The sequence below is a fragment of the Caloenas nicobarica genome, chromosome Z (assembly GCF_036013445.1).
Source record: "Caloenas nicobarica isolate bCalNic1 chromosome Z, bCalNic1.hap1, whole genome shotgun sequence".
NCBI classification, from domain to species: domain Eukaryota; kingdom Metazoa; phylum Chordata; class Aves; order Columbiformes; family Columbidae; genus Caloenas; species Caloenas nicobarica.
Genome location: NC_088284.1, coordinates 93,777,125 through 94,015,087, shown reverse-complemented (window position 1 = coordinate 94,015,087; position 237,963 = coordinate 93,777,125). Strand labels below are relative to the sequence as shown.

At 40.2% G+C, this 237,963-nt stretch overlaps 3 protein-coding genes across 3 annotated transcripts; 2 read left to right on the top strand and 1 right to left on the bottom strand.

Moving 5' to 3' along the window:
• Positions 1-7,911: 7,911 nt before the first annotated feature.
• Positions 7,912-35,080, bottom strand: SELENOF (selenoprotein F). The gene is made up of 5 exons (XM_065657035.1): positions 34,972-35,080; positions 31,972-32,139; positions 20,519-20,582; positions 11,339-11,388; positions 7,912-8,917 (listed from the first exon to the last, which is right to left on the bottom strand). Exons 1-5 carry the CDS (start codon positions 35,038-35,040, stop codon positions 8,786-8,788), a joined length of 483 nt encoding a protein of 160 aa, XP_065513107.1. The 5' UTR covers positions 35,041-35,080; the 3' UTR covers positions 7,912-8,785.
• An 880-nt stretch (positions 35,081-35,960) lies between these two features.
• HS2ST1 (heparan sulfate 2-O-sulfotransferase 1) lies at positions 35,961-115,541 on the top strand. The gene is made up of 7 exons (XM_065657614.1): positions 35,961-36,084; positions 96,572-96,810; positions 101,303-101,388; positions 105,021-105,159; positions 108,690-108,787; positions 109,751-109,908; positions 110,950-115,541. Exons 1-7 carry the CDS (start codon positions 35,961-35,963, stop codon positions 111,174-111,176), a joined length of 1,071 nt encoding a protein of 356 aa, XP_065513686.1. The 3' UTR covers positions 111,177-115,541.
• A 98,517-nt stretch (positions 115,542-214,058) lies between these two features.
• On the top strand, positions 214,059-229,510 carry LMO4 (LIM domain only 4). The gene is made up of 5 exons (XM_065656522.1): positions 214,059-214,672; positions 216,959-217,197; positions 224,016-224,112; positions 224,466-224,621; positions 228,778-229,510. The coding sequence occupies exons 2-5, from the start codon at positions 216,962-216,964 to the stop codon at positions 228,784-228,786; spliced, it is 498 nt and encodes a 165-aa protein (XP_065512594.1). The 5' UTR covers positions 214,059-214,672; positions 216,959-216,961; the 3' UTR covers positions 228,787-229,510.
• The last annotated feature ends 8,453 nt before the right edge of the window (positions 229,511-237,963 follow it).

Genomic DNA, 237,963 nt, shown 5'->3' with positions numbered 1-237,963 from the left:
ATGTTATGGAAATTGCAAGAAAGGATAGAGCTAAGCCCCTATATTCTAGTTGTCAGGATATCCCATACCTTTAAGGAACACTCTAAGGAGAGTGTCTTTCTTGTTACAATGCAGATACTCTAGCAGTAGACTAAAGAAATAATATAAAGTTTTGAAAAATATGAATTTTAATAACTGTAGATGCTCTGCTGAAACAAAACTTGAGAGGATTACTTACAAGCTACTTAGGCAATGGCCATCAATTCTGTATCCAACAGCAGCTTCCAAAAGGTGGTTGTGATGTACTGGGGGAAGAGAAGTGAAGTGGGAAATGCCCCATGTGAAACCTAAAGATATCTTGACAAACCATGCAAGTACTTGGAGTTTACATAAATGCTTAGCATATGGCTTACACTAAGTAACCACTGAAAAAGTACAGGTGTATTCTGGAACAAAACATTGGCAGAATACATTATAAGAGTGATTCAAATCAAATACTTGCATGTGGTAGTTGTAGCTTGAATTTTTTGGATGTGGGCAGCTGTACAATTGGACCCTCAGTTTGGCCACGGGATACAGCTTCATAATTGCAATTTTCTGTATTGCTCTCAGTAGAAGAAACACATATGACAGTTCCATTTTGAAATCAGACCTAGGGAAGAGGTAGCATTAAAACCGTTTTGGTTCTGCTATCAATAATACATTTAGAGTTTAATCTGGAATTAATTACAAGGCATCAGTAGGTTAAATGAGATTAAATAGAATTCAATTATTTCCTGAATGTTCGATTATCGGAACTGAATAATGGCCTTCTAGATGTCAACTCTGTTCTTTTTGGAAGATTATGCAAGAGTGGCCTGAGGTGTATTCTAGGAGCCTAGATGTCATAATATATGGAAAATTAGTTAATTTGCCACTATAGTGCTTCAAGATAATTTGCAATACAAAAAACTTGATGGATTATATGCAACTTCAATGCATATGTGTAGAATGTTTATCTTCATATATTATTATAGAGCTGGCTTTTCCAGTCTTCTCTTACAAGAATGCTTTCTACCAAGGAGCTTGATTGAAGTTCATTCTGTGAGTTTGACGAATGTTTTCTGTCCATCAGAAGTACAACGTACGTAGCTACTTTTGCCAGGAGTTTACAGTTGTCCTTGCTAAACTTGGCCTGCAGTTCAATCCTGATCCATTTCCTTTTTCTTTAAGTAGAATTCCTAACCAGGTATGTTCTAACATAATGGGCTGTAAGCAATTAATCACACAGTTATTAATGGAAGTAGAAGGCAGTACATTGCAAGCGTGTTCCTTTCACTTAGCCATGTGAATTTGTGTCTGGTGAAAATGCAAAGACATCAGTCAAGCTGACAGATACAACCTCTGTCTTCTGTGCTACTGTCCTTACCATTGTTCAGTGACATGGAGCATTCAGTGTGGCAGCTGGCAGTGAGAAACCCCTCCAAACAAATTTAGTAGTGTGGTGAGTTCCGTACCTTAGCTGAGGGAATGGCAATAAAAAGTACCGTGAATGCAAACACTAAATTACTGTATGAATGTTCTGCCTTTTATAAATAGTTTCCTGCCAGAAGTGAACGATAGGAAACACATTAGCATGGGGAGCTTGCATGCAGTTAATAATCTGAATGCTAAGAAACTTTCTTCCTCCTGACAGCCCAGAATTGTTTTATAAATTTTTAAAAAATGTGAAATAGGTGTTTGACATGAGCGATTAAGGGAAGCTATTTAGAATTGCAAAATGAATTAGAGCTTTAAGATGTCTTTACACAGTTATAGGCAGAAGTATTGGAATTAGAATAATGAGCTAGGAAATTGCTTCTTCGAAATGAGAAACATTTGAAACCAGAAATAATCTTCCAATTTTACTTCTCTGAGTTAAATTGCTTTTAATTCTAGATATTCAACAGTGATGTTGATATACATCAGGAGTCTCACAAATAGGGGTGGTTTTGTATGTTAGAAATTTTTGAAATGTTGAAATCTCTTTATGTTTTATGCATCTCTGCAAAAGGGAAAGGTCAATGTCACTGGGGCTTAATTTCCCATTTCCTACATCAACCTTTACATGCCATCCAGTGGAAGTAGCACCGGCGTTTCTCCATTGAGAATATGAAGCACCTAGGAGAGTTTCCATGTTTCTAATCCTGTGTCCCCTGCAGAGAAACTTCATTATTTTCAGTGTAATGCCTCCATATTGCTGAGCATAAACTTTCTTTACAAAGGTGAGTGTCATTGTCTCTGTTTACCTGGGAGAAACTGCAGCACAGAAATGGGGGATGATTCATCCATGTTGTCTTAGTGATGTGCCGATTGAGGCTACTGTTTCCTGGTAGCTTGTGCCTTAGTCATATCCTTCTGTAAAGGCTGGCTTTGAGATCACCTCTCAAGGGCTGTGCTCACATTTTGTGTTAATAGCGAGAGGGAAAAATACTGCAGATTGAATTCCTTCTCACTTGTCCTGAAAGGAGACCTTGGCATTATTTGTATCTGTAGATTTTAATATTAAGATACTTCTAGAGACAAGAGTATTTCTCTCAAAACCAGCACACAGTGACTCTAGTGCCTGAGGTGAAGATCTACAAGTTACCGTGGCTACCCTAAGGCTTTTCCAAGTCACACTTGCCTGAGCTCACACAGCTGGTAGCACTTGAGTTTGTGGCTGTGAGCGACAGGAACCAAAGGGCGGGCTGGGTTCTGCCTCCACCAGAGCTGCTCTGCTGCTGGACCACCAGATTCTGAAGTTTCTCCACACCATGTGTGCCGCAGGAAATGGCTTCTTGGAAGTGCAGCTTCCCTCTAGCTTCTCAGACAGGCTCACACCCTGCTGCTGTTGGTGAGCAAGAAGGTAAGAAGTTGTAGGGCTGCAGATGGTGAGAAATGAATGATTAGAAAACCAAAATCCAAACCCCAGTTGTCAGTGTCCAGTGGAAACCCTGTGGTTCCAGTTGCAATCCTGGTCGGGGTGTGTGCTGTACTGCAGTGCTGGATGCTGGCTGAGAAAGTCAAGGTAAGGAACTGATCTAGTGAATAATTTTGGATATGTTAAGACTTCTACACTGTAAATCCTTTATCTGGTTATTGCTATATATCAAATACCAACACAGCCACCTCTGAGGATTTCCATTGCACAGAAACTAGGAAATATATTCTTAGATTAATTTATGGTTTTACAGTAAGACTGATTTACTCCTTCCCATTCAATCCAGCATGACTTCTACTGTGGTGAAATCCCACTATATTCTTGGGAAGAATACTGAGAACTAAAAAGCTCTCATACTGTGCTGGTAAGATGTTGACTCACTGAGTGATTGCTTTCCTGCTGCTGATGAGTAAATCGGGCACTTAAAACTAAGAAAAGCAGAACTATCCCAGTCTCCGAAATTAAATTCTGCTAGTTTGATTCTTAACTCTTTTTTTTTTTTTTTTTTTGTGATCTATTTTGTATGGCACATGAACATACAACTACTTTTCTTTAGAAGAATTATTTGTTGAAAGCCTATGTAATTAATATAGCAATAAATTAAGCATGGCTTTTAAACCAAGAAATTAAGGTGCTCTATTTTGTGTACAAATCTTTGCTGTTTTATTAGAGATAGAAACCCTGAAGTATTTATGAGAAAATATTATGTTGTTTCATAGCTTTGTACTATCCATTGATTTTTACTATAGTTAATTCTTAGTCAAATTACAGCTCAGTTGTTACTGTCCCATTGCCTTCAGTTCATGCCCTTGTTCCTACTAAATATGAAACAGTTAAGTGTTCCTATGAAAATACAAAATTGTTTTCCTCTCCGCTTCATTTCCAGTATGTTTGGTTTTATTTGCTGTTAACTTTTGGGCAATGTTCAGAGTCTCTTTGTATTCCAGAAATGGACAAGGACATACCTTTGTCTAGTGAAGCGACCTGATTTAGTGTCAGTCTGAGAGAACAGGTAGCCCTCAGGGACACAAAGCAGCAGCACCAAAGGCACAACCACAGCATGCTGTAGCAAAGATGTGGCTTCAACTTGCATTATGTGTGCTTGGCAACTCTGGTATATCCTCTAAGATCTCCTCACAGTATTTATCGCTTGTAATGATACTCACACCAGTGTGTCTTATTTTTTTGAAGCTAGTCAGACTATAACTTCGCAAGGCAGAACATGTGCTCTTACCCATCTTTGATGTGGTACAGGCCTTACCCAAACTTACAACCACCGCCAAAGTGCTCATCCTGACAGGTATCTGCAACTCTAACTGACCTCCTATGCACTAGCATCAGTTCCCTTTCTACAAAATGTTTAAACTATATTAGGCATCATATATGGCCTCTGAAGGCCATCCAGATAAAATACTAACGTTGCTAGAAACTTCCAGAAGATGCTTTGTACTGGGCGCCTGTAGAACATACGTGTGGTGTGTATTTTCAAGGAAAATATTTATTGGTAGGAATAGCCACCTGAGGGCGTGTATTTCACATCTGTCTACTTGAAGCTTATGCATTAGGCTGTGTAGGTCACCTGGGACCACTGCATTGCTGCAAGTGCTTTGAAACAAATCTGCCTGACAGCACAGCCTGAGAGCAGACAAAACGGACTATGATTCAAAAGAAGTAGTCACTCGATGCAAGGGTAAATCATGGTCAACTCTTTTGATCTTGGTTGCTTTACTAGCGGGAAGTATGTTGAGAGATGTTTTCTATTTCACAGTGTTGAGAAGCTTTGTTTAACTTGCATGTCAGTGGACACAATGCTGCTGTATGTGAGGCTTTCAGTGTGCAAAGGTGCAACTGGAACACGTAGTTGGAGCTTTTGCTTCTCAGACAGCAACAAAGCTGACAGGACTCCTTCAGCATCAGGAATCCATTCAAATACAAGAGATAATCAAGTACTCTTTGAGACAGTCTGCATTCATCTGGTGCCGTGGCTCATATTTAAATCAATAAATGCAAGAAATACTCTGGCTGCTCTGTAGTTTGTCTCCTGTCTCAGCTCAATAGGTAACTTCATAATGTGTTTCCTTTTGTCCATCCTTTATGACAAGTGATAAGGAAGAAAAAACTACTGAAAATAATTCTCCAGCTACCCTCTGCTTAGACTTTCTATGAGAGTGAACTTGAGAAGGAAGCTGGTGTTTTGAACCGCAGGTGTTCAATAACATATCAGCAGGCTGGCTGTTCTTTGTCTCCAGTGATGTCTTGTCCCTTGGGCTCTTCCTCTCAAACATGACAGCAATTTTGTTTCAAAGTAATTGGGTTAGGTCTTAAGTGAACTCAGCCAAAACCACACAACTTCAGAGGATGGTATTTTCTTTAGCTGCTTTTGATATAAATACTCTGTGTTTTAGCATTTGATGGACCTTTCTCAGGCACACTTGGCAAATTTCGAAGTCCATTTATTTTAGGTGGTCAAAGCATCCCTAGCAAAGAAAATTTTGTGCTTTGTCTGACCTTCCTTACACACTGCAAGAACCAGCAAATTATTTGTTCCTTGCAATGCACTCTTGAAACTATCTCAACTTAGATTTGAGCCTGTTTGCCTTTACGGGTAGAAAATCCAGCTTCCATGCTAATGAAGTAGAATGAGAATAAAGGTGGTGTGTGTGTGTTTGTTTTGTGGGGAGAAAGAGGGTCTAATTTCCCTGGCTAAAGAGGAACATCAGAACATTTGCTTGGGAAAGCTCAGGTTCAAAAAAGTTACATTCTCAACAGGAGCCCTGGTTTCTGAACACACATACTTTTTTTGTGTGTACCCTTCATTAAGTTGGCAATCTGTTCTTGTTCTATCTATGTGATGAAACAATAAAACAAAGACTTACTTACTTACTTTCCATGATTGCAATGTCTGCTGGAAGGTTTCCTTCAGCTCTGAAGCAGATTTTTGCCTGTTAGAATCATTATGTTCTGGTTTAGATTGCAGGAATCGATGACTAAGCAGATACCCAGGAAATCCTTCCAAGTATCTTGTATGCTATATTTCAAATTCATCTACATACCATATGTAAGAAATGGAATGTACAATGCTTTTTTTTCCTCTTTATTGTTTTTTTAAAGCACTTGTATTCTCTCCTGCAAGCTGAGTTGAGGAGTAGATGGACGTTTCATGTTTCAACTCAGTCATGCATGCTTGCTGCTTTTATTCTTCCTTTCATTAAGTCTCTCAAGATTTGGCACAACAAGAGCATTATATAAGACTAAATAATTCTTACATAAATCTGAGTGAATGCCTTTCATGAAGTACTGGGTGCTCATTATGGCTATAAGTAAAAATGAATCACTTCCTTTTTAAAGGGAAGCTTTAAACCTTGTATTTTGTGTAGTTAATTGCCACAAGCCAAAATAACCTTTTGAGCTCTATGAATTTTCACAGCTGCAGACTGGAGGAAAAAAAAAAACCCACACTGATAAATAGAAACTTAAGAATTTCCAAAAGAAATTATTCCCCACTCCAACTGCCTCTTTTAGCACAAAGTTCAGCTCATTTTTGCCAGAATGTTAAATGTTCCTATCGTGTGTCTGTAGGACCAAGAACCTGAGTATCATCTAAAGGAGAGGATGAGAAAATAAACCAGGAACAGCATGGATGGCATGGAGAACAGGCAATGGGTCAAGAATTATAAGTAATGAAGCTTTTGCTGGAGGCTGATTGAGCAGGTTCAGGGCTCAGCAGCTCAGTAACAGAATCATGGAAGACTCTCAACCTGTTCCTCTATATAGGGAAATACAGGGATGTACTTGGTGCATGCTTTTAAGCTAACAGAATAAATATCTGTATTAAGAGACAAGATTAGTATGTGGAATAGAAATCAGCAAATAGGGACCCTAGGTGGAAAAGTGAGAGAAAATGTAATTTCCAATCTCCTTGATGAAAGTGAGAACCAGTACTGGGAAAGATCGGAGGCTGCACAAAGAACAGTCATTAAACCCAGCTATGCTGGAGGAGAAACTCTTTGGCCTGTCATCCTCCTCTGCTACGGGATGGTTATCTCCTCGTGCAAGAGTGAGTTTCTTGCTTCAGTGTAAGTCATGTCAAGGAGGAGGATGAAGGAAATACTGAAAGAGAAGCAGAGAGAAATATTTGGTAAATATCAAATGGAGCAAATGACCTCTCCCTTGAGTGGTAAAGAGGACCTAAGGCTGGGGAGAAGGAAAAGGTTAAAATGTTCTGTTAAAAACCAGCATGATAAATCATCACCACACAAACTGAAATCACTTGTTGGCAAACAGAAGAATGAGAAGTATGGGATATAGTGAGTATATTAAAAGACCAGTGGATGGCAGCACATTTTTACTACCGAAATACTGAGTTGTCACACCACATGTTTTGGTTGTAGCTCATCCGCTGACTAATGCATCACATGTCCCAAGAACAAATCCATGTTTGACTCCGATAAGTTAGCACAAGCTGCGAAGATTTGTGCTTCCTGTGTAGAGTTCATATTTCTTTAAGACAGTGGTGGCCACTGTTGTAGCTGTCCCACACTGAGTCATATGGGAGATGAGCAGCATGTTGGACAAGGAGAGGAGTGAAAAGCAGAGAATAAGAGTGAGAGAGACAGCAATGAGGATCATGTCATGTGACCAAGCTGTATGCACCTTCTCAGAGCTTATAAGGATATTTCAGGAACAAAAAGTCAGGAGCCTATGCCTAAAGAATCACCTTAGTGTATTACTTCTGATAATTTAGTGTAGCATGAGTCCCAAGTTTATTGTTCTGCTATGAAGCTGATGATTTTTTTTTTTTCTCAAAAGTTGGGAATAAAATCTGTAAGTTGTAGAGAATTTTCTTGAGATATAAAGCTATATATGAAGAGAAAAACTGAGTACCCATTCAGGCCATAGCATAACACCCATCCAACCGAAAACTGTTGTGCATTAAGTAATTAAAAGGAACACTTATTTGCTAACTAGACTTCAGAAAAAAAAACCCACATTATTCTTGCTTTTACCATATTTATTCACTCTAAGTGGAAAAAAACTGACAAGTCATAATGGCTTTGACTCATTAGCACACATACCGTCTATATTCCCTGTTCACATACATCTCAACCGACAAAGAAAAATACACATTTTAAAAGAACAGTTTATAAATTGATTTGATAAAGTGAGTTCCAATAAATTTGTGAAATTCAGAAGGAAAGGTTTTTCAAGACTTGTATCTCATCTTCTGAAGCAAAACACTTAATGTAAAGCACACCTGACATCTGACTTGCATACACCTTGGAGGTTTTCTATGTAGTCTTCACTAAAGTGTACTTACTAAATGTTTCACTGTACCAGAGCATGAGAGTTCCTCCATCAGCTTCAAAACCTGTGAACTAGATACTCGCTGTAAACAATGCTTCTACAAAAAGGACAGTTCAAATACAAAAAAGAAGAGGGCATTAGTCGTCAGGTTTCTTTGGGAGAGAGTACATTGCATTTGCTTCTGGCTTTCTTATAAACAGCAGCAGACAAAAGCATGGTAATCATTTCACTTATTTGAAGTTCTTCAGTTTTAAGAGCATTTGTAAAAACAGGTCCAATTATAACAAACTGATATTTACATAATAAACTTTGAAATAAAGCATTTTGTTAGTGATAAATGCATTAAGAGCTGAAATATATTAAGATGAGCTATTCTGTTTGTCAAGTTGTCAGATACGCGTGCTGAAGCTTCCCCCTCTAATTACAAGATGTTCAGTACAGCACAACAGATATTTTAAAATTAATATAGAAGCTGGAATGTTTTTTTAAATTGTAGCACACTACAGCTGAGAAGATTACCATGACAAAACACAAAAAGGAAAAAGGACTGAAAGCAATGATTTATAGACGTTCTAACTTTTCACTTAAAAATTCTTCCACGCTATCTGTATTCCACTTGAGGATGCTCAGTTCTTCTGCAATGTTCCCATTGTCATCCAGCAGCTTTAGTACAGGGTCGGAACCACGCACATACTGCAGGAAAAAAAAAAATCAGTTACCTTGGGCTGGGAAATGCATTGTCCTTATTAAGACTTCTCTTCCCAGCTGATTTATATCAGCTAAAAAAATGTCAAAGGAAGAAAAGTAAAAAGTCCAAAGAGTGACACTATGAAGTATGAATACTTAAGAACAGAGCACAAAATAAAATCAGAGTATTTGGGGCAAACCTTGGCAATACAATTTGTGCTGTGTTCTAAGCTTTAAAAATCCAAAGCTTAGAACTCTTAAAAAACCCCCAAACAGACAAGGCTGGTTGTTCCTGACAATGCTTAATGCTATAAATATTTCAGTGCAACGTATTTTGTTCTGATTTTAAGAATTTCATTACTGGAGTGTTTAATAACAATGTATTATACTTTTCTTGAAGAATACAGATCCATAAAAAAACAAATTAAGCTTATGAGACCAGTTTTTCAGCTCGTTCTATGCTGCTACCTCCTCTCCTCCAATATTTTTTCACTTCCTTTCCAGATTCAAATGAGAAGTATATGTTCCAAGCTAGAGTTTGTGTGCATGTGTGTATACAAAAGCAGAACCGGTAGGAGGAGAGACACCATACAGAAGCTTTAAAGACAGAGATGCTGTAGGTTGCATGTTCCACCAGCAGCAGTTGGCCAGTGTTTGCAGCTCTGGAGCAGATGCTGTCTTGCCTAGTCCTAAGGAATGAGAGTGGGACAAAAGAAGGGAGCTTAAGGGACAAAGAGCCCTCATTTCACAGGAAACTAAAACACATTAAGAGCAGCAAATGTTTATCTTGAGATCCAGAACAGAGTTACTTGCCTTAAGTAAAACAGGTAGGAAACAGCTTCAGTTCAGACTCCTGACTTGAATTTATTGTCAAAGAGAGGAAAGTGGAGGAACAAGTCAAATGAGATTTTGTGTCTGTGTGTGAAACATCTACCACTTGTTCTCCTTGGCCTATTACACAAGCTAATGCATATATGCAGGGCAGCGGTGCCATAAGCCTGGCTTTGAACAACGGTATTCTACTTCAACTGCTCTAAGTTACTGAAGTTGGATTTTTGAATTAAGCAGCTGAATGATTTTTCCTCACCATTTTAGAAGCTTCCAGTCACTTTAACAGCTCAAAGTTCTCCTATCAATTTCTAACGTGATCACATTCTTTCCTGCTGTGTTGTATCTATGCCTACTAGGCTTTGCTGGTAACATAATGCTTTAATGTTTCTGAACACTCACTAAGTCACAAAATATGTAATGCAAATAAAAGCTTTTAGCAGTATTAGAAGGCTCTAACCATTTAAGTTTATGGAAACATTTCCCCAGGATTATCTTACTTTACCTTACTGAGCTAACCTAGTTGGTCTTACTTAATGAAGCTAGTGGCATCTCTAATCCATTTGCCAGAAGTCTGGTAAAAGAAATATCATTTGCACTGAATTTTTTTCTGGTGGTGCTCTGTACCAGTTGTAGTCTAGACTGCTTTGGTGTTCAATACAGCTACAAAGTTTAAAATAAAAATGAAACAGTCAGACATGCAGAAGGAGAGAAAGCTTTTGAAAGAAATGGGAGGATACACAGATATGAATGCATGAGACAGGCAGGGGAAATCTGTTTTAGATGGAATCTGCTGCTGAGACGACAAATCACTTATTGCAGCCATGCATAGCTATGAAGTGATTCCAGATGGTACCATTTGGTGAATAGAGATGGGAGCACGAGATGTCAGAATCAAGATGTATATCTATGAAGTATGCTGGAAGTTCACACAGGATTTTAAGAGCAAGGTGAAGTCTTACACCAGATCTTGGAAACCAAAGAATTGTTTGAGTTTAAGGCAGTGCAGCTTATGCAGCTTTGTGTATATGCAAGTCATGAGAAACACCATTCAGTATATGCATTTCTATAAAGCTGGATGTTTGAAGACTATGAAGAAAAACAGAATCATAGAACACAGCAAAGAAATTCTGAAAGGGAGGAGAAAAATCTAACAATCACTGAATGATTGGAAATGGCAGCTCCATCAGAAAATGAGGGGAGAACAGGAAAGGAGAAAAGGAAACTATGGCAGAATAAGCTTGAGTAAATCCAAGATATCCACAGAGTAAAGACAGAATGCAAGCACACCTCACATTCCTTTGTCATCTGCTATGACTTATGGGTTCCAGTATATTTTTTCTTGGATTAAAAAAATAACAACAAAAAACCAACTCCAAACCCCAACAACAACAAAGAATTGGTACCAAACAGTTACTGAGCAATAACCCAATTAATGCTAGCAGCAGTAACTCGTAAAGACTTATACTGGCAATGCAAATATATGTCCTCTGCTAAAGGATTACTTGATCAGCAGATAAGGAACAAGCCACAGAAGATTGCCTCCATCAAGCTTAATTCTTCCTAACATCTCAAATTAAAATTAAAGTTACTACTCACCTTGATTTGCAGTCCCCTGAAGAGTTTTGGCTTATCACTCCTGACAAAAGCTGCGGTTTGGAGAAAAGAAAGAAAGATAATCAAACTCTTCTCCACTTGCATAAAGTAGATTTACATTCGAGCTAGTATTACCTGAATTATTTCTTTTGGAACGATGCTTTACAAGGTATATTAAAGTTAAAATTCTTAATACCCCCCCAAAGTTAATACTACTAAACCTATTGTGCCTAAGGAACACCCTATTTTTGCTAGGATCCCAAATAAGCTTCCTATCTGCCTGGGTTTTTCTCAAACATGAATGCAACTGTCTAAATCAGTTTATCTGCATGTACAACTGCCAGTCTCCAGCAGACTGGCCCATATGCTGCTGCGATACATAAATGTGAGGAAAAGTGTTCGCACGATCAAAATCTGGCTGAAGATAAGGTTTGTGAAGGAGGCTGAATACAGCACACTCCACACAGGCTGCAGCGGTGTTGGGGAAAGGGCACGGGGGAAACTGCAGGTTGAGGTGCTATTTGTGCAAACAAGATGGGTGATCTTGTGTTGCAGAGATATCTGAGGTTACATGTTGAAAACCAGCAAGGAAACAAGAACAGAAAAGAAGCTGCTATCTCGTCTTCTCTTGACACTCCTAAAGGCAATCAGCTTTAAGGTGGACTCCATGGCCTGTCACGTAGCTACATGGAGAGAAGTTCAGGTCTGAGGTGAGCTGCTGCTGAACAGTTCTTCACTTGAAGCACTAGTCAGCAAACATTAACAGCAGCACAGTCCCTGTGTCCCCACAGCACAACTTAGGCCTTGTGTCAGCATTAACTTTAAAAAGAAATGATGATATGAACTACTTCAGGACAAAGTGTGGGCATAATCCCCTGCTTCCAAACACTTCTGCCTAATGAATGTCTGATTTCTAGAAGTATCTAAAATTTATTTAGAAAATAGCATAGTCTTAATTCCTCCTTCTTACATTCAGGTAATGCTAAAGGCTAAATTTAGTGTCTGTACTGCCATTAAGTGGATTCAGGACACTCCTATAGCATGTCAGCAGTTTCCCCAAGGATGAACCCCGTCAGTAAGGACTGACTCTTACAAAGGTACCAGCTGCATGTTAAAGCTGCTTTTTCAAGGTTAGGCAACAATGAATCTCTCATAAATTGCCGTGCATCCAGCTGGTGCATGCAGATGAGTGCAACCTCAGGACTCATGTTTCATACTGCCTCACAAAGCGTAGTGCTTTCCTCAGTAATTGTAAAGATGTCCCATGGCATCTTTATACCTATCTTTATATTACTGGAGACAGTTACCTTAACACTTTTTCTCAGTATGTATATACAGAGTGGCATTTATTTTCTTCCCTCTTCCACTGTGCTCCCGGTACAGACCAAAACAATACACTCTGCCTGCTGCACCAGCCACTCCACGGGATAAACAAGTTGGAAAAATACCAATGCCCCAATGAGCTGCCAGATATACTAGATCAGGGATGTCAAACTCATTTTCACAGGGGACCACATCAGCTTTGCAGTTGCCTTAACTACTTCTACATTGATACAGTCCTAAAATTACATTCGGCCCTTTGAAGGCAACTGCGAGGCTGATGTGGTCCCCCGTGAAAATGAGTTTGACACCCCTGTACTAGATCCTTGAAGAAAATAAGGCTTGTTTTTGTTTGTTCTGTAGAACTATACACTAATGTCATATTGTAACCTGTACTTGTATAACAATTTCAAATAGCACTAAATAACCAGTAATTACTCACACACTGCAGTTCAATTCTGATTTAAACTCACAAAGACATTATTTTCAGCTTCAGTGTCTCCCATGTCCTTGTGACCTATTAATTGTCTTGGCTGCCATCAACAGTAACAGGCAAAAAAGTAGCAAAGACATTTCTTATTATTTGTTAAGTCCAAAGCACATCGAACTATTTCATGGGGAAATTTTCAACATTTTTTTTCAATTGAAATCTAAAGTTGTAATCAGTCTCCAGAGCTTTATATGGAAAGGAGGTTGTGAGAAGCAGTCAGTACAGTGGGTGACTTTAATTGCAAAACCTAAAGAAAAACTGTAAGAGCATAGTAAAATGGATCAAGTTTCAGAAGTAAATCTGAACTGCGGAACTCCACTGTAATAAAGAACAGCCTTTGGGGGTTAACTCAGGTTACAGCTCTTTAGGCTTGTGACAGGTGTGAGGATTTGTTACTTAAGGGACAGATGAAAGTTCATTTGGACATGAGTGGCTGTTCTCTGGCTCCAGTGCTGGGCTGAACAAGCTCACATAAAACGGGAAAAAAATTAGATAGAAGAAGAAAGTATTCTACAGGCAGTATTACATTTTGTCACTTTAAAAGTAGCTATTACACACTTGTATCAATATCAAATGTCTAAATCTTCTGAAAGCTGAAGCACTACAGAGCATTTTTCCTGAAATTTTAGACAGATGCAACAAAATTGGTTTCTGTTAATGGCATACTTGTTTCTAATGCTGATCATAGTGACTTTCTGCATTAGTCACTTGAATTCGCAATGCAACAATGAAAAACACTTACTGTACAGGTAACTTAATTTGTATATTCTCAATTTCAGAAGCTAAAATGAGAAACTATTATACTGGCATGCATTAAGAATGCAGATTATCCCATCAAACACTTTTTTGTTTTCCCCCACAAAATCATGCCCTAAACTGAATAAACAGCCTTTGAATGGAATTGATGGGATTAGGAGTCAGATGCAGCTACAGTGCACATTTTGGGACATGTAGCTGCCGCTTCTCATGCCCTGTGGTGCACACACTCCACCTTCAGCACTGCCCAACACTTTCTCCTCTGTACCCTCACATCAACATTGCTGCTTCCTATGATCCTGTGTCTGAAGGCTACTTGCACATCTTTACGCCACTATCTAGTAGTTTGATGTTGAATACTAAAATCCTAGCTATCTCCCCATTTTCGAAATTACACACTGCAGAGAAACATGCATTTATATAATCCAGCCATGGGTGAGCGAGGAAGGCATTTTGCACTTTGACTTCCACAACATGAACCCTGAGCTTGGTGCCATGACACTACGTTCCGGTGAATTAACCACCAGACTAGAAGTCAGAGCTGTTCTACTGCCAGCTCTGCAACTGTCCTTTCACATAATGTTAAGGCAATCGCTGCTTCACCTTATGCTCTTGTAAAACGTGCCATAGCAAAGCATATGCCCTCTGTTGAAGGTGAGCCTGCACAGCGGCCCTGATTGCCACATAATCCACCTCAGCTAAAAGGTCAGGTGTATATGGGCACTGTAAAGCCTGACAGCCCCAAACGGTTTTGCAAAGAGAGGTAATACTGAACAGTGATTTTAAAGACCTAAGAGCACCCTCTGCCTATCAACACAGCAGAATGGAGAAACTCACTGACATCGTTATAATGTCACTTTGTTTTGATACGCAACACTTCTTTGTTTGGAGAAAGTCTGTGAAAACTAGTCTGTTGGAATTAAAGCCTAGAGTCCTATATGGAGATTACTAAGGAATCTAAGAACCACTCATGCCCAAACAGCAAGTCTGTGTATATGCCTGCACACAGCGGCGCTATTCTCTCTGCGGTACACTAGGACGTACCATTAGAAAACGTCCTGACCCAAAATGGACATGACGCCAGATCTCTCCAGGCAGAGCTGCAGATCTATGTGCTCAGTAAAACTTCTTTCTAAACAGAGCTGACTAACTACTGTTACATATTAAGGGCATGATCCTGACTACCAAGGATATCTACATTCAGGAATATTCACATTATTTAGATTCCTGCTTTGGGAGCAAAGGTCTCCTGCTTGATCTGTAACTGAAAAAATGCAAAATGCTGTTGACAAAAAATTAAAGCTACCTCTTAATACTTGAATGAGAGCCAATATACAATGGCAGTAAAATTGCACACTAGTTTTCAAACAACTATACATACAGACAAACATTTTTAACCTTGTTTCTACAAGCATCAGAAGGGTTATAACGGCCTCAAATGAGAAAGACCTGGAGGTGATTAAAAAACCTTACTGTCTCTGTTATATCAGTTGCAGATTCTAATGGCAGGAAAGCACAAGTCAGAACGAATCAAATCTTCGGCACAAGGTCAGCAATAAATTTTTACTGCACAATTTTTCCTCCTGGTAAGCTACAGCATGTCTGCTAGCAAGAATCTAATGTGATTAAGTATCTGCCAGCAATAGAAAAGTCCACTTGTTCAAACTTCTGATCCTTTTGTTTTTTAAAAAGCTGTGCTTTTAGTTTAAATTTATGCCTTCGCTTACTTGTGAAGACTATGTATGCCCATGGGGACTCATCTAGCTTTTTGAACCGGACAACCCCTTCTCAGTTTGTGTTATTTTTCTAGTCAACAGAAACCTTTAGCTTCTTCTGAACTCTTGATGCCGTGTACTGATACACAGCTTCATATTACAGACACGTCTCATCAAAAATACTGATTGTGCCCCGAAAAGCAGCAGCACACTTTTTTTTAAGGTGCTTATCCCTCCTGTCCCTCGGTATTACACCAAAGAGCCCATTATGTGATCAGGGCAAAGAACTGTTAGTGCTCCGAGAGCAACCTCAGAAAGGAACGTTTCCACCATCATTCATGAGTAACGAGGAATGTTTCGAAATTAGTAGAAAGGATGATCTATTTTTAGAGAAGTATTTAAAGTATTTTTGTGATGCATTTAAACATTTCACATAGAACTAGCAATAGGAAACACGAGCTATTACTATGTTTCAAAAGACTGACATTTTATCAAATGGTAGCATGGTACTTCATGCAACTCAATGAAGCATATACAACTGATTTTTAAAACTCAGAGGTGAGAAACACTAAATGTATACAAAATGTGTTATGGAAAATAACTGAAGAGATCTAATACTAACACAAAAGAGGATGGTTAAAGTACTTCTAAGATATCTATAAATAGTCGTTATAAGTTCAATATACACAAATGTAATATTACTTAGCATGAAGCAATGAAATAAGGGGTAGATTGCTTAACTTGGCCCTGAATTATTAGACAGAAGCAGTTTGAAAGTCAAAAAAAAAAAAAAACCCACAAGTTTGTGCAAAATGTCACAGATCTGTACATAAAAAAGGCAAAAAGGACTTGACCATATCATGGACTTGATCATTTTGTATCTGAAATGAACTCAAATAAAACAATGGTTTTACTGAGACGCTGCTAATTATCAAGTGTTAAACCTATGGAAAAGGAGCCAAAACAAGAGGAAGAGTAGCAGAGTAATACTTTATGAAGACAGGAAAACCCAGCATTTAATTACATCAAAATTATCTAAGCCTTGCTGAGACAACTGGCAATATTTGCTAAAAATGTGAATGCGTAGATCACAGGGAATACAAGCAAACCAACAGCATTAATTTCCTCAGACTCTTTAATAATTTGTTTTGGAGACAAATACATGCCCTGCAGTTCTGAAGATTGCATGAGCCTGCTCCAAAAGACACCATGAGGGCCTCGCAAAAGACACAAGCACAGTAGACACCAAACACTCACATTTTAATGGCTATAACTCTTTACCATTTGGGGACCTCAGTTTGCGATACAAATTTAAATTTAAGAATTCATATGGCACATCAGTAACTACTATTTGTAGTCTATTAATCAAGCTACAATGCAGCTGTTCATGGTTTTATACAAAGCACCACACGCTTTCAAAAGCAAATCCAAGACAGCGCTCTGGTCAAGCCTGAAGATGAAACCTGAGATGGGGTCCTTTGTATAAGCATCTAGATCTGAAGAGAAGTATTCTTTTAGTTTGTATATCATTTACAAAAGATTATGGTAAAACCATGCATGGCTCCCACTACAATATCCTACATTTCTTACCAAGAGTTTTACTAATGTTTCTACCAATGTAAAATTTAAGGTTAATATAACTTTCTAACTTCCTTTCACCAGTATTTAAGAATTACAGATGAAAATAACCATGGAATAAGCAATCCTACCTAAAAATACAATCCCATAACAAATTACATTTTAGTAGCTAAAAGAATCCGCCTCACGCTTGCAGAACTTGGGCAATACAGTAGAGTGCTTACTGACTCTGAAGTCAGAGGATCTCAGTAGTTGCAGACTGAGTGAGTTCAAGGATTAAGGACCTTGTTTCTGTAACAGATTTGCTGGGAACAGGTCTGTTTCTGAACTAAGAGAGTCACACATGGAGAGGTGAGAGCTATTCTGTTGATGAACAAAAAGAACGCAGAGAGATATGAAAGAAATGTTCAATGAAACAACACAGCCTAATTCAGGTTTTGTTAACCAAACGGGAAAGAACGTAGGAGTCCAGACATCATGATCTCCTATCTCATCATGAACAGAACACAGCTGCCACCGAAAAGTCAACTTGAAACAAATAGGCTACATTAATCACTGGCCCAGCTAATTTATCCTATTTCAGAGCCTTAGTTTTATGGATGCCGCATTTTCTGAGGTACCTGATATAATAAGATATTGCTTCATCTATGAATCTTGTCACTTATGTTTTCCGTGTTCTACTTTGATGGAGTGCTTTTAAATGATAAGTATTTAAAAACACTTTTATACAGAATAATTTCAAAATATATACAATATAGGCATTAATTTTACAGTACAGCATTTATAATGGAGCAATTTATTTTTAAGGGAAACTTAGCAGGAAAAGTATTTCAGTACTGAACTTATTAAAGAGACTTAAAGAAATCTGGTCTGTTACCTGACACCACAAGAAGCTGTATTTGAAAAAACATAACAGATACCCTTGGCCATATTCACAAAAGCATTTAGTAGTTTGTTATGATATTACAAAGAATAACATTCAGTTTAAGATTCAGATAATCTTGCTGAGGACTCGATTTTTTTCATCCTGTTGCTAAGGACTAGATTTTTTTCATCACTTGTCACTTCTTTGCTTTCTCGGTATCTATAAATATATTCCATATGTAATGCTTCTCACATTTCAGGCACACAGGTGTATTCAGCAACTATTTGTAGCTAAAAATTATATAACCAGTAATTTTGATAGGAATTTTGATATAGAAGGACCACAGAAGACTGCACTTAGTAGCCGTAAGCAATGCACTGGTTTTTTGAACTGTGTAACTTCCTTACTGTGTAACTTTTACAAACCTTTATTAATTCAACAGATTATAATCCTTATATATATTTTTTAATATATTTATATATTTATCCTAATATATGTATTTTTTAAAGATGTGAATCTCATTATAAAAAAACTCCACTCTTCATCCTTTGGTCAAATAAAATATAATCCAGAAGAAGTCTGTGACAAATCAGGTCTGTGGGAGTAAGCCAAGTGACAAACCAGTTTACACGGGTACTTAAAGACTTCACAGTCAGATACAGAAGTTAACATGTACTGATCCAAGTAATCCTAATACATGGAGTCCTCCAATTAGTGGTGCCACTTTGTGTATATTCTGAAACAAACAAATAAACCAACCCCGAACCAACCCAACGAAATCCTAGCAGAAGCTATGGGAAAGGAATACGAGTTATTTGCAATGAGACATTGTCAATGACAGGCTGCACAGCTCAGTGAAGCCTATAAAGACAATGCTTCAAAAGCGACAGCATGACCTTCAGGCAACCAAACTTCCCCAGCAAATATCCAAGTGAAAAGCTGAAAGAAAAACATTTATTGAATGTTAATGTCTTAAGATGGAGACATTACATACTGTTTCTGGTAGAAGTTAGAAAATCAAGGGAAAAATCTAAGTAAAAGTATTCGGAGATTAATACTAATGTGAGGACAAATACCAGCTGGAAGAATCTGCTCTACTGCTTTTTAAAAATTCTAAAGATGCTCTTAAAATGTATCCCATTTTCCAACCTGTTCTAAAACCCTAGCAGTAAATTCGGTCAAGATAAATATAGATTGGGTAACTGCAGAAATTGGTGATGAAAATGCAAAAGAGATCTTTAAGTGCACCAGTCAGTCCTTTTTTTCTTGTTACTGCACCAAAGAAGAACTGGTAGTCAAAACTGAGAACTTACTGAAGACGACTGTAATTTATTCAGTCATTTTAAAAAACAAGCCATATGACTAATGGAATGTAAATATTTGAGCAGGTTTAGATAACCAAGAATTGAAAGGAAAAAAAAAAGAATTTTCAATTTTCCCCTTTTGTACTGTAAGCTTTTGGAATGTGTTTAAGGGTGTGCACACAGCAGAAACTGAGGGCATAATGCAGGCTGAGAGTCAGGCTGACAGGCTGACCTTTTCCTTCAAACCTACAGGTCAAAGAGCACTTAATGTACAAATTCACAACCATAAAGAAGCTGAGTGAATGTGCAACAACGGCTGGGAATGTTTTTACATTTGCTAAATTGGAATGGTCACGGAGATAATATGGACTCCTGTGCTACCAAAGTTAATCTCCTCACGCCCCTCAAACGAGACAAGTCATTTAAACAATTCTTGTTTTGGCATTTTACACAGTGGGAAAGAGAAAACAGCTTCGCTCTGGTATTGCAGTCAATTGACTGAACTGTGTGCGGGCAGAGGTGGCAGGAGAGGGTGTAAAGCAGCATAACTTCTGTTAATTGTAACATGTTAAAAAAGTATATTTTTTTACTTGTTTGTCAATCAGCCTTCAAACAGGGAGGTATTAATGCTGGCCATGGTAGATGGAGAGGTGCTGTTTAAGCAATTTTATGTCTAAAGCTAGGTTAGCCTTTCTTTTCTATGGCCACCTATGTCCCAAGTACAGTATTAGGCTCTTCATTACAGAAAAACAAACACCAAGTATTGCTATCACCTAAGATCTTTCCCCATTTGTAAGAAAATTCCAGTACGAAATTTCTCACAGATGTTTATCCTGAAGCTTCCTCCCACTACACGCTGATGTAACTGATCTTCCTTTTACACTACTGTATTCCGTTTGCTTTAGTTGACTGTCATCATTCACTGACAAAACAATTATACTGCAGGATCTATGAAAAGAAAGCAGTTCCATAAGTGCACAGTATAATTTCTTTATCAATTACTGGAGACCAGTTCCATGAGTCTCATGTCAATGCAACTTTCCTGATATAATATACAAAATTTATGACTACTTCTAGTAGTACTTAAAAAGCACATTTTGTCATTCAGCTGTGACAGCATTTCGTATTTGAAAGAACAGTGGTGGCTTTACTTACCCTGGACTTGAGGGAACCTTCCCAGTTTTCATCCACATACCTCTAGGACAGCTCCTGCATAAAGCTGTAATAATAAATAGAAGCCGGTAATGATATTGAAAATCTAAATTACTAGTTTACTTATGGCTGAACTATTTTTGTTTGAGGAGACAATACGCTATTGAGTCGATGGTAACTACAGACAAATGAGATCCTAAATAGAATCACAATTCCAGACCTGTCTCTGCTTTATGCAACAACCAACTGTTCGCTCAAGATACATGATAATTTCCATTCATTATATTAAAAATGTAAAAACAGGAAAGATCACCTGAGATACACTGTTGGAAGCAAAGCTTCATTAAAAAAATGCAATCAGACATGTTATAATGGGAATTATGGACTAGTAATAGGAAAGCGTTATTTCTTCCTCCCCAAAGATACTAAGAAGTTCTCATTATGTCAAATTTTAGTTTCGATTTTAAACCTAACTTGGACAGTGAAATACTGTTTATAATAAAGATAAGGCAGTGACCTTAGACTTCTCATTTGGGCTAACTATTAGTAGTTTATTGTAGTTCATTGTGATTGCAGAAAGAGGACAGATAATGTTAACAAGTCTTAGCTGAAGTGGTGTATAGAGGCTGGGCCAACTTTGATGTCAATCACTTCTATCAGCTATGCAAGCTACTCAATGTTCTTAAAGCAAAGTATAAGTTCATTTCAATTTGATGCAGTATCTAAACAAAAAAACCTACTGATCATGTATACTGTCACATGTTTTTAAACTTTTGGGGGTTTTTTTGGCAACATGCAATTCATTCTATAGTTTGCTAAATTTTAAATATAAATTAACAACGGATTTTTCTGGCTACTAAAATAGAACTTCGTACTGTGAAGTTTACAGATAATTGTCAATACTGTGTACCAAATCATGTCCTTCTACTCCTGAAACCCCACTGTTAATAGAGAAGCTGACAGAATAAGCTTCACTTAAAAAATTTTAATTCGATTAATTATTTCTATAAACAATTAAAACCTCTGCTTTCATTTTCTTTTAGACAGTGTTTTCATGTGCAAGTCAGGACATGGAAAAATAGAACCTTACTGAAATGAAGTAAATTCACATTTCACTTAAAATATGAACTGTGGATACATGTAATGAAAAATAAGCTTTTACTATGAAATTTCATGAGTACTAACCACTCTGAAAAAGGGAGTGACAAGTCATAAAAGCAAAGCACACCTGATACAATGGAAATCTCAAAGACAGTGTTATTAACACTTTGACACCTATGCAGGCATTATGGACAGCCAGGAATACATCTTCATTTCAGAATATGAATCTTCTGAATTCAGGTCCAACTAATATTTTCCTAAATACTACGAATCGGAACACAGGAAATAAATCCTCTGCTGGAAAATGACGATTTCTTTCCCAACACGAACTAGTCAGTAATCGTTACTTCCGCAGGAAATAGAACTAAAAATGTCACGTTACATTATCTGTTCGGAACAGCACCTCAGAAATTTGCTTAACCACATTTACATTTTCAACTAGACATTTAAGATAAAAACTAAGATTTGATTGTTAAAACCCAGAACTGCTACGAAACAATACTCAGGAGATCGAAAATACCAGGTTTTTTTAAAGCTCTTTTTCACCACCCAAAAAAGATTTTAATTAAAAAAAGACACTGATAAACAGCTCAGATACTAGCTTCCATAATTAAAGTTCCTCTGGACTTAAAACATGAAATAATTACAAAGATGGAGGAAACATGGAATAGTGAGATTATAAACTTCACTTTTTTCTATTCATTATTCTATAAAAAACATTCAATGACAATTATATCAGCAATCCTAGATTTAGATATCCGTTTGCGCACTCACTCATACACTGAACATTTGTACTGGTTCGCTGATACTGACACTTATCTGCATTTTTCTTCCGAGAAGATAGTATAAAGAAGCAGACAAAGGAATAAATAGCCTTTTTCTATCTAGTTAACCAGTTACTTTAGATATGTGTATCAAGAACTAAGCACATCCAAATTTAGGACAACAGTAAAACCAACATTTTTCAATTCTCATTACTGTAAATAATTCTTACAATTTATTTTTTCCTGTTAAACAAGGATTTCTATGGAACAAGATCACTGCAGGAATCTAAAATATGTAAGACTTCTTGCAATTACAAACCACTCCTAGGAAATACCTGATGGAAGTAAAGTTTAACAAAGAAAACAGCTCAGTTGTTGATGTCTATATTTTGAGCTTATAACTCTGCCGTAATTGAAGCCCAGCTGTGCTGGTACAAAAAAGTTCAGATTCCTGCTGGGACAAACAGCTGTTCTCTAGATGGCTAGACTAGAAAAAATGAAAAATCAATTGGCTTCATTTATAACTCTAAACAAAGGTGTCTTTTGCGAGAAACACAGGTTTATTTGCATCACTGAGCCCACAACAAAAGCAGACTTGTTGCTATCTACTGCTGCCACCAGCCCATCGCAGCCAGAGCAGATTTCCCCAGCCCGGCTGTGAAGGCGCCCACTGTGTCCAAGCGTCACTGGCAGTGACTCGGAGCTCTCGGTGTGCAGGCACACAAACATGACCACTCACGTCCTTACACAGTGCTTAACTCATACGTTAGTTCATTTTAAAATAATGCTTCACTTGTTTTAGTGCCCATGAAAATGAGTTTAGTACTACAAGCACTGAAATAAAGACTCTCTAAACTACTACTAGTGTCCATTTTACCATCCAAAGCTAGTGCTGTTATGATTTCCAGGCTGATTCATGTCTGCGTCTATAAAAATAACTCAGCTTTTTAAAAAGCATTCTAATAGTATGCTTTTTAAGGCTAGCGTGACAAAATCTGAACTTCCCCCTGACCTTTTACAAAGCATCAACTTGAGTTAAATTTCATCCAAAAGCTTTTTGTAAGCACCCTGATGTCTTGTAATAGTTTTCACTGATGTAATGAAGATGGCTCTTCACAACTGAGAGGGGGAAAACCACACTATCCGTCATGTCTGCTTTAATGATGAAGGAAAGTGGTAATTATAACAGAATAAACAACCATTCACATAGGAATAGTGTTAGAAAATATGTATTGTAAAATCATTATTCCAGCAATTAAAAAAAGGAACCTTAACTTAGGTGAAAGAAAGCATTTCACGTGTTATCAGGAGGGGAACTGAAGTAATGTCTGCAAAATTCCAGCAATGCTTCATTTAGAAATAGATACCGTATTGTTATCACAATTACTCATGGTGAAAACTCCAGAAGAAAAATTATATTCCTGCTATGAATCTGCTGTATAACTGTCAGTATTTACAATCAAACAGGAATTCCGACCAAACCAAATGGAAAAAATGGTACTTAACAGAGATGGCTTCTCGATGATAGTAAAATGGTGTTAGATCAAAGCTGACAAAAAAGTTTTGCAAAATACAATAACTTATCCCTAATTTTACTTCTATGGCACCTATACTTTGCACACTGGTTTCTCCTAACTATTGACTAAGCCTGGCCCTGCACAGGTTACAACGTGTCACTCAAACTGGAATTGTACAGCTGTTTGCAATCAGCTGAAAAAAATTAGAGCATAAGAAAACATGCAACAAAACAGGTCGTTAAGATAAAGCCACACCATGGTAAATAGCTATCTTATGGTACCTGGATTCTCTCCAATATCCGCATATTTTCCTCTCCTAATATCAAACAGTTTAAAAAATAATGTAAAGGTCTGAGAACAAGGAGTAAAACACAACTTATGACTACTGCTAAAACTCTGGAATTTTCACTTGCCTCAGGTACAAGACAATCTTCCACTAAATATTTACCAACAACTAATCTCTTTCCAATACAAATAATTTTTGTTTTTCTGAAATTCACTGTATTTTTTATTCCATATTACTATATAAGCAGATCTGCCAAAGAAACCTCTCATGCCTTATCAACTCATACTAGTGTTTTACTTCAAAGAAAAGTCAGATAAAATACATATATTATTCTTACTGGCCAAAGTTGCTCGGTGTGTGCAAACTGGTATTTTTTTATAATAGGGTGCATGATGTCTTTTTTGAAAGGCATGCAAATTATATTTTTGTGTGTCCCACCCACTCAGGAAGCAAAAAACCAAATTAAAAATCGATATTTGTTCTTCTGATAAATGAAGTCACATAAAGAAAAGAGCTTTTGGTGCAAGTTTCTTCTGCAATTTCCTAAACGCTTATAGCTACCAATTCATTTGTTACTTTTCCTAGAAAACTAGATTAGTTAAAATAGAGGAATATACACTGAGATATAAACTATAAAATATTTTCTCTTCTATGGGGGAGAGAACGGTGTGTATTTGTATGGACAGTTTTCAAAACCCCTCTAGTCTTCCCCTTCTCTGGCGACAGAAAATGAGCAAGAATCTGTGGGTTAACAGGGAGCAGGCAGCAGGCCTCCCTGCCAGGCACATTATGAATTACTGGTCTGTAATGCAAAAAGCCAATAAAGTCATTGCTACACACACATCATTCCAAACTGATGTCATCAGTAAATTTAGCAACAAAGAAACTGCTCCCATTCACAAATCATTGTCCTGTGAAGGGAGATGCCCAACTCTAATTCAGAATTTGTGCTATAGTGCTATTCCTGTGATTAGTGCAATGTATTACGGGCAAATTCCTCGGAACAAAGCTGAAGCAGAATCTAAGCTCTCACTTATTTGCAGGGAAGGAAATTCCAAATTAATATAAGGGTGAAAAAAAGAGTCACAATGACAGTGTTTAGGCACTGAAACAATTTACTAAGAAAGGTAATAGAATCTGTATCCGTGGAGATCTTCAAAACTTTTGAGTTCTTCTTTGAGTAGAAGACTCAACTTTTTTATTCTGTAAGTACATTACATAGTTGCGCATTACTATTACAATCTTCAGCATACAGAAAATGTGTCATCCAAGTGTTTTATTTTTGGTGTTAAACAATCTCCTCCAAGCAGTATTACGTAAACTTTTTTGGTCTTTACATCCAACCACCACCAAAAAGCTCCAAAACAACTTCCCCTCTTGGCAGACTATTTTTTGTTAACTTTGCTCTCTGAAATGGTTTGGTGTAAGGTTGGGTGTGCAAGAGATCTGGCACAAGGGCGAGAGAGAAAAATGCAGAAGCGGAGCAACCATCAGCTTTAGACCTCTGGAGCTGTAGCATGGATCAGGTGGTGTGAACAGCCAATTTGTGTGAGTGGGGTGGGGGTGAGGGGAATAGAGGAGAAGGGTGGCAGGAAAAAAGGCTCCTATGTACATAGATCTAGTGGATAGAATTATGTAAGCAAAACAGTAGAGACAGAAAGTTAACAGTTTAAGTTCCAATTTTGGAATACACTGTTGGATTAAGTTTGCCACCGAACCATCTACTTAACTCTAGAAATAGAATCCCTGAACATCTGTTTATTCTCCAGAATGTGCTTCTATTTAAAAAGAAAGCATCTTAGAAGAGTTGCAAAGAAAACATTGAGAACAAAACTCATCAACTATTTATTTCACTTTGCGCATTTAAGTAATTTGGAGACTTCACACTTTTTGAAGTTGTTTCAACAAATGTAGAGTGAAAGTCCTAGTATTTTATCTAGACGTGTATTCAGACGAAGGAAGTCAGACTTAACTAGGTAAACCTATTCCATGCACCAGCACAGGTGCACATCAACAGTTTCAACTCACATTTAGTAAATTCACATTTATAATTTCCCTAATCTTTTATTTTTCATTGATAAGACTAGAAAGAGGTCTTCCATAGGTAAGGCTTGCCCTACTACAGACAGATAATGTATTTTTATCTTAGTTTATCTGACAGAGATGAACCTTTGGTGAATCTGATCCAAACAAAAGACAGTAAATTTCTGTCTTAGGCATTGAGTAGCTATCTGCACCTTCCTTATCCAGGGCTACTGCTTGTCAACATTCATTTTCATTGCTGATAACATCATGTACACAAAGAAGGGAGTGTCTACGGCAAAGATTGTGAGAAGGACATTTTTAGTACAAGAAATAGCTGTGCATAATATTCTGAAGCAACAGTGCTCTGACAAGAGACCTTCTCAATTAGAGAAGGTGTAATCATCCCAATTCGCCAACTTCCCTGTCACTATTCCCCATAAAGTTATTCCTCTGTGAGCTGTATGGGACACTTTTTAGTGAAAAGCAAACTTTGAAGGGAGGTCATTTGACCTATTGGCCTTAATTACAGAGTTCTAATTATTTACTTTAGTGTTAAATTAAATATGCTGTCATTGAATTATGCTATTTTTAAAAGTCACACTTGGTAAAAACAGTGAACATGAACCATCTTTAAGTAGCATGTTAGAAATAAGGAGTACAGCTATGTAAAAGCACAACTTGATTTTTATGAAGCAGACAAAGGATTTTATAGAACACATCAAAAGACAGAAAAAGCTGGGGTTTATGAGAAACAGCTACAAGTAAACTAAAATTCTAATTCATTTATACAAGTATTGATATGGTTTATACCTACATTACACCACTGAGATGTCAACGAATTCTAAGTCGTTCTCTATTTTTACCCATCAGGTTAAAACCCATGACATGAGACTGCTTCATTGGAACTATTCATATTAAGAGCCTCTGGCAGAACAAACCAGCAGCCAACAGTAATTTTTGAGTGCAGCACTTTAATTAGTGAAATGAAAAGAAAAAAAAACCCTGAAAAATGAAACGAAATTGGGTCACACAAAAGTAGCCTTAAGCATTAAAAGCATTTCAAGTTATTCTGGTTTCAGTAATTATTGTGAGTTTTGTAAACGATTTTGAGTTTTAAAAAGTAAGTCTGAACAAGAATGTTAGCTTATTCCTCTTTGTAATTCACAACAGCACATGTAAAAAGGTGGAATTTTAAGAGAGCTTTCATTTTATTTTTTTATTAAAAGTAGCACGCAGTCATAATTACAGTGGGCAAGTTTATTACTAATATTACACTACGTATATATTTTATTTCCAGGAGGGGTCTCATATCAACACCACCCAAAGAATTGGTTTTAAGTTATGACCAAACTACATCATAAGGAGAGTATAAGTATTATCCATTAGGATTAAAACAACCCTTTCTTAGGAACAGTTTCTGCATACATGCTGATCTCCTACCCTATAATGTTTAAAGGTCTCCGTAACAATTTTGTTGTCAGTGACAGATAAGGTAAACTACAGAAAACCGAATTTGTATAGGCGTATTTTTCACCTTTCAGTGAAATTAAAAGTCGTCATCTCTGCAGAACAGACCAAGCTGAACATTCGCAGCTACTTATTACATGGGCTAAATAAGCATAATACACTCTTCTTCTCTATATTGTCCCTCACTTCTATATTTTTCACCCACAAAAACCTATCTGAAATAGTGTGATACCTTGCAGAAACAGGTGGCCAACGTGGAAGAAGGGGTCAGAGCCCAGGCTTCATTTTCAACAGACTTAAAGCTCTATGGTTTTGCAGTGTTGAAACTGGCCAAATAATTCACATCTTAAAATGACTTCCCACAACTTCAAGTATCAAGGACTTGCAAGGAAGCAAATCTCAGCTTCATGCCCTGAAAACATGGTATGATCTCCCTGTAGAAATGTCAGAATACCTGGTTAAGTACAACACCCGTTACAAGGTAACAGCCAGGGAATAGGTCTGCAACGCGTCCAGCTGCCACACCTATTATCAGCCTCACTGCAATGAAGACATGCTCATCCGACTGGCCAGTGGAAATCTGCTAATAAAACTCTAGGAAAGGTTCCTCTGCTGTGCTTTGACTTTTCTCCCCATTTCCCAGAGTATTTTAATATTCATCCTTAGGACTTTCTCCCCAGTTGTTTCTCTGTTTTCAGCATTTTTCAAAATGTTGAGAAAACACGATACTTACTAAAGGTCACTGAATACCGCTGTTTTCTAAATCTCATCCATTCTGTTTGTCTAGAGCTAATGGCGTTATGTCCATAGACTTGCATTAACTTTCAAAGAGCAGTCATAAATACTGAAAATCATTGTAGGTTCAGGTAGGATGTAGAATGGTGATCTGAATGTAAAGCAACCTTAAGACAGGCTTTAAGATTTTTTTGAAAAAGTAATAGCCAAAGTTTAAGCTGCCCACATTTATTTCAGGTTAATATTTCATAATACTTTCATGTCAAAATGTAAGAAAACTTTTGTATTTACTGGTGCAGGAAGAGCGTCAAGGTGAAAACCTTCCCTCTTGCAGCACAATAATCCATTTCAAGTTTCTGAAATATTTTAGTTATATTGTTACATCTAGTACAAGTTTGGTGAAAAATAATCCTAATTCTCTCATTTTCCTAGCAATGCAGGGGCCAGATATTCCAATAAATTATTAAGCCATGCTTTGACAGCTTATCATATTTTGACAACCCTGAATATCTGCGCACAAGAAAGTTGCTAAAAATCTCAGGATTTTAGATGTTTTTGCTTAAATTTGCATAGTGGATTAGTTATTACCCATCTCTATGTAATTTTAAAGCTATGAATATAGACTCCTGTGTCCTTATGTTTGCCTTGCTTTACATTTAGAAATAGTGTACAATATACATATGTGATGTTACTCATGACAACTTGTCATCTAAACCATCCATCTTCATGCCTCAAATTTCCAGGCCAACTTTTGCTTACACTTGATGTCACATTATCCCATTCACCAAACACCTTAACATTACAACATGACAAATACATGACAACAGAAATTTAAAATGCTGAAATTCAACACATCTTAGTCAGCAAAATATATTTCAAAGCTCCATGTAGAAATATTGATGACTTTTAAGGGTTGTAACAATCCTGCACAGTGCAACTGTGAAATATAATGCAAATTTCAATACAGAGTTGATTCTTAAAATCAATTTGGATTTTGATACACATATATTGTTGAGATAAATCTAAGATTATAATACACAATTAATGGAGTATGCTTATAGCTATGTCTGAAATGATCACACAGCATAAGTGAAGCTGCAGATGGAGTGCAGCTATTTTCAGCTACTGCAAAATATAGACAATCTCTCCTGCTACTACAATTTCACGCACAGTTAGCTTCACCTCCATTTCATCCTTCTAGGTTTTATACACCAGCAGTACTCTGCATCTGACAGACTGAGGCTTCAAACTTGCAGCTGTCTAAAGCAACACTGTTGAAGCTAGCTTCTGAATTAGACTGAAAGTGAATACAAAATCTCTAGGAGAAAATAACCAAAATATATTTTTTTTCATTTTACCCACAGTATAATTATGAAGTAACTAAAACATTTCACTGGATAGGTGTCAGCAGAAGTTAAGAGCAAGACAAACACTGAGTAACAAGAGCACCTCACAGCTGTTTTCCGCAATGTCAGTTCACAGAATACTGGACCAATAACAAGACCAGGATTAACAAACATCTTTCAAGGATATGAAACAGTGGAAATCTATGAACATCTCATTTCAGGTTGCACTGATGCTATGCAGCACCAAGTATTTTTAGGACTGGGCATGCTTCACAGATCATTTGTGAAAAGTATCACAATCACTCCTGTAATTCAAGCCGACACTTAACTTTCTTCAAAAATGTCACAGAAGTAAGAAAAGAAAATAATAATCAAGACATATAATGAACTGTGCTATAGCAGCAAATTGTTCATATTTACTACAAAGCACAAGCAGAAAATGAAACTGGGTAAACCAACACAAATACATTAAAAAAAAACCAACCTCTAATATACAGTCTCTCAGTTCCTATGAATATACAACAACTTCTGGTTCACTGTGAGGGGATTTGTTGAACAACCTTGAAAGCCCACCCATTTCACCATTATCCACATGGCAAAATCTAGGTCTGATTCAGGATAAGCAGAAAATGTTTGATGCGACTTTTATTAATGCAGTGTTTACAATATAAACTAAGTTATACCCTTGAGTAAGTTACTGATAAATTGGTAAAGACAGATTTTTTTTTACCCTCAGAAGTCAAACTGACAGAAATGCAACATAACTCTTCTAGTTTATTTTCCCAAAAAAAATGACAACATAAATTATCCTGCTCCACAAGTTCTTGTGCTACATTATACACACTGAGGCAAAACTGTAAGAATACTACCTGATTAAATAAAAGCATCTGCTCCTTACATGAGGCTTCCTGGCTGCTGCCACCACACCTGCTACCAGTTGTGGTGCACAACCACAGCACAGCTGGAGAGCCTTTCCTATTCTTCCATTCCCTTTTAGTACATTTCATCAGATTTTACTCTGAAACTTTTCAGCTTGTGTATGGATATGTATAGATATATACATAAGAACTGGAGCGTTTTCCAGAGACAAACTTTCATAAACTTGGCAAAGAAAAAGTCTTAGAAAGTAAGTCCCATAAGGATTGTACTGAAATATTACTACAACCATGCTTTTGTCAATATAGGACACAGCACAATTTAGAGTCTTACCTCTTACCTTAATAGTCTCTCAATATTAATGAACTACTAATTATTCATTCCCTGCAAGTCTCAAACACTTGCTTCTTGATATTTAATATATTGTACCTAACACTGTCATCGGTGATTTTTTTTCAAAATTATAGGCTGAGGGGTTAATATTACACTGAATTTAATTTGATAGGAGAAACTTGCTAGATTTCCTCATTAATTTCATGTTGTCAGTTATTTAGCTATCTCCTAGCCCTTAAAAATAATTTCAACACTTCTTCTTCTCCTTGAAGTCTCTACTTTCCTGATAACTGATTGGTCTTCAATGTACTCTGGAGTTCTCTTAAATTACAACGCATTTGAAAGCATGTATTCTTTTCAAGAGCTCTGTAAAAATTCTTCCTTGCTGACATACCTTAAGTGAGATATTTATTTATTTATTACAGACAAAGGAAAGGTTTTGCCTTAGCCTAACTGACTGAAGCACAGCATGGGCTCTGAGCAAGATAATTCCCGATATTTCTAGCTGTTAGAACCTAGCTGTTCTCGCTGCTGCAGAACGGAGTTGAGGAGCCCCGTTCCTGTCAGGTTCCTGCCCCTCAGGAGTTTACCCGATGGCTGCAACAGCCGTTTCTTCCCAGGGACTGAGCTGAACTACCCTGGACATTACACTGTGGGCCAGTGGCCAAGCAATAGCTGCGATCAAGAACACCAATCTCCTTACTCTCTTTTTTTGCCCTTTCCAAATCCCATACATCGTTCAACTGAAAGAAGCTGGATGTAGCTCCCATTAATCACTTCACGTTAGAGAAGGGCAGTCACAGAACCAAAGGTTCCTCTGCTCATACAGGGATATTATTTTAGAGCAGTATGGCAAGTCTGCAAATCTACACCCCATGTACATTGGACTATCAAGAAATTTTCCTCTTGAGACTATAATCCAGGTTCTCATGTATTTTTAAAATGAAGTTTCATAAAAGTAACAAGGCGTTAAATTATTCCACAAAGGATTTGGTCCAAAACCCACCTTTCTCGTTTCCAACTGAGCTTCTTCTTGGCAGCACTGTCTGCAGAACGGATCCAACTGATTCAGATTGAACTGTCCAAGAAGGTTGCAAGAACTGCATAGCAGGTTACTGGAGAAGCCCAGCTCTCTGCAAGCTTCTGATGACAACTGTGCTCCATATACACTTATCTGAAAATCAATACAATGTTATACTTTAGTATTAAGTTAGTTGTTTAAAAAAGGAAGATTTAAAATGCTTTAATGATTAGGAAGAACAACTAAGTCTCTGTGACAGTTTTACAGTAACGCCTAACGGTCTGCCCAAAAGTGCAAAACGCCACCTTATTTTGAAGAATAGTCTCAAACTTATAGTGAATTCTAAGCGCTCATAATAAGTACATTTCAAGGTATCAGACCTGCCAAAATTAATTTATATATACTTCTGACAACTCTACTGTTCTCCTATTGCTAGTTCCAAATTAAGAAAAAAACCTAAACACAATGAATCAGCTGAAATGCGTATGGCTACAACTCTCTAAAGCCTGCTCTTTCAAAACAATTTAAGTAAATTTCGTATCACCAAAAACACACTTGGGAAATAAGTATAAGAGCTAAGCTTGGGAAAAGCACAACCAGGGGGTGATGAAATGGACCAAACTGCTCAACAAGGCATACAAGTAAGATTTTAATTTCATGTGTGCATTAATGTTACAGGAAAATCGCATACTAAATGTGGAAGCGTAGATGACAACCTGCAATTCTGATCTAGTAGTAATACATTAAAATAGGCAACTCAATTACATGCCTTCTGTGTAAAACACCAGTTCTTTTTTTAATGAGCAGCAAAACCAATTTTACCAACTATCCTAGCACTTAAATGATATTTGGGTTTTGTTTTCACATTCCCACTTTGCTTACACAGGGATTTCTCACACCCGAGTTTAACACCTTCCCTTCCAGCTGTATGCAGGGGAAGAGGGGGCAGTGGGGTGGAAAGTGCGAGAGGAAATTAAGAAAGGAGAGATAGCAGACAGTTTTCCCAGATGCTTCTCAGTCTGGGTGAAAGACCTTGGAGAAAACCCACATCGTCCAAAACACCAACAAAAGCACCTCTGTGTCCAGAGACTGAGATGATACCAGCAACCTGGACTGGAAGATAACAGACCAAGAGTTATAAGAATTATGCTGGGCCAAACAGAATAATACAGAAGAAAAATCAAGTTTGTCCCTCAACAAATCAGGCTTCACATTCACCCATAATTTAATATACACAGCACAGCCAAGTCAGGTAGAGACAAAACCCATTTCCTCTCCTATACTGGCCAACTTATAGCCAAAGATGTCAGTGATGTGACAGATAGGAAATGTTACAGATCAGGAATCGGTAGAAAATATATTAGGTGCCTCATTATTCCGTTTCTCTGTAGCTGCTAAAAAAAGGTAAAGCATGAACAGAAAAGTATAATGTACAGAAAATTATTTTGAAATTACTATTCCATCAGGCAGAAAGCTATTTGTCATCTTCCTACAGGACGCTGCTAAAATAATTTCTATATATAACAGCAGGCAAGCAAAAATAGGACCCTATTCTACTGGAATAATCTATTATTTATCCTTTCTGAGGGATACTGGCAATAAGAAATATAACACCATCACAGTAACAGAGAAAATCTAAAGAGGATGCCAAACACTGCCAAAGATACATTTCAATTATTGTTCACTTATTAAATTAACGATGATGACAGTAGCCAAAACAGTTTTCTTGCACCTAGCTGCTTGCCATCCACCCCTCCTCCTTTCATGCTTTACCGTCACCTTTTCCTCACTTTAGAATCTGTTCACCTGGGAGCAAAAATGGTATTAATGACATTGTCATTTTGCTTCCACCAGCAACACTCCTCACACCTTTTCCCAGCAGAGCTCTAGAGCATCTACATATGTAAGGCAAATACTCTCCTGGTCTTGGGAGGGACTAACCAAAACACGGTGTATGAAAGCACATAAAATCTCCAATACAAGATAATTCCTCGGTGAAGTTCTGGTTACAAAAGCACAGGGAGGGGGAGGAGTAAAACAAAACAAAACCACACAAAAAAAAGAAGAAGAAACTGGCTCTCCCTAGTATTTTTCCTCAGTTTTTAGCACTGTAATTATTGTACTATCCTGAAATAATAAGTATACTAATTATAATAAATGACAACATAATTCCACCTACTTAGCCCGCGATGTGCCTCATTTCAGCAGCATGCTCTCCTTTAAAGCTTTGACTACAAGTACACATCACATGACTGCTTTGCTTTCACATTAATTTATTAAAGCAAATGCAGCATCGATACAAATTGCTTTAGGAAGTACTTAGTAGTCATTATAGTGAAACATTTGAAGAGGTCTTTTGTACAGCCTCATGTCTCTGCAGCTCGGGTGGGTCAGAACTTTAAGGGCATGAGGTGCCCTAAACCAGAGGAAGCTGAGCTGCCTGGAAAACCGCACGGGACAGCCCTTCAGGTACAAACCAAAAGCCACCCAGCTTCACGTTCCAAACCCATTCTTAATTTCGTTACTATGGATAACCGGTGTCACGAAGGTTGTAACAACAGACGAGTCCCATTAAAAATGGTCGAGAAAGCCTGTACGCTTGTTTAAGGAGTCACAGCAACACCCGGCCGCCCGTCCTCGCAGCCGGCAGGGCCAAGCGAGGCCGGGGCGGACGCTGCGCCGGCTCCAAACCGCTGCTCCCGCAGTCTGGAGGAGCAGAGGCAGCGACAACAGGGAGGACCCGGGCAGAAGCGGAGAACACCCTCCGACAGACAGAGCGAAGAGGCGGCCGGGGAGGCAGGCGCGGGACGAGGCGCCGGCCGGCGCCCCGGGGCTGGGCAGGGCAGGGCACAGCCCGCTGCCCCCGCCTCCCGCTGCGGGACACGTCTCACTCCCGCCCCACCCCCCTCACACCCTCTCTCTTTCTCTCGGGAAATCGCAGCCGCGCTCAGCCCCGAGCGCGAATTCCCCGGATCGGCCGCTCACCGCCTGCAGCCCCACCAGCAGCCAGAACCAGCACCGCCACAGCGCCGTTAGCTGGGCTGCTGCCGCCATCTTGGTGCCAGAACGCTCCCGCCGGCGTCGCCGGGAAGCCGCTGAAGGACCTCACCCTTCGCGGATGCCCGGCACACTGCCTGATGGGGGAGACTGGCTCCCAGCCCTCGGCGCCACAAGCAGAAACAGCTAATTCGGAACCGCTGCGGGAAGTTTAGAGCGACGCTATTTAGGCTTTTCAGAGTAGCGCTTCACAGAGAGGCTAGAGGAGATGCCGTTCCCCAGTCTTAGTCAGGCGTTGCGGAACAACCCTGTGTAAGGTCCTTTCTCGTTCCGGAGAGTTGCTGCCAACCGGCAAACCGCCATGCAAGCCCCCAACCCCAGCGATTGACAGCAGGTCCGAGCAATACGATTGTGTCTTTCCCAAGAGCCGCGGTGCCTATGCCCAATGAGAGTGCTAGGTGGGCGGGACTTCAAGAAGGGCGTCCCAATCACGAAGGGTCGCATGTAGGCGGGACATCTCTTCGGTCCGGTAGCTCAGCGCTGAGGGGGAGGAGGAGGAGTCAACACTATGTGGGCGGGGCGTCGCCTGAGCGGGGCCAATCCAGTTGTGGGAGAGGCGGGATGGCGGCAGCGCCGCCCAATGGCGGAGGGCGCGGGGGCGTGTCCCGCTGCCGGGAATCGGTGGCGGCGGCAGCGGCGGTCGGGCGCGCGGTCGGGCGTTCGGTTGCTGAGCAGCGCACGCAGGCGGGGGCGGGGCGCGCTGGTGGCCGCCGCGCGCCGGTTGGCGACGGGCGCCGCGCGGGGCGATGTGAGAGCGGCGGCGGCGGGCCCTGTCGCGCGCCCCCGGCCGCGCTCCCGTCAGCTCCCCTCGCTCGCGCCGTCCCTGCGGCGGCGGCGGCGGCGGCTCCCGCCGGCCTGCGCGGCCGGGCCCCGCGTTATGTCGTGATCCCGGGCGGGCGGCGCTGCTGCTGCTGCTCATGGGGCTGCTCAGGATTATGCTGCCGCCCAAGTTGCAGCTGCTGGCGGTGCTGGTCTTCGGGGTGGCCGTGCTCTTCCTGGAGAACCAGATCCAGAAGCTGGAGGAGTCCCGCGGCAAGCTGGGTGAGCGGCGGCGGGCGCGGCCGGGGCCGGGCCGGGGCAGGGCGGCCGGCAGCCGGGGGGTGGCAGGCGGCTGAGCGCGCCGCCGTGTGCCGCTGGCCGGGCCGGGGGCGCGCACCGCTGGGACTTTTCCCGTGTGGCTCCTTGTGTTTACGTGCCCGAAACGGTGCAGGAGCCGATCGATCCGGTCCGGGGCTCTGCGGAAGGGGCTGCCGGCGGCAGCGGCTGCAGCCTTGGCCTTTGAGCTCGTTGGTGTGTGTGTTTTGCGGGATCGTGAGACCGAGGAGAGATCGGTGTTGCAAAGATAAATATTTCTGTTGTGCGTCTAAATGGTTTTGCTTAAAAGAGCAGCGGTGTTGAAAGCCGTGGGGAGCAGGGGCTGGCAGGGCTGCGCCTTCTGACAGGCGCTGGGAAGGGAGAGGGGGAGCAGCAGCGGTGCCGAAAGTGAGTCTGGTTCTGCTGCCAGCTGCTGCCACCAATTATCGTCTTCTTCACATTTAATTTCTAGTGCAAACGCTTTACTGAGGTTTGGCATTGCAAAGGAAAGCGCAGTGTAAAAACAACCCCCAAACCTAAGGCATTGTTCCTAATGACAAATGGGTGATCTGTTTTACTCGAGTTGAGTGTAAGATCTTATTTTCTGCAGTTTACTGAGTGGAGTGAGTGATCTCTTAGACTGTCACTGAGCTCTAGTTAAACAGAATTATGATGAACTGGAAAACTCTGATGTAAGATTTCTTTTACTTTTTTAAAAAGACCTTTTTACAGTAATATCTGCCTGGTAGGTAGCAGCTTGCTAATTCGTCTGTTGTATGTAAGGCTGCAGAACTTGTATAGATTTTACATTACTTAATGACGGGTTTTGGGGATGTGAAAAAAATACCATTCTGAATATAGTTTGATGTGCAGGAGTTGTAAAAACAGAGCAGTGAGACTTCTGGTGTATACCACTGCAGGGGCTGGTCGACAAACATTGATTTGGTATCTTATATTATTTGCCTGTACTAAGACATTTAGACTAAGAACGCTTCAAGTTTGTAGAAAGAAAAGTGCACGTTTCATCTTCCTACTGGTGTTAAAACTAGAAGCGGACTTTGAGTGATATGGGAAGTTTAACAGTGAGATTCTGACAGAGCCAGAGTCAGCATGACTTCATGTTGAGCTGCACGAATGCCATTGGGATTTTACTTCCTAGTATTTCTTTTCCACCTTGCACTCTCTGAACTGGATCTTAGAGACTGGGACCCTGGAAATGGCAGTGGTTGACTGCTTGAGTTACAGGATGCTCTTGGTCTGCATATTTTTAAACTGAAAGTTCATACCAGTTAACATCGAGGCATAACTTTTGCAGGGTCTCAATAACTGTGAGCAAAAATTTGAAGAAGAAAATGAATGAAATTGGAAGATAATTCAAGCTGGTGTTAACACGGTGCTCAAGGTTCAGTGGAATTTTATATGTCTGTTTTAAACTGGTTTGTACCCATGGCTTCAGTGCCTCTGCTGCTGACAGCGTACGTTATTTTATGGAAATCTACCTCCTGGCAGGAAAAGATTAACATAATGCATGTGAGAATAAAGCATTTTGCTGGTAAAACTTCCTCTTCCTCCTTAATATATATGCAATGGTCATGATTAAGTTACATATGTAGAGGATTAAAATACACAGCTCATACTGCTTTGGGACAAGAATCTAATTACTATGTTTTACTGATTTTATTTCTTAAAGAGAAAGGAAAACTATTTTAAAGATTATTAAAACTACGATGGGAAGATTTGCTTTGTGAGCAACTTACCAGTGATTCTCTAAAACCTGTGTAAGGAGGTGAAAAAAGGGCTTTCTGCAATGGCTTTGAACTTGGGCCCTGTTTTTTTTAACATGAGAGTATGCTTTGTTAAAAAAAGCTTCTAGCTGTCTGAATGTCTCTCTTTTTACGTGTTTGGTATGGATTTTATGACTAGAAAATGTTAAGGTTTCATTACAGAAGTTTTTTTACCATCACGGTTGGTGATATTTCTACTGAGCTGTAATATGGAGAATGGTTTTCTCCAAACTAATTATTTGGCCTAACGCACTTCAATTCCAATCTTTCTCCCTGTCCCCCAAAAGAAGGGGGGTGAGGGGAATGTGTGTGTGTGAAGAGGCAGTGATACTATGATTTGATGGTAACAACAAAGTAGTTCATTTGTATTTCAGCAGGCATTTTGTTTTGAAGTCACATTGCACGTTGTTTGGGTTTTGAACTATGCGGTGGTTTGTGTTACTATGTCAGATGATAAACTGTCATCTTGGAAAGTAATTGTAAGAATTAGGCACTGACTAGGAAAACCAAATGACTTCAGATTTTATAACAAACCAAGTAATTCTGCAATCTTATCAACAGTTCTAATAATATTCAGTCATACTTTCTGATATAAAGGGTTTTATGTCATTTCTTCACATATGAACAACTGATTCTTTATTGAACAATTGGGGGGTGATTTCATTTCAACATCTTGAAATATCTTGCCTATAACATGAAATTGGAGCATGTTTCTGAGGAAAAAAAAAAAAAGAATGGGAACCTCTTGCTTCAGGTAAGCCTTTATATAGGTAAAACTCAATCACCCTGGCAAACTTTTATTTTTTAAGTTGAGAAACACAGGAGACAAAAGAAAATGACCATCACAGATGCTGGTGTTGCTTTTTTTCTGTGTGATGAGATTATTATGATCCTAATACAATTTTAAAAGGTGTTTGTAAATCTGTTGGTTTCCTCATCATATGAAGGATAAGTCACTAATTAAAAAAATAAAGAAAATCAAGATATTCATTGTAACTTCTCTGCAGCTGGTGTACTACTAAAGCTCTTTACACATAGTTTGTAGTGGTGAGATCACAAGCACAGCTCAGTCAGAACCCAGTTTCAAGTACTTTTTTGGTGAGATTGTACATACAGCTATTAATCTTTCATATTACTGTCAAGTTTACATGTAAGAGCAGCTAAATTGGCATTCTCTCCAGATGAAGCTGTCCCTAGTTGCTAGTGAGAACTTTAGTGTTTTTATTTAAGCCTGGTGTAGACACTTGCCCATTAGCTCTAGGAATGCAGAGCCCTAACAGAGAATATTGCATGTGAAATGCAAATGTTGAGTTTTGCACTATCATTCCTGGAATGGAAATAATATCTGACATCCCCTTTGGTTTTTGGAAGCCTGGTGGGTTCAGCTCTGCCTCTGGTTTGAACTGACCTGGCATTAAACACGTACCATGCGTTGTCTTTAGTGTTGGTGGCAAGTTGGATAAAAAACCTGATCCAGCTGGAAGTAATCCAGCAATCTCTTCTCTTCCCTCCTCAAAATTTTGTAAAGCATTGGTGGGGAGAAGGAAGAGAGGAGGAGTGTTTGTATGTGTTCTAGTTCTTCTGTTAATTTTATTCTACAATGGCAAGTAGTAGAATCACATCAAGGTTGGGCAGAGGGGCGAGGGAAGACAGTGTCTTGTTCAAGGAGGAGTCTGTAGAGCTGATCAGAGAGGGTGAGAGGATAGCAGATGGGGAAGGACTCTTTGGTGGGTGGAAGTAAAGTAATACTGCTACTTTATAGCTGTTTAGTGATACTTACACGTTGGATTTTGAAAATAGTCGATGTCTGAGTAATGTAATCTACTGTAACAGGGAGAGCAAGGATTGAACAATTATTACTCTTTAAGATTATTGCTGCAGATAATGTTGAAACACTAGTTAGCTGTTCTGTGGGGATATTTCTGCTGCTAAGTGATAAACTTCTGGCTCATCTCTGTTAATTTAGTGCCTCGAATTCAGCATATAGAAGTCTCTCCTTTCAAAGAAATTATTAATATTTTACTGTTTGTTTTGTTTGAAAACATGCAAATTATTTGAAAAGCTAAGGCTCTTTTTCTAAGCCCAGGGAGGAAAATTTAATTGATGCTTAGTTGATTGCCAGATTTTTACCTTTTTTTTTTTTTTTTTTAAGGTAGTTTCCTAGCACCTGTGGCCCTTGCTAGTGTGGTATCCTTCTAAGTACTGTGCAAGTACCTAACAAACCACTGTTACTTTGAAGTTAAATGATTTAACTTCCCAATAATTAAAACTTATGCTTTCTAGAAATATGAGTTTGTACTTTTTTGGGATGTTGAAATAATAGGCATCTTGTGTTTCCTTCATTTGGAAAAAAATAAAACCAAAACAATATCCTGTCAGTAGGCCTGCCAGTTGCATGTGTTTGGAAAATCCCTCAGAAAACTTCTTAAATTGTTCCTTATAATAAAGCATGCATGGTTCCTTAGTATATTATTTATACTTGAGCTTCATTTATAAAGAGCAGTTTGTGATTGCTGGCAGTTCTGGCTGCACGCAGCTATGCAAATAATTTACTAGTGTTTCTTTTAAATATAGCTCTGTTGCCCAGTAGTTATTATTTTCTGCTGAGCAGCCTGAGGCATTCTTTCAGAAGATGTTTTCTTGTGTACCAGGTTTCCTGAAACAAGCATTTCAATGCTACTTCCTCGGTGTACCTCCAGCCAGTGAAACATTCTTCCACTTTGCTTTGCTGGTCCTATCATACTTTTTCATTTAGTTCCCACTTACCATTCCCCTTCACCATGCCCTGGGTCATTCCAGACACTTTCAGAATAAATTTCAAGCTACTCCCATACTATGCTTGTACTTCCCATTGAAATGTGTGATACAAAGTAATTATATGGATCTTATGTATTTATGTTACTGTTTGCGATTCTGTATTTATTTATAACTTTCTTGGGAATAAGCGTTGCACCTGCTGCTGTTCTGTTTTTATGAAATTGGTAATGTCTGAATTTTGACTGATACAGAACTGTGCACATTCCCAAGCACATATGAAGACAGTTCAGACTTGTTTATGGGCTCTGAGGCTTGGGCTCATCACTTTTTGCTGGCACCCCACGATCCCTTTCCAAAGTGGAAATAGGAGGCAAAACATTTTAAAATTATTTTCCTCTTCTGGAAGGCTGCACATAAGAAGCTTCGATATTGTGGTACCTAGTTTGCAGGTCTCATGATTTTTGTGAGATAGGTTTGAGATCAGTGATGTGGCGAGAGCTGTGTCTTCACTTCTAATAGCAGGTGTTGCTCCGAAGAGTTACCTGGCAAGGGGATATTTTTGTCAGAGGTAGTTTGAGGGCAGTTCTGAGAGATCTGAGATTTGAGAAATCAGATGAAGCGCACACCTCCTGTCCCTTGAGCCAGAGATTGCCCTGGGTGAGGGAATCTCCAGGTAAGGCACTGCATCTTTCTAGATTCCCCATCAGAAAAGGTCAGGTCTGGGCCAGTACAAGTCTGTGTATGTTACTTTTTAACACACAAATTTAAGTTGAAGAGCACAAAGACTTACAATCCCATCCTGCAGGGAAGTCCTGCAAGAGACCCACGATTACAGTCAGCTGTTTAGGATGGAAATGGCTTGTTAGACTGCCAAAGAAATTCAGGTGCCATGATCATCATCTTCGTGAATTAATGCAATATTACAGATTTGGTAATGGTAGCTGTGAGGCAGGGAATTAGTTCAAGGCTGAGAAACTCAAGACAAAGTCTCCAAAGGAGTTCTAGGTCCTGTTCTTCCATATCATTGTTTTTCTACAAAGGAAGGGAGATTAAGTTCTTCCAATAATGAAGTGCCTAGCAGGTTTCAGTAATGTGCTTGTAAAAGCAAACGTGGTAGCAGTACTGGAAATCAGAAAAAGCTACTTAGAATGCCTTTATTTACTCTGTGATAAAGCAACTGAAACAATGACATTATGGCATAATGCCATGCCAATGCTCCCTTTGCCTTTCCTGTCTGTTTTCAACCTCTGAGAGAAGTAGAAAAGTAGAGAAAGTAAATAAAATTTTAAACTCTGTAATGTGCTTTTGAAATTGAATGCTTGGCTTTTTTTTTTTTAAGTTCTGACTGGAGATAATTATCAAAGGAACTGGTTTAAAACACAGCAAAACCTTAAAAAAAGCAGAGACCCCCAAATACTTCACTAAATTAAAATTGACTAGTCATGCATTTTATATATGTCTCTGTATGTATGTTTATAAACCCATGTAAAATGTATATATATTTAAAAAAAAAGCCCCAAACAGCTGTTGCTACTTAAACTTTGGAGTTAGTATAACAGGTTAGACCATTGCTTTCCAGTTTATCATGTTCATCTGAAGTGAAATAAATCTTAGGAATTTTTTTTCTTCCTTATTTCAGAAAACTGACATATTTGCAGCTTGTTTTTTTTTTTTTCACAGCTTTGTATTGCCCTTGGCTGTTGAAGTTAGGGAGATTTGAACAGTTCATGAGCAAGTAATTTCCATATCTACTGACTGGTAACCATGAGTCACTTACTATTAGATGTATTCTGGCCAGACTTGTCTTCTAATAACGAATGCCTTTCGTCAAACTCTTGTATCTCTTTAGGAAATAGATGACTTGCATATGGAATCCTCTATATATTATCACTTAATTGGGTAAAAAAAATAGCCTTTTTGTGTAATTCTGTGCAATCCATAGTTTTTGTCACTTATTTGAAGTGTATTTAAACCTTGTCAAAGCAATATTAAAATAGTGGTAAGTGCATTGCTTAAAATGTGGTGCTATTTATCTGTTTGTATACCTGAATACTAGCCTAGCAAGCATAATTAAAGTGCCATGTTGTAGAGAAATAGCTGAACTGTAACGTGTGTTTGCATTATTTTTTCAACCAGAAATGAAAGTTAAAAGACTGAGTGAAAGGAGTCCAGTGTTGAGAGAGGCATGTGAAATTTGGCCAGGTAGCTGCAGCTTTTCATAAATATGTACAGACTCTTAACTGCAATCCATCCTACTTGCCATCTAGATGAGGGGCAGACAATATCTTATTCAAACCCTTACCTTCGCTTCAGGCTCAAGCCCATCAATTCTGTTGGATATGCCCACTCCCTTAAAAACTTGTGTCCCCATGAAGAAGTTGTGTTCAAAGCCCAGTGTCTTCAGAAGGGCAGCATTCAGAGAGGTCTTCAGTGGCTTAGGAGAGGAAAGCTGATCTCTTTGCTTCCTGGAACTGGGTCAGTAGGTTCTTTATTCAACCCCAACTCCTCGCCACTTGACCTTTTGAGTTTTGGAGACTGAGGTCCCTCCGTTTGGCGTTCCTATCAGTAACTGCCTGTATTAAAAATACTGCTAGTGCTGGTCATAGTTGGTGTGCACAGGCACTTCACTAAATGTATAAATCCTCTAGACTTGTAGAAGCATTCTTGTGGCACACGTCTAGTTTTGTGTCAGGAATATGCTGACTATCAGGACATCAGTGTTATTGTGGGATGTGCCCTTGAGTGTCAGGGTCTGGCTTCATATTGAGTATCTGTATGTTCCCAAGTAATGAATTAATTCCCTTAGTTTAGCTTTTTATGGCTGTAAATTAAAAGCATACTTTTACCATAGAGGTATTGTTTGCAAATGTGTCTGCAGGAAACCCAGCTACATCTGCATGGCTTTTTATTGTCTTGGCGTATTATTGTTGTCCTTACTTTGCAATATCTTTGTGTCATCATGGTTCCGATAACATTACTGCTATAATAATGATTATTCAAGCTTTCTGGTAGTGATAAAATTCATCATGAGTAGCTAGGAGTCTCAGGCAGCCAGAGAATTAATAAGATAATTAAATTACAAGAAGTATTTGGAAAGAAGCTATCTGTCGCTTTGGCCCAATGCTTGACTGCCTTCCTTTACGTCCGTTCTCTCCCTGTATCTGGATGGAGTTTAAAATGACAGCTGACACCCTTCTTTTTATCCACTTGCTGTTTAATTCTGAATACTAATTTGTGTTGAAACATATGTAAAACTTAAGTGCTGTTTTGATAAAACAGCTTTTGATGATTTTGAAGTGTTTATGCAAACCTCGTGCATAATTGCTGTAAAACTGCAAAGAGTGTGGGGAAGGGATCTTAGGTTCCTTAAATTAAAATGCGTATATTCTCCATTTACTTCTGTAGTGATTTTTCTCTCCGAAGCTCTTACTTTATTATTATATTTTTAAATATATATTAAAAACTACACACACAAGGGAGAGTAAGGAATATATTCATTTATAATGTATATAATTATATATATTCGCATAATATGTATATTTATTATATTCCTCACCTCTATTGTATATATTTTCCAATGTTGTAGTATAGGACTGATCCTTCTTGGACAACACATTGAAAGGCAGTAGCATTTCATTTCACTTTGAAAAAAGGTGCAAAAAGGCTGTTAAGAATATGAAGGAACTTGGAGATACAAGAGCAATTGAACAGAGATTATGCTTGTTCCTCTCACTTTCTGCAAAGTGGAGCAGTAAATCCAGCTAATTTAATTTTTTTTTTCTCCTGAGTCTTTTACCTGTGTATCTTTCAATTTTTAATATTTCTGTTTTCTTCTTTTCTGGATACATTTTTGTTGAACATGTTCAGAAAGATTGTATAAATAGCATATCTGTATTTTCTTTGAAATATTTGCATTTCTTTCCACTGATTCTGGCAGGGGGATGTGCTTTGAAGGAGGTTTTGAAGTAATAGAAGTCTCTTTTTGCAACATGTGGCATTCACAGTGGGTTTTAATATGCAAAACATTAATCAGCGATTGATTGTATTATATTGGAATTGATTTTGACCATTCATTCTGAGCAAAGGATTTCTGTCATTCTGAGAAGGATTTACAAATTTAGAGTAAAAGGGAATGAAGTAAAAAAATAGGATACGAAAATGTTATAATCTTATTCTGACTCACCAAAAAGTGTCTCCAGAACAAAACAAAGCAGGTTAAAATTTTGACTTCTTTAGCATTTGAATGACAGGTGTAAACTGAGGAGAAAAATAAATTTTTGCAAGACCTAATTTCAAACTTTTTGTTATCCATGTTTTTAGAAACAGTCATAATGTCATATTTATTGTATCTTTGTGTTGAACAAAGTGTTTCGTAGGTAGAATCAGTTGCATTCCCACTGGCAACTTTGGAGCCAAGATTTTTAAGCATCTCATTTGTCTGCAAACCTTCAGCAGTGTATGTTCTTCAAAGTGAGAAAAAATATTCTCCTGGCAAAATATCTATAATTGTATTTGTTCTTGATACATTGTCCTATGAACTGTGCTGAGGTGACCATAGCACTAAAATGCTTTCTCTTAATCAAGTTAATGCTTTTGGGAATATTGAATGTCTTATAGTTTGCCCCTCTTATTTTTTACTTTTTTTTTTTTTTTTTTTTTTTAAGCCAAGCAAAGGAAGCTCACAAAGCTTTTGTTCTTATTTGAGAACAATTTAGTCTGTTTTAATAGGTTTTTAGGCAAATTAACTACTTTGTATTAACTTTGGTGATGCTGCCAAGGCAAGTTTTTGAAGCTAAGTACCTAACAAATAATTTGCTGTGTTATGATGAAACTATTAGATCTTGCTGTCCATTTTAATGTCTTCAAAGTGTGTAAAGTGGGATTGGACTGAGTATGTTTTTGAACTCCATTTCACTTACAAAGAGAGCGTTTCAATAGTAGGTCTATATTTGCTTTTTGGATAATGTTCTTGTCTACAAAACGACCTTCAGGCGTGCAGTCATTTAGTAGGAACTTGAATGTTTTATATTTTTACTGTCTTCATACTTTTATTATAACAAATTTTATTTTTTAAATACTTTTGGGCTTCCCTCCCTTTGCTCTCTAAATTATTAATCCTGATGTGCTACTTGTGCAGCTGCTGTTGGTTTGAGTGAAGACAAAACTTGCAGTAGCTCTGCTATATTATCAGGACCTGCTTAAGGTTTAACGTTATCTTCAACAGGAGTGTACTTCATGTTTTTGTTTGGTCAAGCTGTTAAAAAATAAAAAAATAAAAAAAAGCTAGAAGTTTTCTGGCACACTTGTATGTGTGTTTAGATTAGAGTTTATAGTCTGTGTGTTTAAAGTGTATGCAGTAGTCTAGGTGTTTTCCGCTATGGAGTTACCAGAACACCTTACTTTCTAGTAGGCTAGTAGTATTTATTCTAGTCCTTGAACTGCCTTACAAGCTGCTTTCTGAGCTGAAAGCAAAGGCTGAATGACCAGAAATACCTGTCTGAGCTTACATTTAGACATAGCGGTGCTCATAACCTGTCATGTCTGGTACAAACTTGAATTTTTTCTTTTAAAATATTCAATGGCCGAAGCAGTTAGGGTTATGTAAAAACTTTTCCAAGGAATTCAGTTGGAGCAATTTCTATTCCAAAGCTTTGAATTTTGATGAGAGGATTTGGAGTGGTTAATGAAGTAAAATTGCCGTCAGTCACGGAGGTGCAGAAGAGGGCTTGAGGGGCGATGTGCCCCGGCAGCTGAGCTGGCCGGGTTAGCAGTGGGTGCGCAGGCTGTTGAGCCAGCAGCGTGCCCAGCGCTCCTGTGGGACAGTGGGACCCAGTGCCCAGCTGCTCCTCCAGCCGAGATCAGAGCAGGACCAGGAAGTTAAAGCACTCTTGATTTCAGTTTAGTTTAGTGCTTCGGGCTTTGAGCTGCAGAGATGGCATATGTTTGCTTCTGGACAGCAAAGGACAGCCAGCCACCCCTTCATCCAGCCCAGAAAAAACTGGTAGAGGCTATTTGTCAGGCTTCTTAGTCATTCATGAGGGATGTTAAAGCATTTGGCCTAAGGGGAAATTTATCTTGGAAGCGTGTGGTCCAGCTTAGAGGAGAACATTAAAGATGAACTTTTGAAGAGGGTAAATGAGTAGAAAGGATGTGTACGTGAGGATCAGTGCAACTTTTGCATCTGTGAGCTATGCACAGTCTGTCTGATCCCAACAAAAAGGCAGAGAGTATTGGAGAATATGCTTATTTTCAAGGCTGGCTTCCTTCTAGCTTAACAGTCTGAAAACATACTTGCTTCTAATTCCTACTGCTTTGTCATTTATCCTCTACCGTACTATTAAACCATTCTCTCCTTTCTGGTGTGAAAAACCATCATAAAACTGAGGTGGTGGTTTAGCAGGAAGAAACAATAAATCAAATAGCGAAACATTTATATTTATCATTTTCTGGTTTTCCTGTCTGTGCTTTCCAAACCATACTCTGAAAAACATGGTCGTGTTAACATGTTCGTGGGAGCATTTTTCTAAACATTTGTGGTCACCAGAGCAACCCAAAGCATTGTTTCTAGTGATGTTTATGTGCCTACTTACATGTGATTGCCTAGTGCAGATGGCAAAGGAGTCTTAATATGAGAATTAGGAAAGAGAAATAGATGATAAATTGTTCGCATATCAAGTTTAAAGAAAAAAAAACACGTGTGAAGAATGAGGATATTGAAAGAGAGTTTTTCTTTTCTTTCCCCCTTTTTTTTTTTCTTTTCTTCTTCTAAGCTATAGAAAAAAAGCCCTTGGAAGCTGAACGACCATTTTTTATGTTTTCCAGGAGCATTAGTGGTGATTATGTGTAATTTTTAAATATGTGGCCTCTTTGACTGGTGGAGGCTTGTATCAAGGTTGCAGTTAAAAGCACTTATTGTTTTGTGATAACTAGTGGGATGTAACAGGTTTCTTAAACTGCTGCTGTAAAATTTACATACAAAATATTTGTTTTGCTGGAGATGATGATAAAAGGTTTTAAATGTTAACTGAGATTGAAATACTAGTTTTCAAGAATGAGTATTGGAAAACAGGGTAAACTTTTTTAGACTTACTTCCTCTCGTTGTTATGCCATCTTAAAACAATATGGAAATAGAAATAGCACTTACATCATGTACTTATAAAGTGTGAGAAAACTAGTAAATGACTGACAACATGACATTTAAGCAACAAAATCCACTAAGTATTCATATAGTAGCAGGAACATGAAACACTGTGATTGTTCCTACATTTCTTTTACTTTACTTAATATAGGTAAAGGATATGCATGTAAATGTAAACATGAGATGGCACTCTAGAGACAACTAGTATGCAAGAAAAACCCATATGAAAATCCTCTCAGATACCCGGGAATTGATTTAGGTGAGTTTTCTGCCCTTGATGGAATCGCATATCTACAAACTCTCCACAAATTCTGTTAATCCTTTAACCTTTGCTGTATCAGGTTCCACAATTAAATGACTTGAATTGGTGAGAATATTTGGCTTCTCTATAGAAAAATTTTTAGACCTCACAAATACATATCAGGCAGAACTACCAGGTAGTATAAAGCTTTACCAACCAATAAGGGTTAACCAAGGACAGGCATAAAACTGTAAAAAGGGATTGTTCTTTTTCAGTTGTTCAAAACCTTTGTTACAAGGAATTTGAGGAGCTAAAAAAATGTGATACTTAAGGATTGGAAAAGCATTTATTTAAAACCTGACTAAACTTGTTGTCTTGTGTAATTTCAATAGCACCTTTCGTAATTTTCCTGTGGTATTTAATATATGACATTTTGTGGTGACAAGATTTGAAGCAACTGCATGCTGTACAAGATGGAATATGGGAAGGCAGTGAATGCTGATAGTTGTGTATGAGTCCTTGTCTTGTCCCAGGGAGACATACAGGGTTTGAGTGTTTGGTTTGGTTTCAGAGCACAGAGCCCTTGTTTTAGACAGTTTCTTGACAGAATGATCTTAATGATTTGAGGAAAAATTATTTTCTTGAGTTTATCGCTGCTTCCTGTTTGACCTAAATGCAAGGTCCTAAAATGAGACAAAAATATCCCAACATTTCTTGAAACATATGGCACTTAAAAACTTTGCATTTAGTAATAATTCAGGAAGTGTATAATTCAAGAACTGTTAGCGTATGTCAAAGAGCGTATGAATTAGTTGCTGAAAGTATTGTTGGATAATGGTGCCAGTTTTTCTCTGACAATTTCTTTAGAAAACAAGTAACAGTTGGCACTCTTCCAAAATCTGACTGAGCTTACTGCAATAATTACACATGCTAGTGCTATTGTTTTATTGTACTCTGCTGCCTTGACAGTAGTACTGATTTTATAAATGTAAAAATTAGTGATGCTTTGATTCCTTTTTTTTTTTTTTTTAATAAAAGATAGTCTGATCTAAAGCAAACTTCCTAAATTGCACTTTAGTACATGTTAGTCATTCCGTGGCTGTAACCTGCAGTGGGCATCACAGAATGCTTGCTTAATGGAGTAGTTGTGTTGCCAAACTAGAACCAGGCACAATTTTGTGCAGCATAGTAGTTAAAGCATTAACTAAATGCTTAGCATGCTAAATTTGATTTTTTTAAAAAATTTTTTAAAAAATTTCAGGTGAATTTAGAGGTTCCTCTGGATGTGGTGGTAGTTTGTTTGTTTGGTTTTAATACAGGGATTGCTTTGACCAGAAAATTTCAGTGTAATTTGTACTTGAGAATTTTATGTGGTAGATTCACAACAAATCTGGTGTCAGTGACTAATATTTTTTTGTTTTATAATAGTTGGAATACAACTATGCAGAGACCCCAGCTTTCATGATTGGTTGCTGAAGAGCTAAACTTTGTTTTGGCATAGAAGTGACTATTGGGTTTGGCATGGTGTAGTTTTTATTTTATTTTATTTTTGGGGGATGTTTGTTTTGTTTTAAGTGGACATTGAAGAAGAACATTTGCTAATGCCAACTGCTGGAGTGGCATTTTCTAATGAAAATTTAAGATCTCTAGCCTTGAGTAGTCTAGGAACCACTGGATTGACAAAGTGCATGTGGCTTTCCTTGTTTGTGTGTTTTGTGGGAATCCTCCCTTTTATGCTCTGTGAGCCTTGGCTACTATGACAGAATGAAGAACGTTTTTTTTTATTGAGCTTCTTGCCTTTTTACAGGTTAATTTGAGAACCAGTGACTGAACAGAACAACTTTTACAGACTATAAAGTGCAGCCTTGTAACATGGAGTAACAATCAAATAAAGCAGAATATTTGGGAAAGTAATTTTCCCACAGCTTTTAAAGAGTCTGTGCTTGAAGCACGGGAAGGCTGGGGCTGTAGGGTCGTGTGACGATTCACAGCAATACAAGAGGTGAAGGGATGGGAGGAGGTTGGTACGAAAGGTGTGCGCCACTCGTGGCCACGAGGCATGGAAACGTTCAGTGACACTTCTGCCCCTGCTCCCCTGGCCCTGGAGTCCCAAGGATATGGCTGATTGGCTTATATGAGGGGGGAAAAAAAAACATTAAAAGTCTTCATATTTCAGATAGAAAGTCATTTAAAAAATATCCATAGAGACCACCTTAATACAGAAATGACACAGTTTATCTGTTTGATCCATGTCCTTCACAGGTATATTGCAGGTATGTGACATTACAAACTTGTATATGTACAAAAAGCCACTGTTTGTATTTACGCTTGAGTTTACACTTGTTATTTCTTCATATGAATTTGAGAAATATTACTGTGGCTAGAAAACCTTATTGGTGTTTTCGTGTTGCCTGACAGAGAACTGCTTGGTCTCCCTTACCCTGTTTAAAGCTCCATGAGTTGGGTTTGAATGAGCCAGTACATTTACTGAGGCTACTGCAGCCTCTCTTGAAGGTATGAACTTGGCTTCTCTGAGCATGTTTCTGCCCAGGTGTTTGTTCCACAGCATGTTTCTGTAGTGCTGCCTTTATGATGTAGATTAAAGCACCAGCCTGTTCATGACGTCTGTTGCCTTAAAGTTACTACAAAATAGAGGTATATGAGTCTTCTCTTTATGCCATTTGTTCGGTTGCGCATAACACAGAACATAGAGTAATTTCTTCCCTTGGAGTCCTGCACCCATCTTGGTGCTGAGAGACTCTTTATAGAAGGGGTTAAAGGATTTCCTGAAATATTTTTAGTTATTAGTCCATGTGCATAGTTAGTTATTTAAATAACTGTGTTCAGTAGGCATTGAAATAAAATCTTTATAAAGTTAGTTACTTTTTAGATTAATTGGAATTAAGCTCATTAAACTAATGCTTCAGAGGAGAGAGCGTATGTTTACAAGACTAATGACTGTTTCAGGGGCAGTATATAGTTTCTGCACAGTACCTCATAAGAAAATCATGCTATTGAAGACTTTCCTATGTTTAACATGTATATGGACAAATGCATTGTGCTTGTTATTCTATTCCTTGAATAAGCAGTAGTTGTCAACCTTGGGAGCTCACTGGCTATTTCAAGAATTTAACCTGCTTTGACACTTCCGTGGTTTCTTCCTGTGAGCAGCTTGAATACCACTTACTCAGCTGTAAGTTAAATAAAATCAACTAAGGAGAACAGCGTACTGTAAATGATGCTGGTAGCAGAAAAGATGATAACATTTCGTAACATTCTGGAAAACAACCTCTCGTGTATTGATTTTTTTTTTTTCCTTTTTTTTTTCTTTTTTTTTTTTTTTAATCTCCCCTGTCTGCAAAGATGAAATGTAGTCTTTCGGGGAGCCTTATTCCTTCCTTGAAGACTTGCTATATTGATCTGAAACCACAGAGCTGAAATTGGTCATATTTTAAGAGTGTTCCTTCTCTAATGACAATATATGGCCCTACTGCTTAAGTGGAAAACTTGCTGCAGTATCTCTGTTACTGGAATTTGTGGAACAGTCAGTGAGGGACTTCTCTAAAAATCCTTCATGAGATCCTGCAAATGGAAAACTTCACTGGCATGTGTGTGAATGGATAGCAGACCTCTGCAGATGCGATTCCTTAGTCATGCTTTATGGAAGCATACCACCAGTTTGCTCCAGAATAAAGTAATGGGAGGGAAGAGATGTTGAGTAACCCCTGTATGAACACAGATTTTTGTGTTTTCTTTTTGGCCTGGTGCTCCACTGACCACAGGACAACTAATCAACTCAATTCTTATTAGTGCAACCTTAGGTTTCTCAATTGGTGATAAATACAGGAAAACCTAGCATCTCCCTCAGAACAAGAGACAAGATAATTTCTCCTACCTCCTTTGCCAGATGATAAATTTAAAAGCTGCTGCATATTAATTATTCCCCATGATAACTAGGTTAGCTGCTCTTGCAAGGTCTTGCTGTTACTCTAAAAATACGGTAAGTTAAAAAAAGTATAGGACTTACCATTAATGAGAGAGTTTTTCCTTCTCTCTGAAAAGAGGGGGAAAAAAATTCATAAGGAAAATATAGACTAAGGCTTGTGGTGATTTTGTTTGAAGTCTGGTTCTGGAAACAAAGGAGGTACAGTAGGTCAGCGTACTAGTGTAGAATTTTTGGTGCTTTCCAGCCTTATGATATTTTACCTCCACTGTCATAAGCATGTTGCTTCAGAACAGGGCAATGTGTTTGTAATATCTCAGTGGAACTAAAAGTGAGTTACATTAAGTCTGAGAGTAACAAATATCATCTTAAGCTAAGTTAGCCTGGCCATTCAAACTTACGGCACTGTATACCCAATAATAGAATTACTGTATTTTTGTACATAACGATCTGCAGGGTGAGGATAGACAAGTGAAGGATGTCAAGAGTCTGCGCAAACTTGGCTTTGGGGAAGAGCAGGAACCCAGTAGGTCTAAGTAACTTGAACTGAGCCTGTTAAATTTACAGTCTCTGAACAGATATTTCCATTTTGGAAATCACGCAATACAAATTTAACATTAAATCAACAAATAATTGAACTGTAGATGTGTCTGCATGAACCATGTTATTAAATCCCACAGCAGTGAAATTTTTGTCAGGAAAATGGGCCTCAGATGAAACAAACAAACAAAAAACCCCATTATAAAACAAACAGTTTGAAGTTTTGAAAACTTTAAATGTCCAAAATGTTTGTTCTTATCCAATGTACTGAAAAACCAGTTGGCTAATAATGTCACAAATGGTTGGGAACTAAATGAATTCAGGATGATGCACTCTGGTGTAATATAAACTCTTGCAGAAAATGGCGTTATCAAGAGAACATAAAACGCTAAGCAGACGCATTGTTGCACAGAAATTATAGAGGCATGTTAGGCACAGATTTACTGAAATAACATAGTAGTTAGACAGCAAATTTGATATTGCTGCCCTTCCCTATTGCCAATGTGCTGTTCTCGTGTTCATGACATGAGGAATTGTTACTGTGTGGCTCCACAGCACTTTCACTTTGGAAGAACAGTGTTGCCTTGATGCTAACTGAAACTGGATGCTCTCAACATTGTAACATGGCTTTGCATATTAAATAGTAAAAGTTTTTGACGGTAAAGTTTCAACAGTAAAATAAAACAGTTGCCCTGCCTGTCTTTAATAAAGTAACCTGGTAGGGTGAGTTTCAATCTGGGAGTTTTGGTGTCTTGTGAGGAGTGGACAGTTGTTAATAGTAAAATTGATTATTCTGGAATGACCTTCTGCAATTAGATTTCTTAAGTTTCTAATATATTCACACCGGATACAGTAGTACCCAGGGAATATTTTCATGTTTTACTTAAGTGTGTATGTATATGTATCTTTAGCATTAAATTCTGAAGAAGTTTGTTTAAAACCAACCAAACAAAACCTCTATTGCTCAGAAACTGCTTTAATATATTTTGGAATAGTGGAGTTAAAGTCATTGAGTATTGGGGTCCATGTGGGCTTTTAAAAAATAACTACATGGTGTGAGCTCTCCAGGTATCTCCTCCTTTACATCCGATTCCCGCTCCTTCTAATGCTTTAGAGAGGGAGCTGAGTGGTAGCTGAATGACATTTGAAATGTTGTTGGGTTTTTGTGTGTGTGCGTGTGTGTGGTTTTTTTCTTTTTTTGGGGGGGGGGAGGTGTTTGTGGGTTTTTTTGGGAGAGGGGCTGTTTGGTTTTTGTTTGTTTCGTTTGGGTGTTTTTCCTAAGCGTTTCTGTCCAGTTAATTAGCTGAAAAAAAAATCTGGATCTTTTGAGCATTGTGATTAGAACTGTTACTTATATTTTTTACTGAGCATTAATTAACAGTTTGAACTGTTTCTTTTGGAGATTATAATGCATTCTGGGATGACACTTTGATGATAACGAGCTATTCAGGGGAAGAATCAATACCGGGTGACTGGGTAATGGCAGGCGAAACTCAATTTTGTCGTATCTAAATGTATTTGGAGAAAAATAATCCCAAGTTTACATGCGTTAGATTCTGAATTGACTGTCCTCACTGAGGAAGGAGATTTTGGAGTTACAGAAGTTAGCTCTGTGAGAACATCAGATCAGTTCTCAACAGTGGTCAAAAATGCAGGTAGCATGCTGGAAGCCATTAAAAACAAATGAAGAACGACATGTTGGGGTTTTTTTCCATTGGATACAGCAGTTCTGCTGTGTTACCCTTTCTCGCCCTTCATCTCAGAAGAGGTTATAGCAGAGTCGGAAGAGATATATGACTGATGAGGGTAAGCAAAGGAACAAAGCATCTCCCATATAGGGAATGATTAAGTAGACTCATCAGACTTCGGAAAACATGTTAGCGAATGAAAGGCAGGAGCCTATAAATCATGAGTAGTATGGAAAAACTGAGCAAGGAATGTTTATTATACAAGTGTAGGAAGTGATCAAAAATAGGCTATTGGTTGATAGCTTCAAAAATACTGAAACAAAGTGGTGAACTGTAAAACACAATGCCACAGCATGCAATGATTATTGAAATGCTTAGACAAACTAGGGGTGGGAAAATCATCGATATAAAAATGCATTAATCTACTAAGTTGCAAGCAGGTGGACAATGGTAAATACATCAGGAAGATATGACCGTGTGCTTCACCTGCTTTTATGTCTTCTCCAGACATCTATTGCCCTTGTCAGAAACAGGACATTGGAGCTTTGGTTGGAACCAGTAAAGCCCGTTAGGTAAAGTATGCACCAGGCCACTTCCCTTGAATACCATGTGTCCCTTAATGCATCCTATTCATCCTTTTCATGCAAGGACTTGCCTGACAGTTCTTCAGCATTGTGTAGATTCATAGCTTTTGCCTCTTCAGAAAGCAGTTAAAGACTTAGACTGACCATTTTTTTGCCATTAGTCACTTAAATTTCAAGTGGTAACTAGCAGGAGTTTTGCTCCATTTCTTCTAGGAGGGGATCCAGTCTTTCTGGGAAAATACCATCAAGAAATGGAGCATTTCCTTTGCTCATTAATGAATGACCTTGGGAGCATTTCACTATTTCAAAATAAGGCCTCAATTTCTTTAAATCCAGACATGGGTGGTCTTGCGTTATAGCTACTGGATCTTGTTATTCCGTTCTCTGTACTCCCCTCCCCTCCAGCCTGTGCTATTTTTCCCTGTGAAAGTACTTATATCCTGTAGTCATCTCACTTCTCAATCTCTCTGAAAAACTAAACACATTGAATTCCCTAAGTCTCCCATTGTAAGGTACCTTTCTGATCACTGAATCATTTTTATGGCACTTCTGCACCCTCCAGTTTTCCACCAACCACTTTCAAACATGGACAAAACTACCATGCACTGTTTGCGCAGCAGCCTCCTCCCTGCCGTGCCCGCTGTTGTTTGCCCGCTGTTGTTTTCCCTCTGTCCTGCCCTCCTGACCCATCTGGGGATGCTGTCTGGGGGGGCGGTGATTGGCATCATTACTCAGCTGCAGATATGGCTGAAGTGGCTGGTTGTGTTAACCAGATGCCATGCCCTGACATTTCTCAATTTTTACTGAAATCAAATAGTAGATAGAACCCTGATAACAGCAGCATTATATGAAATTGAAAGCGGAGAATTTATCTTCTTATCTCCAAACTAAAAATGCCAACAAATATTCACTTTCAATTTATTTGTTATATACGAGCAAGTTAGTTTGTAAATCAAAATACAGAGCTTTTATAGTATGGAGATGAAAGTATAGCTAAAGCTTCCCAAGACTGTTTGGAAGAATTGATACAGTATTTAGTGATTTATTTTACTGATACAAAAAGGAATCATCTACTATCTATCAAATACTGTGAATATATGTCATGGAGTTTCTAGTTCCAGTCCAAACCCACTACATTTGAGCTTGCATGGGCCATATTTGTGCAACTGTGCTGCTTTTATTTTTGAGCTGGTTTCAGTTTTGTCCACATGATACTCAGGGATTCAGTAGGATTTCTGTATGGAAAGCAAATCAGGAAAAAACCCCACAGATCTTAATTTTAAAGGTCTAAGTAGCGTTTGGAGAGTGTTTAACTATGTGCAAATTCAGTATTTATTTGAAACACTGCATAGATTTTCAGTGTTATAAAAGTATGAAACATGATAGAACATGTTTAAGGATGTGCGTTGGTGGAATAAATAACAGATTTGAAGTAACATGTTTCTTTATTACTCGTAATAGTACAATGAACAAGAAAGCAGTTCACACTTTTATCTCTCAGGTATTTGTTTGTTTGTTTGTTTGTATTTCCTTAAGGAAAACTTTCCCCAGTTTTTCCTTGAGAAAGTAGTTAGGCTTTTTGAATTTCATAATTGCCAAGTTGTACTTCAGCTGTTTGACTACCTAAATACTTGAAATTTAATTTCTTCTGCTTGAGAGGAGAGCAACAGTTACTTTCCTGCGTCAGTGTCTGATTTCTATTTGTGATGTGGTTAAGCTGGAGATAAAGTGGTTTGTAGCTTGTATTTCTGTTCTGTAGCTGATATTGTCACACATTAGAGGTTGGAAACCCTTGTGATAGTAACTCTGCACTGAGAACCTATCATTCATAGTAGCAGCTGCTTTACACTGCATTTATATTTAAATAGGAGAAAGTGATCTATCTTGAATTTTGAGAGTTGTTCCCATAGCAAAGTAACTTGCCCTCTTGTCTTTTTCTTCACCATCGATTGATCCATTTGCTTACTTATCCCCAGGAGTGGGGAAGAAGAAATCTAGAGAAAAAAAGCCTTAATTTAGGAGAATGCTGAATGCTTCCTCGTAGCATTTGACTTCAAAAGACCAGAGTCCTCTGGGTCTGGTTTATTTATATAGTTTTAATTAGAACTGAGCCTCATTAATGAAAATGTGCAAAATAAAACAAGGACATCACTTTAAAGTTCAAAGATATACATTGCAAGAATGGATTTGTGTTTAATCTAGGAAGCCGTGAGTTACCTGCAGTACAGTGTTCAACTGTTGCAAAGGATTTTACCCATACTAACCTTTAGTATTCATCTGGTTCTCAGTTGTCCTAAATTAATTATTGTTTCTTTAGATGTAAGCTTTTAGAATCATTGGTCAGGTATCTATGTTCCTGGCTGCTGAAGTGAAGAGTTTGAATGTAGCTGAGAAAATAGTCGTCAACTTGTTATAAAGCGATCTGTGTTTCATGAAGAAATATTGTTAGCGTGCTCTTTCATTGGATGAGGTTGGGATGCTGTATTGAGCACCCTGAGTGGCAGAGGAGTGGGCACACTTGGTCTCTTGGGTTGCCTATCCAGCTTTTTTGGATGATGAAGGAATAGAACAGCTATAATAGTTCTGTTCATTTTGTTAAAAGCTGAAAATATGGAAACACAGGCAATCATGGTTGTAATGCCAAGTATGTGAGCAGTTGCACTGCTTCATGTACTTGGTTGGTTTTTTAAAGCTAAGCAGTATTTTGCTATCTTTGCTTTTCGTTTTTCTGAAAACAAGACCATAGCTCAGTGTTGAATGTCACTGGATATTGTGGGTATTTTTTAGAAGAGCGTATGTATGTGATGTTTACTATAGCATCAGCATGCTGTCAGGCCAAGGCTGTATTTACTGTGCCATAAAGCACCATGCTGGTCCCAGCCTGGAGAGAGACAGACAAACAATGGGAATATCGGAGAGTTTTTCTCCCAGCAGTGCCCATGTGTGATCGGTATTGGAACCTCTCTCAGCCAGTGTTAATGCAGGAGGAATACGCAGCAAGCAGTTTGGTGTGTTAAGCAGCAAGCTGAAGCCCGTCTCGTAGTTTTATCAGAAAAACAGAGACTTAATTTTTAAAGTGCAGTCTTGTCACAAATTGAACTGTTTGTGACAGAGGGAAAAACACAGATCAAGTATGCTTGTAGTAGCCTAAATTTATGAGTATTCTGGATTGCAAGCGTGTTTCTTCATGTTGAGGAGTACATTGAGTACATTTACTTGAACTTTGGAATCATTCTGTTTCTCTTGCTTCCCTTGGTTTTAAAGAGGAGGAGTGTGTAGAGAACTTAAATGCACGCAACATATGGCTGAAATATCACGTATACCAAAGATCTAAAAATCAAAGTTGCTGTTTCCATGACAACCGTAGCTGAGCCAAAGACTTCTTTTCACAACGACAGCAGCCGTGCACAGCTAAAGTTCAGAGTCTGGGAACCTGATTGCTGGGATGCTTTAGGGTCCACATATAGATCTCCAGGGAGGTGCTATTTATGTTTGCATCCACTCGTAACTTGGAGTGTCACTTGTACCCAGCTACTGCCTACAAAACATACTGATGGGAGTAGAGCGTTGTTATGATATCTAATTGATATGTCTGACATGTTGCAGATGGGAATAGCAAACTAAGAATACCACCTTGGCAAAGGGGTGTCTTAAATGGAAAATCGGAGCATTTCTATCTTTAATATTGGGGACAGGAGCTGACAAGGGCTTTGATCTGCAGTTTTTGCTAATCTGAATTGTTTATATGAATGCCCGTAACCAGATTCTTTCTGTGCAAAGACGGTCTGATCTTGATTACAGGAAAAATGAGACTATTCAACTTTTCTGCTGTAGTGCCACTATATTTCAGTCATGTTAGGTGGAAATTTTATTTTTTTTCCCTCCAATGCTAATTGTTCATGTCTTCACAAAATAGGAAAAATGAGTCTTGGCCACCGTTAGTCAAGATAGTGAAGTGAATGAACCAATACCCTAAGTACTGTCAGTCCTTTGTAACCGTAGGGTTGCATTATTCTATTTATCATGCTTAACTCCAGTTTAATTTGAGTTTTATATTGATACTGGGACAGAAATTTTATGAGATTAGTTACTATTTACCCTTTTTTGAGTATCCAGACATAGAGATAAAGCAAGGGTGGATTAACCAAATCTGTCTGCAAATCATTTCCCTTCATCCAGGCTACCCAGCAGAGAAGGATTTATTTTACTCAACTGAAGCAAGTACTTCAAGTAATTTTTTTTGGCTAGTCTCCAATTACAGCTGAACATCTTTAGTTTACAATTATAAAATGGATAATCTAGACATTATAATTTTGGTGAACAAAAGTCCTATTACTTAAAAAGGGAGGAAGTAATAATAACAACAAGTGTAAATTTTTTCCCAAATAAGAAGTAACGCTTAATTTATGGCAATTCTTAAAAATGTAATTGAACTTTCAATAACCCCATTACTGTAACTGGTTGACATTGCTTTGATTTGAAGGGTTCAAACCTTTTCTACTGGCATAGCCTGTATAACAATAGAATTCTTTTTTTCTGCTCTGGCTATTCTATATTAATGTATCTTGGGGGCAGTAATCGAGTTTGATCATATTATTTCTGGAATACTAATTCAAGAAAACGTAATCCCCTGGTGATGTGACTTAGCCTTTCCAAATGTGCTGTTATAAATCCACGTGAGAGCTGAGCTGGTGGTGGTTGGCAGTCAATGTTAGCACAGTAGATTGAAGCTGAATGTTTAGAAATCCGGTGCCCCTCCTTCATCAAAGAACTCTGATTCATATTCCCAGATGGATTTTGCTATCCTGGTTTAAGTGAGTCTCTGCCTATGGGTCTGACCTTCCCATCTGCCCAAGGTAGAGCTCCTGGGCAGAGACCATAGAAGGGGCTTTGTGCTAGCTCATGGACCAACGGCCCTCAAGGCTGGACATGAACTCCAGGCTAGACCAGAAGCGGAGTCTCTCGGCTGAAGGAACAGTATATAGCACCTGTGCACTGGGCTGAGAGTTGGGTGCTCAGATACATTCAGGCAATTTTATCACTAACTACTTATTGGAGAGGATTGGGAGTGAGGGTAGAGAAAGGCTTCACAGTCAGGGCATGGGCATGTGAAGTGTCTGATTAGATTCACTGGTCAGAAATTTCCAAATACAATAAGAATTCATGAATAAAGCTCTATCAATAACAGGAAAAACATTAAAAATATTAGCAAATGCCTAGTAACAGATTCTCTCCTGCTTTCCACAATTTGGAAGAGGTTTGTGGACAATGCTACTTAGCCCCATTCTCCTGAAGTCAGTGTTTTGTGTTACCAGTGAGGGTACCCTCATGGTTCAATAATATAGATGAAGATTGCAACAGAAGTTTTAAGTTGGCTTTTAAAGTGACATTGATTTTTGGAGACATATTTAGAAATGACGCTGTATTTCCTGACAACTGGTTTTACAGTTAATTTTTTTGTTATTACTTGAAAGTAGCTGAATATGCTTTAACTTCTGTCGTTGAAGTCTTAGCACATGCATCAGGTTTTCAAATGAAATTTATAGATGGCGTTCTTGGAAGAAGTGCCACCTAAATGAAAATTTTTTCTTCTGGTTCTTTAAGTGCTACAGATGTATCACAGACTGAATATGGATGTCACTGAACCAAAATACTTAACAGTATTTTCAGAACCAGTACACTGGAAAATATGACCTTTCACTTCAATTGTTCTTTACCTCCAAGCGCAGGTGATATTCCTCAATTTCTATAAACTACATGAGACCACATCACAGCAAAGTTGCAGGTTTTCTGACCAACGCAGGGTTTTAAATAGTGCAAGCTCTGTAACCTGTCATAATTCTGCAGATACTTACCTAGAAGAACATCATTTTTTCTCTTCATTGTTTTCATTTAATGGCAAAAAAGATCATAACATTTTGCCTGATTTCAAAATTTACTTTTCATGACTGGTTTCCCAGGCTCCATTTTGTTGATCAAAATTATTTTGAGAATAGCTTATCTTTTGCTTCAGCAGAATATATATAATTGATAAACTTCCTTTGAAAGTAATCTTTAAATACAGAATCAGAGTGTCTCTGTTATAATGGTTAAACATTGATTAGCAAGAGACAAATCCTATCTTACCCAGCCTAATTCGCAGATGAGGAGGGTCGATGAGAGAGAAGTAATTGCTATTAACAAGACTGTTAGCATTATATTTGAGTACTGGAAGCATAGATGGGCTTGAGTTACTGCACTAGGTTGAACCTATCCCCAAAGCATTTCTGCTTTTCTGAGGTCAGTCTTAACAAACCACTACTTTGGCATATCACATTTTTTCCCTGAGAAAATTTTTCTTTATGTATCCTGTGCCACTTTGTACCTTTAAGGTATTTTTGTTTTGTTTTTTAATTGTGGAAATACAACTGTCTAACAACTCCAGTGTTCAATTACGGTTGCTTTCAGGCATTTCCTAAAGAGTGATTTTTGCATGGGGAAGAATGTAAATGTGAATGGCTCTTAAACCTTGCACATCCACATTTGGGGTGTTACTAAACACATGAGGAATAATTTTACAATTCAGAATCCATATCTTTCTAATGGGTGAAGTCTGGCCAAAATATTTAAAATCAAGCTATATTTTGGCTTGTATGAGGTTTAAAAGTGCGTGATGTCTGGATTCCAAACATGTCTTCTACATTATATACTGAAAGATAAGTAGAATACAAAAACTTTCTCTTCCATAGTTTTAAATTGCAATAGAAACGTATTTGTTGGTTAGCTTAATAGTTGCAATTTAAAATTTTAATTAGAACTGATGTTTACACAGCAAGTTGCTGGCAGTGATGTAGTTCTGCTGACCAGCACATTGTACAGTGGGATCATGGTGCTTGGTAGTTTGGTACTAGGAACATAATTTTTTTGTTGTTTTCAAGAGTTCTTTCAATAAAGCCCATCAAGATTCAGTCCTGAGCAGAGATCTGGTGATAATTTGATTCATAACTTTTAAAGCAAGTCAAGGTTAAGTGAATCTTTGAAAAATACATTATTAAAACAGTGAATGCTACATGTTGGTGCAAGTTGGTGGAAAAAAATAAATGGATGTAATCTTTGTCCATTTGCTAAATAAAATTCTTTGTACAGACGTAGGTTAGCTGCTTTATTATTGTCTGATAATCAATATAAGCTTGCCAGTTGTATTTTAGAATTTGGAAGTCTGCATGGGACAGATACTTTGAAATACCTTGGAATACTTACATGATCTAAAGCTGGTTTGAAATAGCAATTTGATCTTGGCAAGATTAGCCTGGGGCTTCCTCTAGCTGAGGTTGAATAATGAAATATTTAATGCAGTGACTAGTTGTGAGGTTTCTAATAACAGTCTGGGTCGATCAAGATGAACTTTGTGCTTTGTGAGTTCTTTTTTAATGATGATCACCATCTAAATAATGCACTAACTTGCCTGTACCCATAGCCCATCTGAGCTTATATCCTGGGGAGGATGTTGCATGAAGAAGCTTCCTACTTTCTGGGCAAAGACTCCCAACTACTAGCTAAGCCATTGTAACTATTTGCTCTATGTGTTATATTAGGATCAGGTAAGAACATATTGTACTGTGACTTAGGATCTCCTTTATAAAAAACATAATGCTTCATAGCTTTGATACTATATTTTATCAGTTTAAGTAAGGATTGTTCAAGGAAAGGGATGAAGTGAGGATTTTCACAGTTCAACTGAAAAGTGTTTAAACATTCCCTGACTAGTCTAGAAAGTGGTTTTAATTTGTACAGGAAAGAACAACTTGTGAGCAAAGAACAAGTATTTATTAATGGTATTTGGAAAGCAGGATAGTGCAAAATAGTTATCCTGAAAACTCTCTGCCAGGTTATTTTCCCCTTTCTTTTAAGAGCAGATATTGAAAATGAGAGGTGTGCTTTTCAGATCTTTGAAAATACTATATTTCATACTATTCTATGGTGTCTGACTTTGTGTTACATATCTCTCTTATTTCTGTCTTAGGACTTTACAAATCTGTGCTTTTAGAAGCAAAGAGATGAGGAAAATAAAAAAATAAGCTTTTAAGTCTGCCTGCAGACCAGACAGACTTATTAACAAAAACAAATGTTTATATTTTGTGCTAGTAAAAAAACAAAAAAACACCCCCAAAAAACAAAAAACCTCAAAACCAAGACATCCTCTCACCTTCACTTACGTAGTCTTCTTTTGTTGTTACATTTCTGACTGTGAAGTTTACAGCAGACTTGGGAATTTCAGCTTTTTATGTACCATGCATATAAATTAAAACAAGCACAAATTTACTAAGATGTAATGGTAACGATCTAGAGAGTTTATACCTTCTCACAGTCATGTATATTTGAAATAATCTGTTATAGTAAGGCATTAAATGTGCACTCATGACTCCTGTTTCTTTTGTGATACTTTCACTAAAGATATAAAAAAAGTGTAACTTGCATTACCTGTAGAATATTGCTTAACATTTGCATAAACAGACATTTACCAAATTGTACCAAGAGGGAAAACGCAACATAATCATATCATAATTGCATAATCAATTCACTGTGATTATATTTTCTCCCTCGATGCAATTTAGTAAACGGGAGTTCAGGTGAATATGAAACAGTTTCTTGCTTACTGTGATTTGTTCCATTAGTTTTGGGTGGGTTTTTTACTTTAAAAACAGTGAGAAATATTTTTAACTTAATTCAGTACAGAATGTGTTTTCCTAATGACCTTTTCAGATTGTGCAGGTGTTTTTATGGAGGTTAGATCTGTTACTTAGTATAACATACAGACACTTGTCAGGTAGATTTTGTAAGACTAGTTTAAAGCTTAGTGTAATTTAATTGTGCTTGAAGTGACTCAATGGCAAGCAATGTGGAGTATCACTGACTCTAATGTTGATTCATACACATTGTGCTGTATTTGAGACTTTGTGGTGTGTTCTTATAGGATGGACCATATAGTCTAGCTGCAGTTACTGAAACATGGCTAGATGTCCTTATGTGGGCAACTAGTCAAAAGAGCTAGAACCCTGTCATAAAAGTGGCTTTCCTATTTCAATGAGATTTAATGACATCTAGGTGAAGGAGAGGAAGCAATAGGAGGTATATAGGCATGTGGTCCTCACAAATGGTTTAAACTGTGTTGCTATTTCAAATTTTCGGTGTTTTCACATAGCGTAAGAGTCCAGGGCTTTGTGTATGTCAGTAGGTGTCACTGAGAAGCTCTACCATTAAAAGTACAATACCAAGTCTGCTGGAATATGGAGTAAATCACACGGCAGTCATAGCTTTATAGCTCTGATTTAGAAAAAAAGGAATGTAAACTCTGCACTGAGCTAAATACATATGATGAACAGCAACGCTCAGAAGGAATGGATGAGTACTGAAAAGATGCACTCTGCTTTTGGCGAGGATACACATTGCATCCCTTCATGCACTTTGACAACCTTTCAAACTTTTTTATCAGTACTGAGACTCCCAGCCAGGACTTCTTGCACTGGAAAATGCAACAGTCTTGGGTGCTTATGTAGCTGAGGGAGAAGATGCCAAAGGCCTGGGACAGAGGTCCTTTTGGATCTAGCTATGCTTACAGATGTTGCCGCTGCCCGGCTGGAGGCTGCTGCCCTTGCGGTTTTGCTGAGAAGAAAGGATTATGTACATGCCTCCCCACTGCTTTAGGCTGGTGGTTCAAACAGATGATAAAGGCTGATAGGAGGTAACTCACCTGACCTTGCCTGAGGTGGTTGTAGGAGAGCTCATGTAATCCTTAAACATGATCTTTCCAGAAGAAAGGAAGTGAGTAATGGCTGATAGAGGTCAGCAGTCAAGAACTGTAGGGTAACAGGGGGGGTTTAGGTCACCATCAGTCTATGACCTGAGGAAAACAACCCTAAGAAATTTCTATAGAAATAGATGCTTCCATATTAGGATCGTGCAGATATAACTTGATTTCCTTAATTAGAAAGGAGTTAGGCTATATGATTTCTCAAGTCTAGGATTGTTTTAACTTCAGTAAGTCAGTAGGTGCTGGCCTACACATTTAATAGACAAAGGCACAGCACTTCTGGGGTGTGTGTTTGTGAATTTTGACCTTGTTCTTTACGTAAGCAATATTTATGACAGCAAATTGGAGGGTTTGTTCATTTTAGACAAACACATCAAACATCAGTCTCTGCTTTGGTACTGATGGACAAAATGATACTGATTTTACAAGCAAAGTGTTTAACTGTTATACAGTGTATTCATAGAGAAGTCTTCAAATATTTTTGGTGTTACTATGAACTTCTTTGCACAGTATATGTGAATATATGCATCATACAAGAATTTAAAAAAAAAAAGGGGGGGGGGCGGGCCTAAATGAATGAAAAAGAGCCCTAAGATTTCCAGTAACAAATCATTTTAAATGTGACTAGTCCTGTACAAGTGAGTGGAAATACTCACGTGCTTAGTTATCTTGTTGAACTGCAGACTGAGCTATTAGTATCTCCAACAAGTAGAGGATTAGATGTTTATCTAGCATGCAGAGGTGCAAGAATTAAACTCCTGGGGCATACTGGTGGTGAATGTGCTGTCTAACTGGGCTCTCCTCTCTTTCTGGAACACTGATTAGAGCTTTTTTCAATTAGGATGAGTAAGTGTAGCTTGCAAAATTGCTTTAGTTATATGTTACTGGTTTAGAGTTTCTAATTTTAGGAAGTAATACTACAAACATATTGAAATACACAACTTAAGTTTTCTTACTTTTCGATTAAAATGTCTGTCACTTGTGTCATGAAATAGTTGTTAGTTTTCGATAAGGCTTTTTTTCTGAAAGCCAACTCATATTACACTGAAATGTAGAGGATCATGTTGGAAAATTGTGTGGTTTGGGTTTTATTGTTTGTGGGGTTTTTTGTTTAGGGTGTGTGTGGTTTGGTTTGGTTTTAATTAGCTTTTTAAAGACATCTTAACTGTTATTATATTCTGGTTTTAGGTATCCCATAAGTTACATTTAATATTACACTAAGGGTGAAGAGGCTTTGAGAAGAATGTTGCTTTTCTGAAAGGCAGTCTAGAATCCAGACATATTATTTATTCATTCCTCAGTGTTCTAGATGTCTTAGGGATTCACTTTGACATGCATTATTTCTGGCAGCAATGCTGACTTAGGCATACCCCACTCCTTCCCCTGCTGCTTGCTCCAAATTCTGTATAATCTTTGTGGGATGCAGAGGTAAACCAGACCAGAGACTTGGTTTACCATGTAGCAAAAGTGGTACTGGGAGGCATAAAGACAGAGCAGTGGAGAACATGAATATTGCTTAAATATCTCTATACTGGTGGGGATATTTTCTATTTCTCTCCTTTATTTCTCTGAAAATAGATTCTTCGACATAGAGAGGAGCTAGCTTCTGAGGTATTGCTGCTGGACATCAGAACAAGAAATTACGAAGTTGATCTCACATCAGGAGTAGCAGGAAGAAGTTGAAAAAATATACTCTGAAAATAACTTTTTTTGAGTATATATGCTCTGTAAGATTAGATTCCCCCTTGCCACTGTGTAAAATTCAACTATTAACGAAAGCATGGTCGATGGTGTGTTTGATCCCATTGGATAGGAGCTCTGATGAAGAGTAAAGAATGGTAGGTAAAGGGAACAGAAAACTAACAAGGATTGATGTTTATTTCTAGTTTTCCTTTGTCTTAAGTTGGCATGTTGGAAGTCATGGGAATCAAGACTTCATAAAAGATGGAAGATTGCGGTTCAGGACTCAGGGCTGAGTCTTTATCATTCTGCTACGTTTTCACTTCAGTATTTGATGTTGTCCCTGTTTCATGTAAATCTTCCATGGTAACTGTTCCTTGGCAAGTCAGTAGAGGTGCTCTACTTATACTTTCCTCTACATCTGTTTGTTGTACACTCTTGTCTTCCCAGTATCTAAAAAATATAGGGGGCCAAAAAGCTAGCTGACATGTGCTTTAGTTTTGCTAAAGACAATGGTGGTTTGGGACAGAAAGTGCGGTGGTTTTAGAAATTAGCTGGATTGGTAAATGCAGTTTGATTTGAAGGCATAAGGCCTTCAGTTGTGAAGGTGAACTGCAGTCTGAGTTGTGAGAGATTTACTGCTTGTTCTTTGGATAGGCTGGGCAGCCAGGAAAATATATTTGTCTCCAGCTGGCCAAGTGATTGCAGCTTTTCTTTGAGGATTTGAACAAAACTGCAGGTATCTCTCTTTGTCATCTTTAGACTTGATTACTATAGCACACGTTTTCTTTACGTACTTTATGCCTGACATTTTGTTCTAATCAGCATTTCCAAGTGAAACTGCTTGTAATTGGGCTTGTTAGTCTAACATGCTCTATATTTTGCATTATTTACAAGTTTACTCTTGGAATTGCTTAGTATTTGATTACCTGACATTTCACATACCCAAAAACTGACTCTCTGGGGCATATGTTGATATATATCTGGACACACTAGCAGCCTGCTTAATTAAGACCATTCTGGTTTTCATGAGAGCCTGAATCTTACCATTTCTAAGCCTTGATGCATTGATCTGAGCTGTCTATGTGGATTAGTAAATTTTTAGCCTCCTCGCTCACTGAGATTCCTCCCATCTTATTTCTAGCTTGAACAGATTTTCCATAGTGCTTGTTTTTTGCATCACGCAACTGGTAGTGTCTCTTGCAGTTACTTATGATTAGAATTGTACTATTTTTAAGCCTCTGAAAATATTTGAAGTTCTGCACTTATTAATAAACAAGGCTTTAGTGATGACAGAAGTAAAAATAGAAGAGTATAGGGATTGTATCTGAAATTTGCAGCTGCTGAAAATGGTATTCATGGATTCTTTATGCACACTTGATGTGTCACCCCTCCGTCCTCAAGACCCTCAAAGCAGGGATCAATCTTGTTTCAGGCTTTAAAACTTCATAAGGTCTGCAAATACTGTGACTGCCATTAAAAGAAGAAAACATCTAATTTAAATGTCGATACTTTGAATAGTACTTCCTTACATACATAACCTGAAATACCGTTATGGATAGACCACTTTAAAAGGAAATGCAACAGTGTAAACAGTGCCTGAAAAAATAAATAAATAGCCAAATAGCCTGCTTTATTTATGCCTGACAGCTTACTTGTGCAGCTGGACATATAGACTTAGACAAGCGTATTTGAGAAGGTACTTTAGAATATTTCTCAGCATTAGCTCTATAGAAAACCCATTGACCTGTAAAAGTATGCTGCTGAGTGCTGTATGTTCATCTGGATAGTAAATGTATTTTGTTATTCATTACTGGTGCTAGCGATCCTGAAGATGGTCTAATGTGTACTTTGCTTAACTCAGGTTTTCCTCTGTACTTGCAATCAAATGTTGCTCTGTTTTCATCTGATTTAGTCCAACAATAGCAAAGAATGAGCCTCAAGGTTTGGTTACAGGAATAAAGATACAAACATTCTGGAAACAGCCTGAAGCTAATAGAGTCTGCATTTGTAGAACAACACTTTTGTTTTCATTTTCACCTTTAATATATTAGTAATGATAATATCCCTGACCTTGAGACACTTCACCTCCTTTGGAAGAAGCTTGCTATTTATTTTTTTAATTATTTCTCTGCATTTCCTTTAGATATCACATTACTGACTATTGTTTTTAAGATCATATGAACTGATTCCCTCAGTCTCCAGGGAATGTATTTTCAGAAGTCCTCCATCCCATCTTGTAACATAGGAACATCTCTCATGCATCTATTGGTAAAAAACAATATGACACAAGGGAAACAGAACAACTCGTGGAAGAAATCTTCAAAGTTATCTCTGGGAAAACAACAACAGAAACATAATGGAAAATAAGAGAGAAACAACTCCAATTTATGGCTATAAACACTGTTCTATTGCAATGGTGAACAGGAAATCCCTGGTAGGGAACTGCTTGGTCAATAAGTGCTTGGGTTTAAACGTATTTGTGAAACAGATACTCTGGATATTTGCTGTAAATAGATGCGTAGCCTATTACCCCTGGCTACTGTTGCAACTTTCATTTTTTTCCTGTGACTTATATAAAATCTGGATTTGCTTTCAATTTAAGAGGTAGAATGTCAGCTTTTCCTGCTGGCACATTCACAATTGATTTGCTAAGGAAAAGTTCGAAATATTGAAGTCCTTTTAAAAATGTATTATAGAATATAAATGGAAATATTTACCCTGGTTTCTATTCACGTGAGGCAAGAAGAGATGAATAAGAACACCGAAATCATATTTGGTATGTAGTAATACTTAAATTCTTAATAGAGCTTCAGATTATAAAGTTAAATTAGGTGGCTATCTTTCTCGCACAAAATGAGATGAGAAAAGAGACCTTTTGTCTTACTATAAATTTTAATGAAATGCCAGAACACATTGACAGGATCTTCAGTGCATCAACAGGGCTGCACTAAAATGCTCACTGTTTTCCTTGAGGTATCTTCTGTTACTTTAAAATGTACAGCAAACTAGTCATAACAATATTTTCTCCGGAGAATAGTGGTGAATTGAGGCCTGGTTTTTACATTGACATTACCAGCTCAACTTCTTTTTGCTGCCAGAAAAATTCAGTAGTTTACAGCAATATTTCTAACTATACTAGTTGTGCTGGCTTGTTGGTATAGTGCATTATAAATACCATTACATCCTTAATAAAAAAATAATGTAAATAATGTGTCTATAATATGTGGAAATCAACCGGGGCTGATTTGCATAGACAGAGGTTGTGTACTGATTGATGACATCCATTACAGTAAGGCTGTATTTGTTTTAAACAACAAATGAGTAATTATGTGTAGACTGACAGGTATAGAACGTAATTTGCAGGTAGATGAATTATAGTTCCTGATCCCGTTGACTGGATCTGCTGTGGGACTGTTGTTTCCTACTTGTATATGTTTCTTAGCAGGATTGTAGAAAAAACTGAAAATAGGGAAACCTGTCAAACTTCCACATTCCTCTAAATATTGGGATACTAGGAGAAAAACTCACTTTCGGGGCATGTAGTTTCAAAATAGCAATGTAGATTATCAAGTTCTTAAAGCAGAAATTTTTCTAGGGAGCTGTAAGAGTTACATAGCTCTTCAGGCAGTGAAGTGAACATGGAAGCTGGGAGCAGGTGGAGTAAGTTATGTTCCTGAGTTCTGTCACTAGCCTTTGGAGTATCTTGAATGATAAAATACTGTTTGAGAGATAGTATATATTTTCAGAACCTTGAAGTTCTAAGATTTCATTTTCTAAAACTCTGATTAGTTAATATTGTATAATTCATTGGATAAATTAGATTATGAATTGCTGGCTTCTTATGCTAGCCAGCAAGTTAAACCTACTGATTGATGATAAACTGTGGCCAGTATTAGATATGTTTTAAAATTTGTATTAAAGCTCTTAAGTCAGTTATTAATTCTGTGAAGGGTGAACATACAATGGTATGTAAGTTGGTGTGGTGGTGGTGGTTTTTTTGGTGTGTGTGTGTTTTTTGGTTTGTTTTTTAATGAATCTAATGCCTAATGCTTAGAATATGAGCTTATGCAATGCCTCCAAAAAAAAAAAAAATCACAATGTGTATGCGGTGGAAAGTATAGGTAATAACATCATTCATGGAAACTGCAAGATGCAAAGAATTGTTTTCATCTCCAGAAGCACAAAGAAGTGATTGAAGTATTTTTAAGACTTAATTTTAACATTGAATATCAAGGGAGAAAAACAAAGCAGTAATTTGCCCAGTCTAACAAGTGGGATGCTTACAAAGGCGGGCAAACCTACCTCTGCAAAACCAGCAGCCATCTACAGAGTGAGCTGAGGAATATAGCAGCTTCTTATGTAGCACTGCATCTGGTTTTGAGGCTAATGCTGCTGACATTCTGCTTTGAAATTTTGGCATGACTTTCACTTAACAAGGACTTCTTTTAGGGGAATAAAGCTCCCCTTTTTAGCAAGCTAAATAAATATTGTGTACAAATTTGCTATCACAGAGAAATATGCCCTTTTCCCAAATATTCATCTCTAATAGTCATATACTCCCTAATTAAAAATCTCTTCAAAAAATTGTTACACAATTACTACTTGAATTGGGGGGAAGGGGAACACATATCTCAAATTACTCTGGCAGAACTTCTTTCACATAGCTTTCAAACAGCTGGACCACTCTACTAAATCATTACTGATAGAGAGCAAGAAACAGCACATGGTACCAGACCCTGCTGGAGCAATAACTGTAAAGCCTGCGCATCTCAAAGGACACTTGGAAAAATACATCACAATACTTGAATTTTGCATGTGTACACTCACAATTGTGTATTTTGTTTAGTCTGATACTCTGTCCAAGTGGAAACCATGTTGGTAAAACTAAAATATGAGAACAAATTCTCAATTTGTTGGTAAACACCTAGTTGCAATGTAGTACCGTATCACTGATATCTTGGGCCTTATTCTCAGAGAAAACTACAAGATGTCTAGGTAAGACAAGTCTGATAACTCAAATTTAAAATTTCTTCAGATAAACCTTCTACTTGATAGAGACACTGATTTGTATTGCTTTTTTCCCCCTTCTGCTAACCCTTCACTACCAGGTGTGCAGCAATCTTTCTGTCTCTTTATACAGGTACTGGCAACTTGGTCCCATGCTAACAAACTCTTTGAAAGCCAGCTATCCTCTTTCTCTCAAGGGGCCTAATTGGTATAGTTAAATTTAACTAAGCACAATTCTCTAAAAGTGTAATTAGTTTGGAAAGTGTCATTTCTTGTCAGACCTGACATTCAGGGACTGAACACTTGCCCATCTGTTTGGTTTTGGTTTTTGTTTTCCTTAAGTATATAATTTTGTGTAATTTGAAGTGCACCAAAGAAATGAGTAGGGAAAGGTAAACTTTTGATGACAGATTTTTTTTTTTTCCAGTAGTTTTGTGATGTCTATTGTCACCCTCAAAGAACTCCAGTGACCTAACTGATTTTGATAAGATATTGCACTTCCTGCAATAATGTAATGGAATTATCTGCACTGACTGTCAGCTTCATTGCTATCTCGACTTTCTGCAGTATGCAAGATTCAAACCTAGCACAGTATGTCCTTTTAATCCAGCTACTTCGGTGTCAGGTGCCCAAACAGGTAATTTTATGCATGTTAGAGAATGGCATTAATAACAAAACAGGGCATAAAATGATACTGCAGTAAAATAAATCCTATCTAGCTATTTGACAAAACATTCTGGTAAAGAGGTAGAAAATAAAATGTCCATTCTGGTGTACAGCTGAAGTTTTTTTCTTCTGAGAAACAAACTTGAATAAGAGATCAAGATGCCTTTCTCGAAATATCAGTTGCTCTTTTGGATCAGTCAGGGCTATAGAGAACTAAGACAATTCAAATCGATTCTACAATTAAGGTCTGAGTCCAGGATTTATGCATTCTAGCTTTAAATTCTGGTGTGGGTGTGTGCATGTGTGCAAATGGCTTCTTTGTGCTACGCTTCCTTGTTTATAAAAGGGAAAGATACATCTTGCAATCTCAAAGGAGTTCTGGGAGATTAAATCCATAAATTCTGGAGACATGCAGATTTCATGGAGATGTGGCCATTGTGGTCCTTCCAGAAACTCCTCAGATACAGGAAAGCACCACCCTGCACTAAAAAAATCTAGACATGATGGTCAAGTTAAGGACCACTGTATACTAGTTAAGTTCTTTTTAGAAATATTTCCTTTTTCCCCCTATTTTAAAAAATCTTTTATACAGAAGCTCCTTCATTTTAGGAGTATATCAGCTTGGAATCAAATAGCTATGGATAAAAGTAATGAAATTTTCTTGGCATCAGCTGTGTTGTTATTTCTCACTCCTATGAAACAGCCCCTGTTCAACATTAAAAACACTCTCCTTGCTAGGAATTTAAACTTTGAGGCCAATATTAATTTACTAAATAGTTGCACTCATTTCTAGATTTGGTAATTACACTGTAGTGTGTTGTTTTCCTCTCACCAAAAGTGAAAGAGATGAAACTGGAGCAGATTCCAGGGAGGAAAGAGCAGTTCTGTTGCAACATTCCAGCCATTTGTGGTACTCCAAAGATGGAGGAAAAAGTCATTGTAGATTTGGAGAGATGTGTTTAGGAACAGGGTTGGGCAATCAAGCACTGTGAGCTGTCACAAACTCAGATGGGAATTAGTTTTGCAAGGGGTGAAGTTCTTGCCAGGTACATTCCCGCAGACTGCTCGGCCAGTTGTGGGATGCAGGAGGGCAGAGCAGAGGGGGAATCGGTTCTGTACGTTGCGTCAGTGCAAAGCTTGGCCACACGTGAAAACTTCGTGCCATCCTTGTGGAGCTGCTTTTAAAAGCATATGTGTAGATTCCTTCGACATGGTAAATGGCTTCTTTGGTTGCACCTCTGACGATTTTTACGCAAAAGAACTTCAAAATAGAAACTGTATTAATTTTTCTGTTAGTTTGAAATACCTATTCCATGAGTGGCATCTATTATCTTCTTTTAATGTTCATTTGAAGCTAGGAAAAAGCACATTGTCTGTTTATAAGCTCATTCCCTAATTTTGATTTCTATTTTCCAGTGCAGTGTAAACATCAGACTAAAACTCTTGTCTAACTGTAGCAGTAGTAGTTTTATTGGGTTTTGCATGAAAATTCTAAATATGCAGCAGTTTTTATCAAAATACAATTTACAAACTTTTGACTAATAGCACTCCTGGAGAAGAGTAAGAAAATTCTATCTAATACGCTGTTTCACAAAATGTAAATTGGACCATCAGCAGTCATGAAACTTTATGTAGCAGTATATTAAAGTTGGTCTCAAAAATGTGAGTGTTCCCATCATTTCATCCTGCATTAAGCTTCAGATCTATGTGTATTTATTGTCGTAGAAATTTAATTGTGTTAATGTAGTGCCTGACTCCTAATGAATAATTTGCAAAAGAAGTGGACTGACACTTTCTCAGCATATTGTGTTTGCATCTTAATGAACATTTTCTGCTTGGTCATGATCAAAATAGGAATACATTTACATAATGTTAATCAAGCACTTGTTCTTAGCATTTGGAAAAGGGCAGGACTTAAATTTAATTTTTAGTGTGTGCATTTCTCTAACACAAATTTAACAACTAGTTTAAACTACAAGTTGCTGTCACAGTGAAAATTGATATTAACTCTCTCTTCTACAAGCTCTATATTAAATGTTCTTTGAAGATGTTTTATAGATTGATATTTTATAATTCATTCCTATTGCTTGCTCTCTTGACATAAATCTTATCTGAACTTTCCCTAATCTTTCTCAGCCTTTTTAATTTAGATGATCACTTTCCACTTTTAGCTATTCATGGAGTGATAATTCTTTTCTGCTAGTTTGATGCCACTTAATCTTTGGAGCCAAAGAACAACAAGTGCTTAAAAACCTCTTTAAAGATTTTTGTCTCTAAGCCTAAAGGAAATAGTATTTTTTTTTCTTTTTTTTTTCCTTTCTCCAATTTTGAAGTTGAAATCTAATCAGCCTAAAGTTAAGAGAAACAGAACTATATAGAGTAAGAAATAGTTGGTTTTAGACAGTTGGTTTTTATTGCCTGTTCTCATTTTTTTGCTTCATCTGTTCCTCGTAGTAGTATTTTGTATAAAACACATGATGAAAGGAAGCATAAGAAAATCATTTGTTGAAAAAGAAAATGGCAGTCACAGGCAACCTGTTTGGACTATGGAATGTTGGGTTTTTTTTTTTTGTCCTTCTTTTGGTTTTTGTTTGGGTTTTGTGGTGTTTGGTTTGGTGGGGCTTTTTTGTGTCTGGTGGTTTGTTTGTGGTTTTTTGTTTGGTTGGTTTGGTTTTTTGCGCGCGCGTGTGTGTGTTGGTTTGTTTTTCTTCCCATTCCGAGAGTATCGTGTATTTCTCTGCTTTATTAATTGACAACCTAAAAGTTAGCATTCACCTTTCTGGAATTCGGGGGGGGGAAGAAGCTTCTGCAGGGGGAGATTTTGAGGCTGGAGAAAGGTGTGTTGGCTCCCATTGTGAGAATGCATCTTTTGGCCGAAAGAAGATGATGTGGCAGTGCGCAGGAAAGCAGAATGGAGAGGTGAAAAATGTGAAGGGTGAGGACATAGGACAAAGAAATAAGACTTAAAAAAAAAAACCACAACACTGTGCTGCTTTACTTTCTTTTTAGTACTGTTGTTTGTTTAAAAAAGAGGAAAATATACTGTGCATTTTTTTTCTCTCTCTTTCCCTCCCTCCTATCTTTCAGGAACAGCTAAAATGTGCTTTTCTCATTTTTCAGTGGCAAACAGAGCAAGACTACAGGGATTTGTATACTTTCAGGCATATTGTAAGAATTGGATTAAGAGGGAAATGATCAGCAGTACAAATGCACTGTGGAATCTGTTGGGTTCCTGACTGGTGTTTTGCAAGTCATTTGAAGCACAGACTTGTGGTGTTAGTGCTTCTGTGACAAATCTTTCATCCATTAGCACCGATTGTGCCATAATGGTTCTTTTGGGCCTGCTTTGAAATTTCAGTGTAGTTCCAGTATGACTAGATCTGGGTAACAGTTAATGTAGTACTCCAACTGTCTCCCAATGTTTAATTGTCACAAAAATTGTATGCAGACTGCATGGAGCAATTCTGTCCCTCATCTTGGTTCTCAAGGTAGGAACCACTGGTTTTTATCAGCTTCTCACTGAGATAAATCATCTGTTATCAGTGCTAAAACATGGAGCTTCAGGCTGCACCTTTTAGTCTGTGGTAAACTCTCACAACTTGTTTTCTTTTAGAAAAATAACGTCTGCATGTACAGGTGTAAAACAGCAGGAAAAAAAGAGAAACTAGGTAACAGGTAAAGGTAAAGGTAACGGCAAAACAAAGATGATTTACTTTCTCTTGGTAATATTCATCTATATATGGTGACTTCATTCTTGTGAATTGTTTGATTATATCCCATGGATTTACAGAGAAAATTTCAACTTTTTTCTTGATTGTCTTTATGCAAAACAAACAGTGATCTGGCTTTTGCCATCCCAAACTTTCTTTTTTCCATCCGAATGCCTGTGGTATTTCCTTAGCACCAGGCAGTTTTGACAAAGTGCCTTTCTCTCAGAACCTGCTCTTCACCCCCAGCATTACGTCCCAGAAGAAACAAAAGTCATAACAGGATCAAACTAAGAATCGTTCTTTGGCCCTGGTAGATGAATTTTGCTGTATTTCCATGCAGCTGTTGAAAAAGTGCATCCGTCCTCAGTTTCCTGCATCTCTTTGCTGCATCTTCACTGAAAGTTCTGTCATTTGATTCTGGTTTACCATACTGGCTTAAGGCACCGATGGGGAGGAGCAGACGTGTGGCCCATTCCTCACTGCTGGTATGGAATGGTACTTCACAGCCTCTGCTGTGTCTGTCTGAGCTCTTCTGTACCACAATCCAGAGTTCAAGGGAGCTGACAAATATTGCACTGACAGCTGGAATTTTAGGAAAACCAAACAAAAGCACGTGATGTCAGCCATCACCTTTGCTAGGAATACTTTGATGGAAGCAGACGCTCTGGTAGTAAAGCACAAGTTTAATGACCAGCCTTGTAAAGGCAATTACAGGTTTTGATTTTACAAAGAGTTTGACTGGTTTATGAAATGTACATAGCAGCTGAACTTGTATAATGAGAATGTGATGGTGTATAATGTGAAGGTTTCGTTTCAAGGAGGAACTGCAATGTTTTGATAGTCCAGGCTCCTTCGGAAAGGAAATGAATTAGCAATTCCCTGTTGTGAACCTCTGAAGGGTCTGAGTAATCTTTAAATTCATTCAGTGCGGGGAAGAGCATTGCAAGCTGATGTGCAATAGCTGTTTCCAAAATAGATACTGACAATGGACTCTCCTTGTGAGAGACGGAAGTGTGATTGAGTATTTCACTTGGAAATCAGAAGTCTAGTGTCTTTAACTCATTCTTTCAAATATACATGAGCACTATTTAATTTTTTTAACTGGCAAATTTTTTTCCACTCAAAGGAAGTTCTGATTCTGGTGTCATTAGATATTCCACTGTGTCTCTGCACTTCAAAGATAGAGAAATTGATCCCTTAGCATAAGTTTCATTTGCATAAGTATGCTATACCTGTACTGCATAATTATAGACCACCAGTATAAGCAACAGAATATTACATGTCTGGAACTTGAAAAATTCTTTTAATTTGATGTTTTCGTATTTTTTGTCAGTCAAAGGTTGGTTTCATTTTACAAAGTAGTTGAACAGGGGAAACTATGATTGAAATACCAGTTTCAAGCATCTAGTTTGTATGTCAGTCATCAGCATGCTTGCTATATTAATGTTTTATTCTGTATAAGCATTTTGGATTCTCTCTTTTTTTTTTAGCAAAATATAGGCATAAAAATGCATATGGTTAACTTGGATTGGGAGATAAATCTCTAAAAATATAGCACGGAGCAGAAAACAAAAACAACAGAAAAAAATAGTTCCATTTGTCACAGTGTAGTGATTATCCAGATCTTGACATATATAAGAGAGCTTAAGAATAAACACTTTCAAGTGATTTTTTGGTTGTCTAGTGTTCAGAGCTTCTTCAGAGGGAAGACGAAATCTTTCCAGGAAGCATCCAAGTATCCCCCGCTCATTGCAGGGAGGTTGGACTACATGACCTTTAAAGGTCCTTTCCAACTCAAACCATTCAATGATTCTATGATTCTATTATATTACTAAAGATAAATATGTAATGAAACATTTAAAAATTAAAGGTGAGGTAGCAAATGTTGGGTATGTGACAGAATTTGTGAAATGTGAAGTATAACAAAACTCTTAACTGCAAAAGAGGCATATTTTTTGTTTATTTTCTGTAGATGTGTTTGTCCTGGGGAAGCTATCTTGGAACTGCCACTATCTTAATCTGGGGACTGGTTCCGCATCAATAAAGTGCGGATTTTCTGAGATAAGAAGAATAAAGTTTCTATCCATAAGTGTTGAGCATCTTTATTCCTGTTGCTTTGGTTTTAATTGTAAATGGAAACTATGCAACAGCATGCGGGCTTCTTAAAATTTCGGAGTATTTAAGACAGGAGTAGGAGTTTCAGAGTGCTCAATAAGACACAGGAGAGTTTAGGGAACACTGGGGAGATTTGACACTGGAAGCTGAAGAGCTGGAGGCTTGGTGCTTAACAGGAGGGCAGTGAAGGGTGGCAAGGTGGGTTTGAGGAGACATTGATACAAATAGGGCCATGGTAGCTGAAAACTCACAATTGTGGACTTTATTACAAAGTACTTGGCATAATTGTGTACTGGTAAGCAGTTTTTGCCTTTTTATTTTTATTTTTTTTTAACTCCAAAAGAAGTGCTCTGTCTTCCCACTGGCAGAGCTTTGAGAAGAAAGGAGTTGGATGATATATTCCTCCCCTTCAGTTTATGGGTCTGCAATCAAAAAACTTGTTTACTTTCGTTTGCCAGCACAAAAACCAAGTGTATTGAAAGATCCTCTGGTTCCTCACTTTGATATATTGCTGAAGACTAGTACACTTTCTCTGAAGAGATCAGTGGCTATCTATACTTGGTTCTTTTTTCAGTCTCTAATAAATGGGCAAAGAAATGTCTTGATTATTTTTATAGAAATAGGTACATACTGTAGAGCAGAAGTTTGTGCTTGGAGGGAGTTTAAGGGAAGCTAAAGTGATGTCCCCGGTGTTTTCAGCCTGCTTCACGAGCCTTTTGGATGTCATGTTATATTACCTCTGAGTTGGAAGATACTAAAACAAAATCCATTAAGACAAGACCTAATGTTATCTCAACTGCCTTACATATAAAAAGATAGATGAAGACTATCATTCTTCTGTATAGGGAAAGCCAAATGTCCATTCCTCCTCAAATTCCCGAGGCTTTATAAACAACCATTTGTGTTCATTCCTTGATAAAGCAACCACAGAAAAAAGGCTGAGGCAGTTGATTGCATAAGCCTGATGGCTGGAAGATGGGATCCTCAGGCCTCTCACTGCTTCTGGGCCTCAGACCGTTCGCATTCAAGTCTATTAAAAGCTACCTAAAAAACTTTAAAAGCTTCTGAAACTGCTGGGGGTTTTTGTATGGAACTAGCACTATTTATTTCCCTCTAGTGCACCTGGTTAGACCTAAAGAGTGTCTGGTGTTCTTTTGTTGTACTATACAGGGGTGTATTTTTTTTTTTTTTTTGCTTTCTGAGATGATTTCCCACCTTTTTTAGTGGTTTTCTGGCTGGTTTTTTCTTTAACTTCACTTGGCTAGAACTACGGTTGTGATTTAATGGTGGTTTTCAATAAAGCCTAAGACTCCTCTCCAGTTTGGGTTAGCAAGAGAGTTGTTATTCAGCTGCAAAATGTAAAATAAAAAGGGAACATTGTTAATTATAAATGACTAGCATTATTAACTGTGTCCAGACATATATTGTAGAATTCTGATGCCCTTCCCAAGGGTATGCTTGAGATGGCTGTGAGCTGCCAGGTTTACTTTCTGTATAGACTATCTTCCCAGCTCTCACCAAAATAACCCAGACTTTTGAACTTTTATTCAACTGTATGTGTCTTTAGGCACAAATAAGAAATTCTGGATACAAAGCATGGTATTTACTGGAGTGTGGAATAATACAGCATATTCTAATTGATAGCAAACTTGTGCATTATTTTTTCTTTCCAGTTTCTTTCCTTCTTGCCCACATTTAATGTACTTTGACCTCCTGAATTCATCGATAGGGGAATTAAAAATGTTGTCTCGGATGTGCTTGAAGCCCTAACTATTGTTACCTTGGAGTAATTAATAGTAAAGCCCTCTGTTGTTTAAATATTTTTGGAGGTCATCAGTGATCACAAAGGTTGGTTTGTCTTTAAGACCATTGAAACAGAAGGAAGTCGGTGTGTTCCTTTGCTTGTATTGTGTTTGTGTAGAAAGAGAAGTGAAATGAATGAAGCTGAATGTATTGAAAAACAACATGAAAAGCTTTCATTGGTGAGTCTAGGAAGAAAATAGCAAATTCAGTCCATGTGCAGACTAAAAATTTATGCTGCTATCGACTTACATGCAAAAGGAAACATTTGTGTGATAGTTAATATGTTCTGAAGTCCTGATGAAATAATATTTTGGAGATTTGCTACTTTTCAGTTAGCTTTATTTATCAATTTATTAGTTGTGAAATACAGCTCTGATTTTATTGAACAATAAACTAAACACAACCTATTTAATAAGGTATGCAAAGTATTTCAAGGAATGCCTCACCCTTCACATCTATATCTTACCTCCCTTACCCCCGCATTCCTCCTGGATGGCATGTTCAGCAATTGTTATTCTGACATTGGGTTTTTACTATAACCTTTCTATAGTGGTCTCTGCATTGTTCTTTAATTGCATTAATATTTACTTACTTTTTTTTTTTACAGTCCTGACAATGAAGCAAAAGGTTCTGATAAAGTGTAATCCAAGGCAAGACCTTATTTCAAAATAGTTGTATTGATTGCAACAGCTGATAATACTTTGCTCTTAAACTAAGGGAGCAGTTTATTTTCATACAAAGTTGATGTTATGCACCTTGATCTTTGCAGCTCAAGTAACTTTAATATCTGACTAAAATAAACAATGCATTTGCTATTTTAGCCAGTTTTAGACAGTTCATTACAGCTTGCAGTGGGAAAATTTAATACATTTCTGGGCCGTGATCCTGTAATCAGCTCTTCTGACAAATCTGCGAAGCTCTGTAGAGCTTCACTGACTTCCACTGATGTTCAGCCAAAAGTAAGACTTCAAACCTGAGAAGTCTTAATTTTTGACTGTCACTGAAATGCATTTTAATGTGTGTTCTTTGGGTAGTTAATTTGCTTTGATCCCGTATTGTGTGCTTAAAGGTGAAAACATAGTCTTATTTATGCTCATCTTATATGCAAGGGACTTGAAAAAATATGGATTAAAAATAGGTTGCTGTGTCATAGGCATTATATGGATTCCTCTGATTTTTTTTTTTCCCAGCGATTTGATGTTGGCTAATGGAAAATGTTGAGCATATTTCCCCCCCTTCTTTTTATATAAGTTTCTGACAGGAAATCTGTAGCTAAATATCATTTTATGATTTCCATCTGTTCATGTATAATAGTGTTTTATAATGCAGTCCAGATTGCTGCCCAATAGAAATGTTCTATAGCAGGAGATAGGCTTTCAAGTGATTGTTGTACATACTAATTTTTTTAATGAGTGCTTCATTTAATTTTGAAGAAAAGTAACTAATTTTAAAGACAGTTTCCTTGATGCAAAAATTTCTACTAATTAACTCAGTGCCTTATTTTCCTAGTGCCAGTATTTTTTAAAATAAAAGTTTGAATAGTTGTACTACCACAGTAAAATAAGAAAGTAAAATGCACCCTTAGATTCAGAGGGAAAGAAAAAGTAGGCAGCAGAAACAGAAAACTGTTCCCGAAATGTTGCTTAGTAGCTAAGTTTTATGATCTCTGCGGTGTATTTCCCAGCTAGTGAGGACTAGATTAAAGAGCATTTATGGTAACAGGTATCATTTTAATTTTGACAACTCAGGTGAATTCCTCAAGTATTTAGAGTAATTGATAAAACTGTTAAAACACTAGCTCTTGAAAGATGTATGTTAGCATATGTTTTAAAATCAAAGTTTCCATCCTTCACAGCTGGGAGGAAAGGCTCAGTAATGGGAACCAGGTGCATCTGTATGGTGGGGGCACAAGAAAGCAAATAAAAAAACCTTACCTGTGTTGTTCATGCTCTTCATCACATGTCGCTCTTGATTTTTGTACAACTGACTGTAGATCATTGCAGGGGGGTTGGACTCGATGACCTTTAAAGGCCCCTTCCAGCCCAAACTAGTCCATGATTCTATGATAAATGGTAAATTATTGCTTTGCTTTATAAGCTTTGCAGTCAAGTTGCCTTTAAATATCTTTACTGCCTGGGAGTTTCCATCTTGCACATTTAATGGTAATCTAAATAATAAAATTAACATGAAAATTGTTTTATCAGTTTAGGGCTAACTTAGGAACATCAGTATTGTGTGTTAAAGGAGCCGGATGCTGGCTGGGACTCCCACCTGGGGCTGGCAGTGCCTCTGGGCAGGAGAGCTGTGCTCCCACCAGTGGGGCTCAGCTTTTCAATAGCCTCAATAATGATTATAAAGAGCTCTCACTTCCTAAAAAGAAATGTGGTTTGTATCCATATTGGATTTCCTTTCACCAAGGCAGTTTGTTGCAGACATTTTAATGGCATGACTGTGGATTTTTGTGGAGTTCGCAGCTCAGTTGTTGTCAATTCAAAACTGTTCTCTGCAGAGAAGCTAATTGCCTGTGGTTTGTTTCCTGTGGCTGTGCGCTTTGCACAGGGCGACCCTTTGCAGAGGAGGCAGTAATCCATCTGAAGTTCAGAACTTGGAACTATTCATGTATGTAGTCATGAGGGAGTATGGATCTAGCATTTTCTAATATGAAAGCCATTGGATTCAACTGCGCTTTTTTTGATGATTCTACTGAATGAGTTGGTATCTGGGCTGAAAGCAGGGATTGTTCTCAATGCTTGTATCCACGACAGATGTGCAGAGACAGCTACTCTGACTCCCCTGGCTCTGTTGGGCCAGACAGCGCCATTCAGCTGCTGTCAATTACCCCATTGCCAGTCACATCACAGCGGCTTGTGACATCTTTCCTCTGATGTCAGGAGAGGCGTCTGTTGTGTTCTGATGCAGAGTCATGTTTTCCTCCTCAGAGAGAAGCAGCATGAAGCTCCTTTGCTTCAAAGATGTTGAGAGCCATGATTTAAAAACAAAAACAAAACCCCACAACACTTAAAACAACTTTTTTCCCACTCTGAGCAGTTGGAAGACACAAAACCAGAACAGAGCTGTAGCAGCTCAGTGTTTTCTGTTCAACAGGAATCTGCCATTTGGAAACAGGTTATATTTTGAAATAAACCTTACTATGTACATTTGTAAATATAGTGTTTAGAATTTAATATATTGCAGAAATTCTACCTCAGCTGAAGAACAGGTTAAAAACAGCTTATGAGGCATACAAAAATTACTGAAGTTCCAGATATTTTTTGCGTGGCATGTATAAAGTTGAGTGAAATTTCTGCTACCTGTTGAATTTGCAGGCTTGCTACAGAGTGAGGGCCTTTTCTATATTCTCTGGAAGAAACAGCTACTGGTTTAATCAAATTATCAATGGCAACATAGAGGGAGGCCACTTTGACAGAATAACCTCTCTTAAATTTAACATAATTTTGCTGAAAAAAGTACATATACATATGTACTGAAACACAGCTCTGTATCTTGCTGGAGAGTTCTCTTATCTTCTCAGTTGGCCATAGGCTAGTAGCGTACAGAGATGTGAGGTCCTGATCTATAACAATTTCGATACAGAATTTTCTTTTGATGAAAAGTGACCCATTTTCTCATTGACATGGTGATGTTTGAAACATAGTGAGAATTTTTACCCCAAGTCAATTTTAATCCTGCAAATTGATGGCAGCCCATGATATCCGCTCCTTCCTGAGAAAATAGCATTGTATGAACTATGTGTCAGATGTGAAAATACTTGAGGAGAGGCTGTTCAGAAACTAAGAGAAGTTACTTTTATCTGGGAACATAAAAGTAATAAGACTTAAGAAGTTATTTTAGTATGAGCAAGAGAGGTTTGTGATTACAACTTACACGAAGTCAAAGTCTTTCTTCCTTTTGAAAGATAAATGGTGTATTGCAAAAAAAAAAAAAAAGCCAAGTGACTTTGCACTTAAAAAATGTGCAGTAGCAATGTGACTTTTGTGTATGTCTTTAAAAAGTGTTTGTAGATGTCAGGATTTAGAAGTGCATTAACACCAGCCTTCCAAGGAGGCGGCAGAAATGTGATCGGCCCTGTATGCTAACAGGTCATGATAAGCCTAAATGATTCATGAGGAATCGTGAGCAGAGGCGTGTGATTATTAGCAGGGTGCCAGGAGTGTATGAGGAGACACTGCAGATATCTCAAAGGTTCCCAGGAAGAAGACATGGCAAAAACCAGAAAGATTTAAGAAAACATGAGATAATGCAATTGAAGGAGACTGGTTTGCAGATGCCATTCTGTAACGGGTGTACTGTACTGCTAAATTATTTGTTACCAAGCAGTATAAGTTTGTCTATTATTTATTTCTAAGTACCAATTTATAGAACTCCTTGTGGGGGGAGTTTTCATTCTTTTTCCCCCACACAGCTGCTTGATTCCTTTGTAATTCCTTTTTAGAAGAGACGATGTTGTTGCTTCCTTTAAGAAAAGTCTAGTGAAGAGAAAAGAGCATGGAGAGATGAGCATAACCTTAAAACTTGACCTGAATTGTCGACGGGGCGGACCTGGAGCGGTGCCTGTGGAGATGAAGGGTGGGAGTATGCACATTCTGACTATTATTTACTTACCCTGGAGCTCACCTTGAACCACGTGGTACTAGAAAGGACTATTGCCTCTTGGCTTTTCCCCCTCTTTTCTGCCCAAACTTGTGTCTGAATTGTTCCTACCATGATATGATGTCTTCAGAGCTGTTGGTACCTGGGTAGTTCCATCTCTAAATCACTACAACTGAATTTACTGAGGATCGTGAGTCAAAGTTCTGTCTAATATTATGGTTATGTTATGCTGTGTTATATTATTCTTTTCCTTATGTAACCATGTTGCCAGAGAGTCTGTGTCCCGGTAAAGAAGTCCTTTTCGTGTTTTCCTCTGCTCACTCAGTCTGAAGAATTGAGTGTGTGACACGTTTCTGGAAGGTAATATGTCATCTCCCTGGAAACAGAATTCACCGGTGGTATTTTTTTGCTTTGAAGTATCTCAGATAAATAAGCTATTTCTTACAAAAACCTGTATCAATTGGTGTATCCTCCCACAGAAATGTATAATAGTCCCACCCTCCCCAGAGTAATGGCTTGGATTAAAATGTCTTTCTGACTTAATACTCCAAAGAAGTAACTTCCACTTCATATAGCAAAAAGGAAGACTTGTGTGTTTTTCCATACATGCTTTATTTGGAGTACCAACAGATATTTATATACATACATACATACATACATACATATATATATATATATATATCTTTACATGGTTACAGCTTGTTAACAAAAAAATGAACTTTTCAACCTTATTGTTCATATACACAAAAATAGTAATTGAGATTAATGGAAATTGAGGATGGTGACTTAATGCAACAGCACAGCAAATTTAAATTACATATATGGAAACCATCTGTGGTCACTGGAGACTTAAACCAAAAGCAACTCAGGAAATTGGGGGGTCATGTATGGAGATGTGAAGAACAGAGAGTAAAAGCTTGCTTTAGATGACTGCAGTAGCTTTAATATTGGATCGAAAGGGAGTATTAGAGCCATACAGCTGCTCTGGGGAAAGCTGAGACCAATACCTGCATCTCTGGCCAGAGCGCATAGTTCTCGGTGTCATACACCATCTTTCTTTGGGAACATGGACCATGAAGTTTCAGCAAATTTTAGCTTCAAAACATAGTTTCAGCATTGATGCTCTTATCTGTGTTGAGCATAGAATATATTCTGTAAAATCAAGTTAAAATATCTTAAGTGGCTCAGTATTGACAGTTCAAAATGCTTTCACTGTGAATGACAACAAAAGGATTATTCCCTTACAGAGATCTACAGGTTTCAGCCATATAAGAAATGGGTTAATGCTAGATTTTAGGCTATTGACTATTGTTGGAAGCAGATTACTTTGCTTGTATAAAATAAAGTCTGACAATTTAAAGACTTAATGTCTGCAAAAGATAATCTGACCAAATATGTGGGTGTTCGTGGTGGTTGGTTTGGTTTTGGTTATTGGTTGGTTGGGTTTTTTTGTTTCTGTTTGGAGTGGGTTGGTTGGTTGGTTTGGGGTTTGGGGAGGGGGAGTTGGTTGAGGGGTTTTTTGTTTGGTTGGTTTTTTTGTTCAAGACAAGTCAGCTCTTTACATAGTGTGCAGTTCTACATCAGCTAACAACACAATGATATGTAAAGCTAAATTAACTTCCTCATTGTTCCAGGAGCCTTCACAAAATGAATGTTTTAATGAATTTGAAATACTAAAAAGAGAATCTGGCTTCTTCCTTTCTCTGGTCTTACTGGGGGATACCCGTAGGAATTCTTTTTGACATTTATTTTAGTGGCATTGCATTATCTAGCATAGTTTTTTGCAGTTCTGACTTTAGTATGTTCAGTGATGATGTACCTTCTGATAATGAATAATTATGGTGTATTTTAGTCAGGTAGGGTTGTTAGACATTGATGAGTACAAATCTGTTGTATCCCTTACTGCTGTGGGACCAAAGGTCTGAGTAAGGGGCTGGAGTTGTTTTTAGCTTTTTGCAACACCTACCTAAGATACAATGAGGGAATTGCTTGCTCTTTTGTTCTGGCCAAATTTTCATCAAATAGTCGTCCTTGATCAAAGAAGGACTGATTTGGGGCAAGAACAAAATATTTCTCATGCATGTATGAAAAGATTTCTTTTTAATTAAAAAGCTTAATCCTGTCGAAATCAGGATTAACACCCAGAGGCTTTCAGCGAGCAGCTGGCTCTGCAGTCAGTGGGAAGTTTTTCGTACAAAAGCACTGTACAGCACACCTCACCAGTCCTGCACTGTTTCTGTTTTTACCAAGGCCAGGGAGCTCTGCAGCTCACTGACATGAAACTAGATGAAGCGCTTGTTTGTGCAGTTTGGGTTTTGCTGATCAACGTCTGCTGCAAAGAGTTGTTACAGTAGTGCTGTTGGTATGCAAGTGTGTTGGAAATGAGCGTGACTGCCAGTGTTTCTTAGCATGGAGAGAATGAACGTGGAAGGTCTGCATTAGCTGGCCGGCTGTGCCGCAAGTGCTCCCTAATGCATGATTTCAAATTAATCCCGGGAATTTCATCGAGGCTTCTGTCATAAACGCCCAACTGAGCTCCAGGGTTAGGACCAGGGAGGGTAAACGTTGCAAGGACTTTCAAGCTTTCCTTTGTAATATTCCCCTCTGCTGACTACTTGAGTCTGCTGGGCCACTGCTCCTTTTAATCTTCTGAAAATCAGAGCGAAAGGGCTGCCTTTAAAGCAGGTGACTGTTTTCTTCAGAAAGGAACCAGGTCGATGCTGCATGTCTTTGTTTCTCCTAGTTCTGCCTGAGTGTGGCTTGGGCCCCCAGCTGTGAAGAAGTGCAGGATATAGCCAGAAGAGTTTTCCAGAGGTAGTTTTAAAACTATTTAATTTAGTGTTCACTGTAGTTCTAACATTTAATTTTAAAAAAGAGTTCTTCTTTTATTTTCATTTACTTAAAATGGCTTTGAGGTTCCTGAAATGTAATTTTTGAGTGGTCTGTGTGTTGTTAGAGCTTATCTTTATTCATGCTCATCTTTTTCATCTCTGTCTCAGATGAGGTCTTTAGGCTTCAGGCCTAAGATTGGAATAAAAGATAAGGCAGTATTTTTTTCGTATATGTTGATATTTAAGCTACGTGAGGTAACAAATCTCTCAGTTAACAATTTGCAGGGGTTTTTTTGAAAAATAATACATACTTTTGGTTTGTATATAAAATAACCAGCATATACAATGAAATCTAAGTTCTTAAAATGAAGCTAAGAGCAAGATAAATGGTTTTCACAAAGAAAACAAAAATATAATCAAGACCTTATCTAGTCAGTATTTTAAAAATGTAATAAAAATTAATTCTGTCATGACTTAACAACAGTGGGGTTCATTCAGCATGCAGTCTCATTTCTGTTTTTTCAAAGGACTTTACACAAACTCCTATAACAACATTAAGGTTAGAAATCATGTTTAGCACTGTAAATGCTTAGTCTGTACACAGCTGATGTTAATTAAGCAAATATCATGCTGTATCTGTTGGTCCAACACAGAGTTACTACAAGCTTATTCTTGGTAGTCTAACTTCCTAGGATTCCTAATAAAATACTTAAATCTTCTACCTTCAACTCGTCATTTGCCATTCTGATCAGAAGGCAACGCTCTTTGCTGTTTTCTTTTTGGGCGTGGGTGCTACTATGGCAATAGTTTGTTTTCCAGGTCAGTTAGTTTAGCCAAGAAGTGTGAAGACAAGCTGGGGAATAAGTGTAATATATCGGAAATAACAGTATATTTTACCACTTAGTTTTATTAATTGTTGCAGTGACTTACTGTCATGCGGCATTGTCCATACATACAGGTCTTTCCATGATTTTAACAGTTTAGTGATCCTTTTTGCTTTTATGTTAGCCAGTACCCTTTTAGGAAAAAGTAAATGATTGTATGTCTGGAGAAAGCTTGTATGAAATAACAAAACAGTCTCCAGGCTGCCTTACTAAATGGAGTCAGATGATCTATATTGATCTTGGTTTCTTTCATTATTTGAATTGGATTTTGCTTGAAGGAGTGACATGCACATTTGTATAGTGAACCGCTTGTGACAGCTGTATCCGTGTATAAAACAGTTCCATTAACTTTTCTTGCTAGCACTGAAGACCTGAATTACAATATTAAGGCACTATAAATAAGAGCAAGCCCTGTTATTAACATACTCGGCTGTGGTTTATTATTTAGAGAACAAATCCGTGATTTGCAAATATTTTTTGTTGCCATTATCATAGTCACAGTGCTTCATAACAGTTTACTGACAGTTTGGGGGTTCTGAAAAGCCACAAACGTTTTCCCTGTGTGATTACATCCTTCTCTTTACAGCTATCTGTTATTCAAGTTTCCTTGTCCTAAAGAAATCTGAAATTGCAAGTGACTAGGAGGAGAAAAGATGCGTGGTGTCTATTTTGTTTGCTCTCATGCTAATTCATTAATTTGAATTCAACACTTCTGTCAAGCAAAACAGTTCAGTCTGAAGTTGGAGAGTTTCTGGAGCTGTTTGACATATGCTTATTTTTTTAATCTTACTACTACACCATGTTGCCTAAAATGTTTCTGTAAATTTTTATGTAACTTTGTAATTAGTATTATTTGCACTACTCAGGAGTCATGGTAGTGATGCTACAGTTACAGCTGAGCATGTGTTTTTAGTATGCACCTTTTCAAACATTTACAAGTTTTTCAAAATTTAATGTTTGGAATTAAACCTCCTTTTTTTTCTGTTTTATTGGATGTTATTACACAAGATGTCTGCTATAGGCCATATTTTTCCTGAGAGTAACCATGCTTGTTGGAGTACCAAAGCTTTGATCTATAAATGCGATTCATCTGACCTGTGACTATTCAAGGGGTTCTGTTTAGCTTTGCCCTTCCTGGGGCAACTGGAGATGTCAACCCTTACCTGTCCTATGTAGCATGTAACTAAAACACAGACTGGCTCTGTGTACATACATAGTACGTCTGGTCTTGTATCAAAAAAGGGCTACAACACAGCCTTCCAGTAAAATATTCTGCCCAACAGAATGCAGGAAGAAAAATGTGTAAGGCGATATGTTAATTGTAGTGTGGTGGTGGTGGTGGTGGTGTTTTTTAAACAAGAGGAAATACTTGGTCAGGGCTCAATCTTTAAATAGTCTGTTCCTTCCAAATGTAGTTGACTAAAAAGTTCTGCAGAAAAATGAGGAATTCAGGCTCTGATGTTAAAACCAGCCTGGATGTTTATGTGAGATAATGATTTTACTGTTGGGTAGGCATTTTTATTTCTTTTTTTTAGTTTAATATCAAATCCTTAACAATATCACACACTAATCAATATGCTTCTACTTATGTGTTCAAAATAAAGCCCTAGTAAAAATGCTATCTTGAAATTAAATGACGAGTATCAAATGCTAATGGAGCTGTAGCAGGTTTTTCAGCATCACTACTTCTAATTTTCAGACAGCTGCTGCATTAGATTTAGTTAATGATCTCAGTGCCTAGCTGGAGGTGCCTCCTTGCTGGCCTGGGCTGGGGGTTTTGGGGGGTTATTTTTGCTCTTAACTAGTTCCAGTGTGCATTTGTTGGAGCTTAAAGTTTGGCATTTGAAAACAATTCTGTTCTGTCTGGACTGTTCTTTTTCCTTCTCTTCTGAAAGCGCATTGACCACTATTAAAGAAAATGTTCTGGCAATGCTAGTGACTTTTTAATTGTTCACTGCACTACTGGGTTTTATTACAGAAGATCTTTTATACCTGTTTCTTTTCATGCCTTACTGGGGGGGGGGGTGCAAAAAAAAGCTTGAATGGAATGAAACTTCTAAAAGTCATCTCTTGGCAATAAGGCAACTGAATTTTTAGAAGTGGAAGGAAAAGATGGGGTGTTTTTCAGCTGACTGAAGAAACTTAAAATAACATTTCTGGTATTGTTTTAAGTTTTGTGCTCTGTTTCCATCCCTGTACATGCTTTGCACATGATCATCACTTGCCGTGGGTCAGAACTGGACTCAGAGCACACGTGTGCTGAGGCTGTCCTGGAATTTGACCTTTTGAAGACAAACATTAAATTGCAGTTTTTAGTAGATGTTTCGTAGGCTGACTAAAGATAGCTAGATTTAAAAATGAGACCAACAGTCTCTTTTGTCTAAAATGAAAATAGCTAAGATATCCTAAGGGTTAAAACATTTTTAATTAGATAAGTTGTTATGAGCTGCACAGATAAATATCTAAGAAGAGAAGAAAGCAAAATGTCCAAGTTTTTCTTTTTAACTAGAATAAATTATGGCTATTACATATGGCATTAGCAGTGATTTCCATAAGCGTGGTTCCTCGAATGGTGTCTTTGTTAACCAAAATTTCTGAAGGTGTGTAGTGCTGGCCAGCAGCGTGGGGGAGGCAGGACCGCAGCCCAACCGCCCGGCCTCTGTCCCAGGGCAGGATCTGCTGCTGGACTGCCCGTGTCCCCTGCTGCCGGGGGTCACTGGGGACTGAAAACGCTTAACTGAAATTGCGGGTTTGTTTCTTCCTTTTATTATTTTTTCTTAATAATTCGGTATGAAGGTACGTGTGCCTGTGTTGTATGTTTCACACTGAAGTTTTATTTGCTTTACCAGTGGAAAGTCACTCAGCTCTGATAAATAGAGATGTTGCAATACTAGTGGTTTGTACTTCTGTGAAATAGTCAGCATTTTGCTTTCCGTGTTTCTTAATGTGGATTGTAACATATATATTTACGTATGCTGTTGGGGAAAAGGAATAGTTCATTACGATTTTTAAGGATGGTCACTTGGAGATGGCGTAAGGAGTCACACTTGAGGAGATCTGAAGTCCCCTGGACTGGTTTTAAGAGCACTGTAGGTACTGACACAGGAAGGTGGGGTTTGCTGTGCCTTACTGACACCCCCCCAAAATGGCTCACCCAGAACTGCCTTTGAGAGTAGGAAACATTCATTAATCACCAAAATAGAGACAGCAGGCTTCATGGAATACTTGTAGGAAAAACCAAAGGCTTACCTAACATACATGTTGGTATTTAAGTCATGAAGTTGCTAGAGAGCCAATGTAGTGGTTCTGTTGTTAATAAGACTTAAAACTAAAGCAGGATAGAGTTGGTCTTAAAGGTCTTTGAAAGAGTTGGTATGTTAATACCGATACCTTGAACAAATTTAACTTTAGGCATTTGTTATTAATTCAGTCTATGTTTTTCTTGCAGTTTTAATTGGTTATAGTGACAGAAATCCTCCATGTCCATAAATTGTCATAGCACCATTGATTCTTCCTCTCCTCTCCATCCCTGAAGTATTGAAGTCCACGTAGAGCAGCACTGCTCTGCTTCTAAGTAGTATGCTGCTAAACAGCTCCCCGAGGAGGCTGCATTTCAGTGAAGGATCAGGGCTACGTGTATATGGTGGGTGTATGTAATTTGAAAATGAATCAGGATATTAGCTTTGCAACATAATTATGGTTCATTTTTAAGCAGCAGTTCAGTTTCATTCTTTATTAGAGGAGAATGGAGTCAATAGCAAGTAGGTTTTTGGTCCTGCTCCACCTCAGGATTTAGGCCAATCATGTGTTTAATGCAGCTTTTGGGGAGGGAAACAGCCTGAATGCTGCTCAGTGCCTCAGGCTACCAGCTGCTTGCCTAATTGGCCTGGGAGCACAGTGGCAAGAGGGCTGAGACACCAAGTCAGCTGGTTTCAGTTTTGTTCCCAGCTGGAAGAAACCTGCTTATTGGTTTGAATAGGCATCCATTATTGTAGTATAGATATACAGCAACGGTTTCCTCAGGGATGGTGCTATCAGTGCTAGCTGTCCAGTGCCTTCGTGTCAAGTCAGTGTGAGTGAAGTTTGAATCCACGTATTTTTCTTCTGTTGGGCAACACTTGAAGGCTACTGAGCTAAAATGTATTTGAAGACTGAGCCTTTCCTCATCTGAGTGGGAGGTTTCACAAGGAACCGTGGCAGACACATAAGACATGTGGAAAAGGGAGCCTAAGTAGTATCTGTAGATACATACAGAAGGAAAACAGACATAGAGGACAACGAGCATAGTTTGGGGAAGTAGAACAGTATGCTCTGAATTGTTCTCTCAGATACTTAGTTAGCCTGACTTTGACAGCAAGCAAGGCTCAAAATGTATCCCTTATCAATAGTGGTAAGTACTAAGCTATAGGGGAAAGAAAAAAGTTTGGTTTTGATAGAGTTTCTTGTTAAGAAATCCCAGGAGATTCTTGTGCTTTTGTGATGAATGTGAGGAATTTGAAATGTATGGGGTTTTTAACCTTTAAGCTGTTAAAATCCATGCCCCACTCTATTTTGTCTGGGAAGGTAATGTTTTATATGCAGTTAACACTTGGATTTGAAGTAAACATTAACAAACTTCTTTTACCTAAGACAATCATTTGTCTGAATGTGCAAGGAATGTAGACAAATAACTGCTTATTATCAAAGTGATTTGTTTCTATAATTACTTAAATATTATTCAGTTGAGTTATTTGTTTCTATAATTATGTAAATATTGTTCAGCTGGGTTTTCAAATATTTTTACGGGTGTGTATGGGTCTGTTGCATTTTCACAGGTGATTTTATTAGTTGAGATCCTAACAAAATACGGCTAAGCAATCAATCTTGTCTTTCCAATTCTCTCCAAGTGCTACTTTTCCTGTTAATAGCTTTTAAACTTGTTGACAAACTGATTTGACTTGAAAGGGCAATGATCTTGAAGATAGATAGTTTTGAATTTTTCCATAATCAGTGGTGGCATATAGATTGAGTGTTGCTATTAGTGCTTCTGCTGAAGGAGAAGACATAACTTGCCTGTTATATGTTATTTTCTGGTAGCATCTGCCTGGCAAACCAACTTGTTGCTAGTCACGATGTTTCCTGTTTTCTTGCTATAAGAGGAGAGCTCAAGAAGTTTAAGTCATGGGAGGATGCTGACAGTTACAGAAATGGGATAAAGGAGGATTTCGAAGAACATGGAGAAAAATAGATGAGAAAAATAAGCTTGGTCTCTTGTTTACAAAACAGCCACTTCTGCCAACTGAAGACTTTCTGCAAGTAATTAATCTGCTGATAAACAATCAGTGTAGCAACCTTTATTACGCTGATCCTGTATGGTACTGCCTGTGTGCAAACTGTCCTTGTGATTGGTGAAAGTTTGCGCGCAGGACAACCTCAGATGACAGAAGAGCATTTTTCTTGGCTGTATAGTAATTATTTATTACAGTGAACCTAAACAGGCAGTAACAAAAAAGCGAGGCAGAATATTTTATACCTTAAAATGATACTGTATTGTATTGTATTGTTATGAAAATCTGTCTTTTATTCAAAGTACAACTTGCTTAAATGCTGCTTATCTTTTTAAATTGGTGTAGTTAATTAGCGTCAAACTTAGTGTGGACAGTCTTAAGCCAGTTGAGACATTTGTCTCTTAGTAATTTTGCCTAGATGTTTTTCTTACAAAATCAAGTTTAAATAGAATGTAATGAAAGCAGTGAGACTGTAGGATATAATTTTGTCCACAGGATCTCTGACAGGAAAGAAATTACCTAACCCAATTTTTTTTTTTTTAATTTATTTCAGTGAAAAAAAATCCAACCTTACATAAACAAGTTCTCATAATCAAAGTTAAATTTGCAGGGCTGTCATCATTAAAAAATATATACTTAATAAATACCTAGCATCTCCTTCCTCCCTATCTTCAACATGTAAAAAGTCATTAAAGCATATATTGCATTTTCTACTGTACTCTAAAAACATATAAGCAGTGTTCATTTTTCAACCATTACAGGACTTATGCTTCCAAGATTCTTTACATTTTATAGAAGAACAAATTAAGTAGTTAATCAAATGCCTATCAACTCCTCAAATTCTCTAAGTCTTGATGAAGTTGTTGTCCCAAAGACTATTCTCAGTTGCATGTTACCATTACTGGATGTCCTCCCCAAATAAATAAATAGAATTCATATGGATCAAATCATGTGCCACCGTAAGAATGAAACTGACTTTTCAGAAAGTAAAAAGAAAGCTTCCTGACTTCACAGGAAAAACTGCAAACTGTTCATGACTGGGAAAAAAACTTGGACTTTTACAAAACTTGCAATTTTCCTTGTTGTGTTATTAATAGACTGCAGTGGAACAGGCTGACCAGGTTAGACTCCTTCGGGTGCTTCAGCTGCTTCTCACCAGCTTTGGCTTCCCTTGCACTTCAGCAGTTTCCATCCTGCACTTCATCTCAGCTTTTGGTTTTTAACTATTGCAGTTATTTCAAAAAGGTGATTTTTAGTTCTTCATCATAAAGGTTAGTTTTAATTTTAATTTGAAATTTAAAGCCTCCTTATTCTTTGATACTAGAACTGTCTGTGTGCTTCACGCTTGTGCCTGGCTTCTTGCTTTCCCCTCTCACCACACAGAGCTGAAGGTGATTGTATGCAATAGCCTTTCTGCTAATTACATCTAATCATACATCTTTTATATCCTATGCGCAGCCTTTAAAGTGCACTTATCATGCCAAATCTTGAATCATCATGGCTTCAAATACCTCGTTAGAAGAACACTTCTCATCGCTCTTGCAAATCATGTCTGTGTCTCACAAATGTTTACTTCTTGCACGTAAAAGGGGAAGGTTCCCTCTGCCCAGCCAGCCTCATCAGCCCTGAAGCTCTGGGCGGTTTGGATTCCAGTCTAGCTGAGATCTACTGCTCTGGTGTAGAAAATACAAATGACATTTGTTTCATTTCAGCCCCTCTAGGTGGTATTGAGTCTCCATGCAGCTCTGGGCAGCCATGTGGTTAACGATGTCCCCTACCAAATGCTTCCTCTAATCTGTTGCTGGCAGGACGGGCAGAGCCGCCAGTGCCTTTGTGTTGTAGCCATCTTCAGATGGATGAAACCGGAGTCTGTCGCCTCGGCAGTTTCCAAAATAGGACGTTTGCCAGCAGTGATGGGAGAGGTAGCAAATGAGAAAGGAAGGAGCAAAAACTGTGACTGATGTAGTGGGGAGCAACAGATGTCATGTGGAAAATTGAGATATACTCAATAAGCATTTTCTACAAACATTTTCATACTGATGTAACTTAGTTATGGGGTGTGAGATATGAGCATATGAGAAAGTGAGTGAGTTTAAGCTTTGAAGCATTTCAGACAGATGGAAGTTTGTGGTTGAAGACAATTTATGTGGAATTACAGGCTAGTGGTGTTCACAGCTTAATGATTCTGCTTTAAAAGTGATTTTATGTTATAATTAAAGAGATGTGGTAAAAGAGAATAGAAGGAGGTGGGTTACAGGCAGCAAGGGAAGGAAATGCCAAGAGCTGCTGCTGTTAAAAGTGTGTCATCCAGAAAGAGCTGTACCTTGTGTAAGAACATCATAGAGAGAATTACAGGTGACTCTGGAGGTATCAACTTCAGCTTGCACTGTTGGCCAATGCAGATTTCTTTGAATACATTATTAAAGGCAATATCACAATAAATGAATCAGAAAAGGTGCTTTGACATCTGTATTACAAATCGTATTAAAGTATGTACTTATCTAGAACAGAACAAAGCTGTGTCTGAATCAGCACAAAGTACTTGATATTCATCAGCGGCAAAAATAAAATGCTGTGGGGTTTTATTTTCCAAATAGTCTTTTAGCACTTGAAGCAGAGTTTAATTACTCAGAGTATTGCCCTTTGTATAAAAGGGAAACTGGTTTATTTGTAATGTACTCACCTTGCCAAAATGTCCTGTTCGTTGCTTGCTTTTCCATGTTTCTTTCCTTTTGATGTGTTTGATGTATTTTAATACTCAGAGATCACTCTTTAGCTTAACGTTAACTGTTTCATAAGCACCTCTTTCTTCTATTCTCAAACTTGAAGTTAATAAATCTAATTGAATTTTTGCAAACCTGTTTATTGTAATGCTTTACATTTGGGCTTTGTATCAGTTGAAATAATAAAACAATGGTTTCAACTGAATTCCAGTGCCTCTACACAGTTAATTGACTGAATCTCTAGTGTTACTATTTCTACTGTTTTCAGAAAACTCATTCTCCAAATTGCTTGAGTTATTCCTTCTATTATAAATTTTAAATAGGCATTTTATAGAAATTATTTGGGATATTTGAGGGATGTCACCAATTTCATAGTGCATTATAGACTCTTTTCTCTAGAGACGATGGCTTTCAGTAGTATTAGTGTGAGTTGTGGAATACAGTATGTGTTCCCTAAACATATTGTTTTCTAGTCTTCCTGTTCTGCGTCAGACTAACTCACCTTTCATCATTTGTACATTTTATAGATCAAGTTTTGCTTCAGATGTGTCAGAAATATATATGACAGCAAGTGTTTCCTTTATTGCTGAGGAATTATTGCTTTTCACCAGGTTATTTGCATTCTACAGTTTGAACTTCAAAACTGGTGATATTTACATGGAAATTTTGCATTTGTCATCCTTAACAGAAAGGGCTATTGCAAGACATGAAGTCAGAGAAATAGAACAACGTCATACAGTAGATGGCCCCCGACAAGATGTGACACTGGACGAAGAAGATGATGTGGTGATTATTTACAACAGAGTACCTAAGACTGCCAGCACATCCTTCACAAATATTGCCTATGATCTTTGTGCAAAGAACAAATATCATGTTCTACATATCAATACAACCAAAAATAATCCTGTTATGTCTCTGCAAGATCAGGTAGGCTGCTGCTTTTGGGGTGTCTTTATTATACAAGGGGAAAGGATAGAAAGGTTTTTTGCTATTGCAGACTTATATGGTCTGATGGACTTGGCTTTTATGTCGCATTTTCAATATAAATGAATTCTAATGTGTTTGTATTTTCTTTGTAGAGAATTAATATTATTTAATAAATAATAGGTTTAGGTTTTTGCCGGGCTACTGAAGGTGGCAAGTATCTGTTTCTCAAACAAAAAGCTAAGAAGGGACACAGCTGGGGCAGAAATTACCTTTGTTATCACTGTAAAAGTTTATTATATTGCCAACTGTCTACCTTTCGGCTGTGTAACAGTGTTTGCCTGTCATCTCCATCAGCAATAAACACAGTCTGAGGTGATTTCCCCTGGAGCAGTGCGGCGCCGTGCCGTGCTGTCAGGGCTGTTCTGCTGTCTTTGGGACCAGCTCTGGTCAAGTCTCACAGGTGATTAAAAAAAACCATGCCATGTTGCCCATGTTGTATTTCTGACCTCTGTGGTCTGTAACAAAACCACTTGTTTTCATTAAATCAGAGTAGTTGTTTGGTTGGATTTTGTTGCTTGCATGTTTCAGTACTGATACTTTCTGTCTGCGTAAGTATGCCTGTGTTACGGCTACTTGGGTGGCATACTAGCCCCACGCAATTCAGCTTTTTTTTTTTTTTTAAATGGTGAAATTGTCATCTAAAACAAAACTACTGTTCTGTCTTGCAGCGTGTATTCTTGATATATTATTGGAAAAGAGGGTATGACAGCATGTTCTCTGTACTGTTGTTGTGAACATAGAAAAGCCATGGTACAATTATCCAGTGTTTCAGTCCCTCAGCTTGCTGTTTTCTGTTCCTTGTTTTTTTTTCTCCTGCAGTTTCCCTCTCCATTTTTCTCAAAAGAGCAGCCTGAAAATGTATAATCTTGCTTCCAAATGTATTCTAAACCAGTGGCCTCTCAGAGGATAGCACCCTCATACTGACTGCAGTGCTTATTTGCTCTGGTGAGGGTTTCAATGGCTGTCAGAAGTGGAACAAGTAGAAGGTCGCAGCGACTCTGTTAGAAGTGGAAGTACTGCTGTGTGCTCCTGAATATTTAAGGATTTTTCTCTTGGATTTAAACGGCCCAGTGAGAACTAGTGTCCACTGCTGCAATTGTATTTTTCCTTCTGAGACAGACCTGTTGATGCGAGGCGGGTAGCCTGGCTCTACTGTGGCTGAAATGGTGGACTCTGTCTTTTCACCATCTCACAAAATTGCTGCCCTTGCCTTGAGCTTCCTTGTGGTTTCTCATGGCATACAGCCAAAGGTGTGCTGCTAGCCTGTGTCCAGTGTTCTGACCCTCTGATTCAGAGCTAACAGTAAGTTATTAGCTTGTATGACAATGTGGATAGCTGAGCTGCCAGTGCCTTCCTGCAGAGGGATTCTGATTCAGTCATCCCATCATGCTTGGCCTTTAAATCTGAATCTGAGATTTCCTTTAATAGGACACTATGTTGGTCTTCAGTCTTACTTGAGAGCCCTTTTTTTGTAGTTCAAACGGAAAATCCTGATGTGTACTCACCAAGCTGGGCTTGTGATAGTCATCCCCCCAGTTATTTTTAATTTTAAGTCAGCTATTCAGGAATTGACAAACAGAACTCTAGAATATAATGACGTGAAAATGTGGGCTTTTTTTGATATGCAAAAGTCCATGTGATGCCAGGCCACAGGGTAATGACCATACCATCTCTTGGGGGTGTGTATATGTGTGTTCAGGCTGCAGAGAAGCGGGATTGATGGAAGCAGTAAATGGACAGAGATGACATCTTACAGCATCGTTTCGGTTTGCATGCACGGATTTCCCAGGGCTTTTTGCTCAGACCAAGTATGCTGGTTTGGTTGGTGGTTTTTTTCTTTCAGCTCACTGGGACTTGTTTTAAATTCTTATCGTCCTAGAAACTGAATGTGTTTAACTTACCTTTCAGGACATCTTACGCCCCCAGAGTACATTTGATCTGGCTTTTTAATTCAGTGAAGCTCTGCTGATTTCTCACTTACTAAAGGCTGTGAAGCAACTTTGTACCTTATTATATAAAAGCACCATGAAACAACTTCACAGGGATTCCATATACGTCTATCTGAACTTTTAAAGTAACCTCAAATTTTATTCAGTTGGGTTCAGATGGAGAAGCTTGCTCAGTCTCTTGAAAGCTCCAGTATCTGCTAAGCCCTGAAAAGAAAGTAAAATTGATCATATTTAACAGTATGAAGCAGCAAGCAATATTCATCCCTGCCCTCAAATGTGTGAATCCAGACTCATTAGGCTGTGACCCGGAACAATTCTGATTTTTGGAATGCTGCAAACTGGGGGAAGGTAGAAATAATCTCTTTCCTACGGGCTAGTTATAGGTGTTAAAAACTTAAGTTCTCAGAGGCACAGTGTATTGTTGGTCCATCTTAAGGCAGATGTCAATGCCACAGCTGTCTTTTTAACCCTTCGTAGCCTTCTCTCAGCTTCCCTGGTGTTAAAGTTAATAAGAGGCTAGAACATCTACCCTGTGTTCATAAAAATTATTTCTGTAGCAGACAATGACATTGTAAAACAAAGACAATAAAGGATTTTTTTAACTATTACTGGAACATCTAGGATTTGATGCCAGGTGGTGGCATGGGGATCTGAGACAGAACTGACCCTTGGGATTTGGCACTTAACATTCCCCTGTGTCTAGTCCCAGTCTATTGGCTTGGTCATGGAAACATAACTGAAATGTGAACGTTAGTACACGTGCTGGTCTACACACGATGGGTGGCATAACTGGTTTACCTGTGGAGTTGTATCAACTGTCTGTGACGTTTTGGGGCTTGGGTGTGAGGGAAGGGAGGATAATACATGCTTTGCATTTAGGAAACTTCTTTCCCAGGTAAAGAAATATTCATTGCTGAGGCTTTCCACTGAAAATACCCTGTCGTTAATCTTTGAAAGGTGCAGTCAATGCAAATGTGGTTTGTTTCAGTAGCACTAAAGGTAGTTCAACGGGATTCAAAGGCTCATAGATATACCATCAGTTTGTGCTGTGGACAAAAGCAGACAGAAAGCCAATTAAGTTTATGAAACACCATTGTATAGCATTGTGCAGTGCTTTTCATCTAGATTTGCCACAATTTTTGTGTGCAATATATGGTTGAAATCGTGAAATGCCACGGACTGTAAAACTTGTACACTGAAAAAATGAATGCTGCCTCTCATTAAGAAGTAATATGTATGTATTTTACCTGAGAGTCCAAGAGCCAGTGTTTGAAGAAATAAGTAGTTATCAACCTCTTAAATCCTAGACTGCAAGTTTGGCACATTTGAAGGAACAGCAGCAGGCCAGTCTTGCCTCTTAAATTCCACTGTTAGTTATAATAAATATCATTTTTCAGGACACTCTCAATCCATTAGACTGTACAGTTAATGTGTTGTCTTGAGCTCTCAAATTTTCCTTTTTTTACTCTTGTCTCACCTCAGTATCTTCTTGGTTATCTATATGTCACTTTATAACAGAAAAGATATTGTAGATGTGCAAGGAATGCTGTCTTCTAATTCTCAGCTTCAGAAATGGCATATCATTGTCAGACAGCTCGGGCAGTACAAATTTATCATCTTTTCTTTATTATCCAATTCACTAGTTTTGAAATAACTTTCAGAGTTAAATGCTTTGATGTTAAAATATTCTGTTCATCTAATAAAGCCAAGCTATATCAGGATTTGCATGTCCTACTTAATTTGATCATACTTTCTGGTTTAGGGCATGTATCATATTTTGTTCTTTGAAATGTAAAGCTATTCCTGTTTTTGTGAAATTTGCTGATAACTGCTTCATCAGCCCTTGTTTAAGGGCTACTTCATGCTTTAACATGGAAGTTTCGCTGAATTGTTAGGCTTAAGAGAACTATTCAGAATGGTAAACTATAGATCTAATTTACACTGTATACATTTATAAAATTTGTGGGTTACTCATGCATTGCATTTTGAGATGGGGGAGCAAATCAACCATTAGGTTTGTTTCTTATGTCCCGGTAAAACATGTCTAAGAACATGTTTGCAAATGTAGTACACTTTTATTTGAGGGACTAAATACAGATCAGATGATTCCATTAAAGGTGTACTTGCATTTCTACTTATTGCTGAGGGAATTCCACATTCCTTTCAAAGGACAGATACAATGGCCTGACAAAAATATAAATGTTTGTTTTGCTAATGTTTTTGTGGTAGCTTTCCTTGAATTGCCCTTCTGATTGCTGTATTCTGCTTTTGTTTAGTTTCTGATAATTAAGTTCTATAATCTAAAATGAGTCATCTATATGCTTCCAGAAAAGTCTATTTTAGTTGGCACAAATTCGTTGGTGATATTCAAAATAGACTTTTTCTGATGCATTGTAAGATTTTACTTACCAGAAAACACTGTGTATGGGGAAACTTAATGTGTTCCAGCTGTATAGAAACCCTTTCTGCTGTCACTTTTACAGGTCCGATTTGTGAAGAATGTGACTTCCTGGAAGGAAATGAAACCAGGATTTTACCACGGACATATATCTTATTTGGACTTTGCAAAGTATGTTACCCTTGGATTTATCTGTTGAGTAGCGTGGTCTTTAAAGTTGCTTGGCTCCGACTGGGGTATTACTGCCCTCTTGTGATGACAGTCCAATAGTTGCCGTTTTGAAAAATTCACACACTGAAATTCCTATGATGAGCGATGTTTGGTTTTGATTGTTACAGTTTTCTCTTGTCTTTTTGCATGGTAAAATGTAGGCGAGTCTCATTTCAGAACTACTGATATACTAGGCTTAGTGTTCCTTGTCTGAATTTGACAAGCTTGTGTTAGTGGAAAGCTGGGCTTTCTCTGGAACACTGGCAGTTCTGCCTTAGGGTTGGTTTGCCATTCTGAGGTGCTAAGATACCTGTTCTCAGATATATTTCACATAACAAGTAATACTATATGCCTCTTAAGTTGTGTAGTTCTTCTCTATCAGAGTATCCCTTTACACTTTATAAAAATATTAAAAGTTGTATTTTAAAGCAGTTTTCTGGCCTATAGTGATTTGACTTGCTATAAAAAGCATTGAAGTAATTCTTGTAGAGTTAAATCCTGGTACTTTGAAAATTAATTTTAAAGAAAATGAGATAAAAATCCTCCCAGTGCCTTCAAAGGTTCGGGATCGTATCTGTATTCCTGCTTCCATGTGTTTCTTTTCTTGTCTTATTTTTGCTTCTGGATGTAAAGCGGTGATCCTTGGTAGCTCAGTCTTGTGAAACCTCCCCTTGAACTGGCAAGTCAGTTTTGCTTAAGATGCTTACTAGGCAGTGCTTCATCTTGTGCTTGCAGCATGTGAAAAATGGTTTAAAATTGCAAGTGGAATTTTCAGATCTCAGTGTATGCAACTGCACAAGCAATAGTAACCACTGCTTTTACCTCTTGCCAATGGTCAGTCCTCAGTAATTTTATGTTTCTATGAAATGAGCTTTTGTATGGAATAATTTATTTTGTTTAGTCACTTTTTAATTATTCATTCTGTTATGTACACTGATTTTTAGTTCTAGCTTTTTATTACAAAGAATGAGAAGAGGAAGTGAGAGCTTCATAGATTCCCAGTACAGTATATTAAAAACTAGGAAATGCTAAAAGCTACAGCAGTACTGAAAATTACCAATGTCACCAAGTTAAAGCTTGAAGTTTACAAAAACAGGCAAGAATTCCTAATTGCAAATCAATCAATAAAATAAAGTGTAACAAATTTCATAAACTTCCTTTCTGCCTTTTTAAAATGAGACAACATTAATAAGCCCTTGAACTGAATAACAGCTTTTTGGAACAGCAAAATTTAATGCTATTTTATACATTACTAAATTCTTAAAGCTGAAAACATTTTCAGATACTGGAACTTTTTAAACTAAAATAATTATTTTACATCTAGAAAGCATCTAAGCAGTTTCACAGATTTCGTTCATCTGCATCTTCCCTCCAGGACTGTGTTATCCTTGCATTGTTTGTTATTCTTTCACCTAAGTAACTTATTTTTTCCCACAACAGCTTGCTTTCTCGTACTTTTGGTTTTAGTTATTAAAATAATATCTTGAATACTCTGGTTGTGTTTGGCAAGGGCCACACTTTTAAGGCTGATGTATGTTCTTGTAGTGAACACTCTTGTAGTTGAGAAAGGTCTATGCCTCCTTATACACAGCCATCAGACTTAGGTCCACTGCCAAATATCAGAAGTACCTCTTAAATTATGCTGAAGCTTAAAGTACCAGATTAAATTGGTGACTTACAGCATTGAGGACAGTTTATCATAACCCATCCATGTAGAAATTACAGTAGTAATCTTTCTTTTTTTTTTTTTTTTTTTTTTACTTTCTGATCCACCCTTATTCCCTATTTTGTCTGGTAAATGGTTGGAAAAAAAGTTATCTGACAATACAATCACCAAATCATTATCATTATTAATAAAGTTACAATAGTAAGTAAGCAATATTATCATAACTGAAGCTAGTTTAGCAAAGTCATGTGCAAATCCATATGAATGTACAATCCAGCACAAGCATTTTCAAGGGCTTCGGGACCTTAACTCACAGGTACATATTATTAGTTGAGGCTGCTACTATATCGAAATGGTTTGTTACAGCCTTTTACAGCATTTCCAGTAGAGTCTGTAGCAGGCGACACACATGCCTGTCCGAGGCATTTCAGCAGACCTGAAAGAGGCTGCAGTTCAAAGTCTGGACTTTGCATCAGAACAGTTCAAACAGTTTTGCAGGCTCGGGGAGTTCGAGCTGGTGTGCAGACACATGTCAGCAGTGCCGCCTGTAGCTGCCACAGGCTGGTTCATTGGCACTCTGCTGGCAACATCTGAAGAGTCAATTGCTCTTTCTGTAGCCTTTAACAATTTCTGTGTCTGTAATGCCAGTCTTTTGCCAAAGTAATGTCTTTCAATATGTCTTTTAATTGTGGTTTGTTTGTTTTGGTTTCCGTTGCTTTTTCATTTTTTTTTCTGACTTCCTCTTTTCTTTTGCTTACTCTGTTTCTGTTCTTCAGCTTTTCAACTTAAGATTTTTTGGTATGAGCAGTATATGGTATTATAGTTTGCAGAGTACTACCTAACAATAATGGTACTGCATCTTAAAACTATGAGTGCCCTCTGTTTTAGCCAAGCTAGAAGGCTTGACTGGCCCTCTGTCAATGCAGAACACTTTCCCAGTTTGCATGGGAACAGAAAGGGCATTTGACACGCTTGCAATTTCCATTGTGATATAACCTCTTTAATGTTTGGATACCATATTTATTTGCCACAGTAATATCTCAAGTGAGAAAGAAAATCAAACAGAGAAATGTATCATAAAGGCTGTCCGGAACATAGATCATTGAAAGGTAGCGTTTGCACAAAACAGTTTTGGTGATTTTAAATCTCTCTCGTGTGTCCCATGAGGTTACCACCTCATTTCACCAGGCTTCCTGTTTGCACCACAGTAAATCAAAACTTCCTTAGGGTAAATGTCTAAGGAAAAAATTTATATATTTAGATAGACAAGTTTATATGGTTACACATACTATCTTGGGCTTACATGTAATTAAGCATAGCCATATGGACTCAACCCAGGTAATGGATGTTCTCTGAGCTCTATCTTTCTTCTGTCAGAGTTGACGTCTCTGACAACTGGAGACCTGGCAGGAGAACCACCTACAGCATTTCATGGCACAGTGCGGGAGGGCAGGAACTCCACAGGGAACCTCCTCGGACTGATTATTAGCACATAGTGGCTGCTAGACTAATTAAGACATTTCTAGAGTCAAGATAGTTGTATAAGCATTTTTAATATCTATTGTGTGAGAATATTTCAGTTTTGTTTGTTTCTCTAATTAAAACAAACAAAATCACAATCCTGGGAAAACTGAAATTGGACTGAATTTCGCATCTTAGAGACATGGTTTAGAGGTGGACTTGGCAGTGTTAGGTTGACGGCTGGAATTGATGATCTTAAAGGTCTTTTCCAAGCAAAATGATTCTATGATTCTATCCACTTAACACAGTGGATATGGGGATGAGAGAAAGTGATCATTGAAGTTCCTCTCACCAGCATCTTCTTTGTATATAAATTTCAGTTGTATCAATAGAAACGGACTTTAAAGTATTAGATGCAATGTTTTGATTTGGCCTTTAAAATATATTTTTTCCTCTTTTACTTCAGATTTGGTGTTAAGAAGAAACCAATTTACATAAATGTCATAAGAGATCCTATAGAACGGCTAGTTTCTTATTATTACTTTCTGCGCTTTGGAGATGACTACAGACCAGGGCTACGGAGGCGAAAACAGGGGGATAAAAAGGTAAAGTACGCTTTATAATAGATATCGTTCTTACCAAAGATAATGTGAAAACTATTTTTCAAAAAGTCCTGATAAAAGCTGAATAGTTCTTGTATCAGCCTTGGTTGATGGTGGTGGCTCTGTTAAGTTATATTCTCCCCTTCATGTCTCTACTGGACCAGAGTGTAACATTAAGTATATTCTTTGTAACCTTCTAAATTCAGTTTATGTTGCCGTTTGTTAAAAATTATGACATTTAAAAAAAAAAAAGTTTTCAGGTGTCCAGAGCTGTAAATATGAAGTACGTATGTATGAAATCTGCATCTTTTGTTGTTGAAGACTGAGATACGTTTTTCACCAAAAGCCGTAGAAATGCTGATGCTTTGGCTTTGACATTTATTTTGTTTATAATTAGCAACTCAATTTATTTTTTTAATGCGTATATTGCAAAGGTATTGCATAGAGAGTCTTCTTGAAAACTATGCAGTATCAATCATACATTTCTATATTTCTTCCATCTGTTTTAGGAGGCTATAGGAGTAGTTCAGGTTAGCATATTCCACCTTTGATTACTAATGCAGTTTCAGAACATCATCATCATTTAGACTCCATGATGTATTTATTCCAGAAATAATTTATATATCCACTATAATGGTTTGCAGTAAGACATTGGTTGGAGGATGCCACTTTGAACATTCAGGAAGAAAAGTAGGGTATTAAGTATCTAAATATAGTTTATAAAACTATAGTTAAAGCAGTGTAGAAGCTTTTACAAAACATAAGGAGTTTTGTACTTCACATAGCCAAACACTTTTTAAAATTCCAGTTGCAATGTTTTCTTAAACTCATGAAATTTTTCTCTACTGCAGTCAATTCAGTGTAGCACCATGAAAATACTGAGACACATTGAAAAAAAAAACTAAGCAAAAATCACACGGAATACGATTTAGTTCATAAACACCAAAACAACTAATATACATGACCTATCATTTTGTGCGCCCCCTGCCACCCCGTCCAAATAGCGTTGTTTGAATACCGGGAAGAGAGGGTTCCTCTTGGCTTTCCAGCTGCTCACTCAAAGCTCCCCTGTTACTGAGGCTTTGGCGCCATCTCCTGCTGCTGCATTTCAGTTTATGCAGACATCCCACAGCACAGGGAGAGGAAAGCTGCAAGCAAAACAAATTGAAATTAAGCTTTAAAAATGTATCTTCATCGACTGGCTACAGAGGTGATTTGGTGTTATGGTGTCGTAAAGGCAGTTTTACACAGGGAGATGGGATCTCATCTTTTGTGACCTTCTCTGTTCCTGTTCATGAGGAGCACGTTTTAGCCAGTGGAACTCCCTCCTGGCAGGGAGGGATGAGGTGGAAAGCTCAGCATGCTACATACTCTAAGCTGTTTGTAGGACTTAACATTTATTAAAAAGAATTAAATTTAAAAGTAGTGGTTTATTTTTGAATGATAATCCAAACAGACTGGTTAGGTAAGTCACTGGGAAATGTAAAGCCAAAATCCCAAATGCTACTGCTTGGTAGACTGCACTTTTAAGTTCTGATTTGCTGGAAGAAGTTGAAATGCATTCCTATTCATAATATAAAATTATTAATGCAATGCATTACAGTTATTTTTCTATTTATGATGCTTTTTAAATTTTGCCACTAACATACCACTTCATTTAGATCTGAGACTTAGTTGTTACCATACAGATTTAATTTGTCGTGTAAGCATCTCTAGTTCATTTGGAGTGAAATTTATTTGATATGCAAAGTTTTAGGGTTTCTTTCATTTGAATCAGGTAATATAATTTTTCCATGGTGTTTCCAAGAAAACTGTGCATATAAAGATGGTGTCAGTTTTACACACATTTCATATAAAGTTTAGTAAGCTCAACAATGGATCAACCCAATTGCAGTGTCTATAATGCTGATATCTATTCTAAGCTGTGTTATAGTAGGTTCACTGAGGGCTCTTCAAATGAAAAGCAGGGGAGGTCAAAAAAGCAATCTTTCTAATGAAAGGCAATTGCGTCTTTATTAAGTGAAAGGAATCTCAGTGTACTTTACAACCTCTCCCAGTCCATACCATGGCATTTCTATGGACTTCTTCATTCGTTTCCTTTCTATGTCCAAAGTTATAGATAGCTTTGCTCCAAGAACATAATCTGTAAAGACAAGTGTTTCTTATCATAAAATCTCTGGACGGAGTAGTCAAGGTAAGTATATAAGAGAAAGTGGAGGAGGAGGTCTGTCGTATTGCATTTTAGGAAATTACTTGCTTGCTTTTGCATATTAACTATAAAAACTTGCAGATATAAGCAAAGAAATCCTGCTTTTGACAGATGCTTGTTCATATTTAGTAATTACATTCGTAAGTTAGAAGGTGCATGTAAATAATTTCATTCTTAGGTAAATGTGGATGTTGTGAAGTACTCATGATAGATGAGTGCAGAACTTCTCCAGAGAACTATGCTAGAGAAGGCATACCAATGTCTTGATTTCCTAGTTAAGCTCCATTTTTATCCGTGATATGTGACAAGTATAAGCTGTTCTAAACTCAAAGTGCAATGTGGACCAAGACACCACAGGTTAATCCCTGCTTTGGCCTGGTATCACTAAGTTTTTCAGGTTATCTCAGGAACTTCACCTCAAAATAGAAGCAAAGGATGTTGTCCTTGTTCTAACACTGAACGATTAAACAAATATATTTATTTTTGTTTTGAACAGAAACTTGTAATTATATGAAGAAACATTGTAAAAGTTGTATATGTGGTCACTTATTTGTTATTAAATATTTTTTTAATCTATTCTAGATACATGGCTTATATCTTGATTACAAATATCATAAATACATTTCTTTATGGTGATTGGGTAAAATATTTACAAATTCTTTCCAATGCTAATGAAATTCTTACTGTAACTGTGTTACTGCAGTTGAAAGTGTGTTGTTCCAGCTGTCTCCCCAGGTAGAGTGGTGATGTATGGAATATTCTGTTATGCAGTGAACAACTTGCTTTCACTTCTTCCGATTGCCAAAACCAAATTAGTGTCTGAAATGGCAGTTATTCGTCATAATATTTAAAACGTAATAGAATATTGTTTAATCTATGACACAACATGTGCAGTTCTTTGGTATAAAGATCCAGCTGTTCCAGTATCACACAAATCATGATGGCATTTGGGACTGTATCTTTAGGGACTTCCTTTTTAAGGGAAAAATAATGATACCAACACTTACTGACTGGTTTTGCTTGTTATGACAGATAGTCTTTATCAATGTTATAGCAAAGGTATATCAAATATATCAGGTACAATCAAATTTTTTGTTCGTTCTAATCATAAAGACTGTCCAAATACTATTTTAATCAAGACAAAAATAGGTCCTCCTAATAACACTGTGAACGCAAGGCTTGTAAAAATTAGGGGTTTTTTTTTCCCCTTACACATCGCATTTTGTGTTGTACTGTGCCCACTGCATTTAGCAACTAACCAGGCTGAGATGTTTGATACATATACTTGATTTTAAAGCTTAGCTCAATTTTGTCTTTGTTGCAGACCTTTGATGAATGTGTGGCAGCTGGAGGTTCAGACTGTGCTCCAGAGAAACTTTGGCTTCAAATTCCATTCTTCTGTGGCCACAGCTCGGAATGCTGGTAGGAATATAAATGTAGCTTAAGTTGTTAGTCAAGTGTATCAGCACTGAAATCTAAACTTAACAAATTTGTACATGTAGCACAGTTGGGGAAAGTGTGAGGGACTGGAGAGAGTGAAACAGCAGGTACTTTAGTAATGATTTACTTTTGAAGATGCATTCTACTGAAGCAGTCTGGCAGTTCTTTAAACAAGCAATATGTTAGGATACTGTATCAGCCGTGCTATGAGGGAAAACAAATGTCTTCAATTTTAGAAATAATTTTTTTAGATTTAGTCTTGACATTTTTCTGTTATGTCAGGCTACAATATCCATCTTTCTGATGAGTTCCTAGAGCTTCTGTGGAAAGTAAAATAATTGAGATCAGGATAAACGTATCTTCTTAAACCTTTACCAGACATCTAGTAATCAGTGCTACTTAGTAGAAACTGAAACAAAAGCCAATAGTGTCCATCTGTCAAGGGCATGGACTTGAAAAAACTATTTAGCAAACTAAAAAATCAAGGCCAATTATTTGTAAAAGGTACTGTTCATCCAAACATAAGCAAAATAAATGGCCACTTGGTAGCTCCTCTTTCAGTGCCTGTTGGGCTTGTAGGATGCAAAAGGGAATGCGTGTTCTTACCAGAACCATTTCTGGTATCTATGTGAAAGTAGAGACTGAATTGACATGGAGAAAATATAAACCCTCCAAAAAATGAATTAACAGCGACAGTAACGATATACATGCACTTTTTTGTGTGTGTGTGTGGATGAGTTACTAGTCAAACTAGAGGAATCAAATTTTTGGATAAGAACGAAGACAAGATAAAGTGGAAAGGGAAATGAAGTTACGAATAGTTATAACTTGAAATTAGACTTGCCCTTCCTATACAAATGTGCTGTTGTGAAGTAATCTCTGACTAGGGACCAAGGATGGTTGGCTGACATCAGAACTTGCTGTAATTGTTCTCTGTCATTTTAGGAATGTGGGAAGCAGATGGGCTTTGGAACAAGCCAAATACAATCTGATAAATGAATACTTCCTAGTGGGAGTTACTGAAGAGCTTGAAGACTTCATCATGTTATTGGAGGCAGCTTTGCCCCGGTTCTTCAGGGGTGCCACAGAACTGTACCGCACAGGTATTTACATGGTTGATTTCCATGGATTCCATGGATTTTTCACCCTCTTATGACTTTTTAAAATGTGAATTCTTTAGACCTAAATGAATAGTTCTGAGTCTCTGCCAGGTTTGCCTCTAAGTTAGCCAATGTTTGTACGGAAAACTCTTTAAAAGACTCCCAGTATGAATTTTTGAGGGCAGCCCAAGTATCTTCCTGCCTTACACAAACTGTAAATATTTAAGGTTGGGGTAAAGGCAGTTGGGTAGGTACGCCACACTTAAATTGTGACAGGTGTTTTTCAGAACATGTTTGAAAGGTCTTGCAGAGGCAGATTTCCATTTCCTCAGAAGCCCTGCTGCTCAGATGAACTGTGCTTGATGCAGCCTGGATGGCTGTGCAAAAAGGCCCAAGGGATACAAAGGCCCAAATAAGTGTTTTTCTTCCTGGAGTCGTAACAACATGTTTGTTTTGTAGCTAGTAGCTCAGTTTTTAGGAGCTGACCATGCAACTTATGATGAAGAAAAAGTCCATCTAGCAGGGCTTCTATGTGCAAATAGAGGGAGAAAAGGGTCTGATGTGTAGTATTAACAGGTTTCTTATAAAGCAACGGATAGCACTTGTTAGGGAAAGTGCTATCATCATTTTGGTTATCTTTGTCTCATGAAAGAAGTCTCTTGCTCTGCAGTTTTTAAAGTTCTTAACATTTGATACCACATTAACATCTAAATAATTAATTTTGAAAGACTGATCTTGCTCCAAGTACATTATGTGGAGTCGTCTTGTTCCTTAAATGAATTGTTCATTCCCTGGGTTTGTTAGAGTAACGAGGAAGAACTGAAAGAACTGATGTAAAATTCATCAACATTTAGTGAGAGAGACTGCAATTTTCCAACCCACATGTTACATTAATAAATTCTGGATTAAATTTTGTCACTTCTAATGCAGTTTATCAACATGCTGAGAGTCTAAAACTCTGTAAATAAAGGACTGTAAGCATTTTTTCATTTTTTTAATCACATGAACTTTAAAGTGAAGCTATTACTTTCATTTTGCATTTAGGAAAGAAGTCTCATCTTAGGAAAACAACTGAGAAAAAACTTCCCACAAAAGAAACTATTGCCAAGCTACAACAGTCTGAAATCTGGAAAATGGAGAATGAGTTCTATGAATTTGCACTGGAGCAATTTCAGTTTGTCAGAGCACATGCAGTTCGGGAAAAAGATGGAGAATTGTATATTCTGGCTCAAAACTTTTTCTATGAAAAGATTTACCCTAAGTCAAACTAAGAACACTATACTGTTAGATTTATGGATCTAAATCTTTGGTCACATCGTCATCTTAGTCCTCAGCCATGGAAACTAGATTACTTGTAGACCTCCAAGACTTTTCTTTATAGATCTGAGAAGAGAGGGCTGTGGATCACCTCTGGGGCGTTGGATACTGGCTAACTATGTTGGTAATCCAGAAGCAAAGGCTTCATTTCTTTTATCTAACTAATGCTTTCAGTGGGAGTTAATATCCTTTACCTGAAGAAATCTACACTTTAATTCGGAGCAATTAATACACAGCAGTTCTAGTTGAAAATATAAACAACAAAAAATGCTTCTGTTGATGCTCTTTTTAATTTTCAGAACCATTTATTTTCATTTATACTTCTGTGAAGAGGAAATCATTTTTCCCACCTTTCAACATGAAACTTTTGGTTATATACAGTATGAGTAGTGTTAATAACTGGTTGACATCTGTGCTTTGTTTTTGTGAATCATGTCACATGATATTAATTGGGATGGTTAATCATGTTCTGCTGAGAAATGCTGCTGCTGCTGGAATTGCCCATATTTATATATGTGGTTTTATTAAAAAATAACAACTAATCATTAGTGTTAAAACATCATTTCCATGTTAATATTGTAAAAAGTTAACGAATCAGAGCAGTGGGGTTTTTGTTTTGTTTTTTATCCCCACCTCCACTGACTGAGGCTGGAAAAACTACGAAGTAAGTTGGTATTTTCTGCTGTTCTAGCTGATCCTTACACAGCAGTATAAAAATCGTAAATTCAGTATTAAGTTTCTCCATGGATTCTTTGTAATAATTGTAAACTGAGATATTGGTGAATCCATATTATGACTCCATTAGTGAGCTGTGGTATGGTTAGGGTTTTCCTACTACTTCAATACTTTTACCTGTAGAATATTTTTACTAAGGTGCTTTATAATGTGTTTTAAAGCATTGCATTTACAAAAGAAGTAAAATGCTGTAAATACTGCTTATTTTATGTATTTGGACCAAAAGGTTTAAAGTAACTAGTTTAAAGTGGGGGTTTTGCACCAGTTCTGTTATGTGTGAAGTGAAAAATATCACATTGGCTTCCAGGTTGAGTTAACAGTTGGACATTGCTGAAATGCACGTCAGTGACCTCTCTGACTTCAATACCAGAATGTTGTCCAGGGATTCTCTTTACAGAAATGTAGTCTTCATCCTTTTATTACGGTAAGAGGAAAAGAAGAAAAATGTCATGTGTAGCCTGGTTGAGAAAGATGCAGTGAACTTGATTGACATAATTGTATTTATGTAACTGCCTTTCGTGAGTGTTGTAAAGTTGTGAGTTGCCGTTATTAACAATGTGAAACACCTGGTAGATGAAGTAAATTGAAATTTGAGAACAGATGTTTGGAGCCACTGCATTTATAGCAAATGGCAGTGGAGAAGTACAAGAATTTGTTTCCTCTTGAATTTTCTTAAAGGTCTGAGTATTTACACGTCTTACACCTGCCTTTCCTTACAGTGCTTTTCACAGGGTTTGATGGGGGAAGGCACGGAGAAGACAAAGTAAGGAATGGTGGTAAAGGTTAAAATTCCTAAGGGATGATGCTGAAGGCTTAGTTTAAAATTACCAAGTGGAGTTTCTTTAACCAGCTTGTTCTTGTAATGAAAACAAAGGAAATGGGAAATGGTCTGTGAACTGGATGTCTGCAGCCAAAAGCAACAGCCCAATTACAAAGAGTATAACAAGAGGCTATCAAGTACATCTTGCATTTTCTTTGTTTCCTTGGATTTTTCCCTTTGAATTTTAAAAATAGATTTCTCTCTGTTCTTCCCTAATACCCAGGGAAGTTCCTTCTGATAGCTTACCATTTATATAGCATGAACCATGCATAAGATTTCCTATTCCAGTTCTTGTCTATTGATGTCATTAATAATGCCAACGTGTTTGAGAATAGGATGTGTTAGTTCACACATGAAGACATGTTTCCTAGCTAAAGAAGTGAACTGAGGAGTCATACACGAGAAGTAGCTAATGGAAATCTAAAAATGTCCATAACAAATCAGTAACTGTTTTGAAATAAAATGAATATTTATGATCCCAGGAAAGGTTTATGCACTCAGTGATAGTTTTACCTAAGATGATATTTTGAGTGCGTTGTTTTCCTTCAGAATATTTTGGATCAGTTTCCTTCTTGAGTCTCCTTCAGAATTTCCAGAAGAGCACCTCTGAAAGAGCAGAAGAGTTTACCAAGTGAAAACATACAATATTCATCTAAGTAATGACATAGGTATGTAGACAAATGCTTCTGTATTGACAAGGAAAAGATAGGCAAAACTTCTACTGATTTCAGTAGTCTACAGAAACCTCTTTTATTCTGTGGGCAATTTTAGAAGTTGTGTTTCTTTTTTTTCCTTCCAGGATTTAGAATTTCTTAACTATGAATCTTCAGTAACAAAAATAATAGAACAATGCAATTTTTTTTACTTTTATAAGAGCAATATAGTTTTCATAGTTCATATAAGAAAACATATTTTATTTAATCAGATATCACTTCCTGTTCTTTCCTGTGAACTGACAGGATCGAGACAAACAAGAATTTTAGGAATATTTTTTAAAAATTCTAGCTACAATTGAAAATGATATTGTCTGTAGAACACAGAAGGAATCAAGACCGTGTACTTTTATATCTAATGCAACCATTAAGTCAACTGTGAACTTTTTAGAATCCTTTAAATTCAGAACTACCAAACTTGGATTTCCTAAAAGAAAGGAAGAGGAGCTTTACAGATTTTTAATAACCTGCTCTTTTCATCTTCTATTCAGAAACTGAAACAGTCCAAATTGTTGGTATTAAAAATATTTTACAGTATACGAACAGAGTGTATCTTGTGTATTTTCCCTTAATGGCTTAAAGTGAAAAGCAGCAGGACATGGATTTTTGTTGTTGCAAGTTGTATAATCAGTAAGCTTCCTATGCAGCTTCCTAAACATGGATCTTTTAACTGAAGTTGCTGTAGTCTCTGCACAGGAGTGAGACTGGCTTTCTGCAGGGCTAAGTTCATCTGAAAGGTGCTGAATGTTTGTATATGTGTAGCTGAGAGTAGGTTTTGTTACACTGTTCTGTATTTTTTGTACAAAATTAATACCCAGATTTTGTGCCCTGTTGAAACTCTTGATGTCAGCTTAATGGCTGTAGGTCCAGCTGCGCTGGCAACTGCACAGCTGTAAGCACAGCATGCGGAGCACTTGCAACGGGTACACTGGGCAGTGTGACAGGAGAGCAACAGTGGTTTTAGCTCCTTCCCGTCATAGTTCTGCAGCCATGCAACAAGAATTTCACTCTTATTTTGTTAGTGCATCTGTAAGCAGACACAAGGCCAGGGTGCAGAATGTCCTGAGTGCACATTCCCGCTTGCTCTGGGTTGATTTTCAAGCAGTTTCTCTGTTAATGGTATGCTGATCATGGCTTCATTTTCAAAGAGGCCTGAAAATGTATAGCTATACAACGCGGGAGGAAAAGCAGCAGCCCATCCTGGTTGTTTGCAATGCCTTGTCTGGGTTCTTAGTTTCTCTGGATGCTTAACTGGTTTTACTTTCCAGGAATAAATGTTTGCTTATTTATGGTCTCAGAACAATTCTATATCAGGGAAAATTAAGTTATTTCCTGTGATAATTTTGTTAAAATTTTCCATTCAGTTTACCTGCTGTTGCTAAACGTCTATATGACACAAAGGTATATGGATGATGCTGTCTGAACTGTGCTGCTTAAGCAGTCAGTGGAAAAGCCTGATTCAAGTGCACTGCCCATTTAGCTCTTCAAAATTGGAATCTTTTATGACTACTAAAGATTAAACTTACGGAAACTGTAAGGCTGCTTAGTTGCATGGATGCTTCCTTTAGCGTAAGCCTATGCAACTATGTAAACTTTGCAGCAGTATTTATGGAAAGAGTCCTCTTCCTGAGACTTTTCTGGAGCATAATTATAAATGTTCATATACTTGTACTGTCTGGTATTTACATCAGCAGCTTTCTGTAGCTTCTGTAAAAAGAGACAGGTTTGTGAGCAGTTCTAAAGCAGTACTGAATGTAATTTTGAAAAACATGGATTGTGCTTCATGACTCTTTTCTTTCTGAACACACACACACACACACACACACACACAGCTGAATAGTGCCTTTTTTCCTCACAGTCCATGTTGAAGATGCTCGCTCCCACTCACCCTCTGCAAATTGATTCGTTTGTGCAATACTATTCCAACTTGAAACCATTTTGTCACAGCTGTTTGAGAAATAATCTACATTTTTCCTTACGTTGCTGCCAGCTTTCTGTTGTTGGAGTGTTTCAGTTGATTACCTAATGCAAATGCTATAAAATAAAATACCCAGTGGGAAGGGGAAAGAAAAGAAGTCTGGTGTCCTGTCTTAATATTTGCATGTCACGTTCACACTAAATGCCTTTTTTCTTGAAGATGTTGTTATGCAGTATTGCAAACTTTTTTGCAGCTATTGTGATTTTGGAGGGGAAAGGCAAGCTGGAGTGTAGCTTGGCTGTAATAATTCCATATAGCTGTAACCAAATATATTTATAGGCCTCGCACTGGGCTTTCTGGCCAGAAATGTAATGAATTTGCAGAGGGTATACACTGTGCTAGAAGTGTCAATGAAAAGTTCTTAATTTTAAACCTGGGATTTGTAAGAGTAGAAAACTGGCATTAAAACAGCGCATCCATACATACGTGCCTCCCTGCCTGAGGGAACGAATGACTGGACCGATGACTGTGGTACTGGAAGACAGTTATGGCAGTGATGAGTATGGTGAAAGAACTGGAGCAGAATAGACATGTCATTTGCATTTGTAAGCAAACACTCAAAACAAGAGAATATAGTAAGCATGGGCACCCAGTCTGTTCAGGATTTCCGCGGCGTGCCGTCAGCATTGCCCTGCAACATTCCCGGCTGCGTGCGCTGCAGAGCTGAGCTGCGTCTGGCCCAGCCGAGGTTCCTAATGTGGCAGCTCCTCTATGTTCAGCTGTCAACCTGGGTGATTTAGAACCATCGTGCAGTTACTCAGCAATTTCCAAAGGATTTTGGCTTTTAAATCCCCCTTTCGTTGCAAGTAGACTTTTCCTTAATTCCATCAGTGGAAGCGATAGGTGTAATTGTGCTCGGCAAACAAAGTCTGTCTGCTTATATCAGCCAGGGGGAAGTGGAGGAAGAAACTGTCTGTATAGAGGTACAGGAGTTCCTAATGTCAGTGCACCTCTCTCTGAAATAATGTAGTAAACAAAATGACAGCCAAAAATGTTACAATAGCAAAAAAATGCTTTATTTAAAATAACAGTATCTTCTTCTGTGAAAGACAGAATGACTGTAAGGTGTTAAATACTGGTTGAACTTTTTTTTTTAACTGATGCTGCTGTTTGCACAGGTAATTAATCTCATCAGTTGGAATTCATGGGAGGGGAGTGAAAGAAGGGAAAGGGGTTTTTTGTTCAAAGCTAGGGTTTTTTTCAGGTTCTGTATTTTCATTTTATTTAGTGTTTGAGTATTGCATTTGATTTCAATATAATTTCCTTGCTTCTTAACAAAATACAAGAAGTTGCTAGTGAATGTCAAAGCAATATCCAGATGTTTTCTTCAAGCACAAGTCTCCTGCTATGACCTCCTCCTGGCTTCATTACCACATAACGCAGATGTGGTAACTTTCAATAAGAGCTAATTTAAAGGACTAATAATGCTCTTTATTAAAAAAAAAACTCTGCAAAGAACACCTGTGGCCTAAAAATGAAGGCTTTGAGACCTTTCACCTTGTCATAATAACCAACTGCATCCCCATAAAAATGGAAAATACTGTGATAAACATTCTCTGCCCATTTTCTGCATGTTTACAAGGCTGGTTCTGAATCCGCTCTCAGACACACAGACATTAACGTCTCATAATAAACATGACTGTAAATATAATTGCACAAAGAAGAACTACCCATCTTCTCACTGAAAAAAAAAATATATATATATACACGCACCTTGGAAAAAAATAGATTAAAATGGTGTTCATGGAAATTGTGGTTATAGTTCAAGTGTACAGCTTTGCGTTCCTCTGATGCTTTAAGAAATGGTTCACTACCACGCTGTGTACATGCGTGCGTTGTTTCACCTGCTATTGATATGAACTCATCTGTGGTTTTCAACTAGAAAAAGCATTGTATTTCAAACATAAATTCAGTGTTAATAAGGAAAAACACTGTTCTATTTTGAGAGAGAAACATACTGATTTGGTATTATAATTTAAAAGATTTAACTCAACCACAACTCTGGGTTTGATGCAGCAGTTACTGGAAAATACTATGAACTGTCTCTTTACCAAAAAAAGAAAAAAATGAGTCTAGAGAATAATGGTATTCTGGCCCTAAAGACATTATTGTCTTAACAAATATTGATTGCCATTTTTAGCACAGAACAGAATTTGGCATCCTTAATCTCCTTTATTTAGAATTTAATAACTTCTAAAATGTTGTGTGACTTGGAGAATTGGCAAGGGGAAAAGGAATCCTTAACTGCCAGGGATTTGTGCAGTCCCAAGCTGGCTTTGTGGAGACTGCTGCGGTGCAGCACGTAACCGTGAGGGAATACCAGGGCAACTGTCGCGTAAAGCAGTTGATATGGTAATAAAGAGTATATCTGCATCTGTGAAGACTGTATGTAGAGAACACGGAGGACAGAGCAGGCGGAAATATAAAGCAGTATATGAGATTGCAATAATTCCTTAAGTTAACAGCTACGATGGCTGTCTTTGGCCTAATTATCTGCTTTGGATCTGCAGTGCCTTTCCTTGGCTGGATTAATGAATTCAATGTTGCAGCCATCAAGGCTGCTGCTATTATGAGCAAGGCCTGTACACCAACAAATGAAATCTCTCCTATTTATAACCCCCGACCAAATACCTACTTCCAGCACTTGGCTCCAGCTCTACCTATAGCTAAGCTATAGATCTGGAAAAGCAGATGGCATTGACTGGGAGGCTTGTCTGCTCTGCATTTGAGACCTTTGAAGAAGCAAGTTAAAAGAAGTTAAAATAGTCAGTAACTGCATGATAGAAGTCAAATCCATGAAGTTTGGGAGAAAGCATCTTATGTTCAGATTATGTGGAGCTAAAATTGTGCACTCTTTTTGCTGTGTTCATTCAGAATGAGTTCACTGGCTCAGGCAGATTCCAACCAGACATCTGTTAGTACTAAAGGCCACTGCGGAGGGATGGTTGGAAACCTGAGGTTCACTTTTAGCAAAAATTGCCGTAAACGTTGTTTTTTCCACAAAACTTTTCAACAAAGATTTTGTTTCTTTTTTTCTTAAGACAAATGAGGATTTTTTTTTTTTCCCTTAAAAACTGAGCAAAACAGGAAAACATCAGTCTCCCCCCCACCCCAGCAAACGTTCTTTGTCAGTGCCCTTGTTTTTTCTTTCCCAAGTGGATGGAAAAATGTGAGAGTGTATGACATCTGTGTTCAGCCTCTCCCTGTTCTCAGCTGGCTCTGAGAGATAGCGTAATAGGTTTCACTCCTTCACAAGCTTTCCAGAGGACAAGTCTTATCTTGCAGGTGGTGTTGTAGGACATGAGATCACGCTGCAGTATGGAGTTTATCAAACGTGGTGTTTACTCAGGATCACCTTTGAGAGCCTGCTGGCAATAGAGGTCCCTGTCCTGTGTGTCGGAGGTAGTGCTGGCGTATCGGGCTGAATTAGCTTGTGCGCACCAGTGACTGCGGATACGACAGTTTGGATACATGTACCTGATTATCTTACAGTCACTTAATCCAGCAAGGATATTTAACTTGTAAGGGGTTTTGTCATTGTTGTTGTTTTGGTTTTTTTTAAATCTTTGTGCCAGGGAAGTGCGTGATAAGATGAGAATCAGGCTACAATCAGCAGGTTTTATTAACAAGAGCTTTGCAGCCAGCTCATGCGTAACTTTGGTTCCATAGACCCTCCTCCTCTACTCATCTGTCCAGGAATGTCCTCTTACATATATATGTGTGCATGTTTGTCTACACATACATAGTCATAGTTCTCATCACTTGATCATACTGAGATAAATGGAGAGTGAATTACAAAGCCAAACAGTCAAATTCACAGACAGCTTTGGAAGCCGAGTTTGAAAACCTTGTCCGTAGTCAGAGGGAGCAAAGGACGCCCAGGCAGATGCCCAAATGCACTTTCAAAACCTCTCTGTGTATCTGAAATGGCCTCTCAGCACCTGTTGAGCAGCCCGGTTTGGGTTTTACTCAGCTCTAGTACCCAGGAAACAAACTTAAGAGCTTTCTGCAATGAAAGATCCCGATAGTAAAACTTACTGCTCATTTAACAGCAGTGTTGTCCAAGACAATCATGTACCCTGTGACTGAGGGAGGAAACATTCATGTCATGGGTTATCATAGACATTGAGATGGATATTCAAATGTATTTCACCTTTTTATGTTTTGCTTTTGCACGTTGGTTTAAACTCATTCTTTTTTTTTCTTGTGTTTTCTGATATGCATGGAAAACAGTTTGTTCAATATCTAAAAGAATGTGCTTTTCTGCGTATGCTGCATTGGAAGACTCTCCTCCATGCCAATCTCATTTTGTTTATCCAAATTCAAATAATGATTGATAACCAGAAATCTTAGTATCTAAAGTCCAAAGATACTGCAGAAGACTAGGAAATGGAGACCTGGCTATCACAGCCATACAGAGTATTTTAAGATTTCTTGGAGTCTGTGATATTCCGTAGCTAAAGGCAATGCAAAATGAGTGTTGCAAAAATATTATTTGTCAGGTTTTCAAATGTGGAGCCTGTGTTTAGGTATTTATGTCAATACGTAGTTATCTAACAAATTGTTCATGGGCTGTTCTTTTCCAGGTTGAGCGAGTATCAATAACTTTCTAGGAAAGAAGAATATCTGGTTTTGGTGCCAAAGTATTACCATCAGTCAGTAGTTTGGCATCTGAGTTTGTAATTGTTGACTTTATTCTTTTAAAACCACCCAGAAAATCGTTTTCTGTGGTTCCTTGTTATGAAAATACATTTCTAACAATTTTTTTAAAAATCGTTTCCTCTTCATATTCTGTTCTATAATCACATCTGCAAGAAAAATGTGAGTTAAGAACATTAATCATTTGTGAGTCTTGTATCTAAGTCTTTGAAGACAAAGTGCTGCTTCTGCTGACTGCAGACTTTTTGCCCAGGGTGGTTTTGTCTTTCCATACAAATGAAAAAACCCCAACATACTGCTCTTCTGCTGAAATCAGGCTGGGGGGGCAGGGAGGAGAACACTCTAATAATAAATAGCTGGTTTTCATTCGATGTCACAGTCATAAAAAACCAGGACAGGAACAACATCTTGAAAGATTTTTGAGAAACAATGTTTAAGCAACATAAATGTAAAAACAAACAAACACATTTTCAAAAGCCAAGTTCTCCACCTGCCCAAAGCTGGGGCAAAAACCCACCCCCATCATTTCAAAACCAATAGGATTCCACTCTCAGAAATTCCCTTCAGATTAGGAGCCTTTCCTAAGGTTCTGCATATGGGTTTCTAGGCTTCAACTGTTGATACATCAGCGTTCTATAAATGCATCAAATGATGAGATTTATTAGGAATAGTTGTTCGTGTCTCAAATTTCTGTGAAGAATATGAAGGTGATGGGCAAAATTGGCTGCTGGGCAAAAACTTGCCTATTGAAAGGCAGAAGGAAGGTTAGTTGTGGAATATTGGTGTCCAGTTTTAGGAATTATGATTTTCCAGTGTGTCAAATGACATAGAGCATAACTGAGAAGTTTAAGTAATTTCCTTCAGTTACTCTTCAGAGACCGATGTTTCACCTTGCATGTGTGAAGAAAGTTGACTAACGTAGGTGGAGGAGGTGAATTCCTGCATCTTGCCCTTCTCGTCTTTCTACTCATCTCTGGGCATCTGTTGTCATCATCTATCCAGTAAAGTCTCTCCATCAGGTAAGACCTTTCTTTTCCTACTTGGGAGCAGTACAGACACTTGTTCTTTGTACGTAACTTGGTGTAAGAGCTCTGTTAATATTATTGCACATAAATATTTTTATTGGCACCTAAACCAATAGTGCTGCAGATCAAAAGGAAGCCTGTGTTGGTAAGCAGTACTGGCGTGTGGCTGCCATAGTATCTGATTATTACCAGATAGTATTGAATAGAGTCCGCTTATCCTTTGCAATGTTTTTGTTAGAAAATCTGGTACTGTTATTGTGTGTCAGAGGCACTGAAACATGGGTGGGATTTATCTGTCCTGAGCAGCTGCATCTCCTGATCCTCTCTGCTGCCTGTGTGCAGGCTCAGCCCTTGCCCAGCTACGCGTGGGCCCGCTGGTGCTTGGGCAGGGACATCCCTTGCAGGGGAGGGAATGGCCCAGCTGGATTCCCATTTCTGCCAGCAGCGCGGACACTGCTGCCAGCCATCAGGTACAGCAAGCAGGAACGGTTTTGAGGAACAGGGCTGTGACCTAATGGGTATGCCTGCTGAGGTGCTTTGATTCTGATTTGTGCTGAAATAACAGCAAGACTGGGCTTTTGTTTGCACTCCTAAGCTAGGAGTGTGGTGCCTGCAAATATAGCAGGGATGTTCGTATAGGTAAACTGCCTACAGCTGTGCAAGAACTTTGCAGAGGAGGCAGGTATTCAGCTGAGACCTTCTGAGCCCTGCAAGGGGTCCTTCTGTGTCTCTTTGCCAATCTTCTTCCCATATTTCCACCTTGTGCTCCCAATTAAGGTATACTAACCTCTAGCATGTAATATAATAACAATTTATGTCTTAATACAGAGTTTAATTTTTGTACTTGCCTGTCATGTTTCAGGCACCAGGAAGGGTCAAAGAATGGATGTGGGTGCCTGAGAAATGCTGGATTTGCAGCTCTCCATTTGGTCACAAGTTACAAATCCCTCAAAATTGAAGTTGTTGGCCGAAGCTGTATCAGGGTACAAGATGTTGTTCTTTGAGTCTCCAAACCAAATCCTAGCCCCTGAAGTGGGAAATAAAGCAACAAACAACAACTTTCTGAAAGTTAGAACTAACTCCTTTGACTCATTTGGAAAAGGCTCAGAACAGGAACAGCTGCCTGCGCTGGCAGCTTTAAGGGATTACAGTGCAGCAATTGTGTCTGCTTTTCTCCCCGTAGGTCTGTTTCTTGCTTCCGAGGTTTTGTGTCTCTCTTGCCCAAACTCTACTAATGTTTAACAGGGTAAAGACAAATTATTTTTGCTTCATTTTGAAACAGAAAGCAAGCATCTTCCCCTACCCCAGCAAGGACATGTCATACAAAATGAAAGCATGAGGATATTGGACTGCGATCATGCCAAAAAAAAGCTCTTTGATTTTTTGGTATGTGTTCAGGCCTGTGTTTGACTAAAAGCATGCCCAAAACCACCTGTGTCCTTTGCCATGCAGTACCACTGTCAAAAGGAATATTACCTTCCCCTGCCCTCTGAAGAAACACTATGGTGCCATAAATATGTACCTGTGCAAGCTGAGCACAGCAGCATCACATCTGTTTTAGAGAGCAATGCCCTCAGGGCTTTCCCCGCCCACAGGATTGCTGCAGTCTTTATAGAGCTTAGGGCAAGGGATTTAAACTCTGCCCAGCCACTTGCTGCAAAGGCTGTTGTACTGTCCTTCCCGTCCCGGATCATCCACTCTGTGCTTTGGTTTTTGAAGGGGAGACTTGTTCTCATGGCCTCTAAAAGCTGTCCCTGTCTCCGGAGGGGCTGGGGGTAGATGCCCTTTGCAGAGCAGTAACAGCTTTAAAATCGGCACATGTCTCTTTGCACTTGCTGCAATTATTTAGAAACCCGCATGTCAAATGACCCACGTTAAGCCAGAGCATATTACTAGGGGTGCGCTAACAGCATGAGTGCACTAAACCACAACTGACAACCTGACCCAGCACTGTGCTTTAAAAGGGCAGGGCCACAGCATTGGAGTTGGAATTCTGCTTTAATTAGGCCATTACCTGACCTTCAAAGCTGTATTTTCTTCCTCCTCTGCATGCTATGCTGGAGGAAGGGCTGCTGAGGAAGACAGGAAGAGCCCTATCTGATTGTTATCGGGAGTGGACGAAAGCCATGTGTTGCCTTTTCCTTTTGACGTGTGCAATTAGTTTGGCTTGTGTGGAAGAAACATGTCAATGTAAATGGCCGTCTCTGTCTTTTCCCTTGCCGATCCCTGGCAAGGTCGGTCATTTGCTCCCTGCGTGAAAAGCTATTCAATCACCTGTTGACAGTGGTATCCCTCTCATAAAACCTGCAGCATATCCTGATTATCTGCCACCAGCAGATACACTTGCTCAGGCAGCACGTCAGGCAGTGGCCTGCCACAACTGTTAGGCTGTTTTACAGGATGAGCACACTCCAACTCTCCGCATAAAACTTTGTTTGAACCTGGGTGTTTCTACATCTCTTTGTCCCCCCCTTCAAAAGAAGCTTTTCTGGTTTTATGGAGGCACAGGGGTGTCTCTGTCCAGAGCACATAACATCTGTGGCGCTCACCAGGAGCGTGCTGCTGTTGCCCCCGCTTCAAATCAATCCCCCCACCAGCTCAGCAGTATCCTGCCGCTCCACCGCCTCGTTGGAGATGTTGCGTGTCTCCTGCGTTTGCGCCGACTACTCAGTGTGCTCAGGCAGGGATCTGTGCTAACACACATCCAGAAAATCAGTGAAATCGGTTCCTGGCTGGAGCTGTTGCTGGCCACCGCCAGCACTTGGCACAGGCAGGGGACAGACCCTCCATGGCTGCGAGTCGCAAGGGACTCACATGAATGGTAAAAGACCTGTTTTATGGGGTTTTTTTAAAATAGATTTAACAATTCTTTTTCAAGTTCAGTTCACTAGATTTAAATAATGCTCTGCTTATGAGAACCAAAGTAAGAAGCAAATAAATCCAATGCAAATGCTGAGAGGGAGTTCACTTGTAATTCACCTTTCAGGCCAATTGCAACTGCACTGCTGATAGGTTATATTCATTAAGCCGAGGAAAGGCATTAAGTTCTGTGTTTTTATCTTGGAAGCATGTGCCCCTCACCGCTCCCACCATGAGCCGTGGTCACAGGTCTCCGATCACACCCTCCATCTCACGGCAGACTTCCTGCGTGGCCACGGGAACGCCGTTTTAAACTTCCGTTATCTCCTTTGCTTTGTCCAGAAGTGCTGCTAATCTTTTTGCTTCTTGTGAAGTTCAATGTGCATGAATACTGATGGTGTGGTGGGCCCCCGGCCGCGAGAGCTCTGTCTGCCCGGGACTGTGCGGGTGCTTTGTGTTTGTCCCAAGTCGGGTGCTGTATCACAGCAGACAGTGATGCTAGAGCTCCCTGGTGTCATTTAGGACACAATGGAGAATGTTCCAGGGAAAGTTTTGCAAAAAACTTGTTTGTTCATTTGATCACAGACATTTGTGGCTTTTTTCTCTAAACAATATTTGAAGAGTGATGGAGTAGCAGTTGAGCCCACCAGGGGACAGAAATCAGATAATGTGTCAGAAAGGGGGAGATATTCAGAGATGAGGATAGTGGAAACAGCACTGGATTTTTATGGTGCTATTACACAGTTTAAAAGGTACTTTGCTCTGTTTTATAAAGGGGAAGATTGAGGCATGGCAAAATCCAGTGGCTTCCCCAGAGACACACAGGAATTTGTTGTTGTTGGTACTAACATACGGAGTGATCTGGCCAACAAATAACTGAAGTCCTGTGCTGCTGGAGAGTCCCGGGAGCGTGTTGTCTGAGCAGGACAGGGCCCCGTCCTCACCCATTCTTCGCCAAGACCCTGCTCTGCAAACAGGGCCGTACGAGCAGCTGCCCAAGCCCAGGGCGGCGGCGGCGCCGCTGTGTGTGCCAAGCTGCTGCGGGGACTTGCTGGGGTGTGGGGAGGGCGAGGGGGCTGCGGGCACCCGGGGGCTGTGCCCGGGTTTGCGGGCAGGACCCCTGCGTGGGAGCTGCCCGCCTAGTCCCCCTCCCATTTTTAGGAGGTGGCAATTGTACTGCTACAGTGACACGACTGGTAATCGGAAAGATCATTTGTGCTTTTTATCGCTCTATTGCCAAAGGGCTTGCTCTTTAATCTGATGAGGCTGAGAGCTGAACCCGAGGCAGATAAACCATTAGCTGCTAAGTTCAGTCTTGATCAGGCTCTGAACGACTCGCAGGAGGCAGCTACGGGGCTGCAAGCCCTGACACCGGGCGGGCTCAGCAGGGACAAACTCTTTGCCCTCACCCCGTGCCTGTTGCCGCCTGAGCGCGGGCTGAAGCGTTAAGGAAACCAACAACCCGGGCGTCTTGATCGTTTCGTTCCCCGTAGAGGCTTCTGTACAGCGAAAGCTGCACATCCCCCCGGGCGGCTGTTGGAATAACCCGCCTGTGTCAGCAGCTGCGGGGCCGGGGGCAGCAGCCGGGTGCGCAGGCGCGGAGCCGTCGCTAGGTGGTGCCCGAGGAGCGGCACCGCGGGCCGCCCCCGCCCCAAGGGCTCCGCCGCGCCCCGCGGGGGGCAGGAGCCGCCCCCGCTCCGCCCGCCGCCCCCGCGCGGCTCCCGGCAGCACCGAGGGGTGGGAGGGAGCGGCCGCTGGGGTGAATGCGGGCGCTACTTGTCCTTTCCGGGTTTAGCCCTTATTTTGAGTAAGGTGGCTTTTTTTGGTGGCTAGCTTTAGTGCTAAATTGAGCCTAATTATTATAATACAATGAAAGACCGCTTTGAATTAAATAATGACCCTTGCATTGTATTTATACGAGTGAAGAATTAACCTTAAAAGGTTGCCCTTCTCAGAAAATGGATTGCACACTCGGTTCTTTCTATTGATTAGTTTAGGTATTTAAAGTGCTGCATTTTATCTCGCCAGCCGCCCGGTAAATTTGTCATAATGATACTTAAAGGAGCAAATTGACGTTGTTTATTTTCCCAAACCTTTTTGGCATATTTCTTGACTTCTTATTGCACCTTTGAGCTATATAGTATTGTGTGAAGGAACAGTGATAACCCTTCTGCTTAAATAAGCGTGACAGCATAACATCTCTGTTGAGCTGAAACACCAACGAAAGGGATGCTGCAGTGCGAAATGTATATTACATTGCAGCTGATGGAGTGAGGTTAGCAATCCTGAAGAGGTTTTCAAGAGGACTAGACTCTTCCCATATTAAGTGAATGATAGGAGGGTTTGTCAGAATTTCTGTTCACTCCAAAAATTGGAGTTCATTTTTCCTTGGAGCTGCCAGATAACAGGAACCATCGTAATAATTGAAAACTTGAATATTTCCAAAACTAGATAGTGTTTGGGATTTTGAATGTGAAATGTGCAACTAAGCAAAAAGAGACAGGACACATGCATGCATTTCTGTATTATAGATTTCTGAGGAAGTAATAGGATGATGTAAAGTTTTTAAGTTAAATATGGACATCTGGTTTTCCTACCAAAGCTTTAAACCTCTTTAAATTTTCCCAAAAATGTATTGAGGAATGGAGGGAATTTTGTGCCCTGATGCTAACAGCTGAAAATCACTCCTGTGTGTGCTGCTGCAGGAAGCCCCAGCAGCCGCGGCTGTGCCCCTGGAGTTGGGCTGTTTCCCTGCTGGCGCCTGGGGAGCAGCCTCAGCACTGCTTGCCCCAGTTTTGGGGGATGAGAGCTGTGCTGTGGCTCAGTGTCCTCTGCAGGCTGACCCCACCAGTGCCTCCCACAGGGGGGCTGGGGAGCGTGGGTGCCCCATGTTGGGGAGCAGGAGGTCTGCAGGCACCTGCCTTGGCTAAGCCACAGCAGCATCCCCGCTCCCTGCGTGGGGCTGGGGTCCAGCCACCCCCATGAAGCTGCGCTGCCCAACACATGTAAGGGGCAGTGTGCTGCTGCCAAGGCAGCTATTTCCACAGCTCTCGGTCTCTAGTGTGTTACTTCAGTTACCCTCTCTGGTTTCTCAAGTTTACAGATCTGCTTTTGGTCTCTGAGTGAGCGATTGCCACCTCTTTCCTAACCCCACATCCCAGCCAGCAGTAGGAATAAGCATACTGCTTAAATTCCCCAAATAAAATGGAAAGTCTTCGGTTTAGTTGAAAAGAACAACGAATTCTGCTCGCAATCTGTAATGCAATTAGCGTTATTTGACTTGGCAGCCTTTGCAGGGCCTGCGTGGGCTGCAGGCTGCGAGGGCCTGGAGTCAGCCTCCGTCTAGGAAGCAGGACTTGGGAGGAACTCTCGGTGATTTTTACATCTGAAGTCTCTCAGTGTTTTTCCTCTCCCATGTCCTCTCCGTGCTTGGCGTTTGGATACTGCAGTCGGTCGTTTTTCCCAGCTGGGAAGGGGTGAAGTCAGCTGGTCCTGCAGCCCCTGCTCGCCTCCGCGCCCCCCAGCCCGATAGGTGTCTGTCCCCCCCAGCCCGGCCAAGAGAAAATCATTCTGGGTCAGAACTCACTGAGCCATCTGTGTTTCTGAGGCTAAAGTATTTCTTGCAAGGGAAATAGCATTAGGTTGGTGTATCTGGCCTGCTAATTGCTTTAACTGGCTGAAAAGGTTTCAGTCTGTTCTTGAGCTGTTTGTGCAAACTTAACGGAATAGTGTTACCTTCAGATCCTGCCCCATCCACAGCCAGAACGTATGAACAAGTCTTTTGGTAAGAAAAGCAGCACAAAGTTTCAAGTTATGCTGGCAGAGGTTATGAGAGACAGGAAGTTACGGGCAAATTGATTTCACCACTGGGAAACTAGGGATTTTTTTTTTCCTCCCAAGTAATGACTGTAAAGCATGCTAATGCTATTCAATGTTAGTGCATTAAAGTGTGGCCTTATTAATTCAAGATATAAAGGCAACAAAATAAGCTGTTAAATTTAAAGTATAATACATATATAATGAGAAGAAATGTGTGAAAGCTTTATTCAAATGAAAATGCAGAATTGTTTGAGCTAGTGAAGTATCTTTTGTGCTGAGTTATGAGCATATGTAATAGATTTAATTATTAATTTCTCCATTGTTCTATGCACACAGACAGGGTTCAAGGCACAGTCATTCTCTGGCTTTCATGGATCTAATTTGTATAATTATTGCCTGAATAAAGAATTGCTCTGATTCCTAGTTCACTTTTTTCCTCTCCCAAGTACTACCTCACTGCTGCTTTCTGAAAGGAGAGCACCTGCCAGTTCTTCAGGAATCAGCTGATCACTTCCAGTGATGAGGCATGTTCCTGGTGATGTTCCTTTTCAAGCCTTTTTGTCTAAATGAATTATTGTGCATCCTTTTTAATTTTATTGAACGAATTACATTTGTCAAGGTCTAGCTTTGTAAATAAATAGCTAGAGACACACGGATGCATATTGCTGCTGTTCAAGGTCTCTTGTTCTATTTATGGAAGCCAGATGAATGTAAAACGAAAAAGAAACTTTTCTCTAAAAGCAATTATCTTTCTGCATTCCCATCAGTATAATTATATTGCAGGGAATTTTAAGGACTCATACAAATAGAATTGAATATTCAAAATCATGGCTGAATCGTTATGCAAAAGCTGAGCAGAGCATCTTGCCTCATGCTAACAAAACACGTGGTGGCTGACTGTTCTCTTACACTTTTACACCTGAAATATGTATGTACATTTGTCATAAAATAAGAACCTGAGATCCAAGAGTACGCTATACATATGAAAAGTATTTGTGGGAATAACTACTGAATTACTCTAAATTTTGAAGTGATAATAGTAATGTGTTTAAATATTTTATCACTTGGGAATTTAAAAAGTCACGGCCCTGCTCTGTGAGCATCTTTAATCGTGAGTATTTTCTTTAACCTTGGAGACACATGGTGTTACAAAACCGGGACATCTTATTTGTTAATGGAAAGATCTTCCTAGATGGTAAAAGGAATAAGGCCCAAGAACACATATCAAGGTCCAGACTGTGTTGGTAGAGAAATCTGGTAAAATTCATTATGTTGACCGTGCTTAGAGAAAAACCATTATGACTTAAGGAAGCTGCAGTATCAACATGGTCACATAATTTCGAGGAGGGCGTAGAGAAAGTCTGCCAGGAGAGTAAATTCTTTTTATCCATTGTCTCATCAAATTTTGTGCGATTCTGTTGAAAACATAGTCATCTTTTCCCTTTAACTTGTTGGGAAGATGCTATTAGACAACCAAAATAAAAATTATGGGGCTGTTCTATGAGTGGTTTTACACTCCTATCAGCAGAAAGCTCAGCAAAAGCAGCTGCAGCGGTACTTCTTGAGGAGAAACAAGACCAGGCTTGGCTGAAAGCCTTCTGCAAAAGCAAAGGAGATGGAGGTCCTGTAGCAGGGATCCGCTACACCGTGGTTAATCTCTTAGTTACTACCTTCCTTTGCAGGGCAGTACTACAGAAAGGTGAGAATATGATAGTGCAATTAAAAACTATTCAATAATCTTTGTATGAGGAAGTGAAATAAAAGTGGCACAGGATATGTACATGATGTTTCCAGATTTCAATTTTTAACGTACATGTTTAAGTGTATATTTGCATTTTATACTTCAAGTAGATAGATGTATTCTTTCCAGCTGGATTTTTTCCTCTCACCTCCCTCCACTCCTGTTGTATCCATGGTTGCTGTCTTTTCCCTTTGCCTCTTCTTCCCTCTTCCAGCCTTTCTCATGTCAAACAGGACCATGTAAATTAAACATTTAAGACCCAGCTATGAAGAAATGAGGTATTTAGCCCAGCCTTGGCAAGCAGCTTTAGCAAGTCAGGAAATGTTCCTAAGCCCCCGTGCCATGGCAGACAGCTGCACAAAGCTGCGCACTGAGCGGTGCCCGTCACACGTGGGACCGACTCCATGCTGCGCACCTACAGCAGCTCCAGCCCAATGTTTTCTTTTCAGTGAAAGCTGTTTTGACTGCCATGTGTTTGCATTTTTTTCCTTTCCTGCTCTGCACATGACTCATCCACAGCAGGATGGAAGAGCCAGGGCAGAGCTGGGCGGCCTGGGAGCTCCTTTCCCCGCTCCCCGGCCCTGTTTTGGGCAGCTTGCTGGAGGGCAGTCCCACGGTGGGAGCTGTTTGCCAGGCTGCAGGAATTGAGTCGCTGTGCTCGAGGCAGCTGGGCTCAGTGTCGCTTTGCAGGGCAGGCACGCGAGGGCTGGCCTCTTCCCGCGCCTTGGTACAAGAGGCCAAGATGCTTCTCCCTCTGTAAAGTGACAGAGGCAGCTTTTATTCACTCCGGCTTTGAACCTTGCTGTTCCCTATAGGTTACCCACAAGGCATACTGTCACGGGTCTGCCGTTCCTAGAGTTTGGTTCAATCCAAACCTAATCTTTTCTTCCTTTTCTAGAAGTCCCATTGGCACTGGAGTTTTCTTGCATTCAGCCATGGGCAGGGTTACAGTAAATGGTTTCCTCTTGCTTCCCTCTGGGATCCTGTGCCCAGGCAGGAGGTGTATTTCCATCTGAGGATCCTCCTTGGACAAGACTATTTCACAGGGGGGTCATGCCTGAACCATAATGATATTTTCACTGACTTTTGGTTTTCAATAATTTCTCCTTCTCCCTCCAATAATCTGCAAATCTGTTACCAATCAGAATATGATACGTACCCTCAGCCAGTTTCAGTGGGGCTTACTTCTATTACATCTGGCAGTGTGTCCAGTGGGGGAGGAAAAAACCTCAGCCAGAATTAGCTGCACTGAAATCAGCTGAATTTTGGATGGGTTCAGCCTTTTTGGCCAGACTCATTCCGGTTCATGAGAAGTAATTATCTCTTGAGCATCACATTAATATTAAAGATCCATAGGCATTAGTGTTTAGGCAATATACCTTCTTCCCAGCTCCAAAAAAAAGATGTGGGATAATTGATCTGAACACGCTCCAAATGTGCATATGTCTTTATTTATGAATTCCAGTGTGGATTGTTTGGGAGGATAAGACAGAATAAGGAAAAGCAGGCAAAAATGTTGAGACCTCTCATCTCCCTGGCCACTTCTGTTAGGAATAGTTATAATCCCCTGAAAATGAGTTGTGAAAGCTAACAGCATGTTAATAGCATATGTTACAAACACTAAATCCCTTCAACTGATATTTCTGATTTACGCCTTTCCCTATTTCTTAGATCAGGGAATTTGTGGTAGCTGGAGCTTGCAGCTCCGTCGCTGGAGAGCCAGGCTTGGGCACTGATGGCTCTTCTCCCTGAGGTCAGTGTGTTTGGGCACTGACGACTCCTCTTCCTGAGGTCAGTGTGAAACTGCATCCCAGCTTCTGCTCGGTGAGGGAGAAATTGCTCTTGGAGCACTCAAAATGCTGTCTTCTGCAGGGTGTCCACCAGCTGGTGCGCATCAGCTGAAGGGATGCTGGGGTGACCTGCCCCAGACATGGGGGTGATGATGGCTGCACTGTGTCCCAGTGTCTCTATGTGTAGGAAACTGTGGCCTCGGGTGTTCAGGCACTGCTGGCACCCAGCATGTGGCAGGACCCCGTGAAGATGCTGGTGCTGCTGGCTTAGGGCTGGGCTCAAGCCACCGGGCAGCCCCCGGCTGACGCACTCCCGCACCTTCCATCATGACTATGACACCTGCCATCTGTGCTCAGATACACTTATGGATACGTATGGATACATAGATGGTATTGCATCGCTCATCCTTTCACTGGCAGAAAATTCGATTACTCTACACTAGCCAGCAATATCATTACTTTAAATAGAAGGGGAACGTTTTCCTTACTGAATTTTTTATTGTGTTCAGCTTCACTCAGTAGGGGAAAACAAGCCTATAAAAGTGCCGCTAGCTTGTTTCAACTTCTGCATGTGCACCCACCTCGTTTTCACGCCCTGGCGAGGGGTGTCAGACGCAGCCTGGCCACCTGAGCGGTCATGGACTGGCCCAATTTCCTGCAGAGCGCAGCGAAGGCCGTAGATATCAACTTCAAAGGTAAACAATTACCTTTTATTATCACACATGGCTTTAGCTCTGCCTGTTTCAAATAGCACATAATCACAAGTCTGTGATAACATTTACTCCTGATGAGAGAAAATTTACCAAGTACTAAATTGCTGCTGAGATGACGGGAACATGAGCCAGGCAGGAATTAACTCCAATGATGAGTCAGCAGACGTTAATGTCCTGCACCATGCTGGAGACATCTGCCGAGCCGTCCACTGTTGAATCATCTTAAATATTTCTGTGTTATTACCCCTCCAGGAACAAGCATCGGAGAACTTTTGTGTCTCTGTGTTATATATGCATAAGCTATTTTAAAATAAATATATGCAGGCACATAACAAGTGTATGCGTTTAGGTATGTAGGTAATTTTCAGCTACGGGAAGGATGAGCAACCAGCAACTATTTAAAGTAAAACATGCATGGAAATGCTAATAGCAATTGCCTACATTTCGTACCTGGAAAGCAATAGCTTTGCTCAGTTGTGGCTCTGATGAGCCTGGGAGGGTGACCTCATGTCCATGTTGTATGCCCTGAACCTTCATGCAGACCAGCCAGGCCAAGCTCTTGGAGTAGGAGCTAAAAGTTCACTAAAGGCTCCCATGTTTTGAAAATTAATCCCTCCAGAACAGCAGCAGGGTCCTGTGTTCAAGTATATCATCGCTTTGGACTTTGCCATTTTTTTCCACATACCCAGAATGTCAATATGTAGTTAGATAAATGTAGCATCTAGATGCAATCAAGAGCTTCAGATGAATTCAGTGAAGAGGGAAAACGACTTCTTAAATGAGATCCTTTTTCACTGCAGGCCCTGCAACTGTGCCATCATTCGCTGTCCTCCTGCAGCGGATCTTTGGCAGATGCTGGGACAGCGGTGTATAACTGGGGGTGCCAAAGGACTTTGCTCTGAACAACGTGACCATTGCAAAAAGGAAGAGGCTGAGCTTTTATTTAGTAAACTCTTTGTTGCATTCAGCTTAACTCTCTGCAGCAAAACAACTCAGGTTGTTTTAAAATACGTTGTCTGTTCTGGCCTTAATTAGTTTAAGCTTCTGCATACATAATTACCCAATTGTATGCACATGAGGACTGCAATAATTCAGTGCATATCATGTAAAGCTGCATTCTTTGAAACTCTGACTCTCTGAGGTCTGGAGGTCAAAAGTTAATTCTAGTGAGATGTGAGAGTTGTCCATGTTTGCCAAAAAAATATTGTTATTTCAGGCATTCCACAGTCTGAGTGTTATTGTTCCAACTTGTGTTATTAAGATTTCCCCACCCCCTGAATTTTCAGATACAACTTAAAAACCCCACCACCCAACCCACTCAATGTCTTGGAAAGCAGGGGGAGAGCAGGCTTGGCTCTTGCAGAGGGGCCATGGGAAGCACAAGCTGACAGTGGAGCTGGTGCCCCGCAGGTGTGGCCGTGGGGCGATGGGACCAGACAGCCTCATGGTGCCCATCCTCCCTCTCCTTCTGTTCTGCTAGCTGCTGCTGATCCCAGGCTCAGCCTCCGCTCAGGGCAAGCCCATGGCTGCTTGGCATGTGATGGGGTGCTCTGAGCCCCTGTCTGCCTCTTCCTGGGGCCTGGGGTGGGTGCAGGTACCCACTGGTCCCTACTCATGGCCCTGAGGACCTCAGGGCTTCTGAACAGGTTCCATGCATTATAGATGCTTAAAATAGCTTGAAGGAAATGACATGAACATCCCCTGCACGCTGGGTTTTGCACTCAAACACTGCTTTTTCCAAAAATGAGCTCTAGCAACTCATCTTGAGGTGCCCTAAAATAACAACTTAGTATTTAATGAACATTAAGGGGGAATTAAATTAATCTAAACAGTAGCTTGGTTTCAGACTTCTCAGTAGTGGCCGCACAAAAGTAAGGCAGTGTTTTTAGACCAAATAAGAAATCCATCCTTTGAGGATTAGTTTACAGTCCTCCAGAATTTTCCATGAGATTAATAACCAAGTGAAACATCCTGGTGGGAACGATCACATTCCTGCTACTGCCCAGTCATTACAGTGGTGCATCAGGAGGTTTCAAGTAAATTGCAGTATTTTTCTTCTACCATGGAAGACGATGCATCTCCATACTTATTTGAAAAGCTTTTTCCCATTTTCCTTTGGATGCTGAACTTCTTGGGCACAGTGCATTAACTCTTCTTGAAGTACAAAATGAAGAATACAAGTGCCAGAGTATTTTCGTCAATGGTTTCCAAAAACTATGGAATTTCCTGCCCAGCTACATCAGATCAGCCAACAACTTTGTAATTGCTAAAAACAGCCTGTTGATTTTCCTCCCAAGTGTTTCAGCTGGCCTGGCTGAGCTTTCTCTTTTCCACCGTCTTGAGATGTTTCTCTCATTGTGCTGCATTTTTATGGTCAACATATTCATATTCTATAGCAAACAATTTTGGGCTGATGGCGGAAGGGAGATTGGATTCAGGTTAGAGATTTGAGCCTGGGCCGGGGAGCCAGGAATGCCTCAGTTCCTGGAGCAGATCTGCCACTAAATCAGGAATCCACATAAAGCAAAGCCACATGATGAGCAATTGTATGATGATTTGATTTTCTGTGTAGAGGAGGAAGTGAGTGTTTGAATGCGGTTCTCCCCTTGGCGTGCCTGCTGCAACCGAAGCCGCGGCTACAGGTGGGCCACGAGCAGGGGGCAGGGAGCAGGTTCCCTCCGAGGGGAGGCTGAGATTCGGGAGGCTGCTGTCTAATCGGGGACCAGGAGTTTTCACCAGAGCGACACTTGGACTGACGTCTCAGTGGTAAATGCAAATAAATTAGTGAAGTACGCCTGTATGAAATTTTCCTGCTGAAAAATTCATTCTATAAAAACATTTATATTGTATTCTTTATTGTCAGCTAATCCTGCCCGAACTCATTAAATGGCAGTGTGTGGGTTACTCTCTGTCAGTGAAATTATCAAAGGCATTTTTCAGCTGGTGCACCGGGAAAGCATGTGCTTCAATGCCAACTAAAACAATAACGAGGAAATGTTATGATCAGACTTGACCAAATGACCTTTCCCATTTTAGATTAGTTCTTAATTTCAGCACAAGGGTCATCCTGTGAGAATACTTACAATAAGTCACTGCTCACCTCTCACTTGAAAAAGAAGTGACTTATTAGAAATCTCACTGTACTCATTGCAGTTAATGAGATGTGGAAAGCTTTGTAATTTGATTTGCTGGACCATATGCTGTAAAGGGATACTGCTGATTTCATTCCTCCACATTTAATTTAAGCAGTATGCAATGGCTTCTTCGTATGGCTACTTATATAATAAAAATTAACTTGAAGTATAAAAAAATACACCATTGTGGGGTTTATTACTCTATGCGGTTGAGTTTCAAGTGTTTTTCATTGAAACATCTGTAAGTAATGTGTAGGTCTAATTTTAAATCCTGGCAAATATTTTCCATTTAACATTTGGTTTTACTGACAGGCTTGGAGCGGTGGTGTTCAGATTTTGTCAGCAACAGATATGTATTTTCAAAGCTAAACATTTTTTTTTAATTGAAGATAACTGTAATTCAATACCTGCTTTCCCTATCCCTCTCGTATTTTAGCGGTTGCGAGCAGCGACGCGGACACTCGGCCCGTGCCCCTGCGGGCAGCAGCGTGGTGGCGGGGCAGGCTGTCCCTCGCGGCCGGCCCCGCAGGTGTGGGGCTCCGTGGGGCAGAGCACGCACAGCCCCATGCACCGGCTGGCCCCCCCAGGGAATAAGGTGGAGATCATGAACTCCCCGGGGCGATCTCCTTTAGAATGTCCCTTTGGACGTTGTGCAGGGGACAGTTACCACTGGTGGCGGATTTGGGCCTCAGCCCCAGGCGGAGCTTGGCCGCCTGCCGCGCCTCAGCAGCACGTGCTCTGCGCCTGGGGCCAAGCGCGCTCGCTCGTACCACGGTGGCTCGCCGTCAAGGCTTTATTTCAGGTTATTTGATTTTCGGCTGCAGACAAAATGAAACAGCTCGAACAGGCAGGCTGGCCTGCGTAGCCCATAAAAGCGAAAACCGAGCTGAGTTGTCAGCGCGAGCCGCGCTGCCCGGCTGGGGCTTGCGCGCTCTGCTGGTCGCGGTGCTTCGTGTGGGAGCCTGAGCCACGGCCGGGCTGAAGGCGGCGCTGGAAGTACCCAGTGTGAGGCAGTGAAAGGTCAGTTCATTAAGATTATTTTAAAATATTATTTTCAAAAAGAGGTCCTGGAAGGCTACAAATGTGGAACGCTCACTGGTTTCACCTGAAAGAAATGCCACAGCATTATTTGCAATTAATGCCATGGTGTCCACAAGCTCTAAATATGAGGCCTCTGTGAGTTTTAATCTAACCCGTTGGTTAAATTCAAGATCAGGCCAAGAAATCCTGTTAAGTGAAGTTGCCAGCCGTTGGGGAGCGTGGCGAGGGGGCCATGGGCAGAGCTGCAGCAGCCACAGAAGCGCCATCTTGTGAGGTGCACAGCGAGGGGACGGCACTTGTTTGTGTCCTGCTCGCTGCCTCTCTCCCTCATTCTAGAAGTTACTGTTTCCTCACCACAATTTTTAAAACAAGTTTAATTCTGCTTTCAGTGAGAAATAATAGTAGTGCATTATTTCCCTTACACCCTGTCATCCTGTGGAACCCTGAAAGCAGCAGCAGCAGGCTGGGTCCTGGCACAGGGGGATCAGCTGAGGCCAGTGCTGGGCACCGCAGGAGGGGCCTCTGCTCACCCACAGCGCCGTGCCAAGCTCCCAGGAAAGCATGTCAGCGTTATCCGAGTTTAATGGCTTTACATTTAGAGGCAAACACACCTTTTCCACCGAAGACAACCCATTTATTTTTAATTTGGAAACTGCCTTTAATGCTTTCTGATGTGCCGTGGTGTGGGTTCAGCAGCTGAACCGAAGGTGCGGGCTTGAGCCAGCCCTATGCGCTTCTCAGGGAAGCCACCAGGGATCGAAACACAAGGGCCTTCATGTGTGGACCTCTAGATTAAAAAAATAATAACAAAATCAGGTGTCAAGTTTAATACGCCCCTGTTTTCTTTCATGAGAAGTTTTGAAATGCTTCTGAAGAGGCTGGTGATAGTCATAATCTCAGCTACAGTGATTTCTCATAAACACTGAGAAACTGCAGCTTTACGGAATATAGCATCTGTTTTAAATGGCTGGTGGTTCACTTGTTTTTAATATGAGTACAAGCACAGAGGCAAGTAAAATCTAATGAAAGTGCTTAGAAGTTTTTGTTTTGATACCCCACAGCAGCCCTGGTTTACACTGAAAGGGGAAAAGATTTCTTTATAGCCAGGCCTGCAGAAGCCAGGAATTTAATCTTGCTCCACAACTTATTTTATTGCATTTTTAATTTTCTCTTGCATTACCCTGACCCTTTTCTATAGCTTTTGACGCCTGGTGCTTAATTACTTATCATTAGCAATGTACATGGGGGCCTTCCTGCATATTTATAAATGTGATCATTAGTACATGGGAAGACAAAGACTTCTTTAAGACCATCATTAGTTATTCTGTTTTCATAGAAATGTTCATTAGAGAAACTACCCACCTAGTTAAATAATTATAATTAAGAATTGGTAATCTCCTTTGCATTTTTAACTTGATCTTCAGGACGTGTGTGCATAGCTAAAGAAGCCTTGTTTGGCCAACGTACTATCTTTTCATTTTTATTTTAGTTGTCAAGCAGATTTAAATGCTGTGTTTTGGAACTGTATATTCTAAGAATGATTTATGGAAAGATAGGTTATTAAAATAAAAAGGGGAGGGGTGAAGAAAGAAATCAACCCAGCAATTATCTTTGAATTCATTAACTGTGCACTGGCAGCGAGAAGTTATATAAGCCATTTACTGTAATGCACAGTATGGAGCTAAAACAAAATGTCACCAGGGCCTGGTTTCTCTGTCCTATTTGTGGTTCTCACTGCAGACACCCAGTCGGAGGGAGAACACTTGCAGAAAGGTATCGTTTCCACGTCACAGTGTGGCATGAGTTGGAAATGCCAAGAATAGATGCGATGGTGTCAGTACTCCTGCTCCCAGCCATCGTGGGCAGCTGGTGGGAAACCCATCTGAAATGTGTCCGTGTGCCCATCTGCTGCGGGGCAGGGTGAGCATCACCCTCCGAGCTGGCACAGGGAAGGCTCACCTCCGATAAACCACAGTGATGGGAAGAGCTTGTCAGTGGCGTAAATATCATCTGTAAACAATTAAGCAGCTACTGCTCATTCAGGGCAGTTTTGAGAAGCAAAGGAAGTCTGCAGTCAGTTATATCTCCAATTACCATAAAAATATATTAGCCATTCATTCATTTATTAATGATTCATCAGTTAACCACACATAATGAGCAAATAATTAGCAATGCTGTACGGTTGCCAAAATTGAAGAAGTGTTGGCATTTTAAAGATGAAAGGTTGCATTTATGTAAAAAGTCGGGTGGTGATAAAGTTAATACAGAAGATAATTATAAAAGTGGCTGCCCTATTTTAGAGGCTGAGGTCCCGCAAAACTTGCCTAATTGAACTGAAATTAATATTCTTCAAAAGCACGCCTGTTACTGCATACGAGCTGCTGCATTTACTCGGAGATCTCCCTTCAGTAAGGTATCTCGCACAATACAAGTTAATAAAATGCCAGACAGCAAGACTGCGTTCTTTGTTTGCTTGGTTCAGGGCCTTGTGGAAAACAATAAATTGCATTCATGTCAGCCGAGGCCCATCCCTTTGCTAATTACCGTTTGGTGCTGAAATGACTTCTGTGAAATTGGGAGCATGAAGAAACACACAGCCATACAAGGGAGGCTTTTCAGACTATGGCAGTAAATGTGAGATAGGCCTTAGGCGCACAGATGTTAAAACAGTGAATTCCCCTACAGATTACACTAATGGAAACTCTGTCAGGGTAAGTCAAATCCGGGGTCTGTGGTCAAAATCTAATTAATGTTTCTGTACTTAAAAAGAATATGAATGCCTGGAGGTGATGAAGAACGGATAAGAAACTCGCTTGTTTGTAAAATTGCTCGCGCGGATAGCAAGCGCCGCTGAGCCCTTCCTTACGAGGTAACACCTGCTGAATGAGCTGCTTACGCCACTTGGTGCAGTACTGCGGGCACTGGGCTTGGCCCCTCTCAGAAGTCCTGCCCCAAAACGGCTTTTTGTGCCAGGGCCACCTCCCTGGCATACAGTCGTTGCCATCATTAAACACCCCCTCTTCGTTCAGCAGGACCCAGTGGTGTTGGCATCACTGCTTAGGAAGTACTTGTAGCTGAAGATGTGAGAAAGGGCCAGTTCTTCTTTGTGTGAAAACAAAGGCTCACCCGTCTAGGTTGAGCTTGAGGACACTGCTGGGGCTCTTACGGCGCTTTCACAGCTGCACTGTGCATGGCCTGTGCAATAACAGAGGAAATTAATTTATAATGCAACAATCTCTTCTTTTTCACAAGCACAAAAATTCCCCTAAATACTTAAAATAACACTCAGAGTGGGACAGACATTAGATTTCAAATAAATGAAACCCTAATCCAGTGTGTTGCTGAAACAAGCTTGTTATTAAAGAAATAAATTTGAAACAGCGAGTGGTTTGAGAATTTTGGATTTAATTATTTAAACCTACTTAAGATAACTCTCTAGCACTGTGTTTGGGTTTCCTGTTGAGAGCGTGTTTTCCAGGAAAGGTATCCCACCCAGTGCCTTGGAAATGTTAACTTTCTCATGCAACAGTGGTTTAAGCAGTAGAGACAAATAATTATTGTTATGATAAGGCAAGACATTGGATGGCAACTTGGTGATATTTCCTGGGTGCATCCTGTCATGAAAACTGCCCAGAGCTGTTCAGGGGTTTGGAGAGACCACTCATCTCCTTGGTTACATGGCGCATGTAATGCAGCTCCAAACCCTCTTCAGGTAAGAGAGAGAGGAGTTCCCTTAGCAGTGTTACAGAACCAGCCACAACCAACAGTTTCTGAGCCAGCAGGTTTGCAATTGTAAGCTAATTTGAGGTATTATACGGTATTTAATAGTTAAATATTGGGAGTTGGACTTTGTTCATTGCTGACTGCTATACTTTACATAAAATCTACTATTCCATCTTTAGGATGTAAATTGTCTCCTAATGTGGCATAGATCGAGAAGGCAATAAATCTGTTTTCTTTTGTTGGGCCATAACAAGAGTTTTCTGAATCCCAGGTCTGCGTTTAGGGTAAGAATCAGACAAATGTATTCAAGATGTCCCTGATCTGCACAAAACCCAGCAGAGGGACAAGAACCAGGGAGGCATTCTCTGTCCCCAGCCGTGTCCCAGGCACAGGACAAGCTGACTTCCCCTGCAGCCAGGAGTGAGCAGGGGAGAAGACTGGTTTTGAGTCACATTTCCGTCCCCTGGGGTCATGCTGGGACAGAGGGCCACAGTCACACTGTGTGCCAGCTCAGCCTCACTGCTTGGCTTTGCTCCTGCAGGGCAGCCATGACCGTGCTGCGAAGAACAGGGATGGTGGGTTTGTGTTTGAATGTCCTCACAAGTAATCATTTATGTCTTCAAGGCAGGATTTCATCTTAACCTTTTTCTTTCAACATGTTCTCTCTGCGTTGTCTGTGTTTACAATACAGCTCTTGCAGGAGAGTTACATGCTAGTTTGGGGGCCAGACTTGCTGAGCGTTGCCAGCAGTCACTCTGTCAGTCATGTTGCCCACTGTGGCTCAAGTGCCACCCTCTGTCACAGGGATGAAGTCTTTCAGCTTTCCTGATGCTACTGAGGTTGCATTGATGTAACTGAATTTGTTCCTGCTGTCATGCATAAGGGTGGGATCTTGGGGAGTGTTCAGCTTTCTAGTCTAAGTTCATGGGTACAAAAAAAGGCAAATTCAGACTTTCAATTAATCTAGTTAAATGGTTCAATTACTACTCACAAGTCTAATGGTCAAAACAGCTGTGTCATCGTCTGAATCCAACAACACCAACTGACCCAAGAGCTGGTGCTCAATTCAACGCTGGGTTCTCTAAAACTCACAACGTGTAAGGATGGCGTTCAAACAAAACCCAAAAGATTTGCCTGGTTGTCCTCATTCAAGCATGCTCACTGACTTACCTTGTGATTATTAGCAGTATTTTCTTTTAGAAATAGCTTTTATTTTCTAGAAAAAGTAGTCCTGCAAGTATTTTTTTCTTAAGAAATAATGTCTATGTTTATGTGTTACAGGAGGCAGATGTTGGTTTAAAGCTTAGTTCTTGCTTAAGAGAGATCTTTCAGTCTGCTGAAAGGGGTTGATTAGTGTCCCCTAGCTGAACCATTCTTTTCCTTCTGTTGCTTTGACCCATTGATTTAATTAAGGTCTAATAAGAGAGGGCTGAAAGATTGCTAAAAATCTTTTTTTTTTTTCCGCTGATCTGACCTATGCTGGTCTGTTAGTGCATTTTTGACTCGCACATGCCCTCTCTAATATGTAAGCACACTGATAGAGAGGTTTTCTTCCTTAGAGCCAGTTGTTTTTTTCCCTCAATGGTAGATCAGATTTAATTTTGGTTTTAACCAAAACAAATGCTTTTCTGGAAACCTTTTACTTTAGTTAAAATAAGTAATGAAAAAATAACTAAAGCAAGTCACTGTATCAAAAGGAAAGACCTTACAAACCTTAGTGGTGATCCTTTCTTTCTCTGTTTCCTTTCCCATCCTCTTGCCAGCAGAGAAAGAGAAATTAAAACTCTGGTTTTGGTTTCTGATTAAGTAACGAGTGAATGGAAATTGATGAAACATGGAGGGTTTCTCATTGATAAGGCTTGCTACTTTTCAACTTTGTGTATTGCCTAGGTCAGTTTTAATGCTCAAAAAAATAGTAATACTTCACACTACTTGTCATATTGCCAACCTCTCGTTTTCCTTTCCCTTCTTTTCCCACCAGCTCTGCAGTTTGCTACTCTAGGGTGAGAAAAGCTTTTCTTAACATGCTAATTTTGCCACTGAGGAGACTCATCTGTACCTTGTAAAAGGGAGATTACCACAAACGTGCACCCTCTGCACACTCTGCTCCTGCAGTAGGACAGCACTTCTGGCACTGGGGCTCCCGGCACTATCCTGGCTACACCAGGACCATGATGACGGTCTTCAGAAGAATAAAAAAGGGAAAAAAGCCCCAGCTGCAACTTCAAGGAATGGCTTTAATCTGCTGTTTGTGGCTTGAAAGAACAGTACTGCTATCCACAGGGGCAGTTTTTGACTGTGAACTTTCTTAGATGGCTCTCACGCTCAGATTTCTGTGCTGCAGCTTGTTAGCAGGAGACCTGCCTGCAGGGCTGCGGCAGGTTTACAGTACAGCAGGATGTGCACTAAAATAAAAATGTGGTTAGTGGTGGTGTGATCCCAGTGCTGGCTGGGCACTGCCAGTTAAACCTGGATGAGAATAAGCCACCTGGACTTTGGGACTCCTGGGATGTGACATACCACTTGCTGAGGGCTATCCCTGCCCAGGAAAGCACTAAAGCAGGTGTATAAATCCTACGGTGTTCAATGGAATTTAGGCACCTGCTTAAAGTTAAGTGCTTGTTTAGAGAGTTTCCTGAATGAAAGCCTGACAATTGTGCCCAAGAGTAACTTTGAAATTAGTTTTAATTTGCTCATCATAACCAGCTGTCATGAGTCTATGTAAAAAGGGTTTGATTTTAGGAAGATGAAGGACTTCTCAGGCCCTGGGCTTTTGTGTAAGTGCCCTTTCTGTTTCCCCAGCACCCTGCTGAGCTCAACCAGTCCTGCTCAGCCCTGTTTTTATTCCAGGTTGCTCCATGGTCCCACTGGTGCCGCAGTGCCAGCCCAGCACTCTGCAAAGCAAACTGCCCTGCCAGCAACTGAAATCGCCCGACTGTACCTCGCCAGCCATATCCCAGGCAAACTCTGCAGGCTACAACAGAGGAAGAGAAAGTCCGTGCTATATGTAGTAGGTGAGTGCAAAGGAAAGTTAGGGGAGTGAGAGAGGGGAGAGGAGATTTATGTCCAAGCATAAGAGTCAGCTGGACCTCCCGCTTGGAAACATAGTGGGAACCAAGTTCTTTTCTGTTGTGGAAGTCAGGAAGCTTCAAGAGCTTTTTCTTTTAGGTTGTTTTTTCTTTTTTTCTTTATAACCTCTTCTTTCTTACAACACAGTTTGAGAGTAAACTTGAAAATAAATCTATCATTACAGCAACCAGTCTCAAAGGAAAAACAAATTCCAACAAACACAAATTACTACTTAATTCTGTATGTGCACATGTTTATATGCATCACCTACTTAAGGCAAGCAGGACAGTGTCCATGTAGCTGCGAGTTATTTTTTTGCTCAAATACATGGTTAATTAGTCAGTGGGTGATACCACTGTTGTTTAGCTCTTGGAAAGACTAAATTTGCAATTAAAACATTTTAAAGCTTTCTTTTGTAGAGTCCTTAGGTAATTAAGCTGAAATGCATGTATATTTCCATATACAAATGTACCAGAGCAGTGGTAGCCGATGTAGTAGTTAAGGTCAGGTAGAAACCAGCCTTGCATTTAGAGTCTTTTTTCTAGTACCTCACTCAAAACCTCGCCAAATCTAAATTAATCTTCCAGAAATGTATGGGAAATTTGCTTTGTGAGGGGAAAAAAAGGTCTTGCAATATTACCATAGTCTATCAGTCTTCCTTCAGCATGACTCCATTCATTTTGCAATGCCATGACTGAACTTCAGAAGACTTTTGCTAGAATAAAGCACATCACGGGAACAGTCACATTTGGGCGGCCCCACCACGGCGGAGGCAGGGGCTCAGCCCTGTGTGGCTGCAGCTTAGGGACTGGGGGCAGATGTAGGGGAAGCCTTTGCCTGGCCCACAAGAAGGGACCTGGGGACTTCATGGTACTCATGGTGGCTGTGACAAACCTGGGAGCAAACCTGGCTCTGCTGCTGTGTCCTGCTGTAGTGCTGCTGTGGCTCACTCCCCTCCCCAAAATCCCCCACTCAGGCTGCAGCTTCCCTCTCTGCCTCCCGAAGTCATTCCCTCCCTTGCAATCTTGGTTCCTCTCCTCCTTGCCAAGTACACTGACTCCAGCCTGATCTGAAAGTTAATTTTAACAAATAACATCTTGGGCCAAGCCAAGTTCGGATCTGGAGATAGGACACGCTGCAGGAAGGGAACAGGGTGGGGGAGTGTAAGAGCATGAACACTCAGCCTTGTAATATGTGTGAGAGCTGATGCTCTCTGAGCAATTGAGTGCTTATTATTATTTCTCTTGGATAGGTCACCTGGGAGTGGAGGAATTTTTCATTTAAAATTAAAAAGAAATCTTTTATAATGCTCATTTTTGAAAGGAAAAAAAACCTCACCTCATCATGGAAGCAATTAGATGGAGGACACATTGAAAGGAGTGATCAGTTGTTAATTTTTGAGCTGTTGGCCTGACAGAGGGGTTTTTTTTGTCAAGAATTTTATTAAAGGTGTCTTTCATATGCCTGTAGTCCAAGGTTACTTCTCAGTTACCATATGTCCATTACATGCTAGAGACTGCTCGAGGTGGATGCAGTGGTCCCCATCACACCATGTGCCAAGTTGAAATGCCAGCAGCTGCATGAGCCACAGGATAATTGCTCCTATCTGCTTCTTCTCTTTTCCAAGTCCCAGTAAATGTTCTAGGGAGTAACTTCCCCCTTCCTTGATATGACCTGAAAGTACAGCCCTCCGGTTTGCATTTCAGGTTCCAAGTCAGCCGTGTTAAGATTTGAACAAAAATCAAGGAGCATAATGGTCAGATGTAATTAAGAGGCAAAACTACTGGTGAAATAGCTGCACATTTCAGTTTTCTTTCTTTCTGCCCATCAGATTACAAACCTCAGTCCTGCCACCACTTAAAAAAACTAATCTGTAACTACCAACCCTGTATAACTGCTCTATTGTATCAGATGGAAACCAACTAACCAAACAGCACAATACAAAAACATAAGCACATTGTACTTCAGAAAAATATGGGGCTGAAAACACAGAAAAAAATTCGGTCTTGTTAAAATATGGACATAGTCCAGTAATGGAATGAGTAGGGAAACTTGAATGGATCAGAGTCAAAAAGCGCTGCTTAATTCTTGGGGTTTTTTATTCACCATTCAGCTTGCATCAGTGTTAACATCTACTGAGAAATGCAGCCATTTACAATTTGCAGTTCAATGTGTTACTTTAATTAGTATGAAAATTAAAGGGCAACTATAGGCCAATGTGAATGATTATGGAAATACATGTGCATCACATGCAATGCTCTCAATTAATTGTCTTGTATATCAAGCACTTTAAGTCGGTTGCTGAGTATAACAACTCTATTTTAAATAGCCACTTAATACTTAACAGGATGTGGAGAAAACACTATAGCACACGACTGCTTCTCAAGTTTCAGTGTCTGAGATTTTTTAAAACTGACCGAAGTCAACCCAAAAAATGTTTAACACCCTGTGTCTGAACACAAGAAACTCTGTGATGTACAGACATCCAATTACATTTTTTAAAAAGTGAGAAACATTTTGTAAAATAGTGACTTTAGAAAACTAATTGGCAGCAGCAAACTTGAGAGTGAAGGCCAAAGCTAGAGGGAACCTTTTACTACAGTAACTCTAGTCAAGGAAAAAGAAAATAAAGGCATCTTTGTTTCTTAGTCAAATTAGCTGATTGAGAAATAAAACATTTTAACATGCTTTAAATGCAGCATTAATTATTTATATGAAAAAAAATTAAAGCCAGATTCCACGAATTAAACTTTGTGTGTGTGAATCGAACGTTGCGGGAATAGTAATCCTTTTACATTCATGCCTTACTTCATTAGGCAAAACTAAATATTAAGGGCTCTATTCATTCAAAAAATTCTTATGCATTCAGGTCACACCTTTTCTATGGCTTTTTTTTTTAAGAGTGCTATGTAAAGCACTGATTTTTAAATATGATTCAGAGAAAACCACCTACTTCTACAGGATGGGCTCTAGTAAATGGGTGTGTTTAGGAAAGGACAAAGATACAGTGGTGGGTCTTGCTTGTCATCAGTGAAAAGGCCCAGAGTAAGTCATGTTGTGTGGTCTCAAAGCTGGTGTGATAACAGAAAGTCAGATGCTTACAAGTAGGGAACTCTGTGAACCCTTTTTCCTATAGATTGATTAGTAAATAATTTCCCTCCCTCACTGATTGTTTCCAATGGCTGGGCAGTGTTTTATTCAGGTGAATGAAGAACAGAGGTTATTTACTTGGGCAGGTATGTTCAGGGAGGTACTTTTCTATTTTCCATATCTGCCCATTTTAGCAATGGTGTGTCCTGTGCTTGGCTCCCTGGGAGGAGAGTCCCTCCACTGAAGCTGCTCTGATCTGTGGGATGTGGTTAAACATCTGCTGGGCCTGAGGCTGGGATCATCAGTGTCACTTCTCTGCTCTTCTTTGAACACAGATCCATGAGGTGATGGAGCTGGTGAATTAATTAATTGTTTTGCTAACACGTAGGTGAAAAGAAATAAGAATTGAACTCTGGTTTGTTTCAGCTTCTTTCCTTAGGTTTGTTGTTGTGGTTGTTTACTGACTGGAGACAGGAGCAGCTAGATCATCTGTAACTTTCAAAATAATTAAAAGAATCACTTAACATTACAGTTATAACTTGAGAAAAGAGAAGAAAAAACAAAGCAAAACAAAAAAATCAAGAAATTACAAAAAAAGGGGTTACCCAGAAGCTTGCAAATTGTCAACTGGCTGAATTTAAACAAACTTTTGGGAAAAAAAATATTGGGAAATGGGACAAGGCGTCAGATGGTTGGGTAAGATTGATGTATTTAATAGTTTAGTTAATATGGATCAACATCTGTCTTTAGTTACATCTGCACAACCGCCTGACTTCAGCAGAATTGTACTTTTGGAACCAAATTTGGACCAATGTTTTTAAATAGGCCCCGGTGCAGAATATCTGCGGAGAGCCTGTGCTGCTCAGTGCCGGTGTAACCAGGCAGCTCTGGAGAGAACGGGTAATACAATATGTTATTGTTTCTCATGTAATTTTAAAATACATTGAGGAGTAATATATTTTTTTATAATAGGGTGCTCCCTGTCTCTTTAAGTAACTGTCAGATGTAGGATGTCCTTGTGCCAAAATGCTACGGTCTGCTCCCTCTGTGCAATTGTTAATTAAATCCATCCCTTATTGTAGAGCCTGCCTAGTCTCTTACCCGTTCTGCTTATCTGTGATACCAGATGATGCTCAGTAATTCATGGCCAACCTGCTCACACCTTCAATAGGGCCTCCTGTGCACTGACCTTAACCAGCTTCACCTTTTCATTATTCCCAAGGAGAATGGGGCCCCGAAGGCAACAGTTTTATCAACTTTTCCTGTTGACCAGATGATGGTTCAGTGATAAATAAATGGAGTGTGCTTGAGCTGGAGGCCTCCCACACGCCAACACTCCCTGCCCTTCTCTGGCTCCCACTGTCTGCCTGGATGCAAAGCTGTGCAGGGAAAGGGAACCGTCCTCAAAGGGCACTGCAGGCTGCACCGCTGCTGGCAGGCGAGAACTGCTTTTGCCTATCCAAGTAATGTTACTCTGCCAGTCATCATGTCAGCTGAAAACTTCCTGTGCTTGGTTCTGAGCTATGCCACCTGCAAATCTCTTTACTCCACTGGTAAGGCTGATATACAGGAGCTGGTAGGAATATTTTCATAGCTGGCAAGCTGTTTCCCATGAACAGTGTCAAAGATTTAAAAGCCTCTTCTGCAAATGGGACTTTCTGGCAAATATAGACTAAGCAAGTCTTTTATTATTACCATATGGCTAGAAATACTCCTAGAGTTCTCCTGGAAATGGGTACTGTACCAGCAGAAAGCAATATTCTGTTGGCCTGTACATTGCCTCAAGGGTATTTACTATGGTAATAAGATCAGTAATTCATCTCCTAAAATCACTGGGAGTACAAATGCTTATTTAAGTAGATGGTATCTTGATTGCAACTGAGTCAGGAGAGCTCTTAAAGCTGCCAGTTTAGGCTACAGATCTTTTGTTAAAGGCAAAGGGCTGGTGGTTCTCGGTAAATACAAAAACATAGTGTTTCACAGCTAGCTTACATTTCGAGCAATTCACAGTAGATGCACAGAACATCCCTTGACAAAATGGGTGTGTACAAATACATCAGGAAATTATGTCTGTTGGGTTTTTATTTTTTGCTTTTTTTTTCCCCATAGCAATGTAATGGAAAGAGACATAAATCTCTCTCCATCTCCAAATGGTTGGTCAGAACAAAAGAGACAGAGAGAAAGCCATACTCCAGCAGCACATGGAGCCGTTCAAACCCCATTTGCTGGGAGATGCAGCACCAACATAAATTAGGAGACAGCCTTGGCTCAGAAAAACAAAAAGGGAAAGATCTGAGGGTAAAATTATCTGCTTCATCGCAGAGTAGGCCAGTGTCAGAGAAGTATCCAAAGTTCTTGAGACTCTTGCAACCTCCCATCTGCTAGCTCGCAAACTCAGTAGGCCTCTTCTCTGGAAGTCCTGGAGGCAGAAGCCTCCATTCCTGCTCAACTGCGCCTTTTAATTTTTGGTTGTTTGGTTTGTTTTGTTTGTTTTGTTTGTTTGTTTACAAAGCTGATCAAGAGAAACCATGGTTTTATGGCAAAGGCATAGAAATGGGAGTTTAAGGACCTAGTTTCTAATCCCAAACTGCCACAGATGTCTTCACAGAAAGGATGATATAAGCTAGAAATACAGAGATTCATCGAATTGTATTATTTGAGGGAAACTAGAGTTTGACCTCTGAGAATCCAAATTCAGTGCCCATAGCCCTGTGCCAGGAAGGTTTCAGGTGGCCCATACTGTTTCACGTTGGTGATGTGGCATCGAAGGTGAATTACAGAAAAACTGAGCTAGAAGTGCCTAAAACAGATGTTCTGTAGTTTGCCAAGAAGCCTGAGCCCTTAATGAGGACATGTGGCTGAAACGGAAACCATTAGCAGTTTTCCTGCAGAATGTTGTTTTGTACTTTAACTTCATCAATACTGTTCCTTCTCTGAACAGTTATTAAGCTAAATATCACTGAGGCGTGTGCAAATTTAATGAGAGAAATATTTGTTTATGCTCTCTATATATTTCAGAAATTAAAGATTTTTCAGGAGGCACAATTCTGCCTTGTGAGCCAGAATTTTCACTCTCATTTTTTCTGCAGTCATGGAGCATAACAAACATTTGAAATAACTTTCACCAACTTGATCACTGTTGTCAGACAGAGTATATATGCAAATGAAACTAATAAATTTTTCTGAAGTTCTCTGGATTACTCCAGAATGTATAGAATTGTCTTTCATAGTTAAAAGCGCTTAACACTTAGGTAGCAATTTCCATCCTTGATGACGAGCTTATTAATCAATGCAACACCTCTGAAAGGAGCATTGCTATGTATTCCTATTAGAGTGTGAAATTTAAAATGTATGGATGTGCTCTGAAGTGTTGGTCAAATAGCCAAAGAAACTTGGGTTTTGAATTTGGGAGTTTGTGGTTTCTGTCACATGATTAGGCCAGACTCCTTTGACACACAGACCCCTTTATGTGTTTAATAGATCAAGCTCTGCTGGGTTTAGAGCCACACATCAGTGTGGCCATGCTCTGACTTTGAAATGTGGCAATAACAGAGCCATTTTTTATAATTGCTGCCTAGAGGACCTGAGATGGGGATACAGCACACGGCTGTGATTTGCTCTTTGCAGCTTTGTTAAGACTCGCAGGAGCCGGAAGGTGTGTTTCCAGTGCACAGTAAATAGGCTTGTGCTAAATGACCCTTGCCTTTTTTCATGCTAATAGGTGTGACAGTGTTGAGTTAACAAAGAAGTCAATCCTGTTGTAGGGATGAAAATTTTGTCTAGAGTGAAATCCATTGAGTTCCCTCACCTCTTTTCTGTGCCTGCTATTGTAGGACACTGATGATACTGCTGATCTGCTCTCCTTGCAGTCAAGAAAGTGTCAGATGAGAGTATTTTCTGCTTTCTACATCCCAGGAAAAAAAAAAAAAAAAAAAAAAAAAAAGGTATGTTCTATCCAATATGCTTAGTTTAGGAAATGAGTTTTGTTCACTGTTGCCTGGTGGCTTCTGCAGACTTGGTAAGTGCAGTGAAAAAGGCCTCCTATAAAGGGTATAATGAAAGACAAATCATTTCAGTTCATGACTAGAGGCATATCAATAAAGATCACCCCCTGCATATATCAAGTGATTGATAGCAAGTTTGAAAGCTTTTTCAGTTCCCTGGTAGTGCCATCCAACTGCAATAAAACACATGGATTTCTCTGCTCCCCTTGCAGATAAACCCCCTTCATGCTGCGTGTAAGAAGAGCTTCAAGAATAATAAAAGAAAGGTACAGGGAGTTATTACTTTTAAGTAGCTCAGGTGGCAATATCTAAACTATAGCAGGAAGGGAACTGTTAAACATCTTGTTGCTTTGCTCTGTTGGTAGGCAGCCTCTGAGACTGTCAGCAGCCTGAGGTAAATCAGCCTGCTCAGAGGTAACAGCCCAGGGCATGTCCTGTGAACCAGGAAAGGAGCTTTTGGGATGCCTGTTCAGATGAGAACAGATACCTAAAAATTCACACCCCTCTGGCAAGCTCAGCAAGTGTAGTCCCTGTGCTGGATACCTCCGTGGGACAGACCAGGGCTGTGGGCCAAATGGCGATGGCTCCTACATACCTGTCTCCAAGGCACAGGCTGCAGTCCTGTTCTCACTGCCTGTCTCCTCCATAGCTAAGTTGCTGGTACTGCCCATGGCTTGGGGCTTGTAGCTGCTCTTCTCCCTTGTTGATGCTGAGTCTGGCCCCTCAGTGCATCTGGTGCTTGGTCTCATAATAGGAACTGATTGCTCCTGTTGGAAAGGACTCTGTGCTTTGAGGATTTGTGCATCCAGACATTGTGAAACATTCATACCTAAAAGCTATGGAAGCATTATATGGGTTTTTATGACTGAATCTATATCTGTTTCATTGCCTTATGCTAATGGAAGTCTTGTGTCAGCCATTGGGAGCCCACAAACCTTGGAAAAATCAAGGGACTTCTGGGAAACTCTTACTGAGATGAGTTTTTTAGTTAGATCCTGTTCTTTCTTACCAGAGAATGAAATCCAGGTTCATGAGACTCCAAGACCTGGGAAAGCACCTTGAAAATACCAATGTTGATCTGCTTCATCCACATACAGCCTGTTTAAAAACTGGTTCCATCTACAAGGCTTGGGTTTGGATCTGGGTCCAAATATCCCTTAATTTCACCCTTAAGGTGACACCTTTATCTGCTGATGTAAACGTAATTGCTGTCACTGGCTGAAGTGGATGAGGGTCTATGCGGTGTTTTAAACCACAGAGTTTGTTTGACTTATGTGTAATGGAAAGGTGGGTATTAACTGGGAAGTCTAAATTTCTGGAAGTCTCTCTCTCAGTAGTTGTGATTAAATTCACTATTCCAGCATAATGTAGCTTTCTGTTCTAATCATAGCATTGCTGTACTTGGGCATAGCACATCAAAGGGGTTACCTTGCTCTCATAGCAGAATCTTCCTTAGGTTCGCTTACTCTGGGGACCCATACCAGATTTCCCTGGTTCTGCACACAGGCCAGATTTTCAGCTCCCTTTTAATCTTTGGCAATTTGAATTTATATGGAAAACTTACAGGTGACAGTCTGGCTACGCTGAGACAAGTAGGATAGAAACCATGTCAGAACAGTCCCTGAAAGTCCTACGATGTGCTTAAAGCATTTCAAGAGAACCCTTGATCCAACGTATCAAAGGGTTACCGTAAGATCAAGAAGAATTAAAACTGATGGTGTGCCAGGAATCACATGCAGCACAAGGTCATTACCTACCCTCGTTAAAGTGGTCTCAGTACTGTGGCCTGATCTGAAGCTTAATTGAAAAGTTTCAAATGGTGCATTATAACGAAGACAAGACAGCCACTGCCCATTCCACGACCTCTGCTAAAAAAGGCAGATCGGTAATAGGGCAGAAATCTAAGCAATTGCTTGAGGATAATCAAGGCCTAATGAGCTATCCAGTCTTTCAAAGGCAGAGGAACCTCTCCCTGATGCTGGAGAGAAAGCAAGGGCTGATGTGAGCAGGTTCCTGCATCCAGGGAACAGGCTGCCTGGCCAGGGTAGTCGCGGTCCTTGGCAGCAGAGCAAATACAAAGGGCAACACTGTGTCTGTAGAGTGGGTTTTCAGTTGTACAAAAGATCAGTGCCATGGCCTCGGCCAGCTTCCTCTCCGTTGCCTTCTTTTGCAATCATTTTTTGTTACCCCAAATCTTTCCCCAAAGTGATCATAAGGTGCCCATCAGGTCTGAAATAGTTATGTTAGGAGGCAAGACAGTGATGACAGGAGATACCTGACTACTGATGTTATCGATTTTCCCTAAAAATTCACAAAAAAACCAAAACCCGTTGATGTTCCACTTGAACGTGATAACAAACTGCAAGTCATAATTACCCAGGGAAATCAAGTATCTCCTTGGCATCTTCCTCTTTTTTTGTTCTATTATCTTTTCTAGCAGAGAGGTCAGTGCTCATATCCACATGATTATCTCCACATCCAGCTGCCAAATTGTGAAAGCTGCTCTTCCTGGGCTACTGCTTGGGCAGCCGTATTAAAGGGTTTGCACATGCCCTTGCCCGATGAGCAGTTACAGCGTGGAATCACCTTTCAGTCTGCAGGAGCCAAATGGTTTTTCATCTCTTTGAAATAGTCAGCTCACCCATTTTAACCCACATCTGTAGGCTGTGCTCATGTCAGGAGAGGGGTTCTCTCCAGATTCGTATCTGTTTGCTGAGCAGGTTTGCTTGCTGTTCCTAATCTCTTCTGTTTTGATAAGATCTGCCTCCTGTCTTGAGACACACTAGTCATGGGAAGCTAGACCAGACAAAAACATTGTATAGAGTTTCAGGTTCAGTGACAGAGTACAGCTTTCAGTGATGGACTTGATTAAAGGCATCGTGCACAATGACAAGTTACAAAAATTGTTTAGCACCAGAGGCCATCTTCTTTGGCCTTCAAGTTCCTCCCTAATTTTACGTACAGTTAAAATCAAAGTACCTGCTTTCTTTGCTATGAATCCTACTTCAATTATATTCTGCTTTGTCATGTAATTTCCTTCAGCTTTAAACACAAATACTGAAAAAGAAGCCTAAGATAAGCAAAAAGTTATAGTAAAATAACTAAAACCCCATTTATGCAGTTCTTCAGGTAGTTATTCTGTCTTGAAGACCATGAGAGGTGCAACTGACTTCACTGGGACACCTTTGGACTTGGCATTAACCCATGCGTTTTGCCGAAGTAAGACCTTTAATACATGACACACGGCATCAGCTCTACAAAACATGACTGGTTGGCTGACAGCCCTGCTTCTGTCCGTTGCTTGCAAATTAATACTGTACGTCTGTGTGGGTAAATAGGTTGTCATCACCAGTGCCTGTGGTCACTGCAGGCTGCACCCACAAGCCTAAGGACTCTGCATCCGTACTTTCCTCGAGAGGTGTTTGTGTGTTGAGCTGCTGGTGCTGTACCCATGGAAGCAGTGGCTGAGCAGTCCTGCCTGGGGAGGAACCTCCGCTGCTGTGTTTGCAGTTCTCTGAGGAGCTCTAGGACAGCACGGGAGGACAGGGCACTGCCAACTGCTGCAGGAGAGCTACCGCAGCAGCCATCTGGGCTCTGGTGACCTGGAGCCTGCCACAGCCTCAGTGGGGCAAGTCGTGAGAAACGGGCTGCTTGTGCCAGCCTGAAGGTACAGTGTCAAGAGGAATTTCTTGATATATTATTTCTTGTTAAAAATCATTGATTTAGCCAGTTACAGGAGTTTTTTTGCTCATTTTCCTTGTACGTGAACAAGGACAAAATGCAGATGGAGGGATGTCTAGGGTGTCTCAGGAATGGGTACCAGTCTGCTCGTCAGGTGTCTGCAAATCTCAGCTAGGGCTGATCTCTTTGATACAGGGTTGCATTTTCCTGGTCTGCTGCAGGCAGTACAATCACGCCCACTTCCCCTGGGTCATTGTAGCATTCAGACGACTCACTGTGTCTCCCTGTTCACTGTATGATATCTTGGAATAGGGAAAGTTAAGGCCAGCCTTAATTTGTCTATTCTACGGGTGTTGTATGCATGTGTGCATGTGGGGTGTGTGTGATGGGCCGTGGACTGTGGGTGGCCACTGCTGGTTTGGCTATGAAGGGTAAGAAAAACTTCCAGAGAACTTAAGTGTGCTATGGGTGAGGTGGGGGAAGGAGTGAGAGCAGCCAGTGAGATGTTCTACCTATATGTAAGCCACTAGCTTTGCTGAGTATTGACTAAGGAGAGGGGAAAAAAACCTCAGTCATTTTTTTTCCAAAAAATTAGATCCTGGACTCCATGTGGCAAAAAATAGGGCAGTTGAGTTATTAGTACCTGATGAGAATATAAGAAGAGTAATTATTATATAGTCCTATTAATGAAATTGCTCTGAAGCTCAAAAGAAAAAAAGAAAGAAATGTCACCAAAGAAAGCCTGGTCAATTACTTCAGGGAAAAGAAAAGCTTCTGTTATATGAATAGAAATATCAGCTTGTTAGCTTACCAGAGAGCTTTGGACACTTATGGAAATTCAAAACATTTCCATGTATCCCAGTCCAGGTTGGAATTAAAGTGTTGTAAAGCTTCCCTGGAAGCCAACATTTATCTAATACGTAAGCATATTTAGATTTCATTTTGACATGGTTGTTAAAGGCTATCCTTTGGCTGCACTCTACCCTTCATTCTTTGTTTTTGAATTGTTGAACTTTGAGATTTTTATGCTGAGAAAAATGTACTTTCAGAACCAGAAATGCCTGAATGACCAGTTACAGCATGTACTAACCCTGAGAGATATCCATTGAATCTGCTCTCCTCCTCCAATTTACTTGCTGTTTTTCCAATCATGCCTTGCATTAATGTTCTACACTTAGCTAAACCGTGTGTGTTATATTTTAGATCTATTTTTGTTTTGTCTAAAAAATTTCCAAATTGGCATTAAGTATTCAAGATGTAATCTCTGTAGCAGGAAACTGGTTATCAGATTCATATAAAATAACTGAGCAATAGAAATAACTCTGAGCAGAATGCATTTATTTTTCTTAGAATTGATTTAGAAGGAATTTAATGCCTGTGAAAGGTGCTAGATTGCAACATCAGAGAACTGAAGCTACTGTTTAACCACAGAACGGTTACAGGGTGGGAGATGGCTTTACAAGATTCCCCGTGAGGGTTGACAAAATATTTGTCTCAGGTTTGGTGCCTTTCATCTAGCTGGAACAACCAAGCTTTCATGGGTCAATAACAGTCTCTCTCAGGCTGTTGGCTTTCACCTGGATGATGGAGACAGTCCTTCTGTGAAAAGGGCCGTGGGGGGGCGGATTTTGCTTTTGTGATTACTGGCTAAAATTTATAATATGATTAAACCTAAAATACTAGATTTATTCCAGCTGAGTTGGCACATCACTGTAAGGGACAGTCCTGGGTCAGAAATTCAAAGCACAAGGTGTGTCAATGCTGTCCCTGCCCTGTGCCACAGAGGCAGGTAGAGCTGGAAGGGAAGGAAGGGGCAGATGCTGTGACATGCACACCCCGCGCGCTCTGCCGCCACCCTTGCAAGGCCCCCAAGCACCATGCCGCTGTGCTCGGACCCCTTCAGAGGGGCTCTCAGGACCAAGGTTTGCGTCTTTTGCTTTCTATTGCCACCTGTTTATCAGAGGAAAGACAAGAGTGGTGAGCTGTAAGATGCCACTATTTGAGCTATGCCAGGTTCAGGGTTTAGTTCTCATATTTTCCTTTTCTTTCCCCAAATTTCCAGAACAGTTATCTCTGAAGGCCACATATAGTCTGCATGGTTTGAGTCTCAGTAGTCTGGTTCCCATTAGGCAAGGACAGACATTATCATGTGTGGTAGTCTTGTCAGCTGCAGGAGACACTGTAAAGCATTTTTCATTATATATGTTGAGCTTTAATTTGTATTTGCTGCTTAGTTATATCAGTATGTTTGATGTTGATGGTTTTCACTGACTTCATGAGGAAGGGGAGAGGTGAGTAGCTTCGGGGTAGTTTTTACTAATTTCCCTCAAAGGGAGAGACTTTCACAGTACTGCCTGTCTCCCCATGAGCTCATCAGGAAAAGAAAATCACCATTTCTGTGTTTCATGTGTCTGGTCTTGCCGTGAAGGGTGGCCTGTCCACATGGGATGCCCGGCAAGCTGTCCACCACAGCTCTGCTGCTCTCACAGCAAGGCCAGCAGAAATACATCCACAACTGCATAGATCAATAGACTTGTTACTGTAATGCAAAGTCAACTTATTGACGAGCCCACTCAGAGCCAGTTAAAAGTTTTTTCCTCTGAAGCCACATTCTTCTGCTGGTTTTGGTATGTTGGACAGAGGCTGCGTTCCCTCACACTGGAATTTCCTGTATTAGCACTGCACAGGAGTGAATTTATTTTGTAGTCCTTGAGATGTCTGAGCTTCATGGATTTCACAGCCTTTATAGACCGTGAAACAAAGATCTATTTTCTACTGAAGCGTTGCAGAAAGGATGAGCATCTGCTGACTTATTGGTCTTCCAAAGAGTGATGCCCTCCAAGACCAGAGGTAAACCAGTCTGGGATTATCTCACTGAAGCCTGAGGTATTAGTAACACAGCTCTCATATAGCTCATGTGCTTTTTGCACTGATTTTCAGAGCTAAAAGAAACATTTCCTGTTTGCTGTCTATTTGCACCCTGATGTACTGCTGAGGGAGCTCATGTTGCTTCTGTTGTAGCACGAATATGGTGTTTACAATCTGTAAAACACTAAACTAGGCCAGGGCATAGGCATCTTGCTTCAACATCATCTACCTTAAACAAGTCTGTCGTCCTCTGGGCTTGTGGGCTCAGTACTGTAAAGGCATTGTTATAGGTTCGTTTTGCATTGTGGACTTTTTAGAGAGGCCTGTGGACTCTGTCTTTTCTCAGACTCACCTGACTCCAGCCCAGACGTGGTATTCTTACTTCTTAACTTAATCAAAATTGCAATTCAGATATCCAACCTCCAAATTTACAGCTTTATTGAAATGGAGACAGGTTATTTAAGACTTTCTGCATAGAAATGTGTAATATATTATACTATATTGAGTTTTGTGGAAGAGTGGAAAATATCCATTTGGTTTTGGAAATACATTATAGGGATATTTAGATGCCAAGTTTTTTATTGTTCTACTAATGTCTTCCTGATCTACAAGTTTTCAAAAGTAAATCATTAGACTGTTGCAAATTTTAAAATGGTATATCTGAGAAATTTTGCACTGCGGTGTTTAGTCGGGTCTCAGACCTTCACAGGAGACAAAGTGGCAGCTGGGATTTTGTGGAACAGGTTTCCCCAAATTGCCCCATCCCATCTCTTCACTCCCTCTCCTTTATGCACTTCCCCACCTTAAACTGCTTTTATTGACCCAGTTTGCCAGGGGTTCTGCGTGACGTGAAGTGGACTGAAGTGCTCAATTTTCACAATATTTGTACTTTATGACTAAGCTACATTATTGGTTTAGGATTTTTTTTAATCTAACTAAGGATAATTTGCACCTTAATTGCATGCTAATTAGCATTTTACTTTGTGGAGGATTAATATCATATAAACTGTAGCTCTGCCCCAGCCACCTCTGTCCTATTCCTGCAGCCCAGAAAACTGACCGATGTGCAGGCCAACACACATTTTCAGACTTGTCGCAGAGCTCCACAAATAACCAGTCAAACATCCCCCACCCAAACCTTCCTGACAGAGTCTTTCTTTTATATCCTTACATTCTTTTTTTATTCAATTTGCCTCAGTAATTGATATGTCCCAAACCTGTGGAGTGTCTTGGGTGGGAAATTTCATCAGCCTCCCCTTAGGGAACACTGCCTTCATGTCCCTGCTGCAGCTCCCGCTTGCCTGTGCAAGACAATGTCAGAGCAGTGGCTGATCTCATCTCTCCTGAGCACTAATTTAATTTGCAAAATGTTGTGTTTTTTCCTAACGTGTGAGAACTTTCCTTACTCAGTGTTCTTGAAACATGAATTAATGATCTGTTTTCATCTGTGTGGCCTTGGTATGTACCCTGGCTTTGCATACAAGCCTTCAAAGCTGTGTGGCAAGGATTATGGGAAAACAAGTCTCCGTTAAAGCAATGATCTTAAATTTTCTGTGAGTCTCACTGATAAAAAGTTTGCAGCAGTCCTTGCTGGTTAAACTCTTATTGGTGCTCAGCTAATGACCAAGCAACCACACTTGGGTGGACGTGTCTTAAAGCACTAAGCTGATCACTGAAAACTAACTGAAGGAAAAGGAGAGCGGTAGGAACCAGCTGAGCCATGGTGTACCCACAGAGTCAGGCCATGCACTGTGCATTCGGGCAGTGCGCTGGTGAGGTCCTGCTATGTAAATACAAACAGAAAGATGGTGGAGTTTATAATTTTCATTGAATTATTAGTTTTTCCTCTCTGAACTTCATTGTTATAATTTATATTTGAAACCATCTGGCCTTTAAATCAGGCACTAGTATTGCTCCGTGCAGTATCCAGGCAGAGCTCCAGTTTGAATTACCTGTTTAAAATTCCCCTTGTTTTATAATTTCAGCTGAATAGTTTTAATCACGTCTTGTTGTGAGCTGTGGTGCTGTACAGTGGGTTGCACATCACTGAGAAGCTTCGGTCTAGAGGTAGTTGCGCTTCAGTGCCAAGAGAAATAATAACTGGATGGATGGAAAGTGTCTGGGATTGATGTGGTTTAAAGGTGCTGTTCGTGCAAGCTATTATCAAGGAAGGAGTTCAGGAAGAGATTCACTCTTAAAATGCAGGTGCTCTCGTGCTTTCTCTGACAGATGTGTTCCAACAGTGTTTTGAATTCTGTTTAAAATTTGAAAGAGCTAAACCTTCAGGCTCTTCTCTTCTTTTCTTAAATTCATTTCCGTGTTTAGATGAAAAAGAAACATTTTGCAACTTACTTTAAACTTTCTTCAAAAGAACTGCTGGAAAAGGAACATTCATGGGAAGCACATAAGGTGTAAACGAATGTTAAGCACAGCAGATGGAGTGATTTTAAAAGTGCTAATGGACAGACATTAGACTGTAGGAATTTACCTAAGAGAAAATCTCAGATGTGGAGGGACTGCCAGGCAGGGATAAAACCCCAATGAATGAGCCAAATGATAGAAAAGTGTTACCAGAGTAAAGAGCTGTACATACAAAATAAATACCGAAATGGGGAAATAGCGCCAGTAAAGGTAATGAAAGATAGAGAAGTAACTGATGCAGGAGCATGTATACACAGCCTGTACTGAAAATGCAGGCTCTTAGGATGGATCTCTCTTTTTCTCTCTCTTCCGTCATTTTGGCATTTTTTCCCCTGCTAATGATGGTAGCTTAACAGAGTTAACAGCATTAATGGGCAAAGCTCTTTCCAACTAAATGCACAACAGACTTTTTCGCAATGCTCTGTCAGATGTTTTCAGGTGTGTACTTGCCTCAAATTTTGAAAAACTGTTTTCCTCAGATAATTTTCGATTAATTTTGTTAGGCCTCCTGGCTGGTGGTTACTTTCTCTGGCTGTGTGAAAGCAGCGAAGCAAGTGGGTTGATGTTTGCATGATTTGTGAATATGAAGGGGGAAATAGAGCAGTCTAAAAAAAAAAAAAATACCCCACAGGAAAGAAATAATGGGCAATATGTTTCCTTTTGAACTTTTTCAAATCAACCTCTGGAAAAGGTGTCATAAAGCCCCCAGAAATGAGTAACAGCACAGGGACAAAGAAAACTCTGTTACAGATGTCCCTGCAAGTCTATGAGCAAATTGTTTTTTTCTAAATAACTCCAGAACATTACATGGCCTTAACAAGTTTCCCAGGACAGGAACTCCTAGTTTATTACTTGCTCACATTGTCATCAGAAATTAATTTTGTCCCTGAAAGACAAATTGGCTGGTAGCTTATGAAGTTAAATGGAAAGAACAAGTGAGCATCTGTTTCTTCTGCATTTTGTCTCCTTGGTGTCTTACATATAAATGAATCAGAGTGTTCAAACTTAAATTAAGATCTTTGGCTAGATAAACAGTTAAAACTGGTTCCCATAGCTACCTCTCACACATAGCTGTGATTGCATTATAATCCCCTAGTAATCAGGTCTAAATGAAAGAAAGATGATAAGGGTGCTATTTTCAGTTTTCAGTACTGATTTTTATTAGCTCTCAATCAGATCAGGACTGCTTTGCCTTTCATCACATTGTGGCAGTGTTTGTAGAATCATTAGAGTAATAAAGTGTAAATCTTACTGAGGTGCATTTTTCTTGAGGTGTTTTATATAACGAAAACTCTGAAGATTACATTGGCGGGTACAGGAAAGATTTGTTTCTGCAACTAAAGTGAGGATGTAATGTATGCTATATTAATTTATTCTTTACCCAAGCGAATACCTAATGAATTACCTTGCTGAGGTGAGGCAAAAAATAAAAATATCCAAAGAATCAGCCTGTCTGAACATGGTCCTAATATACTGTATATTACAAGTACTGAGTTCAGTCGTTTTTTTAATTTGCCATATTATCTTGTATCATATCTCTCCCTGTGCATTACCATGCACAAATGAATTACAGGCAAAACCACAAGCACTGCTATTACCAGCCTGCTGTTTTTAGTAAACTGGTGCAGCCCAATAAAACATCATGTTGCAGCAATATATAAGTATTTATTGTAGAGTAAATTTCAGCTAAACAAAAGCACACAGGGAGGCCTGATCCTGCTCATAGGCGAGGCAGTGGCAAAGCTTGAGTTTGGCTCATGCATCATTTGAATCTCACCTGCACCCTTGATTTGCAGTATCCTTTGAGGTAAATTTTATTTAATAGCTTTACTTCTAAAAGGCTCCTGATTGCCAAATTCAGAGGAGACTTCACCCAACCTTCAGAGGTGTTCCAGGATGTTTCTGCAGGCAGAGTGATCCTTCAGCACAGAAATTGCCTTGTGTAGTGTTGCAGGATTGTTCACAGAGTTTGCAGGTGTGCCTCACGTTTGCAATTAACTCCCAGTTTAATACTGCAATGATTTTACTTTCCCATAGACCTTTTTTTTTAAAAAAAAAAATGTGGTGAATGTTACCATGTATCATACTACAGCATAGCTATTAAAATGCCTGCCTATTTTATATATTTGAATTTTATGTATTCTATATTTAAATGAGGAGTAAACTGTCCCAGTAATTCAGTGATAGATATTTACAGTGATCCGCACAACTGCAGGAGTATTAAGTAGCAAAAGAAATTAGCCAAAAAGTTGAAAAATAAAAAGCAAACACACAACTTTCTGGTGCTCTGTTTGATTTTAATGTACTTCATGTAGGAACTATGCCTGATATTAACATTAACAATTTATACTTACTTTCTGTTCTATAAAAGATGAATCTGTTCAACCATCAAATAGTGGTGTTTGCATAGTTAGCAAAGTCTAAGATACTATCTGATCCTAGGACATGGGATACTTTAGGACAAGGACCATTTAATGTATACAAATTTATACCTGAGATAATTAGATACTGGTATTCACATCAGGCAAAAAAAGAATCGATCGGTTCATATGATGTTGTAGATAAGGAAACAAAATGTATGTTTCAAATATTAATCTGTTAAGACTTCTAAGATGCAGAGAGGTTCTCAGTCTAAAATGGTTAATTTGCTGCTAATATTTTAAACCACAAAAAGCTCCCATTTTAATGCTGTTTCAAGGCAAATACACAAAGAGAGTATTTTGGTCAGAAAGGTTTTGTGTGTATTTGTATGTTGACACGCAAATGTAATATGTCTGGAAGATGTTGCTATGTCTAATGACACAAAAGCGAGTAAATTGTAGAGCCTGATTATCAACAGATAACAAGACATACTGTATATAAATAAATGCTCAGCATCAAAACCCATTATTGGATTAGCTATATAATCATGTTTCAGGCTGTAAGTCTGTGCTGACAAATGAACACTTTTCATTTGGCTCAAGGTCCTCATCAGCAACGGAACTAATTTTACATTCTCACCCATTAAGTGAATAAGATGTGGAAAAAGCTGTCTGCTTTTTGAAGTGTAAATTTGCTGCTACAGGCTGTGCAGACCAAAGCTCTTTTGAAGCAGTGAAATGAGATCATCTCTAGGGACATGTGAACCTGACAAAGTTTAGGTCATTTCTGTGGAAGGTATAGCGGGGGGGGAGCCATTTGGATACCGTTTCAGTAGTGACTTATATGGGGCAATTTGGAAGATGCTGAACTTTACAAGCTTTTTGTTCGAATTTGTGAGAGAACTTGAACTGGAAGTACAGATGCAAGCGTTCAGCCCTCAGAAATAAACCTCCATAAACATCTGAACTGGGTACTTGGCCAGCAGTTTGGGAGTGCTAAGCAGGCTGTGTGCTGAGCCCCCTCCTGCTCAGCAGAACTTAACCGAGTCATTTTTAGGGGCTGGATACTTCCCCTGCTTTCCTCTCTATACACACACACAAATGGAGATCCAGGAGCTAACTTGGACTTCTTTCTGAAAAAGGCACTGGAACTGGAAAGAGGAAAATCACAGCTCTGTACCTCATCTGGCCCCCAGCCCTGTAGATCACAGCACCAGCTTTCACTCACCCTCTGGAAGGCCCAAGCTGCAGGGGAGCACATCCTGCCTGCGGGAGAGAGGCGTGGGGGGCATGGAGGGAGCACGGACAGGAGGGGAAGGGGAGAGGACTCCTCGGTGTCCCCTTGGTCAGCCAGGGTGTAAGGAGCAGGGTTACAGTAAGCTCTAGGCCTTCCATGCTAGGGAGCAGTATTGTGATGCACCACAGTCCAAGCAAGGGTGATGAAGATGTTGCCGACACCAGCTTAGAAGAAAAGAGTCTCATGAAAATCATTTAACTTTTTAGATTTCCAGACACACAAAGCAGTGTTTAACCACTGTTTAGGGTCATGAAAAAAATAGCCCCAGGCTGTGTTGTGCATCTAACCACAATGGTTTTCATCTGCAAACCAACTAAAAATAAAGAAAGGCTTTGATAGTTCATTTGCTAATTTTATTTCACTCCCTTGTCTTTGTTTGCTCACTAGAACATGCTTGTATGGCTTGGGCTTTCAGTCTTCCTTGGAAAATATGCAGTTGTTTCATCCACCACTTCCTGATGTCTTGTAGCCCACCAGTGGTCCACAAGGTAAGAAACACTATGAGAATCCTGTGTAGTGCTGTGTGGGTACAACGAAACTAAAGAAAATTGTAGGAAGCCCAGGCTGGTATAGTTGCATGAGAATATACATCATTGATTTACCCCTGTCTAAACAGGGCTAGTTGAGTCTTAGATCAAGCACATGGTTTCGAAATTGGTTTTCTAACAGTACGGCTATCAAAGAGTAAAGATGTTTGTCAGGCAGTTGTATAAAGCGACAAAAGGTTTTTAAAAATATCCTCTGGGCAAACAATTGCACTGCTTTCTCCCGCAGCATTTTTAACCAGATGTATTAACATCACATAGGAACATCTGACCAGCAAAACTGAACAGAAACCTAGTGGGTAACCTCTGTGGAGTCTTCACCTAAAAAATAAACTGAAATAAAGGCAGCTGAAAGAGAGATTTTGTACTCCTTTGCTGAGCTCAGCTTTCTAACTTTGATGGTGTTGTGCCCACTAGCAGGCTTAGTTGTCTACTTGCCTGAGCAGTCAGCATCGATTATTCAGGACCTCCCTTCCAGTTTCCCCATCAAAATAAAGCTGTTAATAATACTTCTCTACCTCACTGGCATGTTATGGAAGTTAATGAGTTGATGTTTGCAAAAGACTTTGAAAGTATGAAACGGTGTAGAAGTTCTAAGTGCTGTGTTGTGAAGGTCTCCCTCTCACCAGCTTAAGGCAGAATGAGTTAAAGTTATTCAAAGGGGATAAGAGAAACAAGAGAGACTTTATGAGTGTATCAGGGGAAAACGGAATACTGGAGAGAAAATAGACCCATTAGCAAGTAAGGAAGGAGATGAAGTTAATTATGATTTTTAAATGGGAGAGCAACAGAATCGCTTTTTTTTAAGAAAAAAAAAGTCAGTCTTTAACAAAAATAATAAGGACTGACAATTAGGAAGAAGCGAAGACCTTGTGAAAACAAGTGTTTGATTAAAAAGCAAGGAGGAGAAAACTCATAAAACATGAATACATGTAAATTAGTAAGTCTAGATGAAATTTGTCTTAAGAACAATGCAAAACTAATACCTTTTTCCAAGTATTTACAAGTACTTTGGAAAAAACATGGCAGAGAGGAAAAGTCATATCAGAAAAGAGAAGACAACAGCCACAAAAAAGTTAATGATGTTTGGAAAAATGATGCCAGTGATTACTGGCCTGTAAGTATTAATCTGTACTAAAAGTGAGAAGCATAACTGGAGTGAGCAGGGAAGCATCACGTCTGCTGAGTTATGAAGCCATGCTACAGAAAACAGTTTTTTTCATGGAGTTACAAAACACAGCAAAAAGAAACCCAATATATATTGGGTCAGATCCAGAGCTGCTGCTCTGCATCTTTACACCAGCAGATCTATTTGTAACATCTGAACTTGAGTAAATCATTTGACAAAAATACCTTGCAAACTTGTGTCTCAGAAAAGAAATCCAAATTGGTTTTGATAGGAAGGGTGTCATTTGGGCTGGAAATGGCAGTATGAGGCCACACAGAAAGTGATCTGAAGACAAAAATTAAAATAGAGTCTGGTTGTAAATATGTTATGATTATTTCAGCATAAAGAATGATTAAGACATAATTATAAAAAGAAAAACAAGTTACTGTGTGAGCAGCAGAACTAGGGCACCCTGTTTCCCGGTGTGTTTAGATGCTGTGGTTGGATTCACTGGTGTCTAAAAGGTTTTCTCTGTGACAGCCCCTCCAAGGTGTGTGGTGGTGCCAGGGGCACTGGTAGGGGTGCACTTGTTGGGGGCAGCTCGGCTCTACCCCAATGGGGTCAGCTTTGTGACACCTGTGTCAGCCCTGTGTGTTTGAGACCTACACAACCTCCAAATGCAACTGGGATCGAAATGGCCAGCCTTTCCAAAAGTCACAAGGAAGGGACTTGGAGAGGGTGATCACATTTCCCACATCCATTTATTGGGAACTCACTTTTAAAAATCTTGAGAAACGGTAAATTCTGAATGAAAATTGGAATGTCACAAATGAACAAAATGCTCTGAATTTTGAGACTCTGTCCCTCTCCTTTCTCTTGTTTCCAAAACACTGTGTCTACATGGATGGACTGCATACAGATATTAGCTGTAATGACCTTATTTCCATATGTCCTTCTTTACTATTTTAGAAGCTCCTCCCACAAAAAGCATGAAGTATGTTTCTGAAGAGCTACTTGTTCCCATTCAGTGTAAAGGATTAAGGAAATGGGGAGTTTCTATGCTGATTATTTTGAAAGATATTATTTTTTTAAACCATTCTTCTGACTGTTGAACACATACACCCAGCTATAATCAATAAAAATTGCTTCTTGCAGAGAATGATGCATACAGAACTTTAGACAGGTTAAATTGGCCTGTTTGTAGGGATGGGACCAAAGCGAACTCATAGTTTGTTATATTTAACCTTCAGTATAAAGCTGCAGAACCTGCTGAATATGAGGGCCATGTCTCTGATGCTGTATTGGGAACTGAAGAGAGGGGCTTGTCCTGCTTGATCATCTTGTCCGTGATCAAGAAGTATCACTGAGCTACACGGGGCGTTTTGTAGCTTCTTATATGAGGACAGAAGGATGCAACTCTTTTTAAGGGCATGAAAATAATATAATGGTGCTTCCTTTTCATGTCTAATTACTATTCTCTATTTGTTAATACCAGGATATTTTAAAAAGCTTTTAACCCTATTAGATTTCACATTAAAAAAAAAAAGTGTCTTACATGGTTTCACACCCGTAGAGAGATCACAGCACACATGGACTGAGAAGCAGAAATCCCCTTAAACAGCAGGAACTGTGTAAGAAACACCTTGAATGTGATTTTGAGAAAAGTGACTTAGCAGTTTTCATAGCTGTAAAGCTGGCTTACAGAAGCATGGAAATCTATGTAGAAATGTATTGCACTGTTTATCATCAGGATTACAAAGCCCAGAATGGAAAATGTAGAAGGAATGGTACGAAAATGCGGCCAGCCTATGTTTTGTAAGAGCAGCAAGAGCTCAGCTCCCACCTGTAACCACTCCTCTTCCCATGGCTCCAGCACAAAGTTACATTTGGAGTGGCATTTTTATGGTGGGGAGGATTAATGCACTTACAGAGCCCTCCTACTCCTCTCCTGCCTTTGGTCCACATATCTGGGGAGCACCCATGCACCTTCGCCCGCTGCCAGGGTAGCGATGAGTGTGAGGATGTGATTTGCACGTCCCAATTTCTTCAGCGTTCCTTAGGGTCCTGGTTCCCCTCTTCCACTGGTTTGCCTTTCAGATTTGCTTATTTCTCAATAGTGCAACATAGTATATTGTGCGCTCACTGGGAGCCTAAAAAAGCAAGACAGATTTTATCATTTGGACTGTAGATATCTAATGCCCATTATGGGCTGACTAAATTTAGTAGAGTGGCAATTCACCAGACTACTAAATTTAGTTAGGCCATCCGGTCATATCATTTTACTTAGCTTAATATTGGGTATCATAAGATAGGGCCTATCAAACAGTATGGCTCCAGCTTCCCTAGCTGCAGATTATATTATCATTATAGCTTTTCAAAACATTCATGCTGACTTTTTAAAAACCTTTATATTTTTTAGTTTGTATATTTTGTTACAAGTTTGTAAAGATGGTCAAAATTCATTTGGTTTTCATGGAAAAGATCGCTGTTATAAAAGGAAGAAAGGAAGAAAGACCACCATTTTCATTTTAAGCAAAGCCTTTGACTTTCCCCATTGAACACTGACTTCATAGAATCATAGAATCTATTATTCTAACTTCAATTAGAATAGGATTAATTTTATCATAAACCTAGGTAGACAAGGCGGAGTCCAATTTGGAGAGAAATTTTGCACAATGTTTTTCATTGCCTTCATGCATTTCTAGTTGCCATCAAATCTCAATTCTGTTCCAGACAGAAAAAAGCTTTATAAGAATCCAGATAACCTGGACTGTGACAACCAGAAGGACTTCTCAGTGCTGTCAATTCAGACGTGTCTTGTGCAGAATAAATGGGAAAGAGATCTTGGTAAGGATCCCATGCACAACAGCTGAAGTTGTGGTGACAGGATCAAATATGACTAACAGAATGGCATGTGCAAACTGATCAGCCCTGCTATAATTCTTCCACAGTATATGGAAATATAATTGCAGTAGCAATATTCTGGGAATCTTTAGACTTAATCTTTTTTGGTAGGCCTTGAAAGGGAGCCAGTGTCTCTCCATCCCGAGTCAGTCATTCCCTATCCAAGTAAACTGAACTGAGATCATCTAGATGCTGGTCTTCATTTCTAATGAGCTTTCACAGTAAAACAGGAAATAATAATCTTGAAAGGGGAAAAAAATGGTCAAAAATCAGCCACAGAACATTTAAAGGTTTGTTCTGAACAAGCAGGGCTAAGAAAAAGGCCTGAGAAAAGTGTGTCCTGGGATCACTCACAGTTAAAGCGCTGATTAATTAAGCAGAGGGTCATTCTTCAGAAAGACTCAAGGGCAGTTTTAGCCCCCGGGGCTGTAATTTGGACACTTCTGGAGTTCTAGATACACTGAGCTATTCTGTGCCAGGCCTGTGAATATGTGCATTCTTCTGACTGAACAATGGCATCTTTATTCAAATGGCAGCGACTAAGTAAGTGGCTGTCTCCTAATATGGGTGGTATTTCTTCCTGCTCTGCCTCAATCTCTGCTGCTTTCCCGTTACCTTATCAGTGCTTTGTAGCACAACTTACAAAATGAAATCTATTCATAATGCTAAAAAACTTCCCTTCTATAGACACAGGAAAAAAGCCCCAAACGCTTACATATCCTCCAATTCTATGGCAGGGTGTTTACTTTTTTAAATGCAATTCTGCTTATCTGACGCTGGTTTGGAAATTAATAAAATGGTGCCTTGCTTTTATTGTTTTGACTATAGGAAGGAAATTAATCCACAACTATTACAAGTGTTTGATCCAAACAAGCAGAGATAAAACTATGGTTTCAAGAAATGTCGTTCCCTGTTTGTCAGGTGTCCTAGTGCACCTGACATGTCTGATTTATTCCTCCCATGTTTAGCAGCACCACTGTCCAGGTAGATGATGCCCATTCATCTTGCTTTCTTCAGGGTAGCTTTATTTATTATGCCTTAACTACTGTTTCTTCTTATTCACTAGGTTTAGCTCTGCCAGAGGTTAGAAAAGAGGTTGTTTGTCTGAAGAGACAAGGGTGTGGTGAAAATACTCCATGCCAGCCAAGTGAACCAAAACACTGTCTGAATTACAAAGCAGGCTAGAAAATAAAATTCAGCTGACAGAGGATCCAGATCCCACCTGTGCTGAGAGACGGAGAGAAAAGGAGCCCTGGGAACTGGCCATGTACAGCTCCCTGGAGGTAAGTCCAACAAGGGGGGCCGTGGTCCCCAAAATCCTCTCAGCAGCTCACAGAAACAGAGCAGGATTTATCAGATTACTGCATAGGGAAAACTAATGTCAATGTTTATGCAATATTGCTTGGTATTGCTAATAATTAATTTGGTGAGAGCAGGTTCACTGTGAAACTGTACTGCAGAAATCTGTGACTTCACTTATCATGGGGACCTGTGGCACCACACACACCCTCCAGACCTGTCCCAAAGGTCCGCTGCAACTCACTGGCGGCTGCTGGAGTGACAGGGACTGGTGTGGTGGGGCAAACGTATTACTTCTTTCCACCAAAGCCCAGGCACCTTCCAACTGCATGTACCTCCACAAATATAATAGCACTTCCTGAAATACTTCTGAACATCCTAGATATCTCTAACTGCCAGAGTACTGATTTGGTATTTCATATAATTGCAATGCAATACAAAATAGACCATCCTTAGAGTGGAGACTGGCTTCCTTTGTGAGAGCCCAGCCATGAGTGCAGGCAGCCACTGTCCCTCTTCCCAGAGGCTATCACTCCTCCCCACCACCCCACGAGCACCACGCAAACCAGCAGCTGCACTGGAGGTGCCCTGTCCCAGTGACCAGGGCAGCCTGGCAGCTGCGTCCCTCAGTGGAGGCCCAAGTTTTCACAAACCATGTGGCTATCATCTAAACCTGTGCTGAAGCACCTGGCAGTCCTTGGGACGGGGGATGAAAAGGGAGGAAAAATTACTGCCGTTATTCTTTGCTGTTGGCTGCTAGATTCCTCTGAGCTGCTAAGCAGTGCCTACCGCAGGAGAAGGCACCGAGTGGATCTGCCTCCCCATGCCTGCATGGAGAAGGAAGCCACGAGCAGAGCCCTGAAGGAGTCCAGAGAACAGAAGTTTTGCATTAGCAATGAGCCAGAGTTAGTTACTCGTATTTAAACAATACTGTGCTCTGGGGAAATTCAGATGCAGACCTGAAATACATGGCTTGGCAAAAGACTGTTGTTACTGTCACATGTCTGACCTCTTGAAAATAACATTAATTCAAAAGTTAAATGTGTTCAGCTGACAGTGATGGAGTATTTGAGTTAAGGAGGAGATTTTTCAAAGGCGCGAAATAAACTTAGCAGTGCGTTACAATTGCTTTATTGACGCCCTACAGAAGGCCTGAGTGCAGCGGGTTTTGGGGGGCTCTCAGCTACAGTGAGGCACTCATTGCACTGAGGGGGTGGTTGTGAGCCCCCACTGAAAAAGCTGGGTTTCCAAAGGGGGTCCTGAAGATTCGTGATCATTCTGGGCACTTTAAATACAATTACTTAAGAAATAATTTCTCCTGGCTTAGTTTCCAATTAGACAGTTAGACCTGGCAACCACAGATACAGACCTTGTAACTGGCTTTGATGTGAGAAAGCAGCATTGCCATAATTCTGGAGACATCCCTTTCTTTTCTGAACTACATTGGCAGTTCATGATATCAGCATGTCAAAATGACATTCACTCTATATTACACAGAGCATATAAAAGCTTGTGTTTACATTTTGTCTCCTTCGCCCTTTTCAATTTTGCTTTTTTTTATAGTTTTATAATTTAAGCAGTACATATTTGGGGATGGTTTTTTCCATGCCTTGTCTAGCTTTATGGCTTGTTCTGGCTGAGGCATCCTTACATGATTTGATTTTACAAAAAATATGGGCTAGCACATATGTATGTAATAGTTTCACAGTGAACCAATCTGTCTAGAGCACTGAGGGAGGATATACATTAATACTTTCTTTCATGCTATTTACAAAGTAAATTGCTAGATCTACAAATTATTAGGAACTGCAACAATAAAGTTTGCACTAGTTAGCAGGAAGCATAAAAGTATGGTGGAGCCTGAGAAACACTCATCAGAGTAATATTTTCATCAGAAACAGAATGTATTGTAACCAGGGGAGATAAGCATGAGTAGGCAAAACCGACTGTGCTTAGAGCCAACATGCAGCAGCAGCTACAAATCACACACTGCTGAGTGAAATCTGAAAAACTGAAGCCTGATTCTTCTACCAGGAAGAGACCCTCCCTGCTCTGAGTAAGTGTGGAGCAGGGGACAGGTAATGGGAACTGCCAAAGTGTGCCAAAATGCATCAGCACCCAATGCACAGAGCAGGCTGGGACACCAGCGAGGAGGAGAGGCTGAGCCGTGCCCAGCTGCTGGAGACCCACCACTCTGTCCTCACGCTGGTGGCAAGGGTTCCTCTGATTCTGGAGCGCCCAAGGAAGTGGCAGGAAGCCAAGTGTTCTGAGAGCAGGGACACATTGTGGAGAAGCTGGTTAGCCTTTGCCACACAAAGAAATGCAGCGGGACTTAGGTGTTTCCGAGTAGGAGAACACTGGAGAAAACAGCCAAGAATGATGCTGAGGTGGAGTAGGAAACCTTGTTTAACAGAGGGTGCATTGCAGTGGTATCAGCAATGTGGAGTCAGTGCTGCAAGTGCTGCATGCTAGGACTTATTTTAAAAGGCTATTGTAAAAGTCTTCGAGCCAGTTAATTACCAGTTTTTGTTATGTCAGGAACTCCTTGAGTTAAAGCAGAAAGAAACTATTCATGAGTATGTTCCAGTTCTGTAGTTTAATGGGACAAATTTAAAAAAAAAAAAAAGAAGAAGAAGAAAGAGAGAGAAACTGATAAAATGATTTAGTTCATGGAAGGATTGAAAACCTTCACAAAAAAAGCTGAAATTACATATTGTGCCCCATCTACTCTTGCATAAGCCATTGAAATTGCTGGAGACTTAATTGGACTAATCGTCCATTGCCGATATGCATGAGCCTTAAGGAGCGCACAGGGTGCATTCGGGCCAAAGCACAAGCCTATGAAAGAGAGCGAAATTATCCAATAGCATTTTAAAAAAACTAGAGGTCCAGGTATGAAAAGCCAAGGGGCATGGCTTGCATTTGAGAAGTATTAAGGGCAAGTGAGGAATTTCATTTAATTTGTTCACCAAGTGGAGTTGAAGAGCTGTGAAAAAAGGACAGAAGTTACTTTGGGCAAGAGAAAACTTGCAATGGAAAACAGAAATCTATAGAGGACATTAATGTAGACTCATTTCCTTCCTGCTTACATCAGTTTTTTCCTCTGCACCTCCCTGTTTGCTGTGAAGTTACTGATGGACCATGGTTATTGCAAACAGATTCAGGCCTAGAAATTCTATCTGATGAGAATAAAAATCATATTGCATGCTGCACATTGAATCAAACCGCAGATATGGGAGTAAATGGCAGTTTAGAGCCTGTCTCATACTATCAGTATTCTTCAGACATTTACTTTGCTGCCTTCCACTGTTGAGAATACCTTGAAAATCACCAACACATTTTCTGAATTGAGGTTTAAAAGCAACTCAGAAACAGAAACAAATCACAGTTCTTAGCTCTGCTGAAGGTTAGAAGAATACTGTTGCTGAAGAGGTGCTTCCTGCGTGTGTCTGAGTACCTCCACAATGACCTGTCATGTATACATGTGTCCTACTTTCTTTTTTACAAGGAGAGTTTAGTAGGAATTAAACCTAACTCTTGGGAGAAAAAATGAGTCCAGCATACCAGAATACCCATCTTCCTAAATTTTACCATGCCACAGACTGAAATCCCAGACCTGCTCGTATATTATGAAGCATCTTGGAGAAAGATTTTATGATTTTGTGCCTATAAATGCAATAATCTCTCAGGATGTAGAAACAGCGCAGAGGTTATAGAACGGAGTCTGTTAGACCTTTTCCCTTTGTATTACTTGCATCTGCTCATCTCTGGCAAGCTTCTCTGTGCTTGGCTTTTCAGAAGACCCCCAAAGTCCTACAGCAAACACTCTAGGTGATGATACAACTGTAACATAGGGCCGACTGCACTGCAGAGGTTGTCAGCCTTTCAACAATGCCCCTCTGCCCAGCGCTGGTTTCCCCTTTGACGTGCTGCTTCCCACTCCTCCTGCACCCGAGGGCTTTGCTCTGGGTGAGAGAGCCCTTCTGCTGCCTGCTGAACTCCCAGCGTTCAAGACGTGAGGCTTTTGCTGTGTTATTCTTTAAATTGCTAGCTTGGCCTTGCTAATATATTTTCAATGGTTGGGATTAGCAGAGCTTGTAAGAACATATCAGACCTGTCAGGTTTACAAGTCCACTTGCCACCTCCACCCTCTTACATATATTTTTAAATAGCTAATTAGGAGATAATGCCAGTGGAACCAAATACTGTCACAAGATAATGATCTTGCACCGCTATAGAAATGGTAAGTGGAAATATTTATTTTCAAAGGGAAGAAACACTGATCATGTGCCTAATCCTATAATTCTTAAACAAGTAAAATTCCTGTAGATTTCAGTAGAGCCTGAGGTGACAACATCCTATTACTGTGGCAGTATTTCTGGATACCAAACGGCCGTATGTGATGCAGTCATTTTCTCCAAATGATACTGGTGCAGTATTGGAACAGATGTTTCCTTTACCTTTATTAGCCTGTTTTAAGTTCTAACTTGGAGGACAAATTTTGCATGTGCTTCATTGCACCAGCTTAGATGATGATCTTTTTTTTTTTCAAGATGTGCTTTAGGAAGTAGTGAGCTGTGGTTTGGATGAAGTTATGCTTATTTTTAACTTACTGACAGTCCATAACGGTGATACACAAGTCTGTGTTGCTACTGCAGGCTCCCTTTGGTACAATAAGGATCATCTCTGTTTAAATCAAAGATGGCCTTTCCTCTGTCCTTCAGGAATTTTGGAAACAAGAGCTGTCTTAAATTCACCTTTCAGGAATAAACCACCTTATGTTTCCAGTGGGGTGAAGGAGTACACATGGTCAACAGGTACAAGCTCATTAGCTGCCCTGGTGTAATTGCCCCTGTGCTGCTCTTCCCCAGTAATAGATGTGAGACAATTTGGGGCAGCTTTACCTCTAACTCCAGCCCATCCTTATGTTTGTATTCCCATCAGCAGTGCTGTTGGGAGCTGCGCCGTGAAAATCCTCCCCCAGATCACCTGCCGGGGAGCCTCTCGCTCTGCCACGAGGCAGCGTTAATGGGATGGGTACGTTCACCTTTACTGCCTCCCCCCAGGGAAGCCTTCTTTCTACTGCAGCTCTGGACTCACTTTAGATGCAGGGTTGTCTTACAGACAGGTGAATACTGCAGTGGAAATTGGAGGCAGATGCAGAGCTGCTTTCAGAGAAAAGCCTGTCAATGAAAGCATGAAGGTTTATCCTGCTCAGAATTAACTTGCACAAGTTGTTTGTACTTCACCATGGAAGGTGGCCAGTGGTTTTTAGAAATTACTGCTGCTTTCACGATCATTCCATTAGATCATCTCTAACCTGCTGTAATTGTTCTGATTTTTATTTTTTACCTTGTTCGCCAGTTCATGTCTAAATACAAGAAGATGTTTATATTGCGTACATTCAGCTTTAATTGGCCCTTAGAAGAAGGTGTTGATTAGAATCTTCTCAACATCAACAGCTCGCTCGCACAACATTCTCTAATTACTGTTTATTAATTTAGTTCAAGTGGCATAGTTGAAAGCCCTGCTCAGATGGGAGAAGTAAATTGTCACTGGTATTGAATATGTAAATTATGTGCTGTGTAAGTTTCCATGAAGAATGTTTAAAGTTAAATGTTACGCACATAAAGCCTTCCAGTTTCATCTAACCTAGCCATATGACAGCTTTGCAAAAAGTGTCATGAAAATTTACCAGCCCTGGCAAAAAACAACTTGCCTATCCTTTACTTTTTTCTATTAACATAATCAGGATGATAATAATAATTTATTTGCCAGTCAAAAAAGATAATCATTTATGCTGGCTGGCTGGAGATTTGCAAGGCTGCCAATTGAATCTGAACTACACATTGCTGTAGTATAGACATTCAGCAGCCTGGATTTGTTGCCCTAGTGCAGTAACCCTTCCTTCTCTTTAATTAGCTTATGAAGTCAGAATTTCTTAAACAAAGTACTCATTAAACATTGCCTTGTTACATTACTTTAAAATGCAATTAAAAGTTTTAAGAGTGCCACAGAGTTTGTGTACCATTGTCAGCGTCCATGTCACTCACCATCAGTTTCTACCCACTCACATAGATCAGAGGCCTCCCGTTAAATATAGATGGCACTTCGTAGCTTTTGTATACGGACTAGGCATAAAGCAATATGCTGATGAGGATGACCTGACTGCATCTTATACTTCAAGGAATAAGACAGGAACCAAGGGGATATTCTGGAGAAAGGAGGACCTGGGAGTCTTTGTAGTCCTTCCACCTCTGCAGTTGTCTCTGTGACCTCTTGCGCGGGAGGAGCTGCACGTTGTGGGTGCGTGTGCTGCTTCAGAGCCTTCCCAGACAAAGCTGCATGGGAATACCACGCAGTGATTGTGTTATGCATCTGAAACAATGAGATGAGACATCATGTTATAAGGGAGAGAAAAATATCCAACTCCTGTATGCTGCCTGGGCCTTCACCCAGTCCTCACACTCCTGCTGGCTGCTGTTACCATGAATGGCACTAATCAATTCCAGGAAATCTCTACACCAAGCATTATGTCACATACAGTTACATCATTCCCTCTAACCTCTAGGGCTTCCTGTTGACATCTTTGGAGCTCTTCTACTACCAACTGGTATTAGAAGAAATGCCAAACAGTATTTTTAGCCATTTCTGTCTGCCAAAAGGAATCCAAATGTTTCCATTTTGCAGTTGTCACCTGCTGGATCTCATCTTTGCTCCTTAAAACGAGCAAACCTTTGTGGGTCTGCTCGGGGTGTCCCCAGGTGTTTGCATAAAGGATGGTGGGAGCATGTGAGACGTTTATTGAGACAGAAGGGGCTAATGCTTCTGCAGAATTTCTTTATTCTTAATGTCTACCAGATTGCTAATCCAGCCTGTCAGTTGTGTCACTTCTCTTATAAATTCTGCTTCAGGAGGCTGTTTCTCTTTTTCTTTATGAATTCTTTCCTAAGAGATGCTGCTTCCCAGCATGGGCTGTTTCACCTCCTGGTTGATTTCCAAGCATTGTGCTGCTGGGCATTCCCCTCTCCCTTTGCAGGGCCATCTCCACAGGTATGTAGAAGCAATTTCTCTCTTGGAACAGACAGTGACAACTCATCAGCTTCTTCTTGCAACCCCCACTTTTCCAGGTGCTCAGCTGAAAGAAGCAGGGCTCAAAGTCTTTGCAGATTTAGCTTGCAAGATTATTCCTTCTTGAAACCACTAAGTTTCCTAGTTTGAGTCTTTTTTTATTATTATTATTGTTATCTTTTGTCTGGTTTATACCTTCCTTTCGTTCTAACGGTTTGATTTTTGTGGCTGTTTCTGTGTTTGTTCGCTGCTGCAGTAGATATCAACAACGTGATTAAATTCCAGCTCTGACTGTTGCAACACTAGCGTTCTGCCTTCATTATCTGCAGTGCCTAAAACTATTTGATCTCTAATAAGTTTGCCTGCAAGTGTTCCTCATTTGCATGATGAGGCTAACTGGTGCAGCCTGGTTGCATATTGGTCTGTGATTTCAGTTTCTCTTCCATCAGATGCATCAAACAGAAGGAAATATTAGAATTGCCAGCAACTGTATTTTTTTCTGTTAATCATGCTAGAACACTAGTGTTCCCAGGCAGCCTTACTAGGCTGGAGAAATCCACTGATAAAAGGCATGGGAGAGCTTGTCATGTCAGGTCACATACAATCCAGTGATGTGTAGGGATAGATGGTCTGGTTTGATGGCACAAGCTGTTAAGATCACATCCAGCTCCTGAGCTGGCTGTTCGGTAGCCTCCTTTGGTGAGCTGCACTTCCCATTGCCACCAGCCCCAAGCCTGTGAGGGGACCGTGCCACCTTGTCCCCTGGGCCATCAGAGCTGAGCTGTCCATCAGGGGCCTCTCTGAGGGTCTCTGCCTGACTCTGCCCCCAGTGCACATCCATCTTCTCTGGTCCTGCACTTAGACCCAGTTGACACTCATTCAGCAGTAGTGCCTCTGGGGGCTTTACTACCCAAAGTTAGCAGGGAGAGAAACTGTCTTTTCTTACATCAAGCTTTTAGGAACCTGAACCTTTCTTTGTGTCTGAAATGGAAGCAGCAAACTTCAAAGCTAAATGTAAGTGGAGAACAGCAACTCAATAGTTGTGAGATTCATAGCAATAGTGCTGAAAACGCGTCAAGTTGCCTTTTTCCTTTCTGGATCACGCTCAGGATAGACCTGTGGATTTTTCTTGTTCAATGTGATTTTAAGAAATGTGATTTGCCCCTTGCAGCATTCCTTACTTCCCTGATTTCATAATTCAGCTTCTTACATTGTAATGTGTACCAAATACCTGCATTTTCATTTGAAACAATTTTTAATTGAGCTAAATAACCTCTGAGAACATGGAAATGTCTCTTATTGATCCAAGTGGATCCTAGACTGAGTTCTCATTTCATACACAAACCTCACTGTTTTCTTTTATTCTTGCGCTCGCACAGAAACTAAAAATCTAAACCAAGCAGAACCAAACAAAAGAACTCTGACGATCTCATCAGCAGTATTTGCTTTGTACGTGAACAGTAATTTTTCCCTAGCACATACTTCCAAGAATTTTTAAAAATGTCATTCATACATCATCTGCCCTAGCAGACAATTGTTGTTCTAGGGAAGCTGTTGCTCTCTACTAGGTCAATGATCAGCGAACTAAACATTTTCTACTTAGGCCTTCATATGATAAAAGCCTAAGAGCTTTGAAGGAGCCATTACAGACTATTGCCTAGAAGAAATATCCATTTGAAAATTCAGCAATTATGTACTTCTATAATAGCGTGTAAAAGGAGCTCTGGACCCATTAGGGGTTATTGAGTAAATAATGTATTTTTAAAAGTGTCTAAGTAATTTATACGATAGCCAGTATTGGCAGCAAAGAGTGATTGTAGACTAAACATTCTGTCTTTCTTTCTTTTTCAAGATCTCATTTAAATCCCTAAATAGCAATTAAAAAATAAATCCCTGATGCAGTTTCAGTATTCCTATAGTAGTCAATATCTAATGGCTCTGACTTTACTCCACCAAGGCTGCCATTTTGTGCTGAGCCAGTTTCCTCTGGTCTGATTTACTTTTTTTTGTCTTGATTGGATAAGACAGGAGACTTCATTATCAAATATAATATAGAAGTGTCCAGAGGCCTCCTGGAGGTCAGACTCACGGTCATCAGACCTACCCGTAATCAAGAACAGCCACTAGCCAAAAAAGCCATGAGTCCAGAGAGAGCAGACAGGAAGCTGTCAGTCCCTATTGCAGGGAAAAATTGAGGCTTGGAGAGAGGGAACATGTTGTCTGAGATCATGCAGGGGACAAAGACCCTCTGCCTCCCAAGACCAAGTTTAGTTTGCCTGCTTTATGTTTGGGCCTTCTATGGAAAGGTACAGCCTGAAGTCATCTTGCTGTGGGTCCTCAGTGCTAATGCAAACAGCTGCGTTATCAGATGCCCGCAGTAGTCTTGCTTCAGATCACTGCACCCGGCCCTTTCAAGCACAGACCCTGGTCAAAGCAGATAGGAAAATACTGCAGTTCAAAACATTTATATTGCAGCAACAATGCGCCGTGAAACAGATGTGCTGGAAAACAAACTTGTTTTCTACTCTTAAGTGTGGAGGAAGCTTTTCTTAGTCCTCCCATTTATTTATCATACTGCTTCCCGCCATGGCAGGGATAGTTGCCTCTTTGATAATTTTCTATCAAAAACTGAAAGAATAAGTTGAAACAGTTGGTTTTTAAGAAATGCTGGTGTTTGAGCTGCCGTGAATTTTGGAGATTATCTTGACATCTCCAAATACCTGTTAGGCCAAGCAGCCTGGAGTGCCACAGGGACACTATCACACTTATGCATTACACGTACAACGGGCCTGACTTGAGAGGGCAAAAGTAACAATTCTCCGCCTATGGTGATGTTGCACTTCAACTCTTGACGGTACTTTCCCTGGCATAAATTACAAAATCACTTCACAGAATCACAGAATCACAGAATGTTAGGTAGGGACCTCAAAAGATCATCTAGTCCAATTCCCCTGCTGGAGCAGGAACACCCAGATGAGGTTACACAGGAAGGTGTCCAGGTGGGTTTTGAATGTCTCCAGAGAAGGAGACTCCACAACCTCCCTGGGCAGCCTGCTCCAGTGCTCTGTCACCCTCACTGTGAAGAAGTTTCTTCTCAAATTTAAGTGGAACCTCTTGTGTTCCAGTTTGAACCCATTACCCCTTGTCCTATCATTGGTTGTCGCCAAGAAGAGCCTGGCTCCATCCTCATGGCACTCACCCTTTATATATTTATAAACATTAATTTATTATTTATAAACATTAATCTGGTGTTCTTGATCCTGTAGGTCCAGACCTGTGCTGTAACTAATTTTGTACATGAAATACCCTAACAGCAGTGAGCAGACATCTGTTAACATGACTGACAGGAGTTTTGATTTCCTTTTTTAGAGGCTATGTAATACGTACCTCTGCATGTGCACGGTTAGAGCACATTGTGTGCTTCCTATCGCTAGCCATGCTCTATAGTCACAGCTCAAGAACATCACCTTTAGATCTGAATATGAGTACATCTATATAATTTCTCATTGTTTAATGAAAGTGGGTTTGATGCAATGAATGAAAATGTGGTATTTTGGCTCCCCTCTGGGGAGATGACAAGAGATGGGTCTCTGTAGTGAGGCCACTGGCACAGGAGAGTCTGTTTTTCATATTTTTGGAAAGACACAAAGAGAAGAAATACAAGGGTGTGTAAGGAGAAAGATGAAGTTAAAAAATGGTGAAGGAGAGGTAAGAGAGACATAAATGGAGAACAAAGTGAAAGGCATAAATAAGTTATATTTGAGCAAAACATACAATGTCTAGCTAAGCAGTCTCTTTCACTGCTAGACTGTTTTTGTCACTTAGGAAAGGGCAATTATCTGTTGGAGTAATTGACTGGAGCAGTGATGAATTCTCCATCACTGGATGATTTCAATGACAGAGTAGTCAAAAATCTGGGAAATACTGTCAGGTATTGGACTTTTACAATCCCTTCGAGCTCTATTTTCTCCAACCTCAGCATCCCAAAGTGTAGAAGTGGGAGCAGTAACTCAGTCGTGTGATTATGAGAGACCTGTTTCTGGCCTGGTCACCTCCTGGCTGAAATTCTTTAAGATCTCACAGAACAAACAAGGTGCATACTTGGAGATAAGTCTATAAGAAAGATAAACATACAGGAGAGAAAAAAAAAAAAGGAACTGGTTGATCTGAAGACAGCATTTTCTTCTAAGCTATGGACCCAAGACACCTTGACACCTTCTCAAACTGAAGAGCACCATTCTTCAACAAATACGTAGTTTGGCTTAAGTGCAAAACCAAAGCCCTCACAACTGGACATAAAAGATCTTGGGGCCATTCTTCCAAGAACAGAGTTATTAATTACTGTGCTTCAATCCTAAATAATTCTGTTCTCCCTTTCAAAGAAAATAACCTCTAATTTCAGCCAAAATCTTTCTTCACTTCCTTTCCTGGCTTCTCTTGAATGATGGGTGATGAGAGGACACAGGTATGGAGTGGTCTGGGATTCTTTCAGACTGGTGGTTATTTCTGTGCAAACCACCAGTTACCATTGCAGTACAAAACAAAATGTAAAACCAGCTTTTAATAGAAAAGTCTGGAGAGGCATCATATTGAGATGAAAGAAAGTGTTATTCTACCATCTTTTTGAGTTTTTTAGGTCTTCCTAGGAGACGTAGCAAAGCCCGGTGTGATAATGTCAGTGGCCCTCCCCTGAAAGTAGAAGACTTCAGTTGCTCTATTACTGCCACAGGGAGGCACAAGCCTTTAAAGTGACCACTCCTTCCCCATGCAAATCTGCCATCTATTCTCCATTTTTCCATTCTGGGCCACCAAGTACGATGCTGGTAACTGGAGGAAACTGCCTTTTCTTTTTTTTTTCCCCCTTCATTACTTAGAGACATTAGATTCATTATTTCAGGGTGTGTATGATATTCTGGAAGTACAATTTACATCTGCTATGCTGTGAGATCTTTGGTATGATACTGACTCATTCATTGGCACCTGAGAGAGGTTTGGGGAATTCAGCAAGCTTTCAACAATCCAGTTTGGGAGATTAAACAGAATTATGGCTCACTCAGGTTTGTCCTAATTTTATTAGATTTTCACCATTTCTAATTGCATAAACATATGCAGCCAACTATACAGATGGGGACTGGGAAGATGTACAAGGACACTCAGGCTCCATAGTCAGCTAATTGGTGGACTAAGTAATAGAGCTCTTGGAAAGATTGATAATTTTTTTCAGAACATTTCAGGGTAAAATCCTTTCCATTAAAATTGAAGCAATCAAGAGAAGAAATATTTTAGTTGTAGATTTTTTTTTTTTTTTTGAACTGGAGGAAGAGAGGAGAGGAACTATGTGATGCAGAAAGTATCCAGGATGAAGGATGTTGTTTAGTGCAGCGTTCACTGTTTATTTGTCTCAGTCATAGGAAAAAGATAAAAGTCTCAAAAACATAGAACTGGCCTGATACATATGGTGGCATCAGAAGGTTTTTGATCAGGGCTAAACACAAGATAAACAATGGTTAACAATTTCAGATATTGCTAGGGCAAATGAGAAGTCATTTTGTGTGAACGTTGTTATTGGTAGCAAATGCCAAGCTGTAATGTTTTCAGATGATTTTTTTTTCTTTTGGAAAATAAATCAGGTGTCGTTATGGCTAGGAGAGCTCTTGGGCCACAAGTCAAAATATGCTACGGCTATTTTTGGTCAAATGATACCAGTTGAGGTATTGGCATGGCTCTTTATACAAGTACTTTCACATGAAATAATATTGCATTCTGTATTTGTTAAGGGGATGCTGGTGTTGACTTATTTTCTACAATCAAGACAGAAGGGGGCAGGAGGGAAGAGTCTACCATCAAGTTTTTGCTACTGGATGTACTTCATTCCTGATATGGCATCTGCACTATGAAATTCACCCTGAATGAATGGGCATTCCGGTGTCTTCACCTCCAGGAGACAGGACAAAACTGTCAGGTTCATTTAGCCCCAGCTGGATGTTTGTTTGTTTGTTTTAATTTCTATGGGTGACAGACTGGGAAGACTTTTCCCTCACACTGGCCTGGGCTGAACACTTGGTGGGTGAGTAAAATATTTGTTTATTTTCTCACAAAAAATAGAATTAACCAAATCAGGTGGTTGCTTATTTGGACCTGGACTTTTCAGCAAGGTTTTGCAAAGTCTCCTAAAAAGTCAGAATATTGAGTAAATAGATCATAAAATATTTTCCAACAAAAAAATACAAGAGGGATTTAATAATGTCGAGAAATAGTTTTCTGTTAATTATTTTATATTCTTCTTCCTCCTGTTCAGGCAGTAACATGCAAACTCTGACCACATCACTGGTGTGAAATTGCTGATTAACCTTTTGACTCTGACAATTCGGACTTCTCTCAACACCAACTGGTAAGGCAAAAGACCATTAGTAGTTAATATTGGGACATCCCAGCTCCAGATGTCAAAAGGTTAATGAAAAAGCAAGTTTCTGGGCAACTTGGAAACCTTCCCCTCAAACATTTCCATTTTTTGTGATAAATAAGCCAGACTGCTTGAGCTGAGAAAGACGAGTGTTTTGCTAATGTGTACAGCTGTTAATTGAAAAAGATTTTATTATGCTTGTTCTTCTGGACATAGATAAAAGAGAGATTTATTGGTGAACTTTAGTTGGTCTTGAACACGCCTTTGTCCAAATACACTACTTAATAATAACGCTTTGTTCTTTCTGTAACAGCCATGGAGGGATTTTGAGTGGAATACTCATTTTCTTTAAGTCATATCTGCCAGTAATCATTCCTGGCTTAAGACCAGCTGCCGTTTATGTGTTTTATGAAAATATAACGTCAGTTATATGCTCAAAACTATCCTCTTTTAGGTAAAAGCTTCAGCACAAGCTGGTTCTCCATATCTACCATAAATGCTATTTATCACAGATTTTGGTCTTTAAAACAGAAAGATAATGGTAAAACATTTTGATTACCCTTTCCTTACTGCTATCATTCACAAACCATCTTTTCTAATTATGGCATTAGGACATTTACATAACCGGGAAAAAGGGTCCTTTAACTACATTTCTATTATGTTTGGCACTTGTGTGAAAAGATATTATTTTCATGTGCATTAGAGATTGCTTATAAAAGATCAAGACAATAATAGCAGATCAGACGATAAAGGTTCCCTTTTCTCCTCCCAGACAGGCTGTCTCTGACAGAAGAATACAGTTCATCAAAAGTGTCTGCAGGTTGTCAAACTCAGTGAGATTTGGGGACACTCAGAGGCTGTCATGGCCAACAAGAAGATTTTCTGTAGGGTTCTGCCATCATTCACCCTCAGGAAATAATCACTCACTACATTCTGCATGCTCTCATGATAGAGCTCTATTTGAGAGAAAAGAGCCATTTTATCAAAGGACAATATATCCCTTCTCTTGGTCCATGCAGCTTCCATTATCAGACCATAATAAATCATATTTATGTTCTCAGTTAATAAGACTGATTACAATGCAGGTTACAGGCATGGGAAAAGCAAAGCAGGTGAAAAGATGTTTTAATGAAAATATGATAAGCAAACAGCTTCCTGTGAACATTTCAGGCTGTTATTTGTAATGATCACAGGCAATTTTTGATACATCTTCTTTAGCAATGGTTTAAGCTGCATAAATTGGCTTGCCACTTTATATGTTGAAATAGGAAGAATCCCGGTGTCCTTCTTATGTTGTCTAGAATCATTATATACATTATAAGCATAAAATGAGTTTAATGTATGTGCTTTGAAAAGAAGGGGAAAACAGAAAATCAGGGAAGACTGATTTTAATGCTGCTCAAAATGATTTTGAAATTTTCTACTCATCTTTGTTACCAACGGTGCATTTTCCATGAAATTTAGGAATGACATGTACTGCTTTCATCTCCTTAAAATTAATATACTACTCTCTCTGTTTTTCTCAATTTCTTCAAAGTTCTTTTTAGAGCACTGTGCAAAGAGACAGAGAGAAATTCTCCACTCGATGTTTGAGCATATCTGCTGTTAATGCTGAGGAGAGTTAAGTGAGTGCTTCTACAGGAGAATATAACCCCGTGTTCAATACTGAAAGGTAACCTATTAAAAAGGTGCAAGTATGTTTAGCTGCAGCACATGTGATGCACTCAGGGGCCAACTTAGAATTTTTTAAGTGATTAAGATCTTTTTTGCTAAGGTAAGAGTTCTGATAGGATTTTAATATACAACTATATGGAGGGAAGTGGCTGATAGACAGTCTTGCTCTCATCTTTTGTTATTGTTATGTTCAGCATCGTACTTTGAAGATTAAGTTAGAAATTTAAGGAATAATTTCCTGCTGCTGCCGTATAATTTTGACCAAGTCTCTGAAATTCTACAGCACTTCCAGAACACTGGTGACAAAGACTCGTGGTGTTGTGTGTCTGCAGGACCTATTCTGGTCACTGATATTTCCCCGAAATCACTCTTAAACAAATTTTAAAGCTTTGTAATTGGCCTGGCCCTGGAGAATGACCACAAAAATCCTTTAACCCTTTTAGGGCACTTAACAAGAGAAGTGCCCACACAAGAAACAGCAAACTGCTGTTCAAAGGCAATATCCTGATATGACAACAGATGTAGATAATGTACTTCATGACGGAACTGCTTGATACAGAGAAAAACATGTTGTAGCTGCCTTCACTGTGAAAAAGGTTTAAAAATGCTGCCTGCCACCACCACAAAAACCAGAGCTGCTATTTCAGTTAAAGGCCAGTACATTGTATTTTTCACGTCAGTTTTCACTAACCTCAAGCATCACTGTTATGACAGACTGTCATCCAACCAAACCAGCACTCTGGTGCTATTCAAGCAGACAGGAAGAAAGCAAACACGAAGGAAACTTAGAAGTCCAATTAAAAAGTGGGGAGTGTATGTGAGTGAACTACTTTTGTGTAATGATACTGATTACTGCAAATGAAACACTTAAAAGAAAATAAACAAAAAGCAGTACTTTCTGAGCCAGTGGTATTTTCTTGGCTGGCAGTTTCTCTTTGTTCTGTTTCATGACACCAGCCTCAATGGTTGAAGGGGTGTTCTGAGCCAGATGTCAATCACAATGTCTGACATAAACAAAAATAGCTAAAAAGGCATGCCGGCATCTTCCTTTTGTTTTCCCATTAGCTCCATTTTTCTTTTCATAGGCTGACAAAAAATTACTGCCTCCAAGTGAATTCAGTAATGTCACTATATATCTAATATCTAGGAGACCTTTTGTTTTAGCTTTACTGGGCTTAACCACAAAAGACACTTGACATTGACAAAGAATCTGTCAAACATAGAATGATCAGTGCAATGAAATCTCTCATGACAGAAGGACACTATTCTGCCTCCCCCCTGCCTCCAGCAGCAGCTTGTCTGAGCAAAATATGCTGGAGCACATGTAGCAGCTGAACCATTACAGAGCAGGCCAGAAGCTGAGATGTGTCTTGTTTAAATTGTCATAGCATATTAGTATAATTAAAACTGCCAAAAGAGTAGAAAAGATAGATGGAAATGTTACATTACTTGTTTCTGGAGATTAACCTCGAGCCAGAACTGAAATAGTGAGACACATTTTAGGTTTCTTAGAGCTCTGATATGGAAGAAAACAAGCCCAAGAGTGCGTCTCATGAAGTGTGAGACATTAAGTCATAGTTCTTGTATTTACATAATAAAGCAGAAATAGCATTTCAGACAGACACTCTGTTTTCTCTGTGATTACAGCTCCTGTTGTGGCTCTACTCTGCAAAGCAGTTGTATCATCTCTTAGCCACCTCCTTTTCACTCTCCTTTGCTTTCATGCCTGCAAGGTCTTGACAACCCTTGGGCCTGCTAATGAGCTGGTGCCACTGCTCTCCCTCTCCGTCTGCGAAGCTGGCCGGTGCTCCAGGTGCCCAGCCCCAAAGCAGGGCGTGGTGTCCCGGCTGGTGGCTGCAGAGGCCACAGCTCAGGCTCTGGGGCTCAGCAATGCCCAGCAGCTACAGTCAGGAACTCCTTCCGAACAGGCTTCATCCCCTGGGCATGCCCATGCCTGGGGAGGAGAAACAAACACCTACCAGAGGCAGGCACAGGTAGACCAGCACTGAAACCACTCTTAAATTGTACAGGGGAGCCAGACAGGCAGCTGGGAGTCAGGCTGAGATTGTCTTGGCCTAGGCTTTTTCTGCTTCTCATGGCAAAGCAAGATGTTTGAACAATGACTTCAATTTAAAATCTGACCTTTCAAATGCCAAGCTCCATTCTTGCTTCTGTGTTGAATGTATGGATAAAAACATACGACTTTTTAAAACTGACCCTAAAAATTATGCTCTCTTCATTGGATGTTTTCCTTCCCATTTATTGTTACTTCTTGTAACTATTCAGGACTAACTTGTTACGATCCAAATTTCTAATTATGCCTGGAGTTATATCTGGTGATGAGAAACCCATGAATAACCTTCTGTGGATCTGTTCAGTTGTAAAGGTTGGAACGTGATTTATCCAAAAGCTGGGGAGAACTTGAGCTGGCTCCGTTAGTTCTGAAAGATAGCAAAAGCAGCACGGCTTTCCTCCAGCAAAATCGATACATTCAAGGAGAAGGTGCAGGAATCAGTTAAGTCTCATGTTCATTTCTTCTAGTCTAAATCAACTTCACAGTCTTGCCTGTGTGCTGATGTGCTTGAAGAAGAGAGATGGGCCTTAAATTTTAGGTTTTCCCGTATTTCCTGTATTTCCCAAATTTAAATCTCAGTTAATGACTTCTCCATATAGTGCTTCTCTTAAATTTCTGTCAGGGCCTGTAAATGTGCATGACTAGTCAAAAATATGTTATCTGCATTTAGTGTTGGCTTTTGGAACCCTCACTGCCAAGTCGCCTCACTGCCGCATCTCACCTCACATGCGTTTTGTGTAGTGCCAGAAGAATGGAAAATAACTATGAAGTAAAAGCAGATTCTGCTCCCATTAAAGGCAATGAAAACTATGCTTTTACTTCTACTTACCCGTAATAGCGGGGAAAAACGAAGTGGAAACAAGCACAACAAAACACCTCTGCCAGCTATCTAGAAGCTAACCAAGGCTTCCACTAATGAGGTGCTCTGGTATTTTGAGAAATGCAGGTTCTTCCAGAAATGGAAAAAATATACCGAGTTTTTCCTTCAGCTCTGAAAGGCTAGTGAGAAAGTCACAAATTGTATTTCAAAAAAGGGATAGCAGTCAAACTTTTAATACTGTCTGTGCTATTAAATACCTACAGATGCCAGTATAGTTTCTTGTAATTTAAATGCTTTTGCGTGTATGTTTAGCAGATTATTAAATACTGATTCTTATATACTTTACCTAATTATCTGCTGTATTTACAGGTTCATCTAAGTGACCATAAAATTCTTGAAAAAGTTATTAATATCAAATCACAATAACAGAGCAATTTCCAGGTCAGATTTCCTAGAAGACAATTCAATACCATGGACAATTGCATAGTCCATTAAACAGAACAATATGGTTTGTGAAAAAGATAATAGTCCAGATCATGAGATATCACCAGATTTTACATTATGATCTCCAGATGTCTTTGTGAACTTAATGCATCCAGCATTTGTTCAAGTCTAGTTTGCATGGCAGAAATGCAAGTTGTTTCCATTTTCTCCCCTCTGGGGCTGTGCAGAGAATCTGTCTGCCCAAGGGCTGCAGAGGACAGGCTGGGGTAGTTTGGCCATGCTTTGGTAAGGATATTCACCACATTGCTAGCTTCTCCAGGAGTGCCCAGTGGTATCACATGCAGAAAAGAAAAGGTTTCATCTTTGCTTAGTGGGACAGCGCTGTGCCCAGGTCTTTCTGTTACATGTCCGTCAGAGCTGACTCTACACACTGGCCAAGCAGACCATTATTTAGGGCAGCAAAGTGATTGTGGTCTCATTGCCTGTTTGATATGTGTTTCCAGAGTGCTGGAGAAGTAGGTGGACATTGTGCAGCTGCTTTGGAGAGAGGAGTTTGCCTGAAGGCCAGGGGAAAGTCCCAGCTAGCAGCAGCCTTTGTCCACACTCCTGTCTGGCTGCAGAAAGCCAGTGAGTCAACCCCAGCTCCAGCTTCCCATCTCAGCTGCCATCCTCTTGCATGCTGGCCTCCACACAGACAGAGCAGCCTCCCTGTCCTGTCCCCAGCCCTAACCACTGGAGCACCAATATTCCCTTTTGCTTATGATGCTGAAAAGCTCTGAATTACAGCAGTCCATCACAACTGCCAGGCTTCTGTGACAACCTCGTCGTATTATTTCAAGCAATGTGTCTTGCTTCATTGGAGAGAGGGTGGACTTTGCCAAACTGAGGCATCATTTACTTGCTCAGAAGCCCCTGGAGTGAGGGTCTCTGCAGTGGGAAGGCAGCTCCATCGCCATTCCAGAGGGCAATTTTGGAGTTCAACACATTCCCTCGAGTGTCTGCTGTAAAACAATATATTGCATCAGTTCCTTGAACCAGAGGCTTGGTGAAGTCCACAGTGTAGTGGTGTTGAGTGAGGGATGAAACCCTCCCTCCTGGCAGCCTGGGGGATTTGCAGCACTTTGCAGGGCAGCCCTGTATCCTGCCCAGAGGGACCATAGATGTCCAGGGCTTTCTGGTGGATCACATGTATGTATAAATATGATACAGTATTTACTGCATTGCACTCCTGGGGGAGAGCAGTTTGTACCAGTACAAGCAGATGGTGGTGGATAACAATGCAAGGATCTGCCAGTGCATTTGCTTTTCAATTTCTGCACCATGGCACCAGGAAGTTAAAAAAGAGTTCCCCAAACAGAACAAGTGTCTGACATAACACTGCAACACACACACAAAAAAGCTTATGGCTAGTCTCCCTCCATGGAAATCTGTAGAAAAATTGCCAGTTTGGGACTTTGTGAGTTTCTCTCTGGAGTAAAAAATTCAGTGTGAGCACATGAAAAAGTGTGAGGAGAGAGCATTTTGACTTCTTCAACCCTGTGCACAAAACCTCCCAGCGTTTCAGATAGGGTTTTAGCATTTCTCAGTCTTCAAATGTTGTACTGTGCAAGGATGTGCGTATACATAATTTTGTAATTGAAATGGCATGTTTACTGTTCTATTTCATGCTTGATTGTGTTTTTTAAACACCTTTACTCACGCTGTTAGAAGTGGGATTATAATTAAAATGTCCTGTTGAACACCTTGTTCAGTTCAATGAAGGCATAATAGAAGTATAAATACTTGTTCTTGTTGACTTTATGATGTCAGCACAACAAATGCAGTAAATGTCAGAAAACAAATTTCTCTTTTGCCAAAGCATCTGTCAGAAAGGAAGGGGAAACAGAATATGTGGTGGGGGCAAAGAGGGTATTTCTCTTTTTGGTAAAAGGAAATATTTTGAGACATTATAATACCTGTGATATGGATGTGTTAACTAAGGCATTGAATGATTGATGGATTTAGCCAGTTATGAACAAAAATCAGAGTGGAATTTCTTTCTCTTCTCACAGTACCTTGGCCTAAAGACTAGGCAGTATTTTCTCCTTCTACAGTTGCCATTAGGAAGTGCTGAGTCTGCTTGTGAAGTGTGAAAGAGTAACTTTTATTTCTTATTATTTCTGCTTCCTTAAAATGTGTACAGACGTGCAGACTTCATGTCTTTACGGTGGGGTTGGACTACAAGACAAAGTTGAAATGTTTCTAAGTCAATGTCCAGTGGTTACAGCACTTTTGCATGGCAATAATGGTTTAAATTTTTCTCTGTTTTGTCTTGTACTCTAAGTTACCACCAATGATGAGATTCCTACCCAGCCTGGCAGGCAATTGTTCACTCTGAAGGAGCTTTATTTTACTTCACAGCTTGAAATTCCAGGTAAGTAGAGATGTTCCAAAATTTAGCCTAATGTTTGATGCTTACTTTGTCAATTTACTTGGATACCTTGGCTCAGTTTCTTCCTCTGAAAAACAGGGAGAACAATGTCTGTGTTCCTTGTGGTCTTTAACTGATGTAATGGTATTTTTAATATACTAAGTACTAGGCTCTATGCTGCACATAACCCATGAGGTTTTAGGTTTGTATCCTTTCACTGGCTGAAAACCAATCCGAGGACGTATAATGTTTCTGTGCCAGAGCAGGACTCGCCAGCCAGTAGCTGCCTTATAGGGAAAGCCTATATGATCTTTATGAAGCAGGCAAATAAGCACTGTGTGCAAGTTGCCTTCTGTGCCCACGTTTCAGTTCCAGCAACCTCAAGCTCAGCAGAAGTTGTGCAGGCAGCTGGTTCACAGGATTTGGTCTTTAGAATGAAAGCAGTGAGGAAGTGACAAAGTAGGAGGTTTTCTTTCTGAGATGAGGGAGGGAGATGGGTACGTAGGGCAGTCCAGCCCTTCCAGAGAAAGATTCAGGGATAAGGCTACTCAACATGCAGGACAAAATGTACAAGAATGTTTTTAACAAGTGGGATTGCGACAAAACTTAGTGGATTTCTTGGAATGTCTCATTACAAGTACAGGTGCAGCTCTACACACCCACACACGCTGCATTTATTTCACAGTGTGATCGTATAAATACCTGCAGGTGTGACACTGAAGAGATACCCGTGCTGAGACATGAATATGGAGTTCCACATCTGTATTTACTGCCTGGTTCACACAATGAACTTGTGCAGTCAGTGGGTTCTCTTCCCACCTCCCACATGCACTTTAAAACCAACACTGAAGGAAATTGCGTCGTGGTAACTACATTTAACAGCTTGTCAAGGCATAGAACCACGATACATGAAGGGGAAGGAGTACGGAACAGCCATTATTACTTCACTGTGTTGCACTTGTATATATCTGAAATTAGTTTCTTCCTAATTTTGTAAAGATGGCCACATCAGTTCAGTGTATAGTAATAAACCCGCGAAGTTGGAATTTAATGTGCCTTTTGGGGCACCTAAAACTTCAGTTCACCTTCAGTACAGTGGTTGATTTCTCTCTTCTGGCACACACAGAGGTGGCTCCTTGTCTGTAATACTGTCAGATAGTCCATAATACACAGGGTGCAAACTATGGCTAATGCAAAACCCATGCTTTTGCATTCACTGACACGCATGTAAGAAGCTCAGTCACGGCACTGCACTCATGCAGCTGTTTGCATTAAATATTAATCTGATGCTAACAACCTGGCTACAAATGCCCTCCTCCCAGTGTCAAAAATGTAAAACAGCTAAAGGATATAAACTGGGGACAACATTTTGCGTGTAATTGTTGCCTGCAGAGACTCAAAGTTGTGAAAGTTTCTTACTTTTTATAAGGCCTTTAGTGATAACTTTTGTTTTCCAAAGAGAAAAATAAACCTACTGAAGTTCCTTTGAACATTTCGGCAGCCTTTCATAGTGTTAGCTGTGAAAGTAATGGTGTCACATTCCTAATAAGGATGTATGGGAACTGTGTTTTAGGAGTCCCCGCTGCTTTCTCTGTGGAAACTATCTCAGATGCTTTGGGATTATTTGGCAGTAATTTTTTTTTTTTGCACCATGGTTTCACAGGGATCTTCTCTGTTATCTTCTGTTCAGTATATTTCTTTGAAGATCTTGGGAGGAAATGTGGAAGCCAAGAGCATTCCGTGAAACCCTGTTTGCATCTCCATCTAGCTAAACACAGGGAATGAGTTCTCCCGTGACAGCAAAATGTGGAGAAACCAGAGTGTCCAAAATTCAGCAAAAATTTTAGGTAGTGCTGTCCAGGCAAAGGAATAATGAGAATATGATCAGTGGAGATTTCATAGGAAGCAAAGGAGGAAAGAAAGCCCCATTTTTTTTTCTAATCTGAATGTCACAGCTCTGTCCAGAAGGACCATCCATGGCTCACGATAGTGAATGTGCTTTGTGCAGTGCCATGGAGAAAGGGACTGGAACGGCTGGAGCAGTGGAAGAAATAACACTGCTAATGAAGGGTTTAGTCCAGGCAAATTCAACTCCCTCAGAATTAGCCTGGGTATCTCTCCATGACACATTTACTTTAGAATCACAGCATGTTGTGATTATTAGGGTCTGGCAGGCTGCTAGGTAGGAACTGTGTCCAAGAGCCTTCATTTCATCTGCTCCAATTGAGAAGAGTGTGGCAGTTCCTTTTGGTTGAGACTTGGCTGTAACGATCTAAGCTTTAGTCACTGTGAGCCTAGCTCACTGCAGAGCATTCCATTGGTGTTACAACCAGAGACAACTGAGCTCCAAAAGTGTGTGCAGATCGTGTCTACTTATTAAGTAAAGGGGCATGCGGAGAGCCCATTACTCGGTAATTGGTGCTAGCTGCCAGTTAGCATTCAGCAGGACTTGCAGCGTTTGTATAGACCTTACAGTCCAGAGTGGCCTGGGATTGTTCTTGGCTTTTTTGCTGCCACTATAATCAGCTGGTGGGTCTCTGGTTTGCAGAGCTACTACTGAAACCAGCTTTATTGGACTGAAAGGCACCTGGAAGTACAGGATGTCCCTGAGGAATTCAGCCGGGGGGACATGCAGATCTGAGAGACCTCGTGGCTAAGGCTGTGTTCAGTGGCTGCTACTTTTATGAACTTGGAGGTTTCTTCCTCTGCCATGGGAGACGCAAATGATGCCTGGAATTTGTGTCGGACAATACCAATGACTGCCTGATCGTGTAAAACATTAAATAGGTCTTTAAAGATGAGGCTCTCAAGTGTTGTGTGCAGCACGTAGGTACAAGGACTCTAGAGATAGCGTGGGAAGTCTTTACAGAAAAGACTGCATAGACATTTAGACAAAATTATAGCTATGTGAGGTGCATGCCACTTGCAGCTTTGACCTGGGGAAACCTTTTGTTCTCCTGGGTTCAACTGCTGCTGTTACAAGGGTATGAAATCCCAAGCTGGTGTGGCTGGGTGGGGTTTTGGACGGGTGCGGGCAGACCCTGGGCTGGCAGGACCAGGCCGCGGCTGCAGCTGGTGCTGCTTCCCCGGGGAGCAGGTTGGGCTGTGTGTGCACAGGAAGGGGCTCTTCACGTTATTATTCCCTGCAAAGTTGTATTTTTGAAAACAATTGACAGCATAGAGCAGCATTAGCCCCAGCAGGTTGAGAAGGTGGTTAAATCTACGCGGACAAGCTGCTCTCTCGAAGTAAGCAGGCTTTATTAACACCTGTAACGTTAATAACCTGTCTTTGCACTGTACTTGAGAAAGCAAATAACAGAGCGTGCAGCGGCAGGGGTAACACCCCAGCCCCGCGGCCCACCCTGTCGTGGGGCCGCGACAGCCGCGTCCGCTGCCCTTCGTGACAGCGGCCCAAGGCCGCTCGGCTCGGGCTGGGTTCCCCCGGGCTCGGGCAGAACCCACCGTCCCGGCAGGGCCCCACGGCCGCCCCCGGCCGGGCAGCGGCCCCGCCACACGCCGGCCCTGCGCCAGGCAGCGGCGGCGCGGTTCGCCGCGGTGCCCGGCAGGTGGCGCCCTTGATCGCTGAGTGGCGGCGGCGCGGGCGGGCCCGAGAAACGCATCGCGTGTGTGTGTGTGTGCGTGTGTGTGTGTGTGTCCCGCCCTTTGATTTAGGAAGTATTATAACTAAAGTGTTTTCAACTTATTATTATGCATGAGTAAAAATTCCATGAATGTGTAACATTTTCTCCTGTATTTCCCTCTTTTATAACATCATTTAAATTCCTCAGAAATAATTCAGAGATGTTCTGGATTTTAATGACTTTTCTCATCGCGAGGGTCTCCATCCGAGGGGGCGTCCCCTCCCCACCCGAAGGTGCCACGGAGGGAGGCCCTGCCGGGCGGGCGCTGCCCTGCCCCGCCATCCTGCCTGGCTGCGGGGCGATTCGGTCAGTAATTAAATACCCCAAGTTTACCAAACCTGAGGGTTCGGCAGATCGCAGTTAATAAAAATTTCGAAATATCTTTTTTCTTTTTTTTTTTTTTTTAAATCTGAGTTTAATTATGGTGGTATTTGATAGCTTGTTACTGTAAATAAAAGAGATAAAAGAAGCCCTTCACTCGAGTAGCTCTAGAGCTGTGAAATATGTACCTAATTAAAACTATTGGTGTAAGAGGCTAATAAAGTACATGTGCCTACTAGATGTCTTATTCTAATGAATCTCGGCTAATTTGCTGTGAGTGATGAATTTCGGTGTTGGTAGTAAGAGCTGAATAATTATGAAATTTTTCACGAGGCGTGGGGGCTCCTGAAGGACCGCGGGGGTTCGGGGAGGGCAGGGCCCGCTGCCGGGTGCTGCCGGCCCGCTGGCTGCCCATGGGGGCTGCGGGACCCAGCCTGCGCCCGCCGGGCCGGCCGGGGAGCCCCGGGCCAGGGGCCCCGCGTGAGGCGGTTGCGTCCGGCCGTGGGTGTAGAGGCGAGTGCGCGTCTCCTGAGGGCGTGGGGCAGGGAGGGCTGCTCGCCCCTTGCTGGCCCCCTCGTTGCCTGGCACGGGTGAGGAGCGGCCCACGGCCTGCGCCCCTCAGACTCCCGAACCCTGCGCAGATGGATTGTCTAAAAGCGTTTCAGATGGAGTTTTGGTCTTGCGCCAGCAGCTAATCAAAGTCTTAATTCTGGAGAATAAAAAGGCTGGGCTTTCCAAGCTTTCTGTGGCTGGTTTCTGGCTGGGACAGCCAGCGCTCCCCAAAACCTTTTATCCCGTGTGCTGGCGGCGCGGCGGCTGGGCCGGGGCTGCCTGCGGGATGGACGGCCCCGCTCAGGCCCGGCTGCCGCTCTGTGCGCAGGGTCACCCCACGCAGGTAACGGACCGAGCGCATGGGCACCCCCAGATCCACCCCGGTTTGACCTCTGATGGAAAGGAGTCAGACAAGTGAAAAAGCGTGTGTTGACAAACCTGCCCGAGACCTGAGCTTTGCCCCTCGGAGCACTACAGGCTTGTTGAGAGAAAGGCTGTATTCTGAGAGAAGCTGGATAATAATAAAGGGGCTGGTTAAGCTGAGAAAGAGCCCTCAGAGTAGGACATATTTTTATTGCTTTTTTTGCAATAGAGTAGAGAAAACATCCCAAGGCGAAATGTCTATTGTAGGCTTTCCTGTAGCCCCCAACGACAAGTATTTAAACACTTGCACGTGCGTACGTCCTGTCAGCATCTTCCATTCACCGGCACTGCGGGAGGGCCCGTGGGGCTGCAGCACTGGCGTGCCCCATCTTAACTGGGGGCCCGTGCAAATCTGCAGGGCCCCAGCCTCGCATTGCCTCACCCCACGTGAGGCACAAGGGCTTTATTTACAACCGAGCCATCTGGGCTTTGCTGTCTATCCCAGAGTCAGATCTGATGAGTTCAAATGACTCTGGAAGTGTGTGGTAGCTGCAGCTGTTGAAAGAGCACCGGCAATTTCTGATCTGCACATGAATTTGGAGGTTTTTTTACAAGTGCTGCATCGGCAGTTTTTCTGCAGAATGAAATTTTCACTATTGCTAATATCAGCTGGAGAGACAGGTGGAACTTGTTATTTTCCTTGCAAAACCTACCTTTTCACAGGGAAGAGATCGTTTTTCATGTCTGCACAATCTGTTAATGGAGTAGATTGAGAATAAGATTGGGGAGAACTAGACTGTTTCTGTCTTTGCCTCTGACTTACTGTTTGACCTTAGGAAAGTCTCTTAGTCATTCTAGAAACCTGGTTTCTCTACCTGTAAAAAAAAACCCCAACCAAACAACCCCCAAAACCAGTAATAGCTATATCAAAAGAGACTGTCATCAATATGCAGAAGTGGCTTTAAAATTTCAAGTGGAAGTGTTAAGTATTGCCACAAAAATGGCATCTGTTGTGCTTTCTCAGAGACCTGTGAAAATCTTTTTCCTGCCGAGAGAATTCTTTCCATGTTGCTCAATCAATGATCATTTTAATATATTTTCTGCCTCTCAGTTACATCTCAAATATTTGTGTCTGGGCAATTTTCATGGTTTCATATCTTGTCTCTTTCTGTATAAAATGTACGTTGTCAGCTTGAGGGAACACTTTTCCTTTCGGCTTCTTTGTAATTACTCCAAACAGTTTTAACCTGTTAAAACATTTCTGCGTTGTCAACATGGCATGGTATGGTACTAAAACCTCGTTACTCCACAGCAAACCTTCCTGTGCATTGTGTTTACCTTCTGATAACATTTCTAATAAGTCAAACACCAGCGGAATGAAGGGGATACTTGCACTGTTGAGTCCAGTGTGACTTTGCATAATGAAAATATGCAAAAATAAATGACATTCCTATATAGCTAAGAGAGAGAGAGAAAGAAATATAATCAAATCGTTTATGCTGGCTTTTCTTCAAGGAAGAAAACCTATGTGTGTGTTTTCTGGACAAGCTTTATTTATACTATGATCAGGGACCTGACAGCAGGGATTCCTGTGCCTGTGTGAAGTTCTTTTGATTTCAGCATGACTCTACCACGAGACCCCAGCTTAGAGGACTACCCCCTTTTAGAGGATAGTACATTACGGCCCTCGGCAAGGACTAGATTTGAGGTGCTCTGAACTAGAGTTACAGATAGAATCAGAGCTTAGGAGCTAAACTCTTGCTCTAACAAAGCCTCAGGCTGCAAGGAAACTTTCCACCCAAAGTACATTTCCTAGATGTTGATAGCAGATGGCCCTCCCATCCCACAGGCTGAGGACGTGCTGACTTCTCATGCTCAGTGTAACTTGTTCTCACATTATAGGACTTCTGATTTTTTTATTCTTTTAATAAGCTTGATCTGATAAGCTAAGCTAAACATATTTTTAAAATAAATTTCAACTCTAAAGATTGTTATGAATTCTGTTGTTTAGATTCATGGAGATGGTTGGTATAATTTCCTTTTTCCTTTGGCACCTAGAGCAAAATGTGGCCTAGATTTAATTCTTCTGCTAGTAGGTAGGGAGAAGTCTAGTTAGAGGTGACCAGTGGTAGTGCTATCTGAATGTGTCTTGCAATCTCTGCTTTTGTAATGAATTGTGAATTAATGTTATAGCAGCATTTTATTTTTCTGCTTTTTCCCATCTTTACCTTAACTTCCTCTGTGAAGCCAAAGACACCTGGCATTGGTAGTTATGTTTTTGAGAGTCCCTGCTCAAAAACATCTGCCCAAATAAGTTTGTTTTCACTATTTTGCACAACTGAAACAGTGGTTTGGGATTCAATGGACAAGGGTAGGAAGAGAATTGGTTTAGACTAGTTCAGCAGAAGGGAGCTGCTTATGAATGGACTCAGACACAGGGAGGTCTGAGGATGATAAGCACAAGGCTTCATCCCTCTGGGTCAGTGGCCTTTGGGACAAGGCAAAGAGGAGACAGAAGTTGAGGAGACACTGCTGTTTTGGAGTCTGTGTTTCAGGTCACAGTGCTGTCAGGTCAACAAAAGTCATGCATTGTGAATGGTGCCAAAGCACACGTGATGGTTGTGCAAAGCACACTTTATGGTTGTGCATGAATATTTATCCTCTGTCTTTTTATTATCAGCTTCATTTTGCATTCTGACAGATGTGTCCTTGCACATCTTCTTTGAAGACCTACTAGGCAAAACCCCCAAAGTCTTTTGGTTTGTAGTATGCCAGACAATGAGCCAAAACGTAGGTCTCAGAAAGCTCTTCTGTCACCATCTTCTTGGAGCTGCCTTCCAGGAGATCATCTGTGTTGTACTGCATTCTCTCCTAACTGAGGGAAGGGGTAGAAAAGCCCTTCCAGCTGAGCAGTGGTGACCCCAGACATTGTCCTGGGATGTGTTTTGGGGCTACTGACTGAGCTGTGGTGCTGCTTGCATCGGTACATGCATTTCTTTGACCAGCCATCAGTTGGAGGGTGTGGATGGGGCTTGACCTGTGGCTCACACCCTTGTTCTAGACCCTGGTGCTAACTGGTGGGCCAGACTGCCTTTCCCTCCTCCCTTTAGCTTGTAGATAGTTCTTTGGCATGCATCCAAACCTAATGCAGCCTGGAGAGAAATGTCTTCAGGTTCCCAGAGTGTATATACACATGTGGTCAAATCCCCAGCTCATTAAATTAGTATGTGCAGTGGAGACAAGCTACTGATTTAGGTTTTCATCTATGCAAGGTAAATTGGATTGAAACTTCACACTGTTTAAAAAGGAGAGCTGAGATTCTTGCTTACATTTGAGTTCTAAATTAGCAGGCACATGACTAAGCTTCATGGACCTTAAAAAGCTGGGTCTGAGTTAATATGCCTATACCATCGATTTCACTGGAACCTTTTGTATCGGAAACCACATGTACACAGCCTCACATTGTGAAGCGAGATTAATTTAGCTGTTGGCAAATTATGTGCTGTATAAGAATGTTCTGTGAATGACTTGGATTGCAAATTCTACTTAATATTTGCAATGCAAAATACCAGTAACATGAACAGGGCACTACTGGTTTCAGCTGAACTTCACAGAAAAAAGAATGACAGGCACTCAAAATAAGGAGAGAAAGGGTGGAGAACTAAACAACATAAGGCCTACTGAGTCAGATATTAAAAGCCTCAATCTAAATTATAACATAGATGATAGATAGAAAAGTAATTGCAAAGGTTTTAGAACAGCAGTGCCTCTAAAAACACAGGAGTGGCTTCTCTCTTACAAAAAGTTGATTTGTGATTATTCTCAGCTATAATTACAGGGAGTGTCGCAGAGGGGGCTACCAAGAATATTTCCTTTTTTCAGTTTAAGACATTTTAATGTTTCCGAAATGTATCCACTTTTAGAACCAAAATTATTGTTCCCTGTCTTTGAATTGTTATAGCAATAGGTGAAGCAAAACAAACTTTCCATGATCTACCTACCTTGGAGAACAGAACTGCTCTGGATAATAAAAGTAAATGAATGGTATGCAAGGTCAGTTTTTCTTGTGCATCCTAACTGTACCAATTCACTTGATACAAGTCTCTAAAGTAACACGGGTATTAAGGTATTGACCTGAAGTGAAAGCCATTGTATGTTGTCCCAGGGATCCCATATGTGCAGTTGCTCTTCAACTTTGCTCGCTTTTATGTTGGTAAAAATTTTGATTACTTGGCATTTGCAAATGCTGAGTATATGAAGCTTAAGTAGCACAGATTACAGTTTTCTATTGGACCAGAGACAGTAAAATCACGAGTCTCTTCTGTTATGGTCCCTGTTAGTTACTAACCAACCAGTAACTGTTGTTTCTCCCAAGGACACAGATACACCTCTGCAGAGATTATCCGTGCACCAGTAGCAAAGATATTAAGTGTTCCTTGCTCATATCAGTGAGATGTAGAGAGATGAACTTTTCCTGCACTCTGTATTGCAGATGATAACTTTTTCCTTGAGTCTTATCCAACCTTAAGAAATTTGCATCCTTCCACATGTCTTGATTGTTTCCAGCCTTATGTGTTCTCTTAGACCAAACAAATTTCCTCCCCAGTGCCTAGCCACCATTTACTAGCTGAATACTACACCGCATTTTGCTGCTTGTCCGTGGTCCCTCCCCATAGCTCTGCCATCTGAAGAGACCAAGCAAGCATTCCCTAAAGCACTGCAAGTAAAGCCAGCCTGGTTAGCTCATATCCATGTTCATTACCAGGTGAAATGAACCTGGCTGATGTAGCTTAAACAGATTAGAGGGTAGTTTGTGATCCCTTTTGCTAATGGAGCAGTATGCTGGGTACTTGGAAGGCAGCAACAAGCACTAAAGACAGTGGCAGCATCTCCCAGAAGAGCTTTTCTGCAGTTGCAGTATTTCTCAGCACTCCCATCCTTGAAGCCAGTCTTGCACCCCTCAACTTTCATGATTTTTCTACATACCTTGCCTTTATTTTTACCTTAGTGGCCACAACTAAAGATATATTTTGACATTTTAAGTGAGTCTTCTCTGTTCAGCTTGCTATGCCTGTCTTTATTAATTAAACTTGTGTCTTCATATCAGGTTTCTTCAGCTCATCTCTTCCAGCTCCAGCTCTTACTTTCCATTTGCCTTCATTATACTTTGCCGTCCTTGAACTTCACTGAACTCTTCCTCATTTCACATCTTCCATTACAATGTTCAGATCTGCTCTTTCTCTGCCTAATTTTACCATGGCTGATGTTAAAATCTTCTTTGCTACAGAACCACCAGTGAGGAGACAGACCTTTCTTCTCTTTGCCACATTCCTTCTCACTCTTACATAAAATCTCAGTTGAAAAAAGAAGGGCATTCTCTTCTGTGATTATAACTTCATGTTACTCTTTTTCCTGCTACTCTTCCCTTTGGGATACATTTTAATATGTCATCATCCATGGAAACTGCACTGTTTATATTTTCAATTTTTCATGCTTGGAGTTGGGGTTTTCCAGATGAACAGTGTATTAAGATTTAATCTGAACCTAGTCAGATAATATTGACCTGCAATGAAAAAGCTGTATGAATGAGATGGTAGCAGACAGCTTAAAGTGCTGAGTGCCAAGTGCTGACTGAAAAATGATACCCCAGAAGTTTGGTGGTGGAGAGCAGATGGGACATTTATGAATAGAAAAGCTTTCTGATTATTTAAATATTGTGATATATTTTTTAAAAATTTTCTCAATTTTTTCAATGTTTGCCAGAATTTGCCTACTCCCATAGGGCGGTACAGGAGGGAGCTTCCAGGAGCTGCTTATCCCTCTTTAAGCTACCACGCCTTGATACCAACTTTAAGGACTCTGTTTTGCCACAGCAGACTCCCCGAAAATTAAAACAAATAAGAACTGAACCCAAGACTTTGGACTGTCTACGCCCATTTCATCTATACACTGTTCAGTGTTCGCAGTCATTAGGAAACATGTATTTTGTTTCCAAAATCAGGGTCTCCTGCAACCAATCCCCAGGTATTGCAGTATTGCCACAGCTTGCAAGCCACATTGTGTTAGGGCCACAAACAATGAGTTGGCCCTTGCCCAAAGCAGCTCTTAATCCAGGTCATGTACATGGAAGATAGGCGAGGGAAGCTGTTTCCGCATATATCTGACTTGCTTGGGTTAAATGTGGTGAATTATTTCAGCAAATATATTCCAAACCCTCCCCCTCAGTTTTTCATAAGTTCCAAATTTGGATGCTGCTCTAAATGAAAAGGAACAATTCAAATGCCTTTCTGAATGCATTTGAAATGAAATAAGTTACTGTAATTTCCCTGGGCAAGCCAGCTCTTTGGAGGGGGCAAAAGTTGCAAATGGAAAAACAAACAAACAAATGAGTGAGTAACTGTGGGAGGCACTGCCAGAAAATCAGAAACAAGCCTCGATAGAAGGGGGAGGGAAGGGCTCTTGTCTGCCCTTGGACAATTTGTAGAAAACAAAATATGGGAGAGAGTTGAAATGAATAGGGAAAAAAATCCACTGTCTCTCTTTTTTTTTTTTTTTTTAAAATCCAGATAATCAGGCTACCAGGACCCATGATGCTGCTATTCAAGAGGACTGACTTCAAGGACTTTGAGAAAGAAAATAGAAAATTCCGCCTTTGTTGTTCAGGTTCTTCCTTTACAGGGGCTCCTACAGCTACATGACTAGGAGGTGAGTCACCTGGTCTCAACTGTAAAGGAGGAGAATGAATGAGGTTGCCAGATACACCAAGAGTTGGTGAGCTGAGAAAAGCATGACCTATCTGCTTTCCAAATCCTGGACCAGTGAGAAATCAAAACATAGTTTAGGTCAGCCTCTACAGATATAGAGCATGCTTCACTTCCCGTGATCTGGGGATGGGAAGTGAAGGAAAGAGTGCTGCAGAGCTGCTGATTGTCTGCTATCCCAAGACTTCCTGTTAAGGAGAATCCTCAGTTGTCCATGTAGGGTCGTAGTATAGCTGCACAGAGCTGCTGAGGCATGCAAAGAAGCTGCAGATGGGGCTGAGAGGACAGCTTGATACTGCTCTGTCCAGCTACCCAGTTACAGCGTTATCGAATGCCTGCTAGAGGTGGGTACTAAGGCTGCTGGTAATGGCTAAAGGCAAAGCAGGGGGTCTGGTTTTAATAAAAAGGTAGTTTACGAACAGCATTTTTCTTCTTCTAATGATAAAATGGGTATGAAACAGTTACACTCCAGACCCTTCTTTTTCAGTTCTATTTTTTTTTCCTGAACGTTGAAAACAAAACAAGCAAAAGGGGGCTGGGGGGAGGGAAAAAAGAAAACCCCCTTCAGACGACAATCACCTTTTCAGTTAAATTCTCATGCTTGGTCTTAGCTCAGAGGGATTTGTCTTGAGTGAAGTTCTAAGAAAATCCTTTCAGCAGTTTCTGAGTTATTTAAATGTAACCATGGAGGTTTGGATTCAGATGCTTTTTTGCACTTGCATAACTCAAAAATAGCTTTGCTTTAAAACTTCTAAATTAACCCTCCTTAACTTTTCAACTTGTCACCTATCCTACTGTATGGCTTATAAAATTTTAAAGCTAATAGTATAACAAACTCAAATAATGATACTGCAGATGTTCAAATGAATCTTGGGAGGAATAAATTATAGGAGTCACAGTAGGTTGTTACTGAAGAAAGAGCGCTGCATGCCTTAAACCATGTGTTCTCACTGGTTTGAAATAGGCCCAATCTTTTCTACTGTTAAGAAGCATAAGTGGGTGTGGATTTTAATACTCGGTTACACGTATGAAATCAAGCACGTAAGTCCTGTTCCTTTTTTTCCTCCTGATAGCCATGCTTCAGACTTGTCAGGACATCCTCTTAAATTTTCCTGCTTTCTTTTTAACACGGTCCTGATCAGCAGGACACTTAAATGTCTACTAAATATTTATGGATTTCAAAGTCACTGAAATGCTCTCTGATTCTCTTACTGTCATTATTTTATTGCCAGAAGATTGAGGCAATGAGAGGTGAAGCGTCTTGGTCAGTCATGGTTTTTCCTTTGTCCAATCTTCCTCTTGCTTTCTTATGTTTCTTCCTTTGTCTTCTTTCTGACATTTCTGCCTCGCTAGTCTTGTTCTCATTGTTTCCTATCTCTCTTTCAAACATCTTTCTCCATATATTCTTCTCTAACAGCCACAACTGAGGAGGGCCCATGATAGAGAGAAATGATTTTTACTTCAGCAGCAGCTTTTTACCTTTACCTTTTCCCTAAATGTCTGGGATGGGTCCAGGTGGCTCTCCTCACTTTCATCATCATCTCTTCACATCCCTCGTGATCCTGAACTCTAGTCAGCAATCTTATGTCTGCCATGAGAGCACCTCCCATGATCCAGAGCCACGATCAGACTAAGGTGTTGTAACACCATGTGTTACTTTACCTACTCACCATGCTTGCTCTGCTGCTTTCTAGGAACTGGACACCTGTGCCAGGTTTTTCTCACAGAAAAGTGACAGGTAGCACTGCTGCCTTCTGCACGTCCCTCCTTCTTGCTCCTGTGCCCTTCTTCTTCTTCCAAGCTTTTGTGGTTCAGTCTCTTGGTTGGTGCAATTTAGCCAAGATACAGGAAACTTGTATTCAGCCTCTGCCTGAGGCAATTTGAACTTGAATCTCTTAACCCTGAATTAGCACCCTACCCAAGAGATTATCAACTCTTCTGGAAGGAGTGTGACCTGAGTTCTTTCTCGAGTGGGAAAGCTTGTGCTTAAGTTGTCAGCCGTGTAGTGGAGACACTCACCTGGGTGGGGAAACCATGTCTGCGAAGGCCTGCCCCAATAAATACTTATTATAATACAAAGTATGGAAGTATTCCCTGGAAGTGTGTAACAGGTTTCTTGCTCTCAGTAGTGCTTTGAGAGCAAGCAGACATGGCAATGCAGTTAATATTTAATTATTCCTTATAAACTGAAACAGCTCCAATGGGCTGGATTGGAGAGAGCCCCTGTTCCTCAAGATCCTTTAAAATTGTGCTGTTCTCACCTGGCTGCTGTGGGTCAGCTCCCCTCATACCCTGGTGCAGCAATAGCAGCTGCCTCAGCACCGTGGACACATTGTGGGAGTGGGTAGTGGAAAGGAAAAGGGAAAGGGAAAGGAAAAGGAAGAGGAAAAGGAAAAGGAAAAGGTGCTCCTGAACATACTCTTTTATCGGTGGCGACAAGTCTGTAGCGGTAGCTGAAGCAAGCACCTGCCACTGCTGCCTCAGTTACCATTCTGGTCAGGAGCGACAATGAGTATGTGGTGGAGGGAAAAGCAGTCTGTTAAAAGACAGGGCAGCAGGCTGGGGCACTATAAGGGAAATTGCTTTTAAAGGTGGAAATACAACAAAAATAGACTAAAGGATCTTAAAGACAAAATCAGTGCCAAAGCAGAGGAAGCCAGAGGAAGCCAGAATGACTTCCAGAGCTCAGCTATAGGCAGTTGCCCCCCAACATAAGCCAGACACTGTCAGGATATGGGAGACATCCAGGAATTTTCTCTCCTACAAAAATATTAGGGACATTATATGTTTTAACTGTAATGGAAAAACTAGAGCTCTAGTGCTTAGTTCCAGAGGAGAACACTAACCATTGGAAACGATGTGGTACAGGGGCTCTGTGTGTGTGTGGCTGCTCCCTTTTCTCCTAGGGATTCTATAGCTTCCTTCATTCTTCGCTCTCTCATATTACAGAAAGAAGGTAATTTTTCCTGGCCATTTACTAAAGCTCATTAAAGACCGATGAGAACAAACAATGCTACTCCTTAGAGACTACCATTCAAAGTCATTCTACAATTCTCTGTTCTAATACTTGAGACAAATTAATTATTCCTTAGTGAAAAGTGTATAATTCCTATCCTTCATTTTTGGGGTGGGGAGTGGGGAATAATAATAGGAAGTTTATATCTGAGTCGCAAGCTGTCTGTGCTGAAGGGAAATGAGAAAAAATGCATGTTCCGAGAAGAGTAAAAGCAATTATTCTAATAATTCTAGGGATATTAATGTCTTTTTAAAGTAGATTTCTTTCAAATAAACACCAAAGTTGAAGGGATAGGAAAGGCTGGTTTATTTATTAATCATTCCAGAAGTGTATTTTTCTAAATGAACAAGTGCGTGAGCAACTTCGCTGGCACATATTAAATTTAGTTAAACAGCAACTTGTAAATGTCTAAAAACTTCTGCAACCAGAGACTAATTTGTTTAACGTGTTGAAAATGTTATGTGGATGTGAGGAACTACATATTAAACTTCAAAGCAAAATGCTCCAGAGATTACACCATCTTAAAGACTGCATATTGGAAAGGCCTTTATACATTAAACATAAAGAATTTTTAATTCTCTTCTATTTTGAATACTTGTCAATCTGCATGACTCATGCTTAGCACTGTAAACTGTTATTTAAGGTGTGATGTCCACGTTGAGGCCTGGACCATGGTTTGCAAGGGGCTGGCTTTTCTCTTTCATCTCTATTAATTAATCCTGTCTCAGTTTGCCCAGCGTACACTTCTGTTGACATCACCTTTTCCATATACTTTAAAGAGTCCCCAGAGAGATCTACTGCAGAACAAAAACTGGACAGAGAATACATTTGGAAACCATTTTATTTCTCAATTACCAACCAAAACGTATGGAAAAGATTTACACTCTATCTGATTTACACAATAATTATACTTTGAAAGCTCAGAAATAAATGGCTTGATCCTTGAAATCATTAGTTACTATACCAAATGTAATTGGTGTAAACTAATGAGTTTACTGGATGGCTGACCCTTAATTACTGATTATAGTTAAACTCTAGCCAATCAAAAATGAGTTTACTTATAAAAGTATGGTATAGTATTAACAAGCATTACATTTCCAAGTAAGCAGCTTAATGATTAGTTGTAGCACACAACTCAAGCCTGTTCGGGGCTATCAAAAGCAGCTTTTTAATAATAGTGCACTAAGCAACCATCACTCTCTTACCTCAGTGTCTATCAGGCAAACAGAAAGAAACCACATAATTAATCATCTCATGCAATAGAAATAAAGCATCTGGGCTGGATCCAGGCGGGATACACATAGCTGCGTTAGTCAAAAGAGCTGCAAGAGGCTGGGGATTTGCTTTAGATAGGATAACCAACAGAGGGAATTCCAGCCCTCTGTGGGAGCGATATGCAGTATGGAAGTTAAATATTGATTTTATACAGTCCTGTGTGATATGGAGAAGCCTATTGACAAAATAGGTTTAATAATTCCTTGCACTGAGGAGGATAGCTTGAGCAGATTCAGTATGTGGTGATAGGACATTTGGCTACTGTACTGGTAATCCCAAAAATTCAGAAGTCATGACTCCTCACTATTAGATCAAATGAAGAATAATTCTTTAAAATAAAACACTAAATGGGAAGATATTGTTTTTGTTTGTTTCTGGTTGATCTTTAAGAATTGATGTTTTTAGGAAGACTCAAAATTCCTATTAAAAAAGTTGAAAGCGGATTTGTATAAAGATCGTGATTCCAGAGTTGGGACTTGAAATAGATACAACGAATATTTTTATAAAATCATAGGACTTTACAATACTTACAGTCACATCCTTAAAGGTATGTAGGCAAGTGACTCCAATGTTTTAAAGATGTGGAAGTTCTTCATCTCATACAACTTTCATGCGAATCCTAAACTTCAGATAGGAGGCTGATACTGGAAGGCACAAGCGTTAGAATATCAAGTCTGATGCACTGCTGCTGTGGAGATCTAGTCGGAAGAGTGTGTATTTGCTAGAGCTCTGTAGCCTGTGAGCTCTTCAGATGACTTGACGGACCTCACAGCTGCCAGGATTCATTCTGTTGGGATTACAGGTCTCTCCCATTTCTGCTTTTCTTTATGATGGTCTCTCTGGTGCTCGCCTTTCATAAAGAGCTAGGCTCAGCAGAGGACCAGCCTTATCTGATGGCTCTTTGGCACAAGTGCTGTAACACTTGCCCGTTTATTAGAATATATATTTTTTTCAACTGAGAAAATGAAGAATGAATTAGTCCTTAGAATGTCTGCATATGGGTTAAAGTAAAATTCATGCATTTACTGAACTTCTGTCTGTGAGATGTGTCTGGGGTCAAGAAGAGGTTGAAGTTGTTTACTGCCTTCAAGCTCTGGTCTTAGAAGTTAATTCAGAGCTGTGCTGTGAGCAGCTATACAGAGTAAGTCCTTGGAACAGTGAATTGCTGGTTTGATGTCAAGGTCCTTGGGCCTTAATAATAAAATTAGTTTGTTTCATAAGGAAATCCTAGCAGGGACTTTATGATCATATAAAGTCATTATGCTGTTTTACAGCATAACTTTAAAGATGCTTTGGAATGATCAGAGTTTGTGGGAAGGGATCATATTTTTTATTATTTGTGGGATATCCTGAAGCTGTCATAGCTGCAACACTGCCACTTGGAATAGCTGCTCTACAGTTCAAAAGAAAAGTTCTGTTGAGGCCTAAGTCAGGCAACTGGAGCATACCTGTCCGGAGAAAGCTTGTTGAATTGAATGGATCCCATGCACTTCCTGATAATCAGCTCCAATTTTGTAGGAGGTGAATGCTTGGGAGTAATCAAGGTGTTTTATTGCCATTCCACAACAGCAGATAGAGAGCCTAGGAAGCTTTAGAAGCTCTGCTTTTCACAGTTCTCTGTTGGAGGATTCAGGGGTGAGTGGTGTTAAAAGTCATGGAAAAGAAAGAAGACGTATTTCCCAAACTTCAAGATCCTGTGATCTCAAAGACAGAGGAAACACTAAACTAGTCAAAGCCTTTCCTCTCCACCCCCCCGCACAGCAATGCTGGTAAGAACAATGCTGCTCTGCTAATGCTGAGGCAACACCCTCCAATGCAGAAGAAGGGAGACAAGGAACCATTGATTGGGGAGGAGGGGAACACACTACATACAGGTTCACCCTCCCCAGCCCGCCATCCCTGTGGCACAGAGGAAAGGGGGGCTCTGGATTAGTGACAGAACAAGCACCGTAGGGCTTCACTTTCCTCCTTTTCTGTGAACTATGCCTAAGTGCTTCTGTGAAAGACAGCACCAAGCCCCATCTTGTCCATAGAAATACAACATCTTTTAAAGCTGTCGTTAATGGATAAACTGTTTTCTGATTGGATGAGCCACACAATAAATCTCTCCCTGAGCCAAGTGCAATGCAGCTTATTCAGTAACAGTGAAATGAGCCACTGTCACTTTGCTGCACTTGCATACATCAGGCAAAATGCTTCCATCTTCATCAGTCTTTTAGTGAAATAGAAATAAAACAATTGTAACAGAATGGTGTCACTGGATCTGTGGCACCTGCTTTAAAAATAAATCTCTTAGCTTTGTCTTCGCTATTACTTTCAATAAATGTCCTAGCATTGCCACAGCATTTATCTAGCAGCAGGAAACCATTATCCTATGACAACAATCTATTCCATTAACATTAGCTCTTAATTGTAAGATTGTTTATAAGACAGCAAAAGCTACTGAATCATAGTAGAATGATAAAAAGAGTTATGGTCATGGAGTATAGTAGTCACTCCAGTTCTGAAAAACAGCTTAAGAAAAGTAGAGGGCTATATTTTTATATGAAAAATAATGTAATATTCTTATGCAATAAAATGTTTTAAAATAATGGATTACATCAGCAAAGTAACTATTAAAGAGTTAATGTTAAAAATTGTTACTAAGAAACTTGCTTTGATAAATGGTATGACTAAAAAACTGAATAGAAAGCTTAGAAACTTTGCACAAACAATGCTGCGCCAAGTCAAACAGAGAAATCATAATAACAGAAGCACATTTGTCTGGTGGAGTGAACAGAAGGAATGTTGCAGAATTGAGATATGAAGAACCTCACTGCAGAATAGAAGGAGAACTGTCATTCTGATTGTTTGTCATTATTGTTACATGTCCAGTTAAGTGAACTTAGAGTGACAGTGGTGTCATAACTACTGGCATCTATGTAAATTTCAAATCAAATAGGATAGAGGTGTTTCTGCCAGACACAAGTCACCAGGCTGCTCTTCCTCTTTATTTTTGTAACCCTCCATTTTCTCATACTGTGCTGCTAGCCCTTAAATTAAAAAGACAACTTCAACGGGAGATCCCTGTAATGTGTATGTTTCAGTTCTCAGTCTGTACCTCGCTTTCTCTCAGCTCTTTGAAACAATGGCTAATGTCAAATTTCCATCAGAAACAGCCACCACAAACATCTACATGTATTAGCTAAAACTATGCCTTCCTATCGATGATGTCTCATACAACCAAATCCTCTGCAGCTCTAGGCTGTGGACTTCCCCTGAAAAACTACAGAAGAAATGGCTCGAGCAAATGTTCCTCCATTGGTTTACTCCAGCCAAGCCACGTATCATGAAGGTCTTCTCTGTGGATAGGTGCAAAATAGGCGGAAAAGATCAGTCACAGTCCTTTCTGTAAATTACAGCATCGTGCAGAGGTGATGGGAACTTCACAAGGATATCAGGCCTACTCCTCCACAGCAATGAGTTACAGTTAATAATTCATTTCCTGGATACACTCGTAACAGGCAGATATTCTAAAGGCATAGGATTTGCTTCTGGACACACACCTTTGAAAAGAATTTCAATGCAATTATCAAGGTATTAGGTGTGGACACCACCATCAAAAAATATTAAACATGCTGTTTATTCACTCAGGCATAATACTGATTTCTTCTGCATATTTAAACTTACTTGGCTAATTAATTAAATAATACAAGGTACAGTTAAGTTTTCATTTTTCGTTGTTAACACATTATTCCAGAACATCGTTTTTAGTGAATTTTGCACAGGATGGTTTTCAGTAATCATACCAAAGTGCAGCTACATTCTTCAAAAATGTTCCTTTGACAAAGGAAATTTTTAAAATGGCTACAAGAAAAAATAGTCAGCTCTGAGTAGAAAACATTTAATATGTTTCAATGATTTCTTATCTAAGGGGGAAAAGAAGACAAGTTTACTTTCTCTGCTGAAATTTTTTGAAGTGAATTCTGATTGAGAAGTGGCAGTGATCTAACAAAAACATCCTCTTATAAAATATGAAGTATGTTCAGAAGCGTAAATGATGGAGTTATGAACATGTACCTCTGCATTAGGTAAGACCATTTTGGTCAGTTGAATTAGTCAGATTTTATTTAAAAAAAAAATCTTTCTAGTTGATCTTTTTTTGTTCTGTAAATTTAAAGCACTTCAGTGGCTACTTTGATCTATAATTTGGGCCTTCAAACATCACCAAATTGTGCTGTCCCATCCTCTAATCTGACCATTTGTTAGGGTGACTAGCGAATAGAGGCAACGTGTTAATGGAAGTTCTGTAAAAGTAGCTGTGAATAAAACTTTATTTTACTTTAAAGAGTAAGTTCCGTATGAGTTTATATTTTTAAGTATTTGTCAAAGTTGTTTTTTTCTTGGTAAAGATGGTGACACCTGAATTATAAAAATACTGTATTCATGTTTATATTTGTGACAAAATATCACACTACAGATATGTCATCACAAAAATCAGTTGTCAGTATATGTGAATTTCAAAATAATTTTACCTGATTTGCTTTAAAAGTGCTTTGTTTTATTAGACTGTGGAATGTAAATGCATTTCCAATTGTAAGATTGTTTTATGTAGTGAACTTATTATTACATATGCATATTCTAGTGGCCTCTAGAGACTTTTAATTTAAAACATAAATTACATAGAATTTCAAACTCTGATGTCTTTGACTTTAGTCGCAGAACTCACTTCCAGGACTTTCTGCTACTGATGGCTTGTAGTAGTAGATCAGTTCTCCCAACAAGGATGTGCACAGGACAAATTAGTGAACATAATTTTAGCCATATGAGGTCATTACAAATATAGCCTTAGCTCTTCCTAAAGTGGACTTCATTGTTAATATAAATATATATCTATAATTACTGACATTTATATTATTTGGCTCCTGTCCCAAGTTACAGATACAGTGAGGATAAAAGGGTCTTACAAGCCCTTACCTAAGCGAACTGTGCTTACTAATTACCTTCCATGGTTCTGGGTTCCTGTAAATAGTTACTTATGTATTTATAAGCAAGTCAAAATCTATACACACATTTCTAAAAGTGTATTATCTTGCTCTTTAGGGCAAACAGTACAGTCTACCGCTTGGAAAAGAACGCCGAGAGTAAAGCCATCCAGGATTCTTCCCAGCTTCTGCCAGGATGCATATTCTCCCGTATCATTGGATATGCAATTTAAATACTTAATCCAGTCACAGTTTTAAATTGTGTGAGGCCCTAAAACAGAAGATCATGTGCGAGTAAAAGGATGCATTACTTTAAAGTAACAAATGGCCGTTGATTTTTCATCACTGTTTCCAAAGAGACTGGGGTCAGAGGGTTTGTTTTAAAAGTCTAATTGTTTGATCAAAAGGTGCAGCTCACAAGACACACGGACTAGCAAAGTGCAGCATGGAAGATCTTAAGACAAAGCAGCAGCCTCAACATTTCTCTCTAATGAGAAAAGGAAAAGACAGTCAAGGTCCCATAGGAATGCAGCATTTAAGGAGAGAACCAAGACTCCTTTCATGAATGGAGAGATAACCCTGATGAATTCTGGACTACCTACTATCTTAGGGGCACGTCTAGGTTTAAGAATTATTTGGATCACAGGCTGTAACATTTTCCAGACATGCAGATTGCAACTACTAAGCCAGCAATTTTATGCTTTCCTTTCCCTGACTCCAACAGCGCCATGATCTAAGCAGCCAGATTTTCTTCTGCATTGTGTTTTTTATCTATTCAGCCAAAATTAAGAGTCTTCGAGGATAATGTATGCCAAATGAATTTAAATCTTGCGGACTCAAATCGACCTAAAGTTGATGGATACATTCATGCCTACTGCTGAAATCTACCAATTACACAGAACTATGTTAACTTACCATAGAAACATCTCATCTAATAGCACAGATGATGTTGAACTAACTAATTACATTATGGCACATAGACAATGAAAAACATAACGAAGATGACAGCACAGCAACAGCAGATGCTGCACAAAAGAAAAATTAGGAAAATATTGCTCTGCAAAATGCTCTCAGTTAAGGTTTCCTCTGTTAAAATTAATCACAAAAATTAGGGAAGATCAGATTTCAGAAGAAGATATGAACATTGTAATGGCATTTGGAAGACGTCATTAAGGCATTTAAAACTCTGCTCCTTGAGAAGGTAATTCCCATTTTTTGTATCACTATCAGTTTTAAGACTAGTAAACATGTTAGTGCCTATGGCGTAGTTTCTTGGTAGAATATCTCTTCCAATAAGGCAAAGTCCTGATGGCTCTTCCAGAGTCTGAATTTGGTAGCTTCCAGCCATTACAGATTTAGATAATTAGACAACTTAGATTTTATTTTAGCTTGGCATTTGCTTTATTCTTGTGCTCTTAGCTGTCAGGGAGCTGGAATAACAGTGACTGTTGGTTATCTGTAGGATGCCTTGTTACTTTATAAATTTTAAATTGTACCAGATCCTAAATAACAAATCTAAAACTGCTGAGTATGCTTAAATGTAATAGGTACGTAGAGATTACATCCAGATGATGTATTTCATAGACCTATGCTAAAAAAATACATTAGTTTTAACCACACCACCAGTCTTCTCCCCCCTTTCCCTGTGGAAATTTTCCACGAGCTCCCAATCCACTTTATGCACTGACTCTGAACATATCCCAGTCTACGGAGAAAGACAGAAATAGCCTTTTCTCCTGCATTTAAATCATACCTCTGGTGCCATTCAAATTTCAATATTTAATTGCTATGTACTTAAAACCAAAACATATCTATGTTATCCTATGTTTTCCCAGCTAGACATTTTTTCCTTAAATTTTGACTGGTTCCTGGGCACACGTCTCGGTGGCCCAGCTCAGGCCAGGGATGCAGAAATGAAGGAGGCCCACAGGTGGCGATGTGGTTAAAGCACACCTGGGCTCTGATTCCCAAGACCCGATTTACCAGTCGGCCTGTCAGAGGGAAGTTGGTCTGCATTTTTCTACCGATGCACTGATTTGTAAATAAATACTCTCGGCTAAAGTTTCGTATACCTGTGCGGATACATCCCTTCTACGTTAGCCTCCAGCAGGAACAGGTTTAAAATACTTTGTTGTCTGGACAACAGAGAGATGGTGGACGCACACAAACTTGCACATCAGTCACGCTGCCATCACTAAACATTTATTTGACAACAGCAATTAAGCGTAGCCCTCAAGCGGTGCCAGGACATGTCCTGCCCCCTCCTGCGGCGCAGGCCGGTGTCAGGCAGCGTGCAGGCAGGGCAGCTGCCCGCGCATCACTGCAGTCGCAGCCGCCTGACCAGCCAGTCCCACCGTCCTCACTGCATTGGCTGCTACTTACGTCAGCAGTCTGGAATCAAGAAACTCGTATTCTGAAGTTTTTCTGTTCTTTCACAGATCTTGGAAATGTAGAATTTTGCTGACTCTCTAGCCGTGGCTTGCTCGATGAAGCACGTTTGCGTATGCTGTGACAGAGGTGTGCCCTGTGCGGAGACAATACCAGGCAAGAACCTATTCTAGCAGTTGGGCAAATCCCTGACACTTACAGGAATAACTGTCCGCGGGGATAACACACACTAATTACGGCGCATTTATAGATACTTTTATTATTTCGAGATCTTTTTTAGCTACATGGTGCTGTACTTTTGCTTATCCCGTGTGCTGCACTTAGGCCTCAAAAATGTGCAATATGGGGGGGGGGTCTTCCAATTCTAAGTGTCCCTACTGAATATTACTTCTGATGTGTTATCATCCTTGGGCTTCTTCCTCAGAAATGCAGTTGGCTTCTCAAATGACAAGCCGCGCTGCTAACTGCCAGCCAAATGCGGCAGTTTAACCCTTTTAAACCTTTACGGGGTGCTAATAATAGCGGGCCGTGCCCGGATGCGGGTTCCTAAGCACAGCTCCGCGACAGTTTCACCGAGGGCATCTTTACACCTCGTCGGCTCGACACGGCCCCTCACCCGAGGGGCGAGCCGGGCACGTCCCCCACGGCCTCCTCCCTGCCCCGGCACGGGACCCGAGTGCGGGCCCGCCCTGAGGACGGGCTGCGTAGCCCCGGGGGCAGGACGAGGCCGCAGGCACCGGGGGGCGCCAGGAGGGCGGCCAGGACCGGCGCCCACGGCCGCGGGGCCGCACCTCCGCTCAGCGCCTCCGCCCCGGCCCGGCGGGGGAAGCGCCCAGCAGCCGGGAAGGGCTCTGACGGCCGCCGCCCGGGCGGAGCGGCCGGCTCGGGGGCAGGCGGGACGGCCCCTCGCCGCCAAGTTTCTCAACTGGTGGCCGGGAGCGGAGCGGGCCGGGCGGCGCCCTAACGGCCGCAGCGGCGCCCTAACGGCCCCGCGCGCGCCTCTCCTCAGCGCCCGGGCGGCGCGGCCACCGCTGCCCACCTGACTCCCTCCTTCCTCTCCATTCCCCTCCTCCTCGCCCCCTCCCGCTCTCTCTTTTTTTTTTCCCTCCCCTTTCACTCATTCCTTTGTCTTCTCGGGGATTGGCAGGTTTTATTATTCCGCCTGAACAAGCCGGGGGCGGATTGGCTGCGGCGGGCTGACGGCGGAGCCGAGCCGGAGTGTAGTTGGGATTCTGCTCTGTCAGTAACACATGTGTGAGGGGCAGCGGGAGCACCCGCACGCGGACACACGCGCGCGCGCCCGCGCAGGGACACAGGCACTCCTCACTCGCACACACGCAGGCTCGCGCAGGCGGAGGGGCCTCCTCCCGCGTCCTGCCCGCGCCGCCGCCGCAGGATCCCCGGCAGCAGCTCCGCGCCCGGCCCCTCGCAAACTCGCCGGCTCTCGCCCTCTCCTCTGAGGCGCCTCGGCGGGCCGCGGCAGGCTCGGGAGCCGCCACAGCCCAGAGAAGGGGGCGGAGGTGGGGGGGGCGCGGGGGAAGCGGTACAAAGTGAAGCCACATTGCCAAACTTACCCGGCGATTGCAGCAGCGAGCGGCGGCGGCGCCCTGCGTGTGCAGCTCAGCGGCAGGGACCGAGCTCTGCAGCTCCCCTCCCGGGAAGCGGGAGCTGGAGGAAGGACCCAGGCAGACGCCTCTCATAGCAATATCTATATTTTTCCAGCCTGGGCTGCCCCTTGCCGGGCGGGGGGCTCCCTCCAGCGCTCCCGAAAGCCGGAGAGTGGGCGAGCGCTGTGTTTCGTTTCTTTGCAAGGAGACCTCCTCCGGCACCCCGAGCGACGTTGCTCCCCGGCCTTTTGCAATATAGAGGGGAAGCAGGTAAGAAGTGCCGGTAATTACCCCTTGTTTCCCAGCGGACGTGCGTGCGGTTCGTGCCCGCGGCCCCGCCGCCGTCCCGCGCTGCCCGCCGCGGCGGAGGGCGCGGAGCGGGGCGCCCCGGGCGCGGGGGAGCCGCGGGGGAGCCGCGGGCTCCGGGCATGGTCGCGGCCCCCGCGTACAAAGCCCGGCGGCGGCCGCCGCTCGGGGCCGCTTCCCTTTCCCCCCTTCCCAGCTGCCGCCGGGAAAGGGCTCTGCCTGCCGCGGCTCCTGTGAATGGAGGGGCCGGGGGGGCCGGGGGGGCTGGGGCACCCGCTTCCCCCTCAGTAAACACTATTCTGAAACAGTGGCAGAAAAGATCAAAGTGAGCGCTCTATTTCTCTCCTCTCCAATTCCCTTCCTGCCCCCCACACAGCCTTTTGTTTCAATCCAGGAGAAATCCGGTGAATCACCTAATTAAAACCGAGACATGAATTAAGCATCCATTTTTGTACTACAAATTGCCAGCTCTCTGCCTGTCCCTCCCTCGGTCTCCATTAAAAAAACACCAGAGACGCTGTTAAAAGGGGGGGGTTATTTTGCCTCTAGCTTCCAGCTCTGCTTTCTATTTCACCGACTCCTATCCCAAGACCTAAATTGCTTGACTGTGTAATTACTAGAGTAAGCCTATTTAAGTTAAAAGCTTTTCCCCCCCCAACTCTAAATGAAACTTGATGAGGGCCCGTCCTTAGTTATCAAGGGAGTCACTTTCTGGTCAGTCCTCTTGATTCATCTTTTTAGATTTAATCAGCATTAAGGTATTGCTTGTCCTTAAGAGCTTTAGCGTAATGGGGTTACTGGATGGTTTTCTCAGTGTAACGTTTCCCATTTTATATTTATATGTATTTGCCGTCGACAAAGACAGGCTAAGGTGGTGGCACGGAGTCCTTTTCTTTAAGAAATCTGAAGTGATTTAAAGCGTAGGGAAACTGTTTAAAGACTCGGAGCAGGAAATGCAGATTCATTTAGGCTGTAGTTGGAAACTGTAACAAAAGGCAATTCCTTGAACAAATGCATCAGAAATCAATTTACATAAAGGTATATGATGCGTTCGGATAAATGCAATGCTAATGGCTTTTAGAGTGGTTTTCTTTCCAAAGTCTCGGGGTTTTTGTTACAGCTTAATTGGTGCAGTTCTTCTGGTTTATTGTGCGGTCACTGGACATACCTCCAGGTACTCTTTCTGAGGAAATGTGTGTTTAAAATCGGCCTCAGTTCTTCTCCTGCAGCCGAGTTGGGCCAGTGGCAGGAAAGTTCGTCCTCGCTGCTCTGGAGGTATCAGTCTGAAGGTCCTTAGCAGATAGCCAGATGCCTCGGCATGAGCACATACGGCTTACAAAGGACAAAGACAAAACATGCTGCTTAATTGGCAGTAAATAACTTGATCTTTTTATAGTATAAGTGACTAGAGGAACACCGGGAGTTTATTGGACTCTGGATTGAAGGCAACAAATTAATCGGTTTAGAGTAAGCTTTATGAATTGATTCCTATATTATCTCTCGGTTGTCCTGCTTGCATAAAGCATTTATTAGAAAGTGAAAAATGCCCTTAGTAGCAATTTTGGGGGCGGCCAGACTAACTCCAGCTGGAGCGGTGCACTTCATTATCCTGCTGCTTTCCTATGGCCGGTAAACTTTTTTTTTTTTTTGAATAACAAAGCTTTAGCATTTAAACTGCTGATCAAGGGCAGATTAGCGAGACAAAAGTTGAGTATGTTTGTGTAGGAAGTTAGCAGGCGTCCTAAAGTTCAATGATCTATTATTCAGGCCAGTGTCCTCTGTCTGGAGTGCTTTCCCTGGGTGTTCTTAATGTCTCCAAAATAAAACAAAAAAAATTAAATCCCGAGGTCTGGACGGCCGGTCCCGAGCCCCTCGTTACCGCCCCGAGCCCGCAGAGTCTCTTCTAGACTGAAAAACCAGTTTCACAACTTTTTTTTTTTTTTCACTCTTCGCACACTTTTTTTTTTTTTTCATAAGCAAAACAAACCCCGGGACTGTTCCTGACTTGTGAGCTGCAGCTGCACAAGCCCGGAGCGGGACGGGGGGGGCCGCACTGGCTCTGCCCCCCACGCCCGCCGGTCCCCGGCAGCTGCGCGGCCGCGGGCAGCCCCGCGCCCCCGGCCCGGCCCGGCCGAGCCCCCGCGGGCCCGGGAGCGGCGCCGGCCCCGCCGCGGGCGAAGCGGGAGGCGGGCGGGGTGCGCGGCGCTGCCGGCCCGGCCCTGACCCGCCTCCGCCCCTCTCTCCGCGCAGGCCATGGTGAACCCCGGCGGCAGCTCGCAGCCGCCCCCGGTGTCGGCGGGCTCCCTCTCGTGGAAGAGGTGCGCCGGCTGCGGGGGGAAGATCGCCGACCGCTTCCTGCTCTACGCCATGGACAGCTACTGGCACAGCCGCTGCCTCAAGTGCTCCTGCTGCCAGGCCCAGCTGGGGGACATCGGCACCTCCTGCTACACCAAGAGCGGCATGATCCTCTGCAGGAACGACTACATCAGGTGAGGCGCGGTGGCACGCTGCGGCTGGCTTCCGCTGGCGACGACCGCTCTCCCCCTTTCTCCCTGCCTTTTTTGCCTTTTTTCCCCGTTTATTTCTGGCGGGCAGACGGGTGGGTGCCCGTGGCGCGGGCCGGAGGGGTGGGCTGGCTCAGGATCGCTCCTTCGTTAGGAGCGGAGGGACGTGGGGGCGCGGAGACGGATGTCAGCGCCTAGCCCAGGGCGCAGCTGCGGCTGCCAAGTGGAGGGAAGAGTTGGGGGGGCGGAACGACGACTGTAACTTTAAAGTGGTTTGTCAGCACAAAACAAGTCCTAACTAAAAATAAACAGCAATCAGAGAGGCTAAATTAATCTGCTTTGTTGTAGTGTTGAAGGAGAAGTGTGCATATCTGAACGGTAAATGTTAAAATCGTAGGGCTTAAATAAGGCTCTGGCAGAGGTGCTAAATAATGAAATGCCTGCCTTTAGTATCTGATTAATTATTATATTTACATAAGCACCTTTAAACTCCTTTGAGTGGAAACAGAATGACTCATTCTCTTGTTCTCCTTGTGAAAGAGCTGATTAACCGTCAGTTGGAGGGCCACCGATTCTACTTATAGCCAAAACCAATGCTAGAATGTTTGTCTTCGCATTGTTAGAGAGAATCTTTGAACCGACATTTTTCTTAACTTCAGTATAGAAAATGCGAGGCACAGCAGAGAAGGGATATGCTCTTGCCCTTTATTTCTTATCTCTTCCTTTTTTGAAGCTGTTAGTTCTAAATGCCACAGATTTGGGTAGGGGGAACTAAGCCTTATTAATCTCGCATCTGTTGGGGTACAGAAAGATTACGCAGAGTATCCCTTCCAACAAGTTTCCAATATAATTAATAGAAAGAACTCATGAGGTCAGGTAGCCATACGATCTTTTCAGGTGAACTCAAGCTACTTAAACTCATTAATTTAAAAGGAGGCATTTTGAAGGATTACACATTTAATTTGAGTAAATGGTTTGATAGACCGATGCACATGAATGCTTCAAGGAGGTGTTCTATTTCAACATTCAGTAATTAAAAAAAACAACAAAAAAGCTCCATACCTTCCTGGCATAACAGAACTGCTTAGCTAAAACAAATAGTGTTTTGTTTAAATGCTTCTGGTTTCTCATTTACAGTAAATGTCAAGAGTTAACCCAGGTTTTTCTTCTCTCTGGCCAAAAAGTTCCACTTTTTTTCTTCCTTTCTGAGGAAAAAAAAAAAAGGCCACAAAATGTTACAAGTTGGCTTATACTGTAAAACTTGACTTGTGCTTGAGGAGCTCAGGACTGTACTGAATGTGTGCATATGCATGGAGACTTCCTTAGTCTAAAAGGACGGAGTTAAAACTTGGTTACTCTGATAGCGCAGCTTCTGTCCTGATACATGGCTGCATCTTTGGTAAGTTAAGCAGACGAAATGCATCCCCCAGTATCTTTGACAAATCGGAGCCTTATCTTCACTAGTTTTGGGGATATTTTTAGAAACTGTAAAAAATCAGCACATGGGGGGGCTTATAATGGCACTTTTTGGTCATGATCCTAAGCAAGAAGCCTAAGCCTGGCAGAATTGTAATTAAATAGAGCAGAACGGTGTTAGGGTGAGAGTCTCGTTTGAAGTGGAAAAATTGACAGTACTGTTAAGATGCACTGAATAGTACAGATTCATCACTCGACCAACACCATCAAAGAAACCCTCATGTCTGATTACTACTAATTAAAAAGAGAAGATGCGTCCACTGTATCCCAGAGGCAAGTTCAGGCAGGCTTATCGCAGTCCTCTGGTTTTGTGTTGCCAAAAATTAATACTCATTTATTTTAACGAGTATTAGGATGCTTTATCAGATGAGGGTTTTGAATTGATCTCCTTGTTCTATCGCCTGACTTCTCTTTAGATCTGTGTAATTTGACTTGCAAAAATAACTCTGACAGATGCTTGCTGAAACTTGAACTGGACACCGTACACTCAAGGTGGGGTAGGACAGCTGGGCCCTGCCAGGGCCGACTTAACTTGGAGCTTTCCCGCTGGAAATGGACTTCGCTGCTTCCACGGGAGTCGTGCTGGCACGAGAGAGGCCCTCGCCCTTTTCTTGCTTGAAAGGGCCTCGTTTGGTTGTGGAGGTGATGCCACCCACTTGGCAGCGAGTCTCTCCGGTTCCCCTTTGCCATCCTGCCCCCCTCTTAATTATTCCGTAGGGCACGTTCCCTTTCCCAGGCAAGAGCCAGGGGCACAGTTCTCAACTGGAGATGGGGCACGCAAGGCACGACTAACAAAATGAGAAAGAGGATTGATCAGCCCGGCAGGCGCCAGGTGAAAGGGACTTGACTCCTCTGGGCCAAGACCACGGGGCCATTTATTAATGAGCTTTTTTAACCGTCTGAGGTTGTGTGTGTTTTTCTGTTGTTGTTTGAACAACACAACACTCCCCTTTCCCTCCCTCCCCTCAAAACCCGACAACAAATTAGCCGTAGAGCTACAGCAGCAGCAGCTTTCATTGAAAGCCAAGGTTCCTGGGAAAAGAGAGGGAGGCGAAAATCCCAGTCCCTTCCCTCCCTCCCCACGGCGAGCGGCGCGCTTGCAGGAGGGGAGCGGAGCGCGGCCCTCCCAACCTTAAGATGCCAGATAAAGCAGCAGCGTGGCAGCGAATCCGCACAATTAAAAGCTTTAATTAGTGTCTCCTCCATTTTCTCTTAGTTCTGATAGGTTTTATCTAATGAGATCTGGTCCCTGGCTTAGATCTGCTCGGAATGACGTGTCCGAAATGAATGAGAGCCGCGTCGCAAACAAAACATTTAATTAACAAAATTGGCCTCTAAGAGAGAGCAGGGAGTGGTGGGGAAGGGGGAGAGGGGGGAGGCTGCCCAGGCGCCTCTTAAAGGGGCAGCGCCCGCGGCCCCTCCCCGGGCGCCCGCTCCTCGCAGCGCTGCGTGGGCGCAGCCGGCGGGGGGTGCGTGGGGCCGCGCCGGACCCGGCCAAGGGGCGCCCACCCGCAGCCGCGGAGTGCGCCGGGGAGGGGAGGAGAGAGGAGGAGAAGGGGCCGCCAGGCAGCGAGTTCATTTCCCTGGTAATCAGCAGCAAGCTGCTATATTCAGGGAATGCTGTCCCTTTAATTGAACAGGCTAGGTAATTAAATGGCACTTTTCCAATAGGACGTGCTAGGTAAATCTAATAGTTGGTTATTTAATATCACTTTGAAGTCTGCCCACTCAAGCACAATGACAGCACAGGAGCATGTGAACTATTAGCTAGGAAAAAAAAAAAAACCCAGGATCTCAAAAATTAATTAAATCGCATGCAATTTAGGGGGAACGTTTATCTTGATTTGTCATAACAGAATTAATTCAAGGCCTGCAATTCACTTGGGGGCAGATCTGTTACTCTGAATTAACCAAGCGTAATTTGGCTGTTTTTTTTTTTTTTCCCTTCCCCTTCCCTAATGCAGCACTTGCCATTATGCACAGCCCCCCTTTTAAGTATCAATAGCTTCTGGTGCTTTTAAGGTGCTTGGTCTCTAGTTGTTCTGAAGTACCTTTAATGGACTTGGCTCCAGGCGTAATTTCTGTGTTGCCTTTCTTTGTTACATTTAATATAGCTGGTGCAGAATTTAGATTAAATATAGGGAATGTACAGAAACACCAATCGCTTCTGGATCAGTAGGTCTGGATGTGCATTTCTCTTTGGTAGCGCTTGGATATATATATTTGTGAACACAAATGTGCGCCGTGTTGTGTGAGAATCAGAGCAGTCAAATCTATCTCCACAATTTCGGAAACAACTAGAACCTTATTTTGTTAGTATAAGTTGCTAGAGATGTGTTTCTGCTGATACTGAATTTTGAGCAGCACGACGGGAAACTGGGCTGAAAAGACTGCTTGCTGCCTTCATTCCCACTCTAGTGAAAGTTCTGAAAAAAAAAATAGGAGCGTTTGTGGGGGGTGTGAGGAGTGCTGTGTGGGAACCACACAGTAGTTAATTTAAGGTGGCTCAGAAAAATGTTGCTAAGTGTAGAAGAGCTGCCTTGTCCATATAGGGAACCTCTTGATGTTTGTGATTGATTGCATTGCCCAAATGTTGAAATATTAATGACCTTCTTGGACTGAGGACCCAAAGAGGAAACTGAAACCAATTCTGTCATCGCAATTAAAGAGTCCCCTGGCTTTAATTAGCCTGACCTGGGGTATCTCTACCCATTGCTGCCGTTAAAGAGAAAAGAGCCCATTAAAGTCCAGTCTGAGACCGATAGCTACTTAATTGAGCACCTAAAGCCTCAAGCCTTTTAAATCAAATACTGTCCTGGACAGTCCCCCTGGTTAGATAATTAGCTCTCCAGCCTCTCAGAAACCACGTGAAACAACTTTTTCAGTAAAGAATAGTTACTGTGGAAGACTGCCTTTACTGGTAAGGAGGAATAACATTTTTTAGAAGATAACACCTTTTCACTGTTAATGGTATTACAGAACAAAACCGTTCATAACAGTAGAGAAGGAAAAATAAGCTTAATTTTCCTGGTAAATAATACAAAGCAGCGGAAAGGTGTTCTGACTTTGCAAGTAATTTTTAGGAATATTAGCAGAAGGTTCAGCTGAAGTGACTTACCAAAAGAGAATTGTTCTGGGAACATGCTTAGGGAAAACCGGAGATGTGTGGAAAGCCTCTGGATTAGTTTGACTCCATTTATTAGAATTCACAGACATTCACGGCGCACGGCCACTTCTAGTCAGAGAGAATTGTAGAACAAATGAGCGCTTAACGAAGACAAGTCATGAATGAGCTCAGCGTTCCAAAAGCTGTGTTTTCAGTTGGGTGGTGCAGTTGTATGGGGGGGTGGGAGGGTGGGAGCCACTGACCAGGTACAGATTCTCCTGGACAAGTAACATTGACTGTTCCTCTTTGCCTTTCTGCCTCCACCCTACACCGCAACACCCTTGTCGCTGCCCCCTTAGTCTGGATTTTTTGGATCTTTGCTCTAGAAATGTGATGGTGCCTTTCTGCCTCCTCTTGCAGTGCTTCCCCTGCACGTTTTGTACCTGCCAGCTTCACTACTAGCAACAATGGCGGGAGAAAAATGCATATTGCAAAGCTTTGGAAGTAACCTCGATACATCATGTAACTACTCAGAGCTGATCGTGATTTAGAAGATGCCCTAATAATGCACCCGTAGTTTCCTGACAGTTCAGTCCCTTTGGCTGGAGGTCCTGGCAATGTATTAGTTCAGCTTTCCCTTTGTAACCACTGTGATTCTGCAAGAACGTGTCAATGTGTCGTGGATCTCAGACTAATTAGTTTTGAAATGGAGTTTTGATTGAACTCTTCAAATCGATGCTGCTGCAAAATTTGTTTCTCAGCTTCCTATTAAAAGCCATCTTAAGGGGCAGTTTTACTACTCTCTCTGTCGTTCAGTCGATACATTTAATAACAACTTACAGGCTATTTTCAATAAAGTGGCGACAGCAAATTAGTAGTTTGAACATGACAAGCCTCCTCTGCAAGCTCAGATTCTGAAAATTCAAAGCAATTATTTTTATACAGAGGCACACTGCAATCATTCAGATTACGGGTATTCTGTTGTAATGCGTCTCCTAGGTTGACACAAACAGAATTTTATGACTTTATTTGGACAGGAAGGAGATGCAAATATTAATATTTATTATGATACCAATACGCTAATTTGTAAATCCTATTACTGTGTTTTACATCATGCAGAAAAAGTGGGTCTGTGACCCTGCCAGCTAGTTGAGTTTCTTTTTTTACTGCGAAATGATTCTGGTAGTCTTTATAAATATTTGTGTATATTAGAGGCACGTGCAAAAGCAAATAAAGGTTTTCTAATTCTAGCCTGTAAAAGTAGAACTCAATAATCATTATTGTATTATGTTTTGAATCGATGTGTTGTCCCTTTAAATGGATTTGAAGAATTATGTATATATTTTTCTTCACCACTCTTCTGCCTACCCCCCCTCCCCCCACTGCGTGTGCCCCCCCCAATGGCAGATGTTGTGGTCTCATTTGATTGCATAGGAAAACTGCAGTGATACAGCAAACACCCAGAGAGATATGATGACAAATGGGTCCAGATCCCGGTAAATTACTTTCTGCTCAAATCGAAATTTCATTCAGTTTGTTGCTAGCAGAGATGAAGTAATCTAAATTGTGGACTCAGGAGCAGATAGAGGGAAGTTGGAGCAAGCATTTCATTATCAAGAGAGAGAGAAGGTTAGGATGAAAGAGATGAGCAGAGGCAAATCTAAAGTGTTGACACCATGATTGAAAAGGTTAACCCATACACATTATATATCAACCTGGATAGCAGAGAGTTTCTAATGGAAACTCTGCACTGATGGAGGTTTACTGGAGTTTCAATACACTGAGCATGATGTCTTCTTAGATATACAATCAAATCCTCTTAACCCTTTTGATGACTCATATCTCAAGATATGATTAAAGTACAAAAGAGTTCTTCATATAATTTCAAGGACACAATGCATTTAAACTCCAGTCATGAATTGTATCTTTTTTTACGATGAACCCAGTAATCTGATAAAATGTGTGTAGTACAGAATTGTTTGTGTTTCTAGAGGTGTAAGTCAATATTTCTGATTAAATCCTGTGTAACCACATCCGAGGTAGGGTGAAGCTACCAGTTGTTACACAAAATTATACTTTTTCAAATTATGACACGTAAGCAAGTTGGAAGACGGGGGTGAGAAGCCTAAAAGAGTTGTGTAATAAACTATTGCAGTGATGCACAAAAATGCTTAGAGCCTCCTGTGTATTAAATTATTCATGACCATCACCTCTGTTTCAGGTTATTTGGAAATAGTGGTGCTTGCAGTGCCTGTGGACAGTCCATTCCTGCCAGCGAGCTGGTCATGAGGGCACAGGGCAACGTCTATCATCTTAAGGTGAGGGCTTTTTTCTATGTATTTTTTTAGTAGCTGATTAGTACTGCCGTGCTTCTTTAGTATAAAATCTGCATCTGCTTATGAATGAAATGCAAAGCACTAACTAGAAATATGAGTAGATATTATAAAGCTTCCCTTAGTGTGTAGCTTTGTTCCCTCGTAATCGGTGAAACTATACGTGAGTTATGTACTGTGTAGTCCCAACAGGTAAGACTGATGCCATATTTGGAGATGTAGAAACCAAGCAGCTCCGTATCTCAACTGCACTCGCAGTCTCTGAAGTGTAATTTTCAAACCTGCAGCATACTTAATTTGTGCCGTAGTTTCACTTGCTGTCTCTTTCTTTTTTTCAGTGTTTTACATGCTCTACCTGCCGGAATCGCCTGGTCCCCGGAGATCGGTTTCACTACATCAATGGCAGTTTATTTTGTGAACATGATAGACCTACAGCTCTCATCAATGGCCATTTGAATTCACTTCAGAGTAATCCACTACTGCCAGACCAGAAGGTGAATACTCAACAATTACTAATAAGCTTTATTAGAGCTAAATGAAGATCAATTTCTTTTCATTCTAATAGTGGACATTCCCCACCCCTGCAAGGAGACCTTTAAGTAACTGAACTTAAATAACTTAGGTGTGGGGGGGTATGGGGAGAAAATACTAACCTTTTAACTATGACATACAGGGCGAGCAGGTTTATTTTGGTTTGGGCATGTGCATCTGTACAGCTGTTGAACTCCTTGTGTACAAAGCAAAACGGAGAGCATGCATTTATATAAACTCTTAACAAAGAGAAGTATTTTATTTTATAATTTTGAAATTAAGGGCTACAAGAGAGCAGGTTTCTGTGGGGGGAAAATTAGATCCTTTAATATGGAAATACATGTCTTGTGAAGAGAAGGTTCCTGAACTAAACCAATGTGTTTCACTTTAATATTAAGGTTTTAGTGGAGGAAGCATGCTGGGGTACTCATTCAGAAGTATTTTCTTGTCTGTTTTGGATGTTATAACTCAGATTTAAAAACCAAAGTGCCATTTTCTTATCGCTCCATAACACTAATCAACTATCTCTGTGGTTGATAGCTCTGGGTTTCTAGCTAAATGAGTAAATAATGACTGTACAAATCATATAGAGAAGAAGAAAAAAAAATTCTGATCAACAGTTGTCCTGTAACTCTGAAACTAGATAGTTTTAGATCTCTTTTAATCTCCTTAATAAGTCCTAAAGCTATGCAAGTGAGTGCATTTTGATAACTGCTGTGCCTAATTTGTAACAATTACTGTCAACCTTGAGTTAAGAGACTGTTCATTCCACCCTGGTCCAGAAAAGAGTGAATGTATGACTCTTGCACATAATTTTATTCACATCATATTTCATACTGATTATGTATTGATGACATTGATTCATTTACTCTTTACAGCGCCACTTGCATGGATATTAAATCTTATTGACCACAGATGAATTTTAATTTCAGATTGGTGATAGATTTTTCCATCAGCTCTGATAGTATATTTGACTTTTTCATCATTAACCCAGGCAATCACACAGCACTGAGTTATTGCAATGAAACAAAAAGCGCACACTTCAGTTGGTAATTCTTTATAGATTTACAATAGGAACTTCATTAATGTCTGTAAGGTTCACAAAAAATAACATTTATCTGCAAATAGGAATTTGGAAGATTAAAAAAATCTGGGACAAATGGTAGGCTGATCTATTCTGTAATGTACGGAATATTTCTTAGTGCCTTTACTTAGTGGAGAAATAGGTCCAAGAAAACACAAACTGATACTGATTTTTAATTTCCATGATTTTTTTTGTTATGTTGCTACATTTCAATATCTGTGTTTGCCTTTTTTTTTTCCTGTGCATAAATTTACTGATTAATTTTACGTATTCTTTCAAGTCTCTTATACAGTGAATGTAATTACATCAAAATAAAACGTGGACCTTTTTTATTTACTTAATTTGTCAATCGAGGTGATGACAGAATTTGAGTACAAAAGTCCTATATAGTTAGGCAGAACAAAGATAATTAAGATTGGAGGAGAATGTGCAGCGTCTTCTCAAGGAAGTACAAATACAGTTAAAGATTCATAGATTTATACTGTTGTGAATTTTAATGAAACAAATCTATAATATAGACTGGCTAGTAGTGAATCTGTTAAATGAATATTTGTAGGTATCTCATTTCAAAATATAGGTAAAACCATTCATCTTTATACACTGCAGTAAAAGGTATACCATTCTGAGAAAGCGGTTTATCCACTTGTCTTCTACAAATGTAAACTTTAATGTAACTTCAAATAGGTGTCTAAATTGTCATTTAGTTTTACCAGTTTATTACTATGCCTTAGCAAAACATAAAAATGATTTAGTTGTAATAAAAGCAGTAGACATGATGAGGAACATAGAACACGGAAAAGTACACTTGGGCCGGGCTTGCAGAGCTTGTGACTGCAGACACTCGCTAGAAGCAAAATGCAGAGAAAATAGTGAGAACAGGTTTGTACTAGTTCCTGTCACTGGTATTAACTGCACCGCTACTGTCAGTGATGGGGCAGAGGAAGAGGTATTAGGGAGAGGCCTGGGGGGAGAGATTCCAGGTTTGGTGTTGTGGTTGTGTGGTGTTACTGTGAGGTGTTTGTTTGTTTTAAAATAATACAATCTCACTATAAAATGGTGTAAGTTCTACCAGTTTTCAAAGGGGAATTGCAGAGCACCTGAACCCCAGGGAACTGAAATATAGTTGAGGTGACAAGTTGATAGATTTTGCAGGTTTCTGGAGTTTTGGAAGCTGCTGGGGCAGGTGCCAGAAGAGTTGTGTTTGGTATGTTGCTAGCTTTTTAACAGTCTGAAGGTGGCTACATCAGAGATGTTTTCCAGAAAGCTGTGTGTTTTAGGGCCACTAATTAAGAAGTTACTCCGCTACGGCAGATTTGGCTGTAACAGATACTCTTTATTAAACATTAAATATCTATCAGTCTCCAGGTTATTTTACCACTAGAGATTATAGACATAGCAGAATATTCACAGAGTTCTTTTATTAAACTAAAGAGATTGAGCCCTACTCCCAGCATTAAAGTATTTTTGTTGTGTATGTGAAAGTGACTATTATGAACTCCCTATTGTCTTAATCCAGTTTACAGGCTAAAACCCAGTGGTGACTGGTGCAGGCAGAAAGGGTTGCATGACCGAACTTTGTTTAAAAACGTGCTTTTCTTTTTAAGGAGGCAAATGCTGGCTATTCCTGCCTTTTGTCTCCCTGAGGCAATGCACACATGTAAATTATAACTTCCCATCACTTGCTATGTAGTTTGAAAAAAGAACCCCTGTTTTATCTAAACTTGGTACTGCTTGCCTGCAGTTTGCAAATTCCTCATTTGTGATGTCCTGGGTGCCGTTTCATTTGAAGGGACTGTATTGTCAATAATTCTCTATGCTTTTTTGGTACTGGTAGTATTCCTGTAGTGTTTCTTGTTTGCAGCGGTATTACCACCTACTGAAAGTGTAGATTTTCCACCATTTGGCAATGTTCGCAGCACACGCTTGTCTTCAGCTTCTATACTTTTAAATAAAGAATGAGTTAGATTACGTCTCTCAGAGAAGATCTTAAAAATCTTCTAGTTTATATATCACTCAACAATTCCCTTGTAGTTACATAATTGGTGTTGTCTGTGTCCATAGTAGAAGATATTTGATGCTCATTTATTAAATATGCTTGCTGGCTGCTCCCTAATCTTTGTTCTGGACAGACAAATTACCTTTCTCACACTGAGCTTCAGCTCTGGGGAATTAAACCTCCAAGCCTCTACTACTTTAATTAGCTTGAAAGTGGGGGGTTGCAGTTACTAATAGACCTCAGGCTTTTAGTAACTTAGAGAAAGGGTGAAAAAAGAACTTCCTGGGAAGCGCAACATGTCATTTACAAACCATAAAAATCTAATATATATTATTTCATTTTGGTAATTGCAAACAGATTGTTTTTGAAGACTGTGGATGATAATTTCTACGTTATCCATGAAAGTTTAGATTTTTATTGAGTTAGACACTTTTAATTATTGCAATTCATTAACACCAGTGTGAAAGCACATGTTTGACTTCATACATTAGAATGTTTATGTAACATTAACTAACACACCAGATGAGGAATTTTAAATGGGGGGGAAAAATCCTGAAATATCTATATTTAGCTCTTTTGCAATGCAGCATATTAACCTAAGTTGCCTTGGGAGGATATTGGCTGTACTTCTTATTTGCTTTACACACTATTTCTTCCAATTATAAGATTATATTACCAGCTTCTTCAAAGGCATGGCATAATGTTTCTTCCCTTTAAAAGGGGCCCAGAAAAACCACCTTATTCACTGTACCATTTGTTACCAGAAAGTACACTTATTTATTGTTGTTGTCTCTTTCTTTTTTTTCTCGTCTGCTCTTTTTAGTAGTGAAACTGCAGAAAATGTTTGCTTTTTGCTATTTGAAGTTGAAACATTAGCAGTATGAATGGATAGTGTAGAAAGCCTTAATCAAGTCACAGTTGGAAAGTAATCTAATAAAAAAGAGATTAGTGAATAAGAAAAAGACAAAAGCAGTCATGTTGTAGTTTCCTATCTCAATTTTAGTATTCTAGCTAAGATACCCATTTTTATTTCTTACAGGTCTGCTAAAAGGTCAGAGTAATGCAGAATGCGTGCCTTCATCTCAAATTTTGTTCATCACAGATGGATCCCATGTCTCCAAGTAGACAAGTCACCTTTGTAGCTAGCATCAGTGCCAGCTCCATACCATTGCACCTTCTTTATTCTTGATTGCCCTTCCCACATTTATTGGTGTATTAAAATGACTGAATATGAACATTAAGGACTCCATGAACCTGGGCTAATGGGAGACTGTAGAGAAAATGAAAAAAGATCCACCGGAGGACATCTTGGGGGGGGCGGGTGGGGAAGATGACTAATGAAGCTAATTAAAAGAAGCGTTGAAATCTGCTTTCTACCCTCATTAACAATTAGCAGGGCACTGGCCAGTTTGTACCCTGTGTTTTACCTTAACAACATTCTATTTGCTCTTTGTATATTTAAGTGTTGTAAGGAAATGTGTTTCAATCAAACTGAACATGAGATAAAGATGTGGCTTTTGTGATATTCTATCACAAACACTTTTATTGTATCTCTGTAAAATACAATGTATGTATGCATGTACGTGTTTTTGTCCTAATGTTGCTACTTCCCATGGCAAAAAAAAAAAAAAAAAAAAGAAAAAAAAAGAAAAAAGGAGAAAAAAACATCAGGCTCATAGCAGCTACTGTGTAGAAATTTTCACCTACTTCTAATTTGCTGAATGAAGAAAAATCTTTTATTTGTGATATTTTCAGAGACATTTGCTCTAGTATGGTGTATTTAAATAATAAAAAAGTAAAACAAACAATATTGAATTGAGTATGGGTTTTAGAAGCTTTGCTCTTTTTTTTTTTTTAAGCCTACATTCAAAACATTATTCTGAAACTATATCTTACACAGTCATTACCTTTATTGTCAATTACCTTTAAAAGTAGCTTTTTGGTTTGGACATATTTTTTTTGTCTTATGCCAGTAAAGAATTTGTTGAACTACTTACCTGTGTTACTTTTGGCAAAGCAGCAGAGCACTACTTCAAAATGATCTTTATTTTTCATTGAAATTCTTAATTCTGGTAACAGCAAGTATAATTCATATTGCAGTGACTTACGGTACACATTCATGTATTGAGGTCTCTGTCCAGCTAAGGGTGTGCAAGTGTCGGTGAGTGTGCAGGCATGAGAGTGTATGTATATACCGTAAGGCGTCAAAGAAAAATAAAATAAAAACCACCAAAAGGTCTGTACCTCACGCTGAGCACTAGAATTGAGTTTTCATAAAAAGGAACACGATAGCTGTTCTGACTGGAGCAACATAAAGTTGTGCTCGCTGTGCTAAGAGACTAACTTTCCAAGAGTGAAAATCTTAAGGAAAGAAAACCACGTTTCCCGGGCTATTTCCGAGAACCAACTGATCTCAAATATGATCTGTTAAAGCAAACAAACACAAACCCCTGCCCGCCCCTCCAAGCAACAAAGCCTCCTCTCAGCTTAGAAAGGGAGCAGCTTCATTTAGTGGGTTTTTCCCATCAGCTGCTTGGTGGTAGAGCTGTGCAGAATAATTCCGAGAAAAAATTCTGACTTTCATGCTTGTAGCAAGAATACGAACATGAATCTGCGGCTGTGCTTTGTCTGCCTTCAGTGAGGAAACTGCAAGCACCTGGAATGTGCCTCCACAGCAATTAATAACAAATCAATAACTACTTTTTTAGGTGACTAATACATTTGAAATACATCGCAATTATGTTTCCTTTTTTAATTCCGTTTTTGAGAAGGGGTTCACTGTTCAATGTGCTTGGTTATGGAGTGAGCTTGAGTTGCAGTTGTTGTGATGCCGATACACAAAATGCTGATTTATAGATTTGTCTGTCTAAACAACCAACAGCAGATTTTATTTATTTTTTTTTTTTCAGATTCTACTTCTTGACCTCTAGTATACTGGAGGTCTGCTAAATTTCTTCTTTTAACACTTCAGTGCTTGAGGAAAAATAGGACTGTTGCAGAGAAAATAAAATGTTGTAATGTACAGTATGAGACAGTTTAGACAAAAGAATACTTGTATAACATATAAAGCAATAAAATGAAGCCACGTATGACTTTTTAATTAAATGCACTTACAAATTTTAAAAGTAATTTTCTAAGCTTTTTGATCTGGCATTAAAGTCTTTAGGTAGAGTCCTGCAAATTGTGCTGCTTCAATATCTTTGAAAAGACACTTGAAGTCATATGAATATGGAATTCAAGTATTAGTGAGACTGCAGACATCTTTTTATATTCTTTCAGTATAAGCACTCAAGGTACAGTGTTTAAATCTAACATGTACAGATTTTCAGTTGTCTAATATAACCTAGACATGCTAAGAAGATAGCTAATAACTTCTAGTAAGTAATGTAGTATAGCATTTAGTGATGTAGAGGTTGAAGTTCATTAACGGCTTTAAATAAACTATTATATGATTCATTTGTAAAGCACAGCTACCTATTTAATAGCTTACTTTAAAAGCATTTCTTAAGTTGCAGACCTATAAGATTACAAATGTCACTCATGTTAGCATAATCCACATGCAAGTGATGAAGTCTTTGCTTTGATGTGCTAAATTGGAGGAGGACTAATGGAGCTATGAATATACAATAGAACATATTTTAAGTAGTATTTTTGCTTTAGGTAAAAACACTTTCTTGAAACCAGAGGCATTTCAGACAATAAAACAGGCGCTAATGGGGACGGTAGGTGTGGGTAGAAGGCTACTGGCAACACTTAGATTTGTCCTCATGTGAAAAAAAAAAAAAAAAAAAAAAAATCACTTTTAAATTTTAAGAGATTGGTAAGGAAAAGCATGTTCACCTTTTATCACGCGCATTTGCTACACTGAGGCTGAAATACACCCTTCTGCATTAGTGTTGCTGAAAAGTCATACAAATAGCCATTCAGTAAGAGCTTCCCTCACTTTCAAAAATGAATGCTGTTAAAAAAAAATCAAAGGAAATATTACTAATCTGAAATCATCCTCGTGAACCTGGATAAAATGCTCTGTCTATGCTGCATCTAAACGTCTCAATCATATAAATTGTCACTCTTATTAATGAAACAATTTTGTAAAAAGATTGCCCTCTAAATGGGTTTAATGTTTTTACCTATCCAGCTGTCTAGTTATGAGATTTACGCATCCTGGCAGGCAGTGGGACATTAAGCCTTTCCAAACCAAATTCTGTTTGCAACAAGATACTGTCTTTTCAGTCCTACATGATTTATCTTTAAATATTTTAACAGGTTATGCAGTATCTTATGAAATATAAAATGAGAATGTCTAACCAAGATGAAGCCTATGAAATTAAGTCAGATCTTTAGAATATTAACCACAATGAGTTTGTCTCCCTTTTTCCCTGTTAGTTAGCACTGATAAAATTTGCATAATCTAATTTTAGGGTAAATACTAAAAAAAAAAAAAAAAAGTAAAAAATCACTGGCATAGGATGTATGACTTGCTATCAAGTACCGTCAGGCATTTCAAAAGATAATTTCAATTTAAATTTTTTATCAAATTTTTTGGCTGGTAGTTATATGTCAAGCGTGAGGCTTTTTGCAAGGATCTACATTCTGAACAGCTGTATTAAAATAACAAAATTGAGATCAGAACATTTATGTATATATTTTTTTAAGTATTATATTTCTTCAGTGTGAAAGTATGTGTTCCAGGTCTGATTTCACTGCCTGAGCCTCCTGTACATGCCGTACCAGACAACCACCCTTGGTGCTTGTTACTTTTAGTACCAGGTGTGTATGCCTATTGTCAGTCCAGCTAAGCCACAGAAGAGCTTATAGCAATTAAATAGCAATTTGTTTCTATGAAACTGCAATTAAAGTATTACTGATCAGCCATTTTATATTGGCAGTGCTTTGGCTGCATGTTAAACAGCGAAGAGCTCGTGATTTATTTCTGCAGAGTCTGAGCTGCGAGTCGCAGTGAAGTGTAACACGCTCACCTATGTCCCTTGTCAAGTTGAAAGTCTGAGTCCTCCGCGAAGTGCTCTGATCTCATCACCAGCACGCTGAGAGCAATGACAAGTCAGGGCTGAGCTCTGCGAGTTGAACTTGCAACTTACAGGACCTGAAGTTATTACAGTTTTCTGTTCCTGTATGAGCAGGGATGTGTTCGCTTCCTACAGGGGATGTTTTCAGCTTCAGATTGATTCTGTTGAGAATGGGCTGCAAGTTGTGGGCCGCAAGCCAATAACGTACTGCAGGTCCTGACTTGTTAGAGCTGTGTAAACAGGGCTGCTATATCTCCTTAATCACAACTAATAAAAGACTAGAAGAAAGCAATCAATTACCTTATAAGTTTTATCTTTTTTTTTTTTTAATAAAAAGCAGAAGTTTATCTGACATGGCTATTATTTTCACACTTGTACAACAGATGAGACAGTTTAAAGCAATCCGGTCGGCTTACCTGTGCACACCTGGGGTTTGCTGGCGACTGTTCGCCTGTGACGTTCCGGGGAAGCCGCAGCAGAACCCAGCAGCCACCGCCTTGCTCCCCTGCCAAGCTTGTAACCACTCGAGGTTGATTTGAAATCTGAAATGTAAATTTTTGGTGCAAATTAAAAACTTGTTTGTAAGAACTCAAAGAGGAATTAACTTTGTAGTGGTAATTATCTTTCTTAATTATCACCATATTTTAACAAAGTCTTAGACACGCTAACTTCAGTTCCTGCGTTTTTGCACAGTAGAGGCTGTAGACATCCTCGTTCCTTCGCCAGAGGGGATGACATCACACCTGTGGCATGCATGAGATAAGGTCGCTTCATTTAGAAACAGGTTCCTGTCTCTCAGAGATGTTCCTTGGGGGTGAGATGGCTTGGGTCCTAGTCCTGAAGTGTGACCCATGGGGCAGATGAGTGCCGCCCAGCAAACCGCTGCGTCAGGGGGTAAGTGGGTAACGCCAGGGCCCGCGCCGGCGGTACGTGCCCAGCGTGTGCAGGCGCTTCGCCCCTGGCAAATGGCAGGTAAAACGCCTGTGCTTAAACCTCGGTGAAAATGGCCTGGCTGACAGTCAGTAATTCATTCCCCCGCAGTAGATTGGTCATATGTCTGAGCCCAAGGCCTGAAAAAAAGTCCTATTTACTGGAGACAGACATGACTGTGTTGAGGAGGTTTTTTTTTTCCCCTGCGCTGTGGGTATTTTTTAACAAGTCGGGTTCTGTTGTTGTGTTTCTTTTAACAGTAGTTCTAGCATTAAGTTCACGGAAATGTTTTTGGTGTGCAGGAGAACACACAGTTCAAGGGGGAGGCAACAGTGCCTGAGCCCGTGGCTGGGGCTCGTGGTGCTGGTTCTGTCCCTGCTCGCCTCCAGCTTGTCCATCCAAGGGCAAGCAAGGGCCTGGCATCACGAGGGCTGGAGTTTTCCATTTGTTTAATAAGGCCTCTCAGTGCTACTGTATTAAAAGTAATAAACTGCAGAGGTTTTAGTGACTGGAAAGGCACGTGCAGGCCGTACCACGATGTGTTTAGCCAGCTCAAAAATGATGTAAAAAGTCCAGTGACTCAAACAAGAGCTGTCCCTGTACCAGGGTGACGCTTGAGCAACGCTCTGTGGGGGCTCAAGCTCTGAAGGACCCGTCCTGAAAAGGGCCTGGGCTTTCAAACAGCAAAGTACACACAGCCAGGAAGGCTGGAAATTTTAATAGGCATTGAGTAACTTGCAAAAAATTTGAGCTTAAGCTTCTCTCATATTTACTGTTCAAATACAGGCCTCGCAGACCATTGTGCGATTTTGTTCCCATGTGTAATATCACTCTTACATTTTTGTAAACATTTCATCTGTTTAAATCTGTTTCCCGCTAAATTAGATGTTCACCTCAGCTTACAAATGCTGGCTTGAAAATTATGTTTTTTTAAATGATTAAAAAAGGGTTTTTTAAAAAATTAATATTTTGCTTTTTAGGATTTTTTTAATTCACTGCTATGTATTTAACTTAAAAAACCAAAACCCCAAACCAACCAACAACCCCAAAAAACCAAACCAAACCAAACACACAAACCGCCCCCCCACAACAAAAACCCAATGATTTTGTTGAAGCAACAGTCCTATGAACTATAGCAGTAAACCAAAGCCTAAGCTTAAGACATTCTTGTCCCAAAGGACTTCTTTTTTTTTTTTTTTTTGGTGTGTGAAATAGAGCACTACAGTGGAGAGAAAATGGACACTTTGAAAAGAGTAACTCCTTCTGCTCGCGTCCCAGAGCCAGCAAACCCGCGGTGCGGGAGGGAGCTGTGCTGCCCAGCACAGTGAGGGGGCAGCACGAAAGGAGCCCCCGCAGACGGAGCCAACTCGGTGCCCTTTGCTCTGAAGGGAGAGGCGGCTGTTGTGCCAGCCCGAGCTGTCTGTGTGCAGCCGGGTTCCTCTGCAGCTGAACCAGCTGATGTTTCTTTCTTGCACTGTTGGAATACGCTGTTAATTACATTTTGAATATCCATATACTTTTCCTCTTAGGGGATCTTGCAAGCAAGCTTTTAGCTAACAACTTCTATGGTTCGCAATAACCTCTCAGAATAATCATTGGTTCTATTGAACTTATGCCAGTTGTTTTGTTAAACTAAATTGAGAGAACAGGGCCTATATTCATTCTCGAAAGGCGAGAGATTGCCCTGTGATTTGGGGAAAACTTGATTGCTTACAGAAGAATAAATGGACAAGGCAGATATTAACTTTACACCTGACTTCAGTTTCTTTGAGCAGTGGAGAATTGTCCAGTAGGAAGAAAAAAAATCCAGCTAGAACTCATAAGCCAGCCATTAATAGGCGAATTTTATTGTGCTGCAAAATCATCAGCTGCTTATACAAAACAAAGGGGCAATGAATGCGCTATTTGTCTTTTATTCTTAGGAAAAAACCTTAAGATCAAACAGCCCTTAAAAGACTGAGCTGATCTGCATCCCACTTACATATTTTTGGACATCCTCTGATATTCATTCCACTGATGTATTTGATAGGTAATTATATCAGCCATATCAAGATGCTGATACCAAATAGTGGAAGACTTCAGTGTTTTACCATAAAGCTCATACCCCTTGTTATGGAACTCTCATCAGGAGCTGCAGCAATCATTCTGAAGCTGTAGTTGGTATTTTTGTGCTTATGCCACATTTAAGAATTATTATTCTTGCTTCATCAGTTAGTCTTTTTAGCTGGCTTAGAAAAAAAAAACATATTGCAAATGAGCTACTATTCTTATTTGTTGTTTTAAGAAGGGTAAGCACTGAAGTATTCAAATGGAACAGATTATACCTTTAATTACATCCAAACAGGATGCTGAGCTGATTTTTCTATTTTCCGTTTAATTGCTATAGTTCAAAAAGATATTGCAAATTTGTAGATGAATTATTTAAGCATAGCCTTCTGGCCCTTGTGTTTATGAGAGAGACCAAAAGAGGAAAAAAAAAAAAAAAAGAAAAAATTGCCACTTCTTTAAGAAGGAATTTTGCATAAAACATCCTGGGGAAGATGTTTTAGCTGGATAGGTGTTTTATACTTTCTGAGAGCATCTTGGGATGTGATTTGTTTGTATCCCATGGGATCTGTTTGTATCCCACCAACCACACTGGGTCCCTTTCTCCTACCGCGGGCAGCAAAGTGCTGTTTCTCCTCTCACCTGTCCGTCGGTGAGCACGTCGCTTCCTGGAGGTGATCCCAACCAGCCACTCTTTGTGTGGGTGTGCTTGATCTCTGTTCTCCTACATACAAAATGAGAATAATGAAAGCAAGCACAATTCATCACTTCTTAAACTAAATATATTTCCATTTTGTTTGCACGTGCGTGTGTATATATCATTCACTGTATGTATTTAGAATATGTACTACGACATTACAGCCAGTGATAAATCCTACTCACTTACTATATGTGTTATTTGCTGCAACATTAAGCTCAGTAAGAATTTTATATGTAACTTGTACCAAAACTAAATATATTGTGGAATTGATGCACAGTTGTAAACAAGAGCATAACTTCCCCCTTCAACACAGTCGAAGGTGGCAGCTTGCATGGCAATTCTTTTGTAAACAACTGCAGACTTTCCAAAGAATAAGCTAGTTAATTACATTTTTAATGATGTTTTTAGAGAACAGGATTCTTGAGGGGAAAAACCCCTATAACACCAACAAAATAAGTAAACTTAAGCTTGTACTGTATAAAGAAATGCTGTGGGGTAAAAACTAGATTGTGCTGGGCCAAAGTCTTTTGCTCCTTCCACCTTCTATTTTCTTTCTCCTGAACATGCCCGTGTATTTTTTTATAGCTCTACTCGGAATTCCAAGAAAGATGACACTGGCACAATCTATTTAATTTTTTTTGGTGGATTATCTTATTTCATTATTTCCAATAGTGCTAAGTATGTGCTACCCGCTTAGAGTGCTGATGCAGTGCGTAGCAAAGCTCAAGATGTCCTCTTAAATACGCAAAGCTTATGCAAGGCCGTGACACAAGTAGGTTTTAAACACTGGCAGCGTTGGCAGCTCTGAAGGGCTGATATGGTATAGCCTTGCCGACACGGCACAGGTAACGTGGAGAGATTCAGGGAGAAACCGAACTAGCTGGAGTAAGAGTAGCACACAACTTTTATTGATGAAGTTCAGGGGAAAGAGGCACCGGGGGCAGCTGTATTAATCCCATAATAACCTGAAATATAATCAGTACATTGCTGCAGGGATGACTAGGAAGGGAGGGAGGTGGAGGTGTCAGGGTTTAAGTTCACAGGCTTTCCCAGTTCATTAAAAAGGGAATCAATCAGAGAAACAGGCTGGCTTTCAAAGGGCTGGCAGTTGTGAACGGGCCTCGGACATGGGGAGGCACGCAGATGGTGCGCCCGTCCTCGTGCTGAGGTTGCTGCAGCTCGGCAGCCACCCGTTTGAGGAGACCAAGCTAGTAAAATGTGTTATAATGTGCTAGGGGAGATTCTGGCTGGGTTTTGAGAACTTAAAAGCTAGGCAGTGTTGGTGCTGTGGGCCATATAAAGGTGATGCTGATAGATGTTTATAAAGGGAAAAAAAGTTCTGTTTTATGATTTCTAGAGTGGTGGTTTAACCAGCAGGCAAATGGGCAGAAGGAGTCTGCCTACAGGACCCTGCTTTGTAGGCAGCTGGTATAATAATTAGCTCATTGTTATTGATTTTTGCCATCCCTGGACTGATCAGTGACGTATTTTAAAAAAAAAAAGTGGAATTCATCTATCTGGA

Excerpts from the sequence above, each read along its gene's own strand:
- HS2ST1 (XM_065657614.1), top strand. The coding sequence starts at position 35,961 with ATGGGGCTGCTCAGGATTATGCTGCCGCCCAAGTTGCAGCTGCTGGCG. Across the intron at positions 101,389-105,020 it reads TCTTATTTGGACTTTGCAAA|ATTTGGTGTTAAGAAGAAAC; the intron begins GTATGTTACCCT and ends CTTTTACTTCAG. Across the intron at positions 109,909-110,949 it reads CACAGAACTGTACCGCACAG|GAAAGAAGTCTCATCTTAGG; the intron begins GTATTTACATGG and ends TTTTGCATTTAG.
- LMO4 (XM_065656522.1), top strand. The coding sequence starts at position 216,962 with ATGGTGAACCCCGGCGGCAGCTCGCAGCCGCCCCCGGTGTCGGCGGGC. Across the intron at positions 217,198-224,015 it reads TGCAGGAACGACTACATCAG|GTTATTTGGAAATAGTGGTG; the intron begins GTGAGGCGCGGT and ends CCTCTGTTTCAG. Across the intron at positions 224,113-224,465 it reads GCAACGTCTATCATCTTAAG|TGTTTTACATGCTCTACCTG; the intron begins GTGAGGGCTTTT and ends TCTTTTTTTCAG.